Genomic DNA, 224,746 nt, shown 5'->3' on the forward strand with positions numbered 1-224,746 from the left:
TATTCCTGGTTCCTGGATATGATGGCCGATGACTATAAATTGAAATATACCTGTAGTATACTTATCACCTAAACACTACATACTATGGCACATTGTAGCGAACAGGATGGAGATACTTCTGATCTAAAATTATCTAAACGATATGCCTGGGAGCAAATCTCAATAACATTCCTTAAGGAAAGCATCGCGATTTTATAACTATGACTTTTGGGAAGACCAAACGGAATACCCCAGCTGAAATGAGAAAAATCTGTATTAAGGAATTTTAGCTCCACCCTGGGCAATTATCCCCTTCCTTCCGTCACTGTCAATTTCCTCCCCAATCCCAAGAGCGCCTCTGCCCAGTTCCGCAGTCTCTGCTCCAAGTCTCTTTTTGATGATGCCCTTAGAAGAAGCAGCGGCAAGCAGCGGAGATAGGGGTTAAGTTCGTAACAGTCTTCTTCTCCCGACCTAGCAGATGGGGACAGTACCCCTCAAAAGCCTCTTTGCCAGCCCTACTGGACGCCGCAGAAGTGAAAGACCAAGAGGGTGGAGCAATCTTTTAGGGAGTGCCTGTACCCTTCCTCCTGTTCCTCTCTGATTGGCCAGCGTGAGTCACGGACGCCCAATCGCACGGCAGCGTCCGCCGTGCCGCTCGGCGACGGCGCCGCGCATGCCCACTCAGGGACCCACCCCGCGCCCCAGCCCTCTGGAGCGCTGGCGAAGGGCACCGGCGGGGAGGCGGCTGTGGTTGCTGGACGCGGCAGTACAGAGCTAAGGTCTCAGGGCCGCGCTGGGACACGGATGGTCCCAGGGGGAGGGCGACAGGAAAAACAAGCACTGACACAACCGCCCCATTTCCCCATATTCCCTAAGAGCAGGTTTTCTTGGGCTGACCAGTCATTTTCACTGTGGTGTCCGACTTGGGCAACTCGATCTGCCCGTGGGGACTCAAGGCTGAGCTGCATTTTTTCTTTGCGTCCCGGCGGACCAAAAGGCGAGGGGAAGGGAACGAGTCTTTATAAAAAAGTAAACTTTCGTGTAGAATGGGCTGGGGACACCTCCGAGTTTGGTTTCCCGCAACGTGACCTTTTTAGCGCCGTCCTGGACGCGCTGCCTCGCAGCCAACCCGTCAGTCTCCTCAGGCCTTATCCTGCCCTCTCTGAGGTGGCCGCCTGTCGGCGCTGCAAACGCCACACTTTTGCTCTACGAAGAACCTCCTCACGACTTTCCAAGGTGTGCAACTCAGAAAAGTGCCCCCCAAAACAAGTAAAAACCTTCGGGGAAGAGGCAAAGTCCCTGAGCTATCCTGACTCCAGCCGCCGGCCCGTGTTTGGTGGATCAGGTCCTGGAGCTCGGCAGCCTGGAAGCCCCACACCAGGCCGGCCCCTACGGCCGCTCAGAAAACGCGGCGAGCGGAACCCGCACGCGGAAGCGCCGGCCGCACTGAGCATGCCCAGTTGCAGAGCCGACCAGAGGAGTTTTTTCTTTTCTTTTCTTTCTTTTTTTTTTTTGGGGGGGGGGGTCTCAAGTAGGAGGCCTCCCCACCACCCCCACCCCAACCCCCCAGCACCCCCGGCTTAAGCAGCTACCATGGCCCAGGTGGCCAACGCGGCGTTGTCCCAGGCGGGTTGGTAAGTGGCGAGTCCCGCCGGCTGCCGGGCCGCGGGCGCGGGCCGGGGCCCCAAGGCGGTTGGGTTGGGGGCGGCGGGGTGCGTGTCGGGGTAGGCGGAGGCTGCTTTCCGCCCCCGGCCTCTCCCCGGGCCCTCCGGGCCGGCTCCGCCCCCGGCGCCACGCTAGCCCAGCGAGTACCCCTGTGTCCCCTCGAGGCGGCGGCGGCGGCAGCGGCCTGGGCCTCGGGCGGCGAGCGGCGGGCCTGGGGAGAGGCCGGGGGCCGCGAGCCGGGCGGGTGGCGGCTCAGACCCCGGCCGAGTGGAGCGCCGGAGAGGACCTGCAGTGCCTTCGCGCTGCCGCTCCGGGGAGGGGGTGTTTCTGCGGCGGGACAAGGGGAGGCGAAGGCCGGGAACGAAGTGCGGTGCAGAGGGACCAACGCGGCGGAGCCCGCGGGCCCTTAGGAAGTTGAGGGCAGAGCGGCGCACAGCCTGCGCTGCGGTCGGAGCCGCCTCTTCTTGCCCCTTGTTTCAAAGTATAGTGTGGACCAGTGTGAAGCTGCCCTCCGCGTCACACACACAACTTCTGGAGCTAAGAATGACCGCATTGTCAACTCGTGGGGGTGCTCGGTAGAACTTTTCTTGAAAGGATGGTGTTCTGAATTTAAGAGGCCTTTCGTGTCAAGATTTTCAGGATTTGAAAACAATACAGAATTATGTGAAATTAGGCAGTTTCTGGAATTGCGGCCATTACGGTTGTAATCATCCCGTTTAATTCAGTAACGCTTTTCCCAGACTTGCACAGGCACATTCTGGGATGAAGGGTAGAAACGGGGATGAAAAAGATTTGCCTTGGCTCTCTGCAATTACTGCTTTGGAAGAAAGAGTGAGGCATTAAAAGACCAAACAAAACCAGGGAGAATAGTGGTAAACCGTATGTACAGAGGAACAGATGAGTGCACTGTGGAATGGGAGGGAGAGTTAATTTCCTGAAGTGGACTTGGGAAGATGGTAAGGAAAAGGCTTTCTAGCACAGAACTGCTAGAGATGAAACAGAGAAGCGCTTATTGTTTTGCAGAACCTACACAAGATCTATATGGTTCGTGAAAGATGTGGGTTTGATTTTGTGAATAAAGTTTTTGATCAGTGGAGGGATATAATCACAATTGTGTTTTGAAGAAGCCCCTCCTGGTTTTAAAGGCACTTGTGTTGTTAAACACCCCATTTTACAGGTGAGGAGACTGAGGCAAAGAGCTGCTAAGTAACTTTCCCGAAGTGACATAGCTAGAAAGTGGTGGAGTTCATTGTTGAGCACAGAGGGCCTGGCTCTGGTCCTGGTTCCTTTAACTCTTATGCGTTATTGTTCCTATAGTTTTTTCACAGAACAGCATTGGCGTAAAAGATTGTAGAGTTAAAAACTCACTGGCTTCAGTTTTGTTTTTGTTAAATAGGAATCTCTTCTTTTAGTTTTTTTTACCCACAAGGGTGTCCTGAATTATCTTGGGTCGCTCTTTCATTTGCCTTTCTCCCCGTTTATCATTAGATTGAGCGTTGATCCTTCACACTAGTAATATTTTCATTTACAAACTCAGTATTTTACTACTTTCCAACATGACCCCGCCTCCTCTGGAAAGATTAGTCTCATTTTTTAGGTCCCGAACACATGCTGACTTTGTTTTCTGTGGCCTCTTATACTCTTCCAGGGCAGGGAACTGAGTCTTATTTTTCTCCTTATCTGGATTGTCAAGAAGTGCACCAGATTGTAGGTTCTTTGTAAAGTCTAATACAGTTGACCTTGGAATGCCCCTGCCAGTCAGAATTCTCCGGACAGGGCCTCTGCAGAAGCTTAGGCAGAGTCCCACCCTGCTTTGTTATATTGTTGTAAATCTTCAGCAATGTTATATTGTAGCATTTGCTACTTTGTATTGCAACTTATCTGTTTATGTTTCTCCCACCTGTCTGTGCTGCTTCTATGTGGCAGTAACTCATAAAGGCAGTAGTAATCTGTGGCGCTAATAAGACTATCTTTCTAGGAATTGTGAGTTTCATGTAATTCCTGCTAGGTCTTGAACAGACTAGGCATGAGGATCTCCTAGGCTTTCAGGTGGCTTCGACTAAATCTTTAATTAGGGACTTACTATGTTAAAATTTAGAATCACAAAGGTTTAAAGGCAGAAAAGAGCACTGGAAGGAAAATTTCTGACTGAAGGGCTTTCACTAGCTCATTTTAGTTCTTACATCCTGAGTTTGCTCTTATACTTGGGGTTCTCTGTTACTGTCACTGACAAACCATTTTTCTTCGTATTCAAATCTATGTGCTTAGTTACTTGTTGAAGCTAAAAAGAAATAGATGCTAAAACATGGAAACACTATTGTTAAATCTGTTCTACAGGCTTTACCTAAAATAGCAGATTAGGGAAATATTTAGTGCTGAAAAGTTTACAATTCTGAAAATATGATCTTCAGGGGGGTACAGAAGATCTATGTAGACCAATCTGTTCAAGTTTCCATTATTTTTAAGTGCAATTTTTTTCCTTCTTAAGGTTTTAATCTTCATTAGAACCGCTGTAAAAATCAATATTTTAAAATATAGCTTCAAAAATAGCTACCTGGCAGACTTAAAATAATTTTTTTCTTCAATGGCCAGTAGCACACAAACGATTTGCTGATTTGAACTTAAATGTTTTAGGGCTTTCTACAGTATAGTGATTATGTTTAAATAATGCACTAAATGGTACCTTGTAAGGCTTAATTATATGAATGGAATAAGTTCATGGGGAAAAGAAATCTGACTCTGAATTTATCTAGATAAAAGTATTACTCACTCTGCATTTTTGTTTTCTCTCTTCAGAGATTCATTCTCCTTTGGGATGATATCCCTGATCACTCTTAGTGGAAATACAACATTCTACTCGTGGGAGAAAGATTTAAAAGGTTGATCTCTGGACATTTTGAATTTTTCTCTTCCATCTTCATCCTTTGTTTGTTTGTTTTTAACAGAAACATGTCACGGGGTACCTAATCAGTTGTGTTTTTGTTTTTGAAAAAGTATCTTCTGGCTGGGCATGGTGGTGGCTCATGCCTGTAATCCCAGCACTTTGGGAGGCTAAGGCGGGTGGGCAGGAGTTGGAGACCTGCCTGGCAAAAATGGTGAAACCCCATTTCTACTAAAATTTCTACAAAAAAATTAGCCAGGCGTGGTGGCAGTCTCCTGTAATCCCAGCTACTTGGTGAGGCTGAGGCATGAGAATCGCTTGAACCCAGGAGGCGGAAGTTGCAGTGAGTAGAGATTGCACTGTTGCACTCCAGCCTGGGCAACAGAGCAAGACTCTGTCTCAAAAAAAAAAAAAAAAAAAAAAAAGTATCTTCCGTGGAATTAGTGTTGCATAGCTTTAACTTTCTGTGCATATGAGAAAACTGAAGCACAGAGTTTTCAATAATTTGCTCAGTTATAAATGGCAGAACCAAGAATAGAGCCCAGATGTCTGGAGTAAAGATTCAGTACTCATTTCCACCAAAAATTAACAGAAGTGACCACATCTAATTTAAATTATTGATCAAAAGTGACACATTTTAAAATTGAAAATTGGGTTGAAGCATTTTGTGGTGTGTAAATTTACTTTCCTAGTCCAGGAAAGATAAAGGGCCTATTCCGAGGGGTGATCCTGTTAGAATCAAATAAATCTTTGCCTTGCAGTGAATTAACTAATTGCGTACTAGGCTTATCTGAAAATCTGGTACATTCTGTATTTTTTGAGGTTTAAGAATACAGTAGGCCCTCCATATCTGTGGGTTCTGCGTCCTTGGATTCAACCAGTCACAGATCTAAAATATTTGGAAAAATTTAAAAAAAAATACAACAACAAAAATAATATGAATAAAAAATAAAATATAACTTTACATAGCATTTACACTGTATTAGGTATTTTAAGTAGTCTAGAGATGATTTCGGGTATACAGGAGAACGTGTGTAGGTTGTATGCAAATACTGTACTACACTATTTTGTGTCAGGGACTTGAGCATCAGTAGACTTTGTTATCTGTGGGGGCCCTGGGACCGATCCCTTATGGATACTGGGGGATGACTATATCTGAAAAAGTGGGACACTATGTTGTGTGTCTTTGCTTCTTTTACCCAGTAGTTTGAGTTGAAGACCCTTTAAGGTAGCATATGAAATAGCATTTCCATTTTGTTCTGAAAGAACATGTAGTCTTAGGAAGCCCAGGTTTCTGACACCCAGGGGTTAGCCATGGAGTACTCCAGGTTTTGTTTTGTTTGTTTGTTTTGAGGGCAGAGATGGGATGGAGAGGATAAACAAAGGTCTCCTTTTAACCTCTTTGGGGTTATCTCCATTTGATTATTGGTGCTATCACCATGCTGACATCCTCTGGCCCAAGTGCATACATAACTCCTTTCCCTTCGTTTCACCTTTGAACAACTAAGAAAGGCTACAGTTTATTAAGGTCTTTATCAGAATGTAGAACTAGAAAACAACTACGAGATAAATAGAAAAAATAAGAAGCATGATGACAGTACAGGTTATAAAGTGATTATTGTGCTCTTGTATTCAAGGGCCCACTCTATTCCACATTACTTTGAAGACAGCTACTACAAAGAGGTGGAACAACTTCAGGATATTTTGCTGGAATTTCTAATTCCTGGTTTTTGACCTGTCCACAGATGAAGGGCTTCTTTTCATATTCCATTACATAGAGGCTTCTTCTCAGACACATTAATGACCATGACTGAGAAACTCAGATGCCCAGCCTGCAGCCACTGCTGTGCCTTTGTTTGTTCAGTTCTGGTTTTCTTAGCGACACACCTTTTTTCCAGGAGATTACTGGTGAATGATCTCACTCTTCAGATGAGAAACACTGTGTAGCAGCATCAGTACAACCTCTGCAGTAGCAGCAATATAATTATACCTTCTTATAGTGGTAATAGATGTAAAATATGAGTTTATGCATATAATAAGAGGGTATTAGAAGTTTTGCTCCCTCACTATTCCAATACATCTCTTAGAAATAGGTAAATATTTGTAGAGAATATTGGTCATTCTTTATAAGGTTTAATATTAAGTGCAGGGTTTTTAAAATCTAGAATTATGATATACCCTTAATTATCATACTTCATAGCCTTTAAAGTAAGTCATATGTATAAGACAGGCAGATGTAAATAGCTTGGTATACTCTTTTGGAAAGGATTTGAATCATTAAAACATTTTTTTAGATGCTGAAGAACATTAGAGGAAACCAATTCCTTTTTTTTTTTTTTTTTTTTTTGAGACAGAGTTTCACTCTTGTTGCCCAGGCTAGAGTACAATGGCTCGATCTTGGCTTATTGCAACCTCTACTTCCCAGGTTCAAGCAGTTCTCCTGCTTCAGCCTCCTAAGTAGGTAGGATTACAGGCATGTGCCACCACACCTGGCTAACCAATTGCTTTTTAATCAGATTTTAGTGGAGCTTGTTGGAGACATCTTTCTATTTTGAAATATTTTCTATTTCTTTAATGAACATTTGTAGCTATCTCTTTGGCTTATATTGTTTGTGAAATTAAAATGTTCAAAGGTAATAAGCCTTGTTGACTTTCTGTCTCAAAATATGTTACACATTGCTTTACAGCTTCTACTGATACCGTAAACTATGAAAAATGACTGGATATTCTGTTGAATTGTGCAAGTGTTCAGGTTTCAAGGTGCTGTTTGCAGTGATTTTTTTTTTTGGTGACTAACCTATAAATCTAGTTTCAACTGCTTGTAGACTTGACTGCCTTAAGCATAAAGGGGGAATAAAAAGAAACTTGCTACCTCAGCAGGTTGAAAATAATTTTCTCCTTTCATACAGCAGCATTTGCTAAATCAACGAAAAATTGCATAGTAACATTTTAAGAACCATAAAAATATGACTATATCAACTTTTTTGGCTTATGTTTTCTCCTTTTGACAAAAGAATATTGACATTTTGACTTGTCATGTTTCAGTTAAGTGCCATCAGTCTAGAAATTCATTCTTTCTGAAAGGTCTAGGATATAGAAGTAGCTGAAGAACAGTATTGCCAGATAAATTTTGGAAGAAGACTACTGAATGCCCAGAAATTTTCATGTAAAAATTTAAGAAACACTTGTGAAGTCATAGCACAACAAAGAAAAGCAAACAAGATGGGGCAAAAATGTATGGTAGTAATGTAAAGTATTAAGAAGGGTGTGAAATCAAAGACACTGATAGCAGAAAGGAAACAGGTTGGTGATGGACAAAAGGAGGAAAGAACTGCGTGGTGTTCTAGGGCTAGACAGAGAGCCTATATGTACCATAGCACTGGAACCCCATCAGGTTTCACATCTCTATTAGATGGGTGCAAGTGTGTATATGTACTTCTCACCTGTAGTACAACTTTATGGCCTTAAAAGTAGAGGCAAATAGCAGTATAGTGCTCTTGAATTATAATATATTTACAATAATAAGTAAGGCATATACAGAGAAATATGTAACTCTATACAATAATATGTGCACTGAAATACATTTAGTAAATATTTATATCTCCTGTATACCATGCACTGTGTTTGTTGCCGAGATATTATATACAAGACAGGCAGAATTTAAACATGATCTACACTGTTGTTTTACTTGCAAGATTTTGTTAAAACACATCTGAGAGCAATTAACCCAGACTTGGGAAGGTTGGAAGGCTTTCCAGTACTGATGATGGATAAGCAAGGTTTTTGTATATGTCTCCTTTAAATATCATGTCTTCTGCTCTTTGTCTAAGGAAAAAACAAGGCACTGTATATGTCTTCTTTAAATATTGTGTCTTCTGGTATTTGGCTAAGGAAAAAACAAGGCACATTCATCAATGCACTCATTCAACAAATAATCCTTTTTTCTTGTTGTTGGTTTGTTTGCTTTTTGAGACAGAGTCTCACTCTCTTGCCCAGGCTGGAGTGCAGTGGCATAATCTTGGCTCACTGTAACCTCCACCTCCCAGGTTCAAGAGATTCTCCTGCCTCAGCCTCCTGAGTAGCTGGGATTACAGGTGCCCACCAGCACACCCAGCTAATTTTTGTATTCTTAGTTGATATGGTTTGGTTCTGCATCCTCACCCAGATCTCATCTTGTAGCTCCCATAATTTCCACGTGTTGTGGGAAGGACTCGGTGGGAGGTGATTGAATTATGGGGATGGGTCTTTCCCATGCTGTTCTCATGATAGTGAATGGGTCTCACGAGATCTGATGGTTTTAAAAATGGGAGTTGCCCTGCACAAGCTCTCTTTTTGCCTGCTGCCATCCACATAAGATGTGACATGCCCCTCTTTGCCTTCTGCCATGATTGTGAGACCTCCCCAGGCATGTGGAACTGTTAAGTCCAATAAATATCTTTCTTTTGTAAATTGCCCAGTCTCAGGTATGTCTTTATTAGCAGCATGAAAAAGGACTAGTAGAGACAGAGTTTCACTGTGTTGGCCAGGCTGGTCTTGAACTCCTGACCTCAAGTGATCCACCTGTCCCGGCCTCCCAGAGTCCTGGGATTACAGATGTGAGCCACAGTGTCCAGCCTCAACAAATAATTCTTAAACACCATATTGTGGCAGGCACTTTCTTAGTACAGTCAGGTATGGTCTTATAGGGGGAAAAAACATTAATTACATATTTAAACATGCTGCATCTATAAAAAATACTAGAGAGGAGAAGAGACATCATTCCAAATGCACGTACTAAGGGAGAATTAGTCTTTTCATGGTGGTCAGAAAATAGCAGAATTACTAAAGGGGAATTTTAGCCTTTTCATGGTGGTTAGAGAATGCTACCCTGAGATCTGGAGAATGAGTGTTAACTGACAAAGGGGAGCACAGCATCTACAAAAGTCATGGGGCACGAGGGAGCATGGTGAATACAAACATCTGAATGACCTGGGTGACTAGAGGGCAAGACAGAGGGACAGTGTAGTGAGATGGAGTTAGGAGCTACTTAGGGACAGGTCACATAGCTTGGACCTTGTTGGCCATGTTAGGATTTATTTTTATTTTGAAGGTAATAGGAATCAGTTGAAGAGTTTTAATCATGATGTGAGGATTATGGTGTGGATAACATCATGGTTTTGAAGTATGCTTGGGCTGAAGAAAATGGAGCCGGGCAGGACTATTAAATAGATGGCAATGGTTGAGATAAAGAGCAGCAGATTGATTTGATAGATATTTGGAAGGTAAATGGACAGGACTTTTTGATGGATTGGACATGAATGTGACAGAGGAGTTGTCAAAGGCTTGATTTCTAGGTTTTGGGCTTGTATCCTCAAATCAGTTACAATTCAGTTAGGTAGGGACTCTTAGAAGATGGTCATATTTTTGGGGGTTGGGTCATGAGTTAAGTTGGTCATTACTTGAGTGTGAGATCCCTTTAAGTCATCTAAAATAAGATGTCAGGCATTAGGAAATACCAGTCTTGCACTCAGAAGAGAAGACTGGTCTACAGATAAATCTGGAGTCATTCCAGGATAGGTGGTGATTGAAATGGTATATTGATAAGATCATCCAAGGCTGCAGCTGTCCAGTATGGTGGACATTAGTCACATGGCTGCTGATCACTTGATATGTGTCTAGTCTAAATTCAGATGTGCTACAAATGTAAAATACACAGTGAATTTGGAAGACGGTACTAAAAATGAGTGTAGGGATCTCAGTAATTTTTATATTGATCATACTTTAAAATATATTTTGTTAAAATAGTTACTAAATTAATTTCACCTGTTTTTACTTTTTAAAATATGGCTACAAGACAATTTAAAATTACATATGTGAACATTATATTTGTTGGACAGTACTGATGTAAGAACTAAGCTTTGAGTAAGAGACTGGGTTCAAGTACTGAGAAATTTTAGCATTTTTTAGAGGAGAATTAACCTTTAAGGAGCTGCTAATCAGGCGAAAAAGCTTTAGAATTCATTATAAATTCATTGAGTTTTTCTAAGAAGAGAAAATGGATATATCTTTTAGAGTTCTTTGATAAGACTATTTGATATGGTCAGTATTAGTTTATTGACTTGCTGATATTGGAGACTCAGAGCAGCTTTTAAAACGTTCTTTATAAATTTAGATATCTGAAAGTCTTTTAAAAAATTTCCCACAATCTTTCTCCAGATTCCTCTAAATATATAAAATGCAAGTAAAATTTAGCTGCAGCTTTTCAGAAGGCAGTCTGTCATGGATATTACATGAAGATGTTAATGAATATTTTTTATTATACTAAATTTCTAAGTGGGACCATGAAGAGTTTGAAAATTAATAAAGGTGGATTTTGTAAAATACCTAATGTGAAACGATAAATGTAAGTATTGATGGAAAAACTTGCTGAATAAATTAAGCCAGCATTTTATAATGAATTTGGAATTGACTCAGTTCAAGCTTTGTTTTGAGAGAGAAATAGGGACATATGTTAAGTTTAAGTGTACGTAACGTTTCTAGTTTGATTGATGCCTTATGGCTTTGTCAGCTTCTGTAAGGGAAAGATCAAGTCTTTTCATGTTTTTGTAGTATTCCAAGCATTTAGCAGGATGTAAGTTGCACAGTAGACACTTAAATACTTGTGGAATGAATGTTACTCTCATCTTAATTGGTCTTGGTATCATTCATCATTTTGCTTTTGTGTCCTCAAGGGACATGAAACTTCTTCAAGCTTTTTGTAGAGTAGAAAATTGTGATTTCTGAAATGAATGTTGTGAAATTTAAACAAAGTGTTATGAAAAATGTGATCTCCTCAAAAATGCAGGAAATAGCCTTATGAAAGCTTTCTCTATTTGTTGATATTTTCTACCTTGTTTATAGAATTCAACTGTTAAGAGATATAACTAGTGATAATGTAGATAATACACTTAAAGGTATATGTTTGTATTTAGTTAGAAGAAAATTTTGAAATATGTTGATTGCATTTCTTTGGCTGAGACAACCAACTGTCTCTTTAGGGTCCTTGAAATGTTCTCTCTCATGGTAATATTAGTAGAAACTGTTTTCAGAACTATTTCATTCACATTTGATGTTTTATGAGATAGCAACAAGTTCTTTTTGATATTTCAGAATTGCTTATAGGTTAGTACTTCAGTGATATGGTGCGGCTGTGTCCCCACCCAAATCTCAACTTGAATTGTTTCTCCCAGGATTCCCATGTGTTTTGGGAGGGATCCAGCGGGAGGTAATTGAATCACGAGGGCTGGTGTTTTCCCGTGCTATTCTCATGATGGTGAATAAGTCTCGTGAGATCTGATGGGTTTATCAGGGGTTTCCACTTTTGCTTCTTCCTCATTTTCTCTTGCCACCACCATGTAAGAAGTGCCTTTCACTTCCTGCCGTGATTCTGAGGCCTCCCCAGCCATGTGGAACTGTAAGTCCAATTAAACCTCTTTTTCTTCCCAGTCCCAGGTATGTCTTTATCACCAGCATGAAAAAGAACTAATATAGTTAATTAGTACCAGTAGAGTGGGGCGTTGCTGAAAAGATACCCAAAAATGTGGAAGCAGCTTTGGAACTGGGTAACAGGCAGAGGCTGGAACAGTTTAGAGGACTCAGAAGAAGAAAGGAAAATGTGAGAAAGTTTGGAACTTCCTAGAGACTTGTTGAATAGCTTTGCCCAAAATGCTGATAGTGATATGGACAATAAGATCCAGGCTGAGATGGTCTCAGGTGGAGATGAGGAACTTGTTGGGAACTGCAGCAAAGGTGACTCTTGTTATGTTTTAGCAAGGAGACTGGCAGCATTTTGCCCCTGCCCTAGAGATTTGTGGAACTTTGCACTTGAGAGAGATGATCTAAGGTATCTAGCAGAATAAATTTTTAAGCAGCAGAGCATTCAAAAAATGACTTGGGTGCTGTTAAAAGCATTCCATTTTAAAAGGGAAACAGAGCACAAAAGTTTGGAAAATTTGCAGCATGACTATGTGATAGAAAAGAAAAACCCATTTTCTGGGGAGAAATTCAAGCCAGCTGCAGAAATGTGTGTAAGTAGCAAGGATCCTAATGTTAAACCCCAAGACTGTGGAGAAAATGTCTCCAGGCCATGTCAGAGACCTTCAAGGTAGCCCCTCTCATCACAGGCCTGGAGGTCCAGGGCGAACAAGTGGTTTCGTGGGCTGGGCCCAGGGTCTCTGTGCTGTGTGCAGCTTAGGGACTTGGTGCCTTCTGTCCCAGCCACTCCAGCCATGGCTGAAAGGGGCCAACATACAGCTTGGGCTGTGGCTTCAGAGGGTGGAAGCCCCAAGCCTTGGCAGCTTCCATGTGGTGGTGAGCCTGTGGGGGCACAGAAGTCAAGAATTGAGGTTTGAGAATCTCTGCCTAGATTTCAGAGGATGTATGGAAATGCCTGGATGCCCAGGCAAAAGTTTGCTGCTAGGATAGAGCCCTCATGGAGAACCTCTGTTAGGGCAGTGTGGAAGGGAAATGTGGGGTTGGAGCCCCCACACAGAGGCCCTACTGGGGCATTGCCTAGTACAGCTGTGAGAAGAAGGCCACCATCCTCCAGACTTCAGAATGGTAGATCCACTGACAGCTTGCACCGTGCGCCTGGAAAAGCTGCAGGCATTCAACACCAGCCCGTGAAAGCAGCTGGAACGGAGGCTATACCCTGCATAGCCACAAGGGCAGAGCTGCCTAAGACCATGGGAACCCATCTCTTGCATCAGTGTGACCTGGATGTGAGACCTGGAGTCAAAAGAGATCATTTTGGAGCTTTAAAATTTGACTGTCCCACTGGATTTTAGACTTGCATGGTCCCTGTAACCCCTTTGTTTTGGCCAACCTCACCCATTTGGAACAGCTATAATTATCCAATACCTGTACCTGCCTTGTCTCTAGGAAGTAACTAGCTTGCTTTTGATTGTACAGGCTCATAGGTGGAAGGGACTTGCCTTGTCTCAGATGAGACTTTGGACTGTGGACTTTAGGTTAATGCTGAAATGAGTTAAGACTTTGGTGGACTGTTGGGAAGGCATGATTGGTTTTGAAATGTGAGGACATGAGATTTGGAAGGGCCAGGGTTGGAATGATAGGGTTTGGCTGTGTCTCCACCCAAACATCTACTCCCAGAATTGTATCTCCCAGAATGCCCATGTGTTCGTATTATGGGAGGGACCCAGGGGGAGGTAGTTGAATCATGGGGGCCAGTCTTTCCTGTGCTAGTCTCATGATCGTAAGTCTCACAAGATCTGATGGGTTTATCAAGGGTTTCCACTTTTGCTTCTTCGACATTTTTTCTCTTGCCACCGCCATGAAAGAAGTGTCTTTCACCTCCCGCCATGATTCTGAGGCCTCCCCAGCCATGTGGAACTGTAAGTCCTGTTAAACCTCTTTTTCTTCTTAGTCTTGGGTATATGCCTTTATCGGTAGCATTAAAATGGTCTGGTACATTCAGTTAGAAAGGAGTTAAGATGATGGTATTATATTTCATGCTAGGGCCTTTAATGAGGCAAAGAAGTAGGAATCTAGGTATCTTGCAGTCTAAGTTGTCATAGAGTTCAAGTCCACTGGGGTTTTACCTGAGGACTCTGCTAAACAGTTTACTCTTTGTTTCTTGCAATTGTGAGCACCAAAAAGGCGTGTATGTGTTACTGTTAGGACATAAAGCATGTAAAATGGGCTCCTCAGTATCCTTGCTCGGTTCAGTGTACTCAGAATGGCAAGTACTAGCAACCCTTTGTGTCTGTGCTGAGAGTGCGAGTTGATATTCAGGGGCCTCTACTCTTAGTAATTGGCGACTACCTTTTTTCTAGGCTGCCTGCTGATTCCCTTAGTATGTTCTAATTTAAGTAATAATGAGATTTCTCAGGATTGTGTTGATTTGACTTCTTTCCTCAGTTTTGCTTCTTGGGGATGGATAGGGTAGGATTAGTTCCCAGGCTGCATGAGAATCTTCTTTGGTTGCTACATTTGGGAGTTGTACAAGAGCTGGATGTATATTTTCCCTTATTTTGGTTGTTGCTGATAAATTTTTTGACTGCTTTTTCTGGTTGTGGATTTTTTTCCTTTGATTTTTATGTTATTTCCCTGTTTAATTAATTACTCATTTTTCAGAAGTCTTTATAAACATATTAATTAGATGTTTCCCTGGTAAAGTTGATACGTGATGAAAGTTTTTATATGCGTATATTAAAAACATAATGGCTGTACAATACCATGAAATTTCAATGACCATTTTTGTGCCTGTGTTTACATTGTTGTTAGTGCAAAATGACCACCCAAAATAACACTTAACTTTGTTAATAAACATATCTAGCTGCTCTATGCAACATAGACACCTGCCATAGTACTCATTAAATTTTCTACTAGTTATAAAGACTTATTTAGCTGTGATAGTTCACAATTAAAAGACACCCTCATGTAATTAGATGTAGTTTCTTAACAAATTGAGAGTTTAACAAGTTGAAATTTTGATTTGGTATCATGAAAAAAAGAGTGCAGTGTAGTGGTATATACTTTTACAGTTACAGGGTCATGAGAATGGACTTAATAATACATGACAGAAATTATGGTATGCCTACTGAAGTTTGATTATCTTGAAAGTGCAACAGAGCCTTGACATTTTTACCAGTTTCTACTTATGTGAATAAGCATTTATTTTGATATTATTTTAAGCAAAATGCAAAAGCAGATTAAATACCAAACTAGCCTGAGCTACATTTTTCTAATGCTTAAAAAAAATGCCCTGCATTAATTAGGTTGAAGGCTAGGCTGATGTAAGAGAAGCCTGAAGAACATAGGTTTTTTTTGTTTTTCTTTTTTTTTTTGGTCACAGAACAATCCAGAATAGTTAGACAGTTCTGCTTTGTGCTGTCATTTAAGGACCCAGGTTCCTTTCATCTTATTGCTTTGATGTCCCCTCACCCCTTGCTACTCCAAGTGTGGTCCACAGACCAGCAGCATTGACATCACCTGGTAGCTTGTTAGAAGTGTAGAATCTCAAACCTCACCAGCATCTTAATTTTAATAAGATTCTTATTAAAGAATCTTATTGCACATTAAAGTGATTCTTTTGCACATTAAGGTTTGAGGAGCAGTACTCTAGTGTATTGTCATTGTTTTCATGGTCATAACAGAGTAGCTGTCACATTTGGGTTTCCCTGGCTGGAATGGGAAGAACAGCAGAGAGCCATAGAGTTAGTTCCCTGATGAAGAGACATCATATCCTTGGTTTCTAAGGACTTTAATCTGACATCCACCTGAAAGGGATTCTGAGAACTGTGGCCTAGCTCACTGATTCTCAAACAATCAACTAGTTAAATCTTATAAACTATAAAACGTTGTGGCAGTGTGAGATTGCTCCAAAAGTTTCTGTACATACCCCGTCATGTGGCAGTAACAGAGTCTGTGGGTTGACATTAATCTATAAACCACACTTGAAGTAGGTCTTATTTGACATATTTGAATTTTTCATTCAGTGATACTGTTCAACTTATGGTAAATTTGAGTGAAGTGGTGTGAGTAAATGAGGCTCTATCTTTTTGGCCTTTCATACTTTTTGATTTAGTTTACTTAATATTCTACTTTTTTAAAAATAGTATTTTTAATGATAATCTTATGTTTGTAAGGACTTTTCAGCTTGCAAAGCTCATTTCCCTACATTATATGGCATTCTATAATAATAGGTAGTATGGACTGTATTTGCTTATAAAAAGGGATTACAAGCTTTGTTGGTTTAATCATGCTGATAAGCAATTTGACGTATCAAGAAATGGATGCATTTTTTTAATGAAATAATGCCTTCTTTTTATGTATTTTGTAACTTATACTTTTAGTTATGAATTAATATTTGTTTTGAATTGGTGTTATGAAACTTATCTGGGCCATTATATTGGCCAACTGCTTGATGTATTTTATTATTCTTGCCTTGGCATGTTTTCATGGAAAATAAAATTGAATTGGACTGTTGGTGGTCTTTTAAAATGGTTTACCTTATCACAGTAGCTTTCATTTCCTGTGTAAATTAAATTGTTTATCATTATTCGTAATGTTTTAAGCAGAAGTATATGTAAAATATATGATTATAGATCTTTATATATCTAAGATGTATACTTTAAAAGTGGAAAAATAGGCTCACGTTTGACTGTTTTTGTTATTTTCAACTTGCTTGTTGCTGTTATGGCCTGCCTGGTATTCCCTGCAGTATCCGTGTACCCCTAGTTTTTTTTCTTTTTTGCCTAAGTACCCAATATATATGAACTAATAGGTCAACAGGAGGTTAGCTTTTGAAAATGCTGCCAAGGAATGGGCTCAAAAGCTTGAATCACTTTGTATTTCAAACTGAGATGTGTAAATTAAGCGATTTTGGATAAATGTTTATATTAGAATTAATTCATTAATTATAATTAATTAGAATTTGGTCACAAAACTGAATTATTGTGAGAGATTACTGAGAAAAAGAATAGAGTTACAGAAACACTACCATGTACCTTTTATATTCAGTTAGATTTATGTCTGCTTGAGAAGCTGTATGGCTGGTGTTTACGAGCATGGGCTCTTGAAGACCAATTCTCCTGAGCTGAGATCAGTCCTGGTTCTGCCATAGATTAGCTATAACATTGGGCACATTTCTTAACTGCATGCCTCAGTTTGCTTATCTATAAAATGGTGTCAATATTGTACCTGCTTCATAGTATTGTTAGGGGGATTAGTAAGTTAATACACACAAAGTGTTTAGAACACTGCTTGGCATATGTTGAATGCCCAGTAAATACTTAATGTTCTTGCTATTGTATGTTAGTTAAATACGTTCTTAAATTAGTGTTGCCAGTTAAATACGTTCATGTTACTTGCACATATGAATTTCTGATCTTGTGTCACCTTTTAAAAAATTGATGCCCTTTACTCTATTTTAGATTACCTTATATAGCCTGTGAGAGTGTTACTTTGATAAAGATAAAATCTTTATATCTTATAGATTTTTAGTCTCAACTATATATATATATATATCTTACCATTAGCATTTTATAATCTTATAAATATTAGTGTCTCAAATTAAAGATAAAATGGTGCAGGTAGATAGAATAGTTCATATAATGTTACATTATTTCACTTGTACAGGAAGAATAGAAATTTGAGAGAGGAGTCAGGTAGCGTGATGCCTCCAGCTTTGTTCTTCTGACTTAGGATTGTCTTGGAGATGCGGGCTCTTTTTTGGTTCCATATGAACTTTAAAGCAGTTTTTTCCAATTCTGTGAAGAAACTCATTGGTAGCTTGATGGGGATGGCATTGAATCTATAAATTACCTTGGGCAGTATGGCCATTTTCACGATATTGATTCTTCCTATCCATGAGCATGGTATGTTCTTCCATTTGTTTGTGTCCTCTTTTATTTCACTGAGCAGTGGTTTGTAGTTCTCCTTGAAGAGGTCCTTTACATCCCTTGTAAGTTGGATTCATAGGTATTTTATTCTCTTTGAAGCAATTGTGAATGGAAGTTCATTCCTGATTTGGCTCTCTGTTTGTCTGTTACTGGTGTATAAGAATGCTTGTGATTTTTGCACATTAATTTTGTATCCTGAGACTTTGATGAAGTTGCTTATCAGCTTAAGGAGATTTTGGGCTGAGACAATGGGGTTTTCTAAATATACAATCATGTCATCTGCACACAGGGACAATTTGACTTCTTCTTTTCCTAACCGAATACCCTTGATTTCTTTCTCTTGCCTAATTGCCCTAGCCAGAACTTCCAACACTATGTTGAATAGGAGTGGTGAGAGAGGGCATCCCTGTCTTGTGCCAGTTTTCAAACGGAATTTTTCCAGTTTTTGCCCATTCAGTATGACATGGTACTGGTACCAAAACAGAGATATAGACCAATGGAACAGAACAGAGTCCTCAGAAATAATACCACACATCTACAGCCATCTGATCTTTGACAAACCTGAGAGAAACAAGAAATGGGGAAAGGATTCCCTATTTAATAAATGGTGCTGGGAAAATTGGCTAGCCATAAGTAGAAAGCTGAAACTGGATCCTTTCCTTACTCCTTATACGAAAATTAATTCAAGATGGATTAGAAACTTAAATGTCAGACCTAATACCATAAAATTCCTAGAGGAAAACCTAGGTCGTACCATTCAGGACATAGGTATGGGCAAAGACTTCATGTCTAAAACACCAAAAGCAACAGCGGCAAAAGCCAAAATTGACAAATGGGATCTCATTAAAGAGCTTCTGCACAGCAAAAGAAACTACCATCAGAGTGAACAGGCAACCTACAGAATGGGAGAAAATTTTTGCAATCTACTCATCTGACAAAGGGCTAATATCCAGAACCTACAAAGAACTCAAACAAATTTACAAGAAAAAAACAACCCCATCAAAAAGTGGGCAAAGGATATGAACAGACAGTTCTCAAAAGAAGACATTCATACAGCCAACAGACACATGAAAAAATGCTCATCATCACTGGCCATCAGAGAAATGCAAATCAAAACCACAATGAGATACCATCTCACACCAGTTAGAATGGCGATCATTCAAAAGTCAGGAAACAACAGGTGCTGGAGAGGATGTGGAGAAATAGGAACACTTTTACACTGTTGGTGGGATTGTAAACTAGTTCAACCATTATGGAAAACAGTATGGCGATTCCTCAAGGATCTAGAACTAGATGTACCATATGACCCAGCCATCCCATTACTGGGTATATACCCAAAGGATTATAAATTATGCTGCTATAAAGTCACATGCACACGTATGTTTATTGCAGCACTATTCACAATAGCAAAGACTTGGAATCTACCCAAATGTCCATCAGTGACAGATTGGATTAAGAAAATGTGGCACATATACACCATGGAATACTATGCAGCCATAAAAAAGGATGAGTTTGTGTCCTTTGTAGGGACATGGATGCTGCTGGAAACCATCATTCTTAGCCAACTATCACAAGAACAGAAAACCAAACACCGCATGTTCTCACTCATAGGTGGGAACTGAACAATGAGATCACTTGGACTCGGGAAGGGGAACATCACACACCGGGGCCTATCATGGGGAGGGGCGAGGGGGGAGGGATTGCATTGGGAGTTATACCTGATGTAAATGACGAGTTGATGGGTGCAGCACACCAACATGGCACAAGTATACATATGTAACAAACCTGCACGTTATGCATATGTACCCTACAACTTAAAGTATAATAATAATAAATAAATTTAAAAAAAAAAAAGAAATTTGAGAGAGGAAACTGTCAATATTCTGTCTCTTAATATGGACATGAATTTAAAGTCTCAGCTGAAGGGAGGTAATTTCATATTCTTGTTGAAATGTTGCATTAAGTGTTTGCCTTTTATTTTTATAAATAAGTATTTCACTTAAAGAATAGTGTGTTACCCTCCTCAAAAATTAAGTGTGTGGAACCAGTTGTGCTGTATATAAATTTATGAGACAATGTACTTTTTTTTTAAGTCCAAATACTTTTTTTTTTTTTTTTGAGAGAAGGACGTGTCTTTTAAGTCTAGTTTTTGAAGAAAGAAAGATTATATAGCTTTATCCTAAGGAGTTGGCAGACTATGGCCATTGGGCCAAATCTGGCCTGCTACCAGTTTTTGTAAAGAACATTTTAGTAGAACACAGCCAGAACCACTCATACACCTACTGTCTGTGGCTGCTTTTGTGCTACAGGAACAAAGAGTAGTTGTGACAGAAATCAAATATTGTAGGAAAGCCTGCAATATTTACTATCTGGCTCTTTACAGAAAAAGTTTGCTAATCTCTGCCCTAAGTAATTAGTAAAATAGATGTGTTAGTTCTTTATTACTTAGAAAAAACTGAAGTTGGAACAAGTAGTATATGCTACTGGTTCCAGAATTTGTCAAAAATAACTTGCCAAGAAAACCACAATCCTTGTTCTTATCCTTATTTTTTAGTGACTGGTATGAATGGGGCTGCCTCATAAATTAGTAAATCCTAATTATTTGATAGGATTGTGTCCGTACTTGCAGTGGGGGCTTTCTGTCAAGTACAGAGTTATCAGGTGTTTTGAAATGGTCTACTGATTTTAATAGAACTTTCCATTATATCCTAGGGCAGATAGAAATCCTTCATTGGTTTCCATTGAGCATTCATTCCTATCACACTTGGACAACTTTTGGGTTCTGTAGAATACCTAGACAACAGACAGTGTTTTTTTCCTGTTTTTGTTTTAAAAAAAATAAAATCAGTACTGCTTAAACAGAGGGAAAAGAGTGAATATGAGGTTGAAAAACCTGTTATAACACATCAGTCTTGAGTAAAATATAGGAGGAGTTCGTTCTTAGATATCAAAATATATTTGGTAGCCAATCAGATTTAAATTAAACTGATTGGTCATCAGCATACTGATTATTTTATATAAGAAATTGAACTTATGAAAAAAAAAATTTCATGTGTTGATTTGACCAAGATTGATGTTTTATAACAGTGTTTAGGGAACTAGGCATGAAGGGCCTAATGAGATCCTGTTTTACAATATTCATTGCCATTCTCGTTCATATTTTTCCTTTTTAGATTTGTATTCTGAAACTTTGAGAATTACCAGTTCCATTATGTGGACATTCATATTAACTGGGATCCGTGCATAATTTTCATTTTTGACATTATTCTGATTATATAATTATTTTATTATCTGATTATGTTATTCTGATTACATTACTATTTCATCAGAATCTTTACACTTCATCCAAGCACTTTGGTGTATCAGGACTATAATTAACATTGGTAATAAGCAAACATACTCATTTAACAAATGTAAGTGATAATAGGCAGATGCCATTATTGGGAAGCTAGGCCTTCAATGTCGGCTAACTAAACAGACCAATGCAATCTTTATAGCTCATTCACACATTTAAAGAATATGAGAATTTTGAAGAGTGCATTTATTGTTCTGTAAAACATGATTAATATCAATTTGTAAGATGTATGCAAATAAAATTGCTTTCTTTTCTCAAATGGGCAAGCTTTGTACAGATGCCTTGATGGATCTTCCAGGAACTACCATGTCCAGAGATTTATTGAGTTTTAAATAAGAGCCATGAAAATACTAGATTTGCCAGTTTTACAAAGATCATTCTGGCCTTTATTTCAAGGATAGGTGAAGAGATCAAGGCTCAGGCAAAGACAATTTAAAGAAAAACATTCTTTAGAGAGAAACTTCATCAACGTATCTTTCTCTTAAGGAAAATTGAAGAAAGGGAGAACTCTGGTTGGCTCTCAGTGTCCTTGACTTGTCTCCTTCCCCTATTTAAAGATAGAATCAGTTAATAATGTTTATTAGTGTTAATGTTAGACATTTTAAAATACCCTTTGCTTAAGAATTAATAACTTCATTGGATGGCTCAAAAATTGTGTTTTGTAAGTTGATAAGATACTGATTTTTAGATTTAACATGCTACAATGTCAAATCATGGCAAAAATGATCCACTTTATGATTTCACTGACTCTTTTCAATAATTAAGGTTTCTCTATGTTTAAAGTGTAAAGATTTTTAAAGAAAGATGTGGAAGTACTCATAATATAGTTCTTAGTCTAAATTTCTAACAAGATTTTTTTTTTTTTAACTAAGGAAGTTTTAAGAACATATTTACAAAACAGTCATTATTGAAGATAGTAATACTTGCTCTTACCTTTCCCATGATCAGTTGAGCTGATGTGGTCAACTACTAATTCTATCCTTAGTGCTATTTCCAAAGCAGTATGTGAATGAAACTGTATTTAAAACATTCATTTACCAAGTAGATATTTATTAAGCAAGACTTTTTCCTCCAAAATCTGGGTTTCCTTTTTTAAGAAAATATTTTATGAATGCCTTTTCTTGTTGTTGTAATGTTTAGCACATGTATGACTGTGTTCATATGCACATTTGTTTCATTAGTCTTTATATCACTTTTCACCTTCTCACTTATACCTACTGTTTCTTTGGACTGACTGCTACAGTCTGGCTTGTGCTTCTTCCACACTGCTGAAATGCTTTTGCCAAAGTACCAGTGACCTTCCAGTTGTGAGATATCTTTCAGATCTTTCCTTGCTGGCTCTGTTACTTTGGATGGTTTATGTCTACCTTGGAATTCACTGTTAAGACATTATAGTGTCTTAAAGTTCACTATTCCTTGTCTCCCATAACACTGTTCTCTTCATCTTGTTCTTGTTCTCTTCACTCCTTTCTCATCATTCATTTTTTGTCTTTTTATGATATTCTTATCATACCTTTCCCTGGCTTTTCTTAATTTCCTTATTGGAACTAACAAAGTTCTATCTTTGGTTCACTTTCTTGTTCTTCTGTTCTTCTGACTTTAACTCATCAGTCTCTCTCTCTCTTTCTTTCTTTCTTTTCTTTTTTTTTTTTTTTTTTTTTAGGTCCAGTCTTATTCTGCTGCCCAGGTTGGAGTACAGTGGCATTGTCATAGCTCACTACAGCCTCAATCTCCTTGGGTCAAGTGATAAACCCACCTCAGCCTCCCAAGTAGCTAGGACTATAGGCACATACCACCCTACATGGCCAATTTTTTATTTTAGTAGAGATAGGCTCTTGCTACGTTTTCCAGGCTGGTCTCAAACTCCTGACCTCAAAGTGATCCTCCTGCCTCAGCCTCCCAAAGTGCTAGGATTACAGGTGTGAACCATTGTACTTGACCCAGTCTTATTTGCTTTCATAATTTAATTTCTTTTTTTTTTTTTTTTTTTTTTTGAGATGGAGTCTTACTCTGTTGCCTAGGCTGGAGGCTATCCCATCTCTCTGCAACCTTTGCCTTCTGGATTCAAGTGATTCTCTTGCCTCAGCCTCCCAAGTAACTGGGATTACAGTCTCCTGCCACCATGCCTGGCTAATTTTTGTATTTTTAGTAGAGACGGGGTTTCACCATGTTGGCAAGACTGGTCTCGAACTCCTAACTTCAGGTGATCCACCCGCCTCAGCCTCCCAAAGTGTTGGGATTACAGGTGTGAGCTGCCACATCTGGCTGATTTAAACTAATTTCTATATGCTGATGATTCCAAATCTTCCTGGGCCTGAACTTCAAAATACAGCCTTATATATGAAATACTCTCCGCACAATTTGAACTAGATATCCCAGGGGCACCTCAAACTCTTGATGCCTCTCACTGTACTTCTCTTCCCCTCTACCAAGTTCTTCTCCTCTTTACACTCTTGTTTTAGAGGTGGTACACTTATCTCACCATTCATGAGTCATTTTTTTTTTCTTTTTCCTGTTCACTCATATTTAAATTAAGAATCAGACCTGCCAGTTTTACCTTCTAAATATTTTTCTGCTTCAGGCCTTTATTCTTGAGAGTAGCCTCCTGTTTGGTCTTCTTGCTTACTGTCTCAAATCTATCTTTTCTATAGGTGATAGAATGAGTTATCTACAAAGGTTGTCTAGTCTTTAGATCTTTTGTCACCTACAGGATGAAGTCTGTCTTACAAAGGTATGCACAGCCTCTTGTTTCTTTGTGGCATCCATTTTTGCTCCTACCTCTCTAGTAGTTTATGCTCTAACAAGACCAACTTGCTTGTGGGTCTTTTATGTGCATGGTATTTTATGTCCTGCCACTGTACCATTTCTCATCTTGTCCTTTCTGCTTGGATGTTTTTCTCCAATTAAGTTAGTTAATTCTTGTCCATCATTTTAAAACATAGCTGTCATCTGTTATAAGAAGTCTTCCCTGATAGAAAGTAGGTACCCTTCTTCTGAGGTCCTTTAACATTCTTTCTCTAGCTCACTGTGCTATAATTAATTGTTTATATGTTTGTCTCCTCAAGTAAACCAAGCTTCACTGGGACTAAACTTATTTGAGGTCAGTACCATGTTTTTTTCATCTTTGAATTCTTGGAACTAGTACAGTGTCTGCCACGGAGTAGATCGGGACTCAACAAATGTTTATTGAATAAATAAACTGAATGGACTTGTCTTTTTAAATTGTAGCACAATTAATATACATTAAAATGCACAGCTCTTAAGTATTTAGCATGATAGGTTTTGATAGTTGTGTACACTTAGGTAACCCCCATTCTAAACATGATATAGAATATTTTCATCACCCGAGAAAGTTTTCTCCTGCTCTGTTTCTTCTGTGCCCACAGATTGTCTTTTTCTGATATCTGGCATCATGGATTCACTTTCCTGTAATTGGATATTATAAAAATGGAAATCTTATTTCTTCTGACATCTTAGAAGTGTAACATAATGCTTTTGAGATTCATTCATATTTTTGTCTGTATTGATAGTTCATTTTTTATTGTTGAGTAGTAGTTCATGTTTGAATATACCATAATTTGTTTGGTCATTCTCCTTTTGATAGACAATAACCAGTTTTTGGTTATTATGAATAAGGCTTGGAACATTCATTTATAAGTATTTTTTGTGGGCATATGTTTTCATTTCTCTTAGAGGATATCTAGGAGTGAAATTGCTGGACCATGGGGCAGATTTTTGTTTAACTTTATAGGAAATAGCCAAATGTTTATTTCCAAAGTGGGTGTGACATTTTATACTCCAACCAACAGTGTATGAGAGATCTGGTTTCTCCACTTCCTCACCAGTATTCTGTTTTCAGTCCTTTTGATTTTAGCTCTTCATGCTGGTGTGAAATGGTATCTCATTTGTGGTTTTAATGTGTATTTTCTTGATGACTAAAGATGTTGAGTACTTTTTAATGTGATTATTAGCTCTTAATAAAGTATCTATTTGAGTATTTTGTCCATTAAGAATTTGATTGTTGTACCCATGACTGATAGACTAGATAAAGAAAATGTGGCCCATATACACCATGGAACACTATGCAGCCATAAAAAAGAATGAGTTCATGTCCTTTGCAGGGACATGGATGAAGCTGGAAACCATCATTCTCAGCAAACTAACATAGGAACAGAAAAACCAAACACCACGTGTTCTCACTCATAGGTGGGAGTTGAACAGTGAGAACATGTGGACACAGAAAGGGGAACATCACACACCGAGGCCTGTTGTGGGGCAGAGGGGGGAAGGGGAGGGAGAACATTAGGACAAATACCTAATGCATGTGAGGCTTAAAACCTAGATGACGGGTTGATAGATGCAGCAAACCACCATGGCACATGTATACCTATGTAACAAACCTACACATTCTACACATGTGTCCCAGAACTTACAGTAAAATAAAAAAAAAAATAAAGAATAGATGGATGAAAGGAGAAAGAAAGGAAGAAAAGGAATAATCTAAGGTAAATATGGTAAAATGCTAATATTTTAAAAATCTAGGTGGTGTGAGCAGGAATTTTTAAAAATTATTTTTAATGTTTTTCCTGTAAGTAAAAATATTTCATATTAAAAGACAAAAAGATATGAAAACGGATTTTCATCTCTTTTGTAATTATTGTGATTATGTGTTTTATATGTAATACATCATGTAATGATATATATCATACTAGATTATTAATATTACAAATATATACTTAGAAGATAGATACCATTTACATCAAGTTAATCAAGTGTAGAAGAAGTATGATTTTTTTCAACTTGTAATTATTCCCATAAAGGTTAATGTTTTTTACCCAACAACAATAACAAAAAGAAATTGGATTGTTGGACTTCTTAATGTTGATTTGTAGGAGTTGTTTAAATGTCCTAGATATGAGTCTTAAAATACATATGTTATGAATGTTTTTTACAATCTGTGGCTTTTTAGTTTATTTTATTAATGGTATTTTTTGATAACTAAATATTTTTAATTTTGGTCAAATCAATTTTGTCAGGTTTTTTTTTCTTTTCTAATGAGGGCTTTTTATGTCCTATTCAAGAATCGTTGCTTACTTCAAGTTTGTGAAGATACTTTCTTATGCTTGCTTCCAGAAGCTGTAGGATATGGGTTTTATATTTAAGAATATGATCAAATTATGTTGGTTTGTGGAGTGGGAAAGAAGCAGGTATTATTTTTATTTTTATACAGATATTCAGGTATTTCAGTAACATTTGTAAAAAAAATTATTGGATTGACTTGGCATTTTGATTGAAAATCTGTTGACTGTATTTTGTGGGTCTATACCTGGATTTTTTTTTTTTTTTTGTATTATTCTATTTGACTGTCCTCATGCCAATATCACACTGTCTGGATTGATGAAGCTTTATGATAAGTACTGATAACAATTAGTGTGAGCCCTCATCTTTTCTTTCAGGTTAATTTGGGTATTCTTGAGTATTTGCATTTCCATATTAGTTCATTTTCATACTGCTGTGAAGAAATACCCGAGACTGGGTAATTAATAAAGAAAAAGAGGTTTAATGGACTCACAGTCCCATATGGCTTGGGAGGCCCCACAGTCATGGCGGAAGGCGAAGGAGGAACAAAGGCACATCTTATATGGTGGCAGGCAACAGAGCATGTGCATAGGCACTGCCCTTTATAAAACCATCGGATCTCATGAGACTTAGTACTATCACGAGAATAGCATAGGAAAAACTCGCCTTCTTGATTCAATTACTTCCCACCGGGTCCCTCCTGTGACACATGGGGATTATGGGAGCTACAATTCAAGATGAGATTTGGGTGGGGACACAGCCAAATCATATCACATATGAATTTTAGGATCAGTTTGTCTATTTGCTGAAGAAAATCCTACTAGGACTTATGATAACTAGAAAATGGTGGCAGTGTAGTAAATAATTTACAAAAATCTTTCCCCCAAAGTATACGGATAACTTCACACATAACCAAAATCTGTGTAAAGCGATGCTCTCAACCTCATGTGAGCACACAGAATGTGGAAACTATCAAAGACCTGTGAGTGAAAAAAAAAAGTTAAAAGCCAGCCCCATGGTTCCACACACTCCTATGCCAATCTTGTCCCACTTGTGGGACTTTGTTGATCCAAGGCAGACCTCAAAAACAAACAAACAAACAAACAAAAAACTATAGAAAAGCAGAGGAGAGATGCGAATGAAGTGACTGGAGGGTGGTAGGAATGACCACCAGAAAGATCAAATCCACGCTAAATGTGAAAAATAAAGAAACTTGGTATATTAGGAAAATATTTCAAAGTAAGGAGAGGTGCCAAATAAAGGGCCAGAGAGAAACAGATGAAAAACAGTGGGTCAGGCATGCAACTTAAAATAGACACATGCCATATAAAGGAATTGGTGTGTGAATTAAAGGGATAGATTCTATTTAAATAGGTAAGTCTAATTTCAAAGAATAGCTATGATTTAAAAGGTTCAATTTTTGAAATGCATAGCTTCTGGGAGAGAAAAAAACAAAAAGGAAGGAAGGCATTTCCTTTGGCAATTGGAAAATAAAGACGAAAAGAAGGAAAAGGGAAAAATTAAGGCCCTGTGAGACAAAAGAGAACTACAAAAGTGGAGGATTCATAATATGCCCGCTAATGAAACCAACCACTTCATTAAAGTATATGGCATTGATTGACTGGTAGGAAAGGGTGACATTGGACTAGAAATATTGTAAAACAGCCCAATGTCACAAAAATGAACAAAAATATATCTAAATCAGGAAACAAATTTGCACACAGACCGAGGAAAATTATTTTCCTCCAAAACAACCGTGAACTATAACTCTAAGTTCATACTCCCAACAGAATTAAATAAACAAGCATTTGGAAGTATGAAAAATCACTTGAGTCAGAAATTCAAAAACTGAAGGCAGAAGTGGATAATAATAAACGGGGACAAATGGGGGAAAAATGTTGATGGAGCTTTGGAAAGAAATGGAAGACGATATCAGAATTATTTTGGAAATAAAGAATACATTACAAGGTACCCAAGGGAAAATGGACTAGAATTAAAATTTGATAAAGAGCATTGAAGAAAGAAAAACAACTATGAGAATTTAAAGAAATAAGAAATGTCAGAGAGAAAGTAGTTGAAGTGTAAGACTTAGTCAAGGAAGGAATAATATTTATTTTATTTGAGTCCCTAAGGGGAAAAAACCAAAACAAGTGAAAAGAGCTGATATCTAAAACTATAATTCAAGAAAACTTTCCAGATAGAAAAAGATGGAAATCCACACATTGAAAGTATGCCAAGTACAATGAAAGATTAATCCATAGCAATTAACTGCAAGACATATCCCAGTAAAAATTATTAGATTATTAAGATAATGATAAAATCCTTAGGACCACCATGAAAAAAATTCAAATAAAAGCAAAAGAATTATAAGTAGCATCACGCTTTTCAAAACCAATATATAAAGCAAGGCAAAAATAGAGCAGCATTCAAAGAAAAGTCAGTGGAAGTACGAATTTGAGATTTTATATCTAGCCAAGCTGCTTTTTAAATATTAAGGCTATATAAAAATAGTTTTCATCATACCAGAACTTTTATGCATCAAGAAATAGAGCAACTGGCTTTCTGAAACAGAAACTTCAGGCATTTGCAGGGACACATACATAGAAACATAGCAATAACAGGATACTGCGTTATACTACTTTTATTACTAGATAGATTTAAGTGGACAAAATATAAGGAGGTAGAAGATGTAAACAATATAGGCAATAAGGTTGATCTTCTGGGTATACTGTATATTGAATGCTATACCTTGATAAGAGAAAATACTCATTTTCTTAAGTGCATATGGCACATTCACAGAAACTGATTATATATTATGTTATAAGGAAAACATTAATAACTTCCATAAAGTAGAACTGTTATAAACACTCTGATTACAGTGCACTAAAACTAGGATTTACTAACAAAACCAAATATAAGCCCTTTCACCTAGAAATTAAAAGATTTGACTAAATAACTTTTTAAAAAGTATTTTAAAAAATTGTAAAAGGAGAAATACAATTAAATGTATTTAATTGTAAAAAAATGTAATGACAGTGAAGACACTTTATATCATAATTTATGTGGTGTATTTAAGCAGTGATTACAGGAAAATTTATTTTACTACTTTTATTAATAAAATGGATAAATGATAAATGAACTTAATTTTCAGCTAAACTAAAAAAGAACGAGGTAAGTCAAAAGAAAGGAAGAAAAATAATAACTATAAAAGCAGAAATTGATGAGCAAAAGAATAGAAAAAGTAACTCTAGCAAATAAGCCAAAATCCTGATGTTTTCTCTCCCTGGCCATGCAGTGTTTTTATTTATTTATTTATTTATTTATTTATTTATTTATTTATTTAGTTAGTTTTTGAGACGGAATCTAGCTCTGTCGCCCAGGCTGGAGTGCAGTGGCGCGATCTCAGCTCACTGCAAGCTCCGCCTCCTGGATTCACGACATTCTCCTGCGTCAGTCTGCCGACTAGCTGGGACTACAGGCATCCGCCACCGCGCCCGGCTAATTTTTTGTGTTTTTAGTAGAGACGGGGTTTCACCGCATTAGCCTGGATGGTCTCGATCTCCTGACCTCGTGATCCGCCCGCCTCTGCCTCCCAAAGTACTGGGATTACAGGCGTGAGCCCCCGCCTTCGGCCAGTGGTTATTAAAAAACAACTTTATTGAGTTATAAATCACAGAAAAAAATTCACCCCTCTATTCAGTTCTGGCTGGTCGCAGTGGCTCACGCCTGTAATCCCAGCAGCCGTGAGGTGGGCGGATCACTTGAGGGAGCAGTTGGAGACCAGCCTGGCCAACATGGCAAAATCCCTTCTCTATTAAAAATACAAAAATTAGCCGGGCATGGTGGGATGCGCCTGTAGTCCCAGCTACTCCAGAGGCTGAGGCAGGAGAATTGCTTGAACCCAGAAGGCACAGGTGCAGTGAGCGGAGATTGTGCCACTGCACCCCAGCCTGCGTGACAGAGGGCATCTCTGTCTCAAAAAATAAATAAATAAAAAATAAAGCATATAATTCAGTAGCTTTTTGTATATTCACACAGATATGTAATCATCACTGCTATCTAATTCAAGAACATTTAACTCGATAATGCGTTGCCATCACTCCCCTTTCCTCCTAGACCCTGGCAACTTCTCATCTGCTTTCTGTCTCTATGGATTTTTTTATATGACATTTCATGTAAGTGGAATCATACAAAGTGTGACTTTTAAAGTTTGGCCTCTTTCATTTAGCATAACATTTTTATGGTTCATTCATGTTGCTGCATGTATCAATCCTTCACTTATTTTTATGACAATAATATTCCAATTTATGGAAATAACACATTTTGTTTATATCCATTTATCAGATGAACAATCTTGGTGTTTTTGAAAAAGTTAACAAAATAGACAAACCATTAGCTAACTTATTGAAGGGAAAAAGGTATAACTATGTAAAATAAGAAATAACAAGAAGACATCTTTGAAACAATACATTAAAAATAACTTGATTAAAAAATGGGCAAAGGACCTGAATAAACTTTTCCCTGAAGAAGACATAAAAATGGCTAAGAGGTGTATGAAAAGGTGCTCAGGATCACAAATGATCAGGGACATGCAAATTGAAACCACTATGATGTATCACCTCACACCTATAAGGACGGCTATTATCAAAAAAGATACGAGATAGCAAATGTTGGCAGGGATGTGGAGAAACACCCTAGTACACTGTTGATGGGAATGTACATTGGTACAGCCCTTATGGAAGACAGTATGGAAGCTCTTAAAGAAATTAAAAATAGAACTACAATACGACCTAGCAATCCCTATGCTGGGTATATAACCAAAGAAGATGAAATCACTACCTCATAAAGATATTTTCCCTTCCAAGTTTATTGCAGTATTAGTCACAGTAGCCAAGCTATGGAAACAATCTAAATGTCCATCAATGGAAAAATGGATAAAGAAAATGTGGTATATACAGTTGATCTTGAACAGTACGGATTTGAACTGTGTGAGTTAACATATACGTGGATTTTTCTTTCATTTCTGCCATGCCACCACTGAGACAGCAAGACCCACCCCTCCTCTTCCTCATCCTCAGCCTACTCAACGTAAAGACAATGAGGATGAAGACCTTAATGATGATCCGTTTCCACATAATGAACAGTAAATATGTTTTCTCTTCCATATGGCTTTTGTAACATTTCATTGTAAGAATATAGTACATTATACATACACAAAATATGTATTAATTGACTATGTTATTGGTAAGGCTTCTGGTCAGCAGTGGGCTATTAGTAGTTAAGTTTTTAGGGAGCCAGAATTTATACTCAGATTTTCGACTGTGCAGGGGTTGGTGCTGCTAACACCCGAGTTCAAGGTCACTTGTATATACAATGGAATATAATTCAGCCTTTAAAAAGGAGGAGATCCTGCCATTTCTCACCCATGAATGAACCTATAGGATGTTATGCTAAGTGAAATAAGCCAGGCACAGAAAGAACAGTATTATATGATCTTACTTATGTGTGGAATATTATAAACAAAAAAAGAGCTCGAATATAGAGATATAGAATGAAACAGTGGTTACCAGAGGCAGTGGGGAGGGTAGAGGAAATGGGGAGATGTGGGTACAAGGACACAAAATAGCAGACATGTAGGACAAAAAAGTTGAGAGATGTACAACATGAGGACTAAAGTTACTAAAATTAGAGATTTTTGTTAAGTAAGTAGATTTTAGCTGCCCTTGTTGCACACAAAAAGTAACTGTGAGACGATTGATACATTAATAAACTTCACTGTGGTAACTATTTTACTATCTATAGGTATACTGTAACATCATGTTGTAAACCTTGAATATACACACACAAAATTTTTTTTAAATGTCATGAGATACTTTGCAAATACTTCTAAAAACCTATATGAAATGGGTGATTTTCTGGGAAAGTACAGATGACCAAAGTTGCCCCTATTAGAGTTAGAAAGCTTAAACAGACCGATGTTATAGAAGAAATAGAGAAAATTAAGGGGGAGATTACTCCATAAAAGCACCCAGGGGCAAATGGTTTCACAGAGGAATTCTATAAAACCTTCCTATACCATATACTGTCATTCATCACTTTATGGGGTATATTCTAGAAATGTGTTCTCAGGCAATTTTTGTCATTGTGGGAGCATCATAGAGTGTTCTTACACAAACCTTAATGGTATTGCCGACTACGCGCATAGGCTATATGGCATATCCTGTTGCTCCTAGGCTACCAACCTGTACAGCATTTTATCATACTGTATACTGTGGGCAGTTGTAACACAACTTAGTATTGTATACATATTTATGTATTTAAACATATTTGTATATTTAAAAATGTGTAAACATAGAAAAGATACAGTATTTTAATCTTAGAGGACCACAGTCATATATATGTATCTGTCATTGACCAAAATGTTATGTGGAGTGTGACTGTATTGAAAACTTTTTTTTCTGAAGTGCAAATAGCTGTAATATCCACTTTAAATCTTTATTATTTTCAGCATCAGGCTCATCTTGGGATCAGACAGATTTGATTGATTTTATTTTTTCTTCAGAATGTGTTCCATTTTTTCATTCTTTGTATTTTGGGTAATTTTGAATTTTGTACTGCGTATTAATAGTGTTAAATTGTAGAGATTTTTCTTCTCTTGTTTTCCACCAGTGATTATTGTTTCCTGTGTTATTAAAGGTACTTTTTTTTTTGTGGGGAGGCTGGATTTGAACTGCAGTTTCTTATCCTATGCAGCAGCTCCATTCTCTTTTCAAATCTTTTGTCTTTAGCTGGGATGTTTGGAGTCTGTTTCGCACTTGTCATTTGGAGGTCAGTCAGGTGTAGGTAGACAGAGTTTGATGATCCTCTCTCTACGTCTTTCCTTTGCCTGATCTCTCCACACTGTTCAGTGCTCCTGGTTTACCCACTTTCCTTTTCTGTATAATAAGAAGGGCCACCGTCAGTCTGTGTAATTAGTATTTTCTTATTTATAGACTTTAACCAATAAGGTTCACTGAAAGTATTCATTCAGGAAGAGATAATGAATCAAGGCATTTAAAGTTGAATAGAAGAAATGTCCTTCATAGATTCTAAACTAAGGGATGGACTGCTTTTTCAAAATAATGTTTTTTGTTTAATTAAATCAATGCTTCTCAAGTAATTACTGGAATTTGTAGTGGATGTATTTATTTCCAGTGGCTGTGGTAACAAACTACCACAAGCTGGGTGGCTTAAAACAATTGAAATTTATTCACTTAACAGTTCTGGAGATCAGAATTCTGAAATCAAAATGTCTATGGAGCTGTTCTCCCTGCAGAGGCTCTAGGGGAGAATCAGTAACTTACCCCTTCCAGCTTCTATGGTTGCTGACATTCCTTGGCTTGAGGCATCATCAGTCCAGTTTCTGCCTCCAGCTTCATATGGCCTTTTACTTTTCTGTGTGTCACTTTACTCTGTGTGTTTGTTTTTAAACTCCCTCTGCCTCTCTCCTATAAAAGCACTTGTCATAGGACTTAGGGCCTGCCTGTATTATCTAGTATGATTTTCTTATTTCAGAGTTCTTAATTTAATTACTTATGTAAAGACTCTCTCTAAATAAAGTAACATTCACAGATTCCCAGGCATTAGGACATGAGCGTATCTTTTTGTGGGCCACCATTCAGGCTACTATGAAGAGGTATGGGGGATGTAGCCAAATTATGTTTTCTAAGTTAATATGGGCCAAGGGAAAACTCTCCCTTCTCCCTCTGAAGGTTTGCTGAAAATCAGCTGAAGAAAGGCCGATTAATAGCAGAGACATACAAAATTTATTTTATCATGCATAGCACAAGGGAATTACAAGAGAATGATGGTTTATACAATAGTGCAGTGGGGGTACAGATGCTTATATACTCTTCACAGAGGAGAGAGAGATGTGGATGATTTTAAGGGGGATAGTAAATGATTTTTAGGGGAATTCAGTGGGCTTGGAGAACATACAATGTCCTGAGACAAAGCCTTGTGGGCCCACAGAGAAGACAATGGTTCTGTTTAGGTGTGTTGACAGACTTCAGTCTTTATTCCTGCAGTATGAGTTAATGAAAACTCAAGGAAGGGACCAGTAGTAATTTTCTTCTTTGAAGAGTCTGGAGTTTAAGCAGATAAGGGAGTATCAGAGTAAAACTGCTTCTAGTATCTGCCAGTCTCCAAGGGCCTTTAATTAAAAATAATCAGCATACCAGGGTGCCATATTTTGGGGTGAAATTTCCTGGTCTCCTTCAATAGAAAAAAAAATCTAATTTATTTGCAGCATTTCTATTTCAAAAATGTAAGCAACGCTAAGCACTTTGTATTTAAGATGCACTTTAAAGAAATGGAAATGAGAATTACTAATTCATATTTATCAGCTAACATATATATGGAACTATTTCACTTTTTTGACAAAAAATTATTTGTTTAGTATTTACCTGTTTAATATAGTGACACATTTAAATGTCTTCCCTTTTTAATTGTAATATTGTGCTTTTTATATTCCTCTTTCATTTTTTAAATTCATTTTAATGTACAGGAAATTGTTATGTTACTAGATTGTAAGACATATGATTGCATATACTAGAAACAAATAGGTATTTGTCTTAATTGCCTATGATAATTGAAGTAGATTTTCATTTTAAGATTTTGAATGACATCAGATTTTAAATGTAAATTCTAAAATGACTGATTTTTCTCTGTGAAATATAACTTTAAACTTTATTGCTTACTAGCTCTTTCTTGACATGATTGTTTTACATTCTGACATAAATGGCAGATTGAACAAAAATGATAGCAATTCATTTTGCACTAGAAATTCTGTTCCAGGCAGAAACAGTTGTACAGTCTAATGGAATAACTTATTTTCTTATTGATAAAAAACTTTCAATTGTAAAACTGAAAGATTTAAACAAAATAAATAATAAAAGTATTTCCTTCTTTCTGATACTTTTCTTTAGTTCTCAGTGAGCTCCATGTGAGTAGCCTGCTAGAAATATGTAGTCAGGCTTACCAATAAGGAATCATATACACTTCTGACTATTAGCTCTAGCCTTTGAAGAAATTCCCTTTATCATTAGATAAATTTTATTCTCTTTATTTCTCATTAGAATCCATATTTTTGAATATCATTATTTTTTGAAAATATTTTATAGAATAAACAAGAGCACCATGTTTAAGAGGGAAGAAAACTAATACTTACTTAGCACCTACTGTATTCCAAGCATATGCTGGATATTACGTGCTGTCTCCTCATTTTTTCTTAGAAAAACTCTGTAGATCAGTATTTTCAGGATTGTCATTTTTGGTAGGGGGAAACTGAGGCACAGAAAGATTAAGTAAATTGACTAGGGTCCCACACGTATTAAAAGGTAAGGCTTAGATTTTCATCCAGTTTTTACTAAAAAGTGATAGTCTCTCCAGCTACTCATGAAAATGCCTTCCAATTTTTATAATACCTTACATTTATAAATAGCATTTCTTATGTAAACTTAACCAAGTATGTGATCATCTTGGGGTTAATTCTGGAAGGCCTCACCTTGAGAAACTCTCGGCATGGACTTTGTAGGCACCAATGCTATGAGTGCAGTAGTCAGCGTAGTGTTTAGGGCAGTAGGCTTCATGTAAGCCTTTTGACCTGATGTAATAAATATAGCCACCACCTTTGTGCTGAGAAAAAGAGGACAGAAATATTAAGTAATCTCACATCTTAAAATCTGATTTATTAAAAATAACCCCAGTTCTGCTTCTGAATTAATGTATGAAAATATAGAATTAGAGGAAGGCTGTAAATTATAACCTCAATGAAAGTAAAAATATCTAGGCCTTCATTTTATACTTTTAAATTTATGTGAAGTCATGGTTTACAAAGATGAATAACAACATAGTTAGGTTACCATTGCCACTATACTTTGTAATATATTAATTATGGGATTTCAAGGGAATTATTTACAAATTTTTACTTGCTCAGCTGTTACAATTTTTTAAATACCAAATAAGCATTCTAGGTTTAATGCCTTCATGGATTGGTTTATGTATGGGAAAAATATTTTAATATTTTGAATATGAGTCATCAAAATAGAAATTTGTTATTTATTACCTGTCTTCTTATGATTATTTTAAAATTGTCATGCTTTGTTTTGATGTCAGAGAAAAGCAGTTACTGAAATAATGTTGAAAATACTTTTTGTAACTATTCTACAGCAGAAAAACATTAGTCTATAATGATTTATGTGTGCTTTATTTTTATAAAATCATTTATTTCCAAAGGATATAGATGTAGAAGAGATGGGAAGAGAAAATTGTCTCAATATATCTACTGGTGAGGTATGTCTTGAATGCTTATGAAATGAGTTTTTTTTAAAAACCCTGAGTGATCTTTATATCAAACACAAATTCAAAATTTTAATAGTCTATTTTATTTTCTTTGTTATCCCTATTCTCCAACAAAAAACAAATGTCAGGAACCTTTAAGCTAGTTTAGTGTATGTATCTTCAGGGTCTTAGCTTCAACAAGAGTATAATTTACTTGTGAAACAAGGTTGTCATCTAGTGGTGCTTTCAAGTAGTACAGCTTTCACAATTAGCTACCTGATAGTCTTCAGATTTTTAAAGGAGTTGCTTAACAAAAAACTATCTAGGTTTAACTTTTCAGAGTTTAAACACTTTTGAATACTGTTAAATTAGATATAAACTTACAAAGGATTTTCCCTAAAATTTTTTTAAATTTCCATCTCAATTTTTAAAATAATATTTTTTTGTTTGGCTACTGAAATACTGATATTTGACCAGAGTAGATGTTAACCATGATGTATATCAAAGGCATTTCATATTGTTTTACATCATCAGAAGTTGTTTATTTAGAAGAAGATTCTTAAATAGTGTTAAGTAATTAAAAAAATTTTTTTTTGCATATTAATCCTTTCACCAGCCTGAGCAACAAAGCAAGACTCTTATCTTTACAAAAAAAAAAAAAAAGGTGGAAGTAATGTATATTTGTGATTGCAAAGAAATCATAAAAACTAAAAACCGGAAAAGTAGTGCATTTTAATAGATAGTTTATTAATGAGTAAAATAAATCTTGTATTAAAAATAGTTTACTACATTAAGATTAACACTACATGCTGGTATTTAGAAATACTTTAAATAATATGTACCTTTATTTATCTGATCCTTTTACATATAAGCCATAGAGAAAATTAAATTTTTAAGCTAGCATTGATTCAAGTCCTTGTTTAATTGTTGGAATACAGATTGTGGTATTCAATTTGGGATAGGAAGTGGCTACTTTGCCTAGACAAGAAAAGAAAATGTGGTAATATTAATAGAAGAGATACTTGGTTGTTAAGGGTAGCAAAATAAAAGACCTCTTTTTTCATTTTCCACCATTTTTTGTAGTACTCACTCTTCTGAATTACATTTTGTAGAATTCTGATCCTTCTGTTTGTTATGCTTAATAGAGCTTTTGCCATGGAATTCATGGATTCATTCAACTAACTGCTGGTGTTCCATCTTGTATTCTTATCTGCAATCCTTTCAATATATCTGTAAACTGTATTGAATATATTGATTTTATTTTTACCAGGTTATCTGAAGAAAATCTTGTGCCCCAATTCTTACTAGCATTTTTACCTTACTAATCTTGTTACTCATTATGGCAAAATACTGTATTTTCCCAAGTTATATTCATAAACAAGAACTTGCAAGCCATTTCCTTCTGCCCTAGAGGAGGGAATCGGCAAGTTAATTCTTTCAGTGTCTCTGGCTAGGTGTGGTATATTAAGAGTCTATAAGAATAATAGATAAAACAATTTTTTGGCAGGTGTATTACAATTAGTTTACACTGTGGAGACAGAAACAGGATAGGCAGAGTGAACAGAGATCTTCTTATGGGTAAATTTTTAAAAATATCTTTACAACATTAAAGTTTTGGGAATTTGTAGTAGGTCAGGAACTTCCATATTTGCTGAGATCAAAAATATCCTTTAATATAAGTTTTTTTTTTAATTATCTTTTATGTTTTTTTCCCTCTCTTGTCCTACCTTAGCTTGGGTAATTGGGAATTAGTTATCTTTATTTTCTTTGTGGCTAAGGAAGAGTTCATTTATCAAACTCCCATTTTAGTATTTTGATATCATATGTGGGGGGTAGTAACCTCAGTGTAGTAGCAAATAATCAGGTATAGGTTAGAGACCCCAAAAACTGCATGAAACCATTTGATTTGGGTTTTATTCAGGGGCAATTAAGAACACCATTTACCAGTCACTGTCCAGATATCTTCTTATTTTTTTTTTTTTTTTTTGAGACGGAGTCTCGCTCTGTCGCCCAGGTTGGAGTGCTGTGGCCGGATCTCAGCTCACTGCAAGCTCCGCCTCCCGGGTTCACGCCATTCTCCTGCCTCAGCCTCCCCAGTAGCTGGGACTACAGGCGCCCGCCACGGCACCCGGCTAGTTTTTTGTATTTTTTTAGTAGAGACGGGGTTTCACCATGCTAGCCAGGATGGTCTCGATCTCCTGACCTTGTGATCCATTCGTGAAGAATGTTTTCACTCTTGGTTTTCTCATTGGCATTTTAAAGACTTTTCATGTGTCATCAGCCTAGTTTATATCAATGTGCAATAATTCTGTATTTGATTATTTTAGGAATAATATTAATCAAAATAATCAATATTTTACGTTGCAGTTCAGATTTGAATGAGCATTCATTATTTCAATGGGTGGCAGTGGGTAAAAGAGAATAAAACTTGGTGTTTGCTTTTATGGCTCACTTTCTGGCCAATTAAAACATTCCTCCTCCTTAAAAATATAAGTAGTCCTCGAAGTCTGAAGTAAGCATGGGTTCTTTATATGTCCAGTTTGTAAAATATTTACATCAATGACCAGACTGAATGATTTGATACTTTTTAGTGTGATGTAAACAACTCACCAGAGAACCGTTTGTTACAGGCGTAGTTGTGCTCTTTGCTCTCCTGGTGTGTACAAAGTGACCTAAAAGATACTTGGTTCTTTTCTTGCTTGGAAAAGAAGTTGGCTATGAATGTTATACTATTTTAAGTACACTTATGGCACAACACTGTATGTCAAAGACAACTTGGAAGTGAACAGGAGCAAATAATTTAAATAAACTAATATGTTTAGTAAGTACAAAGCACATGTACCACATACAGGCTGAGCCCTGGTTTGTTTGGTTTACAGAAATCTAAAAGCTAAAAATCAAATCTGACACAGTAACTGCTTTACCAATCCTCGTGCAGACATGGCTGCCCTCTTTAGCTCAGTCAGCTGATCTGTAGTTTGCCTTGCTCCTTTTCATTATCTATACATCATAGCCAGTGAGTAAGTTAGATTCACCGATTTTACCTGCTTTCAAAGAAATGGATCAAAAGAAAATTGTCCCTCTTCTTTCCTTATTGATGGTAAAGGGTGGTAATGGAGATCTACCATCTGGAGCAATGAGTTTAAAACAATAGTGTTTGTTTTATCACAGTTTTCTGCCAGTTGAGATTCTTGAGCTATGGTTTGGACATGTCTGTTTGATATGCCAAGTGACATCTGAACACGAGGTGAAGACAGTTAAGTGATTCTAAGAATTTTGACATCTTCTCATAAATAGAAGCATTTACCAAAGGAAGCATTTTCTAAAATCCCTTTTTAAAAAATTTTGAGCACTTAAGGCTAGGTGTGGTGGCTCATGCCCACAATCCAGAACTTTGGAAGGCCCAGATGGGCTGATTGTTAGAGCTCAGGAGTTGGAGACCAGCCTCTGCAACATGGTGAAATCTCATCTCTATCAAATAAAATAATTAGGTGGGCATAGTGGCGAGTGCCTGTAATCCCAGCTACTTGGGGGACTGAGCCATGAGAATTGCTTGAGCCCAGGCAGTTGAGGCTCTTGTGAGCTGCGTTTGTGCCACCGCATTCCAGCCTGGTGAAAAGTGAGACCCTGTTTAAAAAAAAAAAAAAAAAAAAAGTGAATACTTACTAAACTGCGATGACTTGAAAATTGCATTATTTGAAGGTAAAACTATTGAGAAATATTTGTCTGTTTTGTATCATGCAGAAATTTAGCCTTTTAATGCCCTGCCCATCAGTAAAATGTATTCAGATGTTTTCAACAGTAATAAGTGGTTTTATAATATTAGTGTTCAAAATCTTCATTAGAGAGTGAAAAAAAAAAAAGTGTGCTTTTGCTGGCTGTTTTAGTAAACAAGAACCCTCTGGTGTCAGTTTCTTCTTTTGTATCAATGCCCTTGGATTTTAGGTGTTCAAAGATGGCACATGGGAACTGATGGTAATTCTCTTCTCTCAAGGTCCACCAGGTGGGTGTATGCACGGGGACCGTAACTGGAGTGCCTGCTTCACTTTTCAGTTGCTTTCTTTCCTGATTACCACAGTTAAGACTGATGAATCCTGTGTTGTGTTGTTCTTCAGTTACTGTGTTACTGAAGTTCTTGAAGCACATGTTGGTCTTTGAGTTTTTGTTTTTTATCACTTGTTTTATTCATTGGTAATATTGGAGTTCTAAATGTTTATAAAAATGAAAAGATTAATTTGTAAATCCCAAAGTATGGTTAATTTAGGCTCAGTCCGTCTGTGACAATTGTCCAGTATTAACAAAAGGATCAGTAAGGTATTATTCAGGGAGAGCTGTGAATGGGTGCCCTGTTTCTTGAAAATCATGGAGTAAACCTGTAAGGCTTAAGTTTTTTGGTTTTGTTATGTTCAGAAAACCTTTTACAGGCCTTATTATTTTCTTATTTCAATAGTTTTTGGGTATAGGTGGTTTTTGGTTACCTAGATAAGTTCTATAGTGGTGAATTCTGAAATTTTAGTGCACCCATCACTCGAGCAGTGTACACTGTACCCAATATGTAGTCTTTTATCCCTCACCCTCTCCTAACCTACCCCGGTGGAGTCTCCAGAGTCCATTATATCACTCTGTATGTATTTGCACCCTCATGCCTTAGCTCCCACTTACAAGTGAGAACATAAAGTATTTGGTTTTCCATTCCTGTAGTTCATGTAGAATAATGACCTCCAGCTCCATCCAAGTTGTTGCAAAACACATTATTTCAATTCTTTTTTTATGGCTGAGTAGTATTCTATGGTGTATATATGCACATTTTCTTTATTCACTCTTTGGACGATGGACACTTAAGTTGGTTCCACATCTTTGCAATTGCAAATTGTGCTGCAGTAAACATGTGTATGCATGTGTCCTTTCATATAATGACTTCTTTTCCTTCAGGTTGATACTCAGTAGTAGGACTCCTGGATCAAATGGTAAGATCTACTTTTAGTTCTTTAAGGAATCTCCATACTGTTTTCTATAGTGTTGTACCAATTTACATTTCTGCCAGCAGTGCAGACCACATCACGACAACATCTATGGTTTTTTTTTTGTTGTTGTTGTTGTTGTTTTTAATTATGGCCATTCTTAGAGGAGTAAGGTGGTTTCTCATTGTGGTTTTGATATGCATTTCCCTGGTGATTAGTGATGCTGAGCATTTTTTCATATGTTCATTGGCTGTTTTTGTATATCTTCTTTTGAGAAATGTCTGTTTCCATCCTTTGCCCACTTTTGGATGGGATTATTTGTTTTTCTTTCTTACTGATTTGTTTGAGTTCCTTGTAGATTATGGATTCTAGTCCTTATTGCATAGTTTGCAAATATTTGCTCCTGCTCTGTGGGTAGTCTGTTTACTCTGCTGATGATTTCTTTCGCTGTGCAGAAGTTTTTAGTTTAATTAAGTTCTACTTTTTATTTTTGTTGCATTTGTTTTTGGGGTCTTAGTCATGAATTCTTTGCTTATGCCAATGTCCGAAGAATTTTCCAATGTTTAGAATTTCTAAACCATGAAAATGTTTCGAATTTTCATGATTTCAGGTCTTAGATTTAAATCTTTGATCCATTTTGAGTTGATTTTTGAATAAGGTGAGAGGTGGGGATCCAGTTCCATTTTTCTACATGTGGCTTACCAGTTTTCCTAGCACCATTTATTAAATAGGGTGTTCTTTCCCCAGTTTGTTTTTGTATGCTTTGTTGAAGATCAGTTGACTGTATTTGGCTTTATTTCGAGGTTCTCTATTCTGTTCCATTGGTATAATTGCCTACTTTTGTGCCAGTACTATGCTGTTTTGTAATATAATTTTAAGTCCAGCAATGTATTGTATGGGCCTTGTTTGAAAGAAATCACATATTTGATTTATGTGGATAAAGGCAAATTTCCAACCCCTTACAACTCTGCTTTTAGAATTTTTGTTAGACTTTACCTTTTAATATTTTGTAGGGATGGGATATTTTTATTCTTCTGAAAACTTGAATATCTAATAATTAGTTGATATTAGTTTCCTGATCTTCTACTATGCAGAAGGGAACAGCATGACTGCTTTTATAAAATGAGTTTTATACCTATTTACCTGTTCTTGTTTAATGTACTTTGGAGCTCACCAGTTGAATTTGTCTAGTTCTGCTTTTGTGTGAGTTGCTGAAGTGTCTGGCTGATTAGGAAACTGATTTGGATAGCTTCTGGCTTTTGTTTATGAGATTATCATATCACTAGTATCAGCATTAATTGTTTGATAAATGAATTTTTTTTTTTTTTTTTTTTTTAAAGGCAGAGTTTCGCTCTTGTTGCCCAGGCTGGAGTGCAGTGGCATGATCTCAGCTCACTGCAACCTCCGCCTCCCGGGTTCAAGCAATTCTTCTGCCTCATCCTCCTCCCACGTAGCTGTGATTACAGGGATGTGCCACCACGCCTGGCTAATTTTGTATTTTTAGTAGAGATGGAGTTTCGCTATGTTGGTCAGGCTGGTCTCGAACTCCTGACTTCAGGTGATCCACCTGCCTTGGCCTCTCAAAGTGCTGAGGTTACAGGCATGAGCCACTGTGCCCAGCTGAAAATGGTGTGTTGTGATGGAGAGAGTGCTGAATTGGGAGTTAGGAGTCATTCTTGTTTTTAACTTTGCGTCTTCTAAATTTGTATTTTTGGGGGCAAGTTTAATTTACATCTCTAGGACTCCATCTGTAAAGTTGAAGAGGTGAATTTTGATTATTTTTAAAGATCTATTCTAGTTCATCTGACATCCTATAATTCTTTAATTCTAAAGTTTTCCTTCTAGAAAACAAAATATTCTATTAGTCATTGCATACTGTTTCCCTCTTGTGTAGGAGCTTGGAAAGCTATGTTTTTGTAATCAGTCAATCAGAATTTAATTTATCACCCATATCCTTTTGTGCACTGTTGCTTTCTAAAATTGGTCTCAACTTATACTTATCTCTTGTTTCTTCTCCATTTTCCAGTCAGAAAGTTCTAGGATATTATCCCTAGAAGGTGCTTCATGCTTACTCACTTCCAAGTTTTTGATTACATTGTTCCTTTTCTGTGTACTTTTTCCCATTCCAAAGCCTCTTTGAACCCCTATAACATAACATTTTTATAGTTATTTTGGCCTTGTATGATAGCTGTTTATGTATTGTGTTATGCTGTATAGGAGATGGTAAACTTCTTAAGGGCAGGTGTTTAATTTTCGTCATTTTACTAATATTATTACTGATTTCACACAATACTTTTCACTTAAGGGCATAATATTTATGAAAGTGAATTTGTAAGATGATTAATTAGAGTTACAGATACAGTTGACAAATAGTGAAAAATTTAATTTTATTTAATAGTGAAAAAAATTAACTAATAGTGAAAAGTTAACTATTTTCACTATAAATAGTGAAAAATTAACAGGATAATAAAGAAATTACTATAGCCATTTTGAGTTAAAGCAATATTTTAACCATCTAAATTGACTGCAGATATTTGTATTCCATGGTCACTTATATACTATCATTCCTCCCTACCATCTATTCTTTCTTACTGACTCATCTATATACTTGTATTTTCTCTGTCACCCATTTAACTACTTGCCTTCATTTATCATTGTGGTTCAGCAGTGTCATGGTCTTAAACTTTTAATAGTACCTAATTTTGTTAACATTCTTGGTTTGATTTAAATATATATTTTTCTGACTTTTACCTCCTTGGTCTTGCTCATTGGCTTATCTACTTTAATCTTCTATAGCTCTTCTGTACTGTTCTAACTATTCACATTTCTTTTCACTTGCTTTTTTACTTTGGAGAAATTATTCTCTATTTCTTAAAGGCACTTCTTTTGGTTGCTATTTCTGGGCAAGGTTTTCTTTGATAAGTATCTTAGAATCAGTCTAGTGTTGAGGGTTGATGGTGGAATTGCTGTTCATCAAAAATGAGCTTGAGTTAGATCTCTTAGACCTAGCAGTCTTGGATCCTTTTAACTGTGAAAAAATGTCTGCAGTGATGATGGTACCATTAGCTCTTTGGTTAAAGGGGTTGATACTGATTATAAAAAATGTGAGATATTAATCAGGGTTTTTACAAGTGGACTTTTTGATGGTTGATTCCAGAATTGTTGAGTTTATCAGAGAGTTTCAAAATGTTCATGGGTATGGATACAGATGAATTTTTTTCCTTTGGATTCAATAATCTCTTTACTCTTGAATTAATTGTCTCTGACAGATGCATAGTTGGTTTGGACTGGATAAAAGAAAAAAGGACAAATAAGACAATGAGAAAAAAAAAACTGAAAAGAAATAGGAAAAGTAAAAGATGTATTGTAAAAAGTTGCCTATCTTTATGTTATTGGAATTGATATTCTTTATTGAAGGATCCTTGAGAACATTATGTGAAAGAAAGGGGACTTGAGAAGATAATGTGAGAAAGTCCACAGAGAAGTTCTGCTGTACTGAGTTTAAAACCGTGTTGATTTTAGTTTTATTTTTATAGCACATCTCAATCTCTTTTTAAGAGCTTACTGTATTAACAGATACTTAAGTCGAGATTATATTTGTATAATAGCAAAGAGTAGCTTATACATTCCTTAAGTATATTGACATTTAAATAGCTTTTCTTAGAAAGCATATGAATAATCTTATTAACACAGTATCTCTTTAAGGGTACAAAAGAAAAGTATGTACTGTTCATCTGTTCTATAAGAAATAGTAAATAAACAGGGAATCCATACCCAAGACTCTTTCCCTAGTATTTGTAGCAGAAGCACTTTATAGTAGAAAACAAAATTGCATGTAGACTTAAGAAAAGAATTTTGGTTAATTTTGATTTTAGATAATATTAAGCCATATATTTTATTTTAACAGGTATCTTTCAGATGAAGGCATTGAAGCTTGCACAAGCTCTCCTGACAAAGTCAATGTAAATGACATCATCCTGATTGCTCTCAATGTAGGTTATATTTATTAACTTGTAAACATTTGAAATCTGGAAGCTATATTTATAAAAAAGTCTCAGAATAAATTGGGTTATATGATAATGAATATAGAGAACATCTTTCTTATTTTTTCCATTTTAAGTTGTAGTGATGTTTGTTGAATTTGGTAATCTCATATTAGCAAGTTATTAATATCTATTATACAAAATCCAATGAAAAAGGAAAAAATGAAATTAACATTCCTATTTTTCATCCACTGATCAGTTACAGACTTTTTTAAACATTTATAGTAGCTATATAATAGTAGTAAAAACTGACTATTCATTAAAATGAATTCCCTTTTACATAGAAACTCTAGCTAGGTTATAGCTTTTTGACAGTGGTATTTGTTGTTTCGAAATAACTTTTCATGATGATAGAAATAATACTTATTGTGGAATATTTCAGAAAAAATAGAACAGCAAAATAAGAAAATTAAATCTGCTTATAATTACTGTTAATGTTTTAGTGTATATTTCTTTTCAACTCTTTCTCCACCCAACCCTCTAGCTGTTTTTTTTTTTTCTTCCATAATTGGATTGGCTTTTGGATTTTTTCAAGAGTTATAAAAATTGTTTGAAATAAAAATGTAAGTAAACAGGCCAGGCACGGTGACTCACTCCTGTAATCCCAGCACTTTTGGAGGCCAAGGCAGGTGGATCATAAGATCAGGAGTTTGAGTCCAGCCTGGTCAATATGGTGAAACCCCATCTCTAGTATAAATACAAAAATTAGCTGGGCGTGGTGGCGTGCACCTGTAATTCCAGCTACTCGGGAGGCTGAGGCAGAAGAATCGCTTGAACCCAGGAGGTGGTGGTTGCAGTGAGCCGAGATTGTGCTGCTGCACTCCAGCCTGGGCAACAGAGTGAGATTCTGTCTCAAAAAAAAAAAAAAGTAAGTAAATAAATGTTCTTTTCTCATTCCTACAGTTACCCTCTGATTGTTTTTCTCTGTAGCTTTATAATAAGCTATAAACAAGCAAATTTTTGTACTATGATATATGGTCAATGAAATTTCTAAGAGAACTATACTCTGACAAATCCATCATATCACTGCAAAATCAATGTAAAGCAGAAATGATGGGCACAAGGAACATTTAAAATATAAATAAATGTATAAATCTAACTTTAAAAAAATTACTTAAATTTATATTTATAGAATTAAACTTAGGTTTAAATAGATAAAATTTGTGTCCTAAACTGAGTCATTTTTTTTCAGCTTCTTTGAATTTTATTTAACAAGAAAAGATCGTTTATTTTGGTTTCTGAGCGAAGTATTTAGGTTTTTAATAAATAAAAGACTAATTTTTTAATAATAAGAATTAGCTAGAAATTATGCATGTTATTTATGACTAAAAACTTTATTTTTCTTTGTCTTGCATTGAAATTAATTCTATTGTTTAAAAATATTATAAAGGACTCTATTTTCTTGTTTATTTAAGAAAAACTTTCTAAAGATTCTAGGAAAGAGATTTTATGACAATTTGCTGGGGTTTTTTATTTATGTGCTTAGGTAAATAACAATAAATTATAATTGGTATGAAAATTTGAATAAAATAAATCAAGATGAAGTATTTGTGCAGTGCTCATAAGAGGTGCATGTTGACTATTATCTGAATGAGTTAATTTGTCTTTTATATTTTCCCTGAAATATGTGGTTAAATACTATAGTCCAAAGCTGTGATGCCATATGATAGGAAAAAAGCTTTTTGATTAGGGTGAAGCCTATACCAGACAAATAATCTATCTATCCAAATTTATCATCTTATTAATAAAATTTAGGCATTTATAGTATTCTGTTGAATTTTTTTCAACTTTCGAGTGATTGTGGGAGATTAACCACTAGTTGAGAAAGACATGCATTATTGATTCTTATTGTACATATATGTACGTACCCATACATGCATAGCTAATTATATATTGGGAGGATAATCCTTGAACAAATTTTCTTGTCTTCTTTCTATGGGGTACACGCTGAGCTTGTTCCTTTATCTAACAGTGAACACTAAAGTAACATATATGTAGTGTTTCTCTCCAGGGAAGCCCTCGGGAGGCTAATACGCCTTTATTGGGCTGCCTGCAAAGGTACCAGAATTTCAGATCCCTCCCAGAAAACAGATGTCCACCATAAATCATATTGTTTATATGAATAATCCATACAGTGAACTACATTTTTAGTTAGGGAATGGTCCAAGTGCAAAGTCCCTAGCTGCCAGCCTGGGGCTAACCTTGTAAGCTGGCCTTTCTAAAGATAGCTGCCTCAGATCTGCTATGTAACTTTTAGGCTTAGCTTTTTATGTTGAAAAGGAATGTTTTTAATTTTTGCTTTTTAAATTGGGGAGTAAGAATATTCCGAAATGACATTGAAATCCAGCATGAAAGTTTTACTTTCAACTACCAGAATTGTTCAGAAAAATACTTAATGATAGCCCAGTCTTAAATTACTGATCACTATCCATTAGTAAAAAATTAAAAACAAATATTTTTATTTCTTTTACGATTCTGTATAAAATGATTCACCGAATAGATATTATCTTGCATTTACTTAAGTAAATAGGGATTGTGTATCTGTGTGTGTGTGTGTGTATTTATATTTATATGTGCATATGTATGTCTGTGTGGGTAGGTAGATGCTTTGAAAATTATTTTTAAAATTTTACAGGCTAAAAGTTTTCCTGTATTATTATTTTTTGTTGTTCAGTATAACAGCATTCTTGGACCCAGTCATCGTCCTAGCAATCCTGATATAATGGCATCTGAATAATAAAATTGTCTTTATAGTATGAATTTAGGGCATTTAAAGATTTGGTAGATCATTTTCATCTTGCTAAAAATACATCAAAATAACATTTGTATATTTAAGGACATATACTATATATATGTATGGCACTTTAGAAATTATGTAAACTTTGAGTGTGTAGTCTTTTTTTAGCCTAACAACAACTTTGTGAGATGGGGTTGGTGGTGTTTTTCCATTTTATAGAAAAGTAAATTAACTGGGTTTAGAGAATTAGTGACAGTGTCCTAGATCATATGATTGTTTAATTACAGTTGGGATGGATCAAACTTTAGGATTTTTGTCTAGTGCTCGTTTACTTTACAGTGATGGCTCATTTTCATTTGAATGAAATTTCATAATTATTGATCAAAACCAGAAATGAGGGACCATGATATATTATAACATTTGTATGTTTCTCATTCATATTTAAATATTTCAGCTTTTAGGTTACTTCAAAATAATGTAAATGTTTTCATGAACTGTTAGTTACATTATTGATATGATGCTTATGTATGTTCAGATGATTTTAAAAAGTGCATGTCTTATACTCACTAAAATAAACAGGATGGCTAACATTTATTGAGTGCTTACTCTGTGCAAGTCATTATATTGAGTGCTTCACATCTATTAACATTTAATTTTAAAACCATCTTAATATAGGGAAGGCTGGTGTAAGAAAGTATTTTTTTACCCCTATGTTATTCAGTACTTTCCAAGTGAAAAGGAGTACAACGTGAGGTACAGTTTGTGTTTCTTTTTATTCTGTTATTGGATTGAGGTTGCAAAAAGCATAAGCCTAAAGCACTGTTACACGAGTCTGGATTTGGCTCTTAATTTGCTGTGCAGTTCTATTCAGTGAGTTTTAGTTTGAGTGATCCCTGCGTTACATTAAAGAGTAAGTTATGAATCACAGCAGTAAAAAACTGCAAAGAATCTGTGGGGATTATGTAACTTATATTCTTATTTCTTGAGCTGACCACGTGGATATTTCAAATAGGAGGATATTCTGTTATGGTAGGTGTTAAAAGAAGGTGGTTCTGCCCCTCTGTATGTATTCATTTCACATCACAATAATTTTAATCATCTAGTGTTTTCTCCTTAGGTAAAAATTTTTCCCTTATAATTTTTGTGGTTAAATGTACTCTAAGTCTGTTTCCTTTTATCTTGTTCTTAAGGTGATGAAGAGCTACTGTTTACTATAAGGAGAAATAAAACAGTACAGCCAGCTTCAGTTACTATGCTAATCTCACTATCTCAAGCATCAAGATAATTTATTAGTTTAAATAATTGGACCTTTTTTATGAGTACTGACAGTTTTCCTCTGAGCAAGTCTCTTACCATTCCTTTATATTTTCACTTTCTGAAGAGGACACAGTCCTAAAATGTTCTGTTTTTTATGTAGATTGTGTAGTCAGAATTTTCTTTTTTAATGTCGTGAATGCTATAGCCTTGTTTATGTTAGTTCTTACATTTTCCTTGCTGAGTTACAGGTACTTCTGCATTTTCATAGTCATTGTTTACCGACTTCTATTTCTGTAACTTGTTTAAGCAAATGAAATTACTATAGTAAAGGTTACTATAACTTCTTTGGTATTCCAGTGGTATTGTATCCTGGGATATTGTATGTTATGTAGCTTTATGTTACAGATATCATAGCCTATAGGGTGATATGTTTTTATGTAATGTCAAGGTTATATGGGATTCAGTTTTTAAAAATATGCTATGTATATGTATTCAAAAGCTGTCATTTGATTTTGGAATGTGATATTTTTTAGTAAGATCACAATTTACATAAATTAAGTTTTGGATTTTAGTAGAGAAGAGTTAGTAAGGAAAAAGGTTACTTAAAGAAATATGACCAGGATTAAGGCCTTATGTGTTGCTGTTCATCTTACTGGTAAACTTTAAACAACGTATTATGGGACTATGTTACTTGAAGGATTGATAATACATGTAGATTTCATGACCAGTTAAACTGAGTTTTTGTTTCACCAACCATAAGTAATTTCATCTTTTGTTCATGAGATTAGCTTTAAGTTTACTCTTTTCTATAATTCCATTTTAATAATAATATTTTTATTTTAGACAGATCTGAGAACAATTGGCAAGAAATTCCTCCCCAGTGACATCAATAGTGGAAAGGTAGAAAAGGTAAAGAAAATCAATAACTTTTTAAATTATGCTAACTACAATAAATGTGAACTAAATTACTGGAATTATTTTTTGTCAATAAAGACTGCAATTGCAAAATACTCTGGAGGTGAACAGGTCACAAAGTCATTGTTATGGTGACTTCCATGGAAAATTATTAAGAGTTAAACTTTTTTGACTTTTCAACATTAAAAAAAAAAAAAAAACCTTTTGTTTCAGGAATTTTAGCTATGGCATCCTTATATGAACCGCGAGACTTACCAGATGTAACTGGCACTCATTACAATGACCTTTTCCTATCTTTCAATTTTATTTACCTTTTTATTTTAGTTACCTTAATAAACTGTTACGTTTATTTAATGAGCTTATTATATGCAAATATAAGATTAGGAAAGTATTAGGAGCAATTTGGTGAAGCTGTGCATTTGTTTATTGCAATCATTTTGCAGTACACACATATGTATTCGTGTTATGAATTTTTTTGTGTCAGCAAACTTTAATTATATTTTTACCTAAACTTTTACCCTGCAAGTTAAAGTCCATGTCTTCTTTGTCTTTCGTCAGGAGAAATAGAGTACATCTGGTTACCTTCCTTTGTGAATAATTATATACGTGAAGACATAAATGTCACTGCCACAGGTTTCTTTTTGCTAAAGCCATCTATCTTGATTCCTTTGTTTATTCTCAGTCTCAAGCTTTTCTTTCATCTCTGTTGTTCTTAGAATCCTCCCCAGTTTCTTTACATTTCTTTTTCTTTTGGTTATAGTGGCTATCTCAGACTTCAGTGTGCACCAGAATTTCCCAGAGGTCTGGCTAGAACACAAATTGCTGGACCTCAAACCACTTCTACTCCTGTCTGAGTTTCTGATTCTGTAGGACTAGGATGGAATCCAAGAATTTGCATTTTGAACAGTTTTCCAGGAGATGTAGAGTTCTAGGAAGCATATTTAGAAAAGTAAGCAACAATCTCGACTAGGTCTGTTGAGTGCAACAGATCTCTATAGGAAAAGTAAATAATATCAAAGCAGTGTCTGTACATCCTTACATTATTTTACTTAAAATTTTGAAGTTTTCTGATTCTTGGTTTTCTGGTTTCTCTGTGTGTCCTAAAAGATGCTGAGAACTCACCTCTGCTACAAGTTCGTAGGATAGTAGTACAGAGACTCTCGTCTGCTCCCTTCACCCTTTCAGAGCGTTTTTACTTTTAAAAATTTTGCACAGTGGTCTCTTTAAGATTTCCTTTGAATGTAGCTAGCAAGAAGAAAAATAACCTTAAAACTTTCTGATTTAGATTATTCTGTGTCAAATTTTATCTTTTAAAACATTCTTAATGCAAATGTAAGTTTTCACGTGAAACAAAAATTTATTATCTCTGCTAGCTCTTCCTCATTGATTATAATTTTTCCTTTCATTACATACTTCCAATACAATATTAATAAACAGTTCTCTAGAATTATTATTCACAGAAGTATTATTATTATTATTATTATTATTATTATTATTATTATTTTGAGACTGAGTCTTGCTCTGTTGCCCAGGCTGGAGTGCAGTGATATGATCTCAGCTTACTGCAACCTCCACCACCTGGGTTCAGGTGATTCTCCTGCCCCAGCCTCCCTAGTAACTGGGACTACAGGCGCACGCCACCATGCCTGGCTAATTTTTGTATTTTTTAGTAGAGATGGGATTTCTGCATGTTGGCCAGTCTGGTCTCAAACTCCTGACCTTAAGTCATCTGCCCACCTCAGCCTCCCAAAGTACTGGGATTACAGATCTGAGCCACCGTGCCTGGCCTTTTCACAGAATTATTCTTATATGTCATATAAGAATATATATTATTCTCACATTATTAATAATTGTCTTCACCGTATTAATGAAGATGTTTTGAAAAATAATTTAAATAAACATTTTAGAAGTTGACACACAGAAATTACTCATTTGGTTTGTCTTTAGTTAAAAATCCATATGTTACATAAAAATGTAACTATCTTAAACCAAAGTAAATATTCAAGGAATATATTTTAGATGTGAATTGAACTATTTTGGTTTCTTTGTTAGTAAAATAAGACTAATGTAGTAAAAGCTCCTTATTTATGTCTTCATTGGAATACTTTTATTAACCAGCATTTTGCCATTAATGGTGACTATAAATGCATGACTCTAGAATCAGACACTACTGATCACTTACTAACATTATGTAAGTTATAGTTCTTGTTTAAATTAACTTTGTTTGAATCTGTGCATAAGATATAGGACAACATTTGGCGAACAGAATATTTGAATAAGTAATCTGCCTATCTCTTGACCATGCCAGATTTTGGTATAAAATGATATTTTCTAGTTTTCTTTTTATATTAGAAAAGAGTGAAAGAAAGAAAAAACTGGGTTATCTAGTGATCTTTCACATAGGGCGTACTAAAAACCAATGTTCCAAAAACTAACTTAGAAAACTTAAAATATATGATAGACTATTTCAAGAAGCAGAGGAGGCATGGTTGTGGCATGTTTCTGATTGAGGGTGGAGGGGCATTAAATGATAGGGATCAGGAACAGATTGGAGACATCCAGACATAGGGTCATTGCCCTGGATTTAAATCTTCTTTCTCCTGCTTATTAGTTTTTGTGACTTTTCATAAGTTAGTTAATCTCGCTAGATTTTAATTTCCTTATCATTTAAATACTACTCCCTTACAACATTGAAGACCTAAATGAGATAATGCTAAATCCAGCACAATGCATATGGCAAACTTCGAGAATTACAAGCAATTTAGGATGGTATTTTTGTCTTGGAAGTCTAAGAATATATGAATCCTTATTATGGGTATTTTGTTACTGAGAGATCTTCAAGGGGATTCAATGAATAAGGTAAGGCAAATTGGTAAATCATTTTTGTCTGGGTTTTGGCCCCAAGCCCCATGCAGAATTCTACTACTTGAGGTAGGTTAGTCTCTGGTAGAATTAAAGCAAGCTAAAACCCCTGCTCTGACTGTTTCTACTAAGTTCCAAGCCCATCTGATAATTACCATTTCTGGGAGAGAAAGCCAAAGGAGAGTGAGGATTGGAGAGCATTTGACCCAATATTTAAGAAGCAAAGAGTTAAAAAGCAACATGTTGCGGGGAGGAGGGTGCCATCTTAGTAGAAGCTGCCTCCGTTAACCTTGTGTGGTCCCTTTGGAAGGGCCTCACCCATGTGTTTTCCAACCACCTTGGAATCTCATTCACTAGGCCTGAGGCTCAATACAATGCACTGGAGCTTCCCCAAGACAAATCAGTAATTTTTTTTGGAAGTAGATTAAAGGAGTGTAGAGAGGAGTCTTCAAACTTCATCTCCTGAAAGCCCAAAGTAAATGATCACACAGTGTGTATTATTATTTTTGTAATTAATAAGACTTAGGTAATGCTGTTTTCAGCATTTGGGAACTTGAGAATGGAAAGGGAGATTGGAGAACTGATAGATCTGTGATCAGGTAAGAAAGATTGTAAGTCTGCAGTTAGAGGACAGCTACTCCTGGACATACTGAATTTACATCTCTCGTTCTAAAACACATCAGAGGCCTTCAGAAAGGCATTGTCCCGAAGCTTTGAAACTGAAGTCTTAGTAATTGCTACTATCATTGATTATTTTGGGAGAAGGTAGAATGGCAAAAAGTAGAAGTAACTTTATTACTAATTAATATAGTAGTTTTGCTCAGGTTCTTTTCTCTTTCTTCCATTTTCTTCTTAACATACTTTTCAATTTCTGTCTTTTCTCCACAAAGTTCCCTTAAAAAGTGGTGAGAGTTGGACGATGACAGTTTTTTCCAGGCTTCCAGATTTTCTTATAGGTACTTCATATTTGATCCAAAAACTGTAAAAATTGTGACTGGATGGAAGTGTGGTAGGGAAGCCATATTTTGCAACTTGTTTTCTGAGTTTTTCAGGGTGTGCTTTGTTTTTCTCGGATATTACAAAGTCCTAGGACTGCTGTAGCAGCTTGTAAGCTAAAAATTATGGAAAAAGTCATGATAAAAAGGAAGTATAACTGTTTAATATTCTTCTCCAATTGTAATATTTTGCTGCAGCTTTTTAAACTAAAAGTTAATTATAAAATACAGATTAGTTTCAAAATACTTTGTTACTAATTCAGCTACTTGAGGACCTTATGTACTACTATGGAGTCCTAACTGTACAGTCTTTCAGTTCTATGTTTATTTTTTTGTAAGTTCTAAGAATGACATGTTGTATATACCTTTTTAAATGTAAAACTATGATTGACCTAATTTTCCCAAGTAGAAGTGACTGGTCTCAAAACCTCAGCAATACTGACATCAACCACAAGATGGCTTCACTGCCTTAAAATTGAAAGTGAAGGTTCTCTTGCCCTTGGATAGCCTAGAAATCGGATGTTTTTAAAAAGAAAAGGAATTGAAAAAAAGTGTTAACTTTTGATTTAATAATATGTTTCCTATATGTTAATTTAGTCTGTGTTAAGTAATACAATTTGTTTCTTTTAGTGAACTATATGTTAAAATTAAACATTTACTTGTATTTTTAGAAAAAATGGATTACTAAAACGCTTATGCTTTATTTACAAGTCCTTATTGGTACTTATTAATAGGACTTCTGTGGAGTTTAAATAGATACTCTTCCCGATAATTGAAAAATAAACTATTTGACTTACCTTTTTCTGTTTTTGGTTCCAAGGAACAAAAAGTTAGAGAAGTAAAGAATAGAAACGTGGGAATTGTCAAATGATACATTGGGAAAAGTGTTACTTTTGGCTGGTAGTCCCACATACTTTTCTTGTATTCATTTGCTGTAATTACTTTATGATTGAATGCGAGCAGTTTATATGCCCTACTGTTATTTTGAGGGTTAAATTGAGGCTTTTTACTTTCAGGGAATCTTAAGTTTGCGAAAACCTATTCAAGATTATGTTGTCAATTTCTTAATTATTAGGAGTTTATTACATGTTTTAAAAATTCTTAAGGGGTAGATCTTCTAGTAAATATACCACTATATTTATAATTCAGAAAGTTTTAATTTTATTATTTATTTTCCACTTAAACTCCCTTGCTGCATATGAATATCATTTGAAAAATTTGAGATTAGGATTAGGTACTCCCTTCCTTAAAGCTATTTCTTTCAATATTCTTGATGCTATTCTCATCTGCTTCCCTCTTGATCTTTTTGGCACAAGCACCTACCTTACCTAGGAGAACCCTGGTTTTTAGTGAATTCTAATAATTCTTACTCTTGTTCTTGTTTTTCTTCTGTCATTTGTTGAGGACCTATTCTATGCTAGGTCCCATGTTAAATAATTTATATGTGTTATCTATACAATATTCAGAACAACACAGAAAATATAAACTATTACAGCCTTCCCTTTTACTTTAGAGATAAGAGAATTGCACCTTCCCTAAGATCACAGTTTGTTGTTGCTATAGCACCTGAGCGTCCTTCCCTCAGCTGTCAGACAAACTGCTATTTATTTTTCAGATTCCAACTGAGGTGTGACCCTTCTCTTCTAATGTTCTTGACCTCTTTTGAGCATAATTAATTTTTAAATATGAATGTTCTCATTGCCCTTTATACCTACATGTTTTTAGTATGTAACAAATATTATCATACTTTTAGAATATGCACTACAGAGACAGGCTTTGGCATGAGATAGATCTGAATTGGAATTCTAATTTGCCTCTTACTGAGTGACCACTGGTAAAGTACTTTACCCTCTGTCCTTAATTTTCTTGTTTAGTATATACAAATAATCCTAATGTACTTTATATTTCTGGAGGTAAATTAAAGCACTTATGTAAAGATCATGCTACATTTTCTGGTGTGTATCTAGGAAGTGCTAAGTAAATTATAGTTAAAGCCCTAGAAATTTTCTTTTTTTTAATCAGACAGTGTCTGAATGTGTATTTGTGCCAAGTAATAGGGATACAGAGATCAAGATAGCCTCTCTCTTCTTGGAGCACATAGCCTAATGAGAGGTTGAGAAACCAGCTGTGTCAATGTAGTGAAACAAATGCTGTGTCAAAGGTGTGTACAATAAAGGGGCAGCCGTTTCAGTTTAGTGAGGATATTAGGTTGCTTTTCTTGCTAGACTGTTAGCTTTTAGAGATGTGATTTTCAATGAAGGAATAGTGGGTAGATGCCCTGTATTGGGCGTATTTAAAATCTTATGTTAATAGCTATATGATACATACACACATACACACACAGATTACACATACACACACACTATGTTTAATATTTTCTGTTACACAAAAAGCTCCTTTGTAGTAGAACTAAAGAATGGAAAATAAAGCTTGACAGATCTTGACTGGTAACAATACGTGGAAGATAAGTATAGTGGATATTTGTAATTCCTAAAACCTGAATTATCTCCTTGTGTTTGGGGGAATTTCCCATTTTAAGAGTTTTGGTGGTAGAGAAGAAGAAAATGCCAGATACTTTTCTCCCAGCCTCCTTTACAGCTATGCTAGTCAGGTGTAGCTGCCTTGGAGTTGGACCAGTTACACACAAAATAGTGGGACCTGTGGAGAATCCTGTCAGTAATAGTTGAAGCTGCAGCAAGATTGTTTCTGGAGTAGTAGCTGCAGGAGTGCCGGAGTAAATGTCCAGAGCCATTGAGATCACTGGTACAAGGCATAGTGTTAGATGCTTGCCGTGTGCTGGATCCAGCTTGTTCCAGCTCATGAAGTTGATTGTCGGCATCTTTTCCCAATTTAGAGTACAATAACATACAGTTGATGGTTGTGGTTGGCCTTGGAAATTGGCACAAATTACAGATTACAGTGGCTTTTCCCCTGTCCTTCTACCAGAAGTATTTTACCAACACACCTCTGCATACGTGTAACAGTTTCCCTAAGGAATATAAACAGGAATGGAACTCTACTGCATTGTGGAATTAGGCCAGTATTCAACTTTACAAGATAATGCCAAATTTTCTTGCAAAGCACTTGGATCAACTATGTTACCTTCAGTATTGTATATGAGATTCAATTGAGACATTCTTTTGTGACACTTGAAATGATCAAAATTTTCTGATCTTGTAATTGTAAAATACATTATTCTTCCGTATGCCATTCTCTCCCCTGCCAATACAGATTTTAGAATCAAACGATTAAGACTCTTAAAAATATGTTTGAGTTTGGACTGAAATTGCACATTAGCTTAAAAACAATTGATATCTTTATGTGATATGATATTACCAGTGAAATGCTGGTACAACACATCTCTGAAGAGCAAAAAAGAGCCCTTACACATAGCATTTGCCACTTTCTGTGGTATAAATATTCCCTGTTTGACTGATTATAAGCTATGTTATGAAATCACAGAACAGGGAATTAGGAAGAAATGTACATAAAAAGTTCTTGTGAGCTTTTATGAGCTGGCTCCAGCACAACCCTGGATATATCTCTTCATTTATTTTTCCCATAATGTTTTATAATTTATTGGAAGTATATGAGCTGTACATCTTTTGTAAGCTTTATTCCTGGATCTGTCTATTTTTGTTATTGTAAATGGTGTTTAAAATTTTTTTAAATTACTCTTTCCATCTGTTACTGGTACACGGAAAGGCAGCTGATATTTGCATATTGATTGTAATTCTGTCACCTGCCAGTTATTATTATTATGTTATTATTCCTATATATTCTATTCTTCTTATTCCAGATACAATTTTTAAAACACCATTTACAATAAATAATAATACAGTCTTACATTATTCTGTGTATTCTTTTAAGTTTTCTCTATAAATTTGCCTTTTCTTGGTATTTCACATGAATGGAATCACATGATATATATGTTGTATCTGGCTTCTTTTATTTAGTGTAATATTTTTTAGGGTAATCTATAACATGGCATATGTTGATAGTTTTTCCTATTTATTGGTGAGTAATATTCCATTGTATGGATACACCACGTTTTGTCCTTCCACTTACTATTAGGTTGGTGCAAAAATAATTGCGGTTTTTTCCATTGAAAGTAATGGCAAAAACCATAGATACTTTTGCACCAACCTAATAGTTTATGGACATTTTGATCGCTGTCCTTAGTTCTTTTTTTTTTTTTTTTTTTTTTGTTAAATATATATGTCTCTTATTACTGTTATCATTTCTTAAATTGTTGGTTTGTGCCTTTACTCTTTGCTTTACTCTTTGCTTCTTGATCACTCTTGCCAGTTATCAATTTCATTAGTCTTTGTTACAATAAAACTTGTTAATGTTGTTATTGTATTTTTAGTTTGATTCATTTATTTTTCTTCTACCTGATTTGAACTCATTGCTTTTTTTTCTCAACTTCTTAGTTCAACTCATTAGTTTTATATTTTCAAAAATAGGTGTTAAGATATACCAAAGAAACTATACAATACAAAAATTTAACAACGAAGTTAAAATATATAGCAAAAGCCAAATAAGACAATACACATGAATAATCCTAAAAAACTAAAATGGGGAGAACTTACTGAAGGGTAACATACATAAAATGAGGACTAATAGCAAGAAACAATTCTAAACATTTTCCCGATGACTGACTAAGCCTCAAAAAGACAGCTTAGGAAAACAAGTAACATGTAGTTTTTCTTTTCCTAGCCAATTCAGTTCTACTTATATAAATCTGGTTACCAACCAATACACATATGAATTAGAGTAATTGTTTTTCTACTCAATTACTACCATTTTTTCTTTTTCACCTTTTTCGTAATTTTCTCTAGCAACACCTTTCCTTTGGTTTGATCAGTTGAACTCAAAAGGTTTGGTACCTAAAATGAGTATCAGCTCTTACTAGAATAGCACTTGGGAAGTACAATTGTAGAAAAGGCAAATGTGTAACTGAGGTGCTTGACAAAGTTAAGCATCCCATTCTCCATAAGACAATGTCTCCCATGTTAATCACTAGGTTAATGGCTGCTCTTGGCTAGATCACATGACCCTGCGTGATACTGGAATGCTCCCTGGCGAGGTACTGTAGAGCTATGTGAACAAATACCCACCCATTTAAGCTTTCAATAAATACAAAGCATTTTAAACAATTTCAGTAGAATAAATTAAAAATACAGCATTTCTGTTGGCCTGCTTTGCTTCTTGAGCTGGCTTGGAGTGCTGTTCATGATATAAAAGACAAATTCTTAATTCAACTCTTTATTTATTTATTTTCAGGTTTTTTTTTTTTTTTTTTTTTGAGACAGAGTCTTGCTCTGTAGCCCAGGCTGGAGTGCAGTGGCCGGATCTCAGCTCACTGCAAGCTCCGCCTCCCGGGCTTACGCCATTCTCCAGCCTCAGCCTCCCAAGTAGCTGGGACTACAGGTGCCTGCCACCTTGCCCGGCTAGGTTTTTTTTGTATTTTTTAGTAGAGACGGGGTTTCACCGTATTATCCAGGATGGTCTCGATCTCTTGACCTCGTGATCCGCCCGTCTGGGCCTCCCAAAGTGCTGGGATTACAGGCTTGAGCCACCGAGCCCGGCTATTTTCAGTTTTCTTTATTAATTTTTCTCCTAGCACTGATTTAACTATACTCCTATATTTATATAGGAAATATGTGTATTTACATATTTACAAACATAACTATATGTTCAGGTATAAAAGTTGTATACGTGGTACTTTCATTATTTAGCTCTAAATATTTTTTAATTCACCTTATGATTACTTCTTTCCCTATTTTGATTACAGAATATTAGATTTGTTTTGGTTATGGATTTCTAATTCAGTTATGTTGTGATCAGAGAATTTGGACTGAATGATAAATGTATTTTGAAATTTGTAGAGTCTTTATGGCTTGATATGTATTTGTAAATAATGTCACATGTATGCTTGAGAAGATACTTGTTCCTATTGGGTTTAAAGTTTTGTATAAATTTTCTAGTTTAGTCTTATTATTTTGTAGTCTGTGTTTGATAATTACAAATTCTCAAGTCCTTAGGGGCTTAAAATTTTTTTAAATAATTTTTTTTTTATGTTTCTCAATCTTTGTAGCTTGTTTCCTTGTAAGTCTCATGATAGTTTGTTATTATTTCATTTTTCTTGATCTTTCTCTGTGAGAATCCTGGCCACTTGAATCAGAAGGGATATGTGCTTGTTTCTGCCTTGAGCCAGTGGGGGTGCTACTGACTTACAGTGAGTTAAAGTGCTGGCTAAGGTTAACTTTGCCCCTTTGCCACCAGCCCAAAGCTGAAACTCTTAGTTGCAGTGTTGTTACTGCCAGAGGCAAACATACATCTTCTCTGGAGGGAAATGTAGCCCAAATTGGGTTTCACCCTAGATGCGTACATGGATGACATTGGGAATATTTCTGAAATTTCTAACAACGTATAGTTCTTTTTTATTTTTGTTTTCTTGGGTCTGATACCGTACTTAGAATGGTACAGGGTGTGTGTGACAAATCCGACTTTTTCTCTCTTCCTATCCCACCTCTATTTATTTATTGATTGGCTGAGACAGAGTCTTGCTCTTTGTTGCCCAGGCTGGAGTGCAATGGCACGATCTCGGCTCACTGCAACCTCTCCCTCCTGAGTTTAAGCGATTCTCCTGCCTCAGCCTCCCAAGTAGCTGGGATTACAGGTGCCTGCCACCATGCCCGGCTACTTTTGTGTTTTTAGTAGAGACAAGGTTTCACATTTCACCATGTTGGTTAGGCCAGTCTCCATCTCCTGACTTCAGGTGATCCGCCCACCTCAGCCCCCCAAAGTGCTGGGATTACAGGTGTGAGCCACCACGCCTGGCTTATATTTATTTATTAAAGTCAAATTGTGTTAAAATGATACTAAGAGATGTTTGACAGAGAAACTAGGTAAAAAAAGAGATAATCATAAATGCTATTTAAAGCTTATCTTTTAGGCTTTTAAAGCAGCTATATGCAGAATTAGTATTTCTTCTTCCAAGGCAGCTTTCTTGAAACATTGCCCTGTTGCCTGGGCCTTAAGGTAAAGATGTCAATAATTTAGCCAAAAACCTCCCTTAAAATAAAAGAATGGATGAAAAAATAAGCCCTAGGAAATCTCCTCTGAAGCCACTGGAAATGCTTTTGGAAGTAGTGGTAGGGTAGAGAAGGAAATGAATTATGACTTTGTAGGTAAAAGAACTATGGAAGATGAAACTATTTCATTTTCTCTTAATTTTAATCTACTTTGCAATAATGATGGAACATTGATTGGAACTGAATCATACTCATATATTCCTTTTGGGTATATGGTTTATTTATGGGGTTGATGGAGAATGTGATGTTTATGTTGTTAGGTATACAGACTGAGAAATTTATTTCTCAAGAGAATTAATAAGATTCAAAAACAGGCCAGGTGTGGTTGCTCACGCCTGTAATCCTGGCACTTTGGAAGGCCAAGGTGGGTGGATTACCTGAGGTCCAGAGTTTGAGACCAGCCTGGCCAACATGGCTAAACCCGTCTCTACTAAAAAAGATACAAAAATTAGCTGGGTGTGGTTGCTCACACCTGTAATCCCAGCTACTAGGGAGGCTGAGGAAGGAGAATCACTTGAACCTGGGAGGTGGAGGTTGCAGGGAGCTGAGATCAAGCCATTGCACTCCAACCTGGGCGACAGAGTGAGACTCCATCTCAAAAAATAGTAATAATAATAAAAAGATTATAAAAATAAATGGCTGGCATGTATTTTCAGGCTAAGTATCTTAAATGGTTTCTAGAGTTAAGAAAAAAAATTGTTTTAAGTGTTTATCCAGATGCGATTATACTGTAGAGAATTAGTCCCCTGTCATCCAGGCTTTGGAGAGTCTGATTGATACACAAGAATGTTACTTACTATGATCAATAAATTAATAAACTTACACAAGCATTTAAATCTGATATTTCATATCAGTTGGTATGACTAGTTAGGAGTTTAGATGACAGAGGTATTCATCTACCTCGGGAGAAGAAGGAATGATGCGTGGATTAATGCCCTGAGAGAATATTTGTAGCAGATACTTAATATTGTTTATTAGAGTTAGACATGCTTACCTGGAGGTGCAATGATACAACATTCTAAGCCATTAAAATTTTTTAGAGTATTTTCATTTGATTGTTTCTTATACTAATACAAAAGAGAAAATCAGACATTAAATAACACTTGTGTGATCAAGATTAATCCTTTTTATTATTTTCATTTGAAATTGGTATTTTTTTTTTTACTTTGGAGTTGCTCTTAACAGTAATTGAAGAAAGATTTTGAAGTTAATTCTTGTCTATTTTTGTGGATGTTTTAGATAATTTGTTTTTTTTTTTGAGACACTTTTTTTTTTTTTGGTCACCTGGGCCAGAGTGCAGTGGCACAATCATGGTTCACTGTAGCCTCCACCTCCCAGGCTCAAGAGATCCTGCCATCTCAGCCTCCCAAGTAGCTGTGACTGCAAGCACACACCACCATGCTTGGCTAATTTTTGTATTTTTTGTAGAGATGGGGTCTCCCTATGTTGCCCAGGCTGGTCTCAAACTCCTAGGTTCAAGAGAGCCACCCACCTCCGTCTCCCGAAGTGCTGGTATTACAGGTGTGAGTCACCACACCTGGCCTTAAGATGATTTTAGATTCAGGATTTAGGATCTTAGAACCATAACATTAAAAAAAATTTATTGTGTATATTTTATCTAGGTCCATTACTTCCCTATGTTTTAACTACAGAGTATAAGAAACTGAATATTGTAAGCAGAATAATGAAAAAAATCATTATATATACTGGTTTACTTATAGAATATTTCTGAATTGTGGAACTACTAACTTAAGGCTTGGTGATTCAAATTAAGAAGTGACAAGAGATTCTGTAAAATCTATGGGTTTCTCAGGAGGATCTAATAAATAATACCTCCTTTTCTACTTTGCTTTTGAACCAGTTAACAAGTACAAGAGTGGCATATTTGGGCCAAAATAACTTTATTACTGATTAAAATGTATTTTGAAGATGTGGCTTAGTGGGACAGCCAAATGGACGCATTAACTGAACCACAGAACATGTAGGCTTGTACACTCACTCATGGAAGTGCCAATCCAGTGAGGAGGCTGAATAAGTGCCCCCTCCCTCATGTTCCCTAGCTAGGCTGGATCTCAAGAGGAAGATGAATGAGGCTGAGGCCAATATACAGTATTTCCTTTGCAATCAGGTAACTCATTCCATGAGTGGGTATATTAGTTATCTGAGGCTGCTGTAACAAATTACCACAAACTTGGTGACTTAAAACAATGGAAATTAATTTTCTCACAGTTTTGTAGGCCAGAAGTTTAAAATTAAAGTGTCAGCAGGGTTGCTTCCTTTTGGAGGCTCTGAGGGAGTATCAGTTCCATGCTTCTCTCCTAGCTTTTGGTAGCTGTAGTAGTCCTTGGTCTTTTTTGGCTTGTAGATGTGTAACTTTAATTTCTGCCTTCATTTTGACTTGGTCCTTATACCCTGTCTCTCTGTGTTTGTTTCCCCTTCTCTTCTAAGGACACTCATCATTGGCTTTAGGGCCCACTGTAATTCACAGTGTTCTCATCCCTAGATCCTTACCCTAATTACATCTGAAAAGAACCTTGTTCCCAAACGAGGTCACGTTTATAGGTTCCAGTTGGATTTGTCTTTTGGTGGAGCCACTATTTAATCCACAAAAAGAGGTGGAGAGGCCAGGAGCAGGATTAATTACATAAGTAAACTGGCTACTTGCTTGGAAATCAGCATTTGGGGGCAGGTGTTCCTCCCTATCCTTCATTCCCCAGATCTTTGTTCTCGTAGTCAACCAGATGTAGGAGATCACCAAAACAGTCGTGTTCCTGCCCTGCATTTGCATCATTGGCATTGTCTTCAATTCGTGTTCCTTTGACAGAATCTTTTAAAGTGATGTCCATTTTGTGAGCATTAGTGGGTGAAACTAGGTAATGTAATACATATGTCCACTTAACTGTGCACAAAGAAAAGGCAGTTTGTCACAACACATTGAAAGCAAACAAGAGAAGGTGTCATGCCAACACCCAGGGGACGCAGAACTCCCAGAATTCCATGAAGATGCCTAGTGACCTGTGTTGTATGGATTGAATAAGGGTGCCGTTGTTTCTCCAGGAATCGAATACTGGTAAAGTTGGAATTTTTTGACTACCAAAACAAAGAAAAAACTTGATAATATATAATTTCAGTTTCAATCTTAATTGAATCAAATAAAAACAAATGTTTCCCTCCTACATTTGAATGGAAGTGCGGTGCCTAGGATGCATGAGTCTCATTTTGGACTCATTTTGGAACACATAGGCTTAGATCATCACAAACTGTGTGGTGGGTTTTTTGCAGTGATGAAAGTGGTCTAACTCTGTGCTCTGCATATATAGAACACTTGAAATATGGCTAGTATGATTGAACAATTTTTAATTTCACTTAATTTTAATTTAAATGCAAATTTAAATAGCTACATGTGGCTGGAGGATTGTATTGGAAAGCATAGGCTAGATATTTGTCAGTGCCTGGACTAAAAATATGGGATACCAAAATAAACAGAATTATGAGCTATAATAACCATAACATGCCTATGATTTAATTTAAATGTCCTTATTTTAATGGCATTAACAAAAGCCAAAGAAAAAGTTCATCCTGAATTAGCAGCTTATCTATACTTGTTAAGAGTTTCGGACTTGCTTCAACTTGAAATTTTTTTTCTTAAGTGAAAATTTGGTGAAATTTTAGATTCTCTTTTCTAATTATATTCTCTAGGCCTAAATTTATAATAACAAAATTATTCATTTTTTGGCAAAATACTGGTAAATATGGAGTAGAAAATTTTCAACTTGGGAACATGCTTGCTCAGGAAATGTAGTGTAAATATTTGTCAATCATTTCACATTTCTCTTTGCTGAAAATATAAATTAATACGCACAGAAATATTTTACTTAAAAGCCTAATTTTAAAACAGCCTTTTTCCCCTAAGGTATGATGCTAAAGATGTAGAAATTGTCACTTTAGTTAAATTTATTTTTCAGACACATAAGCAGATTTTACTGTTATTTCTCAACTTCACTCTATTTTATTTTTATCTTTGAAATTTGGCCAACACATATAATACAGCATTAGATTTAATATCAAAGTTAAATTAAAATTTTTATTTTAAAAAGGAAAATGTGAAAATATGTCAATTACAACTCATACTTCTTGAACTTTTTATGGTTTTGGTGGTATTGTATGCTTCATGTATACCAGAAGAGGAAGCACTTTAAACTTGATGTCTGAACAGAAAACATTCTTTTGTTATTGTTGTTGTTGTTGTTTTGAGATGGAGTCTCGCTCTGTCATTCAGGCTGCAGTGTAATGGCTTGATCTGGGCTCACTGCAACTTCCACTTCCCGGATTCAAGTGATTCTGCTGCCTCAGCCTCTTGAGTAGCTGGGATTAAGGTGCACGCCACCATACCCAGCTAATTTTTGTATTTTTAGTAGAGACAGGGATTCACCATGTTGGCCCAGCTGGTCACAAGCTCTTGACCTCAGGTAATCCACCTGCCTCGGCCTCCCAAAGTGCTGGGATTACAGGTGTGAGCTACTACCCCCGGTCCAGAAAGCATTCTTTTGGACTGCTGCCATAAATTTGATTCCCTTAAAAAAACTGCAAAGTTCTTTATTTTCAAAATGTCCCTTAATGTAAAAGGAGGGAGAAGCTGGATTTATGTGTATGATTTAGAGTACATAAGACTAACAACATCAATAAATATACCTTTCATGCAGAAATATAACTGTTTTCCTAGGGTTTTCTTTTCTCATTACCTTCTGAAAATGAATTCAGAATTATTTAAAAATATTGTTCTTCAGGAGACCTTTTTGAAATTTTCTCTTTCAATACCAAAACAAAGAAAAAACTTGATAATATATAATTTCAGTTTCAATCTTAATTGAAGTTATTATAAATCATAAAGCATGACTATTATGGAAAAGAGAAACACTATAAATGAAAACACAGCCCTGAATAGAGTTTCATGACTAGAAAGTGATTTTTATTCTTTTCTGTTTTGACAGCTCGAAGGTCCATGTGTTTTGCAAATTCAAAAAATTCGCAATGTTGCTGCACCAAAGGATAACGAAGAATCTCAGGCTGCACCAAGGATGCTGCGATTGCAGATGACTGATGGTCATATAAGTTGCACAGCAGTAGAATTTAGTTACATGTCAAAAATAAGGTGATTGGCACTTTCTTTTGTGTATTTGTTACAGAATGTTGAAGGTGCTGTTCAATTGGAATGATTTAAGAATTTTGAAAAGGAGGAATGGACCCTTAATTGTGTGTTACAACTTTTGAGATGAAATTATAGAGCTTTTGTGCATTTCTGCTTCATCTGTATAAAAATAGTTAAGAATATATGGCCAGGCACGGTGGCTCAAGCCTGTAATCCCAGCACTTTGGGAGGCCAAGGCGGGCGGATCACCTGAGGTCAGGAGTTCAAGACCAGCCTGGCCAACATGGTGAAACCCTGTCTCTACAAAATATAAGAATTAGCCATGCATGGTGGCAGGTACGTAATCCCAGCTACTTGGGAGGCTGAGGCGGGAGAATAGCTTGAACCTGGTAGGCGGAGGTGGCTGTGAGCTGAGATCATACCTTTGCACTCCAGCCTGGGTGACAGGGCGGGACTCTGTCTCAAATATATATATATATAATAAAATAAAAATAAAAAAATAGTTAAGTAGTTACATTCTTGATTGAATGTTAATTATAAAAACAAATTTATGGTGTTCTTGCATGAAAGTAATCTTTTCAGTTTTGTCACATACTTTAGGTCACTCAATTGTTTAGAACAAACAGAATTTTAAAAAATATGGTTTCATCCTTGACAGTTGAGTAGCTAACTGTGTGTATAATAGTGTGTCCATCACACTGTTTAATGTTCTTGCAGAGTTTTATAGGCTAATGAATTTTCCTAGGGAATGACTGAAATCAGGGAGGTATGTGACTGACTTTAGTCATTTCCTAGGAAATCATTGGGAATGATTTTCCAAATCCTGCATTTGGTTATTTTAATAAGAAAATTTTAGAGCCATGCCCAGTGGAATGGAGGAGAGCAATGAGAAGGAAGGGAAAGTGTCCCCTCTATTCTTGGTATTTCCGTTTGGCCATTCTGAGCTCTTTTCTGAGGTGGAAACTTTCACTAGACATTTGCAGCCCTCCTCCCACCTGCCTTTTTTGGTATTCTTTGTCATTTTATATGCTCACCTTTGCAGCTCAGGCTCCTCTGAGCTTTTTCACTTAATATAAACTCCTATACCATACTTTTCTCTTGAGCAGGCATTTATCAGGTGTTCTAGCCCTTTAATCCAGTGCTGAAGGTACAAAGGCAAATGAGGTTTAGATTTCAGCCTCTTAGTAGCTCATACGCCAATGAAGTAGGCACATAAGTATACAAATATTGTAAGAAATATGTAAACTGAAAGGACTAAGAGTCTCGAAAATTACTTCTGCCTGGGGTAACCAGGAGTGGTGTTAAAATATGAGTAGGTATTTTAAGGTGCGGGGAGGAAATAGTACATGCAGAGACACAGTGTTCTGACAACAGAAAGAGTGAGAAGTTACATTTGCTGGAGCTTAGGTGATTTAGAATAGTAGGTATGCGAGAGAAAATGTGGTAGGTTGAGGCCTTGTATGATCTTTTCAGTGATTTCGCTTCTTTTTTCTTCTTTCATCTGGTGTCTGCCTCTGGTAAATGAGACCCCCTCCTCAGAAGACATATGTTTGTCTAAAATGTTGATTTCTATACCCACAGGGAGATTTGTTGACTTTGTGATTATGTTGTCTTCTTTTTGAAGAGTAGGATTCCTACTTTTGTGTAGAAACAGCTTTTCAAATTCCTATGTCAAATTCAGTCACACACCTTGCAAGGGAGCCTCACAGATGACTCAGAAGAAAGACTTGCCACATAATGGCTCATTCTCCAATTTTATGGCTGTATATTTCTCTAAGGAATAAAAACACAAGGTCAGCCCTGAGTGTAGGGCACTGCCCAATCTGCCCAATGCTGTCTACTGTCATCCCTTGTTGAATTTATTGCAACTTGACAACTGAAAAAATTATCGTCATATGCTCTTCACTCGTCATTAAAGCAGCTTTTTTTTTCTTTATTGCAGTAAAGTGAGATTAAAGGAACCTTTGGGTACCAATGAAAATATTAACTAAACCAAAATATACTTTCTGAATAAGAATTAATTGTGGTTCTGAAGGTGATAGTAAAAATTGTGTTAAAATTTTAGTCCCTGAGTAAAAAGAACAAAGCTGGAGGTATCATGTTACCTGATTTCAAATTACACTAGAAATCTATAGTAACCAAAACAACATGGTACTGGCATAAAAACAGACACATAGACCAATGGAAGAGAATAGAGCACCCGGAAATAAATCCGCATACTTACAGCCAACTCATTTTCAACAGAGGCATCAAGAACATACATTGGCAAAAGGATAGTCTCTTTAATAAATGCTGCTAGGAAAACTAGATAACCATATGTAGAATAATGAAATTCCCATCTCTCACCATATACAAAAATCAACTTAAATGTGGCTGGGTATGGTGACTCATGCCTGTAATCCCAGCATTTTGGGAGGTCATGGTGAAAATGTGAAAAATGGTGAAAAATGGTGGCACACACCTGTAATCCCAGCTACTTGGGAGGCTGAAGCAGGAGAATCACTTGAACCCAGGAGGCAGAGTTTGCAGTGAGCTGAGATCACACCATTGCACTCCAGTCTGTGTGACAAGAGCAAAATTCCAGCTCAAAAATAAATTTAAAAAAAGGCTTAAATATAAGACCTAAAACTATGAAATTACTAGAAGAAAACATTGGGGAAATGCTTCAAGACATTGGTCTGGGCAATAATTTTTTGGGTAAGACCTCAAAAACATAGGCAACATAAGTAAAAATAGACAATTGGGATTATATCAAACTAAAAAACTTCTGCGCAGCAGTGGAAACAATGAACAAAGTGAGGAGACTACCTACAGAATGGGAGAAAATATTTGCAAACTATCCATTTGACAAGGGATTAATATCCAGAATATATAAGGAGCTCAAATAATAGCAAAAAAGACAAAAACAAAAACAAAAACAAAAACAAAAAATCCAATTAAAATTTGATAAAAGACCTGAATAGACATTTCTCAAAAGAAGACATGCACATGGCCAACAGGCATATGAAAAAATACTCAGCATCACTACAGTGAGAAATTATCTCACAGTTAGAATGCCTATAATCAAAAAGACAGAAAATAACTGCTATAGTTTGGATATTTGACCCTCCAAACCCTCTATTGGAATTTGATCCCCAGTGTTGGAGGTGGGGCCTAGTGCGAAGTATTTAGGTCATGGAGGGGCAGAGCCCTCATGAATGGCTTGGTGCCATCCTTTCAGTGAATGAGTTCTTACTTTATTACTTCCTGCGGGAGCTGGTTGTTAAAAAGAGCCTGGCACCTCCCTCTTCTCTCTTTTGCTTGCTCTTGTCATGTTATCTGCATATACCCCTTTGCCTTCTGCCATGAGTGGAAGCAACCTGAAACACTCACCAGAATTGGATGCTGATGCCATGCTGCTTGTACAGCCTGCAGAACTATGAGCCAAATAAACCTTTCTTTATAAATTACCCAGCCTCAGGTATTCCTTTATAGCAACACAAATAGACTAAGACAATAGCAAATGCTCTTGAGGATGCAGAGAAAGAGGAATGCTCAAAGACCACTGATTGGAATGTAAATTAGTAAAAACACCATGGAAAACAGTATGGTGGCTCCTAAGGAAACTAAAAATAGAAATAGCATTTGACATAGCAGTCCGACTGCTGGATATGTATTCAAAAGAAAGGAAGTCAGCATATCGAGGAAACATCTGCACTCCCATTTTCATTGCAGCACTATTCACAATACCCAAGATAATGGAATCAACTTAAGTGTGCATCATTGGTTGAAGGATAAAGAAAATGTGATATGTATATATATGTATATAGATAATGGAATATTATTCCGCCATAAAAAAGAATAAAATCTTGTCATTTGCAACAACAGGGATAGAACTGGAGAGCATTGTGTTAAGTGAAATAAACCAGGCACAGAAAGACAAATATTGCATGATATGTCATGTGGGAACTAAAAAAACCTGATCTCCTGCAGACAGTAAAATGGCAGCCAGGAAGGATAGTGGAGAGTGAATGATAAGGAGGGGTTGGTTTATGGGTACAAAAATACAGTTAGATAGAAGGAATAAGATTTAGTGTTCAGTGGCATAATAGGGTGACTATAGTTAACAGTAATTTATTGAATATTTCAAAATAATTAGAAGAGTAGATTCGTAATGTTCTCAGCAAAGAAAAATGTTTGAGGTAATAGATATCTCATTTACCCTGATTTGATCATTACACATTGTATATATGTGTCAAAATATCACATGTACCCCCACAATATGTATAATTACAACATCAACACAAATAAAAATAAAAATTTAGCCCCTATTTTCTTTTGTGGGAATGGAACTTGAATTTAATCTGGCAAGACTATCGATTGTTTCAATGAAATTGTAGGTCCAGCTTCAAATAACTTGACTACCTAGGTCTTAGGTAAAATCTAACTCATTAGCAGTTTCTTTGGAGGTAAAGAGTACAGTAGCCTGGTGTCCTTGGTGCTTATTTTTATTTATCCCTGTACCTTGACTGTAAGAGTTATGAAAATCTGAATTTGCTGATTGTCTGGAATTGGGAACCCTTCTTCACTATTGTAATTGTATTCAACTGTTGCTGATCTTGAAGGCTAATAGATGGTTCTAAGTTTACTACATTTACCACCACAGAACTCTCTACTTAGGTTAGGTTAGGCAAGGCTGTTTATGACCATTCATTTTGTCAATTGTGATTGATCACTAAAAATGATTGAGCTTGGGACCCTCAAAATAATTTTTAATGGCTTTATTGAGATAGCATTGATATATAAAAATTGTATATATACAAGATGTACAGAATAATTTTTAATATGTAATCCACCTTACTCTCTATGCGCTCTTTGAAGCTTTAAAATCAGACATCCTTTATTTCTTCTTGTTAATAATTATTTTATTAATTATTTTTCTCCAAAAAAGGCCGGTGATGTTAGCATTTTCACTGATTGGCCTTTGAATATACTAGCATGTGGTGAATTTTATGAGATTTTAAGATGTGAACAATGCAAAGCCATTTCAGAATAATTTTCTAATTTATCCTAAGTATTTACCTTAGAATTACTATTTGCAGTACTTCTTGCTGTATGTGAGAAGAGATGGGTGGGGCTTGGTGTATATGCTTTTATTTTAGAACAGACCTAAGTGACAAAATAGATTTCTTTCCCTGTTTTCCTTTGCCAAAGGGTTAAGAGGGTAAACATTTTGTCTCTGGTTTTCTATAAGACAAGTCATGGTGTGATGCTTGCCCTAAATTTGATACTATTAGCCTACTATAGAAATGTTCTTTTAAAGTTAGTGTATAAATAGCTTAAAAAATAGCGTATAAAAATCCTTTTAAAATTAGTGCATAAATAACTTTCATTTGATTTTTGACTTGATGGATAACAAAAAAAGCATTTTGTATGAATCACTATGGCTCATATAGATGTTAAATTTTTAGGTTTATTACTCATCAGAGATCTTCTGTATTGAAATTCAACTTTGTAACAAACAAACAGTATTTTTTGCTGTGCACAGCTAAAGCTCAGAGGAAAAAATGTCAAATCTTATATAGCATAGCATAATCGAAAAAGTATTTTATATTTTTATTCTATTTATCATGTCTTTATCACAAGTTGGTGACATGTGGTTATTGTCCACCTTTTTTTTTCTTTTGCAAGTGAAAACTAAAGCTCATTTCTTTGTCATTGAGATAGAAAATGACAATCTTGGCCAGATGCAGTGGTTCATGCCTATAATCCTATAGCACTTTGGGAGGCTGAGGCGGGTGGATCACCTGAGGTCGTGAGTTGGAGACCAGTCTGGCCAACATAGTGAAACCCTGTCTCTCCTAAAAATACAAAAAATAGCTGGTCGTGGTGGTGCATGCCTATAATCCCAGCTACTCGAGAGGCTGAGACAGGAGAATCACTTGAACCCGGGAGACAGAGGTTTCAGTGAGCCGAGATTGTGCCACTGCCCACTGCACTTGAGGAGTTTGGGCAACAGTGGGAGGCTCTGTCTTTTTTTAAAAAAAAAAAAAAATCTTTTTCCTGGTCTTCTAACTTCCTCTCTGGTGGTGTATTTATATGATATAGTCAGCCTCCTGAAAAATTAGTTTTGGTGTTAGTTCATTTTGAAGAACCTGATTAGGTCACAATATGAGACTGAATTCCAGTTTTGGGAAAGAGTGTCAATTTTTTTTTTTTTTTTAAGTTTCAGTGTACATAGGTAGGATGTACACAGGTAATATGTGTCATGGTGGTTTTCTGTACCTATCAACCCGTCACCTAGCTATTAAGCCCAGCATGCGTTAGCTATTTTTCCTAATGCTCTCCCTCCCACTACCCCACCCCTGGACAGGCCCCAGTGTGTGTCATTCCCCTCTCTGTGTCCATGTGTTCTCAGCTTCAATATGTTTTTAACACTTTTCTCTTTGCTTTAGCCTGAACACACCACCTGGAACTAAAGTTAAGCTCTCAGGCATTGTTGACATAAAAAATGGATTCCTGCTCTTGAATGACTCTAACACTACAGTTCTTGGTGGTGAAGTGGAACACCTTATTGAGAAGTGGGAGTTACAGAGAGTAAGTGTAAACTATGGTTTGAACTTTTGAAACATTACACTCTTTTTTGTTGCATTAAAGAGCTCTTTAAAAAATGAGTAAAATTAATTCTTTGTGTCAGAGTTGAATAGAATGGAACATGATTATCTTTAGAGAAACTATCTTTGTCTAAGCATATTGTTTCTCTAAAGTAGATACACTTTTTCAGTATTTGTTACATTTTATTCCTTATGTTTAAACATTCTTTCCTGACAAGTTACAAAACTGTCAAGATACCAGTTATAAGCTATGTACAGTTTATTTGTGTATAATTCTTTCTGCAAAAAACAAAAGTGTGCATATATATGAATATATATATACCTGTCTTATCTACAGACACACATACGTGCAAGTAAAAGTAAGTTAGAATTTCACTATAATGGAGTTCTTGTTGTGCTTGACTTCCTAGTCTCATTAGTTGATATTTTTCCTCATTTATATTAACAATATCTTCATCCTTACAATCATGTAGGTTTTCTTGTAATCGTTCCTCTACTTTGCTTCCAACAACCATTTCTGTTGATCCATTGCCGTCAAATCTCATATCACTTCCTTGCTCTTCGGTTCTTATAATTACTGTAGTTTAGGTCTTTAGTATCTCTTGCCTGGACTGCTGTAGTAGCCTTTTGACTGTCTATCCACATATCCTTTCTCCATTTTCTAATTTATTTTATGTACTTTCACCAGGTTTTCTTCCTTCAGCATAGTTGAGATGCTTTTATTTCAAATGCCTTAATTTGAGATTGAATGCCATTTATAATCTAGCCCTAGTTCGTTTACGTTTAATTTTCAACTTTCTAAATTCTTCCACGTAGATCTTCTTGTAGCCAAATGGAGTTGCTTCGTCTTTCTTTGATTCTCTATGATTTCCTCAGTTATACATTTTTAATAAAACGTTTTTCCACTTTTACATTATTCATCTTGTTTTTTCTCTCCTGATCCCCGCATAGCCAAATCATCCCTGTGCTTTTAGACCCAGATCAAATGATTGCTTCTTCTCAAGGTGAAGTACTTGTTTCCTTATTGAATTCTTTAAGCATTTTATTATTTTTAACAGTGTATTGCTTTTTACCTAGCAGTAAAATTATGTTCATTGCTCATCTCCTTTAACAGATAGTATGCTTTTGAGGCCAGAATTTTTGTTTGTATCATCTTTCTTAAGTTCTGCATGTATTTGTTAGATGTGTAGATACGGTGTTGGGGTCTTGCATCTGTATCTCATGTTATCCTAGTAGTTTTTATAAGGGCTGTTAAATAACTTACTTTATGATTAGACAGGTGATGGATCTGAGCACAATCCAAGACCATTTTTTTTTCTGTTATACCAGAGCAGCCTTTTCGCGATCTCCAAAGCGGTAGCACTGAACTTCACATGTAATAGGCATCATAAAAAATACTCCTGATATAAATGAATTACAAAGCACATAAAAATATTTGTGGAATGAATGAATTGTAAAACTAATTACTCCTTGAGCTGAAATGTATTCTTGTGACACCCTCAAATCTTGCCTGTTTTGTAAAGTCAGCCAAGGGCCTAAGCAATATTTCAAGCTTTTGGTATTTTATGATACAGTATTCTCCTGTTTTCTTAGTTGGAAAGTGCCTGTGTTTGGGAGGTAAATAGATAAGGACATTAGGCACATTTTTATTCCTTAGTACTAATTTCTTATGATATGAATGTGCTGTGACTTGGGCTGCTGTACTATGCAATATAAAGTAGTGTTCCACAACTGCATTGTTTAATTGAAAATGTCACAAAAAAGTAATTCAGAAGTAGCTTTATAGTTTTACATAAACAGCCAAGTTTGTGAACTTTGAATTTCCTAGAGAAACTTCACCCATTTCATGTGATCTTTTCGTATGCTGATATACTTGTATTTTTTTGATCAGTAGAGATTTTTTAAAGTGTGGTAAAATGTTCTCAAGTCTGATACCTTATATAATTTTCCCACAACCCAGTCCCATAGCCAGGGCCACTTTGCTAACAACTGTAAACATTCGCAGGAACCTTCTCACCAACACACACACACACACACACACACACACACACACACACGTGCACACAGAGTTTAGTAGTAGTTTGATAGTTGCCCTTGAAATGTTTAATTATATGTCTCTGCACTTGACTTCCTGCAAGCCACATTAGTATTTCTTATTAGGGAGTGATAAAAATTTACATTTAAAATCATTTAAAAAATTTTGATATGATTATAGTTCTTTTTGGTTTTATAGTTTTTGATTTGGTAGCCACAGCAATGTAGGAAACAGGGAAAGTGCAGTTACTTGAGCAGCTGGCAGTGATATACATAGAAATTATAAACCATAAAGCTAATGTTGGAAGTGAAGAAGCACTAAACTTTCAGTAAACTATATGCAGGCATTGTAACTGTAGCAAGTTGGTACCAGATGTAATTTACAAAATGCTACAGGTTTATAAGTTTTAGTGCCCCCAAACTATAGATTAAAAAAAATTTTTTTATTGTGGCAAAGTATACATAACATAAAATTTAACATTTTTAAACATTAACTTAACTTTAACATTTTTAACTTAACATAAAACTTAACTATTTTTAAAGTGTAAATTTCAGTGGCATTAAGAACATTCGCATTGTTGCACAGTTGTTACCAACATCCACCTCCCTAACTTTTTCATCTTCCCAAACTTAAACTCTGTACCCCTTAAACAGTAACTCTGCATTCCTTCCTCCTCTCAGTCTCAGGCAACCACCATTCTCCTTTCTGTCTCTGAATTTGACAAAGTAACTCATATGTGTGGAATCATACAGTATGTATCTTTTTTGTGCCTGGCTTATTTCACTTAGCATAGTATTTTCAATGTTCATCTATGTTGCAGCATGTGTCAGAATTCCCTTCCTTTTTAAGGTTGGATAGTACTCTATTGTATATCTATACCATCTTTTGTTCATTTATCCATCAATGGACATTAGGGTTGTTTTCACTTTTTAACTCTTACGAATAATGCTGTTATGAACATGGGTACACAAATACCTCTTTGAGGCCCAGCTTTCAATTCTTTTGTGTGATCTAGAAATGGGATTGCTGGACCATATAATTGTATTTTTAATTTTTTGAAGAATTGCCATACTGTTTTATATTTACTTTACACTCATTTCCACCAGGATTGTATAAGGGTTCTAGTTTTTTACATCCTCACCAATGGTTGATATTTTGTGTCTTTTTGATAGTAGCCATTCTAACATGGGTAAAATAGAATATCATTGTAGTTTTTTTTTTTTTTTCTTTTTTTTGATATGGAGCGTTGCCCAGGTTGGAGTACAATGGCGCGATTTCGGCTTATGCAACCTCTGCCTCCCAGGTTCAAGCGATGCTCCTGTCTCAGCCTCCCGAGTAGCTGCGATTACAGGTGTGCACCACCACACCCAGATAATTTCTGTATTTTTAGTAGAGATGGGGTTTCACTGAGTTGGCCTGGCTGATCTCCAACTCCTGACCTCAGGTGATCTGCTGGCCTCAACCTCTAAAAGTGCTGGGATTATAGGTGTGAGCCACCGTGCCCAGCCTTCATTATAGTTTTGATTTGTATTTCCCTAATGCTTAGTAATACTGAGAATCCTTTTGTGTGCTTATTGGCCATTCGTATATCTTCTTTGGGGAAATTTCTATTCACGTCCTTTGCCCTTTTTTAATCAGGTTGGTGGTGGTTGTTGTTGTTGTTGTATGAGTTATTTATAGATTCTGGATATCAGTCCCTACTAAGATAATATGTTTTGCAAATATTTTTCCCATCCCATGTGTTGCCTTTTCACTGTGTTGATAGTGTCTTTTGATGCACAGAATTGTTGAAGAGTTGTTATACGTGTAGCTTTTATGCTTAGGTCTTTGATCCATTTTGAGTTAATTTTTGTATTAGTAAAAAACCCAGTCATACTTTTGCATGTGAATATCCAGTTTTCCCAGCACTACTTTTTGAAAATAGTGTTCTTAATGAATGATCTTGTCACTCTCACAAAAAAATTATTTGGCCATATATTAACAAATTTATTTCTAGGTTACCTGTTCTGTTTCACTGGTCTAAATGTCTCTTTATGCCATACTGTTTTGATTACTGTAACTTTTTATTAAGTTTCTTAATTGGAAAGTGAGACCTTTTTCAGGATTGTTTTGGCTATTCAGCATTGAGATTCCACATGAATTTTAGGATAGATTTTTCTTTTTCTTTTTTTTAATTTTACTTTAAGTTCTAGGGTTCATGTACATAATGTGCAGGTTTGTTACTTATGTATACATGTGTCATGTTGGTGTGCTGCACCCATTAACTCATCATTTACATTAGGTATATCTCCTAATGCTATCCTTCCCCCCTTCCCCCACCCGCCAGCAGGCCCCAGTGTGTGATGTTCTCCACCCTGTGTCCATGTGTTCTCATTGTTCAGTTCCCACCTCTGAGTGAGAACATGCGATGTTTGGTTTTCTGTCCTTGCAATAGTTTGCTCAGAATGATGGTTTCCAGCTTCATCCATGTCCCTGTAAAAGACATGAACTCATCCTTTTTTATGGCTGCATAGTATTCCATGGTGTATATGTGCCACATTTTCTTAATCCAGTCTGTCATTGATGGACATTTGGGTTGGCTCCAAGTCTTTGCTATTGTGAATAGTGCTGCAATAAACATACGTGTGCATGTGTCCTTATAGCAGCATGATTTATAATCCTTTGGGTATATACCCAGTAATGGGATGGCTGGGTCAAATGGTATATCTAGTTCTAGATCCTTGAGGAATCACCACACTGTCTTCCACACTGGTTGAACTAGTTTACATTCCCACCAACAGTGTAAAAGCATTCCTGTTTCTCCAAATCCTCTCTGGCACCTGTTGTTTTCCTGACTTTTTAATGATTGCCATTCTAACTGGTGTGAGATGGTATTTCATTGTGGTTTTGATTTGCATTTCTCTGATGGCTGGCCAGTGATGAGCATTTTTTCATGTGTCTGTTGGCTGCATAAATGTCTTCTTTTGAGAAGTGTCTGTTCATATCCTTTGCCCACTTTTTGATGGGGTCGTTTGATTTTTTTCTTGTAAATTTAAGTTCTTTGTAGATTCTGGATATTAGCCCTTTGTCAGATGAGTGGATTGTAAAAATTTTCTCCCATTCTGTAGATTGCCTGTTCACTCTGATGGTAGTTTCTTTTGCTGTGCCAGAAACTCTTTAGTTTAATTAGATATCATTTGTCAATTTTGGCTTTTGTTGCCATTGCTTTTGGTGTTTTAGTCATGAAGTCCTTGCCCATGCCTATGTCCTGAATGGTATTGCCTAGGTTTTCTTCTAGGGTTTTTATGGTTTTAGGTCTAAATTTAAGTCTTTAATCCATCCTGAATTAATGTTCGTATAAGGCGTAAGGAAGGGATCCAGTTTCAGCTTTCTGCATATGGCTAGCCGGTTTTGCCAGCACCATTTATGAAATAGGGAATCCTTTCCCCATTTCTTGTTTTTGTCAGGTTTGTCAAAGATCAGATGGTTGTAGATGTGTGGTATTATTTCTGAGGGCTCTGTTCTATTCCATTGGTCTGTATCTCTGTTTTGGTACCAGTACCATGCTGTTTTGGTTACTGTAGCCTTGTAGTATAGTTTGAAGTCAGGTAGTGTGATGCCTCCAGCTTTGTTCTTTTGGCTTAGGATTGTCTTGGCAATATGGGCTCTTTTTTGGTTCCATATCAACTTTAAAGTAGTTTTTTCCAATTCTGTTAAGAAAGTCATTGGTAGCTTAATGGGGATGGCATTGAATCTGTAAATTACCTTGGGCAGGATAGATTTTTCTATTTGTGCAAAAAAAAAAAAAAAGATCATTGGGATTTTGATAAGGATTATGTTGACTCTATTGACCACTTTGGGTAGTATTGATACCTCAACAATATTAAATATTTCAATTCATGACCCTGGGAAGGCCTTTTCATATTGTTCTAAATTGTTTGTGTAGAGAAACATAACTGATTTCTCTGTGTTGATTTTGCATACTGCAACTTTACTGAATTTATTATTCTAACAGTTTTTTTTTTCTTTTTAGTGTGAATGTTTGGAGTTTTCTACATATAAGGTCATGTTATCTCTGAAGAGTTAATTTTATTTTTCCTTCTCAATTTGAATACGTTTATTTCTTTTTCTTGCCTTATTTAGCCTGGCTAAAACTTTTAATACTGTGTTGAATGGAAGTGATGAAAATGACATCCTTCTCTTGTTCTTGATCTTAGAGGAAATGCCTTCAATCCTTCACTATTGAATATGATGTTAGTGGTGGGTTTTTTATATATGGCTTTTATTAGGTTTGAGTAGTTCCTTTCTATTTTTAGTTTGTTGTATATTTTTATTATAGAAGTGTGTTGAGTTTTGTCAGATGCTTCCTCTGCATCAATTGAGATGATCATGTGTTTTTCCCCTGCTTCATTCTGTTAATGTATTACATTGATTGATTTTTATATGTCGAAGCATTCTTGTATTTTGGGAATAAATCCCGTTTGGTCATGGTCTATAATGCTTTTTATATGGTAGGGGATTCTGATTAATGGTTTTTCATTGAGGATAGATTACTTTTTTTCCTAATTTCTAAAATTTTGGTAACATACAGATAAAATTTACCATCTTAACCATCTTAGATGTACAGTAGTTTTAAACACATTCACAAATGTTCAATATCACTAATCAAAATGCAAATCAAATACAGTGAGATATACTACCTGACAGCCATTAGCCATTACGATGGGTACTGTAAAAAACAAAAAAACCAAGAAAACCCAGAAAATAACAAGTGTTGGTGAAGATGTGGAAAAATTGGAATTAAGCCTTGTGCACTCTTGGTAGGAATATAAAATGGCATAGTTGCTACAGAAAACAGTATAGCAGTTCCTCAAAAAATTAAAAATAGAATTACCATATGATCCAGCAATTCCACTTACGGCTATAAACCCAAAAGAATGGAAAACAGGTCTTGAAGAGATATTTGTGTACCCATGTTTATAGTGGCAGAGGGCATTATGCTAAGTGAAATAAGCTGGGTATAAAAAAACAAATACCATGTGATTCTACTTATGTGAGGTACTGAGAGTAGCAAAAATTATAGAGAGAATACAATGGTGATTTCCAGGGACTGGGGGAGGAGAGAGTGGGGGAATTATTGTTTAGAGTTTCAGCATTAGTAGACCATTTACTTGTAATGGAACTCAGTATGGAAAGTTTTAATTCTACTATCTTGCTATTTCTTTTGTTGTTGTTTTGCTTTTTCTTTCCTGCTTTACTCCATTTTCTGCTGCTGTAACAGAATACCACAGACTGGGTAATTATGAAGAGAAGAAATTTATTTCTCACAGTTCCAGAGGCTCAGAAGTACAATAACATGGCTTTGGTATCTAACTAGGGCCTTCCTGCTGCATCATAACATGGTGGAAGGGCAAGTAAGCATGTGAGATAGAGAGAGGCTGGGAGATAAACTTCATCTTTCTTCAGGATCCCACTCCCAAGATAACTAACCGTGATAACAGCATTAATCTATTAATGAGGGAAAAATACTCATAATCTAATCACCCTTTGAAAGTCCCACCTCTTAACACTGTTACAATGGCAATTACATTTCAACATAAGTTTTGGAGGGACATTCAAATCATAGCACTTCCTTTTAAATGAATTGCATTTTTTAAATGATTCTGTTATCTGCATTATTAGCTTATCAGCTATATTGTGGGTGACAACCCACCCAGGTGCCAAGGCAAGAGACCGAGGCCACAAACTATTCCAATATAATAAAATCTATAGAATAAGAATAGTTATACTAGAAATAGATTGCAGATATGATTATATATGAATATCATTAATTATTTGTAGTATTACTCTTTATTCCAGTATTATAATAATTTTTGTTTTATATTTGTAACCTAGGGAAAACCAGGCCATACAGAGAGATAGGAGCTGAAGGGACACAGTGAGAAGTGACCAGAAGACGAGTGTGAGCCCTCTGTTATGCCTGGATAGGGCCACTAGAGGGCTCCCTGGTCTAGTGGTAACGCCAGTGCCTACGAAGGCACCCTTACCTAGTGGACCTTGGTCTAGCAGTAGCCTCAGTGCCTGGGGAAGGCACCCCGTTACTTAACAGACCAGGAAAGGGAGTTTCCCTTTCCCTGGGGGAGTTAGAGAAGACTCTACTCCACCACCTCTTGTGGAAGGCCTGACTAGTCAGGCCTGTCCTCAGTCATCCGGAGGCCTGACCGTCTCCCTGTGATGCTGTGCTTCAGTGGTCACGCTCCTGGTCCATTTTCATGTTCCACCCTGTACACCTGGCTCTGCCTTTTAGATAACAGTAGCAGAATTAGTGAAAGTACTAGAAGTCTTTGAAATGCATAGTATAAATAATGGTGTAAGCTGTCCTCTCTCTGTCTCTGCCTTGGCTGCCAAACAGGGAAGGGCCCCCTGTCTGGTGGACACATGACTTGCGTGGCCTTACCTATCATTGGAGATGGCTCACACTCCTTACCCTGCCCACCTTGTCTTGTATCCAATAAATAACAGTGCAGCTAGGCATCTGGGACCACTACCAGTCTGTGTGCCTTGGTGGTAGTGGTCCTCTGGGCCCAGCTGTCTTTTCTTCTGTCTCTTTGTCTTGTGTCTTTATTTCTACATTCTCTTATCTCTGCACATGAGGAGAAAAAAACCAACAGACCCTGTAGGGCTGGACCCTGCACTATATGACTGTGTTTTTGTTTTTAAGTGGTTGCTGTAAGGTTTAAGATGTGTACCTTTAACTTCTTTCTTTCTACCTTCAATAATATATACCACTTTATGCATATTGTAAGACCCATACAATTTTATGCTTTCATGTACCCAGTTTTGTCTCTATGCTGGTTTTGTCATATACTTTACATTCGTTACAAGGGTCACAACACATGGTTTGTTTTTCCCTTAAAGGGTTTTTTAAAACAATGGAAAACATTTTTAAAGATATTTTTGTCTTTCTACACATTTACCATTTCTGTTCCTCTCTCTTTTCTTTGGTAAATATCAAGTTCCTGCATGGTGTGTCTTTTAATTCAGATTAGCTGATGATAAAGTGTTTTAGTTTTGGTTTGTCAGAATTTTTTTTTTTTTTTTTTTTTTTTTTTTTACTTTTTAAGGATATTTTCTCTGAATGTATGTTTCTACATTGAAAGGTTTTTAAATTTTTTATTAAGTGTTTTAAGTACATCGTTTCTTTGTCAATTACCTGCTATACTATCTATAGTCTATAGTAATCTTTTTTATGTCATGTATCTTTTCTCTATCTACTTTTAAGCCTTTTCCTTTTTTTTTTTTTCCTATTTTTATTTTAGGTTAAGGAGGTGCCTGTGCAGGCCTCTTACATGGGTAAATTGTGTGTCACTGAGGCTTGGTGTATGAAAGACCCCATCACCCAAGTAATGAGCGTAGTACCCTATAGGTAGCCTTCCAACTTATTTCCTCCTCCCACCCTTCTCCCTTAAGCAGTCCCCAGTGTCTCTTGTTCCCATCTTTGTGTCTATGTGTAGTCAGTGTTTAGCTCCCATTTGTAAGTGAGAACATGTGATATTTGGTTTTCTGTGCCTGCCGTAGTTTGCTTAGAATGATGGTCTCCAGATGCATCCACATTGCTGCAGAGGACATTATTTCATTCTTTTTATGGCTGTGTAGTATTCCATCATGTATATCTACCACATTTTCTGTATCCAGTTCTGTGTTGTTGGACCTCTTTGTTGATTCCATGTCTTTGCTGTTGTGAATAGTGCTGCAATGAACAAATGAGTGCATGTGTCTATGTGCAGTAATAGCAGTTCAACTCTTAGTTCTTTGAAGAATCTTCACACTGTTCTCTGCAGTGGCTGGACTAGTTTACATTCCCACCAACAGTGTATATGTATTTTATTTTCTCTGCAACCTTGCCAGCAGTGGTTGTTTTTTGACTTTTTAATGATAGCCATTCTGTTATGAGATGGTATCAAATTGTGGTTTTGATTTGCATTTCTCTAATTTTTAGTGATAATGAGCATTTTTTCATATATTTGTTGACCATTTGTATGTCTTCTTTTGAGAAATGTTTGTTCATGTCATTTGTCTGTTCTTTAATGAGGTTATTTATTTTTTGCTTGTTGATTTGTTTAAATTTCTTATAGATTCTGGATAGTAGACCTTTGTTGGATGTACAGTTGACAAATATTTTTTCCCATTCTGTAGGTTGTCTGTGTACCCTGTTTATAGTTTCTTTTGCTGTGCACAAGCTCTTTAGTTTAATTGGGTCCCACTTGTTATTTTTGTTTTTGGTTACAGTTGCTCTTGAGGACTTGGTCATAAATTCTTTGCCAAGGCTAGTCTCAAGAAGGGTATTTCCTAGGTTTTCTTCTAGGGTTTTTATTGTTCTAGATGTTACATTAAAGTCTTTAATTCTTCTTGAGTTAATGTTTGCATATGATTGGTGGGGGTCCAGTTTCAATCTTCTGCATATTGGTTAGCCAGTTATACCAGCATTATTTATTGATTAGGAAGTCCTTTCCTCATTGTTTGTTATTGTTAAGTGTGTCAGAGATCAGGTGTTTGTAGTTGTGTCACTTTATTTGTAGGTTCTTTATCCTGTTCCATTTGTCCATGAGTCTGTTTTTGTACCCAGTACTCATTGTTATGTGTGACTATTTTTGTACCAGTGCCATTCTGTTTTGGTTATAGTAGCCTTGTAGTACAGTTTGAAGTTGGGCAGCTTTTTTTTTTTTTTTTTTTTTTTTGCTTAGGATTGTATTGGTGATATGGGCTCATTTTTGGTTCCATATGAATTTTAGAATAGTTTTTTTTCTAATTCTGTGAAGAATAACATTGATAGTTTGATAGGAATAGTGCTGAATCTCTAAATTGCTTTGGATAGTGTGACCATTTTAATGATATTGGTTCTTGCTATCTGTGGGCATGGAATGTTTCCATTTGTTTGTGTTGTCTCTGATTTCTTTGAGCAGTGTTTTGTAATTCTCATTGTAGAAAGCGTTCGCCTCCTTGTTAAGCTGTATTCCTAGGTATTTTATTCTTTTTGTGGCTATTGTAAATGAGTTTGCATTCTTGATTTGAGTCTGGGTGCTATTGGCATATAGAAATGCAACTGATTTTTATACATTGATTTTGTACGCTGAAACTTTACTGAATTTGTTTATTGGTTCTAGAAGCCTCTGGTGGAGTCTGTGGGGTTTTCTCAATGTAGAATGATATCATCAGCAAAGAGGGATAGTTTGACTTTTTTTTTTTTTAATTTGGATGTCATATGTTTCTTTCTCTTGCGTAATTCCTCTGGCAAATACTTCTAGTACTATGTTGAATAGAAGTAGTGAAAGTGGGCATCGTTGTCTTGTTCCAATTATCAAGGAGAATGCTTCAGCTTTTGTCTGTTGAGTATGATGTTGGTTATAGGTTTGTTATAGATGTCTCTTAGTATTATTATTATTATTTTTATTTTTGAGACAATCTTACTCTGTCACACAGGCTGGAGCACAATGGCACAATCATAGTTGAATACAACCTTGAACTCCTGGGTTCAAGGGATCCTCCTGCTTCAGTCTCCTGAGTAGTTGACACTGCAGGTGCACACCACCAACTCTGGCTAATTTTTAAATTCTTTGTAGAGATGAGATCTCTGTTGCGCAAGCTGGTCTCGAACTCCTAGTCTCAAGCAATCCTCCTTGTTTGGCCTCCCAAAGTGCTGTGATTACAGCCCTGAGTCACTCTGCCCAGCACAGTGGCTCTTTTTTTGAGGTATGTTCCTTAGATACCTAGTTTGTGGAGAGTTTTTAACATGAAGGAATGTTGAATTTTATTGAAGGCCTTTTCTTCATCTATTGAGATGATTATGTGGTTTTGTTGTTAATTCTGTTTACGTGGTGAATCACATGTATTGATTTGCATATGTTAAACCAACATTGTGTCCCAGGGATAAAGACCAGTTGATTATACTGAATTAACTTTTTGATATGCTGCTGGATTAGTTTGCTAGTATTTTGTTGAAGATTTTCTCATCTACGTGCATCAGGAATATTGGCCTAAAGTTTTTTTGTTGTTGTTGCATCATTGCCAGATTTTGACATCAAGATGATGCTGGTCTTTGTACAAAGAAGTAGGGAGAATTTCCTCCTCCTTGATATTTATGGAACAGTTTTGGTAGGATTGCTACCAGTTCTTCTTCGTATGTCTTATAGAATCTGGCTGTGAATATATCTGGTCTAGAATATTTTTTGGTTAAGAGGTTTTTTTTTTAATTAATGATTCAGTTTCAAAATTTTTTATTTCACTCCCTTCCTGGTTCAGTCTTTGGAGACTGCTTCTAGGAATGTATCCATTTCCTCTAGATTTTCTAATTTGTATGCATAGAGACGTTTCTGAGAATCTTTTGTATTTCTGTGGGATTGGTTGTAATATCATATTTATGATTTCTGATTGTGCCAATTTGGATCTTCTCTCTTTTTTGTTAATCTAGCTAGCAGTCTATCAACTTTTTTTTTTTTTTTTTTTTTCTTTTTTGAGACAGAGTCTCGCTGTGTCTCCCAGGCTGGAGTAGTGCAGTTATGCAGTCTCGGCTCACTGCAGCCTTCACCTCCAGAGTTTAAGCAATTCTCGTGCCTCAGCCTCCTAAGTAGCTGGGATTGCAAGCCTGTGCCACCACATGTGGCTAATTTTGGCATTTTTAGTAGAGACAGAGTTTCACCATGTTGGCCAGAGTGGTCTCAAATTCCTGACCAGAAGTGATCTGCCCACCTTGTCTTCCCAAAGTGTTGAGATTACAGGCATGAGCTACCGTGCCTGGTCCACAGTCTATCAATCTTGTTTATTCTTTCAAAGAACCATCTTTTGGTTGCATTGATCTTCTATTTGGATTTTGGCATCTCAATTTCACTTAGTTCTCTGATTTTAGTTATTTATTTTCCTCTGCTAGCTTCAGGGTTAGTTTGTTCTTTTTATTCTTGTTCTTCTAGGTGCAATGTTAGATTGTTAATTTGATAACTTTTTTTTTTTTTTGAGATGGAGTCTCACTCTATCATCTAGGCTAGGGTGCAGTAGTGCAGTCTTGGCTCATTGCAACCTCTGCTTCTGGGGTTCAAGCAATTCTTCTGCCTCAGCCTCCTGAGTAGCTGGAACTACAGGCATGCACCACCACACCCAGCTGATTTTTTTTGTATTTTTAGTAGAGACAGGGTGTCACCATCTTGGCCAGGCTAGTCTTGAACTCCTGACCTCAAGTGATCTGACCGCCTTGGCCTCTCAAGGAGCTGGGATTACAGGCATGAGCCACCACACCCAGCCAATCTGAGAACTTTCTAACTTCTTGATGTAGATGGTTAGCACTGAAAACTTTCCTCTTATCACTGTGTTAGCAGCATCTAAAAGATTTATGTTATGTCTCTCTTTTCATTAATTTCAAATAATTTTTTGATTTCTGCCTTGATTTCATTGTTCACCCAGAAGTTATTCAGGAGTAAGTTTTAAAATTTCCATGTAATTGTGTGGTTTTGAGAGATCTTGCTATTGATTTCTGTTTTTATTGCACTGTGGTCCAAATGTGTGCTTGGTATGATTTTGATTTTTTTGAATTAATTGAGACTTGCTCTATGGCCAAGCATGTGGTCAATCTTAGACTATGTTCTGTGTGCAGATGAGAAGAATGTATATTCTGTGGTTGTTGGGCAGAGGATTCTGCATATGTTTATTAGGTCCAATTGATTGGGTGTTGAGTTTCAGTCCAGAATTTTTGTGTTATGTTTCTGCCTTGATGATTTGTCTAATGCTTTCAGTGGGATGCTGTAGTGTCTCACTATTATCGTGTTTGTCTAAGTCTTTTCATAGGTCAAGAAGAACTTATTTTATAAATCTGGGTGCTCCAGTGTTGGGTAGGTACATATTTAGGATATTGTTGAGTTGAATTCTTTATTATTATGTATGTCATGCCTTTCCTTGTGCTTCTTAATTGTTGTTGGTTTAAAGTCTGTTTTAGTTGACAGAAGAATAGCGACCCCTGCTCTTTTTTGTTTTGTGTTTGCCTGAAAGATGTTTCTCTATCTCTTTACTTTGAGCCTCTGGGTGTCATTACTTGTGAGATGGGTCCCTTAGAGACAGCAAACAGTTGAGTCTTGCTTCTTTATCCAACTTGCCACCCTATTCCTTTTAAGTGTGTCATTTAACCATTTTACATTCAGGGTCAATATTGATATGTTAGGGTTTGATTTTGTCATCATATTGTTAGGTGGTTGTTATGTAGACGTGATTGCATAGTTTGTAGTGTCAGTGGAATATGTGTTTAAGTGTGCTTTGTGATGACAAGTATCATTTCTTCATTTCCATGTTTAGCACTCCCTTTAGGAGCTCTTGTAAGGCAGATCTGGTAGTAATAAATCCCCTTAGCATTTGCATGCCTGAAAAGGACTTCATTTTTCCTTTGCTTATGAAGCAAAGGAAATTCTGGGTTGGAATTTCTTTTCTTTAAGGATATTGAAAATAGGCCCTATTGTCTTCTGGCTTGTGAGGTTTAAGCTGAAAGGTGTGCTCTTAGCTGAATGGGATTCTTTTTGTAAGTGCCCCTTTTCTCTAGCTGCCTTTGTGATTTTTTTCTTTTGCATAGTATGTCACAGAGGTTCTTTGAATTTCTTCAGTTTGCATGTTGACCTGTCTAGTGAGGTTTGGAAAAGTTCTGTGGACTGTATCCTCAAATATTTTTCCAAGTTGATTGTTCTCTCTTCTCTTTCTGGAATATCAGAGTTGTACATTTGGTCTCTTTACATAACCACATATTTCTTAGAAGTTTTGTTCATTTTCTCTATTATTATGTACCTCAGCTTGGGGGTGTTCTTACAGGGGAATGCCATGGGTGTAGGGTGCTGCAAGTGGGAGTGCTCCAGTGAGGAGGGCCCCACAGGCAGGGGGTGTTATGGCCAACGTGATGCGGAGTGCTGCAAGCAAGGGGGCCACATGCAGGAAGTGCTCCTGTGGTGACAACTGGGGCACTTTTGGTGGGAAGTGCCCCAGTAAGGGGCACTGCAGGCAGGGGGCCATATGGGAAGGGGGTACACTGGTGGGAAGCACTCTGGTATTGGTAGTTGGGTTGCCTTGGGTGGACAGCTCTGGTGAGGGGCACCACAGGAGGGGGGCATTCTGAGAGGGTGGCAGGGACTCAGCAGGTGGGAAGTTCTCTGAAGGGGTGGCAGCGAGGTCACAAGCAAACAAATTCTGGCAGGAGGCTGTCAGCAGAAGTGCTCTGGTGGGGCAGTGGGAGCTGCACTACTTGCAGGCATGGCCAGGCAGGGACTCTTAGAGGAGCGTTTTCTTTATTACTGATTTCAACAATTCGATTTTTTAATTATGATGTACCTAACATGGTTGGTGTGTGTTTTATCCTGTTTGGTTTTCAGTGAACTTTTTAGATCTATGAGTTTATTGTTTTCATCACATTTAGAAAAATGTGATTTGGCCATTATTTCTTCATATGTATTTTTTCTCTTCCATCTTTTTACTCCGGTTTTTTTTTGTTTTTTTTTTTTTGTATTATATCTTCAATTACACATACATTAGACTGCTGGTAATTTTCCGACCAGTCACTGAGGATCTATTCATTTTTTCCCCCTGTCCTCTTTTTGGTAGATTCCATTACTATACCTTTAAATTCACTGATCTTTTCTTCTGTCTTATTTTATTTACTCTTAAGCCCATCCAATGAGGTTTTCATTGTTGGTGGTGTTTTTCTTTTATAGAAGTTCCATTTGGTTCTTCTTTTTTGTGTGTTTTTCTTTTCTAGTTGAATTTATGTGTTCTTTTAAATACTTACACATAGTTTTAATAGCTGTTTAACACTCTGTTTGCTAGTTTATCATCTTTGTCGTCTATGGCCCTGTTTCTCTTGTCTAAATTTTCAGATGGTTATGGTCACATTTTTCTGTCTTGACATGCCTTGTAGTTTTTGCTTAGATTCTGAACATTGTGATGTTGGTAGTTGTTGAGAGCTTGGATTTTGCTATTTTCCTTTAATGAGTATAAGACTTAGCTTTGGTCAACAGTTAATTTACTTTTGATCAGTTTGACCCCTTCAAGACATGTATTCAAGCTTTGAAAGGAGTATCTAGCATAGCCTTTGTTCCAAATATTTTTTAGCCCTCTGGATTTCTACTCCTTGTCCTGAATGAATGTCCAAAGAACTTTTAGTCTGCATGGTCTGATCTGGCTGGATTGTATACCCTTTATGAGTTCTGGGAATTGTTCAGCTTACAACTCTCTTTTTTGCTCAGCCTTGTTATCCGCAGTGACTCAAGAGAACTACTATGAGGGTTTCTGGAGCTTCTTTTCTATGCAGGTTTTTCTTTCTGAAACAGCCCCACAACTTCCAGTTGCATCAGCCTGCTTGAATTGTGAGACTGATATTCTCAACTCAGCTCTCTATGATCTCTGTCTGCATCATGATTACAAGCAGAAAGCCATAGCTTACCTATTTTTTTTTTTTTCACCTTCTCTCAGGGATAATAGTCTTGCATTATCTGTTATCCTGTGTCTTAAAACAGTTGTTTCTTACATATCATCAAGATTGTTATTTGTTTTTAAAGAGAGAGTAAGGATTGCTCATGTACCTTTATCAGATCCTGTAATATATTTTTAATTATATAATGTTATTGAGCTATGGTATTATTTGCAATTCGTGAACTTTTAAAGGAAATGATAGTGTAAGTTGAAATGATTTATAGCTGTTTGAATAGTCTTTGTTTAATATTTAAATTAAGGAAAGGGCCTCTTGATAATTTTATGCATTTGCCGTTTTTAAAAATTAGGTTAATGTCTTAAATATAGGCTTTAAAGAAATGTGACATTCATATACAGTTTAAATTATTCTTTGCTCAATAAACTGAATGTTGTGCTTGTCATTACTCTTAATTATCTTTATAAAATATACAGTGCTTACACGATTCAGGAACTCTGGAATATGCTTGAATTTGCACATGGTGGTTTTTTTTTTTAAACTTTGTCACCTGCTATTATACATCATATTTTAATCATAATGGTTTCTGTAATGATAATGATTAAAATGCACAAAAAGTTTAAAGTTGAGATGTATTAAGTAACAACTAGTAAGACAGATGTATGTGTATATTAATACCTCAAAACCAAAATAAATCAGAGGAATAGGTAACTGAAGAGAGTCCTGAAGACTCCTTATGGGATTTTAGAAAGACTTTATCTTGTGAGAAATTGCTTTTGCCAGAAGATTTTCTTTCCATTTTCATAATACATTGTTCTCTCTCTAGCTTTATGAGATTTCAGGAAAAAAGAAAATTAAAATTAGTTGGATTTGGAAGCTTATTTTTAGTTAATGAATAATTTGTTGAATACTTTTTCAAAATATGAATTGTTTTGCAAAACAAAACAGGAAAATATAGTATAAGGAAAGTTAAGGAAATTTTAGTATAATTAAAAGAACCTCCATATTATATACTATAACAATCTGTTCTCTTTAAGTAGTTAGAAATCACCGTTAACTAATAAATTTTGTGTCTAAAAAATTTCTTTTTGAAGATAATTTCCAGGTAATATTTGTCTCTCATAGCTTTATGCTTTAAAATGGAATTCTGTTACCAAAGTTTGTTATTTTTGAATTTGCTTCTTAAGAGGACTGTTTTCTCCTTAGGGGAAACGGCTTGATAAATATTTCTGTAAGTTATATGTGAATATGTGTTTTGGTAAGGGGAGGTGAGAAGAGTCTTTGCCTAATTATTGAAGCTAAGAATAATGTATTTTTTTGTGGTTTGAAATACTTTATGGAAGACTTTTTTTTCCTATTTCTTATAAGAATCTACTCAAATAGGTAGATTCCTATTACAGTATAAATGCTGGAAATATAGTTTTTATGTATAACTGCTCCTTTGTGACTGGATTTTTTCCACAGAGCTTATCAAAACACAATAGAAGCAATATTGGAACTGAAGGTGGACCACCTCCTTTTGTGCCTTTTGGACAGGTAATGACTTTTGTGTTGGCGGATGAATTTAGGAAAAAGTGTTTTTTGTTAGCATTCAAGCTGTGTTTCATTATGCACTGAACTATTTATTAAGAGGTTATGGAGTTATTTGGAAATACGAAGTTCAAGGAATTTAATAATTTTGAGTTTTTTTTCCTTCACTGTAATTATATTGTTGATGTTTGCAAGAGCTGTTAACCCAAAGACTGAAGCAATTAAGAGCCATATCTGAAGAGTAACTTATAACTAATTAAAATAGGATGGGAGAGGGTTTTTTTAAGGGAAATTCAAAAGTAAGAAGACAAAAATATATCATAATTTCTCACTTGTTCATTAAAAACATTAGAGGGGGAGAGAAAAATAAAACCTCACAGAGTCATCAAAGTGCTGCTTTGAAGCAGCTCCCCTTCTGACCAGTATCTTGTGACTTCAGTTGTCTTCAGCATCAAATTGATTCTCAACAATCTTCTCCAGCCTACTCTTGCTTTATCCCGGACAATTCTAAGAATAATTCATGTGGCAACTTGCTCTTCTCCTGATGATGCCATCAAAATTTAGCTATTGGTAATCTGTCTTGCATTTGCTCTTTTTCTTCAAGAGTGCTGGGCTGGCTAAGAGTAGCAATGAGTTATGGAACTAACAGGTAGGCAACAGATGTGCATTTCCATAATAAGGTTTATTGTGTGTCTGTGTGTCTAAATTTTGGTATTTAGTAAGATCATTTGACTATTACCCTCTTTAAAAGCCTTTTGTAAGATCTACTCTAACTTAAGTAAGTCATTTTTGCATCAAACCTATTTTAAAGCATTTTAAAAATAACGTTGGTTTTTTTTTTTTTTTTACTGAGTTTGGAAGAAGAGATAGCCAAGATAAAAGGAAGTATGAAGTCCTACGGTGTGATCCGTGTTGATGGTTGATATTCTCCCAGTGTAATGAAAACCCCCCATAGGGAAAACAGTGCAAACATTCTAATAACTTACATTTGAAAATAGTAGTATATTTGTAAAAATTTACCCTTAAACATTTTGGTGATAACATTTCTCTTCCAGAGAGACTTATGATCTAATTATTCTTAAGACTTTGAAGTGTGTTTTATAGCTTCTTGGGGGTTAGAGAATATAATAAAGGGTATAATTTCAATAATATTATTTGGTTATAAAGTTCATTCTGAAAAAATTCTTATATAGCATCTTACAGCCTTGTACATGGGTTGAAGATAGGTAATGCTGGCTGTGTATTGGCATCAACATGATATGTTTATATTACTGAAATTTTTCTGTATTTGTGGAACACATTTCTTTGAGATCTTCTCATTTTCCCTATTAATGAGTTGAGAAAAAGTTCATTTTATATTATTTTTACTGGTAAGATTGGACTGGAGATCAGAATTGAGGGCTTCTTTTTAGGCAGTGATGCCTTTTTTTTACTTTATAAGACAAAAGTATAAAAACTTTGAAGCCTGATTTGGGGGGAGGGTATGTTTTTAGAATGTGGTTTATAAGTGCAGAGACATCTTTTTATATGTTAATATAATTGTACTAACCAATCCACATAGGGATACTGTGGTATAATATGGAAATTAAGCTCTTAATTGCAAAACCAAATTTATGTCTTCTTGTGCATTATTCAAGATTGTTTGAAATCTAAAATTATTTATTACCCTAAAATGAAAGTTAGCTCTCTTGACCCATTGTATGTTTTAAATATGTGCCCTGCTTAGATGGCCCCATATTTATATAGATTTTAATTTTATTTACTAGTTATGTTTATTGAAAAGTTACTTTTCTGGTTTTCTACTTTTACTTTTAAATACATGGGATAGAATTTTATTTGTGTAGGCTTTTAGCTATTATAAAAGATACAAGATACTTTTGAAGAAGTATTATTTTCGAATGAAAACTTGAATCTCTTTTGGAACTACTGAGTTGACTTATTCTTACTTGTTTTACCAGAAGTGTGTATCTCATGTCCAAGTGGATAGCAGAGAACTTGATCGAAGAAAAACATTGCAAGTTACAATGCCTGTCAAACCTACAAATGATAATGATGAATTTGAAAAGCAAAGGACGGCTGCTATTGCTGAAGTTGCAAAGAGCAAAGAAGTAAGAAATCAAATTATTACACATTTTTTATTTCTTATCATTTTGTTCTATTTAGATTTTTTGTGATCGTTATTGTCTTTTCATATAAGCTAACTAATTCAACAAACGCTTAACCTTATTCTTCTTGCATATTCCATAAGTGGGAATGCCCTGCCACTTTATGGGATCTTAACATATTTTTTTCATGTGTTCTGTTTCCAGATCTCCATGGTAGTTCTAGTAAGTTACTCTTGCTGGCAAATTACCTTCCTTTTCTCCTTCTTCCTTTTTTTTAAAACAATGTAGCAACTGAACACACTTTTTATTCTGGCGGGGAGTTTCCTATTAGTAGATGGGCTGGTTGCCACTTTTTTGGAGATAATTTCCCCTTATTAATAGCAACTTATGAGAAATAGCAACTTCTGAGAGATGAATAAAAATCAGCGGATCTGTCACTGGGTCAGGATTAACATTTTTGTCTTTATACTTAATTTTATTTAGTGTATAGTAAAAAATAATTTTATCTTTACATATGTGTATTTACATACACACAAATCCTCCCTTTTAACTGACAAATAATAATTACACATATATATGAGGTACATGTGGATTTTGATACATGTGTACAATGTGTAATGATCAAATCAGGGTAATTACTATATCCATCACCTCAAACATTTACCATCTTTGTGTTGAGAACATTCAAAACGCATCTAGCTATTTTGAAATATACAATAAATTGTTAATTATAATCACCCTAGTGTTTCATAGAATACTAGAACTTATTCCTCCTAACTGTAATTTAATTCCCATTAATCAACCTCTCCCACTCTCCCTTAACCTTCACCCTTCCCAGCCTCTAGTAACTACTGTGCTCCTCTTCTTTGAGACAACTTTTTTATCTCTCACATATGAGTGAGAATATGCAGTATTTGTCTTTCTGTGGTTGGCTTATGTCACTTAATGTAATGTCCTTCAGGCTTATCCATGTTGCTGAGAATAGCAGGATTTCTTTCTTTTTTATAACTGAATAATAATCCATTATGTATAGGCAGTCAGCTCTCCATGTCTGTGGATTCAGCTCTTCCTAACTATGGATTCAACCAACAGTGGATCAGAAATATTTGTAGGGGGAAAAGGGATGGTTGCGTCTATACTGAATGTGTACAGACTTTTTTTTGGTCTTGTGATTATTTCCTAATGATATAGTATAACAGCTATTTATATAACATTTGTACCATATAAGGAATTATAAGTAATCTAGAGATTATTTAAATATATAGGAGTGACCAGGCACCATGGCTTATGCCTGTAACCCCAGCACTTTGGGAGGCTGAGGCGGGTGGATCACCTCAGCCTGACCAACATAGCGAAACCTGTCTCCACTGAAATTACAAAATTAGCTGGGTATGCTGATGCATGCATGTAATCCCAGCTACTCAAGAGGCGGAGGCAGGAGAATCGCTTGAACCCAGAAGGCAGAGGTTGCAGTGAGCCAAGATTGCACTATTGCACTCCAGCCTGGGCAACAAGAGCGAAACTCCATTTCAAAAAACAAAAATTAAAAAAAATAAAGTATATAAGAGGATGTGCATAGGTTATATACAAATACTGTATCATTTTATGTAAGGGACTTGAGCATCCATGTTTTTTTTATCTCCTAGGAGTGGGAGAGTGGTGGGAGTCCTAGAACCGATTCCTCATAGATAACAAAGGATGACTGTATAACACGTTTTCTTTATCCCTTCATCTGATAGTGGGCACTCAGGTTGATTTCATAACTTGGCTATTGTGACTAGTGCTGCAGTAAATATGGGAGTTATCTCTTTGACCTACTGCTTTCCTTTCCTTTGGATAAATACCCAGTAGTGGGATTGCTCAATCATATGCTAGTTCTATTTTTAGTTTTTCTGAGCAAACTCCATATTGTTTTCTGTAATGGCTACATTAATTTACATTCCCACCAACAGTACATAAGAGTTGTTTCTTTAAATCCTCACCAGTTTTTTTTTTTTTTTTTTTGTCCTTTTGATTATAGCAATTTTAACTGGGCTGAGATAATACCTCATTTTGTTTTGATTTGCATCTCCCTGATGATGTTACTGAGACACCCAGGGTTCAGTCTAGATCCTGCTGCTCACTGCACAGTAAGCCAATCACTGAGACAATGAGTGTTGCCAGGAAAGAAGGCTTTAATTGGGTGCTGCAGTTGAACAGATGGGTGGTCAGTCTCAAATCCATCCCCCCGATGGGCTAAAATTAGGGGTTTATATAGCAGAGAAGGAATCTATGTGCAGGAAAACAGGAACTAAGGAGGGGTAAGGAAGCAATTATGATGAATGAGGGGTGTGGCATCTCATTGTCTGGATGTGGTGGTCTGGTGAATTTTAGTTCTTGATACTTTTTGAAGGGCCTGAGTGTCAACTGAGGAAGGAACTCAGATAAAGATAAATCAAATGAAAGTTTCAGACTTTAAGATCAGAAGGGTCAATTTGTATTTATACAAAAAAACGGTCTATGGGACTATTGGGCTGATTTCAATGATAAATGATGTTGAACATTTTTTCATATACTTGTTGGCCATTTGTATGGTCTTTTGAAAAATGATATTCAAATCATTTGTCCATTTTTAAATTGGATTGTTTGGCTTTTTTTTTTTTTTTTTTTTTTTTTGACAGAGGCTCACTCTGTCATCCAGGCTGGAGTGCAGTGGTGTGATCTTGGCTTTCTGTAACCTCTGCCTCCCAAGTTCAAGCTATTCTCCAGCCTCAGCGTCCCAGGTAGCTGGGACTACAGGTGTGCACCACTGTGTCTGGCTAATTTTTTTTTTGTATTTTTAGTAGAGACAGGGTTTCGCCATGTTGGCCAGTCTAGGCTCGAACTCCTGACCTTAGGTGATCCGCTCACATTGGCCTTCCAAAGTGCTGGGATTACAGGCATGAGCCACCACACCTGGCTGGGTATATTTTTTTGTTTTGTTTTGGTTTTGAATTGTTATGTTCCTTATATATTCTAGATATTAACCCCTTGTCAGATGAATAGTTTGCAATTATTTTCTTTAATTCTGTAGGTTGTCTCTTCACTCTGTTGATTGAATTCTTGGCTACACAGAAGCTTTTTAGTTTGATATAATCTCATTTGTCTATTTTTACTTGTGTGCCTGTGTTTTTGTGGTCTTATCCAAAAAATCTTTGCCCAGACCAACATCCTGAAGGAACAAACCCCTCTCTCTTATATTATTGACAGCCAAAGGTTCTCTTTTTATTATTTTGAATTTTTTGCTTATTTGTAATAGGTGTTTTTCCTAGTTATTTACTGATTTCTTTTAGATTGATAAGAAATTTTAGGTCATAAATTAGTTGCTACATAGACATTTCTTAACCAGTGAGATAGATATTATTTCCTTTATTCAAAACCTGTAATGAAGCTTAGCTTATAATTGCTTTCCTATTTAATTTTGAAGTGTAAGTAGTAGTGTTCTTGAATTTTGGTTGTTCTTCCTGCAATGTCTTTCTGTTGTCAGTCTAATGTAGGGGGCCAGAAGCACAAGCCCTGGAATCACAGACTGGAAGCATATCCTGCCGACACCTTTGGATGGTTACTCAGCTTTTTGTATCCCCTGTTTTTTATTTTTTTCATCTGTGAAACTCGGAGATAATAATGGTACCTACTTCATATGTGAGAATTTAAACATTTAGAGCCAATACTACTGCTACTTGGCACAAATCATAATACTCTTGCTCAAAGCTCTCAATAAACATGACTATTGCTACTCTTTATTTTTTCCTCTATCCAAGGCATACTTTTAAAAAACCAGTTTTACCATTTCTTAAACTAATACGTTTTACATAATTTGCATGAAACATTTTTTTTCCAGAAATTTATAAAATTATGGAGTTTCAGAATATATTGAGAATATATATTTTTAAAATGATTATAGAAAGATGTTCTTTTGATTTACATTTAACTCAAACGAACTTTTCTACCAAAGATTTTGTTGGATACAGTTACAGCTATCTATTTATTGGAGCATAGTTAACCTATTGTAATGTGCTTCTTTTTGTTGTCACAATTGATATTATATTTTCCCATAAATATTTGATAAATAAAGCATCTTAGGTTTTTTTTTTTTTTTTAACAACAGACATCAAAACATCTCAATTTATATGTGAGAGAATTGATGGAGGCTCAAAACTAACAAACAAACTTGGGACTTGCCCAAGGTTATCCGGTGATAATTATGGGACTCAATTGATGTAACTTAGAAGATCTCAATCATAGTAATATAAACATACTAAATAAGCAGATTGCAATTTTAAATATAATAGTCTGTTTAGGACTCAAGATAGTGAGAGCTGAGCCAAGACATGAAGGAGGTAAGATAATTAACTACTTGGTTGTCTGAGCAAGAGTATTCCAGGCAGAAGGAAAAGCCATGGCAGAGACTCTAAAGCAGGAGCACAGAGAAACAGCAGAGTGACCAGCGGAAGCAGAGAGATCAGAGGGACAAGTAGTAGAAGCTAAAGTCAAGAGAGATAATGGAGGTTTCCTTATGTAGGGCCCTGTAAACTACTGTAAAGACATTATACTTCATTCAAGAAGAAATGGGAGCCTTTGGAATGTTTTGAGCACAGCAGTAACATCAGCTGACCTATATTCTAAAAGAGTAATTCTAGCTGCTGTGTTCAGACTTGGTTATAGAGAAGGAAAATTGGAAACCAACAAGTAGAGAATTATTAAAGTAATCTAGGATTTAAAAAAAAAAATGATGATGGCTTGGACAAGTATAGTAGTTGTGTAGGTAGTGCAAAGTGGTCAGATTTTGGAATTTTGGAGGAGCCATTAGGGTTACTGAGATTGGATATAGGGTACAAGAGAAGATGTGGTATCAAGAATGAATCTAGCCAGGTGCAGTGGCTCACACCTGTAATCGCAGCACTTTGGGAGGCCGAGGCGGGCGGATCACCTGAGGTCGGGAGTTCAAGACCAGCCTGACCAACATGGAGAACCCTGTCTCTACTAAAAATACAAAATTAGCTGGGCGTGGTGGCGCATGCCTGTAATCCCAGCTACTCAGGAGGCTGAGGCAGGAGAATCACTTGAACCCGGGAGGCTGAGGTTGCAGTGAGCCAAGATTGCGCCATTGCACTCCAGCCTGGGCAACAAGAGTGAAACCCCATCTCAAAAAAAAAAAATGAATCTAAGGGTTTTACCCAGAGAAATTGGCACATTGGAGTTGCTTGCCTTGAAATGAAGAAGCCTGGAGTGGAGCAGATGTGAGGGGAGGAAGATCTGGTGCTCCATTTTGAACATGTGAATATTGAGGTACTTACCAGACATGCATGTAGTTTAATAGACAGTAATAGACATAATGTTTAATAGACAGTAAGATTGAAGAATGAGCTTTAAAATAGATACATGCACTTGAGAGTTGTAGACATATGGATGGTATTGAAAATTATGAGGCCAAATGAGATCACCAAAGGAATGAGTGTTGATAGAGAACAGAAAAACCTAAGGAATGAACCCTGTAACACTTCAAGTTGAACTTACAGCCTAGATGGCAGAAGTGGAACCAGCCAAGGCATGACCAGTAACAGGATAAAAACGGAGAATGAAGAAAATAGATTATGGAAAAGGAAGTGTTAAACTTATCAAAGGCAATTGAAAAGTTATATAAGATGAGCACTTAGAATTAATATAGAATCGAGGAAGTTGTTTATTCCATCCTCATTCCTCTTAACATTCATATAGTTGGTGGTATGATAAATCATATGGGATTAAGATAAAGTATAACCATGCATGTACCAACAGTGTGTGGGTTGATGTGGTCAAAATCTATGTGAGTTCTTTAATGATTATTTCAGTTTTTTTTTTTTTTTTAAATAAGGAAGTAAGCATAGTCAACAGTGACATGAGAGAAGGAGGTTTGAGAAGTGAGGAGAATGTGTAAAATAGTGGTCTAGAAGATTAGGTATATGTATGGGCTAGGGAAATATGGTAAGATTGCTAGACAGCATTAAGGCCCACTTGAATTTCACACTCATGATGATCTCATGGATGCCTAATTCATATAATATGAACAAAAAGGTGTGGCTCATAAAGGGCAACACCAGTTACCTTATGGGTAATGTTTAGGTTGTGATGGTTCTAGATATTTGTATGAATGAGTATTAACTATTTTAGAGCAGTAAAAAGTAACTCTGAAAATACTACTTATCCTATTCCTTAATCCATAAAATGGAAAGAAAATTATAAGTAAATGCATCCAGAAGATGGGACTATTTCACTGGCACCAAAGGAAAAAGCACTTTTGGAATTATGGGTTGTAAATTTTGGAAATATATTTAATTTGGAGCAGGTGAGATTCCAGACTTTTCAGGTAATTTTTTTCCAGTGTATTAGCCAAAATAGTAAATACCATCTGTTATTGAGTGTTTGCCATGTGCCAGCTACTGAGATAATCACTTCATACCAATGATGTCATTTAATTCTCCCAATATCCCAATGAGGTAGGTTTTCTAATCCCAGTTTTAAAGACAAAAAACCTGAGGCTCTGTGGAAAGTGGAAGTTAAGTGACTTGTCTGAAGGCTAAAGATAGTGGCTGGGCCAAGATAAGTCCCAGCCTTGTCTAGTTCCAAAGCCAGTGTGCTTAACTGTGCTACCTTGTCTCCCAGTCTAATAAATTTTGTATCACATTAATAAATATATTTTTCTAGTTATACAAGTAATGACTATGAAGGCATTTCAAATATTTTTTTTTTCTGGGATTCCATAAACCAAAAATTTAATGAATCTAGTAATGAATCTTTGGTGATTGAAGATGTGGTTTTAATTTTGATTTGAGTTAAAGGTAAATACTGTAGTTTATCAGCTACCTAATAGAGATACTTAATATGTTATCCATTTGTGCTCATCCAACATTTAAACAAAATTTTCATGTATACTTCTTTGTATTTTATTCTGTATAAAATAATTTTCTAATGTTATATAAATTTATATCTAAGTTGTTTCCTTACTGTAATCATTTTAAAACATATTTTAAAATATTGGTCATTGTCTCTAATAAAAATTGTTTTAGTATCTTCTTTTATTATATCTATTAGAACTATAAAAACATTGGCCGGGTGAAGTGGCTCATGCCTGTAATCTCAGCAGTTTGGGAGGGCAAGGTGGGTGGATCATCTGAGGTCAGGAGTTTGAGACCAGCCTGGCCAACGTGGTAAAATCCCATCTCTACTAAAAATACAAAAATTAGCTGGGTGGTAGTGGCACATGCCTGTAATCCCAGCTACTGAGGAGGCTGAGGCTGGAGAATCACTTGACCCTGGGAGGCAGAGGTTGTGGTGAGCTGAGATCATGCCACTGCACTCCAGTCTGGGTGACAGAATGAGACCCTGTCTCAAAAAACAAAAACAAAAAATATTATAAAAATATTGTATAACCAAATGTTTCATACTATACAGGGTAACAACTGGGGATGCTTTTCAGTTATGAATTTGTATCTTTCCAAACCAACATTCTTTATGTCCTAATCTTTTCCTAATAGTTTTGAAAAACAAAAATAATATCAAAGCAAAATTTCAAATTTCATGTCACATATATTTATTCAAAAAAGATAGGCCAAATAAGAAATACAGACTTAAAAGCTTTTATATGTAGTTGGGAAGAAATGACATATTACCTGATTCATGTAAATAATAAATTAGTAATGAGAGTTTTAATCTAATGTTCAAACTTGTTTACTAAGATTATGCAATCATAATACTGAATTATGGACATAATTTTAACGATTCTAAAGATAACTTTGCCTGGTAGCTGGATTTAGACTCAAGACAGTAGTCTTAAGTATTTTACCTAAAATCATTTTAACAAGTAATTCATAATGCTTGTATTATTTTCTTCTCTATAGTTGTACACTCATTTTCATGACTTCCCTTTTATTCACAAATCATGTAATTATTTTTATTGCCTGGCCTGGATTTGTGAATAAAAGAGATTGTGACTAGTAGATATGTTTGCCATTCAAAAAGAATAAGTTAATATTGTATTTTTTCATGTAAAACATAATTAAGAAACTTTTAATTACTTCAGTTGTTTTTAGTCATAGCTTAGTTTGTAGAGCTATTTTTAAATGCCGTTTACATACCTCTCTTTTATCTTTCTCTTATCTAAAGACCAAGACATTTGGAGGAGGTGGTGGTGGTGCCAGAAGTAATCTCAATATGAATGCTGCTGGTAACCGAAATAGGGAAGTTTTACAGAAAGAAAAGTCAACCAAATCAGAGGGAAAACATGATGGTGTCTATAGAGAACTGGTAAGGCTAAAGAACCAACCACAAATTTAAAGTGTTACTTCTTTAAATGATTCTTTTATTCTTTCTTACCACCACCACTAGCTTTGTGCAATGTATTATGGATAGATGTTATAACTCTTGAAGGCTTTCATTAAGGATTACAATTAAATCATGAAAAATTTGGAATGTTTGAAAAATAATTTACTTAAAACTTCTATCTCACTTAAATTACTAATAATATATTTTGGAATGGATTGATAAAAAGCCATCAAAAGATGATGCATCGAAAACATACATTTTTCTGTGTTTCCCCACCTTCCCCACATCTTTTGTCAAATTTTGTCTAAAGTGATTTTATTTTGTTTTCTACTGCTTTTTGGGAAGAATATTGTAAAACAAGCATATGTATTATGTGGACCCAATTGCAAAATATTCTTGAATTTTTAAGATAAATGAGTGGAGTCAAACATACTTCTGGCATGCTGCAGTGTTCTCAAATCTAAGGATGTTGGCAAAAATTCATTTTCCTCTGCCTTTAGAGGTTGAATGACTTTGGTTGATTTTTCTCTATAGTGTACAAATTATGCAAAAACAACTTAAACCATGGGGGTTTATTATTTCATATAACAAGAGTTCAGAGGTAGATGGTTACAAGTGTGGGTAAATTCAGCAGTATAACAATATTAGACCATTTATGGGTATTTCCATGATTTGTTGGCTTTCTCCTTAGTGTTATGTAACTGCTCAATGGATTCACCTTACCTACTGCCTAAATAGAGCTGATTTATCAAGACAAGGGAATTACAGTAGAGAAAGAAATTCATGCAGAGCCAGCTATCGTGAGTGACTGGAGTTTTATTATTGCTTCAAATCAGTCTCAGCGATCATTCGGGGATCAGAGCGTTTTTTTTGTTTTGTTTTGTTTTGTTTTGAGATGGAGTTTCATTCTTGTTGCCCAGGCTCAGGCTGGAGTGCAATGACTCAATCTTGGCTGACTGCAACGTCTGCCTCCTGGGTTCAAACAATTCTCCTCTCTCAGACTCTTGAGTAGCTGGGATTATAGGCACCTGCCACCACACCCAGCTTTTTTTTATTTTTTATTTTTAGTAGAGACAGGGTTTCACTATATTGGTGAAACTGGTCTCAAACTCCTGACCTCATGCGATCCACCCACTTCTGCCTCCCAAGGTGCTGGGATTACAGGTGTGAGCCACCATGCCCAGTGGGATCAGAGTTTTTTAAGGACAAGTTGGTGGGTGGGAGAAGCCAGTGAGCCAGGAGCACTGATCTTAGGAGCAGTTTGCAGAGGGTCAGAATCTTGTAGCCTCTAGCTGCATAACTCCTAAACCATAATTTCTAATCTTATGACTGCGATGGTTAATACAGAGTGTCAACTTGATTGGATTGAAGGATACAAAATACTGATCCTGGGTGTGTCTGTGAGGATGTTGCCAAAGGAGATTAACATTTAAGTAAGTGACCTGGGAAAGGTAGACCCACCCTTAATCTGGGTGGGCACAATCTAATCAGCTGCCAGTGTACAATATAAGCAGGTAGAAAAATGTGAAAAGACAGACTGGCCTATCCTCCCAGCCTACATCTTTCTCCTGTGCTGGATGCTTCCTGCTGTCAAACATCAGACTCCAAGTTCTTCAGTTTTGGAACTTGGACTGGCTCTCCTTGCTCCTCAGCCTGCAGATAGCCTGTTGTGGGACCTTGTGAGTTAATACTTCATAAACTCCCCTTTATATATATATATTTTCCATTAGTTTTGTCCCTCTAGAGAACCCTAATACAGATTTTGGTACCAGGAGTGGTTCTAGAGGAACAAAATTTTAAGGATGTGGTTCTTTCGTTAGATTTGGGGTTTTTGGAGTTGGCTGCTTACTATAATTAGATCCAAAACTGCTAAGGACTGTACTGCTAATAGTGTGGAGAACACTGATTGTCCTTCGCATGAACTTTTTAGAGAGTTATGCAAAATAAATACATTTGACATTTTTGGTTCATCACTTGTGAGAGGCAAGGAGTTTAGTAACTCTATACATAATACCTTTGACCATATATGGAGAACCAGGGAACAAAATGAAGCTGGTTGGTTGCTCCTAAGTTCAGTGGACAAAGTGATGAAAGAAAATAATGAAAGGCATCCTATCTCCTGGCTTCAGAAGCAGATACTGAGCCTCAAATCTGCTAAGATTGCGCTGAGTGAGAGCCTTATTGTTACTGGTGGGGTCCTTGTTCTTAGAACTCCCAAGATGGTGGCCGGCCATTTCCAAGATGGCAGCAAGCCTCTTGTTCTCTGACCTGGCCTTCTTGGCCTCATGGATTCTAAGGAATGGAACCTTGGGCCATGAGGTGACTGTTACAGCTCTATTAGAAGTGATGAGTCACAGAAGAAAACCGTGGAACCCAGCGACTAGTGTTCAGCTCAATTAGGACAAACCTGGGACTTAGCCATACAGGAAAAATGGCGAGCCTTTAGCCTGATTGGGAGCGGCAGCTGGCATCCCGCTGGATCAGAAATGCAGTGGACACCTGCTGGATCTAGAGGTGTGGAAGTTAACGGCGGGTCTGCGATGGCGGCGAACAGCAGTGGTGGACATCAAACGAAAGCTCAGCTTGACCCTCCATAACAAACATGGACCAGAAGATTGTGCAGTTGCAAGATTTAATAGAGTGAAAACAGAGCTCCCATAAAATGGGAGAGGACCCTAAGGGGTTGTTGTTTCCAGCTTGAATGTCTGGGTTTAGATCCCAATCATTGTCCCTCCCCCTGTCCCCCTGTGCTCTCAGGTGATAGATGATTGGTTATTTCTTTACCTCCTGTTTTTGCCTAATTAGCATTTTAGTGAGCTGTCTTTACTACCTGATTGGTCGGGTGTGAGCTAAGCTGCAAGCCCCGTGTTTAAAGATGGGTGCAGTCACCTTCCCCAGCTATGCTTAGGAATTCTTAGTCGGCCTAGGCAATCCAGCTAGTCCTGTCTCTCATTATCTCCTGTGGAGAAAAAGCTGAAATTGTGGAAAAACAGACACAAGTTTTTATCATGCGGGTGGCTGACATGCAGTGAAAGGTGCATGCACAGCCTTGCCAGGTGTCTACTGTTAAAGTGAGGGCATTGATTGGAAAAGAGTAGGACCTTGTAGCTTGGAATGGGTACGTGTGGGTAGACCCTGATGAAGCTGGGGACACTGAGTTTATAAACTCTGATGAATTTTTTTTGCTAGAAGAAACAGCTTCCCCATCTGCAGTAATAGCTTGAGTTTTCTAATTTATTTAAACAGAAATCTGAAGGGCAAACATGGGAATGTATATTCAGGGTATGAGATAATGGTGAAAGGAACATAGAGTTGGATCAGGCTGAATTTGTTGATTTAGGCCCGCTAAGTAGGGACTCTGCATTTAATATTGCAGCTCTGGGAGTTATAAAATAAAAAGTCTAATAGTTTATTTGCTTGGTTAGCTGAAATGTGGATTAAAAGATGGCCCACTGTGAGCGAGCTGGAAATGCCTGATCTCCCTTGGCTTAATGTAGAGGAAGGGACACAAAGGCTTAGGGAGATTGGGATGGTGGAGTGGATTAGTCTCTTTAGACCTACTCATTCCAACTGGGAGGGTCCAGAAGATATACCCTTGACCAATGCCTTGCAAAATAGATTTGTGAGGGCAGCACAGGCCTCTTTGAAGATGCCCTGTAATTGCTCTTCTCTGTATGTCAGAGCTAACAATGTGAACTGCAGTCACTCAACTACAAAATTTAAATACAATGGTAATAATTGGATCCCAAGGTGGCGGGGACCAAGTGGTGGCACTCAACCATCAAAGGCAAGGTTAAGTGTAGCTACTGTAGTGGACAGCAGAGGCAAAATGGCAATCAGAATAATCTGACTTTTGTAGAGCTCTGGCATTGGCTAATTAATCATGGTGTTCCTAGATGTGAAATTGAGAGGAAGCCTACTGCATTCCTACTTAATTTAGGCGAGCAGAAAGCTTCTAGGTCTAATGGACAAAAGATTATTTGAATTATGAAAGTAGAGATTTGCAGCCCCTCAATTTTCAGCCAGTGTATAGATCCAGAACCCCTTTAATGAAGGGGAGGCTGGGTCCCGTTGAGGAAAGACCCCGCTACATTACTGACAGTTTATGCAGTGAATCTTTCTCCTATCCTTCTCCAAGGAGACCTCCAGCCTTTTACCAGAGTAACTTTGCACTGGGGAGAGAGAAATGATCAAACATTTCAGGGACTACTGGAAACTGGCTCTGAGCTGATGTTGATTCCAAGGGACCCAAAATGTCATTGTGGCCCCCCAGATAAAGTAGGGGCTTTTAGAGGTCAGGAAATTAATGGAATTTTAGCTCAGGTCCAAATTACAGTGGATCCAGTGGGTACCTGGACTCATCCTGTGGTCATTTCCCCAGTGCCAGAATGCATAATTGGAATAGACATACTTAGCTGCTGGCAGAATCCCCACATTGGCTCCCTGACTGGTAGGGTGAGGGCGATTATGGTGGAAAAGGCCAAATGGAAGCCATTAGAGCTGCCTCTACCTAGAAAAATAGTAAATCAGAAACAATATTGCATCCCTGGAGGGATTGCGGAGGTTAGTGCCACCATCAAGGACCTGAAAGACATGGGTGGTGATTGCCACCACATCCCCATTCAACTCTCCCATTTGGCCTGCTCAGAAGACAGATGGATCTTGGAGAATTACAGAGGATTATCAAGTGGTGACTCCAATTGCAGCTGCTGTACCAGATGTGGTTTCATTGCTTGAGCAAATTAACACGTCTCCTGGTACCTGGTATGCAGTCATTAACTTGGTAAATGCCTTTTTCTCCATTCTGGTCCATAAGGCCAACCAAAAGCAATTTGCCTTCAGCTGGCAAGGCCAGAAATATACCTTTACTGTCCTTCCTCAGGGGTATATCAACTCTCTGGCTTTGTGTCATAATTTTATTCAGAGAGAACTTGATCGCTTTTCATTTCTGCAATATATCACACTGGTCCATTACACTGATGACATATGCTGATTGGATCCAGTGAGCTTGAATTAGCAAACACAGTGGGCTTATTGGTAAGATATTTGCATGCCAGAGGATGGGAAATAAATCCAACTCAAAATTCAGGGATGTTCTGCCTCAGTAAAATTTCTAGGGGTCCAGTGGTGTGGGGCGTGTTGAGATATTCCTTCTAAGGTGAAGGGTAAGTTGCTGTATTTGGCCTCTCCTGTAACCAAGAAAGAGGCATAGTGCCTAGTGGGCCTATTTGGATTTTGGAGGCAACACAGTCCTCATTTGGATGTGTTACTCTGGCGCATTTATTGAGTGACCCAAAAGGCTGCCAGTTTTGAGTGGGGCCCAGAACACGAGAAGGTTCTGCAATAGGTCCATGCTGCTGTGCAAGCTGCTCTGCCACTTGGGCCATATGACCCAGCAGATCCAATGGTGCTTGAGTTGTCAGTGGCACAGACACTAGTTGGAGCCTTTCGCAGGCCCCCATAGGTGAATCACAGCAGAAGTCTCTAGAGTTTTGCAGTAAGACCCTGTCATCTTCTGTGGATAACTGCTCTTTTTTTGATAGATGGCTCTTGGCCTGTTACTGGGTTTTGGTGGAAACTGAACATTTGCCTGTAGGTCATCGGGTCACCATGCAACCTGAACTGCCTATCATGAACTGGGTGCTTTCTGACTATCTCACCATAAAATGTCCCATGCACAGCAGCATTCCATCATCAAATGAAAGTGGTATATGTGATTGGGCTTGAGCAGGTCCTGAAGGCACAAGTAAGTTACATGAGGAAGTGGCTCAAACGCCAATGGTTTCCACTCCTGCCATCCTGCCTTCTTTCCCCCAGCCTACCCCAGTGGCCTCATGAGGTGTCCCTACAATCAATTGACAGAGGAAGAGAAGACTGGGGCCTAGTTCACAGAGGTTCTGCACAATATGCAGGCACCACCTGAAAGTGGACAGCTGCAACCTACAGCCCTTTTCTAAGACATTTGTGAAAGATAGCAGTGAAGGGAAATCTTCCCAGTGGGCAGAACTTCAAGCAGTGCACCTAGTTGTGCACTTTGCATTTAAGGAGAAATGGCGAGATGTGCAATCATATACTGATTCATGGGCTATAGCCAACGGTTTGGCTGGATGATCAGGGACTTGGAAGAAGCATGATTGGAAAATCAGTGACAAAGAAATTTGGGAAAGAGGTATGTTGATGGACCATTCTGAGTGGTCAAAAACTGAAGATGTTTGTATCCCATATGAGTGCTAACCAATGGGTGACCTCAGCAGAGGAGGATTTTAGTAATCAAGTGGATAGGATGACCCATTCTGTGGACACCACCTCAGCCTCTGTTCCCAACCACCCCTATTATATCCCAATGTGACCATGAACAAAGTGGCCATGGTGGGAGGGAGGGAGGTTATGCATGGACTCAGCAACATGGACCTCCACTCACCAAGGCTGACCTGGCTATGACCACTGTTGAGTGCCCAATTTGCCAGCACCAGAGACCAATACTCACCCCTCAATACGGCACTGTTCCTTGGGGTGATCAGCCAGCTACCTGTTGGCAGGTTGATTATATTGGACATTTTCCATCATGGAAAGGGCAGAGATTTGTTCGCACTGGAATAGACACTCACTATCTGCCTAAGTAATTTCTTCTTATCTACTGTATCATTCCCCCCTTTGGAATGGTAACCCTAACTGCTGTTAGGGGGTGTTGGACGATGACTCTTTTGGCTACTTCCTGCTGAAAACAGGCATTGTGCAGGGAACAACAGCTAAGGCTCCTCCTAGGGTCAATTTAAAGGTCCTTGGAAGAAAGGCATGTACATGCGTTGTTCTGTCTACAGCACCATTTGGAGTTTGATTGCTGTCAACCATTGCAATGGGTTGTAATACTGGTTTGCCTCCACCAGATGTTGCTGAAACACTGATATAAATGGAACATTCCTTTTGGGATAAATGGCATTGGATTTGGATGGCTAGAGTAACTTCAGTGTTAACCTTGGCTAAATCTTTTCTGCAGTTATTAATTCCATGCTTAAACTTTCCAACTTGTCCTAAATATCCTTCTTTTTAAACAACCAATGATTCTTTCTAGGACAAGTGTTTACCATCCGTAAAATCCTTTTATGACTTCCCCAAACCATCCACAGCTTGCTTAAACCTTCTAACTTGTCCTAAACATCCCTCTTTTAAACAACCAACTATTCTCTTTAGGACAAGTACTTACTATACAAGATCCTTTCTTATATAAAATCTCTTTCCTTTATAACCTTATTTGCATAGCCAGAGTGTGACATATTACCAAACCCAATACAGTTCTAGGAGATTCATTGATAGTGAAATTTTCGTGCTTCTTTTTTGTTGGTAATTATTATTCCTGCTATTAGGGTAACAAGCAAAATACTATAGCAATGGAAATTGTCTGATATTCCAGTTAGAAGGTGGTTACTTGTATAACCTTACTGCAAATAGTAGAGTGAGTATAGCAATTCCCACAAGTGTTGTATAGTACGTAATTTCCATCTAAAATTTTACTTGCTAAGATACAGAATTTCCCTTTGGGAGTCTCTGAAGTTCATTGGTTTTATCTTCCCAAACAAACCTCTGGGTTATGGACACCCTACTCACTTTCATTACGCAGAATTTGCAGGATAATTGTCCAGAACTAGGATGTTGATACAGATTTTTACATTAGCCATCCCTTTTTGTTTCTTCCAAGCTACAGGAGATTACCACTTGATTTCACAGGAATAAGCAGGGTTAGTCTGAAATGTCAGCAAAGTAAACTAAAAAAATTAATGAGACTGGAATTTAATGACAAATGTATAAGCTTTGGAGCATAATTTTTCTCTTCCTAGTCCTTTTGGTAAAAACAAATTATGATAGGACTGTATTTTTTGTAGAATACACTTTAGTCTTATACTTGGCCTGATTATTTGCATAAAGGGCATCAAGAATGATTATTTCTATATAGGCCTTTTGGATTGTCTTTGATGAAACTCTGTTCCACAAGGAACCTCAGATAAGATCTTTTAACGCTGAGCTCAGCCATGGGTTTGTATCTTCAGATACCAGTGAGTTGGGTGATCCTCTCCTCTAAAGGTCCCAGGATAAACTGGGAGCTCCTAGTCCTGTTAGAAAGTGACATTCTTTACTGACCACAGGTCAGGAACCCTGTACAGGGACTATATATATATAGGTATGAAGCCAGTTCTCTCCATGGGAATTTTATTGTCTCTGCAAGTTGAGATTGACTCCTTAAAGAGAAGCATATCCTTCCAGTCAAAGCCTTGGTAAAATAACCAGTTTTTCTAATTGTGTCCTGTTGCAAAAGGCAAATGGATTCTTATTGAACTGATGCAAACTATACATTGCAATAACTTAAGAGTACTCAAAGATAGTTTTGAAATTCTAGAGGAACCAGGCAGAGAGAAACAAACATGCTCCAAACTTTGTTCACAGGAGTACAGCTTATTCAATTATTAAAGGCCATAAATAGTTCAAAATGACTCTGGAAGACAAACAAGGATCATCAATATTCTAAGAAAAATAAAAAAGATTGCTTTAGCTTTCTGAGTTTAGTCCATTTAGTTAACTTCTGTTTTGCTTGATACTTGTGAATGTATCAGTTCTTCTTGAGTCCTGTACCTTCTCTATTCCAGTGTTACAATCTTCAAAGCTATTAGAGAGCACCGGTTAAAGTTGTATAGCTTGATTGTAACCTATCTTTTGAGAAGAAACAAAGCAAGACAAGAATTGTCTGCAAATGACAACATTTTCAGGGTAGTTAGAGTTAAAAATGTGACTGATGAAGTTTAGTTATCTGTGGTTTACAGTAACTTGACAACCTTAATTATGATTAATAGTGTATACTTAGACATTAGAATTTTAGAAATTCCATACAATTTTGGAACATATTTTAGTATTATTCACCAAAATATAACTTAAGATTGCACATCATTTCAGCAATATCATGTAACTAAACGTGTCAAACAATCCTGTTTACCTCTTCTCTGGATGTATCAGGGACCCTCTGAACCATCCAGAAAGCAAGGTATCAGGAAAGAAAATTTTAAAATTTGAAGTTTGATTTTGGGACGCCTGCTAAATGTTGGAGGGCTTAAAACACTTGATGTTATGAAATAGAATTCCATATTGCTCAAAAGGCAAAAGTCTTTCATTAGCCTTTACTATTACATGAAAATCCTGTTGAAGGCCAAATTGTACCCTTGCATTAGTTTATTAATGTTAACCCCAATTGGTTTAAACAAAACCTTATAGATGATTCCATCTAATCTTAACCAGTTTGACTGTAAGTGAAATCTTTACTATCCTTTTATAACGCTTTTTGCTAAAGGGCAGATTGGCATCAGAAGAAAACCTTGTTGTGCTTTTATTTCGATGCTCAATTTATGAAAAGATCACATAATACTTCTTTGAATTTAGTTAATGTTTATGCATTTTTTGCAAAATTAATTTTTAAAATTTTAGAGTTTTAAAAATCTTTTTATAACTTGCTGAAACCTCTAGCTTTATCTTATCAAATCTAAGATAATCACTCGTCCCTGGGCAAAATTTACATTTTCATGCTTTCTTATGATCTTTTGCTAGAAAACACATTTTACTGTTTTTATACACCTTGCATGTAAAACTGTTTAGTGGTCTCAAATACATGTTGCAATGTAAACTCTTAGCAGCTTTTACATTTGGTGAAAAACCTTGTTAGTAAGCAATTTTAATTGTCTACCAGGTATGGAGCCTAGGACCCAGTCAAAAGGGAAGATAAGGTCTGACTCTTTCCAGCATCTAACTCCATATGTCCCAGGCCTTGCCTATCTATAAAGCAGACAGTTTACAACCTTGAAACATTTAGCAAACCTAGTACCTAAACTCATATGATTTAGACCACATATTTGCATTTTGATGACACTTGCATTTTACCATCCTTAAGCCATTTTGTTTCTTTCTCTCTTTTTTTTTTTTTAATATTGAAGTTCTAGGGTACATGTGCATAACGTGCAGGTTTGTTACATATGTATACTTGTGCTATGTTGGTGTGCTGCACCCATCAACTCGTCATTTACATCAGGTATAACTCCCAATGCAATCTCTCCCCTCTGCCCCCTCCCCATGATAGGCCCCAGTGTGTGATGTTCCTCTTCCTGAGTCCAGGTGATCTCATTGTTCAGTTCCCACCTATGAGTGAGAACATGCGGTGTTTGGTTTTCTGTTCTTGTGATAGTTTGCTGAGAATGATGGTTTCCAGCTGCATCCATGTCCCTACAAAGGACACAAACTCATCCTTTTTGATGGCTGCATAGTATTCCATGGTGTATATGTGCCACATTTTCTTAATCCGGTCTGTCACTGATGGACATTTGGGTTGATTCCAAGTCTCTGCTATTGTGAATAGTGCCACAATAAACATACGTGTGCATGTGTCTTTATAGCAGCATGATTTATAATCCTTTGGGTATGTACCCAGTAATGGGATGGCTGGGTCATATGGTACTTCTAGTTCTAGATCCTTGAGGAATCGCCATACTGTTTTCCATAATGGTTGAACTAGTTTACAATCCCACCAACAGTGTAAAAGTGTTCCTATTTCTCCACATCCTCTCCAGCACCTGTTGTTTCCTGACTTTTTAATGATTGCCATTCTAACTGGTGTGAGATGGTATCTCATTGTGGTTTTGATTTGCATTTCTCTGATGGCTAGTGATGATGAGCATTTTTTCATGTGTCTGTTGGCTGTATGAATGTCTTCTTTTGAGAAAAGTCTGTTCATATCCTTTCCCCACTTTTTGATGGGGTGGTTTGTTTTTTTCTTGTAAATTTGTTTGAGTTCTTTGTAGGTTCTGGATATTAGCCCTTTGTCAGATGAGTAGATTGCAAAAATTTTCTCCCATTCTGTAGGGTGCCTGATCACTCTGATGGTAGTTTCTTTTGCTGTGCAGAAGCTCTTTAGTTTAATTAGATCCCGTTTGTCAATTTTGGCTTTTGTTGCCATTGCTTTTGGTGTTTTAGACATGAAGTCCTTGCCCATGCGTATGTCCTGAATGGTATTACCTAGGTTTTCTTCTTGGGTTTTTATGGTATTAGGTCTAACATTTAAGTCTCTAATCCATCTTGAATTAATTTTCGTATAAGGAGTAAGGAAAGGATCCAGTTTCAGCTTTCTACTTATGGCTAGCCAATTTTCCCAGCACCATTTATTAAATAGGGAATCCTTTCCCCATTTCTTGTTTTTCTCAGGTTTGTCAAAGATCAGATGGCTGTAGATGTGTGGTATTATTTCTGAGGACTCTGTTCTGTTCCATTGGTCTATATCTCTGTTTTGGTACCAGTACCATGCTGTTTTGGTTACTGTAGCCTTGTAGTATAGTTTGAAGTCAGGTAGCATGATGCCTGTTCTTTTGTTCTTTTGACTTAGGATTGTCTTGGCAATGCGGGCTCTTTCGTGGTTCCATATGAACTTTAAAGCAGTTTTTTCCAATTCTGTGGAGAAACTCATTGGTAGCTTGATGGGGATGGCATTGAATTTATAAATTACCTTGGGCAGTATGGCCATTTTCACGATATTGATTCTTCCTATCCATGAGCATGGTATATTCTTCCATTTGTTTGTGTCCTCTTTTATTTCACTGAGCAGTGGTTTGTAGTTCTCCTTGAAGAGGTCTTTTACATCCCTTGTAAGTTGGATTCCTAGGTATTTATTCTCTTTGAAGCAATTGTGAATGGAAGTTCATTCCTGATTTGGCTCTCTGTTTGTCTGTTACTGGTGTATAAAAATGCTTGTGATTTTTGCACATTAATTTTGTATCCTGAGACTTTGCTAAAGTTTCTTATCAGCTTAAGGAGATTTTGGGCTGAGACAATGGGGTTTTCTAAATATACAATCATGTCATCTGCAAAGAGGGACAATTTGACTTCTTCTTTTCCTAACTGAATACCTTTTATTTCCTTCTATTGCCTGATTGCCCTAGCCAGAACTTCCAACACTATGTTGAATAGGAGTGGTGAGAGAGGGCATCCCTGTGTTGTGCCAGTTTTCAAAGGGAATTTTTCCAGTTTTTGCCCATTCAGTATGATATTGGCTGTGGGTTTGTCATAAATAGCTCTTATTATTTTGAGATATGTTCCATCAATACCGAATTTATTAAGCATTTTTAGCATGAAGGGCTGTTGAATTTTGTCAAAGGCCTTTTCTGCATCTATTGAGAAAATCATGTAGTTTTTGTCTTTGGTTCTGCTTATAATGCTGGATTACGTTTATTGATTTGTGTATGTTGAACCAGGCGTGCATCCCAGGTATGAAGCCCACTTGATCATGGTGGATAAGCTTTTTGATGTGCTGCTGGATCTGGTTTGCCAGTATTTTATTGAGGATTTTTGCATTGATGTTCATCAGGGATATTGATCTAAAATTCTCTTTTTTTGTTGTGTCTCTGCCAGGCTTTGGTATCAGGATGATGTTGACCTCATAAAATGAGTTAGGGAGGATTCCCTCTTTTTCTGTTGATTGGAATAGTTTCAGAAGGAATGGTACCAGCTCCTCCTTGTACCTCTGGTAGAATTCAGCTGTAAATCCATCTGGTCCTGGACTTTTTTTGGTTGGTAGGCTATTAATTATTGCCTCAATTTCAGAGCCTGCTATTGGTCTATTCAGGGATTCAGCTTCTTCCTGGTTTAGTCTTGGGAGAGTGTAAGTGTCCAGGAAATTATCCATTTCTTCTAGATTTTCTAGTTTATTTGCGTAGAGGTGTTTATAGTATTCTCTGATGGTAGTTTGTATTTCTGTGGAGTCGGTGGTGATATCCCCTTTATCATTTTTTATTGTGTCTATTTGATTCTTCTCTCTTTTCTTCTTTATTAGTCTTGCTAGTCGTCTATCAATTTTGTTGATCTTTTCAAAAAACCAACTCCTGGATTCATTGAGTTTTTGGAGGTTTTTTTGTGTCTCTATCTCCTTCAGTTCTGCTCTGATCTGAGTTATTTCTTGCCTTCTGCTAGCTTTTGAATGCGTTTGCTCTTGCTTCTCTAGTTCTTTTAATTGTGATGTTAGAGTGTCAATTTTAGATCTTTCCTGCTTTCTCTTGTGGCCATTTAGTGCTATAAATTTCCCTCTACACACTGCTTTAAATGTGTCCCAGAGATTCTGGTATGTTGTATCTTTGTTCTCATTGGTTTCAAAGAACATCTTTATTTCTGCCTTCATTTCGTTATGTACCCAGTAGTCATTCAGGAGCAGGTTATTCAGTTTCCATGTAGTTGAGCGGTTTTGATTGAGTTTCTTAGTCCTGAGTTCTAGTTTGATTGCACTGTGGTCTGAGAGACAATTTGTTATAATTTCTGTTCTTGTGCATTTGCTGAGGATTGCTTTACTTCCAATTATGTGGTCAATTTTGGAATAAGTGTGATGTGGTGCTGAGAAGAATGTATATTCTGTTGATTTGGGTTGGAGAGTTCTGTAGATGTCTATTAGGTCTGCTTGCTGCAGAGATGAGTTCAATTCCTGGATATCCTTGTTAACTTTCTGTCTCGTTGATCTGTCTAATGTTGACAGTGGGGTGTTGAAGTCTCCCATTATTATTGTATGGGAGTCTAAGTCTCTTAGTAAGTCTCTAAGGACTTGCTTTATGAATCTGGGTGCTCCTGTATTGAGTGCATATATATTTAGGATAGTTATCTCTTCCTGTTGAATTGATCCCTTTACCATTATGTAATGGCCTTGTCTCTTTTGATCTTTGATGGTTAAAGTCTGTTTTATCAGAGACTAGTATTGCAACCCCTGCTTTTTTTTGTTCTTGTTTGCTTGGTAAATCTTCCTCCATCCCTTTATTTTGAGCCTATGTATGTCTCTGCATGTGAGATGGGTCTCCTGAATATAGCAGACTGATGGGTCTTGACTCTTTATCCAGTTTGCCAGTCTGTGTCTTTTAATTGGAGCATTTAGTCCATTTACATTTAAGGTTAAGATTGTTATGTGTGAACTTGATCCTGCCATTATGATATTAACTGGTTATTTTGCTCGTTAGTTGATGCAGTTTCTTCCTAGCCTCGATGGTCTTTACATTTTGGCATGTTTTTTCAATGGCTGGTACCGGTTGTTCCTTTCCATGTTTAGTGCTTCCTTCAGGGTCTCTTGTAAGGCAGGCCTGGTGGTGACAAAATCTGCAAGCATTTGCTTATCTGTAAAGGATTTTATTTCTACTTCACTTATGAAACTTAATTTGGCTGGATATGAAATTCTGGGTTTAAAATTCTTTTCTTTAAGAATGTTGAATATTGGCCCCCACTCTCTTCGGCTTGTAGAGTTTCTGCCGAGAGATCTGCTGTTAGTCTGATGGGCTTCCCTTTGTGGGTAACCTGACCTTTCTCTCTGGCTGCCCTTAAGATTTTTTCCTTCATTTCAACTTTGGTGAATCTGGCAATTATGTGTCTTGGAGTTGCTCTTCTCGAGGAGTATCTTTGTGATGTTCTCTGTATTTCCTGAATTTGAATGTTGGGCTGCCCTACTAGGTTGGGGAAGTTCTCCTGGATGATATCCTGAAGAGTATTTTCCAACTTGGTTCCATTTTCCCCCTCACTTTCAGGCACCCCAAGCAGATGTAGATTTGGTCTTTTTACATAAACCCATATTTCTTGGAGGCTTGGTTCATTTCTTTTTCTTCTTTTTTCTTTAGATTTCTCTTCTCGCTTCATTTGATTCATTTGATCCTCAATTGCTGATATTCTTTCTTCCAGTTGATCGAGTCGGTTACTGAAGCTTATGCATTTGTCACGTATTTCTCGTGCCATGGTTTTCATCTCTGTCAGTTCGTTTATGGCCTTCTCTGCATTAATTATTCTAGTTATCAATTCTTTCACTCTTTTTTCAAGATTTTTAGTTTCTTTGCGCTGGGTAAATAATTCCTCCTTTAGCTCTGAGAAGTTTGATGGACTGAAGCCTTCTTCTCTCATCTCGTCAAAGTCATTCTCCGTCCAGCTTTGATCCATTGCTGGCGATGAGCTGCGTTCCTTTGGAGGGGGAAATGCGCTCTTATTTTTTGAATTTCCAGCTTTTCTGCCCTGCTTTTCCCCCATCTTTGTGGTTTTATCTGCCTCTGGTCTTTGATGATGGTGACATACTGATGGGGTTTTGGTGTGGGTGTCCTTCCTGTTTCTTAGTTTTCCTTCTAACAGTCAGGACCCTCAGCTGTAGGTCCGTTGGAGATTGCTTGAGGTCCACTCTAGACCCTGTTTGCCTGGGTATCTGTAGCAGAGGCTGCAGAAGATAGAATATTGCTGAACAGCGAGTGTACCTGTCTGATTCATGCTTTGGAAGCTTCCTTTCAGGGGTGTACTCCACCGTGTGAGGTGTGGGGTGTCAGTCTGCCCCTAGTGGGGGATGTCTCCCAGTTAGGCTACTCAGGGGTCAGGGACCCACTTGAGGAGGCAGTCTGTCTGTTCTCAGATTTCAACCTCCGTGTTGGGAGATCCACTGCTCTCTTCAAAGCTGTCAGACAGAGTCGTCTGCGTCTGCAGAGGTTTCTGCTGCTTTTTTGTTGTTGTTGTTTAGCTGTGCCCTGCCCCCAGAGGTGGAGTCTACAGAGACAGGCAGGCCACCTTGAGCTGCTGTGAGCTCCACCCAGTTCGAGCTTCCCATCGGCTTTGTTTACCTACTTAAGCCTCAGCAATGGCAGGTGCCCCTCCCCCAGCCTCGCTGCTGCCTTGCGGTTAGATCGCAGACTGCTGTGCTAGCAATGAGGGAGGCTCCGTGGGCGTGGGACCCCCCCAGCCAGGTATGGGATATAATCTCCTGGTGTGCTCGTTTGCTAAGACCCTTGATAAAGCGCAGTATTGGGGTGGGATTTGCCTGATTTTCCAGGTGTTGTGTGTCTCAGTTCCCCTGGCTAGGAAAAGGAATTCCCTTCCCCCTTGCACTTCCCAGGTGAGGCAATGCCTCGCCCTGCTTCAGCTCTCACTGGTTGGGCTGCAGCAGCTGACCAGCACCGATTGTCCAGCACTCCCTAGTGAGATGAACACAGTACCTCAGTTGAAAATGCAGAAATCACCTGTCTTCTGTGTCGCTCGTGCTGGGAGCTAGATACTGGAGCTGTTCCTATTCGGCCATCTTGCTCCACCCCCACCCATTTTGTTTCTTAAAAGTTAAAGTCACATGAACTAAAAGGCATTGCACCTTTTATCTTTCCTTAAAAAAATATTTGATTTGGTGGTAGCTGGCAAGATGGCTGAATAGGAACAGCTCCAGCCTGCAGCTCCCAGCAGATTAATGCAGAAGGCAGGTGATTTCTGCATTTCCAACTGAGGTACCCAGCTCATCTCACTAGGACTGGTTAGACCGTGTATGCAGCCCATGGAGGGTGAGCTGAAGCAGGGTGGGGTGTTGCCTCACCCAGGAAGCACAAGGGGTTGGGGAACTCTCTCCCATTACTGAGGTAAGCCATGAGGTATTGTGCCATGAGGAATAGTGTACTTCGGCCCAGATACTATGCTTTCCCAATAGTCTTTGCAACCCGCAGACCAGGAGATTCCCTTGGGTGCTCATGCCAGCAGGACACTGGGTTTCAAGCACAAAAGTGATGGCCTTTTGGGCAGACACTAAGCTAGCTGCAGGAGTTATTTTTTCATACTCCAGTGGTGCCTAGAATGCCAGCAAGACAGAACTGTTCACTCCGCTGGAAAGGGGGCTGAAGTCAGGGAGCCAAGTGGTCTACCTCAGCGGATCCCACCCCCACAGAGCCCAGCAAGCTAAGATCCACTGGCTAGAAATTGTCGCTGCCAGCATCGCAGTCTGAAGTTGACCTGGGATGCTTGAGCTTGGTAGGGAAGAGGGGTATCTGCCATTACTGAGGCTTGAGTAGGCAGTTTTCCCCTCACAGTGTGAACAAAGCCACCGGGAAGTTTGAACTGGGCAGAGTCCACCACAGCTCAGCAAATCGGCTGTAGCCAGACTGCCTCTCTAGATTCCTCCTCTCTGAGGAGGGCATTTGTGAAAGAAAGGCAGCAGCCTCAGTCAGGGGCTTATAGATAAAACTCCCATCTCCCTGGGACAGAGCAACTTGGGGAAGGGGCGGCTGTCGGCACAGCTTCAGTGGACATAACCATTCCTGCCTGGTGGCTCTGAAGAGAGCAGCAGATCTCTCAACACAGTGCTTCTTAACTAAAGAAGCGTGTTCTAACCCCATGCAAGGAAGCTAAGAACCTTGAAAAAAGGTTATAGGAATTGTTAAGTAGAATAACTATTTGAGAGAAGAACATAAATGACCTGATGGAACTGAAAAACACATCACAAGAACTTTGTGAAGCATACAGAAGTATCAGTAGCTGAATTGATCAAATGGAAGAAAGGATATCAGAGATTGAAAATCAGTATAATGAAATAAAGCGGGAAGACAAGATTAGAGAAAAAAGAATGAAAAAAAGGACTATGTGAAAAGACCAAACCTACGTTTGGTGTACCTTAAAGTGGCAAGGAGAATGGAACCAAGTTGGAAAATACACTTCAGGATATTATCCAGGAGAACTTCTCCAGCCTAGCAAGACAGGCCAACATTCAAATTCAGAAAATACAGAGAACACCAGAAAAATACTCCTTGAGAAGAGCAATCCCAACACACATAATCATCAGATTCACCAAGGTTGAAATGAAGGAAAAAATGTTAAGGGAAGCCGGAGGGAAAGGTCGGGTTACCCTCAAAGGGAAACCCATGAGACTAACAGCAGATCTCTCTGCAGAAACCCTACAAGCCAGAAGAGTGGTGGCCACTCTTCAACATTCTTAAAGAAGAGTTTTCTTTAAGAATTTCATATCCAGATTTCATATCCAGGCAAACTAAGCTTCAAAAGCAAAGGAGAAATAAAATCCTTTACAGACGAGAAAATGCCAAGAGATTTTATCACCACCAGGCCTGCCTTACAAAGAGAGCTCCTGAAGGAAGTGCTATATATGGAAAGGAACAACTGGTACCAGCCATTGCAAAAGCTTACCCAATTGTAAAGAACATCAACACTGGCTGGGTGGGGTGGATCACAAGGTCAGGATCAAGTTTGAGGAGTTTGAGACCGGCCTGGCCAACATGGCGAAACCCTGTCTCTACTAAAAATACAGAAACTAGCCGGGCATGGTGGTGCATGCCTGTAATCCCAGCTACTTGGGAGGTTGAGGCAGGATAATCTCTTGAACCCGGGAGGCGGAGTTTGCAATGAGCTGAGATTGCACCACTGCACTCTAGCCTGGGTGACAGAGCGAGACTATTTAAAATTTAAAAAAAAAGAAAAAAGAAAAAAAGAACATCGACACTGTGAAGAAACTGCATCAACTAACGGGCAAAATGACCAGCTAGCATCATAATGACAGGATCACACTCACACATAACAATATTAACCTTAAATGTAAATGGGCTAAATACCCCAATTAAAAGGCACAGACTGGCAAATTGGATAAAGAGTCAAGACCCATCAGTGTGCTGTATTCAGGAGACCCATCTCACATGCAAAGACACACATAGTCTCAAAATACGGGGATGGAGAAATATTTACCAAGCAAATGGAAAGCAAAAAAATGCAGAGGTTGCAGTCCTAGTCTCTGATGAAACAGACTTTAAACCAACAAAGATCGAAAGAGACAAAGAAGGGCATTATGTAATGGTAAAAGGATCAATGCAAGAGCTAACGATCCTAAACATATGTGCACCCAATACAGGAGCATCCAGATTCATAAAGCAAGTTCTTAGAGACCTACAAAGAATCTTAGATTCCCACACAATAATAGTAGGAGACTTTAACATCCCACTCTCAATATTAGATCATCAAGACAGAAAAATTAACAAGGATATTCAGGACTTCAACTCAGCTCTGGACCAAGCGGACCTAATAGACATCTACAGAACTTTCCACCTGTAATCAAGAGCATATACGTTCTTCTCAGCACTACGTTGTACTTAACTCTAAAAATGACCACATAATTGGAAGTAAAACACTCCTCTGCAAATGCGAAAGAACCAAAATAATAACAAACAGTCTGTCAGACCACAGTGCAATCAAATTAAAATTCAGGATTAAGAAACTCACTCAAAACAGAGCAGAATTATTTGGAAACTGAACAACCTGCTCCTGAATGACTACTGGGTAAATAACAAAATTAAGACAGAAGTAAATAAGTTCTTTGAAACCAATGAGAACAAAGACACAGCGTACCAGAATCTCTGGGACACATTTAAAGCAGTGTGTAGAGGGAAAGATCAGTACAAGACAAGGATGCCCTCTTTCACCACTCCTATTCAACATAGTATTGGATGTCCTGGCCAGGGCCTTCAGGCAACAGAAAGAAATAAAGGGTATTCACATAGGAAGAGAGAAAGTCAAATTGTCTCTGCTTACAGATGACATGATTGTATATTTAGAAAACCCCATTTTCTCAGTTCAAAAATCTCCTTAAGCTGATAAGCAACTTTAGCAAACTCTCAGGATACAAAGCCAATGTGCAAAAATCACAAGTATTCCTATACACCAATAATATGAAAACAGAGAGCCAAATCATGAGTGAAGTGCCATTCAGAATTACTGCAAAGAGAATACCTAGGAATACAACTTACAAGGGATGTGAAGGACCTCTTCAAGGAGGACTACAAACCACTTCTCAAGGAAATAAGAGAGGGTACAAACAATTGGAAAAATATTCCATGCTAATGGATAGGAAGAATCAATATTGTGAAAATGGCCATACTGTCCAAAGTAATTTATAGATTCAGTGCTATCCCCATCAAGCTACTATTCATTTTCTCCACAGAATTAGAAAAAACTACTTTAAATTTCATGTGGGACCAAAAAGGAGCCCATGTAGCAAAGACAATCCTAAGCAAAAAGAACAAAGCTGGAGGCATCATGCTACCTGACTTCAAACTATACTACAAGGCTATAGTAACCCAAACAGCATGGTATTGGTACCAAAACAGATATATAGACAAATGGAACAGAACAGAGACCTCAGAAATAACACCACACATCTGCAACCATATGGTTTTTGACAAACCTGACAAAAACAAGCAATGGGGAAAGGATTTCCTATTTAATAAATTGTGTTGGGAAAACTGGCTAGCCATATGCAGAAAACTGAAACTGGATCCCTTCCTTACACCTTATACAAAAATTAACCCAAGATGGATTAAAGACTTAAATGTAAGACATACAGCCATAAAATCCCTAGAAGAAAACCTGGACAATACCATTCAGGACGTAGGCATGGACAAATACTTCATAACTAAAGCACCAAAAAGAATTGCAACAAAAGCCAAAATTGACAAATGGGTTCTAATTAAACTAAAGAGCTTCTGCACAGCAAAAGAAACTGTCATCAGAGTTAACAGGCAACCTATGGAATGGGAGAAAATTTTTGCAATCTGTATCTGACAAAGGGCTAATATCCAAAATCTACAAAGAATTTAAATTTATAGGAAAAAAACCAAATGATCTTATGAAAAAGTGGGTGAGGGATATGAACAGACACTTCTCGAAAGAAGGCATTTATGTGGCCAACAAACATATGAAAAAAAGCTGATCATCACTGGTCATTAGAGAAATGCAAATCAAAACCACAATGAGATACCATCTCACACCAGTCAGAATGGCCATCATTAAAAAGTCAGGAAACAACAGATGCTGGAGAGGATGTGGAGAAATAGGAACACTTTTATACTGTTGGTGGCAGTGTAAATTATTTCAACCATTATGGAAGACATTCTGGTGATTCCTCAAGGATCTAGAACCAGAAATACCACGTATGTTTATTGCAGCACTGTTTACAATAGCAAAGACTTGGAACCAACCCAAATGTCCATCAATGATAGACTGGATAAAGAAAATGTGGCACATATACACCATGGAATACTATACAGCCATAAAAAAAGAATGAGCTCATGTCCTTTGCAGAGACATGGATGAAGCTGGAAACCATCATTCTCAGCAAAATAACACAAAATCAGAAAACCAAACACCGCATGTTCTCACTCATAAGTAGGAGTTGAATAATGAGAACACATGGACACAGGGTGAGAAACATCACACACAGGGCCTGTTGGCGGTGGGGGGAGGGGCAGGGGAGGGACAACATTAGGAGAAATCCCTAATGTAGATGACGGGTTGATGGGTGCAAGGAACCACCATGGCACTTGTATACCTATGTAACAATCCTGCACGTTCTGCACATGTCCTAGAACTTACAATAATTTTTAAAAAGGAAAAAAAGAAACTTTGGTTTAAGTGCTTATTTTTCAAGCCAATCAGAGCTCTTTTTATAGACATTGCATAACAACACATATATAGCAAAACAAAAGATTCAACACTTGTAAGATTTTCATTTGCCAGTTTCTTAATTGAATTACTGGCTTCAGGGTAGAGCCCTTGCAGGAACAGGGCCAGGATAGCATGTATTTTTTAGGGCCTAATAAGCAGGCATAGTTGAAGGCAAAGATCCCCAAAGAGTGACATTTTATACTGGACCTTGGATCCCCAAAAGGAGGGAGATAACTATGGGAGAAGACAGTGCAGTGCTTCTACCATGCATTTCATTACAAGGCAACCCAAAGCTAATCAGCTTATTTTGTAATCAGCCCATCCCCCATGGGAGTCTCATCTCTCAGTGGTGGGTGGGGATGGTTCTGTATCTTTCAGGTGGCCAAGAGCATGCTTCTCTAATTCAGATTTGCACAGTTAAGTATTTGTCTAGAACTACTATTAGCCATCTTTAAAGTATATTTCCTACCTCATTATCACACACCAAAGCTCTCTCATAATGTGAAGTAGTTTGATACCTGAAAACTCAAAACTGTCAGATAACAAAATGCAAAACAGAACAGAGCCTTTGCCTTTGATTTTGAGAGGGAACTATCTGCTTTTAATTCCTGGGGTTTCATTCTGTGGTGCCTCCTCTGTTTTTTCTAAGGAGTCCCAGCTACCAGAAGTTATATCTGGGGGCCTCTTTTGTGTATATTGAGTAGCAAGACAAAAAAACGAGAAAGATATTTCGGTTAACTGAAAAGAAAAAAAAAAAACTTTTTCCAGAAAAACAAGATCCAAGAAGAGACAAACATAAAGGCCCTTTAAATATACTTGTAACTTAGATATTCACTTTTAATGAAGCTGGGTGCTCCTTAAGAAAATCCCTTTAACTCTTGTTACTCCACTTTAGCCACACCAAGCAGGTAAGATTTTCAGCTTTAATTTCACAGAAAGTAACATAGGTGAAACCAACAAGCCTTAGTTACTTTATGATTTAACTGCAAATATATGAGGTATTTTCAAAGGGGTGATAAGCAGCTTTTGAAACTGTCATTGCAAAATTGTGACTGAGATATTGAAAGTGACCTGACCCAACCAAGTCCGTTTTGTTTCCAGCACCCAAGCTGTCCTTGCCCATTCCTGGGTGTAGGCTGAACCAACTTTGGGAGGAGCCTAGTTTACAGTTCATAGTCTGAAACAAAGATGATAACAGCCCCTTTTTAAGATATGCTTTCCTCTTTCCTGGGGACCAGACCAGTAAACTAGCCACAAGATTAGAAACCATGGCTTAGGAGTCATGCAGGTGGAGCCTACAAGATTTTGATCCTTTCTTAACCTCTCAAGATCAGTGCTTAAGATATTTTGTAAACCCTACCCTTAATGGATTAGCTTGCACCACCCAGATCAATAAACTGGCTTATCTGATTTTGTGGCCCCCACCTAGGAACTGACTTAGCACAAGATGACAGCCATCATTGTAAAATGGTGGCGACTAAAAGTATTGCCTTGTGTTTGAGGTCATGTTCCCAAGGACATGAAACAAGACTGAGACTTGTAGCCAAGTTTGTTACTGACCATTTTGTTGGGCTAGTGTGAATGGCAGGCCAGTGGGGTCCTGGGTCCTACCTCAGGCATCCTAGCCTGAGGTACCCTTTCTTTTGATAGATCCATACAGAAAGACATGTAAAGCACACCAGATTGGCTACAGTTTAAGACTAACCTCACAAATCCTTTTTAATTAATTAAAATGTACAGAGAATATAAACAGTGATCCTTATTATTTCTTTTACTGATTTGCACAGGGAGAGAGAAGCCAAAAACCTGATTGGTTAAAAAAAAAAATGTTTTACCCTTTTGCCAGCATGTCAGGCTTCTGGATTTTTTTCCCTCTAGCTCAACTCTAAACCATAAATTTTAAAGTTTGGGGAAATTAACTTTTCCAGTTTGGACGAACATTATAAAAGAATCATTTTAAACCATGAAAGAAGGAAAAACACCATAGAAAAGTCAGGGGGCTTCAATTAGGGTTGTCAGGAGGTCTTGCTTCCCTTCCTATTGGGAATGGTGTTTCCCCTATTTCTTCACCGTCCCTATTTTCTCTTCCCTTCTGGCCTATTATAGGAGAAATATTGCTCATCTCCGAAATTCTCTGTTGTCTGCAGAACTGCCTGTTTCTCAGCTGTAGTTAGGGTTTGACTTAGAAGCAGCATAACATCCCTTCATGAGAGGTCAAACACCTGAGTTAAATTTCGGAAAGGCTTCTGTATATTTATCAGGGTCATTAGAAAATCAGCCAAAGTCTCTGTTTATTTGCCTAAGGTCCTGTAATGAGGAAGCCCTAAATGAGGGGAGTCCTCAGATTGTTCCCCTGGAGGTTGTTTCTCTAACTTCAGAGAATCATTCTCCCTAGGCTTGCCTGATATGACTACTGAAAGGGCTGGGTTGATTTTGTGGTGCCTGCAAAGGTCTAGTAAGAAGCTATACCCTTGTGCAAAAGAAAGTTAGCTGCTTTTTCTTTAAATGTTTAGGATCAAAGGAGTCCCTGTGTTTCAGAACACACTCCAGAGTAGTACAAGCTGAAGAAGATCTGTTACCCATCTAGAAATGGATGCGAGTAAAAGGTGTCCTTTAGTCTCTTTCCTTTTGGTGTGATCCATGTGGAGAGGAAGCCAGTGAAGGCATCCCTTCTGCTATTTTTTTTTTTCCCCTGTAGTTCCTGGGTCCCAGCACCTTACTGCATGTGCTGCCCGTGGTTGCAGGTGTGACCCCCAGCCATGGAACCAGAGGAGCTAAGTGATTGGGATTCGTCATGCTCACCCATGTGACTCTTGTCCTCTGCCTGTGATTTCTCTTTGAATTCCTTGACTTGTGTGACCTGCCTGGCTCCCCGCAAAAAATGGACCTCATGGACCTCGGGAGAGACTTTATGTGACAGTGGCATTTGGGCAACTGTTGCACTTCCTTTCTTAATGGAGGAAGTGTGCTGGTTTAGCTCTATATCATGCTATTATTGCCTGTGCCAAAGCATTTACCCTTAGAGAATGCTTCCAGTTAAGTTCTAAACTTAAAACCCCTTACTAATTAAGTACCATTCTAATTGGAGGTAGAGTAGGTGCCTTAAAAGAACATAGGAATTGGGTTGCTGTTTTCCTGCTGATGGGACAGTATAAAGACTAAAATTTGGTTTTGGAGGATATTTTACTCCTAGTCGTTGAAGGCAGAATGCTTCTGTTCACAGAAGCAGCATAAAGCCTGGTTTCTAGTAGAGAAGCACAGAAAGGGAAGAGAATTGGGAAGGGTGTTTCGGCAAATAACTGATAATGTGCCTCATAGAGAGAATCCCTATTCCACTAGGTGGCAATGTTGGCCTTGACATGCCATGTGCTCTCCAGACCAAGGGCAGAGAGACTGACATGCCATGTGCTCTCCAGACCAAGGGCAGAGAGACTGACATGCCATGCGCTCTCCAGACCAAGGGTAGAGAGAGACACTCACTATGGGGGATGGGGAGACCTTCTGTTCCTAGAAAATCACAAAGCTGCCTTCCCTTGCACTATATCCCCAGTTACTATGACATTCCCTGATCTTGCCAAACAAGATTACTACTCTGAACTGTAAAACTTCCAACACACTGCATACACAGAGAGGAGAAGAGCTATGGCAGTCATAGGCAGGAAAGGAGGAAATTATGATAGAAAAGTTGGAGATCCTGTCGCCAATGCCCCATCGTTGGTTGGAGTCTGGTCTGAGTCCAGAAGCCTTTGGATAACACCGGGAAGTAACCCCAGCCAGAAATCCTCAGTTTCTCCAGAACCTCTTCCAGCCCCATGTGACAGCTAATTCCTCCAGGAAAGGAAACTGTTTCAAACATAGCCCACCTGCCCAGCAACCTGTGGGTACTGGGAGACTCTCCATGTTCTCTCTAGCAAGCCAGTCCCCCAACTCTTGTCAGACTGGCAGCCATGCTAATTGTTTTTAAATGGCTGAAGGGGGCCCAGTATTTGGTTGATTTGGTTCTAGAATGGAGGATGAGAGTCCTGAAATGAAAGGACAGAGTTGGAGTCCACTTCTCTACTCACTCTCTCAATGAATGTTGTACCTTGGTATCCTGGACGAGGTCCTCAATATGAAGTGGCTACATTGTCTGGGGGAGATACCCGGGGTTTGTCATCTTGCAGCAGAAAAACTTAGGACACAGACAACACGGGGAGTTCAGAAGTGGAGGTTTAATAGGCAGGAGAAAAAGAAAGAGAAAGGAAAACAGGTCTCTCCCTAGTGAAAGATAGGGGACTTCTGAGAGGAAGAGTGGCCAACAGCAGAAGCACCAAATTAAATAGTCTGGCTTGAGGAGGTGATGTCTGATTTATGTAGGGCTCACAGATTGGTTCGACCAGGTATGATGTTTACATAGTGCCCAGGGAAGACTGGCCTCCCCACCCTAATGTTATTATGCAAATGAACTTTCCTTTTCAGCCGGCATCATCTTGTCTGCTATGTGGCTGACAAACAGAAGGGATGATGGAGCCACCATCTTGAATGTGTTTGGCACCACTGCTGGCATCTATGTGTGCAGCTCAATTTTACAGGCTGCTCTTTGTTAGAAAGGAAAATAATTTGTTGCTGCTTGTCATTAAAAGGAAAACCTTACCGAGGACTTCTGTATCCTCACTATCTGCTTCAATAATTTCTTCTTATCTCCTGTATCGGTAGGATTCTCCATGTGCTAAATCTTAACACAGAGTTTCAAGAGAGGAAAGAAAGGGGAATATTTATGTGGTTGAAGGTCTATCTTATCAGAGAAGAAAATCTTTTCTGAAATCTTCAACTGATTTCCATTTATATCTCCTTGACTAGAACTGGATCTGATGTTCATTCCTAAATCAATCACTGATCAAGGGGAATGAGTTTATCACTAAGGGCAGGGTACCTCTTCCTTGAACATAAGGCCATCTCATTCTTAACAATAAAATAAATAAAATCAGGGTTTAAATGGCAAGACAGAGTGGATACACTGAGCTGAAAAATACATGGTCCCTAACTCAAGAATCTCTTAAACTTAAGTAAATTGAGAACACTTCTCTGGAGATGTCTTGACAAAGAACACAAGAGAACATTAGCAGATTGGGGTGTGTTGTGAGATTAAAAACATATGAAAGAAATGACATCATAAAGATGATGGAGTAGAAAGTTCAAGGAATTTGCCCCTCTACTGAAGTCCTCTGTTCTCTACTGAAGCAGCTGTTGAGCTGGCAAACACTGTCCAAAGCAACCATTTTAGAACTCTGGATCCTAGTCAAACACTTGTAGCATCCAGGGTAAGTAAATGATGAAGAAAGAGGCTGGTCACTGGCTGACAATGCAGATGATGGAACAGAGACTTCAGTGGACACACATCAGAAGGAATATATTTCTTGTGAAAAAAGTTCAGAAAAGTCACTAAGCAAACTGATGACTGTAACCTTCATCAAGTAACAGTAGTGATCCTTGGGGAGGAGGCACAATCTGACTTTCAGTTACCTAATTACAGGATTCAAAATGTCCAGTTCCCAACAAAAAATTACAAAGCCTACAAAGAAGCTGGAAAGTTTAGCCCATTCACAAGAAAAAGAGAAATCCATAGAAACCGTACCTCAAATAGCTCATGCATTGGACTTAACTAGACAAAGACTTTAAATGAACTGTCTTATATATGCTCAAAGGTCTGAGAGAAATCATTGACAAAGAACTACAGAAATCAGGAAAACAGTGTATGAACTTATTAACTATTAGATGTATAAAGTTATGTTTTTCTCAGCTGGGGTTAGCTCAAGAAATTTCTTTGTAGGATATGTTTATACTCCTTAAGTGGTTCTTGAATTCTATTCAGGTCTAGATTTTTAAAAGAGATTTGGATTCTGGCATTTGTAAAGTAGACTTTCCTGTTGGGGTATAGCTGTCAAAGGCATCATAGATAGCATTGCTAATGAATATAGAATACTCAAGTAATAGTTTTTAAAAAAAGCTACTAGGGGGTATCATTTTGTTAACTTCAATACTTTACATTTTTGGAGAGGTGCTGTATGAATTACATTTCCCTTCTAGTATGGAGAAGTATCAAAAAATTTCCATTTTTTACCATGGAAAAGTTTCGTTAGGTAGTTTTCTCCTCACTGTCTATATTATTTTCAAAGGCCATACTCTTAACATACCATAAAATTTCTTTTTTGTGCGTTGCTTTTGCAGTGTTACTTGTGAGGTCAGAGAATACTCAAGGCACAAGCCCACATATCATACAGATTCTTCCTTGCCTCTTTTAAAAAATCAGCAAGAGACTGTTGTATTAGAATGACATTTTTACATAAGTATGAGATGTAATTTTTAGTTAAAACTGTAAATAGTTAAAAGTTTATGCATTGCCTTATGTGTGGGCTACCAACCAGCTTTTCTCTTTATTCCTTCCAGGTTGATGAGAAAGCTCTGAAGCACATAACAGAAATGGGCTTCAGTAAGGAAGCATCCAGGCAAGCTCTTATGGATAATGGCAACAACTTAGAAGCAGCATTGAACGTACTTCTTACAAGCAATAAACAGAAACCTGTTATGGGTCCTCCTCTGAGAGGTATAATTTATTAAACAGTGTGCCAGATAGTATTGTTTGCTTTTTAGATGAATATTTGTTATTGACAGAGGCTGTTAGTTGTGAGGGCTGTAATTTTTTTTAACGTTATGGTAAGTGGAAGGAACACTAGTTTGGGAACCACAGAGACATTTGTAGTCTCAGTCTCGTTGTCTTCATCTTTGTACAAAATGGGTCTAACAACAACAACAAAACAAAAACAAAGTGGGTCTAACAATGACTTGTTTAACAAGGTTGTTATGAATAACAGAGAAAATATGTGACTGGTTCTATTATTTCTAGAACTCTGCCACCTGAGTAAATGACTAAGCTTTTAAAAATTAACAAAAATTACATTTACTTGGTGATATTATTATTATTATTATTATTATTATTATTTGAGATGGAGTCTCGCTCTGTCACCCAGGCTGGAGTGTAGTGGCGTGATCTTGGCTCACTGCAAGCTCTGCCTCCCGGGTTCACGCCATTCTCCTGCCTCAGCCTCCCGAGTAGCTGGGACTACAGGCGCCTGCCACCACACCTGGCTAATTTTTTTGTATTTTTAGTAGAGATGGGGTTTCACCGTGTTCGCCAGGATGGTCTCCATCTCCTGACCTCGTGATCGGCCTATCTCAGCCTCCCAAAGTGCTGGGATTATAGGCGTGAGCCACCGCGCCCGGCCTTGGTATTATTCTTTAATCATTGCATGTTCAAGTTTATGATGTGGTTTTTCAAGTCCCAGTCCTATATTATTTTTAAAATGTCTGTGGTTGAAAAATAAATTATAATTTTTTCTTAGAAGATAGTTTATATAAACAAATTCAGACTATTTAGAGGATTAAATGTGCTACTTAATATAATTACTTAAAAAACTTTAAAAAATTACTGAAAAGATGTAGACTATACAAAAAATATGGAAAGAAATTAAAATCCCTACTTAAAATTTTTGGTTATATGTTAGTATATATTCTCTTTTTGTTTTTGCATATATAGTACATATTTCTTGCTTTTACATCTAAAGGTAGAGGAAAAGGCAGGGGACGAATAAGATCTGAAGATGAAGAGGACCTGGGAAATGCAAGGCCATCAGCACCAAGCACATTATTTGATTTCTTGGAATCTAAAATGGGAACTTTGAATGTGGAAGGTAAGCTAATTTAAAGTCGATTCTTTTTCTTTTTTTCTGTTTTTTTTTGTTTTGTTTTTTTTTGTTTTTTTGTTTTTTTTTAGTGTATTCTTTATAAGAGACCAAACTTTATTTGGAACTGTATAATAAAGCAACTATAATATGAACATATATCCTGATTGTTTATTTATAAATTTACTTAATTACAAATTCCTGTTTGACAAAAGCACAGAAGAAAATGTTGTTATATTCTGAAAACATAATGGCAACTTATTTTGCCCCCTAACTGGGATTAGTAATCTCACCAAACTATTTTTCCCTAATTTGCTCGTATCTAGATGACAGATATAACTATGTAAACAGATTGTTGTTTTGGAAAATGTATTATATAATCTTATATAACATTTTGATTGTGAAATTGGTATATCTCTTCTTTCACCCCATATTACATAGTTTGAAAACGTTCACACAGTGAGTGAAAATGCTTTCACAATGTGATATATTTTTTTATATACTTTAGTGATTGACATATTGAAAAGAGAACTAAGTATAGTAATATGCAGCCTTTTTCTAAGCACATAATATAGTAAATATTTTCTAAAATGATAAGTTTTCAAAATACGATCCAAAAAGTTAAGGAAATATGCTTTTAAATTCAGTTTCTCATTCAGATATATTTTGAATCTAGCCAAATAAGCTCATAGATAAAATGCTTTTGTAACAAATATGAAATGTTCAGGTTTCATAAAAATTGAAGTATGTTTGCTAGATTATATAGAAAAGGCAGTGTAGCATTTGAGAAAACAAAGTTTGATGTGGGCAAGATTTGTAAGCATGATGTATTAGTTTTCTGTTGCTGTGTAACAAATTACCACAAAGTTAGTGGCTTAAAACAATGCAACTTTATTACCTTATAGTTTCTTTGTGTCAGGAGTCTAGGCACAGCTTCACTGGGGCCTCTGTTTAAAGTCTCAGATGCTGATGTTAAGATTTTGGTTGGAGCGGTGATCTTATCAGAGACTTGAGGTCCTCTTACAGGCTCACCAGTTCTTACAGAATTTCATTTCCTTGTGGATGCAGGACTGAGGTCCTGTTTTTTGCTTGGTGTTGCCTGGAGACTGCTTTGTCTCCCAAAAGCTGCCTTCAGATTGTTGCCACATGGGCCACCCCATAGGCAGTTTACATATTGTTTGCTTCTGCAAAGCCAGCAACAGAGTCTCTGCTGCTGCTTCAGATCTTTCTTTTTCCTGACTCTGACTTAATGAGTATTTTTGTCCCAACCTCTCTTCATATTGTCCCACTGAGAACTCTTTTGATTTCCTTTCATCCTCCTGTCCCCTTACATTTGCTTTTGACTCCTGTATTAGTTTGTTTTCAAGCTGCTGATAAAGACGTAACCAAGACTGGGTAATTTATATAGGAAAAAGGGTGTATTGGATTTACAATTCTACGTGGCTGGGGAAACCTCACAATCATTGTGGAAGGCAAGGAGGAGCAAGTCACATCTTACATAGATGGCAGCAGGCAAAGAGAGAGCTTGTTCAGAGAAACTCTACTTTATAAAGCCATCAGATCTCATGAGACTTATTCACTATCACGAAAACAGCACAGGAAAGACCTACCTCCATGATTTAATTGCCTCCCACTGGGTCCCTCCCACAACTTGTTGGAATTCAAGATGAGATTTGGGTGGGGACACAACCAAAACATATCATTCCACTCCTGGCCCCTCCCAAATATCATGTCCTCACATTTCAAAACCAATCATGCCTTCGCAACAGTCACCCAAAGTCTTAACTCATTTCAGCATTAACTTAAAAGTCCGCAGTCCAGTCTCATCTGAGACAAGGCAAATCTCTTCTGCCTAAGAGCCTGAAAAATCAAAAGCAAGTTAGTTACTTCCTAGATACAATGGGGGGTACAGGCATTGGGTAAATACAGCCATTCCAAATGGGAGAAATTGGCCAAAACAAAGGGGCTACAGGCCCCATGCAAGTCTGAAATCCAGCTGTTAGTCAAATCTTAAAAGCTTCAAAATGATCTCCTTTGACTCCATGTCTCACATCTAGGTTACACTGATGAAAGAGGAGAGCTCCCATGGTCTTGGGCAGCTCCACCTCTGTGACTCTGCAGGGTACGGCCTCCCTCCCAGCTGTTTTAACAGGCTGGCGAGGAGTGTCTGTGGCTTTTCCAGGTGAATGGTGCAAGCTTTTGGTGGATCTACCATTCTAGGGTCTGGAAGATGGTAGCCTTCTTCTTACAACTCCACTAGGGGGTGCCCCAGTAGTGAACTCTGTGTGGGAACTCTGATTCCACATTTCCCTTCTGCACTGCCCTAGCAGAGGTTCTCTATGAGGGGCCTGCCCCTGCAGCAAACTTCTGCCTGGGCATTCAGGCATTTTCATATATCCTCTGAAATCTGGTTGGAGGTTCCCAATCCCCAATTCTTAACTTCTGTGCACTCATAGGCTCAACATCATGTGGAAGCTGCCAAGACTTGAGGCATGCACCATCTGCAGCCACAGCCCAAGCTCTACGTTGGTCTGTTTCAGCAATGGCTAGAGTGGCTGGGATGCAGGGCACCAAGTCCCTAGGCTACACACATCATGGGGACCCTGGGCCCAGCCCATGAAACCATTTTTTCCTCCGAAGCCTCCTGGCTTGTGATGGGAGGGGCTCCATGAAGACCTCTGACATGGAAGACATTTTCCCCATTATCTTAGGGATTAACGTTCAGCTCCTTGTTACTTATGCGTATTTCTGCAGCTGACGTGGATTTATCAGAAAATGGGATTTTCTTTTCTATCACATTGTCAGTCTGCAAATTTTCCAGACTTTTATGCCATATTTTCCCGTAACCTCATGATTTAGGAGACACTATAGAAGTTGATATGGTTTGGCTGTGTCCCCACCCAAATCTCATCTTGAATTCCTACATGTTGTGGGAGGGACCCAGTGGGAGGTTATTGAATCATGAGGGCAGGTCTTTCCGAAGATGTTCTTGTGATAGTGTAAGTCTCATGAGATCTGATGGCTTTATAAAGTGGAATTTCCCTGAACAAGCTCTCTCTTTGCCTGCTGCCATCCACATAAGATGTGACTTGCTTCTCCTTGCCTTCTGCCATGATTGTGGGCTTCCCCAGTCACATGGAACTGAAGTCCAATAAACCCTTTTTCCTGTATAAATTACCCAGTCTCAGGTATGTCTTTATCAGCAGCATGGAAATGAACTAATATAGTAAGTAGGTATCAGTAGAGTAGGGCACTGCAGAAAAGATAACCCAAAAATGTGGAAGTGACTTTGGAACTGGGTAACAGGCAGAGATTGGAATGGTTTGGAGGGCTTAGAAGAAGACAGGAAAATGGGGGAAAGTTTGGAACTCCCTAGAGATTTGTTGAATGGCTTTGAACAAAATGCTGATAACGATAGGGACAATGAAATCCAGGCTGAGGTGATCTCAGATGGAGATGAGGAATTTGTTGGGAACTGGAGCAAAGGTGACCCTTGTTATGTTTTAGCAAAGAGACCGGCAACATTTTGCCCCTGCCCTAGTGATTTGTGGAACTTTAAACTTGAGAGAGTTGATTTAGGATATCTGGCAGAAGAAATTTCTAAGCAGCAAAGCATTCAAGATGTGACCTAGTTGCTGTTAACAGCATTCAGTTTTAAAGGGAAAACACATCATAAAGGTTTGGAAAATTTATGTTTGGGTTCTCAGGGACACCTGCTCCTTGGATGAGCACCATGACCTTGACTCACAGTCTTGCCTTCAAGGTTTAGTAACCTTGTTCGGGACCCATCACACTACATCCAGGAAGCAAAATTTTTAATCTCTCCTAGATGTACTATGTGGGGAGGTTACACTGACTGATTCAGGAAATGAGCAGAAGGCTTCTTAGGGGAGATGGCATCTAGCCAAGACTGAGGAGAAGTGTTGGGGCAGTCCAAGTAGAGGGAGCACTAGGTATACAGGTGTGGAGGCATCAGAGCACCAGTTTCCTGAGCCTGGGAACATATGGTAGAGGCAGTGCTGTGAGGAGAGAATTGGAATTGGTAGGCTAGAGCCAGATTACAAGGATTTTGTCCTAAGGAGTTTTAATTCTGTCCAAATGTGATAAAAAGGCATTACAGGGTTTTTGGCATAAGAGCCATGAGGTTTATTTTGGTGCTTTAAGAAAAAATTTCTTGTCTGCAAAATGGAAAATAGGGTAAGATGGGATTGAGATTGAAAACAGGCAATAGTTGTATGTGTTGTGGGGAATTATTCATTCAATAAATGCTGTATTTTATTTAGTATTTAAAATACTTCATTCAGAAAACTCAGGGAAGTAGACTGATTTTGTAGCTCTTCTCCCAAAGATGCTCTAGTGTGTGAGACAGAAGAAAATCATAAACTAAAGGAGTATAGGAATGCTTACTTTCAAAGGATTTCATCATTTACTTAATGTAAAACAAAGCAATACTGAACAAAGTGTAAGTGCTTAGCAGAAGTTATTTTGAAAACAGTAATCAGATTTGATCTGGTATATTTGTAACCTGTAATAATATTTAGTCTTTTATTTCAAAGTTTTATTGCCAAAATAAGACCTACCAGTTGTTTTGAATGGCTAGTAAATAATCAGGCATACTTGAAAACACTGTTTGGTTTGCTATTTGATTATTTTAAAGGTTTACCTTACCGGGACCTGATTGTACCATTACTAGCAGCTTTTCTGACCCTAAACTCTCTTTGATGATGTTGGCATCACACAGAAGAGATTCATGATAACACACATAAGTACCAATAGCTAGACAATAAAGTGATACACACACACACACACACGCATATACATATATGGAAGATTATAGTGCTTGTAGCTCTTTCTTATATTCTCCTGGCTGTGTCTTCATAGGTATGATGAAGATAACAGGATTGATGGGAAAGCTGTGTGTTGGTTGCCCTCAGGTATCTTTAGCGGGGATCGTTGTGTTACTTTCTCTTGTTGACCTTCTCACACTACTAAGTGCCAGTATTCTTAGGTGAGCTGGGATATATTGTAGAACAAACAAACAAACAGTTGAGGCAAGCTACTGAATTGTTTTTGAGCTCATTTTAAGATAGCATGTATTTTTAATTGGAGTTAAAGCCCAGAGTAAATTTTTACTTTTATTAAGTTGAATCTCCACTTTGATGGAAAATTTGGTTATTTTCTGTAAATCTCTTGTTCTAAAATTAATTCTTCATTGATGGGAGAAAATGTTGGATATTTTTCTAAAATAAACTAGACAGTGTTTCAGGATAACATCTTAATGTTTAATGGTTACATGCGTTATAGACAGCTAATGAAGAGGGTTAAGATCTTATTTATGTTCATATTAGCAGCATCATTATTTGAGTCTGTTATAGACTCAAATTGACATTACCAAGAAGTAATTGTGATTCAGTGGTTTGCATATATTTAAGGTTTAAAAGGTTTGTTTTTCTAATACAGTTGCATAAACAAATCTTTCTTGCTTCTATGTTTTATATCAGCATAAGCTGTCTGAGTATTTTGTTTAGTTTTAGTACCCCTAGAAGTCAGAATTTAGTGGAGTAAGCCTTGGCTTGGATGGACTTGTTATATCATATCAGATTCTGGACAGTAATTTGTTAGGCTGGTTGGAAAATATATATATATTCTGATTTTTAAAGGTTTCATTAGAAATAATTGATTATCACATTTACTTTTCTTAGAAATTTTTCTCAGCATTGACTTTTTGTTATATCTTTAACTTGGAATAAAACATAATTCTGGTTGACATTTTTATTAATACTCTGAATAAAGTGAGGTTGGATTACATTGTTTTCTGTTACCAAATGAAAAGGACAGGGTACTGGAGCAGATACATACAACTAATTCCACCACTAAACATACAGCTCTTGAATACTAGTTGTATGTCTTTGGGTGAGATATAGAACTATTAACCTTAATTTTCTCATCAGGAAATGGAGAAGTAGTGACAGCACCTATTGTAGGGCTACAGGATCATTGGGAAGATCAAATTAGATAATGTATATGAAGTGTTAAGCATAGTGCTTGGCATCAGCAACAGCAGCAGATGCAACAGCATCCTCCACTCATCATGTATCATCTCCACCTTCATTGCCCTACTTCAGGCCTTCATCAAGGCTTTCATCAGACTTTCACTGTTTTTTGCAGAACCTTATCATCCCATTCTCCATATTGTGATCAGTGACCTTTCAAAGCACAAATTTGATCACACTACCTGCTGGCTTAAAATGCTCCATTGACTCGTCTCATTGGCAGGATAAAATTCAGACTATACTATATATATTGTTTTTATGGTGTTCCATTACTCTTATTTTCTGTGGATTTTGTGAAAATTAGTATTTATATTGGTTAACAGGATATAGATGTAAATAATCTGTTTAGATATTAGCAGATATAAGGGTAACATTAATGGTTGATGTGTACTTCACATCAAGTTGCAGGTCTTGGATAGTTCACGGAAGGTGTCTTTTTGGCTTTGTTTTTGCTTTTTTTTTTTTTTAATTCAAGTTTCAGGTCACTTTGGATAGTTTGCCTTGTAGATTTACTGCTTGAACTTTGAAGACTGAAGAACAGGGACCTCACAAAGGGAATGTAATATAATGATAATAGAGAAAATATGTATATATTAGGTTAGCTGTTATTGTTAGGGATTTCCTCAAGAATCATCTATGTATTGACTATAATGTATATTTATATCTTATTGCATCAAACAGCATTACTGCATATTGATGAAAATCTATGGTAGAGTGCCTGTTTGGAAACCAAGGATAAATGGTTGCTATGTGAGTAAAGTCATCAACTGCCAGCACAGCCGAAAGCAGAAGAAATGTATAGCTATCTACCCACAGCCTATCACTTTCTTTCCATTCCTAGCCATCTCTATGGGCTTCCCAGCCCTTGACTTTTTCTTCCTGTAAGCTGATTCCTTTTTACCATTCCATTCTTTTTGAAGTACAAATGTACCCCAAATTTTTAGATAGTATGTTAAGCTTAACTTGAATTAATTATTTCCAATTCTATTTGTGGACAACTTGTTACCTTTAATAGTTAATAGTCTGTGCCAGAGCCACTTAGTATCTAGTCAACAAAGAAGTACAGATTAAGTGCTGAAATTGAAAGCGTTTAATACCAGCACTTTGGGAGGCCGAGACGGGCGGATCACGAGGTCAGGAGATCGAGACCATCCTGGCTAATACGGTGAAACCCCGTCTCTACTGAAAAAAATACAAAAAACTAGCCGGGCGAGGTGGCGGGCGCCTGTAGTCCCAACTACTCGGGAGGCTGAGGCAGGAGAATGGCATAAACCCGGGAGGCGGAGCTTGCAGTGAGCTGAGATCCGGCCACTGCACTCCAGCCCGGGTGGCAGAGCGAGACTCCGTCTCAAAAAAAAAAAAAAGGAAAGAAACCCCTTTAGCAATTTGATGCTACCTAAACATTTGTTACTGCATTTTACAAAAGTAAGAGTCAGCGGCAGATTGGAAATTAAAACCAGAACCAGCAGCTAAAACAAAAACCCTGGTCTTTCACTACAGTACGTTTGAAATTTTCTGGTTTATGTTGTTAGGACATTGCAGACTCTGGATTTACCTGCATTCTGACAGCATGACACTTTTTGTCAGAGTAACAAGGCCAGGCAGGTAGTTTAAGATGGTAGGCACAGTACCAGGTGGGAAGTGAAAATATACTACACTGCTGCCTCTTCTGAGACAGCCATGCAGTGAGGCACCCAAGCTTCATGGAGAGTCTGTCTTCAGTCCTCAGTCCTAGTCTTTAAATGCTCCCAGCCCTGGCCCTGGACCTGTGTGGTACGTGAATCTTTAGGTAATTCTGGTGCTGGCTGTTGAGCTCCTCTCAAGCTGTGCATCTTAACACTGGAGGCTCCACATCCAAGAGGGACACACTGTCCCCACTGTGCCTTTTCTGAATTCCTGGCCCACAGGATCTGTGAGCATAATAAAGTGAATGTTCTTTTATGCCACTAAGTTTGAGTAACGGTTTGTTATGTAATTGTACTATTGGGGAAAAATCCCTAAAAATTGGCCTCACCTAGAATTGTTATTTAGAAAAAAACACTGGTGAGTGAAAAAACCTTGTCCTGCCATTGGTGTGTTGCTTTTTAAGTCATTATAGTATTTTAACTTTGTAAATACATGTAAAAAGGTAGTTAATAATTTCAGTGTCATATTTAATTGCCTAGGTATGTGTGAGTTCTAGGCTTCATCTTTTATGAACCTTAAATTATGCTTAGTGCATTATATACATGGATGTTTTCTTAGACTAATAATGTATCCAGCACTAAGCTACAAACATCTCTAGACTTTACTAAGAGCCAAACCCAAAGGACCTAATTTTTCAGAACTAGTCTCTGTAAAATACCATAAAAAAAGACTGTGTAGGTTCCTTTTAGCCCGCAGTTTTATTAGAATATTATTAGGGGCATTTCTAAATTTGAATGATCCTAATATACTCTGAATTTTTGAAATATTAGATGTTTTATCTAATTGAGCATTAGTAAACTGACAAAGTTTCCTTGGTTGTAGGGTTTTCATATTAAATCTACATTGTTTTAAATTAATTTAATTTCTTTGCATATGATAATATTACTTTTTTGGTACTTGGATCTGTAGAAGATGGATATAGCTTTTCTTAGAATACTAGAACACAGGAGACTCTTTTTCATTTTTGCTGTTATTTTCTTCCTCCTCATTTAATTGTCCGTTCACTTACACATTTATTAACCATAAGATAAAATAATAAGTGTCATTTATTGAGCATCTGCTATGTGCCAGGGACTATGCTAGGTGTTTTGCATACTATTAATTCATTTTATCATCTGCAAATGCAAAGTATATATTATTTCCATTTGACAGATAAGGAAATAAGCTTGTATATTAATATTTGAATTAAAGCAAAATAACATGAGGTTGTTATTTCTAAATGGTTTTTGACCCACAAGTCTAGTGCCTCGTATATAAATACCTGTTTATCAACAAGAGAGCCACATCTGACTTTACCCAAGTAGCTAAATTACTCAGATTCATGTATTTTCATTTAATGGACCAATTTGTCCATTAGTACTTTCTTTAACCCTGGCAGAAAAATGTTTTTATAGTAATCCTAACCTGAGTTTCATGATGAAATACTGAAAATAACTCATGGTTATTAATGATTTAATGCTAGTAGTATAATGGTAACTTCGTTGAGGTTTAAGAGGGAGGTTAATACTGGGGTCTGGAATCTACTCAGTTAATCCCAGCTCTACCCTGTGCTAGTTGTATAACCTTGTCAAGCCTCTTCAGCTTCCTTATCTGTGAAATAGGGATGTTATAACTGTACTCTGAGGTAAGCTTATTTGGTTTTTTAATTATGTGAGAAATTTTACTAAACTGGACATTTTTTTCTTTTTTGTATTTGTAGGGGCTAGCTTGGGCTTTTAGATGGAACTAAACCGGGCAATCTTTGCAGTTGTGTTGTTGATGTGTGTGGCACTTCTTCTCAGAATTCTCATTATTTGTTCATTTATAACAGCAGTAGTCTTATGCTTTATACTAACTTTTTAAAAATTGGCTTTTCTCTGTTTTTTTTTTTTTCTTTGAAAAAGGGCTGGCCGGGCGCGGTGGCTCAAGCCTGTAATCCCAGCACTTTGGGAGGCCGAGACGGGCGGATCACGAGGTCAGGAGATCGAGACCATCCTGGCTAACACGGTGAAACCCCGTCTCTACTAAAAATACAAAAAACTAGCCGGGCGAGGTGGCGGGCGCCTGTAGTCCCAGCTACTCGGGAGGCTGAGGCAGGAGAATGGCGTAAATCCGGGAGGCGGAGCTTGCAGTGAGCTGAGATCCGGCCACTGCAGTCCAGCCTGGGCGACAGAGCAAGACTCCGTCTCAAAAAAAAAAAAAAAAAAAAAAAGAAAAAGGGCTTTGAAACACCAAAAAGTTAGTTCTTTGAACATTGGGCATCTTAAGTATGTTTATTTTGAGCTTAGTCTTCAGTTTAATATGTGTCGTATCTATAAAGATTTTAATGAGAACAGGAAAACAACTGTATATATTTGAATAATTATACAAATTATAATTGAAAGAAAAATACCATGCCAAATTAAAACTAATGTTAATTCTTGTGATCATTTTTTCTGAGATCTGATGTTTTTATTTAGCATAATGGACATCAACTTTATGATATTGGAATATACAATAATTTTTCCTTTGAAATTAATAATTAATGTTGATTATGGCTTTACTTAGAATTTAAGCAGGTTTCTAGCCCAGGATCTTTGTATGTGTTGTTCTCTCCTCTTGGACGACTCTTCCCTACTTTCCTTGCATTTCCTCTCATTAGGGCTCATGTAAACACCATTTCTTCAGAGACGTTTTCCCTCTACATTGCTGTACTCCCCACTCCTCGTTTTTTCATAAGTCGATTTCTTTCATAGATTTTATTACAGCTTTAAGCTACATTATTTGTTCTTTGTACCTATTTGTTGTCTACCTCTGCCCATTATAACTAAGCTTCACAGGATAGAGGGCAATGTGTCTTACCTACTGCTTTCATATAGAGTGACTAGGAGAGCATTGACAACGCCACCAGCAGTCAATGCTTAGTAACTATGATGAGTATCAGTGAAAGAAAGAGGTAAGTAGCATCATCCCAGTTTTACAAGGGTCACACAGCTGCTCAGTGGTAGGACTGGAATTTAATTCCAGTAGTCAGTCTAATTCCAAACACTTTGTTTGGACCCAGGAGAAAGCAGTTTTATATTCTCAAAATGAATCATTGCCATAATCCTGTGATAAGAATCATTACTCACATTTTACAAATGAGGAAACTGAGGTTCTTTGTGACTTTGTCAAAGGTGCATTACTGCAAAACTAGAGAAGCAGTTTATTTGGCCTCAAACTCAGTGTTCTCTAGTGAAAATCAGAGATAGCTTTTATAAGCTTACTTTTTGTGTGTTGTGGAGTCTTTTTCTGTGATCATTTGAACTCAATCTAAATCTACCCTAATGTGCTTTGATGCATAGTTCTCTTAAGGGAGGAAAAGTAAAGGAGTGCATTTTCTATTTCAATCTTGCAGCCTTAGCTAAGCCCAGGTAATGGTGTTAAACAGGTAGCAATTTTGAACTTGGAGGCTTATTTCAGTGTTTTCAGTAATTCTGTCTTTCTTTCAGCAAATATTTACTGAGTACCACTTATTTGCCTGATTCTATCGTAGCTAAGCACTGGAAAAAACAATGCTGAGCAAGACTCACACCCTACTCTCAACATAGTAACTATGTAAAAAATATTTAAAGCAGACTTTTCTTAAAAAATGTAATACTGAAATGAATGAGATACCTGTAGTCACTAAACTGGAAAGATGCCCATGAGATACTGTTCATTTTAAAACTGAATTGTAGCCCATGAGATATAGCATGAGTCTACTTTTTTTGTTAAAAAAGAAAGTGTATGGGTTGGGCATGGTGGCTTATGCCCATAATCCCAGCACTTTGGGAGGCCGAGGCGGGCAGGTCACCTGAGGTCAGGAGTTGGAGACCAGCCTGACCAACATGGAGAAACCCTGTCTCTACAAAAAATACAAAAAAGTGGCCAGGCATGGTGGCACATGCCTGTAATCCCAGCCACTCAGGAGTCTGAGGCAGGAGAATCACTTGAACCTGGGAGGTGTAGGTTACCATGTGCAGAGATTGCACCATTGCACTTCCAGCCTGGGCAGCAAGAGTGAAACTCAGTTTCAAAAAAAAAAAAAAAAAGAATGTGTATGAATTATATAAAAGAGAGTAACCTGCGAAACTGTGAATAATTACTATATCTAGAAGTGGGATTGGATAAGCAGAAGGTGGAACTTTCTTGTACACATTTTTCTAGTGATAGGATCAAGAGTAATTTTTTTCTTTTTAAATATTTCTTAGCATTTTTAATATAGAAAAAACTAAAGGATGTAGAGAAAATTTTTATATGGAGAACGTTTATAGATATACTATATTTGAAGTGAAAAACAGTATTAGAGTATGATTTTGATTTTCTGATGTATCTAAATTTTCTCTGTAATATGACTTTCATAATATGACAATAAAGAAGTTTTTATTAAAGCATTCTTCCTGCCCTGTTTTCATTAAGAATCAAATAAAAACAAATAAACAAGAAAACTAAAGCAAGCTAAAGATCTTAGCTAAAAATGGGAGTTGGTGGTAGTGGGAATGTATAAATAGGGAAGCACCTTATTTTCTGATTTTTGGTCTTTCCTGATGTGTCATCAATTAAGTTTATTTGCTGAATTTTAATGCTAATAATGACAGCTAACATTTATTGGGTGCTTATTAAAGCCAGATACTGTTCTAAGTACTTTACATATGTTAATCCTCCGAGGTATGCTCTATTATTACCCCCATCTTAAAGATGAGGCTCAGAAAAGTTAAATATTTTGCCTAAGATTACAGAATTAGTAAGTGGCACCCCTATGATAAAAAGCTATGTAGTCTTTCTTTTGCTATTTCTAAGTGCCAGTTTGTGAGCTCTAAATACCAATCCAATTTTCAATAGAGGTTTAGGTTTTTCTGCATTAATGGAAAGAGATTATTAATTTTAGGTCAGGATTCTGGCAGTCCTAGTGTCCAAATGTATTTTTCAGCCCCATCAGGGATTGTGAAAGAGCCTTTGTGATTTCTACATCTCACCAGAAATGAACAGATATGGGTGATAAAATTGAAGCTAACATGTTGTTTGTTACATTCTGGGTTTTTTTTCCTCCCCCTCTGGCAGCTTGGTATAATGGAAAAATCCTGGGTTTTAGCTTCAGTTAGATTTCAGTTTAATTCTGGCTTCAGCATTTTCTACCACAAGCCTTTAGTCGAGTCACATTCCTTTGTTTCTTCACTTGCAAAATAAAGATGATAATACTGCCCTTTTAGGATGGTTGTGAAGATTACATGAAATGATGTAGGCAAAAGACCTTTAACATAGAGTCAGGCATATAGTAGGATCTTAATAAATATTAAGGCATTTCTTCAGGTAGGTGTATCAGAATAAAATGAGGATTAGCCTTGGGAAACAAATTCTACCTGATTTTCTACTATAGAATGCAGGTACAACTGCTGCTGGAGAATATTCTGCAAAAAAAGTGTTAATATTTTAAGATGCCTGATTAATTTAGTACATACTTATATACAGACTTAAATTACTTGTGACAATTAATAAGTTAATTCTTAATTACTCTTTTAGTTTGTTTATTTATTTATTTATTTATTTATTTATTTTTGAGGCAGAGTCTGGCACTGTCTCCCAGGCTAGAGTGCAGTGGCACCATCTCTGCTCACTGCAGCTTCCACCTCCCAGGTTCAAGCAATTGTCCTGCCTCAGCCTCCCGAGTAGCCGTGTCTACAGGTGTACACCACTATGCTCAGCTAATTTTTGTATTTTTAGTAGAGAGGGGGTTTCACCATGTTGGCCAGACTAATCTTGAACTCCTGACCTCAAGTGATCCACCCACCTTGGCATCCCAAAGTGCTGGGATTACAGGCATGAGCCACAGCACTGGTCCTGTAATACATTTTTCTATCATTTTTTTTTACTAATCTTTTCTTTTTTCTACTATTTAATGTTAAATGTTACCCGTTTCTACTTGTGCTTTTTTTTTCACCTTTTCCTTTAGGCGGATTAAAAAAAAATGTGATGCATTTTACTCTGCTGTCTGTACAGAAAAATATATTAATATATTTATTAGAGTGATTGCAGACCTGACCTGTGCTGCCCCTTGCTATCTAATGTAGTTTAGAATTATGATGTCTTCTTAAAAAGGGTAGAGGAGAACAATTAGATTCTGACCAGGGAAACAAGGAGCTGCCTTTTCAGTTGATTTGGGATATATTCCTTAGTTTATTTAAAATTGCTTTTCTGGCCGAGCACAGGGCTCACGGTAATCACAGCACTTAGGGAGACCGAGGCAGGTGGATCACCTGAGGTCTGGAGTTTGAGACCAGCCTGGCCAACATGGTGAAACCCAGTCTCTACTAAAAATACAAAAATTAGCCAGGCGTGGTGGTCTGCACCTGTAATCCCAGCTACTTGGGAGGCTGAGGCAGGAGAATTGCTTGAACCCGGGAGGCGGAGGTTGCACTAAGCCAAGATTGTACCACTGTACTCCAGCCTGGGTGACAGAGTGAGGCTCCATCTCAAGAAAGAAAGAGAGAGAGAGAGAGAGAGAGAGAGAAGGCAGGCAGGCAGGCAGGCAAGCAGGAAGGAAAGAAGGAAGGGAGGGAGGGAGGGAGGAAGGAAGATTGCCTCTCCCACAATTTAATAATTGAGTATGTTTATTATGTGTTTAATAGATGAGCTCAGTTTCAAAATACTGACTTTATATATGACTTTATGATTTAACTAACCTAAGATAAAAGGTATTGGGCTTAAGGAAATCCAGGAATGGATGATGAATCCAAGAATGATTGGAAATCCAAGAATGACTTCTTAAGTATTTCATTTTCAATGAAATGGATATATATGGAAACTATCTTCTTTTAAAAACACAAATTTTGGCTGAGCACAGTGGCTCACACCTGTAATCCCAGCACTTTGGGAGGCCTAGGCAGGTAGATAATGAGGTCAAGAGTTCGAGACCAGTCTGGCCAACATGGTGAAACCCTGTCTCTACTAAAAATACAAAACTTATCCAGACGTCGTGGCAGGTGCCTGTAATCCCAGGTACTCGGGAGGCTGAGGCAGGAGAATCACTTGAACCTGGGAGGCGGAGGTTGCAGTGAGCCAGATCATGCCACTGCACTCCAGCCTGGGCAACAGAGCAAGACTTTGTCTCAAAAAAAAAAAAAAAAAAAAAAAAGAAAACCCCCACAATTTTCACTTTCTACCTCTGTGAGTTTATTTTACTGTATTAAGGAAATTCTTTTTTTTGAGACGGAGTCTCACTCTGTTGCGCAGGCTGGAGTGCAGTGGCTCAATCTCCGCTCACTGCAAGCTCCGCCTCCCCGGTTCACGCCATTCTCTTGCCTCAGCCTCCCGAGTAGCTGGGACTACAGGTGCCCGCCACCGCGCCCGGCTAATTTTTTTGTATTTTTAGTAGAGACGGGGTTTCACTCTCTTAGCCAGGATGGTCTCGATCTCCTGACCTCGTGATCCGCCCACCTCCGCCTCCCAAAGTGCTGGGATTACAGGTGTGAGCCACCACGCCCGGCCTTTTTTCTTTTGAGACAGGATCTCACTCTGTTGCCCAGGCCGGAGTTCAGTGGTGCGATCCCGGCTCACTGCAGCTTCCACCTCCCAGGTTCAAACAATTCTCCCACTTCACCCTCACGAGTAGTTGGGATTACAGAGCCAGGCCACCAAGCCTGGCTACTTTTTTCATTTTTATTAGAGACAGGGTTTCACCATGTTGACCAGGCTGGTCTCGAACTCCTGACCTCAGGTGATACACCTGCTTTGGCCTCCCAAAGTGCTGGGATTACAGGGGTGAGCCACTGTGCCTGGCCAGGAATTCTTATTTTTTAAAAATAATTTTCTTTGTAAATTTTACTCTCACTATGTTATCTCAGCATAGTAATGGAAATGAAATATGTTCATTATTAACAAAAAAATACTAGTTTTATTCTATAGTCTAATGTACATCATCATCAGTTCAGTAACTGAAAATAATATTTTAAGTACTAAGTGTAATGATTTTTCCTTTTTACTATCAGCAGTTTCCTAAGCTTGTTTATTTGTTAAATAATAAGCTCTTCAGGAATTTGTCATTCTCTTTTCTAGGATAGTACTTTTGCTGTAAGAAGGTTGGTGCATGAGAGTGCTTGAGTACATAAATGAAAGTGTTAATTGTTAGTAAAAACAATAATAAAAAATTAGAAATTCTTTAAGTAGATTGGATCTGGAACAAAGTGAAAATATTTTATATTTTCCTATTAATATAGTTCTCCAGTATAGTTCCATAGACCCATAGTACCCCTTAATTCTAAATTGTACATTAGGAAATTTTTTATATTTTCCTTTTAGAAGAATTGAAATCAAGTTCTGCCACATCTGCCAAGCCTGGTTGAACTTTCATTCTGTATACATCATTATTCATCCTTCATCTGTAGTCCAGGATACTTAGTTACTCTCATCATGACTTAATTTTTTCCCTACCTCCTGATTATCATAGATATTAGGGGCCCTCACTGGAATAATATAAGAAAAAATTGATCCCTAAACAGCAGATCTGAAGAGCCCTCTCCCCAAATACTTATTTATTCAATGTACTATACAAGGGACCTTACTTTACTTCTCTCTGTTAAGCCTCATAACATCTATATCATAAAACTATCTTGGGGACTATTGATAATGTATATAAAGTGCTAGTGTGGGCTATCTAATACATAGCAGATAATCAACAGGAGGCAACTGCTGCTTTTATTCTCTAAAAATGTCTGGAACAAAAGCCAATACATGCCTTCTGCTGAAAGTGCTCATTTGGGTCCTGATTTTGGTCACTGCTGTTCTTCCTGGAATCTTTACTTCTGAACAGTAAACAATGCCAGCAGAAACTAAAAGTGATCATTTTTCTTCTCTCTAAAGAAAAATTTAATATTGACTGCTTTTGTTAAAATAAGACATTATATTATGTTTATTAGGCAGATATTCTTGAGGGAAAGTGTTTTTTTTTCTTTTTTTAAAGATCTCTCTTATGGCCTTGGCTAATATTTGAAATGTTGTATCTTAGAACAATCTTCATTCTTTGTCACAATTAAGGGATGGTTTGACTGGATTAATTTTTTCCTTAGAAAATATTCCGTAATTTTAAAGGTATTTATAGCCTTTTGGCTTCTAGCTTCCATTGGTTCGGTTGAGAATGGGTTTTTTTTGGACCACTTTGAGTCTTTTTTTTTTTTTTTTTTTTTTTTTTTTTTGAGATAGAGTCTTGCTCTGTCACCCAGACCGGAGAGCAGTGGCACAATCTCATCTCACTGCAACCTCCATCTCCCAGGTTCAAGCGATTCTCTTGCCTCAGCTTCCTGGGTAGCTGGGATTACAGGTATGCACCACCACACCTGGTTAATTTTTGTATTTTTAGTAGAGACAGGGTTTTGCCATGTTGCCCAGGGTGGTCTCAAACTCCTGGCCTCAAATGATACACCTGCCTCAGCCTTCCAAAGTGCGTGGATTACAGGTGTGAGCCACCATGCCTGACCTGACCACTTTGAGCTTTGATCTTTAATCGATGACCTGTTTTGTCACTCAGTAACCTTTAAACGTTTATTCCTGTTGTTTTAAACAATCTACCAGATACCTTTTGGCCTCCGGTGGCTGTTTGGAAATGTTTTGGGGAAAGTTTTGACAGTAAGCATGCCTGGGGATGCTGGGGGAGGGTCTTTTGGCATTTTGTATCTGTAGGCCAATGAAGTTAATTTTCTTGTAGTTAATTTCCTTGCAACAGAGGGAACAGTCTCACCCAAGATGTCAGTGGAGGCTCTCATTGGAAAAGTTGTAACCCTGGGGAAATATAAGAATAATTACAGCTGCATGTTGATTATGATGTATGATGAGAGAAACAAGACACATACACCAAAGACCAATGAGTATGTTTGGTATGTTTGGTAATCGTGTTATAGACATGCTAAGTGAAATTATGGAGGAAGAAAGTATAAGTGACATGGTACAAACTGAAACAGAATAAAAATCACTATGTGAAATATAGCCATCAAAAATTATCTATATATATTTATCATGTTACTTCTTGGACATTATAGGCACTGTTATGCTTAGTAATGTTTCTGACACTTTTTTGGTATTTCCACTTTTGACACTTTTCTGTATTTCCAAGTAGTACCTACTCTTAATTACTTTGACAGATCAAGAAAATTAACTCTTTTGTATAGTAGGATATCTATGTGTAACATAAACTCTTTTTTTATAGTAGGATATCTGTTTGTAACATAAACACGTAGCAATTCCCAGATCCAGAAAGATTTGAAAAGAAACATTTTTGCTAAGGCTAGAACATGACTGATAATAATAGCTATATATTTCTAAATTAGAGTGGCATTCAGAAAGAGTTGATCAGGGTTGTACTTGTGCAGTTTCATAGCAGTTTCTGAGTTAGCAATTTGCAGATCTGTTTCATTAATGTTTTAGGAGATGATTTACCAGAATAGCGTATGTAAGTAGCTGTATTATAAGAATTTGGATTATCCACCATTTTTCTGTGGTCCATTTTACTACTTTGCTTTATTAATGTTGCTGACTAAGAAAACTGTACATTAGAAATGCAGGACTCCAAGGAAGCAGAGAAGGAGTAAGATAATGATGTAGGAAGATGGAAGAAGATTTTAGAATAGTAGTTTGATAATTTTGTATTAATAGAATAAAGCATTTTGAAATAATTATTAATGCAGAGTCTTCATCTTAATTTGCATATGGTATACTTTTACCTTTCAGAACCTAAATCACAGCCACAGCAGCTTCATCAGGGACAATACAGATCGTCAAATACTGAGCAAAATGGAGTAAAAGATAATAATCATCTGAGACATCCTCCTAGAAATGACACCAGGCAGCCAAGAAATGAAAAACCACCTCGTTTTCAAAGAGACTCCCAAAATTCAAAGCCAGTTTTAGAAGGCAGTGGATTACCTCGAAATAGAGGTTCTGAAAGACCGAGTACTTCTTCAGCATCTGAAGTATGGGCCGAAGACAGAATCAAATGTGATAGACCGTATTCTAGATATGACAGAACTAAAGATACTTCATATCCTTTAGGTTCTCAGCATAGTGATGGTGCTTTTAAAAAAAGAGATAACTCTATGCAAAGCAGATCAGGAAAAGGTCCCTGCTTTGCAGAGGCAAAAGAAAATCCACTTCCTCAAGAATGTGTAGATTATAATAATCAAAAACGTGGAAAAAGAGAAAATCAAACATCTATTTCTGATTATTTTTATGACAGGAAATCACAAACAATAAATAATGAAGTTTTCAGTGGTATAAAAATTGAAAAACATTTTAATGTAAATACTGATAATCAGAATCCAGTTCGAAGTAATAGTTTCATTGGTGTTCCAAATGGAGAAGTAGAAATGCCACTGAAAGGAAGACGAATAGGACCTATTAAGCCAGCAGGACCTGTCACAACTATACCCTATGATGATAAAATATTTTACAGTAGTGGGCCCAAAAGAAGAACTGGGCCAATTAAGCCAGAAAAAATACTAGAATCGTCTATTCCTATGGAGTATGCAAAAATGTGGAAACCTGGAGATGAATGTTTTGCACTTTATTGGGAGGACAACAAGGTATGGATGCTTTAAAGATACTATACACTAATATTACTAAATGTTACATTCTAGTGGGACTTTCTAGAAGCTGTCACTTTGGAACTATGAGTTTTTTCCTACTATCGTACCTGTTTAAAATCTTTGAACAGATTTATAGATATATGAAGGATAAACAAAATATTTAATATTTTTATAGATGCCTGGGGACAATCTGTCCCATAAGATTTGGTTAAGTTCAGTTTGGCTTTAGCTTACGTGCCAGAAAAATATTGTAAAAGTAATTATGTGAAGTTGAACTTTATTTTACTTATCATCAGCTGAATTACATATGTTTGCTTTTCACTCTGGTAAAATTACGCTGATTCACAAGGAAGAAAATCAGTTGAGTGGCACAAAATGAAATTCTGCAGATTTTCAGTTAAAGAAAATAGTACACATTCAGCCTACTTTTTAAAAAAGTTAACATGTAAGTTAATTATTTATCTTGTAATGATTTAAAAATTATTAAACCATCGCTTCTCGGCCTTTTGGCTAAGATCAAGTGTAAAAATTATTAAACCAATTTTTAGTTTTATATTATATGGTGGCTTAAGGGAAAGAGAAAAATTGTAGGGGAAAGAAGGAAGGAAAGACAGAAGATGAGGGCCAGAAAGAGTACAGTGGGTCAAGTAAAAGCCTAGCCAAGACTTAGAAGACCGGCACAGTGAGAACAGGAAAGGGAAAGGGACAGAGAGACCATCAGAGAGAAGGGGACTTGGCATATTTTTTTTCCTTCTGCCCAACCTGCTCTTCTGTCAGCTAGTCTTCTCATCCTTGAGGGCTTGGCTCAAACCTCACTTCCTAGAAGAAGCCTTCTTTGACCTGCCCCATACTTCTACTTACATTATTCTCTTAATCAGTGCCTTAATCACTTTTTAAAATTTATCACAATTTGTAAATATTTTTTGTTTTGGTTCTTGAATTGGTATCTCTTTGCACTACCATGATATTAAGTTCCTTGAAGGCTGGACTCTATCTGGTTTTCGTCTGTAGTCTTGCTTCTTTCACAGTATAGGGACTTCATAATTATTTGTTAACTCTGTTAATTAGTTAATTGTGGAGAGAGCACTTATATATGAGGTAAGTAGGATGGTGAGGTGATGAAGACAATAGCAAGGTAATAAAAATGTATGTAAGGGAGTTACAGAGCAAAAGGTCTGGGAGGATGTGAGAAGCAACTCAAAAGAGGAAAAATATTCTAAATAATTTTTTGTTTGTTTGTTTGTTTGAGATGGAGTTTCACTCTTGTTGCCCAGGCTGGAGTGCAATGGCATGATGTCAGCTCACTGCAACCTCCACCTCCCAGGTTCAAGCAGTTCTCCTGCCTCAGTCTCCCGAGTAGCTGGGACTACAGGCAAGCACCACCATGCTGAGCTAATTTTTTGTATTTTTTTTTAGTAGAGACAGGGTTTCACCATGTTGGGCAGGCTGGTTTCAAACTCCTGACCTCAGGTGATCCACCCGCCTCAGCCTCTCAAAGTGCTGGGATTATAGATGTGAGCCACCGCACCGGTCCAAAATAAATATTTTATAGGTTGCAGTTGATACAGTAAGGGTGTGCCTATGAGAGTGTGTGGCTAAAGGGAATGGTATAAGTAAAGGTAACTGAAGATTTCAAGGAATTGAAATTCACATGAGGGATTTGGGTGGATCCTTTATTAAGGATGCTATAGGATTTGGGGTCAAGAACCAGGCCTTCTTGTGTTCATTAAATAATGAGGTATAAGCAGAGTGTTAGATGTATAAGCAGAGTGTTAGATGTTGCCTGATGATAGAATAAGGAGTACAGAGTGAAACAGCTAGATGGCCTAGGCTTTTAAGGTTTTTGTGTGAGTGGGATGATGATTGTTTAGAAACAGCATCTCTGTCACATCTTTACTTAAGCCTGGAAGGAAAGGAGGAGACAGCACTGTGTGTCTTTTCTTTTTCTCTGGAAAAGCAAAAGCCTGGTGTTCCCAGGAATACCAGCAGATTTGGAACTGTTTCATATGGCCACTTCCCGGCTATTAGGAAGGCTTGAAACGCAGATGCAGGTGGTCCTCACTATCCAGATTTTTATTCTTCCAACTCAGACCACTTACTTTCCAAAATTCAGGAACTATTTGTTTTGAGTAGTGGGAGATTCATTATATTTAACTATTTCTCCTTCATGGTGGAGGCAAGAAAAAGTGAAGTACTTGGAAATCAGTGTTTATTGAGCTAACAGTAGCTACCTTAGAAATAATAGTCACTATATCTGATGCTCCCATGAGAGGTTAAGATGAGGATGGAAAAGTGTTTCATGTATTGGATAATGTGGGGTTATTGGTGACCTTGACAAGAGCAGAAGTAAGAGATTGGAATTCACCAAGAAATGTTCAAAATGTTTGAAAGGCTTGGTAAGTGACTCTAGCTTCATTTCCATAGGAGAATATGGGAATTTCAGGGAAGTTCTTCTTCCTTTAGACTGCTAAACTAGTTCAGCTATTTTTTCCTCAACTGGAACATTACAACAACCTCCATATTGATTTCCTTGCCTGAAACTTTATTCCCTTTAAATTTGTCACCAGTATTGCCAATACTGTGATCCTGGTCTTAGACCATGTCATTCCTTCTAGTTAAAGTCTTCACTTGTAGAATAAATATAGAATTTAGCCTTTTTATTGGATATATATCCCAATAAACCCATCATGAGTTGAAAATATCATAAGTCAAAAATACATATATCTTAGTCATGCTAAGATATAGCATGATTCAGTGTTTGTTTAATTTACCTGAACTGGCATAATTTGGCAACTCAGAACAATTTACAGAACACAAAAGTATGGGGCTAAGAAATAAAGGAAGAGGGGAGAGATCGGAAGGTATAACAAGAACTCTAAGATGAGGAAAATTACAACATCATGTCTCTAAACTTGCTAACATTCAGACCTGAAAAAGAAACACCATGAATTCACTAACTACCTTTGTAATATTAAATATACTAGTTAAAAACCAACTATTTTGAGGGTAACTCATTTTTTAGAAGGATGAGGAAAAAATGAATTTTTGTTGCCTTTAGTATTTTCTAATTCTAGCGAACCTCTTAAGAGATACTATTATTGGCTGGGTGCGGTGGCTTATGTCTGTAATCCCAGTACTTTGGAAGGCAGAGGCGGGCAGATCACCTGAGGTCAGGTGTTCGAGACCAGCCTGGCCAACATGGTAAAACCCCGTCTTTACTAGAATATAAAACATAGCCAGGCGTGGTAGCACGTGCCTGTAATCTCAGCTACTCAGGAGCCTGAGGCAGGAGAATCATTGGAAATCAGGAGGCGGAGGTTGCAGTGAGCCGAGATTGCACCACTGTGCTCCAGCCTGGACGGCAGAGGAAGGAAGACTCTATCTCAAAAAAAAAAAAAAAAGAGCGATACTATTAGAGTAGATAGTGTTATACTATAATAGAGCATTCAAATACCCTAGCTTGAAGAAAACATTAACAGCAATTTGTTCTTTGTTTCCATTTCACATTTACTAAGCAACATTCAGACCTACAATTTGTGTCCTGAATGGGATGATCTGTACTGAAAGATTACTCCAATCAGATGATTTATTCCCAGTTAATTTAACAGATAAATAGAGCTATATATTAGTTATTTAACAGATAAGTTTTAAAATTGTAGTTAAGCAATATTCAGACCTACAATTTGAATCCTGGATGGGATGATCTGTACTGAAAGATTACTGCAATCAGATGACCTATTCCCAGTTAATTTAACAGATAAATTTTAAAATTGTAGTTATTGGCCAGACACAGTGGCTTATGCTTGTAATCCCAACACTTTGGGAGGCCAAGTAGAGAGGATCACTTGAGGCCAAGAGTTTGAGACCAGCTTGGGCAACCTAGCAATACCGTGTCTCTGAACATTTTTAAAAATTAGCCAGGTATGGTTGTATGCACCTATAGACCCAGCTACTCGGGAGGCTGCAGCAAGAGGACAACTTAAGCCCAGGAGGTTGAGGTTGCAGTGAGCTGTGATCATACCACGGCATTCCAGCCTTGGCAACAGAGTGAGAACTTGTCTCTAGAAATAAAGACAAATAAATAAGTAGATAAAATTGTAGTTATTAAGTAAAGCAGTTCCTTGCGAGTTTGTTAATATGCATCAGTTCTTAGAGCCTGCTAACACTAAGGAAACGGGTAAGTCTCTGGACTTGCAATGTCTTTAATCCTATAAATACTGCATTTAAGTGATGGGCTTAGCTTCTTACCTGACATTCCTACTTCATTCCAGCCACTTGTGGTGACTGAAACAATGAGCCGCCTTTTTTGCAATTTTTTTTTTTTAGTCAGATATTTCTGTTTTTAAAATAAATTACTCTATAGTTATATATTCTGAATAGTATATAAGAATTGTTGGCTGGGCACAGTGGCTCACGCCTTTTGTCCCAGTACTGTGGGAGGCCAAGGCAGGCAGATTGCTTGAGCTCAGGAGTTTGAGACCAGCCTGGGCGACATGGTGAAACCCCCATCTCTGCGAAAAATACCAAAAAATTAGCCAGGTGTGGTGGCATACGTCTGTAGTCCCAGCTTCTTGGGAGGTTGAAATGGGAGGATCGCTTGGGCTGGGGAGGTGGAGGTTGCAGTGAGCCAAGATCTTGCTACTTTACTCCAGCCTGGGTGACAGAGCAAGACCCTGTCTCAAAAAAATAAAAAGAATTGTCTTACTAATGTTAGTCAAAGGGCTCCAAAGGTAAGTTTTCCTTCTAAAGAATATTACACATTGGAACACTTTAAGAATTTGCATTTCCCTCAAATATTGCCCTTTATAGACAATACCAATTGTCGTATTTAAAACTCCTTTTGCCCCCTCAGTTTTACCGGGCAGAAGTTGAAGCCCTCCATTCTTCGGGTATGACGGCAGTTGTTAAATTCACTGACTACGGAAACTATGAAGAGGTGCTACTGAGCAATATCAAGCCCATTCAGACAGAGGCATGGGTACGTGATACATATTCTGTACAAAGGCATAAACTATTTTGAAGAAAATACATAGCTCTAAAGAATTAGAGAGTCATACAAAATTTGCAAGGGGAATAATATTTTGAATTTACTTATAACTGGCTACCCCTAAAGTAAGATTTGAATTTAATGCTTACACTGAACTACAATAAAAATGAATGCATTGGAATTACTTTTTTTGTATAATGTTTTGTTGTATTATGCTTTGGAAATAGGTGCCCTTATTTACATGTTCGCCAAAAATTTCTACGTGTGAAATGGGTTTTTATGCATATTTTGTTTTTTTCCCAGTTTGTTACTTTGAATTTTACTAAATTATATCCAGCAGTTGTCAAATTCAAATCTCTGTTGGATATGCATGTATCATTTATTATTTTAGTTACAGGTGAAATTAAGAAAAACACTTTAAGTTATATACAATTTTACACTGCATTTACTGCATATATATTGATGTATATATGTGCAGGTTAATTATAAATTATCTGTTTGCTAATTATTGGATTAGTTTTGTTACCAAATGTTATGTCAAAGCTGTGTGATAAATTTGATGATGTAACTTAGAACTTACTGGCCTCATGGAGTCCATTTTAGAAAGAACTTAGTGATTGTATATAGATTGATTCCTACATTTAGGCAGAAACAAGAATACAAGATGTATTAGAATGAGCTCTGTGAAGTTTTTCGTAATTCATTTAGTTTGTGAGTAGCTGTTAATAAATTTATTGTTATAAGCCAATATCAACAAATATGTTGGTATTTTCCTAAAATAGCAAAATATTCTAGAAAATTGCATCATCCAGACAGTAGCTTTCCTCATTGAAGGATACATTGTTTTCTCATGAACTGCTTTTAGTTTTGGTCTTCTAAAATTTTTCTGTCATATCTTCAGTGGCACCCCTTCTCTACCTTCCAGAAAGAGAAATAAAATGGCAACAAAAAACCAAAAACTCTAATAGTAGTAATAATGTTTTGGGCCATGGATCTTTATTTTTTGGCTTTTTGTTCTAGAGAAATTATTTTCTAGATAATTTATTATTTCAACTTTTACAACATAAGATTACTAATGGCTCAAAGTTTAATTAAGAGATTGTCTCCCTAACTCTTATTCTCTAAACTTTAATTGCTCTTTGCCTAAAAACCCCAAATCATCAATATCTAATTTACATCTTTCTTTTCTTGGAGAAACTTGGTGTAACTATATTTTTAGTCTTCCAAGAGGTTCTCATATGATGGCTATTTTCATTCTCTTTTCCATTAATACACACATTTTAATCTAGTTTTGATGATGAAAGTAATTATGTATTGAATCTGTATTTCTAGAAGTTGAGTCCTGGTTTGCTATTTATTATGTTCCCAGTTGTTTTTAGCCGTAGCAGTTAAAGATTCAAAATACAATTCTTATGTTATTTACCTCTTACTTTTTAGGAGACTTAATAAGAGATTAATTTTATTCTTCTCTCCCTAAAGAAAAATTTAGTTTTCTTACATGGTTTCTTCTCTCCTTCCTTTTGCTGTTCCAGGGTGGCCATAGCTGATGAGCACATTTCTTATTCCTCACTGTAGCTCTTCTATTGAGAGGTGTTTGGTCCTGAAGTGATCATTTTCTTTCTATAGTCAGTGACTTTTCGTATTTCTCCCTTAAGAGTCCTCATTGCTTTATCCTTGATTTTAGGTCTGTATAAACTTAGCTGGAAAATCAATTTATCAGGTGTCACAGTTCATTTAATGATTCTGTTCTGAATTACAGCAATACTTTCATATTCTTCCTACTTATTTATGAATATTTATCTTTTATTATGTCATTTATTAACCTATTTTCTTTTTCTGCAATCAACTTAAAAATCTTTTATAAAATATTTGAAATATTTTACAGAAAGAAGCAGGATAGAATCACTGAATCTTTTGGAGAATCTGGTATTTCTTTTCTCATACTTTTATAATCAAATGGTTGTTGATGTTTTATGAATTTGCATAAGTTACTATAACAGACATCTCTGGATCATGCACATCATGATCAGCCTTTCTTCTTTATCTGCATAAATAATTAACTTAGTTGAGAGAAATATCTCCTCGAAATATAGAGGCCACCAGCTTAATATATCTCGACCTATTTGTATTTTAAAAAATATTTGTGTGCACATAGATGTCAAAAAACCCTGAAGAAATATAGTCTGTGTTGCTGTCAGTACATGTAATGTGGAGTTAGTATAGAATTCTCTTAGCCCCTGAAAGTGTTAATGTTGGGGTCTTTGAGTACTTTTTAAAAATTTTGGTGAAGAGGAAACTATAACAAGTTTTAAGTCAATCAAAAATGTACAAAATTATCAAAAAACAAAACATTCACTGTACTAATAAGAAGGTAACTATAACTGATAAATCATACTAGAAAAATTAAAGGGCTGCAAAGCTGCAGGGAAATGGTTAGAGAGGCCTTAGCACAATTATACTATGGATTGTGGAATTTTTAATTTTTTAACTTGTGCACTATATATGTGCACTACAATTTTTTTTTATTGTGAAATGGTATCTTTTATTAAGATTTATGTTTGTTCTTGTTCTTGTATCTTGTATCTTGTTCTTGCCACAAGATTTTGGAAAACTCCTGTTTTCCTGAATGTAGCAGTGATCATTTAGTGAAGTTTTTTTTAAACTAGTTTGCAGAAAAACAGTCAGAAAAGCCTGCATATAAGCCAAAAGCCTTTGTAGAAAATTAGTTGCTTGTATTGTCTTTTAAAAGTATAAGCATAAATCATTAAATAAAAAGCATGATATATGAAGTGACTCGATGACTAAGTTAATAGCCCGTTGTATGGAAAATTAAAATAAAAATCGTTAATACTTTAAATGTAAGTGTTAATGTTTTTCTCATGAAATTTAGAAATTATTTGCCTTAAATTTGTCAGTAGGCCAAATATTTATTTCTCCTTTCCGTGTGGATATATATTTTTACTTCCAGAACATACGCACTTGGGGAGTATATTTTTGAAATATTTTGAAAGTATTAATGTTGGTGTCTTTGAGTACACATTTATATGGCCAAAATGTGTGCTTTGATTATGATTAAATACTAATTTTCTTCAAAATGATTCATTAAACTTCTGTTGTCATCCCTGATTTATTTGTTCTAGCTAGATTTCACCTTTTTTTTTTTTTTTTGGTTTTTTTGTTTGTTTGTTTGTTTTTGTTTTGGCTATCTTAAGATATTCTATCTTTTTTTTTTTTTTTTTTTTTTGAGACAGAGTCTGGCTCTGTCACCCAGGCTGGAGTGCAGTGGCCGGATCTCTGCTCACGGCAAGCTCCGCCTCCCGGGTTTACGCCATTCTCCTGCCTCAGCCTCCGGAGTAGCTGGGACTACAGGCGCCCGCCACCTCGCCCGGCTAGTTTTTTGTACTTTTTAGTAGAGACGGGGTTTCACCGTGTTAGCCAGGATGGTCTCGATCTCCTGACCTCGTGATCCGCCCGTCTCGGCCTCCCAAAGTGCTGGGATTACAGGCTTGAGCCACCGCGCCCGGCCAAGATATTCTATCTTAATATGATGTCTTTATTGCAGTGAACTTTCTAGTTAACACACATGAGATGTGTGTTATTATTTAATAATAATAATATCTCCTCGAAATATAGAGGCCACCAGCTTAATATATCTCTTAGCCCCTGAAAGTATTAACTGGATAAATACTCATTATTAACTGCATAAATGCTCTTATTTATCTCAAAAAATGAGTTCTTTTAACATTGTAGGATTTTTCTTATTTTAGCAAAGTAAATGAAGCATTATGGAGTCTCATGTTTTACTAGTAAAATTACATATGGAAAAAAACAGATTTTCTATTTCCTACCACTGTATGAGAAAACTTTAGGGGCAAAGAAAACCTGCTGCTTTTGTTTTCCACAGGCCCTTTCCAAATTGGTTCCTTTAAACTCTAAAACTAATTCCAGGAAACCAGCAAAAAGATGCCACAGGCAATTTGGAAGCTTGTATAATACCCTGGTGCTGCTGGTCAGGCAAACTTTTTGTGTTGTTCCTTCTGAATTGTTCTCCTAAACCTGGGAAAACATTGTTGGGTCCTCATTTTCCATAAATATTCATGACCTGAATTTTATTGAGACTTTTATATCCTAAGAAGTGTTTTAGAGTGTGTTGATACCTAAACTTTCTTTTTAAAAGTTCATAGTATCCACTTCTTGGTATCAGGAAATGATCATTGTTCAGCTGTTATTTCAACTATAAAAATGATTATTGTGTAGGTAATTGTTAGTTCTAAGACCTTAACATACAATGCACATCATCTTGGCCAGTACTTCTGGAAAGTAATAGGCAAATTGTTATTGTCTTTTAAGTTGTCATCCTAAGTGTTTTTCTGTAGAATACTCATTTATTCAACAAATATTCATTAAGTGTCTAGTACATCTCTTAGGTGTCGGGCACTGTTCTAGGTGAGGGAATACATAAGTCTATAAAACACAAAAATCCCTGCCCTCTGCACAAAGATAAGAAAGTCATAGTTTTTATTATATGAAACAAACTGAAATATCTGATTAGGGTCTGAATTCTTTTTGAAGCTTTAAACAAAATACGAGTACAGAAAATGTTATTTACTGAAATTTTAATTTAAATAATTATAGATTATTATTCCATATTAGTTTAAAGATAAAATTAATGTGGAAGAAGAAAGCATAACTTAAAGAATTGTATCTCTTTAAAAAGTTCTTATGGCCGGGCACGGTGGCTCAAGCCTGTAATCCCAGCACTTTGGGAGGCCGAGATGGGCGGATCACGAGGTCAGGAGATCGAGACCATCCTGGCTAACCTGGTGAAACCCCATCTCTACTAAAAAAATACAAAAAACTAGCCGGGCGAGGTGGCGGGCGCCTGTAGTCTCAGCTATTCGAATGGCTGAGGCAGGAGAATGGCCTAAACTCGGGAGGCGGAGCTTGCAGTGAGCTGAGATCCGACCACTGCACTCCAGCCTGGGCGACAGAGCGAGACTCCGTCTAAAAAAAAAAGAAAAGTTCTTATATATTTTATCTATTTAAAAAGTAAAATTTGTTTGTAGGAGGGTTTGGGTTCTTTTTTATGATAATTATGTATATTTTCATGTTAGCATACTTTAAAATGAACTATCAATCTCAAGTTTTGGTTTTGAAGTAACTTTGTATACAATTTATTTTACAATGTCATCCTGGGAAGCACATGTGAAAGTTACCTTTTCAAATTCAAATAATATTAATAAGAAGCTATAAATAATTCCATCACTATTATAATATTAAAAAGAAAAATAGAACCTTCCATAATTCTAATGAGGAGGGTGTGGAGAGTTGTGATACATATAATAATGAGTTTAAAATGAGTACTAAATATAGGTCGTGTTAGTAATTTTAATGGCATAGTTATAAAATTAGGCTCCATCTAGTTTTATTTGATAAAATATCGTAGTAGATATTAAGAAGGATAATTCTTATAAAAACCATTGACCTCAGAGGAAGATTAGAATTATGTAACAGTGTGGTTTTGCCAATTAGTATTTAGTAAACAATACAAGCACCTATGTGACCCTAGTCCAGAAGATTTTTCATTTTTACTGATAAGTTCTTAAATAAGTTAGTGGTTATAATTTTTCATACTTACTGGTTAAGGTCACTGAAATACATCTTCTTCTACCACACATATTTTGGGAAACTTTCAGAGACTGCCATGTGAGCAGTGTTCATTTTCTTTTATAATATAAACAAGAGTAAATCAGAAAGAAACCGTATGGCTAGTTTAGCGCCATTCAAGAACATAATTTTCAAATCGTGGTACATGGAACTTAGGGATTCCATGCAGTATCTTTAAGCTTTCTTTTAATAAAGTTTGGTTGTATTAGATGGTGCTTTATTTATTTCTTCCTCATCTGTCACCCAGCCTTTTACAATTTTTGTGGGAGGTTGCGGATTATACAAAAACACTTTGATGGAGATATAAGAACTCTGACACAGAAGGACAGAACATTTATTAATAAATGTATTCCATATGCATAAATGTTACCTTAAAATTTGTTCATATCTAACCCTTAATTCCAAATTCAGTTTGTGATAGTTAAGCCTAATGGAATATTACGAAAAACTTGAGATTTAGTTTTGACCTAGATATATTATTCAGTGGGGACATTTTAATTGACCATTTAAAATAATACTAAGAAAATAATATGCTATTTTAATAACCTGTACAAAATGTATTGTTTGAATTCTAGTATCTGATAATAACATATTATGATCTATTTAAATAAACTATATGTAAAAACATATTTAAAAGGTTTCTGGGTATTCTGAGTTTTTCTTTATTGAGCAATGAAAGTATAGATTATATTATTGTTTCATGTTTCTTTTTTCTGAGGGTGAAGTAAATCCCAAAGTGAAATAACATGGCAGGATATTACCTAACACATGCCATCACTCTTTTTAAAGTTATTTTAAGAATAATGCAGCTGTTTCTAACTTTAATTACAATTCATAAAATAATTTAAGCCTCAAATTATTTAACTATTATTAAGTGGACATTAGTTCCACTTCATAGTTAAACAAATTTGGAAAATGCTAGATTAAAAATATTAAGTATTAGGTTAGCATAACTATTTGAAAAATCTACAGCATTCTTTTTATTTTTCTATTCTTTCTTTTTCTTTCCTTTTTTTTTTTTGAGATGGAGCCTTGCTCTTGTTACCCAGGCTGGAGGGCAATGGCATGATCTTGGCTCACTGCAACCTCTGCCTCCTGGGTTCAAGCAATTCTTCTGCCTCAGCCTCCCTAGTAGCTGGGATTACAGGCACCCACCACCACCCAGGCTAATTTTTGTTTTTTCAGTAGAAACAAGGTTTCACCATGTTGGCCAGGCTGGTCTTGAACTCCTGACCTCAGGTGATCCGCCCACCTTGGCCTTCCAAAGTGCTGGGATAATGGGTGTGAGCCACCTTGCCCAGCCCTCAGCATTCTTTTTTTTTTTTTTTTTTTTCTTTTTTCTTTTGTATATGTGAATAATACCAGAAGCTATTCCATTAATCTTTATCACCTAAATTTCCCCTTTATTAATGGTAACCTAAAGTAGGGCCTTCTGAATATATGGCATTGGTTAATTAAGAAGTATATTTATGATACTTTACCTGTATGTCCAATATTATATAATAGATTGATTTTTCCTTCAGCATAGTCTTTTTTTTTTTTTTGTGAGACAGAGTTTTGCTCTTGTTGCCCAGACTGGAGTGCAATGGTATGATCTCGGCTCACCACAACCTCTGCCTCCCAGACTCAAGCAGTTCTCCTGCCTCAACCTCATGAGTAGCTAGGATTACAGGCATGCGCCATCACGCCTGGCTAATTTTGTATTTTTAGTAGAGACGGGGTTTCTCCATGTTGGTCAGGCTAGTCTCGAACTCTCAACCTCAGGTGGTCCGCCTGCCTCAGCCTCCCAAAGTGCTGGGATTACAGTCGTGAGCCACTGTTCCTGGCCTCCTTCAGCATAGTCTTAAGGAAGCATCATGGGTGAGAGTCACAACTGAACGGGGCTGGAATTGTTCAGGCGATCTTATTTTTCTCTCTTGATACTTTTGGTTCAGTAGTCCCAAAACTTGTTCTCCTGGAAGTGCAAATTTTATCTTTTCATTTACTTTACTTATAGATACTTTTAAAGCTGTAATTTCAGACTGTACTGAATTTTACCATTCTTTTGCAAATATATGTAGAAGACTTACTAATATACTCAGTGCACAGGAAATAAAATAAATAAAATAGTAAAATAAGTGGATTTGAAGGATATTTTTGTTTTGTCTTATTTCTGTGGTCTCAGAGATGTTAGTCTCCTATTGGGCATGTATCTTGACACTCATGTCAATATATTTTAAAGATTTTTCATAAATCTGAAAAGGCATCCCATTGAACACACACACACACGCACCCGGTTTTAGTTTCTGATGAATTTCTGAGTTTCTTTCATCTGCATCTAAAAAAGCAGAAAAATAATATTGCTCGTTTTACCATAGACTTTATTCCCTTTCAGATGGAACTCCCTTAGTGCAACTTCTCTCTTTTATAGTCAGTGATGGTGAACCTTGATGGTGATGGACTAAAAGTGAACTTACGATACATATTTGATTGCATACCATAATGAGTTGTCAGTTGTTCATTCTCTTTTTAAATCCTATGTATGTCTCTACTTAATACTATTTCTCTTTAGTCTTACTTTTATCGTCTTATTTGTCATCTCTCAATTTCCATTGTTTCCTAAACATTATATCCTTTTGGCCTTTTAATTTTTAAATTTCTTTTTCTTTTTACCTCTAGTGAGTGGTATCTTTTGATGTATATGGGCTGCCCTTACTACTGATCTTAATTTATTGAACTTTGCTGGACCTGTGCTGTTTATTCTAGAATCATGTATAATGGGTTTCACTATCATACCTCTAGTAAAAGAGTGGAGTTGATCTGTTTCCCTGTGAGAAATATTCTGGTGTTATAGAGCTTCCAGTTCCATTAAACTTGGGAACCACTGGCAAGAGTTTTACATTTTGGCTTGAAATAACTCCTTTAGTAGCCTGTCATTGGCTGAGAGCTCCATTCAGGAGGGAAAGGAAGTACTGCAACAGTGAGTACATTTTATTTGCCTTTAAAAACTCATACAATTTAATAAGAGTAAACATAATGAAGAGGTTCTAGTAAGCAACGTAGACCATGATAAGAATACAAAAGTTTTTTTTTTTTTTTTTTTTTTGGTACATAATTATTCTTGCCTCGTCCACCTCGCTTGGTGTTTTCTAAAGTATGTTCTGAGGACATTAGTTCTACTTCATGGTTAAACAAATTTGGAAAATCTAGATTAAAAAAATTTAAGTACATTTTTTGATGACAGGATTTCTTTGAGTCAATAACAAGTTAATATGTATTTTAAATCTCCGAGAGAGAGATATAATGTATGTGTTTCACAAAGTCATTTTCTCATGGAATTTTTTTTTTCCCGTATAGAACCTATTATAGAATGTCTACAGGAAATACTTGGAAACCATCTTAACTTTTTTTTATCTTTCTGGTTTTCAAATTTCCCATCCATAACATGGGTAAAGATTTATCTCTGGAATACATTGTTTTAGAATTTCCAAATCTCTAATAATATGATATTTTTATGTTATAAATAGAGATTAAATAAATACATAAACAGTAATTTCTCCTCAATCACATTCCAAGCCTCTTCCTTTCTGTGAGTAGAAGACAAAATATTTTCCTGAAATTTTGTCCTTTTTAAGTACTTGTGCCATTAGTAATACTATTTTATTGCATACAAATAAAGATTTTATTTTACATATAATTACATACAACTCATTGATCTTTTAACTAATTCTGGAAACTTTTATGTATTCACTTTCAGAAATTGTTATTTATGAAGACTCTCATTATAGCTTTTGTAATATTGCTGTCTTTTTTTTGTGATCGTTACCTGATAACCTACATGAAGTTTATGTGTCCCAGCAGTGAGGTATTTTCATCATTTATTTGGGTTTTGTGTTTGTTATTCCACAATAATCTAGTCTAAACCAAAATGTGAAATTTTTTTTTTTTTTTCTTTTTCTTTTTGTCATTAAGCTAGCATTCACTACTAAATCAAAAAAAGTGTTGGGCTGGGCATGGTGGCTCATGCTTACAATCCCAACACTTTGGGAGGCCGAGACAGGAGGATCATTTGAGACCAGCTTGGGCAAACATAGCAAGACCCTGACTGTACAAAAATAAAATAAAATAAAAAAGTAGCCAGGTGAGGTGGTATGAACCTGTAATTCCAAGTACTCAGTTCCAGCTACTCAGGAGTCTGAGATAGGAGGATGGGAGGGATTGCCTGAGCGCAGGAGTTCAAGCTTGCAATGAGCTATGACTATACTACTGCACTCCAGCCTGGTCAACAAAGCAAGACGATATCTCTAAAAAAAAAAAAAAAAGAAGAAGAAAAGAAAAAAGTGTCAAAACTAGTAAATTCCATTGAGTATGTGTACATTTTTAAATGGAGAAGAGGCCTCCTAAAAGACCACAATTTCTACTTTGTATCAACATTTATATTGCTCTTTTACTAATAGGCTACTGTGTTGTCTCTGAAGCCTTTGAATAGTATATTAATTCATTAAAAGCTTGTTATTCAGAACTTCTAAAAGACAAACTCTTATTAGTACTTAACTGCTTTTGATCTCCTGTTCTTACCTTCCTGATACCAGTTGATAAATCAGATGAGCTGTGGTACTCTCAGATCAAACTCCAGAGCTTACTTGAGAGATCTCAAAGTGAGTTCATGCAAAGGAACTCTATAAATAATCAATAGATGCATACTGTAAGTGCCATCTCTTTTAAATCTTGATAGCATCAGAATTTTAAGTTAGTACATGAACTGGGCTGTTAGCTAAAACAGTGGAAGGAGATCAGTAATTATTTGTTGAATGATGATATACTCCTGGTGGTCACCTTTGTTACTGAAAAGTCCTTCTTCAGACATCAAGCTTGTACATGACAGTTTAATATGATAGCTTTTCAACAAATATTCTTTGAGTTCTTTTTGTACCAAAGCTACTTTAGAAAAATAGATTGATCTATATGCTCAAGGGATTAAAAGGATATACGAGAAGTAGAAGGTATGTTTTCTTCCCTTCAGAAGACATCTAATATTGTTAAGGCTACCATGACACTGAGATGATACCAGTCTGGGAACCATTGCTGGCATGGGTCTTGATTACAGTTTTACATGATAACAGCATGTTAAATGAATGAGATAGTTTAGGAAGTAATATGGGAAACCCAATATTGACTTTTCAAAAACTTCTGTTAACTTTAAGAAGCTTTTATTGGCATGTTTTATCATGTCTGATTATGCTCAGTTTTCCCAGATTGCATAATTAGGAAATTAGGGTCAACCCTCTTGGTCATGATTATTAAAGAGTTTATTATACAAAGCAAGGTATTAGATGTCAGTTTAATTTTAGTTCAGTATGATTCAAATTGTAAAATTTAAGGACACGTAATTTTAAGTGTTGGTAACCATTTTTTGGTATCACTTAATGAATTACTTAGGACACTAGTGACCATCTTATCTTGAAAAGACTTAATAAGGCTGAAAATAATGTGGAGAATGTACACTAATACATTTTTTTCTCTTAAGGTGATCAGATAATATAAATATTATTATTATTAGGAAATCCTGAATTTGACCGTCAGTACCCAAAAGAATGTTAGACTTGATTAGATTCTTAGAATATGAAATTGAAGTATTAAAGCAAATGGAAAAAGGAGACAGATCAAGGGGTTGAGAGTGTTGGTACTTTAAATTTTCAGTCTATTTTAGGTGAACTGTTTATTCTCTTCCCTTTTTTTCTCCATTTCTCTTTTTTCTCTTTAAGCTCCTCCTCCTTATTCTTTTCCTCTTTTATTTTGTTTTCTATGTGAGTGTTTGCCTTTTTATTCATCTTATGGGTGTCATGTGGCTCTTCTATAGGTTGCATATTTTCCAACCCAGACAGGACCAGTGCTCAAATGAAGTCTGGATAAATAGAGCATTATTTAAAGTTTAGAAAGCCTCTAAAAGCTTTGGGCACAAATGCATTGACATACCTGGTTGATCTTTTGTATCCCCTGATTATTGTAAATGCTTACTTTGTACTTGGCCATACTGGTAGTGGTTCTCATAAATGGAAAGACTTTTAGAGACTGACTTGTATTGGAACTTATTACAAAAAGATCTAGAAATGATAAAACATTCATCATATGCCCAGTCCACTTATATTGTATTCTTTAGAAATTAGCAAGGGAAATAAAATTTCTCATTAAATATGTTTAAAACTCATTGGAAACATAAATAATTAAGATGGGTTATTAAAATATATAATTCATTTAAGAAAAATTAAGGAACTAGAGACTAGAAAGTCTAAATTTTGTTATAGAAGCTTAATTATTAAAGGTTACATTAAAAATTTTTAGGCATAATTTAGAAATAAATATAAAATTTACATCTCAAGGTGGTGATGGTACACTTTCCTGTTTATTGAAAGTATTTAAAGTGGTCATGAAAAGACTGAATATGTGAATTTCCTATCTATTCTAATGACTATACTTATATTAATGAAATAATCACTGAGAGAACATGATTAAGATAGGAAAAAAGTGGTCACCGGGCTACAGGTAGATTTAGTGTCTTGATTCTTAGGCAGTTTTCAAAATAATTTCAAAGTTTTGACAGAAACTGCTAAGCAAAATTTTTAAGCAAACTGCTTTAAATAATTTTCATTATAAAAAATGTTTTATATTCTGAAATGAGAATTACTATGCTTTGAGGTTCCAATGAATGTCACATAAATGGCAAAGTATAACCAAAAAAATCTCATGACATTGTTCACCACTTTTGCCATTCTTGAACCCAAGGCTGAAAAACATTTTCAGACACTGTGCTTTATCCTGAAAGGATTTGGTGAAAAGGGATCTCTGAGGTGAATATCTGCTCTGCTTGGCCTTTGAAAGAAGGGGAGAGGGCAAGGCTGGTCTTGGGCAAATTACTTCCACCTCCCTTTTTGCCCCTGCTTCAGCTCCAGGGGAGCTGGAAATGCACAGGAGGAGTCAGAAGACCTGGGTTCGAGTCCTGGCTCTGCCACTTACTACCTATGTGACTTTGGGTAAGTTACTTAATATCTCTGGGTCCCAGTTTCAGTATAGGATTGTTGTGAGAATTAAATGAGCTATGTAAATGTGCTCTATAACCTTCCAAGAGCTATAGAAATATAAATTCCTATTATCATAGGCTTAGCCTTCTTCTCCCCTATTCTGTAGTCTGTTGTCCTCAAATATCCCTTTTTAAAGCAAGCCAGAATGACTTAACTCCTTTTGCTTCTCCCTATCTCCTCTTCATATTGGAAATATTATTTCTATCCTCTGTCTGATTAACCGTCAAGTATTCTAAGAATGTAAAACACAGTTGATTAAATTAATCTTCACTATAGAGAGTGGATTATTATGACCCCTTCTAAACCTTCCCACTCTCACCTTTCTTCTTTAATATTCCTTAGAAACATCAAAGAATCTCTAATGCATGAAAATTCAGACAGTGTTGAGGAGAAAGATTTTGGCAGAGGGAAGTCCCTTGAATCCTGTTTCTTAGCTCACTACTCCATTAGTTAGTAAAGTTGACTGGGAGAATGGTTATATAAATGTACCTCTAGTCCATTCATTTTCTCTATGGGAAAGGAAATGCAAATAGTTCAGAGTTAAAAGTTCTTCAGAGATCTCACTGAAAGCTTAACCTGAGGAGTATAGTAGAGTGAAGAGATAAGGAATTGGTGGCTGTTTGGTCAGTGCTTTGAGTATTATCTGATTTTCCTCAGCTTCTCAGAAATTAAGTCCTAGCCCACCCTCAGCTAAACTAAACTTGAAATTCTATCTTTATTGGGTGCTCAGTTTATAGAGGGTGCTTGCAGCTAAGGAAGAAAGAGAATTTGCCTTCTGGATCACACCTGGGTTCTGATCAAGGGATTTTTATGAGGGCATAAGAAGAGCTTGTCGCTCTACTTGTTCCAGTCCTCTCCAACAATCTAAGAATGCTTGGTCTATCTGTAAATAATAGTAATAATAGCCACTTACATGAGCCGCTTGCCATTAATGCCTAATTACCATGGAACATAATAACAATTACTCATATCATGATTAGATTAACATTATTAAAGATTTTGTTTTTATTTTGTTTTTTTTAGCCTTGAACCATTCACTTATGCTCAATACGGTTTCTTGCTGAAGTAGCAGTGTCATCTTTCGTAACTAAAAATTAGAGGAAAATATGGTAGAAATGAAATGCAAATTGAGACAGTAAAATACACTTTTAAATTTACCAACTAGTGGAAAAAATGAAATTATAATACTTGTGCTGGCAAGGATGCAGTGTTATGGGTACTCTTATACATTGCTGATGGTGCTGAAAATTAGTATGATCCTTTTGATTATTTTTTCCCGACACTTAAAAATGTTCATAACTTTTAAACCAGTACTCCCATAGTTGCTAATGTTCTCCTAGGGAAATAGTAGAAGAAGAAAGCTAATTGCTGGGAGATTATCATTGTAGGATTATCATGATAGTGAAAAACCAGAAGCTACCTAAGCATCCAACAGTAAGAGAATGGTAAATTGTCATTCATCTGCTGGATGAACTATTATACAGCTGTGATAAAAAAGATCATTACAGAGGTTGAATGAGAAATATATATAAGTGAATAAAAGCAATTTATAGCTTGAATAAGAAGACACTCAAGGTAGTGGTTGTTTTAGAGTCAAGTCTCTGGGTATGTGTATTCAATTTCATAAACATTCTGTAATTTTGGATTACATTTTACTTTTAAAAAGTAAAAGCAAACAAAATTAAAATAGAAACATGTGACAGATCATTATTAGTTTCTAGCTGCAAGAAAATTTTAGTAACAGTTAACCCTTAGCCCATTTTCAGTAGAGGTTCTCATTAAGAACCTGCCATTTGAAAATCTGTGTCATCATAGTGACTATATTATTGCCCTAGGATGTCAGCAAAATTCAGTATTTGAAAATGCCCTATAAAGCTGGTTTTAGCTTCTGCTGGAAACATTAATATAATCCTAAAAATATTGATAATGTTTCGGGCCTTCTAGAGCTCATCTTTATGCCAGAGATTAATACATTAAATAGATTGAAATGTTAATTATATACTTGAGCATACTAAGACACGTGTGTATGGGTGTGCACATATATGTGCACGTGGACAAATGTGAGATATATCAGTCTTTAAAAAGTTGTGATATTTGCTAAATGTTTCCTTTGGGGGCTTATCCCAGTAAGGAAAGTAAGAAAAAAAGGTAGAAAATAATTTTGTTTAAACTTTTGTTTAATCTCATGAGGCTTAACCTATTGACTTATCTATTATTGACCATTTTATGGAAAGAGATTTTTCTAACACGGAGCACAGTTTTAAATGAGAAAAAAAATTTTTTAGTGCTCATCGTATTTTTTTCATGAAAGTTATAAAGCGTTGTCCACTACTAGCTGTGAATTATAAAACAAAATCCAAATAGGAAACCAAGTAATCCTATTAAGAACATACTCTTATGATAATATAATTAATTTGTAAACTACCATATAATAATCTTGTTGTGGCATTGAATAGTATGCCTGCATCATGAACACTTGATCTCTTTCTAATTGGTACCATGCCAAAATATTGGTAAATGTTCAAAGAAGAACCTAAACAATTTATAGTGTGTCACTCAGAGTAGAGAGAGCTTAGAAAAATAGTCTGTTTCAAAGTTTATGCCACCGCATGTTATAACACTCATTAAATGAAGAAACAATCCTATGAGGTTTATTGAATTATGAAATTGATGAACATCCCATTTAAAAAATGTATTCTAGTGATAAATTCTTCGGTAAATTTAGGAACTTGCCAATAAAGTATACAGAACAGAATTATTTGTATTCTTCTAAGCCTTTGAGGATAAATATTTTGGAACATGCATTGTGAAGAATTTGGTGTGAAAATATTTGTATTAGTGAATTTTAGTGCTTTATTACACTTTTCTTCTCAATAGTCATGTTCTTGGAGGAGTTAATGCTCCATGTCTATAGATACGAAGAGAGGGAACTTGCATGAATTTTATAAAAATGATAACTGTATTTGATAAGCTGGTAGGATTTGTCTTAGCAAATAGGTTGCCTCTGGGTTCCTTTCTTCATTGTAAGAAAAATGAACATTTTGCTAATGACAAGATTCGTAGTCTCTTTTTAGTATTACATTAGTCAAGTAATCCAGATGAATTATAAAATCACTTTGTAAAGTGCCAATTAAGAGCTAGTTTAGCATTTTGTGTTAGGTTAACTCATTGGGATAAAATAGTCAAATTGAATGGCTCAAACTAATAAAAGAAAAACTGTTTATGTTGTTATCTGGCATTATAAAAAATAAAACTTTACATTTGTGAAGTAATAGTGATAGCTCATTTTATTGAACTATTGAACACTCAACTTTGTAGCAGACATTATTCTAAGCTCTTTTACTTAAATTAATTCATTTAAGTATAGGAACTGCTTATGGATACTGCAGCCATTTTGGGATAGCTCTTTCTCTCTGTTGAGTGAGAGTAGAAAGTATTGTGGATAATTTGTGTTTGACAATAGGAACTATAGTATGTAAATTATATCTACTTTGTTTTACTAATTTCATTATGTGTTTAAAATGCGAGATGGAAAGCACTTCCTTTTGGTCTACTTATATAAACCTTTAAGAGTTCAATGTGGCCAGTCTAATCCTCTTCTCTAGCCTCTCTATCCACTGGGAAAAATGGAAAGAGCATGAATTTTAGAGTCCACCATACCCTGGGAAAGATATAGAATATTTTTTAACTTTAGTTTTGTTTTCTTCGGTGGCAAATACCTATAAAAACATGTAACCTCACAGGATTATTGTGAGGAACATAAGAATTATTCAGTAAACATCTTGTTAGGTCATTGAATGATTGAAATGCTTGGCACACAGGTTGTTAATTAATGTTGATTCTATTTCTCTTGTTTTCCTTTAAGGCTTTGGAAAGAACAGTCTCTTTTATTGTTCACCTCCTGAAAGTAATGCTTGTTGACCCTTAATTGCAGCAGCAGCCACTGATTGAAATTTCCAGATCAGGAGTTGAGTATCCATTCCAAATTACCTCTCTAGGAAGTAAACCCAAGCTGCTGCTTTGCACCACCCTTTTCTTCAGACTAATTCCTTTTCCTTTTATTTTTTTCTGTTAAAATTTTCTTTTCTGTTTCAATGTGTATTAGTCCGTTCTCACACTTCTATCAGCATAAAGATACTACCTGAGACTGGGTTATTTATTTTAAGAGGTTTAATTAACTCACAGTTCTGCATAACTGGGGAGGCCTCAGGAAACTTACAGTATGGTAAAAGGTGAAGGAGAAACAAGCACCTTTTTTCATGAGGCAGCAGGTAGGAGGGCAAATGAGGAACTGCAAACACTTTTAAAACCATCAGTTCTCCTGAGAACTCACTCGCTGTCATGAGAACAGCATGGGGGAAACCATCCCCATGATTCAGTCACATCCTGCCAGGTCTCTCCCTCGACATATGGGGATTACAATTTGAGATGAGATTTGGGTGGGGACACAGAGCCAAACCATATCTTTCCGCCCCTGGCTTCTCCCAAATCTCATATCCTTTTCGTATTTCAAAACCAATCGTGCCTTCCCAACAGTTCCCCAAAGTCTTAACTCATTCCAGCATTAACTTAAAATTCCAAGTCAAAAGTCTCATCTGAGACAAGGCAAGTAAGTCCCTTCTGCCTTTGCGCCTGTGAAATCAAAAGCAACTTAGTTACTTTCAAGATATAATGGAGGTACAGGCATTGGGTAAATGTCCTATTCCAAATCAGAGAAATCAGCTAAAACAAAGGAGCCACAGGCCCCATGCAAGTCTGAAACCTGGCAGGGTTCTCATGAAATTTTACAGCTCCAAAATAATCTCCTTTGACTCCATGTCTTACATCCAGGACACACTAATGCAAGGGGTAGGCTCTGAAGGCCTTGAGCAGCTCCGCCCCTGTGGCTCTGCAGGGTACAGCCCCTATGACTGCTTTCACAGGCTGGTGTTGAGTGCCTGTGGCTTTTCCAAGCACAAGGTGCAAGCTATAGGTGGATTTACCATTCTGGGGTCTGGAGGATGATGGCCCTTTTCTCGCAGCTTCACTAGGCAGTGCCCCAGTGGGGACTCTGTGTGTGGGCTCCAGCCCCACATTTCCCCTCTGCATTGCCCTAAATCATCATTCACTATCAGCATTTTGGTCAACATCATTCAACAAGTCTCTAGGAAGTTCCAAACTTTCCTACATCTTCCTGTGTTCTTTTGAGCCCTCCAAACAGTTCTATCCTCTGCCTGTTACCCAGTTCCAAAGTCGCTTCCACATTTTCAGGTTATCTTTATAGCAGTACCCCACCCTGCTGGTACCAGTTCTCTGTATTAGTTCATTCTTACACTGCTATAGAGATACTACCTGAGACTGGGTAATTTATTAAAAAAAAAGAAAAAAAAAAGAGGTTTAATCGACTCAGTTCTGCATGACTGGGGAGGTCTCTGGAAACTTAAAATCAAGGCAGAAGGCAAAGGAGAAGCAAGCACCTTCTTCACAAGGTGGCAGTAGAGAGGGCAAAAGGGGAACTGCTAAACACTTAAAACCATCAGCTCTCACGAGAACTCACTCACTATCACAAGAACAGCATGAGGGAAACAGACCCATGATCCAGTCACCTCCCATCAGGTCCCTCCATTGACATGTGGGGAATACAATTTGGGATAAGATTTTGGTGGAGCCAAACTATATCACAATGTTATTAATATAATGAGGTTCTTTATTAGAAATCTTAAAATATATATTTAATATAAAAATCTACAACTCTTTTTAAAGTAAACTAGTTTTTCTCACAGAATGAAAGAACCATGCTCCTTTAAGATAACAATATTGGTTGCAAATTTACAAAGATTTTAAGTTTTTCTTTATGAAAACCATTTTTCTTCACACTTTTGAAATCCTACAGTTTGTAACAGCCTTCATAAATCAGTGATTTCCATTTTAGCTCTGGCACAAAGCTTTTCAGCCAGTCCTGCTGTCAGTGTACCTGCTGGTTGACATTGACAGGATTCTTGTCAAAACCTGGGTTTTGCATAAATTAGTGTTTAACCCTGGACAGGCTTTTCCTCCTCACTTCAGAGCAGCTTTTAAAAGACTGTCATGCCCTTATTCAAAGATAATGAAAGTGAATTGACTATTGTATTATGTATTTTATACTCTGAAGAATGTAGCTTATCAACACTGTTAGAATAACTTGAACTTTCCTAGTCTTTTTTATTTGTCTTTGAGCCTTAATTAATAATCTTCAGTCTTACAAATTGCTTTACAATATAGACATCATCACTGATACTCCACTGTACCTTTCTCTTAGTCTGGATGATCTATTTGCTCTACTTTTTAATATACAATTTACATTGGGGGCAGGGGCACAACAAAGGGGCACACTTTAAATAATCTTATGGATAAACTTAGAATTTTTAAAAAGTTGATTGTCTTAACACTTTTCAGGAAGATACTATTTGAAAAACCCAAGAAAATATGTGACTCTAATACTGAGACTTCATGCTTTCCTAACTTGTTCTTACTCTCACTGTTTCAGCTATGGCTGAATGGCAAAGGAGAAATAGCTTCATCCTTGAATGAAAAGAATATAACATATTTGATATGATTATACATTTATTATGTTCTTCCTTTGTGGAAGATGATAAGCAAATTACTCTGCAGATTGTATCAGTTCCCCCAACTTCTGTTGAACATCTCAGATGTTTCAGATGTGGAGTTACAGGTTACTAAAATACGGTTTATAAATTTCAATAAACCTAGCGATAGAATCGTTACACTAAAATGTAATATATCTAGTAGTCCTAGTTGAATCAGGTGATATATGTCATCTAATTTTCCTTTACCTAAGTTAACAGAAGTAAGTTCATCTCTTACTGTTCTTGTAGAAAATCTTGGGGATACTTTTTCTTCCTTCAACCATACTACAATCAAAAATGACTGAGAAGTTTTTCTAAGCTTGGAAAGAGAATAACTCTTTTTAAAATAAAGCTAATTACTGATATGTTGAACATTTTGAAATCTCAATAGAAGCAAAAATTCATACTTTTAAGCATGTTGTACAAAATCAGCATTTAGATAAGATGATATATTCTCTACTTTATCTTTACTGAGGTAAAGTAGTATAAATGGTTGATAATGTTAGGATTAGAGTTTCAAAACATGATTACCATTGAAATACTTATTGTGTGCTCAACACCATGTATAACTCTTGATGTACATTAACTGATTTAATATCTATAGGATCTCTATAAAACAAATATTTATATGTTTATACACTAGGAAAACTACAAATATAGGTTCAGAGCTGTTAAGTAACTTGCTCAAAATCTTTGAGCTAGTAAGTTGCAGAGCTAATAGTCAGGTTTAGGACTTGGTGACACCATGGAGCATGAACCTTCATTTTATCTGTAAATGGAGGTAAATTATACAAACTTACTTGAGAATTTTTGTATGAGTTTAATGAAATAATGTTTATAAAAATGTTTAGCATATTAATTGTTTCTCAGCATATGATAAATTGTTCTGATGAGTGTCATTTAGTTCATTCAATCTGAGTTCTCACAAACTGTAAGTAGAGAATGGAAAATGTAGTGGTTAGAGGTATCAGCTGGTACTTCTCAAGGTGATAAAAGTATTTTACATAGGGTAGGAAAAAAAACAACCTATTTCTTTTAACCTATTATTCCATTGCTAAAAGAGCTTAATCTTACACTGAGACTATCTTTATTGTCTTCTAAAATTCACTAGGATCTTGCTTCAAGATTAAGGTACGTTTCAACTACCCATTTAGATACTACCCTTTTAGATGGTGTTCTTCTAACTTCCACTCAGACTGTAAAAATAAAGGCTAACAAGTCACCTAAATAACTTTTTAGAAGTACCTGATGTAATATTACATAGTTAATTTCAGAATATACCAATATACTGTGCCAAAGTAATATCTTTCATTAGCACATGGACTTTATACACTTAAATTTAAAACTTTGTATTTAGGTTGGGAAGATAATTACCTACAAATGTAGAATAAAATATATCTGGGAATAGATTGTAAGGATTTCATTTGATGGCAAGCACAATATGAGTGACCAGTAATTGAGCACCTACTAAAAATATTAAAGCAAGATTAGATATCAGATTGCCTAATAGATGTATATATTGCCTATTAGAGTACCTTCATGAGAAATAATAGCATTGTGTTCCAAGTAAGCCATACTTGGAATGTTATTCTTAGTGTACTAGGTTATGCAGAATGGTAACTACGAAAATGTATAAAGGAAAAGATAATCAAGATGATGGAGATTCTGGAAATAATGGTATTTGACCAAGAATTCTTAGTAATAGAATAAGGAGAAGTAGAATATTTATTTTTAAATAATATCTTTCATATAGCAAAGGAAACAGACTTAAGAAAATGTAAATAGAAGTTCCAGAGGCCGAGTGCAGTGGCTCATGCCTGAGGTGGGCAGATCACCTGAGGTCAGGAGTTTGATACCAGCCTGACCAACATGGAGAAACCCCGTCTCTACTAAAAAATTCAAAAAATTAGCCAGCATGGTGGCGCATGCCTGTAATCCCACCTACTCGGGAGGCTGAGGCAGAAGAATCACTTGAACCCAGGAGGCAGAGGTTGCAGTGAGCTGAGATTGTGTCATTGCACTCCAGCCTGGGCAATAAGAGTGAAACTCTGTCTTAAAAAAAAAAAAAAAAGTAGTTCCAGATGTTTAGATTTGCACTTTCTAGTGAAGGATGCAAAGCAATGGAGTTGGCTGCCGGAGGAAGCCTCAGCTCCCTTCACCTGAGTTGTTTGCTAGAGGCAGAGCTACCATATGTGTGAATGCCATGGATGAATTTTGTGCTAAAGGGAAGATCAGATCAGTGACTCCTGGAGTACTTCACATTTCTGAAACTATAACTTTAGTACTCAGCCTGGTAATATATAAAGGTTTATAAACCATAGTTTTCTTTATATTTCACTGAAGAGAAATAATAAACTATGGGTTGTTGGACATGAATAGGGAGTTAAATGTGATAATGGTGTTTGTTACATTGGGCCCTACCTGCTTTAAGGCTTAAATTTTTCATTCTTTTCCTGTCATTTTTATATTTCTTAACTCTCATTAAGAGGGTGAAAACATCAGCAAACAACTATTTTTGTATCATTTGGTATAAAAATTCTTTCTTACAATTATATCAAACATTTCTTATCTCTCCTACCACTCCAAGTTTTAGTACTCTTTTGTGGCATTGATCTGGCCTGTATTTTATCAATTTGACATAAAGGATTTTTTTTTTTTTTTTTTAAGACAGAGTCTCGTTCTGTCGCCAGGCTGGAGTGCAGTGGTGCAGTCTCGGCTCACTGCAACCTCCACCTCCCTGGTTCAAGCGAATCTCCCGCCTCAGCCTCCCGAGTAGCAGGGACTACCGGCGCGTGCCACCATGCCTAGCTAATTTTTGTATTTTCAGTAGAAATGGTGTTTCACCATGTTGGCCAGGACGGTCTTGATCTCTTGACCTCATAATCTGCCCACTTCAACCTCCCAAAGTGCTGGGATTACTGCACCTGGCTCTTTTTTTCTGATTTTTAAAAATCTGTGTTATAGGTCTCCATGGCATACTGTATCTATCTCTATTGTTGGCCAGTCACATATATAAAATATGTTGGCCTGTTTTAGGATTGAAAGCATTCTGGCATTATGATATAATCATTGCTCTCAGAGAAAGAATTCGTTAACTCACCTTATATTAACCTACCAATTTCAAATGTAAAAATGACATAAACTATGAGAGAGTGAAATAGTTAACCACTTGTGATTAGTGTTCATATGTCTTAACCATAAAATATTCTAAAACATACTCAGTTAGCATATTTGGGAAAGTAGTTGCTTTTGTAAAAATAATTTACAGGCATTGACCTGAAAACATATCAATAGGCATAGATAGGCATATGCATTTTTCATTATTAATCATAATTGCTGTACTTCTACCTTTAAAATATTGTTTCTAATTGGTTTCTTTTTATGGGATATCTTAAAATTTTAAGGGTGTAGGCTAAAGGCAGGATGTTCAAAGAAGTTAATCATGTTAATTTATTGTTTGCTTTATCTTAAAATACTCAGATTTTATAGAGTGTCTGTAACTTTTGATTGATCATTTTCAGTAATGCTCCTTTGCTAATTTCTTTCCTCCTTTTGTTCTATTTGCCCTTTTTTCTTTATACATTAAAAAAGAAGAAAAAGAGGCCACCTGCCTCTCCCCAAAACAAAACAAAAAAAATGGTAACAATAAAATGAATTATATGATATTATTAGTTTTCGTGAATAGTTTTTGAACCTCTGAAGAAATAAAAGTTAAGCTGGTGGCAAGAACCTTTCTTCTTGCCTTGGCTCTTTCATTTTTTTCCACAGGCATTTTTGCTTTTTTTTTTTTTTTTTTTTTTTTTCTGCTGAAAGTAATTTGAAGAATACACTTACAACAAGCTCAGTTCCTGATTTTCAGCAAAATCTATCAGTCTATTTAATTTAATTGAAGTGGGTAAACAAACTCATGTGTTTCGAATACAAGTATATTTTATTAGCTTAGAGTTATTTGATTGAGACTAATAGCCAACACTGATTGCCTATTGGTGAAGCTCTTTTTAGGTATTTCTCATAGAATTATCCTGCTAAACCTCTGAGGTCATTACTATAATCTATATGAGAAAACTAAGATGTAGAAAAGTTAAGTAACATGCCTATGATGTGGTAGGATCTAAACCCAGTGACTTAAGAGGTTGAGCTCTTACATGCCAATGCTGTGATATAGTATCTTTTAAGGAAATCTTTGAGCCAACTGACACCTTTTGGAGCAGAAATATGTTCCCTACTCTGATTTCTGGACAAGCTTTTGGAATCTATTTAACCTTTAGCAATGGGTTTCAGAGAGGTACACATTTTTAAAAATTATATATTCATCCTTGTACTTAACTATTTCAACAAAGACAATAACCATTCCGTGATGTTTATAGCTTCAGGGCTGAAGCTATCCATTTAGTTAAAATTAACCATAGAACTTGGAGGATATTGTGCTAAATGAAATAAGCCAGACACAGAAAGACAAACACTACATGATCTCACTTATATGTGGAATCTAAAATAGTCAAAGTCATAGAAACAGAGTAGGATGGTGGTTGCCAGGAGCAGAGGGTGAGGGAAATGAGGAGATGTTGGTCAAAGATTACAAAGATTCAGTTATGCCAGATGAATGGGTTCTGAAGATTTAATGTATAAAATGGTGACTACAATTAATAGTGGTGTATTGTAGGCTTGAAATTTGCTAACAAGGTAGATCTTGTGTACTTTTCCACAAAAACGGAGAAAGAAGAAAGAAAATGGAAACTGTGAGGTGATGGGTATGTTAACCTTGATTGTGATTATTTCACAGTGTATACCTACATCAAAACATCAAGTTGTACATCTTAAATATATATGATTCCTGTGTGTGTATACCTCAATAAAGCAGAAAAAATTCAGGAATAACATTGACTTTAGAAAAAAGTTCCTGATGGAAAACTATGTGAAGCAAGAAATGTACTGTATGATGCAATGAAAAGAACTTCAAGTGTACAGCCTAAGAGTCTCACTGAAGCATGGCCACTTATACAACTTTGGGCTAAGGAGCCTTAGTTTTTTCATCTATAAAATGGTGAGATTAATTCAAAGCCTTGTTATAAGGATTAAATAAGATAACATGCAAAATGTCAGGCACAAAATAGAATAAGCATTCATATTCCTTATTTTCTGTTTCAAGTTGTAAACTCATGTGTTTTCACATGGAAGAGGATCCATAACTTTTATCATTTGGAATTTAATAAGGGTGACTTCTATTATCTTTTTTGTACTATATTCTAATTAAAATATGGATGCAGCTTTTTGATGTTTCATTGAATTTTCACAAGTGCTTACCCTGCCAAAAATAGCTTGTTTACATTATATTAATGTATAGATCTTAGTGATGTTAGAGGAAGGACAGTGATGAATAGTACTGTATTTGCTTCTACTGTCATTTAAAAATTAATTTTTCATTTATGTTAAAGTTTAGATGTCTTGTTTAGATTGTGCTTTACTGGGCAGAGCTTATAATAAAACCCTTGAGTTGGGTATTCACATGATTTCATGATATCTTGTAGAATCATAAACAATTTTAATATAACTTTAGAAAATATAGTATTTAAAGAAAAAGATTAGAACCACAATGGGAGGTCCCACAGTCCTCCTGAAATTTTCTATGATACTGGAATGAAAATATTATGTTATGTCAGCCATGCATTTTGAAACAGTTGTTTAGTAATAAGGTTTTGGATCTGATTTTTCTTTTGTCTTCATTTAGCATTTTTTCCTCTTCTGCCATAAAATGTTTTGGTTTAAATAAAATATGCTGGATGAGGTACATAAAAAGAGATTCTCTTAGAGCTGCTCTGGAGGGATGGGAGACTATAATTCTCCAATATATTTTCTTCTAAAGGGGAATGGTTTTACTCAAAGCTTCAGAAACCAGGATAAATTAATCTGTTATAAAATTTACTATATTTGGTTATATATCATAATCATTTTCTCATATGTTTATGAAACTTGAGAGTTTTTTCCATTTAGGTATATGAAGTGAATTTTTATTATAAAATGAGACATTTGATTTATAGGAGTCAAGTATAGGGTTTAAATTTTCTCTATGATAGAAGGCAAAGGGAGAAAGGCTCTGAACTCAGAGCCAGAGGCCTGCATTCCAGTTCTGGCTCTTCCACCAGCTCATTTTATTAATCAAGTCACTCCACCCAATTGGTTTTCAGTGAGTAGCAAAGGTTGAACTGGTTGAGTTTTTAATTTCTATGGCTTGAGGGCTACAGAGGTTGAAGAAATTGAGGAAGAGAAAGCCAAGGGGGCACTGCTCACAAATGTATAAAAACACCCACTTTAACCTGGGCCCATATATTTTATATAGGAATTCTACATAAGATTTCATTTGAAACAAGAGTGCTGAATTTATCCTCAAAATAAATAATAAAAAAAATATAAATCTGCTCTGTTAGATTGGTCTCCAGTTCCCCTGCAGTTCTGAGATTTATGATACCTGTATTCCTTACCATCATTACTAGGTACCACAGTGAGGGGCAGTCAGGCTTGTGAGTCAGACCTGTGTTCTAGCCCAAGTAGTGGCACTAGTTACTTGAGCAAGTGATAGCCTCTCAGTTTGACTAGCTGTTCTTTACAAAATCTTCTTGTTTTATAATCTGTGGTTCCAGGATACTGTGGACCCGGGTTTTGTTTTTTTTGTTTGCTTGTTTGTTTTTTGTAGTAGAACTACAAATATTAAAGTGGAACTTTTTTTAAACAAGGATAATTGGTAAAGTTCAGTATTGATAATAATACATGACTCCCATGGGCACCAAGGTTGTCTGTAATCTTCATAGAAAATAAGAGCTAAGGCTGGGCACAGTGGCTCACGCCTGGAATCCCAGCACTTTGAGAAGCCAAGGTGCGCGGATCACTTGAGATCAGGAGTTCGAGACCAGGCTGGCTAACATGGTGAAACCCCGTCTCTACTGAAAATACAAAAAAATTATCTGGGCTCGGTGGTGTGTGCCTGTAAGTCCAGCTACTCGGGAGGCTGAGGCAGGAGAATAGCTTGAACCTGGGAGGCAGAGGTTGCAGCGAGCCAGGATTGCGCCACCACACTCCAGCCTGGGTGACGGAGCAAGACTCAGTCTCAAAGAAAAAAGAAAAGAATAGAAGAGCTGATTCAGCTTTCAATTTTTAGCTACTCGAATATAGAAGAATATTAGTATAGTTAATCTAAAAATAGACTTGTATGTAAAGGTATTTTAAGTTTTACTCTTAAAGTCCATTACATGTTTTGGAAAAGCAGATTTGCCTTTATGATGACTGCTTACGTTTTATATGAAAATTAGTTTACACTTCCATAAACACAAGCTAAACACCTCAGGCAAAAGGTGGCTTGGAAATTCATAGAATAAGTGGTTCATGTATGAATCACTGAAGGAGATATGTACTCATTAACATTTCATGGTTCAAAATACCCTCAATTTCAAGGACTATTGCAGAGTACATTGACTTATGTATTGTGACTACAAATTCTGTTAAAAGAAACAAATTAAATTTTATTAAATTACACATAACGTTGCTATTAGGTGACAGTATTAAGTTTTTCCAAGTTTTTATTTTTTCAATGAAGAGAATAATTGTCATTCCCATTTCCCACCTCCACCAACCAAATAATCTATCACTGGCTCTTCACAAAGTTATGACTTGGGAAAATGCTGAAGGAATAGTAATATAACATAAAATGGGCTAGGCGTGGTGGCTCACACTTGTAATCCCAGCACTTTGAAAAGCCAAGGTGGGTGGATCATCTGAGGTCAGGAACTCAAGACCAGCCTGAACAACATGGTGAAACCCTGTCTCTACAAAAATACAAAAATTAGCTGGGCATGATGGCTGGTTCCTGTAATCCCAGCTGCTCAGGAGGCTGAGGGGGGAGAATTGCTTGAATCTGGAAGGCGGAGGTTGCCTTGAGCCAAGATTGCGCCATTGCACTCCAGCCTGGGTGACAGAGCACGACTCCGTATCAGTTTTTTTTTAAAAATGGCAAGGCGATTCATTAAGTAAAAATGAACCTATAGCCGGAGCAGAGGTAAGTGTTTAAGTATTCTCAGCAAATAGAGCGCCCGCCCCCGCCCCCCGGCCCCCCCCCCCCCCCAAAATTTCCATAGAGAGTTCGGTCGGCATTTACATCTTAGGGGTAGAAGCAGAGGAAGAAATGTCCCAGATTTCCAAACCCAAACTTCCTGAAGGTTAGAATTCTTTTCCAGGCTGCTCTGATACTTAGGATTAGGAAGGGTAATTTGCCTAGCCTAAGGTTTCTCAACTTCAGCACTGCTGGCATTAGGACTGGATACTTTTTTGTTGTGTGGGCTGTCCTGTGCATTGTAGGATATTTAGCAGCATCATTGGCCTCTACCCATTAGAGGGAATAACAACTCCTTCCAGGCATTGCCTAATGCCCCCAGGAGGCAGAATAGCTCTCACTTGAGAACTCCTTCCTTAAAGCACTGGTTTGTATGCTTAGCTGCATTTCACCTTACTATTTGTGGAACAGAGAACCTGACTTCTATTTAAGTGTGTTTCATACCTCCTACTGAAGTGTGTTCCAAGTGACCAATTTATGATGAACTTTTATAATACGGCTCATTTATAAATGGGGAATATGTAGTTTGTCTGTGTTCCCACTCCAGATACAGTATACAGTAATGAGAGATTGAAGATGATATGCAGGAAAAACACAGTTGTAACTTGTCAAACGGACATTATAGATGAAGTTGTGTATCTCCTTTTTGCATTGGTTTTTGTCTTTTGTTGTTTTCAAAATACCACTTCATTTATGTTTGGTGTCAATGATTATAGCATTTTAGTATCTTTTCATTAAGAAGGAACAATAAACTAGCAAATATTAGAATAAAAGAGCTCATATTGAATATTAGTTATTTAATTTTATAAAACCTATCTGATAACATGGCTGAGGTAAGCAAAAGTCTTTTTTTAATATTTGAAGAGATTTATTCTGAGTCAAATATGAGTGACCATGGCCCATGACACAGCCCTTAGGAGGTCCTGAGAACAATGTGCCCAGGGTGGTCAGGGTGCAGCTTGGTTTTATATATTTTAGGGAGACGTGAGACTTCAGTCAAATACATTTTAGAAATACATTGGTTTGGTCAAGACGGGACAACTTGAAGCGGGGGCTTCTAGCTTACACGTAGATTTTTAAAAATTTTCTGGTGCAGAAATCTGAGTCCCAATAAAATGGTTCTGAATCTCAGAATTTTAGGCGAAGATAACATTGGACAGTTCTGGTTTACAAAAATTCTTGCAGATCTTGTAAAGAACCTTGCCTGTGAGTCAGAAAGAAAATGGCCCTGGTTTGGACTCTTTCTCTAATTAGTTCTGTGACTTGGGGAAATCACTTCACCTCTCTTGGTTTATAGATTCATCTGTCAAATCTAGAAGGATGGATTAGATAGCCTTCCAGAACTGTGCCAGCTATAATGTAGTGTCACATTTTTAAAAAAAGTTTGTAAACTATGAAATTAAAATTATTTTTTTGAGTTGTAAATCTATTAGAGAGTACTGAGACCTAAAGGAAGAAGATAGGCTTGAAGAGGAATAAAGTACAAATTTCATTCAAAGATGACTGAAAATAAACTGATCTATTAAATCAAGCTGTGTGTTATATAAAGAGGAAAGAAGTACCCATTCTGTGCTAAAAATTACTAGCCATAGACTATAAGAAGTAATTGTTGTGGGTAACCAGATTTGCTCTCAACAGCTGTGCAGGACGAATATTTTAAAAGTTAAAAAGCACAGATTGTGCCTCTTTGACGATACTGTAACTGAAAACCAAACTGTCGGTATCTTTTTTACCTTTTTTTGGCTTCTACTTTATATAGACAGATTAAAGACATCAAGTTATGAGTTATGTGAAAGAAATCTCATGGTTGGTCATCTCTATAAAACCATTTACTTGGATCTGGTTAGTTCAGTTCATGAATTCTTTAAACACAATAGATAGAGATAGATTTTCAAATAGCATTGCCATTTTATTATGTAAATCCAGATCACTCTCTCAGCAAATACAGTGTCCTATCTCTGTGTATTTTATTAATAAAATACAGATTTTTAGATGTTCTCCAGCCAGTTCTGCAGCCAAGTGTGGAGAAAAATAGTATTTCATTCTAATTCCTGAAATAATTACTTCATCTCCTACAGTACCAAATATATTTTCATAGTTTTCAGTTAATATGCAGAGTTTCAAATGTTGTCATTTGTCTTAAAATAGCTACTTTTCACATTTAGCTATAATACTTGAAAATCATTCAGAACACTGACTAGAATAATAAAAAATAACTTCTTTCCTGAATACTTTTATATTTTTCTCACTGCATTTTAATTGCTTTGCTAAATTACAGATATAATATCTGATACTTCTAACCATTTTGAGATTGATTGTTAATGAAAGGGATATAGGGAAAGGAAAACTCATCTGGAAGTTGATCTCTAAAAGGCAGTTATTCAATTATACCAGATATATTGTCAGATTTCTGCATTCTTTTCTTTCAGTGATGATAGGCCCCTCAGGAGGATCATTAATTTTTGGCTATTGGCTTATTTTTTTAACATGCAGACTGAGACTTAAAGATTTAAACAGCAGTGTTAGAATGCAAAACCCAAAGATACTACTGTCTTAGAAGTATTAGGGCAAAGTCACAAAACTTTCCCAAGCCTCAGTATTCTTTATATAAAGTGGAAATAATAGTTCTTATTTTTTTTTAAAGAATATTGTGGAGGATGTCTAAAATGAGAATTATGTTCATGCCCAATTTTAAAATCATTGCTAAATAATAGGATTTGACCAAATTATCTTGCTATCTTTGTTTCCATTAGGTAAAAATGCAGTAATTCGATCTATAAAAATTTAAAGAATAGAACTCAGTCTTTTCATTTACTTTTCTATGTTTTTAATAAGGTCAAAGGAAAGCAATATTTTTAGAAAGAAGATTCAAAGATAAGTAAGGAAGAGAAAAAAATAGGATTAATTTTCAAAATCATGCAAATTATTGTGCTCTGATAATTCAGTTGTAATTTAAACTGCCTACTTAGTGAAATAGATGCTTTCCTTTTCATAAACAAAACTGAGAGCTAATTTTTTCTCTCTTTCATAGGGCACATACTTCATAGCTGTGTTAATTCAAAAACACTAAAATAACAGGGTGGCAGCACTCAGTAAGAAACCAGTGTGGCTTTGGCTATATTTTGTTGCTTCTAAGTCCTTTTCAAATATTATAATTAACTATACTATTTCTGCTATTTAATCTGCTTATCCTAATTTCCCTATGCTACTCCTTGAGCTGGTAGATACACCCACTCAGTAAGAAAGCAAATAAAATAGTTTGAGTCTTACTGTAGTGATCTCTCTATCTTGCATGAAGCTTTCTTTATATGTAAATTGTATTCCTCCCCTCTTCCAAACCACTATTTTTTTCTGTCTCTAGATGTAAGGTTCTTAACAGTGTTGGAGATTTCATCAGATGGGGACAGACAGCTGGTGAACATTCTTTGGCTCTTCAACCGCTTTTCTTTATTCTACCGAAACCCTTTTCCATGATAAATACCTAGAAACATTTAGAAGCCCAAATATTCAAGAAAATCGTTATTATAATGCTTGCTTTTCTGTATGTTTTTACCACATTGTGTCAAGCCATTTGATGAGATGATCTTGCTATTATTTGAAAATAGTTTCCTTTTCTAGAATAAAATGCAGTTCTAATCTTACCACTATAAACGACGTTTTTCTATTACCAAGGATCAAAAGAGTTTTTACTTTTTCTTTTCTTTCTTTCTTTCTTTTTTTTTTTCTTCCTTCCCCTTGCCTCCCTCTGTTGTAAAAGTTGACATGTGTGAATTCTGGGGCAGCTTAAGAGAGATATTATTAAAATAGGGACTATAAAATTTTTTTTACTTAAGAAACTTGGAGCCATTTTGAACATGTAAAATCACTACTCTTTGCAAATAGGAGGAAGAAGGCACCTACGACCAAACTCTGGAGTTCCGTAGGGGAGGTGATGGCCAGCCAAGAAGATCCACTCGGCCAACTCAACAATTTTACCAGCCACCCCGGGCTCGGAACTAATACGAAAAGGTAAACTTAACATTGTGAAGTGTAAAAAGATTCATATAAAGAAAGATGTAATTCATGTTGAGCATATAAGTCCAATGAGTGATTTGTTTTTCTTTGAGACGAAGTTTCACTCTTGTTGCCCAGGCTGGCGTGGGCAGTGGCGTGAGTGCAGTGGCATGATCTTGGCTCACTGCAACCTCTGCCTCCTGGGTTCAAGCGATTCTCCTGCCTCAACTTCCTGAGTAACTGGGATTACAGGCATCCACCACCATGCCCAGCTTTTTTTTTTTTTTTTTTTTTTTTTTTTTTTTTTTTTTTTTTGATATTTTTAGTAGAAATGGGGTTTCACCATGTTGGCCAGGCTGGTCTTGAACTCCTGACCTCAGGTGATCCACCTGCCTTGGCCTCCCAAAGTGCTGGGATTACAGGAGTGAGCCACCATGCCTTTTAATGTGGCTACTAGAAAATTTTAAATTACATATGTCTTGTGATATTTCTGCTGGGCAGTACTGTCCTAGAATGTAATATGTCTTTAACTTCCCCAGAGTTCCTTCACTAGTTAAAAATTAGTTCTGCCATCCTAAGTGAAGAAATTTTTTTCATCTGTTCTAATGCTCAGCTTCTCATATAACAGTAGTCTGCCTAGAGTGGAAGTCTAATACTAATTGACTTCTGAATTACTGTAGCAAGCCAACGTAGCACCTTTTTCTTTTTATCACTGGCTTTTTTTGTGTGCCTAATGCAAGGTCATCAAGTAAACAGTCCTGACCTATTGTCCATAGTGTCACAGAAGAGCTACTTCTTGACTCTAGATATTTTTCTTATGGCATGGAATAAGTGGTTTATCATTTAGTGCCCATGTCTGTTTTTAAGCAGAATCAAAAGAATATGTAAGGACTTCAGCAACTTTGTGTTGTATAAGACAGAACATACACTTATAAAATAAGCTCAGCGTGCTTATAATTAAATCACTTTTAAAGGTGAATAAAAACTGAGAATTTGCCATATATGACAAAACCACAGCATGAGTCTATCATACTGAACGGGAAAAACTGCAAGCCTTTCCTCTAAGATCTGGAACAAGACACGGATGTCCATTTTTACCACTTGTATTCAACATAGTTGAATAAAATAGAAGTACTAGCCAGAGCAATTAAACAAAAGAAAGAAATAAAGAACATCCAAATTTGAAAGGAAGAGTCAAATTATTCTTGTTTGCAGAGGATATTATCTTATATTTAGAAAAACCTAGATTCTACCAAAAAAAACTATTAAAACTCACAAATTCAGTAAAGTTGCAGGATACAAAATCAATATACAAAAATGCTAATATTTCTGTTTGTCAACTGCAAACAATTATTTTTTCCCTCCTTTTTCTTCTTCTTCTTTTTTGAGACAGGGTCTGGCTCTGTCACCTAGGCTGGAGTGCAGTGGCACCATCTCAACTCACTCCAGCCTCTGCCTTCTGGGCTCAAGACATCCTACCATCTCAGCCTCCCTGGTAGCTGGGACTACAGGTGCACACCACCATGCCTAGCTAATTTTTGTATTTTTTGTGGAGATGGGGTTTCACCATGTTGCCCAGGTTGGTCTCAAACTCCTGAGCTCAAGCAATCTGCCTGCCTCAGCCTCCCAAAGTGCTGGGATTACAGGCATGAGACCCACTATGCCTGGCCTCAACAGCAAACAATCTGAAAAGGAAACCAAGAATGTAATCCCAAGTAAAATAGCTACAAATACAATAAAATACCTAGGAATAAACTTGACCAACGAAGTGAAAGATCTCTACAATGAAAACTGTAAAACACTGATAGAAGAAATTGAAGAGGACACACACAAAAAACTGAAAAGATACTCCATGTTCATGGATTAGAAGAATCAATATTGTTAAAATGACAGTACTACCCAAGGCAATCTATAGATTTAATGAAATCTATATTAAAATACCAAGGACATCCTTCACATAAATAAAAAAAATAATTCTAAAATCTATACGGAACCACAAAAGTTCCAGAAAAGCAAAAGCTATCCTGAGCAAAAAGAAGAAAGCTGGAGGCATCAGACTACCTAACTTCAGATTATACTACAAAGCCATAGTAAACAAAACAGCACAGTACTGACATAAAAACAAACAGACCAGTGGAACAGAATGGAGAACCCAGAAATAAAGCTCTATATTTACAGTCAACTCATTTTTTACATAGATGCCAAAAAATATACATTGGGAGGGATGATAGTCTCTCCAATAAATGATCCTGGGAAAACTGGATATCTGTATGTGGAAGAATAAACTAGATCCCTACTCTCATCATAAGCAAAAATCAAAATGGATTAAAGACTTAAATCTAAGACATGAAACTATGACACTAGTAGAAGAAAACACTGGAGAAACACTTTAGGACATTGGTCTGGGCAAAAACTTTTTGAGTAAGACCTCAAAAGCACAGACAACTAAAGCAAAAATGGACAAATGGAATGACATCAAGTTAAAAAGATCCTGCACAGCAAAGGAAATAGTCAACAAAGTGAAGAGACAACCCACAGAATGGGAGAAGATATTTTCAAAGTGTCCATCTGACAAGGGCTTAATAACCAGAATATATAAGCTCAAACAACTCATGAAAAAAAAAATCTGATTTTTAAAATGGTCAAAAGCCTGAATAGGCATTTCTCAATAGAAGACATACAAATGACCAACAGGTATATGAAAAAGTACTCACCATCCTTAATCATCAAAGAAATGCAAATCAAATACAGTGAGATATCACCTTACCTCAGTTAAAATGACTTTTATCCAAAAGAAAGGCAATAATGAATGCTAGCAAGGATGTGTAGAAAGGAGAACCCTTGTACGTTGTTGGTGGAGATGTAAATTAGCACAGCCACTATGGAGAACAGTAAGGTGGTTCCTAAAAAAACTGAAAATAGAACCACCATATGATCCAGCAATCCCACTACTGTGTATTTATCCAAAGGAAAGGAAATCAGGGTATTTTATTTCTTTTTAATTGCTTAAAACAAGGTTTTAAATTGTGGCCCAAGATTGTCAATGCCCTCATTGCTATAAGGCAGCCATTGTTTAACAATGGACTCAATTTCTTCAGGGCTGTTGAAGGCAGGTAGGATCTAGCAGAGCTAGAAGTAGAGAGGAAGCAGTGAACATGAATGAGGGTGCAGCCAGATGAGGGGAACTCTTAGTCCCCTTGACCCTTCTTTAGTTTCTTTCATATATTTTATATGCTAGGGTTCCATGGGAAATTTCCTTTGAAAAAGAATATATTGCTTAAAAGTAAATTGTAAACTATAACTGTAGGGTAACTATAGCTTATCCATATTAAATAACAATGCACACGTTTCCTAATCAACTTAAACATCACAATCTTAGTGGTTTTCTGTGTACTCTGAGTTAAGACTTCCACCTTGACTAAATGCTTGCTTTGGATTGTACTGTTAACATAGGAAATATATGATGCAGATATTTTGGATTTCTGACATTGATAAAAAAAAAACTGGCGGACCATGCCATGATGGTATCATTTTAAAACTCTCACTACAAAATTCACCCTAAAAAATAAGACACGTGATCTTGTTTGAAGAAAATTTTACTTAGTTCTGCATTTTAATTCAAGCATATGTTATGAAAGACTATGAAGTAGAATGAAATACCTCTTTGACCTACTATCTTTGGATGGGAGGTTCAAAAATAACGTTCTGCTCTTGTTACATGATGGAATATATTCTTGAGACAAAAGATGTTTGTCTCCTCATTCCTGGTTTTTATTAACTTAAACATCTAAAAAGAAGATAAACATTGTAGCCAGCCATTTACTTCCAGCAAATATAAGCATGAATTCTAATATAGACTGAAATTTTCTCAGGTTTTGTTATCTGAAATTATCAAGGTAGTGAAAAACACTTAAGGTGCTTTCTATTATCAATTTTAAAAAACATAATTTCATAGTCATAAGTTTTCTTATGTTTTGAGTACTAGGTGATGAATGACACATGGTAACTGTTCAGTAAGTATTTATTAAATCAGTATGTTTTGATAAAGTTTTAGATATGTAATTTGCACATTCTTTGATTATCCTAAAACTTTTTTTCAAGGCCCCCACAGACCCCCTTCGCCCAACCCTCCACACACACGAACTTCATTGTGGCGAGAGAATTGGATTCCCCTTGAGCCTGATACTAAGGACAGCTTCAGTGACTAACAGAGCAGGAGATACCTAGGAATCAGGGCTAGGTGAGAGGCGGTCTCAGGGAGCATGTGGAAAAATAGACCCAAGTCTGAGAAAAAGTGGTGACAGATCTGAGACTTTAGGGGAGATAGAGCCCAAAACTCCAAACTTCTAGTTCCTGGACACTGTCATAACTGTTCAGACAGCTTGGAAATATGAGCAGATATAAAATAGAGAAATTATACACAGTTCTTTAGTCCAACCAAAACTCTGTGGTTTGGAGAGGTTTCTGACATGAGTGGAGTCCTAGGAACTAGATACTAATTAGTAGGAGCAGCCCTTAAACGTGAAGTTTAAGCTTCACATTCCTGGTAGGGTGGAGTCCTCTGAAGATATTGTATAGGCAGAGGAAAGTTTAAACAAGGGAAGCAAGAGTCCATAGCAAGTGGCTCTTAGTGGCTACAGTAAAGAATATGAACCAAAACAATGGGTATTAAAAATATTTTTCGGTGATGAAAACAGCATGGCTTCAGATATATAAGAGTTTGAATTTGTTGTGTTTGATGCTGTCATGAACTTTTGATTAAGAGAGTGATATGATCAAAATTAAGCTTAGGAAATATTGCAGCTGGATGTAGGATGGATTATAGCAACAGGAAGGAAAGAACCTAAGAAGCTATTGCACTGGTCCACTCAAACATTGGTTAGAGTTGCATGACTTGCTGTGAAGAGAGAGATGGCAGAGACCTGTGTAGGAAGCCTTTGTAAGACAGATCAGCAGGAAGCTCCTGCTGCCATGGAGGTCAAGGCTCAATGTGTAAAGCAGTTAAATAAACGCTGACTCACTTGGAACTTCTAGTTTCTTCTTTGTTTGATGAAAGAATGGTATTCACAGTTTCACATGTTAGAAACCTTAAAACCAATAGCCAAGCATAGACTACTACATAGGTACTGTAAGCTTATTTTCAAAGTCCTGGTTTTTAACACCATTTTTAACTACTAAAAGATGTATTTTTAAATGTTGAAATTTTTTTGACAATCTGGTCCAGCATCAGTGTCAGGAAAATGATCAATATAAAGGTAACTGTTACAGAACTCCATCATGCCAGCAGAACAGGCAGCAGGTAAGGATTATAGTACCCGATGGTCTTTATTTTCTAAGCAGGAGACTGTTTACTTCCCAAGACTTATGAGCTGTTTGTATGCAGCTGCAGGAACTCCACTAGTCCCTGCCCAAGCACGCTGTCATGCATGAGGCTAAAATAGGCCCGGAGCAAACAAATCTTCTCTGCCATTTATCTCAGCTCTTTCTCCTGTCACCACCCAAAGTGATTTTAACTAGAGTGGTGCCTAATAAATGTGGGGAGCAGGCAGGGGGAGGTGACAGACCAAACTAAATCACCTGTGTGGAGCAACTCAATTCAGAGGTGTTCACAGAAGAACTGGAGGTGGTTAGGATAGGGAAAGACGTGGCTCATTGGCAGACTGCATCAGTGTTCGGGAATCCTCTGTTACAAACAGTTCAATTAATCCAAATTCCTTAAATCAACATGCCAGCAATAAATGGTATAACAGTGGCAGAAACGTACTTTAACAAATTCTAAAAGAAAAATTTATTTTCAAAAAAATTTCACTTTTTTCTTTCATATTGCTTTATAAAGATTATGGTTACAAATTAGCAATATCCAAAATTTATTCTAGTCAAGATCTATTTACATTTATACAAACACTTCACATTTACAGATAAGTTTCAGAAGAAATGTATCTTGACAAAGTATGGAAAAGTTAATTTGAGGCTTCCATTTCATTTTCTTCCTTTCTTTTTAAAGGAAACTCTTTGTGAAGAAACAAGCCGGTGGTGACTGAAACATCCTGGTGGAAACGTGTTGACCTTCCACTTTCTCTTCAGAATAAGTAGCAGCTGTGGTGGATATTATTATTTGAAGAAAGAAAAAGCAGATTTTAGGGTGGAAAAAACATTCAACTCACACAAAGAATGGGAAAAAATACTGAGTTAAATAAAGCAAATACCTTTTACAAGTGAAAGGAAGAATTTTTCTTCTGCCATCAATAAAACCATTGTGCTATTATTGTTTTACTGTGTGTTTTATTTGCCTGATGTTCTCTTTCTTGTTCATCTGGTATTAACCCCATACTAATTGCCTTCTATAGGATAGCAATTACAGCATACTGAAGCCTCCCCATATAATTACAGAATAAACTGACACAGCTTGCTGCATTTCTTAAAAAAACAACCTAAAGCCAAATAGTAGTTCTTAGTATGGTAATAGCTGTGTTATGCCCAGACCGTTTGTTCCCCAAAGAAGACCACCAGAGTCCAGAGTCAAAGCCAAGCGGCAAGGATCTTTTACTACAAGTTCGAACTTGGTCCCTCCATTCTACCGCATACAGGAGGGCCCCGAACAATGCAAGTGCTTGCCTTTTATAGCCCGAGGTAAATAGGATACTTAAAGTTACAGAGGAACAAAGGAATTCTTTTGGTTACAGCACTACAATTGGTTAACATTTTAAGTTATACATTTAGCAGTTTTCTATTGGTTCCCGCGCTTTCAGTAAATCCCCGAACGGCTGTGTCCTTATCGGAGACTTTCCAGGTGGTGTTTGTACTGGGCTCGGGAAGTTGAGTGATATATGGGGGGATGTGTTTGTACTGGGCTCGGGAAGTTGAGAGATATATGGGGGGATGTGTTTGTACTGGGCTCGGGAAGTTGAGCCCGGGGCTGAGGAATGTGCCTGATTTCTTTCATTCCTTTCAGCTGCACAGCAAAAAGTATTTAAAACTTGGATATGTTGTTTATAACACTCTGGTAGCTTTTCCAAGTGTAATTTTAAAAAACAGGTACTCCCTTCCTCATAAAATGTGCAGTGGATCTTTCAGGATGCATCTGGTTACAAGTATCAGAAAACCCATCTCAAACCAGCTTAAACATTAAAGGGAATTCATTGGCTCACTTCACTGCCAGAAGCATAGTAGGTTTCAGGATTGATCTAATTCAGTGACTCGGAGATGTCATGAAAGACTGATTATTTGCATCTCTCATTCCTGCTTTCTCTGAACCAGCTTCATTCTACAGCAGACTACCTACCCCATGTGGCCACAAGATGGCTTCCAGCAACTCCCAGAGCTATTAAGCCTAGGGGTGGGGCTGGGTCTGCTTCCAGAAATGCACTCAGAAGAGAACAACTTTTCTTCTTAGGCCGCATTTAGCTCTTTGGGGCTACTTTTCTCTCTGTGAACCATTAACTGCAGCAGGGTCTGGAGATTACCTTAGGCCTAATCCATATGCCCCAGGCTTAGAAATGGGGCTGGATTGGAGGCAGAGAATATGCATCTGAAAGTCAAGATACTTGCCCAGAGGAGAGGGAGAAGGTGTTGGTGATACAACCAGAATGTCCAGTACAGTAAACCAATTGTCAGAGCTACAAACTCTTCATTTAATAGTCTTCCTATAGTCTCAGCCTTGTGAAGCCAGAAGTGAACAATTAAATAGGAGAAAGAAGGGAGGCAGGGGAGGAAGGGAGAAAGACAAGCCAGAGTGAACAATTAAAAACAGAAGAAGGGAGCAGGTAGGGAGGGAGGAAGAAGAGAGAGGGAACACTGGGCAAAATAATTGATAAAATGTGCTTTAAAGGAGAGGTCCTCAGGCATTCCCTCAGGGCCTATTACGTAAATTTTCATTATTAGTCTACAGATGTTAATAGTTGGGTCTAGCAGTGGTGTTTTGTTTTTTTTGTTGTTGTTTTTGTCAGGCCTCCCATGCTGTGTATCATAATTAACTAGAAGTGGGTGGGTCTGGGCATTGCTATTTTTTTAAGATCTCCAAATGATTCTAATGTGTGTCCTAGGTTGAGAACCAGAGGAAGGCCCATGGCAGTTTTGATGAGTTTGACAGCTGATAATAAGGGAAGAGGAAGCAGAACTGAAACGAGTCCTGACGGTAAAGTGTGGGCTGTTGGCACTTATTTGTTAGATGGGGACAATAATACCTAATACAGCATTAAGCCTAAAATGGACGCTCAATAGATACTAGTGTTGGTTAGGAGTCATTACTCAACCGTCCTTAAGAACAGTTCCATATGGTAATATCTTTATACAAAATGATATATATCGATATCTAGATCATATATATTAAAATGACATATGGGTCATATATATTATCTAGATTATCTATAGATTTATCTATAAATTTGACCTGAAGACATCAAGAAAAGTTTAAACTGGACAGTAGTGAAGTGGACAGTAAGAGAAGCCCACTCATCTGTTCTGATTGCCGGCGGCAACTGGACACTAAAGGGTGAGGAGTTCATTTCTGCCAGAGCAAGATATAGCTGGCTAAATATATCAAAAACTAAGTTTCACTGTGGCTTTCTATTATTAAGGGCAGCTGCAGGCCTAGATGCAGATGGTGTATGTAATAATAAAATAATTGTTAGTACTTGCCAAGGTTTTCCTATGTGCCCAGCACTGTACTAAAACATTTACCAGTCATTATTTCTTATGATCTTCACACAGCTCTGTAAGGTAGGCATCACCGTCTCCATTCTACAACCAAAGTAGCTGATGTCCTTCAGAAAGGTTGATCACTTTGCTCACAAAGTGGAAGTCTCCTGTTCGCTGAAGAGTATGTAGTTTACTTGACCCTTCAGGCTTAGGCCATAAACAACACTCCAGCCTCATGTGGTTCTCCATTTCTATATAGTTACATCTCTCTCTCATGCACCTTTCTTTGTAGCTCGTAGCTAACATCATGACTAAGCCCGTGCCTAGTTCAGCTGACCGCAAGGAATAAGCATGGGAATAAAGAAAACATGACCGGCAGTGTCAGAGTTATGATCCCACGGTGACTGGGCCACAGTGGCCATCAGTCTTGCCAACACGGACCCTTGACTAGCTTAACACACACAGGAAAACAAAATCTAGTTCTGTGTGTGAGAGACAGAATGTCAGCGCGTCGCCTGGAGAACCTTCACTAGGCCCTGCCTGTTGTCCCTTTCTGGGATGGATAGATCTATTTTATGCCATTTTTCAAAAGTAAAAAGTGTTGGGATGTCTATCGTTCTTCCCTGTCTCCCATTCTAGTAACACTTCTAGAGGTAAAATACTGAAGAGAAGAATATTCATGAAGACAATATGTTTACATGAAGAAAAAGACAAGGCCACAGATATTAAAAAAAAAAAATAGCTTTGTATAAATAGGAAAGAGAGCAGGACTAGCTCAATTTCTTTCTTAACTACAAAAGGGAAACCTTGAGTTTTGTGTCCTAGAGCTTACATATAATGGGAGAGAGAAAGTTCTGTTAAGAGAGCTAGATGGATCTGCCCCTCAGCCACAGGAATAGATTCCTCATATGCGGGACAGGTTTTCCTCCTGGGGTAGAGGTGGACTTGGGAGCCTCTGCTGCTCATTGCCTGATTGATAGCAGCGGGTAGCAGTGCAGACCTGGCTCTGGAGAAATGACAGGAGGTACTGTGCCCACCCCATCAGGAGATCCAGCACTAGGAAAAAGGCAGGCCTGTCTGGAACTAAGGCAGTTGCACCTCAAGGTGGGCATGGTTTCAGAGTGCAGCCTTGGTGGGGTCACCCACAAGAGCTCATCCTCCAGGCTTGCTTTCCATTGCCTGGTTTGTCAGCCAGTGTGGAAGGAGGGCCTCGTATGTGACTTAAATAGGGTCACAATCCACTGCTTTGGTCAAAGAGGAAGGTGCAAGGGGTATTTGGGCCCCCATTCTAGAAGCAAAGCTAATGCTTAAGCATTTCAAAATCTGAAATGACAAGGTTGGTAAAGAGAAGCATTTGTCAGATATTTGTTTTCCTGTCAGCCTTTGAGAATACAGGTGTGAAACACACTAGTAGCACAGTGCCTACTATGAAAAACATGTGATCTTCCTGGGCTAGAGAAAAGCGAAACACAGAGAAAAGCTACGGTTGTTACTTGGAGAACAGGGCCTTAGAGAGATACTCATTATAAATATCAGGTTCTGCTCACAAGAGGATGGAACTATTTCTCTTGACTGGACCCAGTGGGGCCAGGAACCTAATAGTCAAAGGGGAAATGCAAAGTAATTAAGGAATACCAAAGAAAAGAAAGGCTTTTCGGGAAATACCTGAAAACAGAGAGGAGTCTTTTACATCTCAGTTTCCAAAAGAGGACTCCCACTCCTACTCAGGATGTGGAAATCTTAATGGTAGAACCTGTTAAGGGCTCTCTCCTGAGTTTTAATTCACTGGAGGTGGTCTCTGGACAGTAGTGTGGATTTTGCTGGCATCCTGTGACTCTTTTCTCTATTTCTTGCTAATTTTCCCATCTGCTTCTTTCTAAGTAACACAGTCTTTATTGACCATGGGTAGATCAACAATGTAGGTCAAAATCTCAAAACACTGCCTGCTGAATTGTCTAGTGCACATTATATAATCCCAGGTAGTGAACATTATGACTTGAGAAAATCATGATGACCTGATACTTAGTTTCACTTTGGGATGGCCTTAATTGAAATAATATACTAATTCAATTCAGGGCCTGCTGAGGCTAACCTCGAGAGACAGTTATAAAAGGTTGTGAGAGGCTAGCTGCCCATTTCATAAGGCTAGTTCTTTAAAAAATAGTAAATTATACAAGAGCTATAGTAAGGAAAAATGCCCCTATGAAAGGGTAGGCAGAACTTTTAAAAATGCCTGTTTTTATGTCAGCGAGTTTAACAGTGTACAGAAATATTCGTAATTATCACAGGCTGTTAGATGTTTTGAGGTTTATAGGAAAAGAACAAAATTTAGAGGAAAGTGGTGACATTCTAACTTCTGGTAGCAAGGTCTTACTCTTTCACCACTGAAGAAAGGCAATTTTGTTAAAGTTCAGGAATTCACAGGACTTCTGCTTTTCGTTAGGGTAGAGCATCAGGGGATGGATTTACCTTCTTGGCTGAAACAACTGAACAAATAAAATATACAAGATGTTGGCACTCCAGACATTGGACAACAGGCCAGAAAGTGCAGTCACCCTGGAGAGATGGGAAGCAAACTAGATGAACACTACAGTTTGTCCAGGTTACTGCGTGGCAAAACTTTCAAGGCCATGGTATAGGGGAACCCAGGCAGTGCCTGGCAGTCTCTGAGTAGGGAGATGGAGGAGTTTAGGAAAGGCAAGGTAAGTAGACGTTGCAAGGCAGAATATCAGAGAAGTGGTTCATAGACCTAAATGTAATACCAAAAACTATAAATCATCTGAGAGAAACAAATTCTTTGTTACCTTGTGTTAGCCAAGAGTTCTTAGATCTAACACCAATACGATTGAGATTAAGTGCAATTTATAAATTCATTATTCATAAAAGAACAAATTTATAAATTGCACTTAATGAAAATTAAGAACTTATGCTCCTCGAAGACACTGTTAGGGAATTAAAAAGACAAGCTACAGACTTGGAAAAAATATTTGCAAATATTTGCAGATCTGATGGAAGACTCACAGAATATTTAAAGAATTATTCAAAACTCAATAGAAAAACATCCTAATTTTTTAAAAATGAGCAAAAGATTCAAATAGACAGTTGGCCAAAGAAGATATAAAGAAGGCAAATGAGTATATGAAAATGACATTCAACGTCATACATTTTAAGAAAGTGTAAACTAAAACCATAATGAATTAACGACTACACACCTATTGTCAAGACCACAATTTAAAGGAGTCATTATACCAAGGGTTGGCGAGAATGTAGAGGAACTGGAAGTCTCATACCTTGTTGGTGGGAATGTAACATGGTACAAACTGTTTGGAAAATAATTTGGCAGTTTCTTAAAGAAACATACGCCGAGTATATTACTCAGTCATTCCACTTCTAGTTCTTTCCCCATGATAAATGAAAGGATATGTTCATACTTAGATTTGTCCATGAATGTTTGTTTGTAATAGCCCCAAACTGGAAACAACCCAAGTGTCCATCTACATGTGAATGGGGGCCAGGTGTGGTATAATCCTGAGACTTTGGAGGCCAAGGTGGGAGGATTTTTGAGGCTAGGAGTTTGAGGCTAGGAGTTTGCCTATGCCTGGGCAACATAGAGAGACCTCATCTCTACAAAAAACTACGTTAAAAAAATTAGACTGGAGTGGTGGCGTGGGCCTGTAGTCCTAGCTACTTGGGAGGTTCAAGAGGAGGATCCCTTGAGCCCAGGAATCTGAAACAGGGCAACAGAGTGAGACCCTGTCTCCAAAAACAAAACAAAACAAATAAGCATGTGCATGCATAAACATAATGCGGCATATTCATAAATCAAATACTATTCGGCAGTAAAAAGGAATGAACTACTGATAACATGCAACAGAGGGATGACTCTCAAAATAATTATGCTGAGTAAAAGAAGCCAGAAACTTCGGGAGGGAGGACTTACTGTGTGATTTCATTTATAGAAAACTATAGAAAATGCAACATAACCTATAGTGACGAAACCAGATCAATCAGTGGTTGTCTAACGATGGCGAGGTAGGGAGGGATAGGAGAGAGGAATTACCTAGCGGCATGAGAAGACTTTCTGGGGCATGATACGTTCATTGTCTTGATTGTGGTAATGGTTTCCCGATTATACCTATGCCAATATTTATCAAGTTGTTCCGTCTCTATGTGCACTTTTCTGTATGCCAATTATACCTCAATAAAGCTGCTTTTTCTTGCTCTTTACTCAACTCATTGAAATAATGTCAAACATGGCTGGTCACGGTGGCTTATGCCTGTAATCCCAGCACTTTGGGAGGCTGAAGCAGGTGGGTAGTTTTAGCCTAGGAGTTTGAGACCAGTCTGGCCAACATGGTGAAATCCCATCTCTACAAAAATACAAAAAAATTAGCTGGGCATGGTGGCACACACCTCTGGTCCCACCTACTTGGGAGGCTAAGGTGAAACGATGGCTCGAACCTAGGAGGTCTAGGCTGCAATGAGCCAAGATCATGCCACTGCACTCCAGTCTGGGCAATAGAGTGAGAACTTGTCTCAGAAACAAACAAAAAACAAAACAAAACAGAAAGAAAGAATGTCAGACATAACTACTGCATTCAATGAAAAAGTCACATTATAGCTATCCTCTATTCACTAGGTTGTTGTAGAAATATATTGACAGTTATAACTGTCTTTGTTAGGGAATATTTAACATCAAAAATATTACTAGCTTTATAATCATTTTAGAGATCAGGAGTCTTTAAATTCTTACTATTATGTGTAAAGCTCTTGATTCTTAGAGGACACACAGATTGTTATAAATATTATATTGTTGTGTTCGTACATGTGTGTGCCTAGCTTTGCTATTGTTAAACTTTCGTGTATCTCAAGTCCCAGTTGTTTATTTAACAGGACTAGGGTTTTCGATAGGAAACATTTGGCTATGTGTGCCCTTTCTATCTGCTTCTTTGTGTTTACTGTGCAGTTTTTGAGTATTGACAGTAATAACTCTACCACCTAATTTGCCACTTTAAAAGTACTTGTTTTAACTTCATAAATACTTTCAACCTCTTGGGAAAGTATGGCTCATAGATTAATAGCTTTGGTATTTTTACCATACTCTGAATTCTTCTAAACTTTACATGTCATTTTTGAAACATAAAATAATTTTCCCCACACCTATTTTGTAATAGATCTATGTGACATAAACATGCTACAGTAAATACACTTATATGGAAGTATTTTGTTATGATTATATCTCTTCTATTCTGCCAGGCACGGTGGCTCACACTTGTAATCCCAGCACTTTGGGAGACTAAGGCCGGTGGATCACAAGGTCAAGAGATCGAGACCATCCTGGCCAACATGCTGAAACCCTGTCTCTATTAAAAACACAAAAATTAGCTGGGTGTGGTGGCATGCACCTGTAGTCCCAGCTACAGGGGAGGCTGAGGCAGGAGAATTGCTTGAACCCGGGAGGCAGAGGTTGCAGTGAGCTGAGATCGTGCCACTGCACTCTAGCCTGGTGACAGAGTGAGACTCCATCTCAAAAACAACAACAACAACAGATAACTCTTCTGTTCTGTGGACTCAGGTTTATGTGTATGAATACGTGTTCATTTTGTTCTAACCTGTGGCACTGAGTTTCTAACATGCTGAAACTCATATATTCAATAGAGACATCTAGATACGTGTGATTATCATAAAGTTGAAGATTGTCATAACCATTTTATACAAAACACTCCATTCTGACATGAACCATAGTCGTTTTTTGTTGTTTGTTTGTTTGTTTTTCTTGAGATGGAGTCTTGCTCTGTCGCCCAAGCTAGAGTGCAGTGGTGTGATCTTGGCTTGCAGCAACCTCCGTCTCCCAGGTTCAAGCAATTCTCCTGCCTCAGCCTCCCGAATAGCTGGGATTACAGGCTCACGCCACCACGCCTGGCTAATTTTTGTATTTTTTGTAGAGACAGGCTTTCACCATGTTGGCCAGGCTGGTCTCAAACTCTTGACCTCATGATCTACCTGCCTCGGCCTCTCAAAGTGCTGGGATTACAGGCGTAAGCCACTGTGCCTGGCCCAATCATAGTAGTTTTTTCATGTCTTCATGTTATTAGTAAAACAATACCCTTTTTATACAACTGTCTCCATCTAAGCTTTTTGTATCCATTTGAGTAACAAGGCCCAGGAACTCAGGTCATTCACCATTTGCTTGTTCAAGAACGACCTGAGAAGAAACAGATCTTGGGCTGGCTAGATTATAGTTATTTCCTAAAATAATTTTTTCCATGAATGAACTTGAGTAATTTAGTACAAGAAAATTGTGCCATATGTTACAAATAAGCTGCTTATATGAAACCAGCTTATTCCAACAGGAATTGTTATTTTCAAGTGCCGTTTATACTGCTTCTTGGAACCTAATGCTTGGAGTCTTCATGGCAAATAGTTCCTACTTATGTATCAAAGTCATGTCCAGTAGCTCAGTCGGGCTTTCTTGGGTTGAAGTGTTTCTACAGCTTTCAATCCATTATTTACTTAGATTTTTAGACATCAATAAAAGGAAGTTATTTATGTTATCAGAGTCACACTACAAACAAGGCACCAATGGAATTACTTATTACTTAAACACACTTGTAGTATGGTGGACATCTGAATTGTGTATTCATCCCCCTTTTGCTCAGTGTAGCCTTTCCTCCTATCTTCAGCCATACAGTTTCTGAAGGGACCTTTATAGCAGAGAGGAAGTAGAATCATGAAGTAGCTGGGAACAAAGCCTTTACTCATGGCTTTGTGACCTTAGTCAAGGAGTTTAATTTTTCTGAGCCTTGGTTTCCCCATTTGGGAAACAGGAACAATAGTATTACTTACACTGTAGGACTATTAGGTGACAAAGAAAGAAGTAGCCCCTGACATCTAGAAGCTGGCCTGGCACTCAACCCAACTCTCTTGTGGTCCATAAACAATTTCACAGAACACAACATCGGACAGGGTCACATGACCATGATGAAGCAAGAAAAGGAAAAATGCCAAAACCAAAATAAGAATATTGTCCAGACCACAAAAATGATGAAACCCCTCCCTTTTCTAGCTAATTTGAATGGCTGCTTCTTCTTTACCTCTTATGGCTTTAGCTCTGCTTTGTTCGTCCCACTATCCAGATAAACATTATCAAGATACCTATTCAGAGAATATCCTGTGTCTTGACAACATTCAATGCTGAGCACCCACTTTCCTTGAGCCATCCCTAATTCCTCCAACACGAGATCAAATCCTATTGTATTGACCACATTTTCTGGTTTCTCTATCTGATGTTTTGACATCTGGGGCCTTGCTGTCTAGGGAGAGACTCCTCCTCCTAGAGACTGAAAGGGACTGTCTGCCTTTCATATGCAAACTAACCAATCCAGAGCCCACTTATGCTTCTGAGATATTAACCCCCTGCCCTAATTGCCCTGAGCCAGGCTTCAGAAAACTAGGGGCATCCTCTGCACCCCAGAGCCACTGAAATGATTCAAACTTGCTAGGCCTAAACCTAGTCAACCCACTCACCCTGCCTCACCCATTCCTGGAAAATAACAAAATACAAATTATTCCCCTGTTTTCCTGTTCCCTCTCTGCCTGTGACCAACCTCATTCAGTAATCTCTACTATGGCCCTACATGGCAGGGTATCCGCCCCTTCTCTTGAAAACTATGAGTAATAAACTATATCTCCCCTTCCCCACCCTCCCCTCCACTGACCAGGACAGTGAAAGAGATCTAATTTCACTGACTCCATCTTGCTTCTAACCTTTAAGCTGTCTTTTTTTCCTTCCTGGGCATAGGCTGAACTAACTTTGAGAGGAACTTAGTTTATAGTTAAAACAAAGACGGTAACAGCTCTTTCCCAAAGCAAACCTCCTTCTTGCCTAGGGACTAGACTGTCTTTGTAGGACTAACAAATTAGCCACAAGATTAGAAATTATAGTTTAGTAGTCACGCAGCTGGAGGATACAAGATTCTGACCCTCCCTAAACTGCTCCTAAGATCAGTGCTGGAGATATTTTGCAGACCCTGCACTTGATGGATCAGCTGGCACCGCCCAGATGGATGAACTGGCTCACCTGATCTTGTGGCTACCACTCAGAACTGACTCAGCACAAGAGGACGGCTTCATCTTCCCATGATTTCATCTCTGACCCAACCAATCAGCACTCTCGACTCACCCACCCACCAAATTATCATTAGAAACTCTGCTTCCCAAATGCTCAGGGAGACTGATTTGAGTAATAATAAAACTCTGGTCTCCAAGCACACCCGGCTCTGTGTGAATGAATTCCTCTTTCTCTATTGCAATTCCTCTGTCTTGATAAATTGGTTCTGTCTAGGCAGCGCCCTACTGGGCGGTTACACTGAGTTGTATCTGCTTGCCTATATAAAAGGGTGAAATTTCTTCCTTTCTCTGCGATCTCTTTGCAGATTGCCTGTGATGTGCCTCACATTCTGGTTTAATGTTTATTACATAATAAAACTGTTTTCTGTCTCTATTACCTTTGAGGAGAGGTTTTCTGGATTGAAAGAAGATTTTAATGCTATTCCCCTAACAGGTGCAAATGTTTATCATAGGTTCCCCAGGAGAAGTAGTGAACCTACCCCTCTGCAGAAACCACAGATCCAGGGGAGCTTTATTCCCTTGTCTCCAGGGCCATGTGATCAGCCTATGAGGGTCCCTTAGGACCGCAAGGTACATCCTCCCGCCTGTGCCCCGTGCTAACCTTGGCTGCACTGCCCAGGCACCAGGCCATGAGTTAGAGCGCAAGGCCGGCACTGGGCTTGCACAGGTCATTTGTGCTTACTGCCTGCCTGCCAGGCTCTACTCTGTCCAGCACTTGTCTTCAACCTCTGGCTGCGCCCTGTCTTTCCAAAAGGCTGCATCCTGGTTGCCTTGGGGCACTGCTTTGTGCAGGCTCTGCGATGAGGAATGCTTCTCAGAATGCTGAGAAAACAAGCAGTAGGACAACTCTTTTCTCTGTGATATTTCTTTCTACCTTTCTTCCTCTTCAGATTTTGCCTTTGCCTTTTATAGCTGATGCGGTTTGAAATCTTGTCTCAGTGGACTTTAAAAGCTAGAACAATCCTCCCCATGTTTTAAACTTCCTCTGCTCTCTTGTGTACCCCTCCCTGCCTGGCTCCTCTCCACTTCTGTCCCGAGCTCCGTGTGTCCCTGGTAAATAGGATGGAGCCTGGGTGTTAACAAGGGGCACCGATGCACTGAGATTTGAGGAGGGTGGAAATATCCCCTCCCCAACACCAAAACCCTAAATTCAGTGGGGCTGATTGAGCCATTTGCCTTTTAGCACAGAGAGGACATGGGATGAATGAGCAGATCCCAGATGGCGGGCAGAAGCAGATTCTGCTGTAGGCCATGCTATTTGCCCGTTGTGGCACATTTTCTTTCTTCTTCTTCTTCTTTTTTTTTTTTTTTAAAAAAAAAAACAAACAAAAACAACAAAACAAAAAAACCTCTATTTTCTTCATTTCTAAAATGGGCAAGAGTCACCCATCTTGTCGTAAGCCCCAATTGGTGCTTTTTAGAATAACTAGAATATTGTGAAGGCTCAAACTATACTGCATGAATTTGCTTCTACTTAGGCAAGTAGCAGGTCCTCGAGGGTACCCACAAAATATGGACAACTATTATGTTTCAAGGCTGATAATTCTTCTACCATAATTGATACACTCAAGTAGTACAGGAACAGCACAAAAGAAGGTAGGAAAAATACGCAGTGTGTATTCTAGGATAAATCTTCATTACAGGCTTTTTTGCCTTATCTCCATTCCTATTCCACTAAACTATCTAGACAACCTAGAAGAAACCCAATGTACTTGTAAGTCTTAATAGTAGGGTTGGATCTTTGTAGAAGATACTTCATGGTAATGCAGAACTGGGTGTAGTGGAATTTTTAACATACACCTCGGTGGTGTGATGAAACTTGGTAGACTACACCATGGAGGTGGAATGTAGCTTTGGAGCTAGCAGTTGGAGGTTTGAATCTCAAGTCTGCCACTCCTGGTGAGACCAGGGACATTTCACTTCACCTCTGTGAGCCTCAGTTCACGGAGCACAAAATGATCATGCCCACCTGAGAGAGTGGGTGTGAGGTTTAAATGATATAATTGGAGCACAGCATCCAGTCTGGGCCGGACTCATATGGATCCATGTCAGACCATGGCTCCTCTTGCAAGAAATGAGGCTAGTTATCTAGAGCCTGGCATTCTGGACACTGAAATGGGCACTCTCACCTGTGTATTACCAATGGGGCTCCATAGGTGACAACTATCCCATATGCAAGGACCACAAAGTTCACTGTCTATAGCATCTAGTCTGGCCGAGCGTGGTGGCTCACACCTGTAATCCTAGCACTTTGGGAGGCCGAGGTAGGTGGATCACCTGAGGTCAGGAGTTCAAGGCCAGCCTGGCTAACATGGTGAAACCTTGTCTTTACTAAAAATACAAAAATTAGCTGGAAATCACTTGAACCTGGGCAGTGGAAGTTGCAGTGAGCCGGGATCACTACACTACACTCTAGCCCGGGCAACAGAGCAAGACTCTGTCTCAAATAAATCAGTAAATAAAGCATCTAGTCTGGGACCTACTCATATGGATCCACTTCAGATAGTGGCTGCTCTTGCAAGAACTGAAGCTAGTGATACAGACAGGAAACAGGGAAATACTGGGTAGGAGAGGGCAGTTCACCAGCAAAGGCCCCACCTTCAATCCTGGAAACTACAGCCATAAATGGGAACAGACATTCCTGTTTTTGCACCCAAATGTTGCTTTCTGGCCTGCCATGCCTCCTGTCCTGTACCCATATAAACCCCAAGCCCCAGACTCCAAGAGCAGACAAGCAGATGAATGGAACAGCAACACAGCAGAGAAGGAAAGAAGAGAAGGAGTGTCTGAATGTCAAGAGTAGTTTGGCTGGAGATGGTTGGAGAGGAGATCAGTTATAGGACAGCTGAACCCCAGGGGAAGATCATCTTTTGACTTTTGACAACTCCAGGGGAAGATCACTCCCTCCCCTTTCCAGCTCCCCATCCATCTTACTGAGAGCCACCTCTGTCACCCAGTAAAATCCCTGCGTTCACCATCCTTCAAGTCTGTGTGTGACCTGATTCTTCCTGGATGTTGGACAAGAACTTAAGTACCAAGAGGGCACTGAGCTGGTTAACAGTTAAGCCATCTGTGGATGGCAGAGGTAAGAGTATGCAGCACACCCATTGGGTCTTTGGGAGCCACAGGCACCCACCCCCTAGACGTCACCCTGGGGCCAGAGCCCAAAAGCGCTCATCCTGGTTCCTGCACCTGACTGTCTGCATGCTTCCCTTCCCATAAGGGGTTTGAGCAGCAGCAGTGACCAGACAAGCCACACCCCTGTCACACATCCTGCAAGGGGGGGTCAGGGAACTCTCCCGTTTCACTAGTTATCCAGGGCCTGGCATTTTGGACCTTAAAATGGGCACTCTCACCTAATACCAATAGCGCTTTGTAAGTGGCAACTATCCCATGTTCAAGAACCATAAATTTCACTATCTCCCTTAAAATGTACTGCCTATCATGCTTTAGCCTCCATGAATCACATTTTAGCCATGCTCCCAGTCCTTTGCTATCTGAATGATCAACTTGTCTTCTATTGTTGATGACACCTTCCCTGCTCTGTATCTTTACTCACTGAGTGTTCTTCGTTTTCTCCCTTGTGAGGGTGGGAGGAAGGCCTAATAAAATTTACTGAACAAATTACAGGAGAAAAATCTTAACTGCTTTACAAGCCAAAATTGAAATTCTCAAAAGTGTATTGTATATTCTAAGGTACAATTTAATGAATAGCAGGGTAGAAGTTGTCAGGTTATTTTTTTAAGTACTAAATAGCAGCCTCCTTCTTCTGAGAATTCATTTAACATAGCACTTTCAAACACAATGCAGGAAAATTTTGGTTTTTATTATTAAACTCAGTTGTAATTTCATTTGAAATCACGACATTTTAAATGAACTGTTTTAAAGTGGCCAAATGTGCAATTTAAATTTCTTGTAAACTCTCTCTAATTACATTTTAAGGTGTATAGAGACAAAATTAGATTTTACTTCCATGCATACTATAAAATCAAGTAAAGAAATTCAAAAATTCTAATAAAAATTTTACAGATATTATGCTTGGATAAATATAGACTCAAATCCATGCTATATGGCTAAAAGTTTTCTCATTAACATTGTTATATTAATAAGGATAAGAGAGGTATTAATTCACTCATCCATTAATTAATCCATCCATTTATCCATCCTTTTATTCATTCAATCAGCCACTAATTTAAAGTTTATACCACCTACTTTTGAGGTTTTGTTAGATTCTAAAAAGATTAACATTATGATACTATCCTTACAATGCTTAGGTGAAGATGAGACATGATGCAACCAATAAGGAAGAAATTTCTTTGAACTTGAAACCACCTTTGCAAAATTACATTAAGGAAATTATGACAGTGAAAGATATCAGATCTACTCAACTCCATCTTGCTTCTAACCTCTAAACTGTCATTGTCCATTCCTGGGTGTAGGCCGAACTAGCCTTGGGAAGGAATTTAGTTTGTAGTTTAAATACAATAATCGCCCTTCCCAAAAGCTAAACGGTTCATGTAAAATGAATGAAAGGACACCAGCCACCAAGTTAGAATGAGAAGGGCTGGAATTCTAAATATTAGCAGCCATTATTCTGGAAGTCATAAGATTTGCAACTTCCCCAATTACTGTTAAAGGTAATGTCACTATTTTTAGTCTTTTGAGATGTCTTTTCAGGTTTTTGCATTTCTAAAAACCGCACAGCCCCACCTGGACCTGCCAACCAGGAACTGACTCAGTGTAAGAGGACAGCTTTGACTCCCTGTGATCTCATCCCAGAGCCAACTAATCAGCACTCCCGATTCACTGGCCCCTTACCCACCAAATTATCCTGAAAACTCTCATCCCTGAGTTTGCAGGGAGACTGATTTGAGTAATAATAAAATTCTGGTCTCTCACACAGTCAGCTCTGCGTGAATTACTCTTTCTCTATGGCAATTACCCTGTCTTGAAAAATTCGACTCTGCCTAGTCAGGCAGCGAGGTGAACTCATTGGGCAGTTACAAATTTGGAGGAAGCATTTTACTTTAAAGGAAATAGAGAGACAGAAAAAAGTTTGAGCTCTGAAAGCAGAATACCTGGGTTCAAATAGTAGTACCTGGTGTTACTCTGTACTATCTTTGAGTCCCAGGGCAAGCTACTTAAATCTCCCATGCTTTCATTCCCCTGCCTATAATATGGAACATATTATATTACTTATATGTTATATTAATATGAAACGTGTTGTATTACTTCACACGTTTGTTCTGAGAATTCATCAAGTTAAAATAAGCAAATCACAGTACTTTGCACATGGTAGGTAATCCAAAAATTTCAATTCTACTCCATTCATCTGATTTCTTTTAGTTCTGATCTAATTGTTTATTATCTGTGAAAGGAAAATAAATCTTGGGGCCCCCAAATCACATAGCTAAAGGGAAAAGTCAAGTTGGGAACTGCTTAGGGTAAACCTGCCGCCCATTTGATTCAGAGTCAGCCTTCTGCTCACTGAGACAAATGCATATCTGATTGCCTCCTTTGGAGAGGCTAATCAGAAACCAAAAAGAAGCAACCATTTGTCTTATCTACCTATGCCCTGGAAGCCCCCTCCCCACTTCAAGTTATTCTCCCTTTGCTTCCAGTTGTCCCACCTTTCCAGACCAAAACAACATTCATCTTACATATGTTGATTATGTCTCATGTCTCTAAAATGTATGAAACCAAACTCTGCTCTGACCACCTTGGGCACAAGTTGTCAGGACCTCCTGAGGCTGTGTCACAGCCATGCATCCTCAACCTTGGAAAATAAACTTTCTAGAATAACTGAGACCTGTCTCAGATATTCACAGTTCATGTATCCAAGTCTCTGGTTTATTCATACAATTTCCAGTAAAATCACATATATAAAATGCAACCTGCACTGAAGCCATATATGTAAACAATTTGATGTTATTTTTTAAAAAATTAAATTGGCCAGGCTCAGTGGCTCATGCCTGTAATCCCATAACTTTGGGAGGCTGAGGCGGGCAGATCACCTGAGGTCAGGAGTTCGAGACCAGCCTGTCCAACATGGTGAAACCCCGTGTCTACCAAAAATACAAAAAAAAAAAAAAAAAAAAAAAAAATAGCGAGGCATGGTGCCTGTTGTCTGTAATCTCAGCTACTTGGGAGGCTGAGGCAAGAGAATTACTTGAACCCGGGAGCTGGAGGTTGCAGTGAGCCGAGATCGCGCGGTTGCACTCCAGCCTGGGCGACAGAGAGGGACTGTCTCAAAAAAAAAAAAAAAAAAAAAATTAAATCACTCTTTAAGTTGGAAGTATTGACGTGCAAACGGTTCAGTCTCTGGTCACTACTGGGTATTTGGTTACCTGGCTTTGTTTTCGCATTCCCTGTAACCCAGACATAGACACAGACACACAGCTACTTGTTTTCTGTTATTCTACCAGCACCTAGTGCTTGAGGTTGAGGTTTGGCTTTCTATGTCACAAAGTCCTTCAAGGTTGTGGTATGATTCTCTGAGCTCAGAGGCATTAGAGACAGATGCCAAAATCTAAACCCGCATAATTGTCTGCTTCCTCCTCTCAGAAGCATGCATAATTCATGGATTTAGAGAGGCTTGCCACACCTTTCAGCTGTGCTATTCGGCTATAATTCATCTTTGGAGCAAAGGGATTCCAAATATAAAGGTCAAACCACTCGGAAGCTGCATTGGCATCTAACAGAGCGATTCTGTGTTCTGGGACATCTACCAAACCCTCCAGGTGAGGCTGAGCAAGCTGGATAAAATTCCACCTCCGCTTCTCAAAATTTTAGTGAATAGTATTACAAAATCTCACAGGCTGTCAAATGCAGATTGGGCTTGACTCGCTTTCAAAGGAGAGAGAGGACTTTGACTCAGTATAATTATTGCATCTTACTAACCACCCCCCACCCACCCCGCCGCCGGAGCCCTCCAGGCTAAGAACACTTTTGGTCCCTGACTGCACAGGCTCTTCTTGGCATGGAAGAGCACATGCTCTGGGGTGCTTTCCATTGGTCACTTGCCAAAAGACTGCAGCCAATGTGCAGTCGAAGTGCCTGGCTTGAAAGTGTTCCAGTGCAATATTTGTGGGTTTGAGGTTTGTCTTCACTCGTACCCATCGTGTGTGGGAACTTCCCCGGGGAAGAGAGGCAGTGGCTTGGCACACTAGACTTCTTGATGATCTTCCATTGTGTGTGTCTGAGGCCAGCTCCACCAGCAACTGGAAAGCATCCAGGCTCTCTGAGGAGGCTTACAATTTGTCAGTGATTTTCAAATGCATTGTGGTGTATTGCTTTCTTCCTATTCTCAATGCTGAATGTGGAAAGTTGTTTTTCTTTTTCTTTTTTTCTTTTTGTTTTAGGTCACAGAATTTTAAGTCTCAATTCTGCATTTCCTGATCGTATTTCCTTTGTAAATTTTGCAATATAACCTTTCAGATCTGGCAGCATAATCTGTTAGAAATCTCCTGAGGAGTAAATACTTGTTAACTGACTCCATTCCCCACTCCCCTTCCTTTCCATGATATTAGTTCTACTTAGCATTTAGTCTATAATGCATTTCATTAAGATCAGAAATTTAATTATGTACATATTTAAAACCTGAACCCATTAAGTCTATAGATCCCTTGAAAATGCTGTTTACCAGGTGTACAGTCGCGGTGAGTATACAAAAATGTCATAAGACAATGAGGTTTTAAAGCTTAACTTAAAACAGGCGGAGGGACTAGCTTTTTAGAAAGAGAAAAATGGCTCCATAAACATTAGAAGAAATCAGGAAAATGCATGAAATCATTGAGAAATGAAATTAAGAGGATTGTATTCATGTGAAAGTTATTGGTGGAGAGAGAAAGAGAGACATTAAATGGGAAGAAAGAATGAAGACTTTACTGTGTAAATCGGAGCTGGTTCCTCTTGCTAAAAGCAGGGCTTCTCAGCTCTGGGCTCTCTCCAGTGTCTCCCTGTATCCTCCCCATACAGCGTCAGGCACTCCTTCCTCTTCATGTCTGTCTGTAAATCTCATCATTCTTGTGTGTCCGTTTACCTTTATGTGTATAATTTTGTGCTTCTCTTTATCATCATGATGTATTGTGTCTTCCACTAGTCTGTAGGCTCCTCAAGGGCAGGGATCATGAGAATTGTCTAGGATAATGCCTTGCAGAGCTTAACTTGCAGAGCAGGCTGTCAGTAAGTGTGAGTTCTTGCGAGGAAGGGGCATCACAGTGTCTATGATGGGTGTGGCGATGCATCCCCCAGATCCCTCTTCAAGGAAGGCTTGTGACTCGGGCTGCCAGGCTTGTCAGTGGATAGCCTTCGGCTCTCAGTCCATCCAGGGATGGTCTCAGCCATAGAGAGCTACCTCAGCCCAGGGTCACAACCTTTTGGAGGTGGCCACACCCAAGGACTGGGCCGGCCATCTCTGCCTGGCTGGGGGCAACTCTGAAGGGTCATTCTAGCTCCAGAACTTCTCTGTGGGCTTGGCCAAAACTCTCTGGGGCCTGCATTGCAAGTTAACTTTTCTCTCTGCCCATTTCTTTTTTGAAACAGTCTCGCTCTGTCATCCAGGCTGAAGTGCAGTGGAGCGATCTCTGCTTACTGCAACCTCCGCCTCCCAGGTTCAAGTGATTCTTCTGCCTCAGCCTCCTGAGTAGCTGGGATTACAGGCTCCCACAACCACATCTGGCTAATTTTTATTTTATTTATTTTGAGATGGAGTCTCGCTCTCTCACCCAGGCTGGAGTGCAGTGGCACGATCTCTGCTCGCTGCAAGCTCCGCTTCCTGGGTTCAAGCAGTTCTCTGCCTTAGCCTCCCGAGTAGCTGGGATTACAGGTGCATGCCACTACACCCAGCTAATGTTTGTATTTTTAGTAGAGACTGGGTTTCATCGTCTTGGCCAGGCTGGTCTTGAACTCCTGAGCTCGTGATCCACTTTTCTTGGCCTCCCAAAGTGCTGGGATTATAGGCATGAGCCACTGCACCCAGCCTAATTTTTCTATTTTTATTAGAAATGGGGTTTCACCATGTTGGATAAGCTAGTCTCAAACTCCTGACCTCAAGTGATCTGCCCACCTCGGCCTCTTAAAGTGCTGGGATTACAGGCATGAGCCACCGCGCCGGCCTGTCTGTCCATTTTTGTTTTCACCTCTTGCTTCCGCAGGTGGTTGTCCCAAGGCCCTCCCTAATGATCACTCTATATTAAATCCCAGCTTAGGTCTGTTTCCAGGAGAAGTCTACCTGTAACACCTTTTAGCAGGGGTTAAAAAATAGTAAGACAGGAGGAAGGGACTGGAGGAAGAATATTTAAGAGAAAGTACTTTCATATCTTAAAGGACATAGGGTTCTAGAGGAGAATCAGTGAAGGTAAAAACTAAGAAACCAGAGTAGTCTGGTGAAAAGAAAAATAGCTGGGAAATCCCTGGACCAGGCACTCATTCATGCCAGCTCTGCTGAGAGCCTGCTGTGTGACCTCAGAGCAGTCGCATCACCCCGAGCTTCCTGTCCTCTTCCACAAAGGGAAGGAGGTGGAAGTTAGTATCTCCAAAGTTCATTTCACCTCTAACCTTCTATCAGGCTGAATTAGGAGCTAGAGGAACATTTAGAGACAACTTGGCTGTGAACAAAAGGTTTCTAAGTATGACCTTAAAACTGTAAATCTAGGAGACAAACCTGGAAAAGAAAATGCACCATTCGGAGTTGCAGGCGGTGATATAACATCTCTCAGAGACTCATTCTGACAACTCACAAAGACTTGCGTGAAAAAGAAATTCCTTTGATAACTGCTTGTCTGGAGATGACTGACACCTTTCAAAGGAAATGAGGTAAGAGGACAAAGAGAGCATGGGCTCAGCAGACAAGGGAAATTGGGATAGAAACACTGTGAGAGATTAAATCACACCTAGAGAAGTATAATCACTGATATTTAAGATAAAGAGATTGGCAAAGAGGAACATTTTGTAGTCTCGGAAGTAAAACTTATGTAAATCAATAAGTTTGTCCAGAAATGAAAGTTGGAATCTTACTTATTTTGTTATTGTATTTTAGTTTTAGCATTCTCTGGTTTATATTTTACCTTTAATTAAAACAATGGTCATTCAACAAATTATTATTAAATACCCACTTGTGTCAGGCTTCTTTGGTGCAGTCACAAAAGGAATAGAATAATTTTTAAAACGTATGGTAAAGGGGCTGGGCATGGTGGCTCACATCTGTAATCCCAACACTTTGGGAGGCCCAGGCAGAATTGCTTGAGGCTAGGAGTTCAAGACCAGCCTGGGCAACATAGTGAGACCCTCTCTCTCCAAGAAAAAAAAAAAGTTAACTGAATGTGGTGGCACACACCCGTAGTCCCACACACTTGAGAGGCTGAGGTGGGAGGATTGCTTGAGCCGGGAGTTCTCGGTTGCAGTGAGCTATGATTGTGCCACTGTCCTCCAGTCTAGTCAATAGAATGGGACGGGGTTCCTAAAAAAAAAAAAACAAGCACTATGAACATATTCAGGCTGTAAAATATAAAAAAGAAAAAAAAGAAAACACACATACACACATACAAAAGAAATACAAAAATGTTGTGGTAAAGGTATGAATAACAGAATAGAAGGAAAAGCTGAACCAAGGCGACTACCAGGAGGAGAAACAGGAAAGCTCCAGGCATCTGGCAGTGGGAACAACAGAGAGTCTTTCCAGGCTTCCAACTTTTTTCATCCTTTTTCCTGCTTCTTCTTCTTCTTTTTAATTTTTTTTATTTTACTTTAAGTCCTGGGATACATGTGCAGAATGTGCAGATTTGTCACACAGGTATATGTGTGCAATGGTGGTTTGCTGCACCTATCAACCCATCATCTAGGTTTTAAGCCCTGGATGCATCAGGTATTTGTCCTAACACTCTCCCTTGCCTTGCTGCCCACCCCCTGACAGGTCCCAGTGTGTGATGTTCCCTCCTTGTGTCCATGTGCTCTCATTGTTCAACTCCCACTTATGAGTGAGAACATGTGGTGTTTGATTTTCTGTTCCTGTGCTAGTTTGCTGAGAATGATGGCTTCCAGCTTCATCCATGTCCCTGCAAAGGGCATGAATTCTTTTTTATGGTATTCCATGGTGAATGTGTGCCACATTTTCTTTATCCAGTCTATCACTGATGGGCATTTGGGTTGGTTCCAAGTCTTTGGTCTTTGCTATTGTAAATCGTGCTGCAATAAACATATGTGTGCATGTGTCTTTATAGTAGAATGATTTATAATCCTTTGGGTTTATAAATGTACCTGTAATGGGATTGCTGGGCCAAATGGTATTTCTGGTTCTAGGTTCTTGAGGAATCACCACACTGTCTTCCACAATGATTGAGCTAATTTACACTCCCACCAACAATGTAAAAGCATTCCTGTTTCTCCACATCCTCTCCAGCATCTGTTGTTTCCTGACTTTTTAATAATCACTATTTTGACTGGCGTGAGATGGTACCTCATTGTGGTTTTGATTTGCATTTCTCTGATGACCAGTGATGATGAGCTTTTTCCATAAGTTTGCTGGCTGCATAAACGTCTTCTTTTGAGAAATGTCTGTTCATATCCTTTGCCCACTTTTTGATGGGGTTGTTTTTTTTTCTTTTAAATTTGTTTATGTTCCTTGTAGATTCTGGATATCAGACCTTTGTTTGATGGTTACCTGCTTCTTAAGACTCAATTTTTCAGGAGACAAGAGAACAGACTAACTTGAGTCCCTTCCCAAGTCTTGGCTGGAAGAACAGGACATCTTGACTGATGGTCCTACCAAGAATTACATGCAATGGGGGAGGGGCCATGCCCTGAAAAAAAATCAAGGTTCTGATGCCAAAAGAAGGGGAAAAGGAGGGATACTTCACCAGCAAAATTTCAGATGTCTCCCATACCTACCATATTGTTTGGCAAACTGAAGTATTCAGTTTCTCTGACCCCTTTGTGGCAAGGAATGGCCAAGTGACATTTTTGTCTGCTATGTTCAAGCAGAAGTCTGCTAGAGAGTTCAGGGGAAAAAAATTGTGCTTTCTCTGATAAAAAGGACAGATGCATCTGGCACTGCCTTTTGCCCTTTCTTCCTGCTTATTGCTATAGCAGTCCTCTTGTGACCATGAGGATGAAACATCAAGTAAAAATAGTGGAGGAGAAGAAAGGACCAAGCTTAGAGCCTTAGTATCATTATTAATGGGCATTCTTGTTGTTTATGAGCTGCTGTTACTGAGGGTTTTTGCTACTTGCAGCTGAATGCATTTCTAACTGTTATACATTGAATCTTACTTAGAACTATGGATTCTGGAATGTGCTTTGAGGACGTGAATGAAATATAAATAGGCATGGGGGGATTGAAGGGAGGGAGGATCATTCCAGGTGACCTAGTAGTCAGAACATCTATGTCCAGTTTCTGCATGGTGTGTGTGACTTGGGCCAGGCTAACTTTTCTGAACCTAGTTCCATTCCACAGAATCCACCTTCACCTCCTTTCCTTTAAATGTAGGGAAAGATGGTCTTTTTTCTTTTTTAAGGGCAAAAAAGACACCTCCACTCTGATCAGATGCAATTCAATTCCCTCACACCTATTCCAGGAATTTATTGATTATTCTGTTTTACAATTTCTCCCTCTCTCCTGCCTTCACCCCACAGCCTGCTTACATTCTCAAGTTTCTCTCATTTATATAGTTAAAGTCCTTTAGCCACAGCACTGTGGTTTTTCTACCCCTTAAAAATTTCACTCTACCTTTTTGAATTTATTTCCTCACCCCCCAGTAACTGTGTCTCCCACAGCTGTTAGACAGTTATGCTTCACACTGCACTGAAACTGTCTTTGACAAAGGTATCTGTGTCATTAGAAGGCAGCTTGTATGAGGGTAGGGATTTGGTCTGTTTTGCTCACCCTTGTGTGCCCAGTCCCCAGAGTAGTGCCAAGAATATAATGCCTGCTCAAAAAATGAATAATTGTCTTCTAAATCATCAAAGCAAATGAACTCTGCCTATCTGACTTCACTTCTCAGTAACTGTCATTTTTGATCATTTCCTTATTGAAACTCACTCATCTTTTGGTCTTTATAACAATAGTTTTTCCTTCTCTTTTGACTTTTTATTATGGAAAATTTAAACATGCATAAAAGTAGGAAAAAAAAAATGGCTAAGGCACCTATCACCCAGCTTCAGCGTTTGGCCAACTGTGTTTCATCTAAACCTTCATTGACTCCCCACTCATATTAACTTGAAGTAATTCCAGATAGCATATCATTTCACTCACAAATATTTCAGTCTGTATTACAAAAAAAAAAAAAACTCTTTAAAAAGCATAACCCTAATACTGTAATTGGCAAAATTATTAGCAATAATTTCTTTTTTAAAAAACTTTTATGGCCGGGCGCGGTGGCTCAAGCCTGTAATCCCAGCACTTTGGGAGGCCGAGGCGGGTGGATCACGAGGTCAGGAGATCGAGACCATCCTGGCTAACATGGTGAAACCCCGTCTCTACTAAAAATACAAAAAACTAGCCGGGTGTGGTGGCGGGCGCCTGTAGTCCCAGCTACTCGGAGGCTGAGGCAGGAGAATGGCGGGAACCTGGGAGGCGGAGCTTGCAGTGAGCCGAGATTGCGTCACTGCACTCCAGCCTGGGTGACACAGCGAGACTCCGTCTCAAAAAAAAAACAAAAAAAACAAAAAAAAAACTTTTATTTGATTCAAGGGCACATGCACAGTTTTGTTATATCAGTAAACTCGTGTCACAGGGGTTTGTTGTACAGATTATTTCATCACTCAGGTACTAAGCCTAGTGTACTCAATAGCTATTTTTTCTGGTTCTCTCCCTCCTCCCACCCTCCACCCTTAGGCCGGCCCCAGTGTCTGTTGTCCCCACCTTTGTGGCCATGTGTTCTCATCATTAGCCCCCACTTATAGGTGAAAACATGCTGTATTTGACTTTTTCTTCCTGCATTAATTTGCTGAGGGGATGGCCTCCAGCTGATCTCATTCTTTTTTATGGCTTCATAGTATTCCATGGTATATATGTATCACATTTTCTTTATCCAATCTGTCATCGATGGGCATCTAGGTTGATTCTGTGTCTTTGCTATTGTGAACTGTGCTTCAATAAACATATGAGTGCATGTGTCTTTATGGTAGAATGATTTATATTCCTTCGTGTATATACGCAGTAATTGGATTGCTGGGTTGAATGGTAGTTCTGTTTTTAGCTCTGAGAAACCACCACACTACTTTCCATAAAGGTGGAACTAATTTACACTCGCACCAGCAGTGTATGAGGGCTCCCTTTTTTCTGCAACCTCAAAGCATCTCTTATTTTTTAACATTTTAATAATAGCCACTCTGGGGTGAGATGGTATCTCATTGTGATTTTGATTTGCATTTCTTTAACGATCAGTAATGTTCACAGTTGCCCCAAAGAGTAAAATATCTAGGCATCTAATCAGGAAGGTAAAAGGACTCTACAATGAGAATTACAAAATACTGCACAAAGAAATCAGAGATGACACAAACAAATGCAGAAACATTCCATGTTCATGGATAGGAAGAATCAATATTGTTAAAATGGCCATGCTTCCTGATGAAATATACAGATTCAATGTCATTGCTATTAAACTACCAATGACATTCTTCGTAGAACTAGAAAAAACTATTTTAAAATTTATATGGCACCAAAAAAGACTGAATAGCTAAGGCAATCCTAAGCAAAAAGAACAAAGCTAGAGGCATCCCTTTATCCTACTTCAAACTTCACTGTGGGGCCAACAGCATGGTATAGTACAAAAACTGACACATACACCAATGGAACAGAACAGAAAGCCCAGAAATGAGGCCACACACCTACAACCATCTGATCTACAACAAAGCTGACAAAAACAATAGGGAAAGGACTTCCTATTCAATAAATCGTGCTGGGATAACTGGCTATCTATGTGCAGAAGATTGAAACTGGACCCCTTCCTTACACTACATAAAAAAATAAACTCAAGATGGATTAAAGACTTAAATGTAAAACTCAAAACTATAAAAACTCCTGGAAGACAACCTAGGCAATATTATTCTGAACGTAGGACCTAGCAAAAATTTTATAACAAACATGCCAAAAGCAATTGCAACAAAAGCAAAAATTGACAAATAGGATCCAATTAAACTTAACAGGTTCTGCCCAGTAAAGCAAACTATCAACAGAGTAAACAGACAACCTACAGAATGGGAGAGAATATTTGCAAACTATGCATCTGACAAAGGTCTAATATCCAGCATCTATAAAGAACCTGAAAAAATTTACAAGAAAAAAACAACCCCATTAAAAAGTGGGCAAAGGACATGAACAGACTTTCCAAAAGAAGACATACATGTGACCAACTAGCATATAAATAATTTCTTAATATAGTCAATTTCCTTTTTTTTTTGGTTTTTTGATCTTTTTGCTTGTTTTTTAGAGGGTGGGATGGATCTCTTTCTATTTCCTCTATCTTACCTGACTAGCAAATAGTCAGGGGCATAGGAGCCAAGCCTGGTGAGGCCCTTCTGAACTCTTTTCAGAGCAAGCAGGCTGCAGGAGTCTCGTACCTCTGCTGTTGCTACAGGGAAGCTCTCAGGGTCCGGCTCTACCTGCAGTTTTTCAATTTCTGTTGTGCCTGGGCAGGTGAGTTAAATTCAACGTGAGTGCTTAGGAAACCCATCTGCTTTGGCCAAAACTCAAGCTGATGCTTTGATCTTCAACCATCTGACCTCCCAAGCATGCCTTCCAATGTGTTCTGAACTTGGGAAGAATGCTCCATCAGCAGAGTATCAATATTGTTGAGAAAGAGGGAAGTAAATGTCAGATGAATCAGCTAAAAGTTAAAAGTGGTTGCTTCTGGGGAAAAGAAAAGGCACAGAGGGTGGGTGGGGGAAGCAATGGTTTTCCTTTTGATGTAAGCCTCTTAACAATAAATGACCCTTTAAGATGTATACATATAATATGTGGATAAACACCTTAAAAACAATGGAAACCTATCATATCAAAATATATCACCTCCTCACACGTGCCCCACACCCTCTCAGACTCCCAGACACCTGGGAGTCCTTCTTCCCCTTCCTGCCTCCTAAATGTGTGCTATGCTCCTCAGCACCCCACATCCTAGCTGCTCCTGCAGTGCTTCCTGTCCTTCCTCATCTCTCGCCTGGCCCACTACAGCAGCCCCTACCTACCCTACATATTGCGGGCTGAATTTTGTCCTCCCAATTCATAGGTTGAAACCCTAACCCCCAGTACTTCAGAATCTGACTGCATTTAGAGATAGGGCATTTAATAAGGTAATTAGGGTAAAATGAAATCATATGGGTGGGACCTCGTCTAATATGACTGGTGTCCTTCTAAGAAGAGGAATTTAAGACACAGACCTACATACAGAGGGAAGATGATGTGAAGACAGGAGAGAATGACCACCTGCAAGCCCAGGTGAAAGGCCTCAGAAGAAACTGCTGCCAGCTCAATCTCAGATTTCCATCCTCCACAGCTGTGCAGAAACACACTTCTGCAGTTTAGGCCCCCCAAGCTGGGGTACTTTGTTATAATAGCCATAAAAAACTAATACACCATCTCTCCACCTTCCTTGCCAGGATCTGATCCACCTTGCAAAACACTGTTAGAAGAAGCTTTCAGAAATGTGTGCCTGACGAAGCTACTCTCCTGCTTAAAATCCTTACAGGATCCCTCATTGCTGCCGGATAAAACTCCTTAGCACGAGATGCAAAGTCGGCTTCTCTTTCTCTCAGCTGACTCTCCTTATACCTAAGCCCCAGCTGTAGTGAATTCTAGTAGAACCTTGAACGACACGGGCTTGACCTGGGCGGGTCCACTTGTAAGTGAAAATTTTTCTTTTTTTTTTTTTTTTTTTTGAGACGGAGTCTCGCTCTGTCTCCTGGGCTGCAGTGCAGTGGCGCGATCTCAGCTCACTGCAAGCTCCGCCTCCCGGGTTTACGCCATTCTCCTGCCTCCTGAGTAGCTGGGACTACAGGCGCCCGCCACTTCACCCGGCTAGTTTTTTTTTTGTATTTTTTAGTAGAGACGGGGTTTCACCGTGTTAGCCAGGATGGTCTCGATCTCCTGACCTCGTGATCCGCCCGTCTCGGCCTCCCAAAGTGCTGGGATTACAGGCTTGAGCCACCGCGCCTGGCATTTGAAAATTTTTCAATAAAAGTTACACCTGGTGCGCTTGCCTCTTGCCTTCTCCACCTCTTCTATCACTGTCGGCCTCCAGACAGCAAGACCACCCCTCCTCGTCCTCCTCCTCAGCCTACTCAACGTGAAAACGATGAGGATGAAGACCTTTAAGATCCACTTTAATGCAACGAATAGCAAGTATATTTTCTCTTATGATTTTTAAAATGACATTTTCTTCTCTATTTTTGTAAGAATACAGTATATAATACATATACAAAATGTGTGACTTAACTGTTATCAGTGAGGCTTCCTGTCAACAGGAGGCTATTAGTGGCTTTTTTTTTTTTTTTTAGATGGAGTCTCACTGTGTTGCCCAGGCTGGAGTGCAATGGTGTGATCTCAGCTCACTGCAACCACCACTTCCCAGGTTCAAGCAATTCTCCTGCCTCAGCCTGCCGAGTAGGTGGGATTGCGGGAATGCACCATCACTCCTAGCTAATTTTTATATTTTTAATAGAGATGGGGTTTCACCACGTTGGCCAGTTTGGTCTCGAACTCCTGACCTCAAGTGATCCACCCGCCTCGGCCTCCCAAAGTGCTAGGATTACAGGCGTGAGCCACTGCACCTGGCCAATAATTATGTTCTTGAAGCATCAAAACTCATAGCCAAATTTTTGACTATGCGGGGGACTAGTGCCCCTAACCCCCATGTTGTTTAAGGGTCGGCTGTAGATGCATCCCCCAAAGGTGCCACCCTTGCTCATGTTTTACTATCTCTGGCCAGGTATCCCTTGCCTAGAATACCTTCATTTTTCCTATTATGCCATCCACCTGTGGAATATCTACTTGTTTTTCCAGTGTCAGGGCAAGCTCCTTTTCCTTTGGGAAACATTTCTTAGCCCCTCCCTCTAGACAGAATTGACTTTTTCCCTTTGAATCTATTTTGTACCCTATATGGAATTCTGCTCTATATTTGCTGCATTTTTATTGCCATTATTTTATATGGTGTTCATCTAATGCTTGAAGGTAGAGACTACATTGTAACTTTGCATGCTCGGAGCCTAACATAATACCCAGCACCCAGTAGGTGTTCAAAAAAGGATGACTGACTGATGAAATGAATTAATCTATGAAACTGGAAACATATTAGTTAAGCATACCTCAAAAGACTATTGTCAGGTAATATATGTGGCAATTTTAAACATATGTATGTGTAATTTTAAACATATACATATGTAATTATTTTGAACTCAAAGATGAATTGAAATTGCAATTTATTACTTGATCTTAACTTTGAATGTGTACTAATAGTCATTTCCAATCCTTAAGATTGGATTGTTTCTTCTTAAATCATGGGATCATCAAAATGTATTGCTGGAAAAGGTATTGGAGATTATGTGATTCAACTACTTTATTTTTTGGACAAGGAAATTGAGTAAAAGCATTACTATCACACCCCACTGTTACCAGAGCCAGTCAGACACACTTAAACTGCCTCTGATGAAAACAGAAATATTGAAGTTAGAATAGTTTGAAGAAAAGAAAATTTAAATGTAATTCAACAAAAAAGCCACCAAATTTACATTTTTTTTTTTTTTTTTTTTTGAGACGGAGTCTTGCTCTGTCACCCAGGCTGGAGTGCGGTGGCCGGATCTCAGCTCACTGCAAGCTCCGCCTCCCGGGTTCACGCCATTCTCCTGCCTCAGCCTCCCGAGTAGCTGGGACGACAGGCGCCCGCCACCTCGCCCGGCTAGTTTTTTGTATTTTTTAGTAGAGATGGGGTTTCACCGTGTTAGCCAGGATGGTCTCGATCTCCTGACCTCGTGATCCGCCCGTCTCGGCCTCCCAAAGTGCTGGGATTACAGGCTTGAGCCACCGCGCCCGGCCCAAATTTACATTTATAAAAATAATATACTCTGACTCTTAAATTGTTTCTAAATAAAATATTGTGAATGAACTTCATCCAATATTGATATATCCTTTGGCTCTGGGCATTCTGGAGAATTTATTTGTTATTGTGAAAAATTGCATCTGAATAATGTATAACAAGATGTATATTCAAATTGGGTTTGAATAATACATAACAAGAAAGGTTTTCTTTATTCATTTGGTGTCTTTCAAGGAACTACAAGTACCTTGTGCACTTTAGGTTGGGCGTGGTGTATTGCATACATGCTTTTTCACCTAGTCTTAACATTTTGGATATAGCAGTACAAATTTGAGCCTATAAGAGTAGCCCTTAATAACAAGAGAGACACCTTGACAAAGCGACAAATTTGCATGGTCCACGTTGTTCATCAGCATAACTTGGAAGCACCATCTTGGAAGTGAAAAATGTGAACTTGTGGTGGAGGGATCCTTGTTTGACCCTAAGTAGCACCTATTGGCAGAATTCAGACATTGCTCAGAGGAGTCTGTAGGGCTAGTAGTTCAGAGGCTTCAGTATGCGAGCCTGTCGTGGTGGTGTCCTAGTAACAAAGCAGGGTCATAAACGGGAAAGATGAGCACTCTGCCCTCTGCTGCCAGAACACAGTGTGCAGCTCAGTGAGGGCTGCAGGAAGCATGGCAAGCTTTGCTGCTTTGGGGCTTCAGGAGCCTTCCTCCTTGGGACAGGCAGGAGTAGTTACAGTGCTCATGGGTCTGGCAGCAGAGTTGGGTGGGAGGTTTCCTCAGGAATCATCATGAACAGCAAGGCAAAGATCTGAAGGACTATTCTTGAACTCATGGGAGACACTCCTGGGCAAGACTTTGATGGGGCGCAGAAGGCTTTCTATTGGGCAATAGGATTGATTCAATCATTAACAAACTTGGGCCAAGCACTCTTCTTGGAGATGGAGAAACAGCAGCAAATGAAACAAAGCTTCCTGACCTTGTAGAGCTTACAGAAAGCGCCGGTGTGGGCAGGAGGATAAATAATATATTGTGTAAGTTTCCTGGCATGTTTATAGCAGGTATGCTATAAAATTTTAAAAAGAGGAGCTGAATAAATGGGTTAGGAGTGTAGGGTGGAAGAAGGTAGTCTGGCTAGGACTTATTAAAAAGGTGATATCTTGTTCTACTAAAAAGACACATGCACATATATGTTCATTGCAGCACTATTCACAATAGCAAAGATGTGGAATCAACATAGATGCCCATGAATAGTGGACTAGATAAAATCTGGCACATATATACCATGGGATACCATGCAATCATAAAAACACAATCATGTCCTTTACAGCAATAGGATGCAGCTGGAGACCATTATCCTAAGTGAATTAACACTGAAACAAAACCAAATACTGTATCTTCTGACTTGCATGTGGTGGTTAAACACTGGGTACTCATGGACATAAACATGACAACAATAGACACTGTGGACTACTAGAGGGGGAACAAGGGAGGGTGCATGGGTTGAAAAACTATTGGGTAATATACTCACTACCTGTGTGACAGGAATCATACCCTAAACCTCAGTATCATGCAATGTACCCGGGAAACAAACCTGCATATATACCCCCGAATCTAAAAAGTTGAGGCGGGGCACAGTGGCTTAGGCTGGGTACAGTGGATCACACCTGTAATACCAGCAGTTTGGGAGGCCGAGGTGGGTGAATCACCTGAGGTCAGGAGTTCGAGACCAGCCTGGCTATTAAAAATACAAAAATTAGCTGAGCGTGGAGGTGGACGCCTGTAATCCCAGCTACTCGGGAGGCTGAGGCAAGAGAAGCGCTTGAACCTGGGAGGCAGAGGTTGCAGTGAGCTGAGATAGCGCCATTGCACTACAGCCTGGGCAACAAGAGCAAAACTCCATCTCAAAAAATAAATGAAAGTTGAAATTAAATATATACATATATATGTGTGTGTGCGTGTGTGTATATATATAAAATGTTTTCTAGCATGCTAGGAGTGATGTATGCTACATACATACATACGATGCTATCTGAACAAAGAATTGAAGTAGGTAAGAGAATAAGCAAGTGGCTAAAGAAAGTGTGCCCCAGGCAGAAGCTATAGCTACAGCAATTGTCCTAAAGTGGGAATGTGATTGGCATATTCCAGTAGCCCCAAGGAGGCCAGTGTGGCTGGCAGGGACTAAGCAGGGGAGTAAGTAGTAGGACATGAGTTTAGAAAAATGATCTGAGGCTGGATCACAAAGGGCCTTGTACTGAGTCAAATGGAGAAAGACTGTAAGGTTTTGAGTAGGAAATGACATGATCATATTTAAGTTTAAAAGGATCTCTTGGGTAGCTGCTGAGGATAGTGTAGAATCTGAGAAGTCTACTAAAGAAATATTGCAGTAATGTAGGCGAAAGCTTGGACCAGATGGTAGTAATGTTAAGACATGGTTAGAATCTGAATATATTCTGCAAGTAAAGCCAACAGCATTTGTTGTGTTAGAAGGTGGCATTAGGGATTACTGACTTGAGCAACAGGAAAGATGGTGTTGCCATGAAAGAAATAGGAAAGTGGGCTGGGCATGGTGTCT

General features: G+C 37.5%; 1 protein-coding gene and 1 pseudogene across 6 annotated transcripts; both read left to right on the forward strand.

Annotated features, from left to right (window-relative positions):
- Positions 1-1,109: 1,109 nt before the first annotated feature.
- Positions 1,110-192,639, forward strand: TDRD3 (tudor domain containing 3). 6 transcript variants are annotated; one of them, XM_007960526.3, is made up of 14 exons: positions 1,110-1,215; positions 45,530-45,614; positions 50,507-50,568; positions 66,523-66,683; positions 73,115-73,256; positions 91,195-91,266; positions 93,219-93,368; positions 101,526-101,666; positions 129,384-129,540; positions 130,559-130,684; positions 149,110-149,960; positions 154,816-154,941; positions 186,264-186,389; positions 192,379-192,639. In XM_007960526.3, the coding sequence occupies exons 4-13, from the start codon at positions 66,610-66,612 to the stop codon at positions 186,378-186,380; spliced, it is 1,956 nt and encodes a 651-aa protein (XP_007958717.2). In that variant the 5' UTR covers positions 1,110-1,215; positions 45,530-45,614; positions 50,507-50,568; positions 66,523-66,609; the 3' UTR covers positions 186,381-186,389; positions 192,379-192,639. The 6 variants fall into 6 exon arrangements, with proteins under 6 accessions (XP_007958717.2, XP_037842576.2, XP_007958713.2 ...); XM_037986648.2 differs by having other exon boundaries at positions 1,116-1,215; positions 50,503-50,568; XM_007960522.3 differs by lacking the exon at positions 1,110-1,215 and adding an exon at positions 1,452-1,613 and having other exon boundaries at positions 50,503-50,568.
- Positions 150,454-150,524, forward strand: LOC119620116 (U2 spliceosomal RNA; annotated as a pseudogene).
- Positions 192,640-224,746: the final 32,107 nt, after the last annotated feature.

The sequence above is a fragment of the Chlorocebus sabaeus genome, chromosome 3 (assembly GCF_047675955.1).
Source record: "Chlorocebus sabaeus isolate Y175 chromosome 3, mChlSab1.0.hap1, whole genome shotgun sequence".
In the NCBI taxonomy this organism is placed as follows: Eukaryota; Metazoa; Chordata; class Mammalia; order Primates; family Cercopithecidae; genus Chlorocebus; species Chlorocebus sabaeus.

Bases quoted from the DNA above. Each gene is read 5' to 3' on its own strand.
- TDRD3 (XM_007960522.3), top strand. From the start codon at position 1,573: ATGGCCCAGGTGGCCAACGCGGCGTTGTCCCAGGCGGGTTG. The intron at 101,667-129,383 runs GTAAGGCTAAAG...TATTCCTTCCAG, and splicing joins ATGGTGTCTATAGAGAACTG to GTTGATGAGAAAGCTCTGAA. The intron at 154,942-186,263 runs GTACGTGATACA...CTTTGCAAATAG, and splicing joins CCATTCAGACAGAGGCATGG to GAGGAAGAAGGCACCTACGA.